Genomic DNA, 288,358 nt, shown 5'->3' with positions numbered 1-288,358 from the left:
AATATTGCTTATCAAAATATTTCCCACTTTTGAGATATGAAGCGTCAAAGATTTAGCATTCTGGCCCCTTATGGCCCCTAATTATGTAACATATGATGTGAATATCACAATATATAGTCGTACATTGTTGAGATAAACATTTTTGCTTCAGTAATGCATTACAAAATATTGATCGTTAAAGAGTTATTGTTCAAAGACTTTCGGCCCCTCTCAGCCCCTATTGTGAGGGTCCAGCCCCTTTTTCTTCATATCACTTTAAAGCTCTCATGATTTTGAACACTTTTTGTTCAACAACTAGTCAGAAATTCTTTTTCGTTTCTGAGATATTTGCAAAAAGAAGTATTTAGGGGCCGGCCCTTCAACTCCTTAATGGGGATGTTTAGCAAAAAATGAAAGGTTGCATCTTGTTTAGAACATTATTTTGGACATCTTTTGTTCAATATTGCTTATCAAAATATTTCCCACTTTTGAGATATGAAGCGTCAAAGATTTAGCATTCTGGCCCCTTATGGCCCCTAATTATGTAACATATGATGTGAATATCACAATATATAGTCGTACATTGTTGAGATAAACATTTTTGCTTCAGTAATGCATTACAAAATATTGATCGTTAAAGAGTTATAGATTAAAGATTTCGGCCCTTCTCAGCCCCTAATGTGATGAGTCAGCCCTTTTTCTTTGATATCATATAAAAGATCTTGTAATTCTACACAATTTCTGTTCAATATGGTTTAACAAAATACTCATAGTTAAAAAGTTATCGTAAGAAATGTCTCTAAAATTCACTCATGATTCGTGTCCTAAATTTTGACCCCTACCGAGCTTCCATACTAGGCACTTCCGGAAGATTTGAAAACTCAGGTGATCAATGGCAACATGTCCTCTATCATCGCTGAAAATTTCAGCCCTCTAGCTTTAATCGTTTTTGAGTTCCATTGCAGACAAGGAGGTCCTCTGAATTTTGATTAAAGGGCGATAACTTCCGACTGGAAGTGAATTTCAAAAAAATGAGAAAAATGTATAAGGTTTAGACAAAGATACATCTTCCCTGAAATTTTCAAGTAAATCGATCGAGCCAACTCCGAGAAATCTTCTGCAGAAAAATTGTAAAGAAAAAAAAAGAATAATAATAATAATAATAACTAGATGAGATCTCGTTGCGAGCAACGAGTGGGTCTTCCGTCCGATTTTTGATAAGATGAGATAAGAATTTGACTGAGATTTTCGTTCACGCGGGTATGTTAAGGCTACACCCAGAGAATCCTACTTGCCTTTACAATATGACGTCATAGTAAGCTGTATGACGTGAACTTTAGAAATAATGATTTCTTAATATCTATCTTTAAAGTTTAATTTCAGGTCCAAGAAGAGAATGGAATCATTCAAAACATAATATAAACTAAATCTTGTCGTTTTTGGGTGGTATGAATGGCTAGTTATTTAGCACGGGGGTTAAATACCAACCCCATGACGTCATAACTATTGATCAAATATTTGCCGAGTGAAATTAAATGTGACGAGAATTCATGTAAACAAATATATGAAATGGGAGTTTGAAGGCATATACCGTGAATGTTATGTGTGATTCATAAGGAATTAAAGATTAAGATTCAGGTACGCTGATATATTCTTATCATGTTTTCTTATAATGAACACAGTCAGTGCTTTGAAATCCCGATCAGCCGTTCCTCTCTCGTTCTATAACAACAAAGATGCAAAAGTTCAACACTACGCCGCATACTTTGAAATACAATTTTTGCTTGTATCGAAAGCTTGTATTCTATAGTACTTGGAAAGTGCTGCTAGAATCGTGTGGTCAACATGAATTGATAAAAATTCCTTGATCGTATGTATAAAATGTAAAAATTTTGGTAAGGTTTCATGCGAAACTTTGGAATATTTTTTTCTGTGTCAGGAGCGTAGGATTCTAGCAGCACTTTTCATGGCCCAGTGGTGTTTTTACATAATTATTTTCCCTAAAAGAAATGAATTATCACCGGGGTAGTGTTGAACTTTTCACTTTTTCATTAAGGCAATTTTTCTATTTATAGACGTCACGTGATGACGTCGTAGTGGAGTGCTTCTTTTAGGCTAAGACTCAATGACGTCTATACAATGGATAATAATAGTAAATGTTTTACCTATGGTTTTTCCGATTTATCAATGTTACATTTTACGAAAAAAGTCTAAATTCGGCGAAATATGATCTGTGTACTGCCTTAACATACCTGCGCAAATATAATGATATAAATAAATTGTTAAGACGAACAATTTTGCTTTAATAATGTTTAACAAAATATTGATCATTAAATTGTTATATAGATTAAAGACTTTCGGCCCTGCTTGGCCCCTAATGTGACAGGTCAGCCCCTTTTTCTTGATATCATCTTAAAGCTCTCATGATTTTGAACACTTTTTGTTCAACAACTATTCAGAAATTCTTTTTTGTTTTCGGGATATATGCAAAAAGAAATATTAAGGGCCGGCCCTTCAAGTCCTAAATGGGGACGTCTAGCAAAAATTGAAAGAGTGCATATTGTTCAGAATATTATTTTGAACGTCCTTTGTTCAATATTGTTTATCAAAGTATTCTTCCTTTTCGAGATATATTGCGCCAAAGATTATGCAATCTGACCCCCTAAAGACCCCTTATTGCGTAACATATGATATCAACATCATGTTATTTAGATAAAGTGTGTGAATATGAACTATTTTGCTTCAGTAATATACTACAAAATATTGATCATTAAAGAGTTATTGATTGTATACTTTCGGCCCCTCTCGGCCCCTTATTTAAGGAGTCAAACCCTTTTCCTTGATATCACCTTAAAGCTCTCATGATTTTGAACATTTTTTATTCAACAACTATTCAAAAATTCTTTTTCGTTTCCAAAATATATGCGAAGGACATATTTAGGGGCCAGCCCTTCAACTCCTTAATGGGGACTTTTAGCAAAAATCAAAAGGTTGCATATTGTTTAGAACATTATTTTGAACATCTTTTGTTCAATATTGCTTATCAAAATATTTCCTACTTTTGAGATATAAAGCATCAAAGATTTGGCATTCTGGCCCCTTATGGCCCCAAATTATGGAACATATGATGTGAATATCATAATATATAGTTGTAAATTGTTGAGATAAACATTTTTGCTTTAGTAATGCATTACAAAATATTGATTGTTAAAGAGTAATTGTTCAAAGACTTTCGGCCCTTCTCAGCCCCTGTTTTGAGGGTCCAGCCCCTTTTTCTTCATATCACTTTAAAGCTTTTATGATTTTGAACACTTTTTGTTCAACAACTAGTCAGAAATTCTTTTTCGTTTCTGAGATATTCACAAAAGAAGTATTTAGGGGCCGGCCCTTCAACTCCTTAATGGGGACGTTTAGCAAAAAATGAAAGGTTGCATTTTGTTAAGAACATTATTTTGAACATCTTTTGTTCAATATTGCTTATCAAAATATTTCCCACTTTTGAGATATAGAGCGTCAAAGACTTAGCGTTCTGGCCCCTTATGACCCCTAATTATGTAACATATGATGTGAATATCATAATATATAGTTGTAAATTGTTGAGATGAACATCTTTGCTTTAGTAATGCATTACAAAATATTGATCGTTAAAGAGTTATTGTTCAAAGACTTTCGGCCCCTCTCAGCCCCTATTTTGAGGGTCCAGCCCCTTTTTCTTCATATCACTTTAAAGCTCTCATGATTTTGAACACCTTTTGTTCAACAACTACTCAGAAATTATTTTTCGTTTCTGAGATATTTGCAAAGGAAGTATTTAGGGGCCGGCCCTTCAACTCCTTAATGGGGACGTTTAGAAAAAAATGAAAGGTTGCATATTGTTTAGAACATTATTTTGAACATCTTTTATTCAATATTGCTTATCGAAATATTTCCCGCTTTTGAGATATAAAGCGTCAAAGATTTAGCATTCTGGCCCCTTATGGCCCCTAATTATGTAACATATGATGTGAATATCATAATATATAGTTGTAAATTGTTGAGGTGAACATTTTTGCTTCAGTAATGCATTACAAAATATTGATCGTTAAAGAGTTATTGATTAAAGACTTTCGGCCCTTCTCGGCCCCTAATGTGATGAGTCAGCCCTTTTTCTTTCATATCATATAAAAGATCTTGTAATTCTACACAATTTCTGTTCAATATGTTTTAACAAAATACTCATAGTTAAAAAGTTATCGTAAGAAATGTCTCTAAAATTCACTCATGATTCGTGTCCTAAATTTCGACCCCTACCGAGCTTCCATACTAAGCACTTCCGGAAAATTTGAAAACCCAGGTGATCAACGGCAACATGTCCTCTATCATTGCTGAAAATTTTAGCACTCTAGCTTTAATCGTTTTTGAGTTCCATTGCAGACAAGGAGGTCCTCTGAATTTTGATTAAAGGGCGATAACTTCCGACCGGAAGTGAATTTCAAAAAAATGAGAAAAACGTATAAGGTTCAGACAAAGATACATCTTCCCTGAAATTTTCAAGTAAATCGATCCAGCCAACTCCGAGAAATCTTCTGCACAAAAATTGTAAAGAAAAAAAAAGAATAATAATAATAACTAGAGCCGAGCTCGTTGCAATGCAACGAATAGGTCTTCCGTCGGAGCTCCGGACAGGACAGAGCGACCTTGAGTCAAGGTCATGCAACATTTTAAGGTTATAAACAATCCTGTAAGGGGCATCAACTTTCAATGTTTCAACAGTAGAAAGACAGTAAAGGAATGTAAAATTCCCCTGTCAGTGAACTTGAACCTGTCCAAATAACTTTGCGTCAAGCCATGACACATTCTGCAGCTGGTTAAGAGCAAACACCATCTTTATGTCACCGACATAAGAAAAAATCACAGTCACGTATTCTTTCAGACTATTCATCCAAAACATCATATTCTAAATGACCTCGAATTTAAGTCAAGGCCATTACACACTCTGGATGATATATTTATCATCTTTTCAGTGAAATGCAAATGCATGCAATTTTTTTCTATTACAAAAGTATAGACCTTTTTGTTTATTTGTTTGTATGTTGTTTAACGTCCCTTTCGAGAATTTTTCAATCATATGGAGACGCCACCATTTGCTGATGGAGATCTGCAAATTTTGACCTATACACGGCAAACATGGCCATTTAGCAGTGAGGGATCTTTTTCGTGCCAGCACCTACTGCCAGACGGGACCTCAGTTTGTACGGTCTCATCCGAAGGATCAGTCTCTGCGTCCCACAGTGGGATTCGAACCTGCGACGTAAGGATCAACTCCATAATCCACGACTCTAGAGCAGACACTCTTACCACTGCGCCACTTGGGCGACTGGACCTTTTTGAATTTTACACTTATTATATCAGTGACCTTGAACTTGCCTAAATGACCTATGTTAAGGTCAAAAACAACCTTTGAACAAATTATGAGCTTCCAGTGATACCCAATGACAAAGATATACCTGAAAAAGAATATTGCACTTTTCTGTCAGTGACCTTGAACTTGCCAGAAAGACCTTGGATCAAGGTTAAAACACATTCTTGGATCATAAGCAATCTCTGTATCAAGTAAAAGCTTCAAGTGATTTTATATAACAAAGTTATAGCATGTGGAAAAAGTAATATTTATCTGCCAGTGACCTTGAACTTGCCGAAAAAACCTTTGTTCAAGGTCAGGAAAACCCACCTCAAGCAATCTGAGAAAAAGTTTCCTGTGTTCCTCCCACCCCTTATAAATTTATAATCCAGGCACGAATTTTGCCACTTCTTCTGCCTGTCTAGTACTATGTTATCTCAAACCGGTGGATCATAAGCAATCTTTGTTCCAAGTATGAGCTTCAAAAGTTATAACACATACAGTAATCTTACAGTTTTCTGTCAGTGACCTTGAACTTACAGGAATGACCTTGGATGAAAGTCGTGTCAAACCCTTTAATTTTGTCATAAGCAATTTCTGTATCAAGTATGATACTTGCTATTTTTTTCCAATGACTTTGAACTTGCTGGAATGATGTTGGATCAAAACCATGACACACCTTCGGATCATTAGTAATCTTTGTACCAAGTATGACCTTCCAGTTTCTTCATAACAAAGTTATAATATCCTTGGCGAACTATCACGTACAGACGGACAGCTAGGCAGACGGACAGTGTGATTCCAAAAGACTCAAAACACCCCCACCCCAAACCCACACACTTCGTTTGGGGGAATATATAAATTCCTTTGTTAAATTAAGAACACTCTTTCTCCCTGGAATCAATATTTGAAAAAAAAAATGAATGTATGCATTGTTGGAAATTTTCTCATTCTAGTCCAGGGATTCTTGAGAATACTATTTTCAAATGACCCCATGCGCGGATCTAGAGGGGGTTGGGGGCAGTTAAATGTATATACTAAACAAGAGGCCCATGGGTCACATCGCTCACCAGAGTAACTTTGGCCATGCTGTTCATTACCAGACTTCCCCCCTTGTAATACCTATTGTGGCCCCACCCTACCCCCAGGGGCCATGATTTGAACAATTTAGAATCTACACTACCCCAGGATGCTTCCACATAAGTTTCAGCTTTTCTGGCCCAGTGGTTCTTGAGAAGAAGATTTTTAAAGATTTTTCCTATATATTTCAATGTAAAATTGTATTTCCTATTGTGGCCCCGCCCTACCCCCGGGGGTCATGATTGAACAATTTAGAATCTACACTACCCCCAGGATGCTTCCACATCAGTTTCAGCTTTTCTGGCTCAGTGGTTCTTGAGAAGAAGATTTTTAAAGATTTTTCTTATATATTTCAATGTAAAACTTGTATTCCCTATTGTGGCCTCGCCCTACCCCCAGGGGTCATGATTTGAACAATTTAGAATCTACACTACTCCAGGATGCTTCCACGTAAGTTTCAGCTTTTCTGGCCCAGTGGTTCTTGAGAAGAAGATTTTTAAAGATTTTTCCTATATATTTCAATGTAAAACTTGGATTCCCTATTGTGGCCCCGCCCTACCCCCGGGGGTCATGACTTTAACAATTTAGAATTTTCACTATCCCAGGATGCTTCCACGTAAGTTTCAGCTTTTCTGGCCCAGTGGTTCTTGAGAAGAAGATTTTTTAATGACCCCACCCTATTTTTGTCTTTTCTTGATTATCTCCCCTTGTAAGGGGACTTGGTCCTTTATTTTAAAAATTTTCACTTCCCTTCCCCCAAGGATACTTTGTACCAAGTTTGGTTAAAATTGGCCCAGTGGTTCTCGTGAAGAAGTTGAAAATGTGAAAAGTTTTCAGACGGACAGACAGACGGACGGACGACGGACAACGGGTGATCAGAAAAGCTCACTTGAGCTTTCAGCTCAGGTGAGCTAACAAGTAAAACTGACCATGCCCCCCCCCCCCCCCCCTTTAGAAAACACGGACCCTTCCTCGAAAATGCGGATCTATGTTAAAATGGTATGAAAAGTCTTAGGTATGAAGCTTTAAAAGTCAACGACCCCCCCCCCTTCCCCCATACACACACACAAACACACACACGAAATAGGTTTTTCACGTTTGGGAAAAGAGTTTCTTTTTTTTGGCTCGTCAAGAAATTTCTGGGTTGAAATATTTTTTTTATTGGGATCCCCTCCCCTCCCCCCCCCCCCCCCCCCCCTCCGTGCAAAAAAAAAATTCCTTGATCTGCGCCTGGACCCCATCTAATTTTTTCTACATGTATCCGTTAAAAGAGGATGTGACCCTTCATTTGAACAAAACTTTACCAAAAATATTCTGTGTTAATTTTCGTTGTTATGGTCCAGTGGTTCTTGATAAGATAAAAATGAGAAAAATTTACGAGTAGCTTTAGAACAACAACGACGATAATGCTTATATACACCAATATAGCAAACAAAGATGAAGAATTATGAACAGCAAAAGCTTACTTGGGTCTTTGACTTGGGAGATGAGATACTTATTAAAAATTGAAATTATTTTGTCATATTTTTTTTTTACAATCGACGGGCCTGCATTTCAAAGAGAGAGAGAGAGAGAGAATTTCTAGGTAGGTCTTTGAATAACAGTGAGATCGGTTCAGAAAACCAGGTCTATAAGAATGTACATGTATATAAAATAGGCAGTGCCTTTCTCTCGGAATTCATCACCTGCTTCTATAAAGCTCCATCCTCACTTGTACTGACATGTACCTGGTAAAACCAACCGACTGCGAAGGAAAACATTCTATTCATTTCGAGGATGGGGGTTTACGTATAGTGATGAGAGGAAATTTATTCACCTATACGTTCATTAAATATGAAAGATTGCTTCTGAGTATTTGTATACGATCGCACGACTTTCGTGTTAATTTATAAAAAGTTAGATTATGAAAGCAAAGAACTAAACTAACATTTGTTGTAGATGAATTAAATAATTATTTAGCCGTTTATAAGGTTTTTTTAACATCTGTAAGAACCACTTTATTTTAAAAAACAAATAATCGTCCTATTATTGGCGCCCATGATATATTAGACTATGTGTTTAAATAAAACATAATTCAGATATTGACATCCAAGAGAACAACACATTTTTTTCAGTGGCTGAAACAGGAATCTTGAAAAGGGGGCCCGACCAGTTTTGTGTCGGGGTAGGGGCCCAAAGCCATATTATAAATTGATTTATTAAATCTTGTGTATATTTTGGATACAAAAGGGGGCCATGGGCGGATATAGGATGTGTGATGGGGGGGGGGCGTGGATAACTTCGTTCAGGCAGGGGGTCTGGGGGCCGCCTTAAGGCCCCCAGTGGGTCCAGGGCGAAGCCCTGGTGGTGGCCCAGGGCGCGAAGCCCCCGGAAGCTCCTGGGTTTTCGTGAATTTTAAGATTCAGTAAAACCAGACACAAAAATAGTTGTATTGATTACTTCCTTTACGCAAAAGCCTATAAGATAGGAATTAAGTTTGTAACTTACAATACTCTAAAGTCTTTGTAGGAATTTCACGTCTGCTTAAGAATAATGTACAAATTTATTAATCATTTGATAATTTTTATTTCAAATTTACTCTTGAGAAAGCAGAAACTTTGTGTATCTCCGAACATCGTGAATCTCCGAACTTCGTGTACGTCAGAAGTCGTTCTGAATCATTATTATTTCAGCAAGGATACTAGTCAACCTGATATTTGTATGTAACTCTAATGTTATTCCAAAAAGTGTTGTTGTTGTTTTTTTTTAAATTCCATTCACTGACCTACACATGTATCTCCACCGCAGCCAACGAAACAATATAAAAAACACGCTGTAACGTGCAGTTCCCTTTATAGCAGTATGAAATGATACACAAAGAATATCTGAATATTGAAAAATTAAATATTGCAACGTTTGTTTTTATAAGTATTATACATATATGACAGATACACTGTAGGGTAGGGTGGTGTAATTTCGACCGATTATTTTTTTATATTTAGATTTGTTACTGCCTATTACATGTATTACGCTCAACATTTACTTGATTATTTTTCCTTCGGAATACCTTTTATTGTTCAGATTACATTGTGTTATATGTATTATTCGTCATGATATAAAATAAATGTGTTCGATTTACAAGATATGTGTGTTGGGTAACTTCAAATGCACATGGGGTATTTTCGATCGATGTGCAAATATAAATGAAATTATCCGCGTCATCTCTAATTTAAAAAAAAATACATATATATTAATTTAAATTATTCTGTTGTAAAACATAAAAGATTGTGAAAAAATGCTGACAAAAAGAAAAAAAGCAATTTTCAAAATGTACCTAATTTGAAGGCAATAAGTGCACCAGGTGCCTAGAGACTAATTTACCGATTTATCAAGGCATGCTACAAATATATATATGCGCAGGCATCTAAACCGCATGTAAACAAAACAGATGATTTTTTCACGGTTATAGAACTAGTTTCTACGGAGTATTCTTGTACATAATATTATCCTAATACTTTTTTTATACGGATGGTGGTCATGATTTTTTTCTGGTAACAAATAGCATTGCGTCATTTTCATTGGTCGAACTGAGTTACCTGCTGACGCCGTATTCATGCAAAGGGTAACTTCGGCCGATTTCTGTTCAGCTGATTTGCATTTTATTTGTAAAAACTAAATACTATAAATTTAAAAGGTATGAATTTAAGTTGCAAATTTAAACATAGTTGATAAATTTCACGCCAGGAATATCCACTGTGTCTTTCTGTATATACAAGATATTTTTAGAGGTGATAAACTGATAATTACCCGCAATGGTTTAAAAATACTCGTCCGTAATTTTTCGGGCGATAAAGTTTCTTCTTGGATGTAATTTTCCAGTAAAGAAATAAATTTCGCCTATTATTATCAACATTGATTTGTATATGAAAAATGCATTTTCTTTCTGCATAATATAGATGTGTGTACACTATAATGGGTTATAAACTAATTATTTTAAGGTATTTATGAACAGTCGAAATTAACCAGGTGGTCGAAGTTACACTCGTCTGTGACCATCCTAACCTATATCCTGACGTTAAAAAAAAGTCTTGTATCTATGTAAGTAAATTACTGCATAGTTACACCATTTGATAAATAAATACATCAATCAGTGGATAGGTTTGTAACGTAGACCTTCTGATTTTAAATTCATTTATTTACCTCACTCGGCACACCTCGGCCGATTCGTACCTCATCTGGATGAAGGTGACGGAATCAGCCGAGGTTTGCCGAATGTTATTTACCTTCGACCAGCCTTTAAATATTACAGTATTTCATAGGAAATTGACAAGTGCTGTCTACCCTTCAAACGAAATCGGGAGACGTTTTCCGCTTTGAATAATTATGAGATAATATTCATAGCCTAGGGAATGCAAGGTTTTCAGACTTAATGTTTAAGAAAACTGATACTTGGTCATAAAATAAAGTTACCATTTTTTAATTGACCATTAATTATAAAACCAAAGTATGGCATTATTAATATTAGTCATGTCATATTTTGAAAATTTTAAGGGGGGAGGGGGGGCGTGCGCCCCCAAGCCCCACTTAAATCCGCCAGTGGGGGCAGCCCCCTGAACCTCCTCTAAATCTGTCAGTGTTTTCTTTCATTATACGGACTTGCAGAATAAGCGAAATACTCCAGACATTTAATAAAAATCTCAAACCCGATCTAAAACGCGTTGACAAAGTCAAACCAGACGGTTTTAGTTTTTACGGCATTTTTACAGTGATATGAGAAAAGTCGGATAATTGCTTTTAATTTTAAGAAATAAAGTTCGGCATTTTTCAACCTCGTTCGGTATAATATAATTTACTGATAATTTTTTCCGTTAAGGAGGAACACATGGACGAAGGATAAAAAAAGAGGTATTCTGCATGTACATGTACACATCATTGCTATAATTGTGTACTCGGGATTAAACCCAAAATCCTTCGTTACATTGTATTTGGGTATAATTTTCACATGTTCTCAGGCGGATAATCATTTATTTTTATCTGTCTAAAGACAATAATTTCAGTTAATAGAGAAATGTTTTTATTTCGTCGTTTTTTTCCCATCCTTTTGGTTTACACGTTTGCTTTGTACACAAAAGCGTGTGTTCATATACCGCTGTTTCTACACGCTATCGATGTGATCAGGGAGAACATGATATCCTCCAGCAATTTACTTCTTATGAAAACACTCAATGAAAACATATTAGGTGAAAATATATACACCCATTAGTATCTTAGTACCTTAGTATCGACCTGTTTAATTGCAATGTCACCAACCGTAACGATCGCTGGCCAGGACTTGAATATAATTTATTACCGTTATTAAAACAACTCGTCAGCTGAGTGGACCTATGATTTAAACAGTAAAATAGGGAAATTCCAGAGTTCGAAGTGTATTTATTTTGGGCGCTCTTCCGCATAAACAAATTAAATCGCATTTACGCGTACTTACATGCATGTACCAATAATTTGTGTCATGGGTAAATTCAATTTATTAGATGAAATAAAACAAATGCATAAGATTAATCTTCCTAAACAACACGTTTTTAAAACAATCTATCTGATATAACTGACGGTATAAAATAACAAAGAAAATAAAGGGTTTGTGTTTGTATTTAATTTGGAATGAGAACAATCTTAACCTGTCAAATAACTTATAAAACATACTTCGTTTTCCAGACACTAATTGCCATGCGTAATCTTCACATGCACTGACCAAGAGATCACAAGTTTGAAATGTATGGCTTCTCATTGCGTGAGTTTTGTCAACACATGTCGGAGTAGACTATCTAAGCCAATTGATTCCCAAAGAAAACTGCATAGGAAGGGTTCTTTTTTGGTACACTTTTTAACGGGTAAAATTCATTCGACGCTCGATAGAATTTTCAAATACAAGTGAAATATTGAGGCGGTTAAGTTACATGCGTCCGACCTAGTATTTTGTATGCAATAATATTGTAAGTTAGGAAGAAAATAATACAAACTCAGAAGTACTTAATTTTATTTTCGATTTTCCTGACAATTAAAAATGTGACCTCTACATACAATTATCGTTTTTAATTATATACATCCTGTTTAATGTTCATGAAAGAAATAGCAACTCGTTAAATAATAACATAAGAGAGATAAATAAACTGTTTCTTTAATACGCAAAGAAAGTGGTCTTTTCGGCATTCAAAATGCATTGAATTTGAAGTGAATAAGTGAAAGGCAGTTAAGACTAGCTGATTAAAACGAGCGAGTGATAATTAAACAGTAAGACGGAATCATATGAAAGATTCGAAATGATTTTAAAGTAATTTTCCACAAAGCGCAATTATCTCAACAATGCAATGTTTATAAGAATAAATATGCAACTTTCTTGTAATTGAGCGAATAAAATATAAATTGAAATGTACTAGCGACTTAATCAAAGATATGAAATAATCTGAAAGATTCAACATATTTATCCACTCATCACTTAGTTAAAATGTATTTGGAATGGCCATTCTATGGTTTGTTTTGTGTATGACCTTAGGTCGCTGGTTCACGAGCCGATTGATCCTCGGTGACCTCCTTTGCCACGCGCTATCGAGGGAGGGGTTACATAATTGTAAACACACGAGGTGAATGTAAAAGGCGTGTACTTAATGGCTGTGAATAGTCTATGTTTAAAGTTTTGTTTTATTTTCTGACTTTATTGTTTGTTTTTATATGATAAGAAGAAAAGGTTATCTTTTTTCCCCTGTTTAGTAGACTGGTTTATCCAAATTTGAAAACAAACGAAATAAGGGAAAGTTGTCAGTAAATAATTTGGAAATAAAGCACAAAATACTTCAAAAACCTGATTCTAAAGAATATTAGCATCTATTATAGCAAGGTTTATTATTTATAGTAAGTTTATTTTAATTACACGCATGAAGAGCTCTTGTTTACTTGCTGAATGAAAACACTTACCTGTATATGTGTTATGCTTCTAGCTCATTTAGAACACAAGACTCAAACAAAATAACATTTTCTTGAGATCAATAAGATGTTAAATAACAACTTTAATTACGGCAGCTATTTCGAAATATTTACCGTTTTTGAGTTATAAAGCAAAAAATTTAAAGGGCCCCAGATCCCTAATTTTAGGGGCCAGACCCTTTTTAGTGGTCTCAAATGAAAGGCCTTAAAATTGTGCACAACTTTTATTCTACATGTTTTATCAAAATATTTTTAGTTTAGAAGATAAAAAGGAAAATATGTGTAAATTTTCGCTCTTTTTGGCGTTCTAATTTTTGACCCCCCTCTAGCGCCATTTTGAATACAGAAATTGAAAAACAAAAACCGATGTGCACAACTTCAGTGCTTCTATTATTTAAATTCGGTAGAATTTCTACTCCAGCTTCAGTAGTCTCTGAGCCTTTGTCTGGAAATGAAGCCTGCTAAATTTTCATTTAAAGGGAGATAACCCAAAAGCGGAAGTAGGTTTTTGAAATGTTTGACAGCATTCTGATAGAATTTTGTAACGTCTTTAAACCCTGCAAATTTGAGCAAAATCCGTTGAGAAATGAGCAAGATATGAGGTCTCAAAGTTGGCGTCTAGGAAAAAAAAAAAAAGAATAATCTTAACCATCAGAATCAGTAGAAGGTCTTCCGCCTGGAGCGGAAGACCTTAATAATAAAAGTGAAAAAGAAACAATAGAATAATAGAAGGGTCTTCCGTTGGAGACGGAAGACCCTAATAATAAAAGTGAAAAAGAAACAATAGAATAATAGAAGGGTCTTCCGTTGGAGACGGAAGACCCTAATAAGAAACAGAGTAAAAACAATATGTTCCCAAACTTCGTTTGGGGAACATAATTAACATCGAATACGTATCGGGCGGTCAGTTTTTCTTAAAACTCTGTGAAAAAGTTAGGAATTTCAATCACCAAAGATTATATTTGACTGTTTTGAATCAAAGCAGATCAATAATGATATAAACATTAAGGAGATAGTCGAATTCAACCATGAAATGGTATGTGCTAATCCCGCACAGAGATTTGATTGGCTAAAAATCTGTTTCTAAAATTATATCGGATAAACATCGTACTGTTTTTTTACTCATGCAATATTTAAACACTGGAATTGAGTTTTTAAACCCACTCATTTTTTAATTTTGTTCTCTGTGCGGGATTAGCACATACCATTTCATGGTTGAATTCGACTTTTCCACTCGACGAGCAGAGTTTTGACGCTGTTTACGGAGACTAAAGAAAATAAAGACAAGCATGCCATAAATGGTTATGTAGATAAATTATCGTAGAAAACATAGGTATAAACAGTATGTCAGTGTATTTCCTCTGAAAGTGTAAATGAGTGCGATTCTGGGGGAGGGGGGGGGGTACTCCGTGTAATTCGGAGTTAGATACCTTGTATTATTATTATACTATGGGTTAAAAATTTATTACCGAAACAAGTGCCTGTGGATTTTAGGTACCGAAAATTTTAAGGCAGTTACCGAGTTTATACGCATTGACAAGAATGTAAGAAATAGCGAGAAAAAAATTATGAATTGAATAAGTATTTGCGTAAATGATATTGAAACAACTTTAAACTTGACAAGTTAGTTTAAAGACTTGATACTGGATGCGTTAAGGTGGTTTAATCAAGTTTGGACATTAAGCCACCATTAAGCTGCAGCTTAAAGGTGGCTTAATGGTAGCTCAATGAAGTTTGGACATTAAGCACCTAGAAGCTGCAGCTTAATGGTGGCTTAAAGGAATTAACTTCTATAAGCCACCATTAAGCTACCATTAAGCCACCATTAAGCGATTACTTAAAGATGGTCTTTCGTCCTGTGATTGATTTTCACTTTGCAAACTTCACTTTGCTGAAATGGACTCTGAAAGTAGGATCCTGGATCAATATGATTTTCCATAGGACAAAAATGGAAACTTTAGTACAAAATGTAAAAATTGCCCAGCATTTATTTCTGCATCATTAAGAGTCACTTCAAACTTCAAAACCCTTTTCAGGGTTATTACAGAAACGTATGTCCTTTTATTAGCTTCACTGACTCTGTTGACTAATTACAGGTGCTAATTTATTTGTTAATTTATACATACTTCGATTTATATTGACAATTTTATCATTTTTAAAAATATATTATTCAAGAAAAACATACATTATCAAATATTTTATTAATTCTAGAGGAAATATAGAGAGGTACTGATAACAGACACTCAACAAAAGAAGACTGAAAATGTGGTGACCAAATATTTTCCAGCCTGTCGTGTATCCAAGTAAAACATTAATGACCCGAAACAGAAATTGACAACGGATGCACTTTTGTTGTTTATTGCAGGAGATCTACTTCCTCTGTCAACCGTGGACAGCCAACACTTTAGGAACTTCGTTGAGAAATTAGATCCTAAATATCAGATGTCAAGTCGGAAGTATTTGTCCAGTAAGTTACTCTATGAAAAGTCAAGTGTAGTGAAAAATATTCTAAAAGTGCAGCTATCTAAAGCAAGAAGTGTTTTTTGACAGTGGATTTGTGATCCAATAGACAAATGAAGGCTTTTATGGGGATCACTGGACATTTTATTGTTGACTGGGTAATGAAGTCTGTGATGCTTTCCTGCTAAAGATTTCAAGGAAAACGCATCAGAAAATATTAGATACGAGTATGAAGAAACAATTGCTCTGTTTAAAATTGCTGTTAAGATCTGCTTAATTGTTAGCGACAATGCATCAAACATGGTGAAGACATTAAAATTTTCTCTTCCAGGATATAACAGTGAAAAAGAAAAGTCTGAAGATGAATGCGAGGATGATAATGAAAAATATTCTCAATAGACGAGATTCAAGAGGAGGAATTCGAACATTTACCGAAACACTCACGATGTTATGCTCACACACTTCAGCTGATAGTCAAGGATGAACTAAGGGACTGTTCCCCACATTTGAAAGCAGTAATTTTAAAAACTTCCCAAATTGTGAATCATGTGCGAAAGTAAATTCATTCGAAAGTGAATTACTAGAAGATGAGAACCGATTACAAGCAGCAAATGTCACAAGATGGAACTCGCAACTAAGAATGATTAATCCCTGATGAAAAATTGAACAAACTGTGTTAAACTGTCTACATATGAAAGAAAACTCCTGCAAGAACTGTGTGCAAACTAGATCCTTTTGAATATGCTACTGTCTTGATCCAAGGAAACTTAAGTGCAAGTCTAACTAGACCAGTTACCTTGGGGTTGAAGCACCGGGTCATTTGTCAGCAACATACAACAAGATGATGACTACTTTGACTTTGAAGTCTTCAATAAACACAAGACTTAATCCATTTGTAAATGACAATGACTATAAAATAGCAGCTATGCTAGATCAAAGATTCAAACTGAGAGGGTGTGATGAGAATGAAATCAACACTTTGACTGCTTTGCTGAAGAACAATGTCCATGGAGTCTCTTCACTTTGAAGATGGATTTGCAGATGATATAAATGGACAAGACTTTTCTTCTCCGCATCATGGGGAAAATCCGGTATCAAAGTTATAGAGGATCCAACATTTTTATTTTGGGACACTTGGAAAAGCTTACAAAGAACAGGAAATATGCGCCACTAAAAATAAATGCAAAGACAAGAGGATTATTTATGAAAAATATGCCTACGTGCAAGTCTGTGTGATTTACACACCAATAATTCACAGTAAACTTAAAAACATTCCTTATATTTACATTTTACATGCACCAAAAATATACTCAATGTTTGAATTTCTCGCTGCCCTATATCGTCATATTTCTATTAACGTCTCTGTAGCCTCATTGTGACGTCACTTTAGCTCGAGTTTCTACTCGTGCGTATACACAAAAATGGTTTTCAAATCAATTTCACAGTTGGCTTAGTAGAAAAACACAGCAAATGTAAATATTTGAATTTATCTATCTGCTCACAAAAACAAAACCCAACATTTACTCAAATATGTATTAAGTCAGAATTTGGGCAGACAGAGGAGGCAATGAGAAGTTTATACTCGAGCTTACCTTTAATCTCTCAATTTCATGGGAAAATGTTGACATCGGGGATCAAATATCTCACAAACACACGTCAATACACCCTCATCTTCATCTCAGCCAAAGTGTAACGAGTCCAACTTTTAAGACTAATGAAGTAAAGAAGGTTGCACGCATCAACACCTTTGCACGAAGTGCCGCAAACCTCACCCAGCATACACCAATGTTACCTAGCCCAACCTTTCAAAAGCTAAAGTTCTCGTGCGCAAAACTAGTTTTAGTCTGATCACACCCAGCTGGGACCACGCCCTGGGGCTTTAAAGCCTAGGTTTTTCGGCATTAAAATTTGACCAAATAACACACTTGCTTCCACAATACCCAAATAATTATAAAGCTGCAGCAAAAATTCAGGGACTTTATTGGGGATTATCTTGGTCAAGTTACAAAAGGCAGAATTTGGGGTCCAGATGTTTAAAAATCTGGTAAAAATACCGTTGCTTATTAAAGTTTTGCCTCCGATATGCCTAGAAGCAGGGAAAATTTTCAAAGAAATAATGCATTTTTACTATAACTTCAACACAGTCCTACGCTATCACAAGAAGCCATGACCTAGGGGTCATGAAATTCACAAATTTAAGCGGTACTTTCATTATCATTACTATGCACTTTCTTGAATAGTTTCAATTTTCAAAGAGTTTACACATTTTTACTACATTATCAATGCACAAAGGTTGTTTAAATAATACACAGGAGCAGAGAAAAAGATCTTCAAATAAATAATGCATTTCCCTATATGATCTATATAGTCTCACCCTAGTACCAGAACCCCTGACCCTGGGGCCATGAATTTCACAATTTTGGTAGAGGGCTCAATTCTAATTATGCCAACAGTTTGACTGCTTGATCCACAAGAAAATTTTAAAAGAGTGCATTAATTTTTATTGTTTTAGCCCCACCCCTCATGACCCATGGGGACAGGGACCATGAAATTAAATACCTGAGTCATTACCGACATCAGACAATGCACAAGTTTTGCTCAGAAAAGTTTACTTTAGTTGTTAAGCTTTCAGCTAAGGTGAACTGGATAATATATTTTACCTTAACATTTTTATGGCTTACGGCCATCTAGTTCTCGGTATCTTTACGGCGAAGTGTTCCCGATTTCTTTTAGTGAACATGAGCAAGATAAAATAGTTCTCGTCACTTCTTCAATTATGTTGTACTTTTTGTCGTGAAAATTACTATTCATGTCTTTAATTATGCATTGTTGTTTTCAATTAAATTTTCGCTAATGAACACAAGATAAACCAAATAAAAGACTATTTGAATATATATAAACTCTAGTGAAGACGCGGAAGAATATTTTTCGACTGTTTGTGAAGAGCTCCACCTTGTAGGTAAGTCTGAATGAAAGACAGAGAACTGTCGGGAGGATGTTTTCGCGCCAGTTTATAGTGCGTAGGAATACAGAATAAATGTATTTCACCTTACAGACTGTTTAAAAGGATGACAATGTTATTGCTGTTAGTAAAATAAAAAAGACAAGTGTCTCAAATGTATTTAAGAAATATATATACTATTTATTTGGTGGTGATGAATGGTAAGTATAGGTGATTATTTTGCGTGTAGTTTGTGATGTGTAGTCACGTGATGTCTGGAAAATAGCGTGTCTGGCAGTCATTGCTGTGAAAAGAGAAGGAAAACAACGCTTGATACAAATCTAGATGTCCTAATAGAGGAGAGAAAGCTGTGGGAAAGGTACGTTACATAATATTTAATCGTTAGAAATAAAGCTATGTGTTTTTATTTTGTTTGGACAGAACGTTCGTTCATGTTTGTAAACAAAGTCACTAGACCGTGTTGTAGATCCTATTGGCCTAAACTTGTTAGTAAACACCTATAGAAATCGATGACATATAATAGAAGTAGGATTATTAGCGCCTGTTTATCAAAGTAAATTATAGGATTTACGCTCGGTTATCAATTTAGTAAACGTTGCAAGGCCTAGGCATCGCTTATTACAATAAGATATTGTATGAAACTAAATTGTGTATTTTTAAATAAAAGTGTATACGTAATTTACATAATTTGAGCCAGGGATTCAAACTACTGAATAAATTTATACTTGCTGCATTAAAATAAATATTCTGGAGTTGCTAAAACATGATGAGATGGAGTTGAAAATTTATACAAAGAATTCTTTGTAGTTGAATTTTATATATATATATATATATATATATATATATATATATATATATATATATATATATATATATGTACTGGAGTTGATATTTTCTTATTGCTGGAGTTGGTGTAAAATACTAAATAACAAAATATTCTGGAGAAATATATAGAATTTAAATAGTGTTTGTTTATTTGGTAAATTAAATAAATGTTGAAAAATTGGTTTGGATATTGAATTGCTAAGATTTTTTTTTTAAAAATGAATTAAACTCGTGGAAGATATTTGTTGTGCATAAACCCACAAAATGGGAATTGATGTAATATTGTGGCGTGCAAGAATTGGGTGTTTTAGCTTTAAGCACAAAAGCAAGAGGAACCTAAAGAGAAACAGTTTAAATAAAAGATGTTTGTTTCTTTTTTATTTGACATTCCAAATCAACAAGGTTTGTTTAATTGCATCAGTCTTGTTGTTGTGTGGGGATGTAGAATTAAATCCTGGACCCAAAACCGAAAATTTCCCAATCCAGGGATCATTCCACCAAGTTGATGAATTGTTCAGCTTTGAATCTCGTGGGCGACAATGCTTACCTTGTTGCACTGTTTTACTTATTAGACTTTACATGAAGCCATTTGTATCTTTTGAGTGGCTCCCCAGAGATTTAGATGAAATACTTGTTCAAGGAGATTATGTTTACAATTTTGCTAAAAAGTCTCTTATGCATTAAGGTCTTTCCTTGAACCACAAGATTTACCACCTTTTATCCATATAGATAACAAAATATTTGAACTGGAAAGTTAAAAAAACGTACAGTGGAAGTATCAATGAGAATTTCTCTGGACATTATCCATTAGTGAATCTAAAGCTGGCACTTGCAATGGGACTCTCGGGGGATGTAAATGAGTGTCAGTTTTGCATTTTTCTATGTAAGGAAAGTGCCACTGCAATTTCATGTCAGAATGGATTTTTTGTAGTTTTTGATTCACATGCTAGAAATGCTGAAGGTTTATCTTCCCCTGATGGTACAAGCGTTGTTATTCAAAAGAAAACTCTACAGGAACTGTGTCTCCATTTAAGACGTGTTGTTAATGGAATAGGAAGAGAAGAACAGTATGATTTGCATGTGATTAAAATTAGCACTGTGTCAGAGTTCAAACTTAGATATGAACACAAAGTAGCAGATGTAAATATTTGCTCTATTCCAAAAGACATTTGTGTGAAGAGTAAGAAAGCAACAAATGTGAATGAGAGAACTGACTTTCCTTCATGTGAAGACCCAATAGCTGTAAAATTAGTTGACCTACCTTTTGTTCAGTCTCCAATAGGTAATGATGTAAATATAAATAAAAAGAAACGCAAAAAGAGAACAGGAGTATTTTCTCAGTGCAAAAAACAACGATGTCATGATCCTGATAAGTTAGTATCAGATTTTCATTTACTAATATCTCGGGGACCAGAATATGTATGTGTCAGTTGCAGTCAATTATTCTTTAAAAATCTGTTGAGGAATTTAAATATTCTCAAAAGCTGCCAGAAAACTTATTACAAATATGTGTGAAATCAATACAAACTGTAAATAACAAGGAATGGATCTACAAACAATGCAAAACATCTCTTATGGAAAGTAAAGTTCCACCTTGCTCCATTGGTAATGGCTTTTGTTTTCCAGCAGTACCAAATGAACTGCAAGGATTGACAAATTAGAAGAAAGATTAATCTCACCAAGAATCCCATTCATGCAGATAAAAGAATTGCCTAGAGGGGGTCAGTTAGCTGTGCATGGCAACATAGTAAATGTTCCAGCAGATGTGAACAAAACGGTTGAACTCCTGCCAAGAAATATGGATGCTAGTGAGACAATCCCAATAAAACTAAAAAGAGGTCTCAACTTTAAAAGCCACATAGCATTTGAACAAGTCAGACCTGAAATGATTCTTGTAGCAGCCAAGTGGTTAATAAGGAATAGCAGATTGTTTCAAAATGAAGGTATAGAATTGAATGAAAATTGGAATGAAATTAATAATGAGAGTTTATTAAAGGAGAAGGAAATTCAAGATAGGTCATGCAATTCAGATTGTGAGCAAGGGGAACAGGAATTGGAAGAAGAATGGTCAGAGGATGATGGGTCTGTTTTAAAGTCCTCGGGAAATTTTGATACTGTTATGCATCCTGCAGATTTTCGAGAATTCAATAGAATTTTGAGCGTTGCACCAGCAGAAGGGAACACCCCATTAGGGATGTTTCAGGATAGAGATTCTGAATTCCTCTCCTTTCCTGCTATATATTGTGGTGAAACCCGGAAAAAGAACAATTCACGGTCTACCCCTGTTCACTTTAGCACAATTTGTAAGTGGGAATTGAGAAATTCTGATAGGAGAGTAGCTCAAAATGTTACAAATATCTTTTTCAAGCTAAAAAAATTGCAGATAAAGCAAATATCTGATAAAGTTTCCCTTGCTGTAAGAAAATGTAAAATGAAGGGTAAAAAAACTTACTGTGAATGAAGTTTTGTGAGAGGGATCAATTGAAAATATCATCAAGCATGATGAGGGCTTTCGAGTTTTGCGAACAATTCGTGGTTCACCACCATACTGGGAAAGAACTAAGAAAGATTATGCAATGATAAGACAATTAGGCATTCCAACATGGTTTTGTTCTTTCTCTGCAGCAGAAACAAAATGGAAACCATTATTAAGAGCATTTGGGAAATTTCTCAGAAACAAAACATTTACAGATTCGGAAATAGAGCATCTAACTTGGTTTGAAAAAAGTGAATTAATTAAAGCTGATCCTGTAACCTGTGCTAGGTATTTCGATCATAGATTCCAGATGTTTTTAAACAATGTATTAAAGCATGAAAGTTCTCCCATAGGTAAAATTGTAGACTTTTTCTTTAGAGTAGAATTCCAGCAGAGAGGTTCCCCACATGTTCACATGCTGCTTTGGATTGATAAAGCCCCATCTATTGTTAATGATCCTTATGATAAAATTAAAACATTTATAGACAAGTGTATTTCTTGCCAAAAAAATCAATCAATGGCTACATTAGTAAATTATCAAACTCATAGACATGCCCGATCTTGCCGAAAAAAAAGGTCAGCCTGTTTGTCGTTTTGGATTTCCAATACCCCGTATTGATAAAACTGTGATTCTAGAGGGCTTAAATGATGATTCAGAAGACATTACTGAGGCTAAGGATAATTTCAAACAAATTTCTTCAATTTTAGATGGGTTTAAATCGGGGGAAAATTGTGATTTAACATTTGTACAGATTTAGGTCACCTGAGTCACTCAGGTGACCTATTGCTATCTGTTTTCGTCCGTCGTGTGTTAACATTTGAACATTTTCAGCTTCTTCTCTGAAACCGCTGAACCAATTTCAGCCAATTTTAGCATATGGCATCTATGTGTGAAGGGGAACAAAACTTGTGAATATCATGGTCCCTGCCCCCCTGGGGCCTGAGGGATGGGGCTAAAACCACCAAAATTAATGCAATCTTTAAAAATCTTCTTCTTTACTCCTGGACATCAAGCAGTCAAACTGTTGGCATGATTGTAATAAGCATTGAGCCCTCTACCAAAATTGTGAAATTCATGGCCCCAGGATCAGGGGTTCTGTTGCTAGGGCGGGGCTATATAGATCATATAGTGAATGTGCATTATTTCTTTGAAAATCTTCCTGGGTATTATTGAGACAAATTAAATACATAGTTATGATAAGCAAGAGTGACTCTACCAAAATTGTGAAATTCATGGCCCCAGGGTCAGGGGTTCTGGTGCTTGGGGGGGGGGCTATATAGATCATATAGTGAAAGTGCATTATTTCTTTGAAAGTCTTCTTCTCTATATTATTGGAACAAATTGGATACATAGTTATGATAAGCAAGGGTGACTCTACCAAAATTGTGAAATTCATGGCCCAAGGGTCGGGGGTTCTGTTGCTAGGGCGGGGCTATACAGATCATATAGTGAGAGTGCATTATTTCTTTGAAAATCTTCTTTTCTACTCCTGGGTATTATTGGAACAAATTAAATACATAGTTATGATAAGCAAGGGTGACTCTACCAAAATTGTGAAATTCATGGCCCCAGGGTCAGGGGTTCTGGTGCTAGGGCGGGGCTATGCAGATCATATAGTGAAAGTGCATTATATCTTTGAAAATCTTCTTCTCTACTCCTGGGTATTATTGAAACAAATTGAATACATAGTTATGATAAGCAAGGGTGACTCTACCAAAATTGTGAAATTCATGGCCCCAGGATCAGGGGTTCTGGTGCTAGGCTGGGGCTGTATAGATCATATAGTGAAAGTGCATTATATCTTTGAAAATCTTCTTCTCTACCCCTGGGTATTATTGAAACAAATTAAATACATAGTTATGATAAGCAAGGGTGACTCTACCAAAATTGTGTAATTCATGGCCCTAGGGTCAGGGGTTCTGTTGCTAGGGCGGGGCTATATAGATCATATAGTGAAAGTGTATTATTTCTTTGAAAATCTTCTTCTCTACTACTGGGTATTATTGAAACAAATTAAATACATAGTTATGATATTAGCAAGGGTGACTCTTCCAAAATTGTGTAATTCATGGCCCCAGGGTCAGGGGTTCTGTTGTTAGGGCGGGGCTATATAGATCATATAGTGAAAGTGTATTATTTCTTTGAAAATCTTCTTCTCTTCTACTGGGTATTATTGAAACAAATTAAATACATAGTTATGATATTAGCAAGGGTGACTCTTCCAAAATAGTGATTTTCATGACCCTTGGATCAGGGGTTCTGATGTTAGGGCGGGGCTCTATTTATTATATAGTGAAAATGCATTAATGCTTTAAAAATCTTCTTCTCTGCTCCTGGGTATTTTTGAAACAAACTAAGTACAATGTTATGAAAAGCAATGATTCCTCTTCCAAAATTATGAAATTCATGGCCCCGGGGACAGGGGTTCTGGTTCTAGGGTGGGGCTATTATAGATCCTATAGTGAAGGTGAATTTTTTCTTTGAAAATTTTCTTCTCTGCCCCTGGGTACTATTTAAACAAACTAAATACATTGTTTTGATACACAAGGATGCCTTTTCCAAAATTGTGAATTTCATGGCCCCAGGGTCAAGGGTTCTAGTGAAAAGGTTTTGGAGGGGGGGGGGGGGGGCTCTATTCAATATATAGTGAAAAAGCAAAATTTTTTTGAAAATATTCTTTTCTGCTTCTGGTTAAAAAGCAAAGAAGCTAAGTATATAGTTATGGTGAGCAAGAGTGCTTCTTCAAGAGTAGTGAATTGCATGACCCAGGTCAGATGTGCTGGTACAAGGGTGGGGCTCTTGATAATATAGTGAAAATGCATTAATTCTATTAAATAATCCTGTGTGCTCCTTAGTGTTAAGCAGAGAAACAAAGTGATTACCTATGAGCAAACTTCTGGTCCCAGGGTGAGAGACTCTAGTGTTTGTTGGTGGGGAGGGGGGGGGGGGGCTCTATTGATAATATAGTGAATCTGTAGTAAAAATGCATTATTTCTTTAAAAATTTTCTCTGCACTTGGGCATATCAGAGGCAAAAAGATTAAAAGTTTTAATAAGGAAGGGTATTTTTACCAGATTTTTTAACATCTGGACCATTTGTTCAAGTGTTCTGGTCCTGGCCAGGGCTCTATTAATTTGTATTCTACTGAGAGGAGTTATTCCCCTTTGCCGTTTACTTTTGATAATTAATCACTGTAAACAATGTACTTGAAAGGTTAATAGAATAAGAGAATTATGCAAGAATTTTATTGTTTAATACAAAAAGTATTTTCGTAGTTTTAATGATCAGGTAGACTTGTAAGTAACAGATAAATAAAAAAGGAAAAAAAAAATAATTTGTCTTATTAAATGTTCATCAAAGACCAAGAGAGGCCAATGTAAGAGATTTCAACAAGAAATTAAAATAGTACAGAAGCACTGATAGGTTTTTAATATACTGTATAGTGATAGTGATAAATGGGGAACAGATTAGAACCTAATTTATAAACTATCAATGAATACTAGATTAATTATTTTGTTGATCCTGATCACCCTATTTTTCTTGCTTTTGGGCAACAAAGCTTCACCTTTCAGTTCATTTTGTACTCTATGGATCCTTTAAATTGTTGTATTATACTCAGGTGACCGTTAAGGCCCTTGGGCCTCTTGTTGAGTTCATTGAAGATTTCTTACAATAAGTATATTTTAGCCTTAAGATCAAGCATTAAATCAGGACAAAAAAAAGGTTTTTTTGAAGAGAGCATTGTCTGAAATTAGAGAAAACAATTACAATGAAATATTACTCAAGTGTTGGGAAACTAATATGGATATACAATATATTCTTGATCCATATGCCTGTGCAACCTACATTGTATCGTATATTTCCAAAGGTCAAAGATGGATGTCCAACTTGCTAAGTAGTGCATGCAAGGAAGCCAAAAATTCTTCGAGCAACATTCGAGACCAAGAACGGAAAGTAGGCAATACATTTTTGAATCATGTTGAGGTTGGGGCCCAGGAGGCATGTTATCTAGTGCTGCAAATGCCATTATGACGGTCTTCTAGAGATGTTGTATTCGTAGATACAAATCCTGAAATCAATAGGGTAACTCTTACAAAGCCAATGACTGTGTTAAAAGAACTACCCAAAACATCAACGTCTGTTGAAATGGACAGCACTATTAAGCGTTATCAGAGACGACCATATTCAATGAGTAAATTATGCTTGGCAGATTTTGTGTCCCTTTATACAGTACAGTATGGGGAAAAAAGACCAGAATTTCAAAACAAAAATTGTAAAGATATTCCAGAAGAATTACCAGAAACGTATGATGATTTTACTTCTGATGATGACCAAGAGTCTTCAGATCTAGAGGAATCGCCAGAATCTGAAGAACACCTTTTTAAAGATGGCACTGTTATGGTAAAAAGACTACGCCCAAGAGTGCTTTATTCTGTAGGTTACACTAAAGGAAATGACAATGAAAACTACTTTCGTGAACAGTTAATGTTATATTTGCCTTGGAAAAAATATTCTGACATTTTGGGGGATTGTTGAAGTTATGAAGATAGATATGCTGACAATCAAGCAGAAGTTGAGAGAAAAAGGAAGAACTATGTTTGTGACCATACTGTTGATATATCTCAACTGGAGTATACAGTGTCATCAACGGAAGAAAATCCTGTAATTTCTGAATTGCAACACCAAGATGAGTGCGATGCTGAAAGGGGATCAAGAATGTGCAAAGAATATGGATGTTTTAATCCAGGAACTAGCTGTGATAATAATGAGTATGACCTTGCATTAGATATAAACATTGGAAGGAAACAAATACCAAACCAAGATGAGCAGCTTGCAGGGGAAATGACTGATGAGGAATACAGAGATCTTGTTCAACAATTAAATGTTAAACAAAAGGAGTTTTTCTATCATGTACTAAATTGGATGAAAATTAAGACAGATCCGCTTTATCACTTTCTTAGTGGTGGTGCAGGTGTTGGTAAGAGTGTGTTACTTAAAGCTCTTTATCAAGCTCTGGTAAAGCATTTTTCACATCAGCCAGGGGAAAATCCAGACGATGTTCATGTTTTGATTTGTGCGCCAACTGGAAAAGCTGCTTTCAATGTTGGTGGTTGTACAGTACATTCAGCTTTTCATATTCCAGCAGACCAAGGGTTTCATTATAAACCTCTTGACATGCAGCAGTTGAGCAAAATTGAGTCAAAATTCAAATTTCTTAAAATCATTTTCATTGATGAAATATCTATGGTGGGGAAAAATATGTTTAATTTCATTAATCTGCGTTTGCAAGAAATATTGGGCTGCACTAAACCTTTTGGTGGTGTTTCAGTTATATCATTTGGTGATTTTTATCAATTAAAACCGGTATTTGATCAGTGGATATTTGCTTCTAGTAACTCTGAAAGTATTGCATCTTTAGGTACAAATTTATGGACTGATCATTTTCTTTTGTTTGAACTGGATCGAATAATGCGGCAGAAGGATGATTTAAGATTTGCTGAAATGTTGAATAGAATTCGAGAAGGAAGACATGACATCTTTGAAAATGCAAATTCTTGAAGAAAATGACAGAACAAGGAATATGCCACATTTATTTACGCACAGATGTGACGTACAGAACTACAACAAGAGTATTTTTCTGCATGTATGGGATTCTAAAAAGACCATAGTGGAGGCCATTGACAGTATATCTGGAGATTTACCATGTTCATTACATGAAAAAATTCTGATGAAAATTCCTGAAGATGCAACAAAAACAAAAGGATTGAACAAGTATTTGTCTATAGGTGAAGGACTTCCTGCCGAAATTTGTGTTAATATTGATGTATCAGATGGATTGGCTAATGGTACACCATGCACTATAACAAAACTTGATTTTCGTGTACCTGGATCTTCAAGGTGTAGTATTGTTTGGGTAAAATTCTGTTCAGAGGATATTGGGAAAAAGTGCAGGACTCAATATAAACATCTGTTCTCTTCTGCTATTCCTTCAACATGGACCCCAATTTTAGAAACAACAAGAAAATTACTTAATCAGTTACTATAAATCTTTCAATGTTACTCGTCGTTAATTTCCCCTTAGTCTTGCAGCAGCAGCAAAGACAGTACACAAAGCACAAGGTTGTACACTGGAAAGTGCTGTATTGGGACTTGGCAAAAGAAAAATTGATCATTTGTATTATGTTGCTTTGAGTCGTGTTAAACGTTTATCTTCTGTGTTCTTGCTAAATTTTGATCCAGACTGTATTAAAGTGTCTGATGCTGTTGTGGAAGAAATGAATAGATTGCGAACATCATCTCAGGTTCATATATCAATCCCTTTGCTTTACATTTCAGAAAATGTTTTCAAAATTATTTTTCAAAACTGTAGGTCATTGAAAAAACATATTGCTGATGTCCGTGCTGATGCTAACATGTTGGCTGCAAATATCATAGCCTTTGGAGAAACCTGTCTTAAAAAGCAAGACCAGTCTTGCATTGTAAATCTGGAAGGATTTCATTTGTCAAGAAATGATGACACTTGCTGTGGTGACAGAGCATATCATGGTATAGCAGTATATACTAAAGGTGTCTTAAATTCTTTTGTTGGGGCCAATATCTTTGGTGTTGAATTCACACATGGCTATATATTGCATTCAGATCTGCTTATTCATGTGTGTTTCTTGTACTGTTCTCCTAAGCTTTCATCATTAAAATTGTACAAGAAATTCTTTGCTCATTTAGACACTGAATCCTCACATACTTATGGGAGATTTTAACTTGGATTTCAGTCAAGTTCAAGTTTTGCCTTCTTTTCTGTACTCTAATTATTCTCTTTCTCAATTGGTTAGTATTTCTACAACTAATTATGACACTATATTAGATCATGTGTACACTGATATTGACAAAAATTTAATATATATAAGTGGTGTACTGGAATTATACTATTCAGATCATAAACCTGAAAAATGAAAGCGTCAAATCAGTAGTAATCACTAACAGAAGTAAAATCTGGAAGTCCCAGCATCCCTGATTAAACAGGGAAAGGAGATTGCTTGTCCACCACCTGCTGCTGAAGTGGACATAAAGACTGTCCAGACTTCCCCAGTAAAAACCCTTGTCACTCTCAGGGGACAAGTTGTTTCAGTGAGTATTCATTTTACATATATCAAAGCGTTCTTGCATAATAGTAATAATCTGTCATATTTATAATTTTAGTCGAGATGCTCCATTGTTTATATGTATGAACTTTGTTGCCCCACACAGTTAGTTAAATTATGCAAAGATACATTTATTGTTTTATAGGATCATATGATTACTTACTAGACATATTTTCTTTAACAGGTGGAGATGGAAAGGTCAGTCCGTGTCAATGGCGAGGACACAAGTGTGAGGACTATACAAGTGAAAGACGTTACAGGAACTTGCAAGGTGTCATTATGGCGTGACTTAACGAAGAAGAAGACCTCTGTTGGAAGTCACATAACCTTGACCAATGTTGTTGTACAGGTGTACAATGATGAAAAGTCTGTATCGACTACTACAAGGACAAAGATTGAGGTAAAAACTTTGCATTGATATAAGGGATTTTACACTACATTTTGCCTTTCTGTTTCAGGACACCTCATAATGAATTTTTTTTTTAAATTTCTATCTTAAGTTTTTATGACAGTATTGATTTATGTAATGTATTTATATTTTTTTTTTAGGAAGTAGCTGTTCCAGAAGTTTCCAAGACCCTTCAGTTCATTGCATATGAAGTGGCCGATGGACAGCATATCAAACTTACAGCCGAAGAAGATGGGGAATACCCAGAATATCTAATCAAGAAGGCCTCCCTCTCCGTTGCTCTACGGTGTGAAGCTCCCTCTCCGTTGCTCTACGGTGTGAAGCTGTAGATGTAGAGAGCAACTTGACCAAGAAATTGCCTGTGTCTGCCACAGTTACAGTGAAAGAAAACAACATTCCCCTCATGACAATTTAAATTTCCTCCAATCAGTTTGCATGTTTTGTAATTTCCTGAATTCAACAGTTTTACTTGCAGGATGCAACTGTTAACATATGGCCCTAATGTTATCTACTTCACTTTTGCTTCATTTTGATTAAGATCTAGTTAATGAATTCAGTAGAACTTTTTTATAACCTAACATTTACATGTTGATTTCTTTTTATTCAAGTATAGTCTTGAGAATGTTTTAGGAGAAATAATGTAGAAAAATATGAAGATTGACAAATAGATTGTAGTAATATCAGGGTCCAACTGAATTTAATTACAGAGAAACACTTTCTTCATAACCATTTGCACATTTTTCCCCAATCACCTGATGTTTTTGAAAGCAACCTGCTCATTATACAAATTTCTTTATGCATTTTTTGATTGAGTGTTCTTGATGTATACTTTGACTCAGGATATTCATGCTTGATAAATAGAACTTAAACCTTGCTTTAAAAAAAAAAACTCTGAATTTATACACCTCAACAGATTTTTTTCTTTACATCCTATGTGTAATTTATACGTTTTGAAAGATGTAGCAGAATCTTCAGATGGACGTATATACTTTGTAGTATCATTGGATTAAATTGCAGGGAGACATTCTTTTATCAGCAAATATGCATACCATTGTTTGATTATTATGTGTGTGTGTGTGTGTGTGTGTGTGTGTGTGTGCTTGGTAGGAACTAATTTTTTTGCTGATGTTTGGATTATCTCAAATTCTTGTACTGTGTTTAGTTCATTATCTTGTTTTCATTATTTATTTTTTTAAATGTACATGTATATAGTTATTGAAGTTTGATGCTTTGTACTTTTTGGTAGTTTTTTTGGCCATTTTTGAATAACATCTTTTTGATTGATTTTCCAACATTTCAGATGACTGCAATTTGCCATATTTATGTCTCAGAGGCACACGTTTTGTATGTTACTTTATTTGGAATGTTCATAATGTGTCTCCAGTTCATTGTCTGGATTTTATGTTTATTGTTTTTTATGTTTTGAAGTTCGATGCTTCTTAGTTTTTAGGCACGTTGTGCTACTTGTCTTTTTCTTCTTCTTTTTTCTGACAGTATTTTTGCTGTTTGTAGATTTCTTCAAAATGCTCTATTTTTGTTTAAGATGCACATGTTAAGCAGTATTCCTGATTCCTACTCAGTTTGCTGAAATGCTCAGACACAGTGCACTGTGTCATACTTTGTTTTGTACAACTTTTGAAGGAATTAGATGTAGAAGAAATTTTAGTTTTGTATATATTTCACACCGGGTTTTTACACCTTCGGTGAAACTTCGGGGATCAGCTCTGTGGCTACTGAGCTACTCGCTTTCACAGGGGATCTGATTGGAACAAATCAAAAGTCCGTAATTAAAATTTAAAGATGAAGTTTATTCGTAGAAAGCAGGACAGAAAGTGTAAGCAAATCATTAAGAAATTAATATAACAAAATACGTATTCACCACTCCGGAATTCTACAATTCCTAAACATTGAAAATATTCTCAAAGCAATATAAAAGTAAATCAGCCGAAAGAAAGAAACTAACGCTTACCTAATCTAACATCTTGCTTATGTGATTGATCCAAATAAAAACCAAACATAACAAAAATATTTACTAAATTTCTCGTTGAGCTTTACAGAAATTTTCACTTTCATTTTGTAAACAAAGTTATTCTTAACTCCTCAGACTAGAGAGTTCCGAAGCGGTAAATTCAAACTGACAAAGTTACAAAGCATTTAACTGAACAGAAATCATAAATCAAATTGCAAATGACAATGAAGATTTAAACGGTAAAATTAAATTCATTTTTAAACACAGATTTCACAAAATAAAACAAGATAAGGGAAAGAAGAAAAACAAGTTTTTAAATGTTTTTCCATGACAAACAAATTAATATTTTTTTTTTAAAAATTGTAAATAACAAACAAAAGATAACTTTTGAAAATATAAAATAAATTCAAAATTTAATTCAATTTCTAAATATTCTTAGAGAAAGAAATAAAATAGAATAATTCTAAAAATGATTTAGCTTACCTGATTGGAACAAATCAAAAGTCCGTAATTAAAATTTAAAGATGAAGTTTATTCGTAGAAAGCAGGACAGAAAGTGAATTTGCTAAAATCTGTCCAGCAAAATTACGGACTTACATGATTTGACCAATCAGGCTGCATGTTACAAAAATTATTTACCTATTCGGGTTCCCTTTGATGTATGACACCATTTGTTCAGAAGTCCGAAGGTGATATATTTAATTACACGTATTAACGCGGAGAGTTTTTATAACAAAGAACGGATTAACTTTAGCCGAAACAAAATAAATAAGTTTATCTTCGAGGAATTTTGACGTGTCATACTAATTGCCTAAAAAGAGTAATTTCTAAAGAGCCGAAGCTGGAAAGAATTTATCTATTTGTACACGGGATGTCAGAATAGTTTGATCATAATTGACACATTAATTGGTGACAAATGAAGGTGTAATTGAGTTTGAATGTTGAGAAATTCTTTATAAAAACACTTTAAAGAAGAGAAACAAACAATTAAAAATAAGGAAAAATTACTCAAAATTATTTCTCCTACATGAAGCATTTAACTAAGATACTTGTGGGAAAATTTCAATTAAAATAATAAAAATGATATTGTTTAAAAATATGATTTTAAACTTATATAACCTGTTACATTAAAGTTTTGCAATTTAAGAAATTCAAAACTATCTATAGATAGTTTTGAATTTCTTAAATTACAAAACTTTAATGTAACATATAGACTGTAGTTGTAGTATTGTCAGTTTGTAGTTGCACACTAGCATATGAATACTTTGCAGGAAATCATTTCCTTCTGAAGCAGTATTGATATATGTGATGTATTTTTAGGCCTACCCAGTTCACTTTTAATTTCCTTGCACTATTTTGGATTGATTACATGCTACTGATGTGACTTCAGTTCATCATCGTGTTGGTTTTCTTTTTTTTTTCTGTTGTTGCTGTTTTATTTTTAATGTGTGTATTTTCTGGTATTTTGTATGCCCTTTTTACTGAATTTTACAATGTTTACACGTATATGCTAGATGCTATACTCTTGTCTCAGGTGCTAAACAGTATTACATGTTAACTTGCCATAATTGTCTGTACACAGTTTACTGAAATACTCGGGAAATATATCATACGCCTAAACATGCCTATTTGTACGGTTGTACCATTTGTGTCTTAATACATATATGTCTATATATATTTTTTTACTTTCATAGGAACAGTTGAATTGTTCTTTTTACTCCTGTACAGTGTATAAGTAAGATTCTTTGAGGGGGATTTGATCATCATATTGCCTTATTTCTGCTTACTTTTGTTGCATACACTATAGGTATTCTTTATATTATAACAATATAATTTGTACAAAAACTTGCAGAAAAAGTTGTGCAGCATCATTTGACCTTTGTACCTTAGTGCTTAATAAAACTCTTTACACTGAAAGCCATGTTTTCAATGTCTGAAATAGGAGCAAAGGCAAAATGTTCCTTTACTCATCTGAAAACTCCAAGGTTATAAGAATTTTAATACATTATGAAAAGGAGTAACTAGACTTGCTTCAATGATAACTTTATCGGAAAAAGAACACAAGTGAAGTACTTCAAAATACCTGAGGGTTATTTTTAAAAATTGAAAGATGGACTATGTCCTTCGGTATTTAAAGTTGTTGAATTGGAGAACTGAATTTCACAATCACCAAATCAGTGATTTGATTGTTATTTTGGTTTGTCATCCTTAACATACCAATGATGAAGTCATCTACATTTCAATGAATTTTCATTCAGTAAAAATAGCAAACAATATCAAGAAGGTCCAGTTTACCACTTTTCCTTACACTTTACATCCATATCAAGCACGTAAGCCATTATGGCCCTTCAGGCCTTTGATTTAATGTACTGGACAAGCTGATGTAGATGTCAACGGACAGGAAGTAACAATAAACATCCCACCAAAGCTTATTGATGACATATTCCACACTAAAACCTTCATGTCTCGCTCCAAATTGATGGGACAAGACAAGGGACCAAATTAATTAAAGTGTAAGCACATATAGTGAATGGTTGAAAGACCATAATTATAAGTGATAATGTTTACAACTCTTCATATGCATTTACCTCTTTTCAGGGATAGACATTAACTTTTAGAATCACTTGCCTAAAGGGCAAGTAATCTCAAACTTTGACTTGCCCTACTGAAAAACATCGTTGCCCATATTTAAGAAAGAAGAAAATTAACTTAAATCATTGCTGGAAATGTCTATATGATAAGAAAAAAATATGACTAGATACACTGTCTATTTGGCAGGTTGAGCTACATGAAATAAAAACAATTCAATGCTTTGTTTGTACATGAAATTCAATGTTTACCACTGTCGTTGTCAATCTAACTGGAAACACACATGCCATCCAGCAAAAAATCAACCACCTCTTGTTTTCTTTACTAATAAAATTTATACTTCTAAAAATTATTTTCGAGAAGATCCTTTTCTGAATTTTGATTTTCGAGATAACTAAAGGTAAACTTGCTACGAAACGTACATGTCTTGATCAGGATACCTTGTGTTACTTATATTCTTTGAGTGAATAAGTAATCTTAATATTTCCTAAAAGTAGGTAACAGGTTGTTAGACATAGAGCGTAATTACCATGAAAGACAACAATAACGAACCCGACTTTTAAATTGAATTATATTATTGAATTATAATATTTTTGAATTATAATATAGAATGCTACCGAGGGATTCCGAATGCAAAAACAATGTCAGGCACGTACCTGGTGGAAATCAATTGCTATAAATTTGTATTTATCATTTACACGGAGTATTTCAAGAAACTGATTACATATAAATGTTGTTAGAATTATAAGGTATCAAGTTCCATAAAAAACGAAGGCTTATCAATTGGCAAGACCAAATTGAGAGTTCATTCACTGTTGTATTGTGTAGTCTTAAGCACTGGGATTTTGTCCAGAACAAATGACAAATGAAGTCTGATGCTCAGATATCCAAATACGTTCTCATGTAGAAAATGGATATAAACAACAATATAATTGGGTTGTTTATCTTTTTGCAAGATATCACTACTTCAATTAGAATTTGTTATATTTCGAAAGTAAATCTCTACAGGGACGTTTCGTCGCCCGCGTGGCGCAGTAGTTAGAGAGGGGGAGAAAGGAGTTGATCCTTACGTCGGGGTTCGAATCCCACTGTGGGACGTGGAGACCGGTCCTTCGGATAAGACCGTATAAACCGAGGCCCTGTGTCGCAGTAGATGCTGGCACGAAAAAGATCCCCCCTGTTCAATAGCCCTAAGTGCCGAGTAAGGTCAAAATTTGCAGCTCTCCACCGACAAGTGATGGCGTCTCCATATGAGTGAAAAATTCTCGAGAGAGACGTTAAGGTATTCAATGTATAACGACCATATTTTGTACCTAATAAATGAATGGTCAAATATTTTTAATCGTGGTAGTATTTTGAAGGTGCTATCAAATAAAAATACTCCACCAAAGCAATTTGCAAAATTTTGATTATTGTCCAATTAATTTCACCTTGAATTTTTACATTAAAGTCTATGGGCAGCGCATGTGGTATCAAGATATTGTAAAAAGTAATTTGAACTCCATACAAATATCTTGGTGAAAATATGCATACACTGTCTCTTTATTAAAATTTGAAATAAAATAAATTGTATACCACAGATTTTTACAAAATTGAAATTTTCCTCTTTTCATCAAGGGCAGATAACTCTTCAAAAACGTTTAAGATGCAAAATGGCCGGCTACTTATATGTTATCAGTCATGTGAATTTGGTTCATTTCACTTTTATCGTTATCTAACAATGCATATTTAACTGGTATAAAATGATTCGAAATTGCTCAATATCCCTTCATTATACATTGAATACCTTAAGTTTACCTGCTGTGACGTCAAATAAACAATGGAAATAAAATGACGTCACAATATGCTCACAATTCATTTGAAGGTAACAGCGTATAAAGTTGAAGGTGACCAGATAAAAAGATACACACTGCTTTCACGTGACTGTTATGAACCAATCACTGACCCAGTTGTCACTGCAAACTAGTCAGCGGTGGGGTAAAACTTACAAGGTGTTTTTTTACTACTGAGTTTTATTTAGGGTATTAGATATTCCTGGAAAATTTGCACATCCATCCAGAATCAAACACCTAAGAACATCCAGTGTTTGACATTCTTTGCCTCTATTTACATTGCTACTGAATTTTAGTTAACCTAATTTATATAAGGGAGAAGTAACAACATCAAAACTTAATGTGATACACTTATCTACTTGCAGAGTGTGAAATTGAATAAAGAATGGGAAATGCATATTATTCGCACAGTAAACCAAGACAGAGCAAGAACGAATATTTAGGAAAATATGAAGTCGGATGAAAACTTCTAGAAAGAGACAAACTTCGAAGGGAAAAATTCTAATAATGAGAAGGAATCTGATATTGTACGGGATTAAATTGTGGAGATAACAGTTGGCGTACCCATGGTAAGGGAAAAGAGCATTTATTATTATTTACAAGCTGTTTCTATTAACAACTTAAAATAACTAATCTTTCCGGTAACTAATACTAGACACCTTGTGGTACCAGAAAAAACTCACCGAGTTCAAATTTCACCCAGGTTGCAAGAATGGATGTTAATGGTATATTTTTTCAATTCAAAAATGTCTAATATTTCAAAGAGTAAATCTAATGAATTACACAATTGATAATTTATAAATGATAAATGAATAAAAAATGTAAATAATATGATAACAAAATATAAGTCAGAATATGTGTGATACCCTGAGAAAATCTATCAAAACTGTTTAGAGTGAGCTTCCATACACCCTAAGAGATTCCATATAATGCCCTCAAAATTATAGTGGGTCTTTGTTCAAGTCCATTGAAACTTTCTATGAGCCTTAATAAAGGCAATTTACTATTATAAATAAAACTATTGACGTACGTCGACGAGTAAAACAATCTGATTGCCAAGAAGTAACAATATTTATTTTGTAATGTTTCACAGAAATGTTTTAATTTTCATCTCTTCTTCGACCTCAGTTGTTGTCGAGGCAGCATGTTTTCCTGGAGATCGCCTAAATGGTTAACATACTTTTTGGTAAAATAATTTGAGGGATGAAGTTAAATATTTAAGAGGTTGAATGCATGGAAGGAGTCTCAATCCCAAGGTTCTCACTGACATAACCCGTCTGATTGAGTTCCTGACTTTGACAATGTTCTCTAAGAAACTTAAAAGTAATATAATTATAATGTTGTGAATCTTAATAAATATTTGTAATGTGTCAGTAAGAATGTATACATAATAAATTTATGTAAGAATAAGTAAAATACATGCAATTTCTTTACGTTGTATCTGTCCTAGAAAAAGTGGGAAAATAATGTTGATTTTTTTCTGGAAAAACAGTTGTCAGAGACATCACTTTATGCAATACTATTCTGTATGATCGTTGAGGAAATCCGCTATCGTTGGAAGATGTTACTGTCACCGTCAGGGAAAAAAGATGGACAAAAGTGCACTAGGAAGTAATTTTTAATGTTTCATTTGTTTCGGCATTCTCTATCCAAAGTTGTCGTTTCCGCTACGCTCCCACATTTACACCATTGTCAACGCTTGGTTTACAACATTCTGGGGGGAAAATAGTGAATTAAAAAAATTATTATCACATTTATCAGATCTCCTGCGTGGCGCAGTGGTAGAGCGTCTGCTGTAGAATCGCGAACGAGTTAATCCTCAGGTCGTGGGTTCGAATCCCACTGTGGGACGTGGAGACCGGTTCTTCGGATGCGACCGTATAAACCGAGGTCCCGTATCGCAGACGATGTAAATTTCATCGATAATGATAATTTTCAAATGTTGTAAAAAAAAAAAAAGCGCATGGTAGCAATTTTTATACCCCACGCAACAAGTTGCGTGAGGTATAATGTTTTTGACCCGTCCGTCAGTCAGTCAGTCAGTCAGTCAGTGTGTCAGTCAGTCAGTCAGTCCGTCAGTCCTGTTTTTTTGTCAGCGCAACTCCTCATAAACCGCTGCACAGAATTTCGTCAAACTTTGCAGATATTTAGGACACAATGTGTAGATGTGCATATTACCAGGAAATTCCGATTCCTTTATTTTTTCTCGGAATTTCGGCACTTTTCAACTTAGATTTTTGGCCATATCTTGAATATGGAGATGAACAGTTTGTCAGCACAACTCCTCTTAAACCACTGCACAGAATTTGGTCAAACTTTGCAGATATTTAGGACACAATGTGTAGATGTGCATATTACCAGGAAATTCCGATTCCATTATTTTTCTGGGAATTTCAGCACTTTTCAACTTAGATTTTTGGCCATATCTTGAATATAGAGATGAACAGTTTGTCAGCGCAACTCCTCTTAAACCGCTGCACAGAATTTGGTCAAACTTTGCAGATATTTAGTACACAGTGTGTAGATGTGCATATTACCAGGAAATTCCGATTCCATTATTTTTCTGGGAATTTCAGCACTTTTCAACTTAGATTTTTGGCCATATCTTGAATATAGAGATGAACAGTTTGTCAGCGCAACTCCTCTTAAACCGCTGCACAGAATTTGGTCAAACTTTGCAGATATTTAGTACACAGTGTGTAGATGTGCATATTACCAGGAAATTCCGATTCCGTATTTTTCTGGGAATTTCGGCACTTTTCAACTTAGGTTTTTGGCCATATCTTGAATATAGAGGTGAAGAATTTGTCAGCACAACTCCTCTTAAACCGCTGCATAGAATTTGGTCAAACTTTGCAGATATTTAGTACACAGTGTGTAGATGTGCATATTACCAGGAAATTCTGATTCCGTATTTTTCTGGGAATTTCGGCACTTTTCAACTTAGATTTTTGGCCATATCTTGAATATAAAGATGAACAGTTTGTCTGCGCAACTCCTCTTAAACCGCTGCACAGAATTTGGTCAATCTCTGCAGATATTTAGTACACAGTGTGTAGATGTGCATATTACCAGGAAATTCTGATTCCATTATTTTTTCTTGGAATTTCGGCACTTTTCAACTTAGGTTTTTGGCCATATCTTGAATATAGAGATGAACAGTTTGTCAGCACAACTCCTCTTAAACCGCTGCACAGAATTTGGACAAACTTTGCAGATATTTAGTACACAGTGTGTAGATGTGCATATTACCAGGAAATTCCGATTCCATTATTTTTTGCCTTAAGAGTTTTGCCTTTTATTGAAGAAACTTTCCAGCTAGGTAATAAGAAACTCCACTGGAATCAGCTTTTTATAATGAAATTCTATGTGAAATATTTTATGACCTTAAAAGACCCCTATTGATTTTGAGATCAAAATATTAATGGTTTAACACAAACACACACTCACACACACACATCTTCGATAGTTCTCCCCCCCCCCCCCCTTCAAATTGGTGTGCTTTGCCTTAAATAATTTCATAAGTACAGTATATAAACAGATTCACATGACTACATCATAATTTTGTTTCCATCAATTATTTAAATGTGTAAACTGTCATGTGTTGGACATGGACTTACACTCATTAACAAATCGAAATCACTGAGGAATTTAAATAACAGTTTGTCAGCATAATTCCGGCACTGAATTTCCTGAAACTTTGTAGGTATTTCAGAATAATGTATAGATTTGTATATTACCAAGAAATTTTGATTCCATTATTTATCTAGAAACTTCAGCCCAGTTAAATTTGTAACATACAAAGATTTGAATGTCCTTATATGCAAGAAGTTTTGATGTGATGATTTTTTGCAAGTAATGCCCTTTTTTTGAATTATACTGTGTATTTAAAATGCACTGTGCCATTCATTACGTGTTGCATTGTCGAGTTTTGGGGAAGCGTGGGGTATGTGAGCTTGCTCACTTTTTCTTTCATATTGGCTGAAAAGGGAAGAAAAGTTGAATTCTTTCTGTTATTTACAGGAATGCTTAGAGCACTGTGTATTGTGTTTCCTTTTATATTTTGTGCCGCACTACCTATTGGAGCCATTAGTAAAACGGTTGATCCCTCTGGATTTTCCTCACAGGGATTTGTAATTCTCATTATGCCATGTTAACAACTGCATTAATTAAATTGCTTTTTCCTGTCCCAGCTCCTCCGGTAAGAAAAAGATTGAAAGGTTTTGGAATTACTTTCGTCTTTGGTGATTTTCTGCACCATTTTAAAATGATATCAAAGATTTGTCTTTGTTCAGCATTCAGAAACTACAATTTTACTGTATTCATCAAAATTGAGGATACTTTCTTGTTTTTCTAATTTATACATAAATTCTGATTTGCACTCCAATTCCGGAGCTTTATTTAAAATTTCGGACATTTCATAACATACATTAAATCCCAGATCTTCATTAAATATAGTTCCCTCTTCTTTAGAATCGGACTGCTCTTGCTCCGTTGCTGATGCTAATCTATCCCATTCACTGTCGCCAAGGAACATACAACATTAGTACACTGTGGAAAAATTTTTCTGGATGCGTTTGTTTTGAGAATCTAGGAGACCTGATTATTGCTTTTTTCTTTTTCTCATTGTCCGCATTCCAATAAGAAGTGTTATTGTTTTCGACTGTTTTTTCAGTTTGTTCTTCATTTGCATCTGATATGTCTTCTTCGTTGTTTGCAGGAGTATATTTTGCTTGATACATTGATTCAAAGTCAAAAAGAGGCATTTTTTCAAGACTTAAGTGGTCTCGCAGCATATCTATCTAAGATACCTTTCTGAAAAACGTCATCACTGTCTACATCTAATTTTTCCAACCGAACTTTAGACTTCAATATATGAATTCTATCACTTGGTAGACTTGTATTGATAAGAACTACTTGTCTGGATGTTTTTCTTCAGTGGCATGGAAAGAGCACGGTAAACTGCTTCTTGGGCAGATACCTCGCGATGGGTTAAAAATAAGTTACCTAATTTCTTAAGCTGATGCCTAATATTATCATTGTTTTCTGATTCATTTGAAGCTTCTTTAAGCAAACGCTCCATTTCTCGTTCTCCTTTGCTTATATAGCTTAGTATATACATTGCACGAGCCCATGCATCAGTAACATATTGAATATCTGTTTGCCTTCCATATTGATAATAAATCTTGATTGTAGTTATTTACAAAACATTCTGATGAATTTCTCTCTAGAATGATAGTTGTTTTGGATGAAGTTTCCTTTAGTGCCTGTAAGTAACATTCTTCTGTCACTTCTGATTAGGAATTGAATGTAAAATTTGGATTTGTTTGCCGTATTGCGTATACCCGACTTAAAATACTCTTGTTAGCTTCTTTTCTTTTTGTAAGCTCTGTAATGTTGTTGGTGTTGGAGTATGGTTTCTTTGCAATTAAGGTCTTAGATGAAGGGGGACGTGGAAAACTGAATCGACAGGTTGTATCTTTTTTCTCGCAGCTTGTGGAATGGCAATGCTTTTGCAAGTCGACATATTCATTGTTATGCTTTTGCAAGTCGACATAATCATTGTTTTTATCTAATCAACATGAAATATAATGATTGATGAATGAACAAACTTCTTCCGTGTCATTATCAATCTTTGGTGCCAAAAGTTTTAACTTGTATCCCATTTTAGAGGTTCTGATTGACCGACATTCGATTCGACCGGATAAAATCATTTACAACGGATCCAAAGTAATGTACATGCACATTGCAAACAAACTGAATCTCACATTTTTGGATTCGTTGAATTTCCTTCCCCTGAAATTAGCAAAGATCCCAGAAGCGTTTGGTTTAGAAGAACTCAGCAAGGGATTCTTTCCTCATTTTTTTAATACGAAAGAACATCAGACTTACGTGGGTCCCTATCCGGCTCTAGAATTCTACGGATACAATTTCATGTCATCGGGAGAGAGAAAGAAATTGGTCACGTGGCATGCAAATAAGAGCTCTGAAGTATTTAACTTTCAACAAGAGATGTTGAAGTACTGTCGGTCGGACGTCGACATCTTGAGAAGGGGTTGCATAGCGTTTCGAAATACTGTACTTCAAGCCACGACAATAGAAACTTCGCATGTTCAATCCGATGGAACTATTTCAACGACGACCATAGATGGCGTAGACCCCTTTGATTACGTAACGATCGCCAGTGTTTGTATGGGTATTTATAAAACTTTATTTCTTAAACACAACCTTGAAGTAGAAATCACGACATCAACCTGGCATGAGATGGACAACTTTGAGGGGGTAAAAGGGGTGTGGCTTGATGGAAAATGGGTAGCCCTCAGTGACCTGGAAAAAGAGGAAAATACGGAAGTGGGAAAACGACAATTGACGAGTCCCATTGCCGTTATACCTTCTCAAGGATACGTCAGCAAAGAGAATTATAGTGAAATTTCTATTCAATAGTTAGAATGGCTCATGCAACGAAGTCGACAACGAGGAACACCTGTTCATATCCGTCATGCTCTTAATGGGGGAGAGTACCAGGGACCAATTACAGATGTGACGGTTTTGTCGAGAGTCCTACGGGGAAAGGCACCATATACGAATTTTACGGTAAGAGATTTTACTCTGTATTACAAAATTTGGTATTGAATTTGCCCCTCCCTTGCCCCTAAAGGACGGGGGGGGGGGGGGCGGCGGCGGCGAATCTTGTGTTGAAAACATGTTTTACATCTTATGTGTGTTTTTTGTTAGGTTGTGTGTACCACGGTTGTCCGGATTGCTTCCAACAGGATCGATCCGATGTCAAGCACCCCGCGACGAACCAGACATTAGACGAACTCTTCAAGATGACCAAAAAGCGAGAACGAGAACTCAAAGAGCTTGGCTACCATCTGGTCGTCGTATGGGAGCATCAGTTTCGGTACCAGCTGGAGAAAAACACGGATTTACAACAGTTTATCTCTACATTGGATCTGCAAGACGGACTTGATCCCCGCGACCGTTTCTTGGGGGTGGCACCAATGCCATAAAACTCCATTATAAAGCTAAAGAGGACGAAACCATTCAGTATTACGATTTTACCAGTCTCTACCGTTGGACAAATAAATACTGTCGTTATCCCCTGGGTCATCCGACCATTATCACGAATGATTTTCGGGACATGTCAAATTATTTCGGCCTTGCCAAAATCGAAGTCCTGCCACCTAGAAAATTGTACCACCCCGTGCTTCCGTGCCGCTCCCAAGGAAAACCGAAATTTCCTCTGTGTCGAACGTGTGCGGACTCTGAAAATCAGCATGAATGTACTTGCTCTGTAGAGGAAAGAGCCATCACGGGCACGTGGTGTACTCCCGAAATCCAAATGGCAGTGTCAAAAGGGTACCAAATTTAAAAAATTTATGAGGTCTATCATTTTGAGCAATCGTCTCAATATGACCCTTCGGCGGGTGAGGGGGATCTGTTTGCAAAGTACGTCAATACGTTCCTTAAGATTAAATAAGAAGCCTCGGGATTTCCTCCCGTGTGTGGCAGCGAAGAGTCAGAACGGGAATACATTCGACAATACAAAGAAAATTCAGAAAAATCCAGGTTTGCGCTGTTTAGCCAAACTCTGTCTTAATAGTTTTTGGGGGAAATTTGGTCAGAGACTAAGCATGAAACAATCCATGTTCTTTCACGAATCCGAATGTGATGATTTTTTTCGGATTATCTCAGATCCTACTAAAGTTCCTCTTAATTTTCACATTGTTTCTAGGGACACTCTTCAATTTGAATAGAGTAATCATCCCATGTTTTTGCCCCCGGATTGCAAAACAAACATATTTTTGGCAAGTTTCACTACTGCGCATGCGCGATTACGCTTATATGGTGTATTAGATCGGTTGACGGAAAACGTTCCGTATATCGATACAGACAGTGTCATTTTCAAACCCAAAAAGTCGGCCGATTTGCATTATCTGCCTATTGGAAACTATTTAGGGGAATTGACCAACGAGATCAAACCAGAAAATGGTCATATTGTGGAATTTGTGTCGGGGGGTCCCAAAAATTATGCATACCGTACACTTTCTGGCAGGGAAGAATGTAAAGTTCGAGGGTTTACATTAAACCGGGCTAACTCTAAAGTGATCAAGTTTGAAGCTATCTAATCTTTTTATCTGTACAGCACAAGATAAGCAAAATTGAAATTATCAACCCCTGTAAAATATCCAGGGACAGTCGGAAAAGAAAATTGTTAAACCGCATAGAAACCAAACGATATCAAATGGTTTACACCAAAAGGAGAATTCTGCCCAATTTAGATACGCTGCCATTTGGATATTGTTAAAACCATGAAAATAAAGATGTACATTTTAATACCCATTTTTATTTTAATATTCACATTACAATTCAATGTATTTATTATCATTTACAATAATATGCATTACAGTATATACAATAAAATTTGTTTTTAAAAGAACAGTCTTTTTCTTCCAATTTAACACTCAGTACGTAAGCCAAGGAATGTGTTTGTTTGCGTCGTTTCATGGACACACCAGGAGGTTTTCCTATTGTTTGAGTTCTACTGACGTAACCACTCCCTGTCTGTGAGGTGTCATTGATTGATTCACTCAACGTTGTATCGGTTGTCTTTTCAGACATTTGTTTTTGATCCTTGTCGTCATTCATGGTGTCTGGATAAACAGGCTCTTCTTTATCCTCCATTTTTTTAAGAAGATGTTCGTATTTTAATTTAGGTACTAGTATCATTTCTCTCGCCATTCTTGACAATATGATGAACAATAGGTTTCAGTAACAGTGATACTAATTGCTGATGTTTTAATAAAATCCCACGTTTCTGTTTCGTACTGACTTCTCTCGATCCCAGTGATCGAATGTACGATTGGTAAGGTTTCAACTGATTTATATACTTCTTAGTCAGAGGATAAGTTCCCGTGTAGATATTCAGGGCTATTTCACTGATAACATCGTATTGTTCACTAGTCAAAGACTTAACAATCAATTTTTGTTGAGTGCTGTTTGCACTTAGCATAAAATGTATAAATGCTCTCTGCTTCCGTATTCTTCGATTCATTTCTGCAATATGAACAAATTGTGATCAAGTACATGTATTTATAGGGGTTGATAAATAACCATGTCCTCTCCAGGCAAGATGTGGGATCGCAGTTGGTATTCTTTGTTCTGGGTAGGTTCTAAATACACATGCAAATAGCCAAAATTTGGACGTGTTGAAGCTTCGTATGCAGCTTTGAAAAATGGTACACATCCTGGTATTATTTGTGATCCGAAGGTCATGATCTGGTGGGAATCACGGTAATTCTTGAATAAAATCACATTTAGACAGTTCAGGGATATGGTCCTGGCATATTTACCAGGAGGGTACAAGTTTTGAGAGAGCATCACGGTGGTAACGTTACGGTGATGAGAAGTCACAGTAAATACATGTACACAATCTTGAGATTGCGCAACTTGCAGCATAAGATCGTCTAATACCACTATCGTGTGGTTTACACCCTCTGTATACTGCTCTGTGTCTTCCTTGGAGGGTAATCCTTGATGAAGAATAAATCTCGGTATGTTTGCCATCATTTCGTCAAACATGGGTTGATATTCAGAATAAGCATAGATGATTTTATCTACAGAAGTGGAAAACATGCCATCTGCATTTTGCAAGAGTCGTTTAGTGAAATGTGTCTTTCCGCTTTGCGTACTACCACAAATTAAAATTGTGGTGGGTGCTGAAAATGGTAGTAAGGATTTTGTTTTCCACCATTCGCGCTGTGTTGCCATGTTTCCCTTTCCTCTACTGATTCTCTGATGAATTGACATGTAAAACTGAACGAGTATTTATAAGAACTCACCCATGTCGTATATCATGTTTATTGATACAAGAATTCATGTATGAAACCATGTACAAATTCATCAATTAATTGAATACTACACGTGGCAAAGACATTTTAAGACACAATCTAGATATTAAAAACACAAGTACATAAAGCCCACACAAATCTGAATAGGAAGGTTGAAGTCGTTTACATTTAAAGGTACAGTATTCACTATTCTTTTTAATAAAGTTCTCAATCTCTTGGTAATTCCCAGGTGGTTTCCCTACACTTTCGAAAAAGTCGGCCTCCGAGGAACTGTGTATGATTACAGCGACCCAATGTTCTCCTGGAAATGGCAAAGGTTGCGTATTGATGATGAAGGCACAAGGGTAATGTAAGATTGATATTATATTATTGTCCAAATTTATCCGCATCAATTTATTTATCCAATTTTGTCAGAATATGAATTTTCAATCTTGACGTGTGAACCCGCCATATTTGCACGATTTTTCGATGTTTACCCAAAGCTGTAGTGAGTTTGAGCTGTTTTACCTTAGATTTTTGGATGAGTTGGAAAATAATCACGGTAATTACCTTTTTTATGCAGTGTTAACTTCATATCTTTTTGTATACTGTATTTTTGGAGTAAACAAGGTTAATCTTCAGTTTGAGTATATGATGTAAATTAGCGTTCTCACACGTTAGATGTTAACGTCATTTATACATTTCTATTCACTTAAATTATTCAACACCATCATGCATTACTAGTTTATTACATAAAGTATTCATATTTATTGTATTCAGTATTATCAGTCAGTCGTATGGTGCATCATTTCGGTCATATTTATATAATGTACAGCATTGTAAGTTCTGTTTATTTTTTTGTTGTAGTCTATCTTTTCCCTTTCCTTTACCTATGTTGATGGAAATAAATGATGGGAAATGAATGTGACAGTTTGAGAAATATGAAAGGAAAACAGTGTCATAGCACTACAACATTGACGTGATTATTCTACTATTGGAACCGGACGGCAGCCATGACAGAAGATGGTAAACTACCAAGGGCTGAGGCCTGAGAATCACGACCAAGTAGGTAAAACAAAAAACTTACAGAAAAGGCCAGGTCATACAAATTACAAGAATATTATGACAGTTTTAGAAAATTAAAATCGTCAGTAACACAAATAAAGAATTTGATGTTAGAGAATAAAGACACTGAACTTATAAGAAAGAGGTATAGTTCCTGGTTGGATAATTATGAACACTTTCTAAACTTATTTGATGTTCTTAAAACCCAGACAGAGGATGAACAAGAGAAAAGCAAATTGCTGTTAGATCATCAAGATTATGACATATTCTTGATAAATTTTAAGAAAGAAGTAGAAGCATTCTTTTCGTATCAAGATACTGTGAAAAATGAAACAATGAATGTGAATAGTGTAAACAAAGCACAAAGTAGAAACTCTAGAACAACGAAATCTTCTTGTGTTTCCCTTGAAAAACTTAAGGAAGAACAAAAGCACGCAAAGCGTCGTTAAAGAAACGAAAGGAATTGGAATTGGCCAAATTAGAACTTACACTTAAGGAAGAAGAATTTAACATAGAGACAGATATTGCAATTTCTAATGCAAAGACTGAAGTTTTACAAAAGTACGAGCTAGAAAGTGAAATTATTGACACTCACAGTGATAAATTTGGTGAAGAAGAAATTACACCTAGAAGAAATCCACCTATGCCATCCCCCAGAATCATAGGCAAGGATGCAGAACTTGGTTCCCAAATTTCTGTGTCAGAAAAACAACTCAATCCAAACGCCAGTGTTTTTGTGCCAAACATTTCAATGGAAACAAAACAACAAAATGCAATGCAGGATGTTGTGAACTACCTAAGAAGACCATTGCCAGAAATTAAAAAATTCAGTGGAAATCCATTGGAATTTCGGCGATTCATGGGACAGTTTCACGCAAAAGTAGTGATGAACACCAGTAATGATGATGAGCGTCTCAATTATTTGGAACAGATGATGCAAGGTGAAGCAAACCGTGTCGTATCTGGATACACACACGTCTGGAGATAAAGGATACCAAGCAGCAGTGAAGCAATTGGAAGAAAGATACGGAGACTGTGAACTGATAGTGACATCATTCATCAAGAAAGCTCTTGATTTGCCTATGATCAAAGATGCAAAAATGTTAGACGAATTTGCATTGTTCCTGGTAGAATGTCAAAACGCGTCAGAAAGCATTGACTGTGTGTCAGTTCTGGACTATGCTGAAAATATTAAAAGACTTTTGTCAAAACTTCCGATATATCTACACGATCGATGGAGAACTGCAGTTCTCAAAATTAAAGAGACTAAGAGAAGAATAGGATTTAGTGACTTTGTGACCTTTGTGAAGACTGAGGCAAAGAAATCTAATGATCCCATATATGGAGTTTCATCGTTGAGTGGAAATTCACGTTCACAGCCTGATAAGCACCAGAAAAGAACAGTTGCATCAGGAGGCCTAAGTAGTGAAAAGGAATCACCTGGAGCATTAGTATTGAAATGTGAATTTTGCGGTGGTGCTGGCCACGTGTTGATCGATTGTTACAGATTTCAAAGAATTGGTATTCAAGAGAGATATAACTTTATGAAAAATAAAGGACTTTGCTATGGATGCTTGAAAAAGGGACATGTAACCAAGAAATGTAGAAACAGACTTAAATGCATTTCATGTGGACGTCAACACCCTACCATTCTTCATGACCCATCAAGATCAACACCGAATTATCCAATCAATAGGGAAGAACACAACAACTCAGTTTCATCAAGTTCTAACGTTGATCAATCTGTCATCCAAACAGGGAATTCTGATGTCGGTGCTTCTTGTGATGTTGGGGCCGGAGAACAAACATCGGCCATGGCGATAATTCCTGTGAGAATTAAGTTGAAAAACAAGAACCATAGTGTCATTACATACGCATTCTTTGACTCGGGTAGCAGCGTTACTTTCTGTTCTGAAAACCTCATGCGACAACTAGGCGTTAGTGAAAAGAAATGTAACATCACTCTGAACACAGTTGGAGAACCACATCAGTTGGTGTCCCAGTCTGTCAGAGGCCTACAACTCTGTGATATGAACATGACGGAATTCATAGATCTTCCAAAAATTTATACGAAAGACAGGATGCCTGTCACCCATGAACATATTCCTAAAAAGGAAGAAATTTCAAAGTGGCATCATTTATCAAACATAACGCTCCCAAATGTTGCTGCTGAAATTGGCCTTCTTATTGGCAGCAATGTCCCAGACGCTTATGCTCCATTTGAAGTGGTAACCGGACCAAGTGGATCTCCTCACGCCACAAGGACGCGCTTGGGGTGGATTGTGTGGAATGTACTGAGAGAAGTCGGGTCAGGATCATATGATGTGAACAAAGTGACACTGGAGCGGTACTGTGAATGTGACACTAAGCTGGAAGAATTAGTGAAGGCATCAATTAACTCAGACTTTCCAGAGCACATGATAGCAGAAAAGAAAGAGCATTCAGTGGAGGACAAAACTTTTCTGAGCCAAGTTGAAAAGTCCATCAAACAAGTGAATGGTCATTACTCAATAGGACTTCCTTTTAGAAACAATTCTGTGAGCTTGCCAAATAATATGATTCAAGGACTACAGAGACTCGAATGTTTGAAGAAGAAGATGTTGAAAAATCTACAATTTAGAACTGATTACACTGTTTTCATGAATAAACTGTTCGAGAAAGACTTTGTTGAGCCAGTTCCTGAGATGCAACTACAAAGGGATGATGGACGCGTATGGTATCTTCCTCACCATGGTATATATCATACAAAGAAGCCAGGAAAAATAAGAGTAGTATTTGACTGTTCTGCTGTGTTTAGGGGTGTGTCTCTAAATAGTCAACTACCACAAGGACCTGACTTAACTAACAGTCTCTTAGGAGTGCTAAGATTTCGACAGGAACGTATTGCGGTACAAGGTGACATTGAGTCTATGTTCCATCAAGTTGCAGTACCAGAAGAGGACAGAGACTGCATGAGATTTTTTTGGTGGAAAGATGGAAATCTGAGTGCTGAACCTAAACAGTATAGGATGAAAGTACATATTTTTGGGGCTGTCTCATCACCTACTTGTTGCAATTATGCTTTGAAGAAAACTGCTGAGGAACATGGTAACAACTATGATCAAAGCATACAGAATACCATAATGAAAAATATGTACGTGGACGACTGCTTAGCATCAGTTGATACAGAGGAGAAAGCCAAATACCTCATAAAGGATCTGATGGCCCTTTGTAAGGAGGATTTCGGTTAACATAGTGGCTAAGTAACTGTAAGGAGGTATTGAAATCCGTCCCAGAAGAAGATAGAGCAGAAGACATCAAAAAATTTAGTCTGAATGAAGAAACTCTGATTGAGCGAGCCCTTGGAGTTTATTGGTTCGTGGAAGACGATTCCTTAGGGTTTCAAATACAGTTAAAGGACCATCCTACAACAAGAAGAGGCATACTTTCTGTGACAAGTTCCATTTATGACCCACTCGGCATTGTAGCGCCATTTGTTTTGACAGCTAAATCCATACTCCAACAGCTGTGTAAAGATGGTGTAAGATGGGATGATGAAATCGATGGAACCATGTTAAAGAAATGGAACAGCTGGCTCATGCAAGTGAAACATCTGGAAGATGTAAAAATTGAAAGATGTTACAAGCCAGGGAATATTGGACATTCTGTGTTATACCAGTTACATTGTTTTGCGGACGCAAGCACACTTGGCATGGGAGTTGTTATATATTTGCGCATGTCTGATGATCATGGAAATGTACATTGTTCCTTCGTCATGGGCAAATCAAGAGTGGCACCATTGAAAACAATGACAATTCCTAGGATGGAACTCACCGCTGCGACATTAGCCGTCAAGTTAAGTAGACTGGTGGACGAGCAATTAGACTTTCCTATAGAGAAAACACATTTCTGGACAGACAGTACAACAGTACTTCGCTACATCGCTAACACCAAGACTAGATTCCAAACCTTTGTCACCAATCGACTTGCCATCATCAACGCCCATACAACTTTTGATCAATGGCATTATGTGAACACGAAAGAAAATCCTGCTGACTGTGCATCTAGAGGAATATCTGTGATTGATAAATTCATAGATCATCAGTTGTGGTTTCATGGACCTGAATTCCTCCTGAAATCAGAATCTCTTTGGCTTTTGAACTGTGACATTGATACTACTATTGGGGTTAACGATGTGGAAGTGAAAAAATGCATCAACACTACCCTTATACAGTCTTCCTTCAATGGTGTTGAAAAAATTCTTCAGCATTTCTCAGATTGGAAAAGACTTAAAGTCACGGTTGGATGGTTCTTGAAAGCCAAGGATAACTTGAGAAAAATAGTCAAGCAGAAAATAGAAAGAAGAGAAAAAATGATAGACTCTGGAGCTTCAAAGGAGAGAATCATGCAGATTGAGAGAGTGGAAAGTGAAACAAGAGTAAAGGAGTCCAAGAAGGCAAAAGCGATTCCTTTTCTCAGTACTGATATCCTCGACAGAGCTGAAAGAGAACTTGTGGCATATGAGCAAAGACAGTATTATGCAAATGAATTGAAAATTCTTGGAGACAAACATGGATATGTCAAAAAATCGTCACAGCTTTCTAGATTAGATCCTATTTTACATAAAGGAGTCATCAAAGTCGGGGGCAGACTAGAAAAGCTAAACGCATCTTTTACCACTAAGCATCAGATGATCATTCCAAAAAATTCCACACTGACTAGGATGATTGCTATAGATGCCCACAGATCTGCAGGACACATGGGCAAGAATGCTACTTTAGCAGTCATTCGAGAGAAGTTTTGGATACCCGGTATTTCATCTGTATTAAAATCGCTTATCTCAAAATGTGTTATATGCAGACGATACCAGTCTCCTCCAATGCATCAAAAAATGGCCAATCTACCTTCTGAAAGATTGGAAACAGATGATCCCCCATTCACCCGTGTAGGTATGGACTACTTTGGACCATTTGAATTGAAGAGAGGAAGGAGTATGGTGAAACGATATGGTGTAATATTTACCTGTCTTAATACACGAGCAGTCCATCTTGAAGTGTCATTCTCTTTGGATACAGATTCATGTATTGATGCTATTTGCAGATTCATCGCAAGGAGAGGAAAACCTAAATTTATCCGATCAGACAATGGTACAAATTTAGTGGGTGCAGAAAAGGAATTAAGAGAAGCTATCAAGACATGGAACGTTAACCAAATTCATTCTCATTTGTTGCAGTCAGGGATAGATTGGATGTTTAACCCAGCATCACATTTCGGAGGTGTCTGGGAACGACTTATCAGATCCGTAAGAAAGGTGATATTTTCCGTTTTACATGAACAAACTATTTATCTGAACGATGAAGGACTCACAACTTTGTTCTGTGAAGTTGAAGCAATTCTCAATGGAAGACCTTTGACGCCCACATCAGATAACCCTAGTGATCTAAGCGCTTTGACCCCAAACCATTTGCTACTTCTTAGATCTGGAGAAACTTGCCCACCTGGAACTTTTTCACAGATGGACAACTACGTTCGACGTAGATGGCGCCAGATCCAATATCTCGCAGACATCTTCTGGAGAAGATGGATTAAAAGTATCTACCCCTTCTTCAGAGCAGGCAGATGTGGTTAACGGAGGGACGCAATGTTAAAGAAGGTGATTTGGTTCTTATTGTTGAAAATGGCCCAAGGAATTATTGGAATCTTGGACGAGTTCTGGAGGTTCAAAAAGACAGACATAATATTGTGCGTGTTGTGAAAGTGAAAACTGTGTCTAATATTCTTACACGTCCAATAATGAAACTGTGTCTTGTGTTGGAGTCGGATGACAGAGACTAAATTGTTTCACATGTTTAAAGATGTTAATTGCTCATTGGAAAATTGTAAAATATGTTCTGTGTAGGACCATATTTTAGGGGCCGGTGTAAGATTGATATTATATTATTGTCCAAATTTATCCGCATCAATTTATTTATCCAATTTTGTCAGAATATGAATTTTCAATCTTGACGTGTGAACCCGCCATATTTGCACGATTTTTCGATGTTTACCCAAAGCTGTAGTGAGTTTGAGCTGTTTTACCTTAGATTTTTGGATGAGTTGGAAAATAATCACGGTAATTACCTTTTTATGGTTGTATAAATGCAGTGTTAACTTCATATCTTTTTGTATACTGTATTTTTGGAGTAAACAAGGTTAATCTTCAGTTTGAGTATATGATGTAAATTAGCGTTCTCACACGTTAGATGTTAACGTCATTTATACATTTCTATTCACTTAAATTATTCAACACCATCATGCATTACTAGTTTATTACATAAAGTATTCATATTTATTGTATTCAGTATTATCAGTCAGTCGTATGGTGCATCATTTCGGTCATATTTATATAATGTACAGCATTGTAAGTTCTGTTTATTTTTTTTGTTGTAGTCAATCTTTTCCCTTTCCTTTACCATTTCCTTTACCTATGTTGATGGAAATAAATGATGGGAAATGAATGTGACAGTTTGAGAAATATGAAAGGAAAACAGTGTCATAGCACTACAGGTAATGCGTCACGACTTCCGGTAAAGTATTACTGGCATATACTCCTTTTACAAATCGTTTTAGGACAGGTTCATTGTGCACAACATCGAGGAGCTGTTTTGAATTCATGGTTGAATGTAATTGATGTCCCGGGACTTGTCCACTTCTTGTAGAGAGGAAAAGGTGGAAAACACCAAAACGTTGGCAGCTTTTGCTGTTGCTTGTTTGAACTTTAGTTCGAGTCTGGTGTTTCCTCTTCGAATCAGGTTTAAATATTCTTTACCAAAACCGCAGGGATCTGTGGTAAAGACGAACAGAGAATATCCACTTCCAAAGTTGTCTCGAGTAATTACTAGACCGGCGTCTTGACTCCATTTTCCAGAGAACCTCAAACAGTCGAGCATATGCGGATGAATAATGCCCTGTCGTGAAATCGGTTTTTAAGGGTCTTCCTGGGACGCTTTCTCCGTTTTCGTATATCCCTACATCCGTTACACCAAAATGCTCGAAATTAAACGGATTGGTAGTGTAATCCCCATTTACAGCTTTCTGATCTACCAATCCTACAACGATGCGGTCGGGTACTGCCTGAGGAAAAATGTTGTCCCAGTAAAATTCAGTAGATCCTTTAGGAATGGTGTTCATTTTCAATTCATTTCTTGAGATGGTGTATTTTACAGGGGTAGATTCTATCTGCTTGCTGTGGTTCAATAGAACACCAGGATCTACTCGCACTTTGGCCACTTTGTACACGACATCTAGTAATTCCAGTCTGTAAGCCGGGGTGCTCTCTGCTGACATCATTACAAAAGGTGCACTAGATCTAAAAAGCTTGATGTAGATATCTACACCATTGATCAGGTATTTGTCGATGTCAAAAATATCTTCCATCAGGTTACCCTCCAGTTCAAATACTTTACTTTCCTGTGTATAGCCATAGCGCAGGACTAGTCCAGCATTGCCACCATCGTAGGCGTTCGCGTCACCCAAATTTCCTTCGTCCTTAAAAAACAACTGGGACTGCTTTGGGGAAGATAATTCCTCTTTTCCACCAAACAAGACTGTTTTCAGGTATGCTTCCAAGATAATTATTCGTATTAAAGGAAACCATCTTATTATTTAAGTAGACATCCATCAGAGAAAACATGCTTTGCAATGGTAGATTCACAATTCCAGTCTTCTCATTGGCCGCTAATGAGGAACCATCCGCTTTTAAAATTCTGGCTTTTACATACAATCGACTTCTTTTTAAATCGATATATTCCGCTCCCGATCCAGATACAACTATTTTTATGGGGGTATCTGACACTCCAATACTGGAAATCGGTCTGGCTTCAGTTAAGTACACTTTTTCGACTGCTACTTGATTAGTGGGTGAAGCAAAGAGAGAAAGTTCCATTGGCTGGGCTATGTCTTTATTATCACTGCTTAAGAAGGCCATCTTCACTGCTTAAAAACGTTCTTGTATCTATCGATCTTAAAGAGTTTTTTTGGCTTTTGTGATGTCTTTTTTCCTCCAGATGTATGTCGCTTTTTAGATCTTCCGTTTGTTTTCCTTTTTCGAGACTGTTTTTTTCTTCACAAGATTGATTTTCTTGCCCTTCCTCCTCTTGTGCGATGTTGACGTCTTTAATTTTTTAGTAGGAATGACAGAGGAGTGCTGCGATGGTCTTTTTATACCCTTGGTGACCTTGATAAAGGGAACGCCTTCTTTTACGTCTTTTACATGTTCCGATTTGGCTCTCTCTTACACCGCAGCCACGGGTGTCACTTGAGGAATAGGGTTAACGGATTCTAACAATCAATGAGGTCTAATGGGAATTACGTAAGATTTTCGTTTTCTCATACCCCTTCCAATCTGTTTGGGTTTATATTTGTACGGGTTGAACTTTTTCTCTGCCATGTTTTTATAAAAAGCTTCCCAGATTTTAGGGTCACTAATGTACGTCTGACTATTCATTATAAAACGTAAGGGAATTTCTTAAAGTGAAGTGTAGCGCTCACCATTCCGTCTAACAATGACACTAAGTTGCCTGTTCTGTCCGTTATATATATACAGATCTGTTGTAATTGACCAATCTTGACGGGAAGGTAATAAGGTAACGTGTAGATGATGTTTTCCTGTTTTTCTCCAAGAAAAACTCGTCGTAAGAGGGGTACGTCCTTGCCACCAACAATGGTTTCCTCACATATGTCACAGCATATGTACACATCGGGAGTTTTCTTGGCTGGATCCCAACTCTCTGTAGTAAATTCTGTTAAAGCAACTGTCCAGTATCCATCCAATTGAATTTGTTTATTCAAGTGAACTCGAAAACAATTGGGTTTATTGTCAAAATATTTGGAGCTGTCTGTAGACCTCAACACCATTCGAAGGCTCATCTTGACGGATGAAAATTCGTTGAAAAAAACTGTTTTCTAGAGAACTTTCGGGAATCCACGAATTGAATTTACTAGGCCATCCGTCCCATTTTACGTACACTTCCTTTGTATTACCGCGTTTTCTCTTTTTCAACACCTTTTCCACTCTATACAGAATATCTCCCGACTTCATGAAGTTCCGATTCATAAAAAGTGCCTTCTATTGGATCATCGGCTAAATCCTTTATTTTGTACACAGGTATACCAGCTCTCTTGTAGCGATTAGACACTTTAAAATACTCTCAGTCCATTTTTGCTGGTAGTCTCTTTGAAATGGATGTTTAAGCTGTGAAATACGCACATGATCTCCTATTTTGTACTTAAAAATTGGTTTAGTCCTTTTCTTTTTACTGAACGATTTGATTGTTTTTTCCAACTTGTTTTTGCTCACAGGATTCTTTTTCCACGTACTGAGATAGGAAATGAGTCTCACTTCATCTGCATTTTCCTTGGTGACAGTTACAGGTGCTTGCTCCCCTAGAGATCTATGAGGTGTGAAACTTCAACATAACGGTATGTTCTATTTTTCAGAAAATAACGATACATAAGATTTTTCATGGTACGATTAACTCTTTCAGCATAGTTTGCTTTAGTTTCATTCTGGGTGTATATGACATGCACACCCTCCTTTTTTTAAAAAACGCTTTTACCCAGCGATTTTTAAATTTGCTCCCTTTATCTCTTCTTTCGTCCTGTTTGAAAAACTGATTTTAAACCTTCTGTGACGTTTTGATGCTGCTTATTTTTCAAAGGTTCTATGAATAAAATGCGACTGAATATATCTATTAACACTAACAAAAATTTATTACCATCGTTCTCGGAAGAAATGTTGCTGACATCGGCTAAATCGCCATCCCACATGGAGTCAATCGTATTCACTACAACCTTAGAGCGTGGAAATGACCGACGGATAGGTTTCAACAAACTGTAGGGATCCTCGTTATTCAAAAATTGTCTGATTCTCATTCTTCCAATTTTATGCTTTCCTTCTTTTTTTACAGCCTGATAAAGTTTCTCAGGACCTGCAAATGCACCTGGATTTCCGGGAGTATAGTATAGCTTTCTCAAATAGTCTGTGTACTTTGCCGTCTTGTACCGAACTGATTATTTCCTCTCAGTTTTGTATTATGTACGGAATCAAACACAAGAATAGAATTTTTTTTTCAGATGCATAATTTATTATGAAATTAAAAGTATTTATTATACATGTACATAAAGAAGGATACATATAAGTATTTACATTAGTCACTCATAACAAAATAATTTAAGAGTTCTTTTTTATTCAATATCACTTTTATTCAGAATTACTTTCGATTGCATGTGAGTCTTTTAAGTCACCGACATTACATTCCATGGACACATCTTCTGCCGGATTATATCCAAAAGGAGTACACTCTGGACAACTTAACATTCCAAGCTGATTTTGATGGGACTCGCTGAACGCACACAGTTCTGTATCATTTAATTCGGGAACATATTCTCGTACTTCTTCAACGGCTTGTAGTAATTTAGTCAACTTGTATTTGTTCAAAGACACACCTTTTCTGGTTGGTACCGGTTCTAGGGCATCGTCTGGCTTCCAAGAGTGCCTAATGTCTACTGAGGTATACCCAGGGTTAACAGAGACGAAGACAACCCCTCCAATATGCCATTTCATCTCTTCATCAGCTTCATTGTTTTGCAGAAAGTTGGCGATATCTGTTAGAAGAGACTCAAATTTCAGCCATCGGCACAACGGGAATGTCACCCCCTTCTTTGTTGCAAAATAACGACCGTTAGATTCTGTAAAGTGATGGATGTGAATATTGATATCCCCTTTGAATGGCACGGCTGTAAGGAAAAGATCGTTGAAGTCATCCAGACTGATTCTACACCGCTCTTCTTGTGAGTTTTGTTGTTCTGAAGGGTTACTTTTCGGCTCAGTCTTAATAATTCGTTTTTCTGACATGTTCACAACCAGCGACCTGGCCATGGCTAACTTCTTTTCGTACTCGGACATGTTATTATCACTGCTGAGAGAAGCTTTGATAAGTCTGTTTGGTTAGCTTTCATAAGTGCCATTCGAAGACCTGTAAAACCTTTTGGTCCTCTGCGTAGAATGATACTTATTAGCTTTCTGTTACGATCATAACTGGTCTTTTCGGCTTCAATCTGCTGTCTCATCTCGTCGGTTATAATGTTGGAGGCAAAGAGATGCCCAGCAACGGAAGAGGTCATCATTTTTTTCACCAAAGTCGTGTAGTTTGCTTTGATAATGTCCTGATGTTTCTGTTCCATCTTTGCTGAAGAGAGGGTGATGCTTCTTCCACGATCAATTCAGATATGTTGGAAATTTTTACAATAAACCCGTTTTTATAACAAAATTGTCACGTGCTTGATTAACCGTAGACTTTTCATAAAAAGGATTTTTTCTTTAAAAAAAAAAGTGACTGCAGACAATTCTGACTGCAGACGGAATTGATCTCAGACGTAATTGACTGTAGACATTTTTCTTGGAGATAATAGTAAATCCTGACTGTAGACTGAATTGACCGTAGACATTTTGATAGTATTTAGTTTTTCTTTCACTATTTTTTAATGTAGTGAAGAGTTTCTGATATATTCATAATATCTTTCACAGTATCCGCCATTTCTCTCAACACATAAAGCGGATTTCCATGACGTACTTTTTCTTTTCTATGAATAAGCCAGTGAAGACTGTAATCAATTTTTTCTGACAGTTCCCTAAACTCGTCCACTAGATCTTTAAGTTTTCTCCAGTCTGAAGCACCCACTTTAATATTATCTCTTTTCATAATTTTGTGTTTTAAGAGCAAGTGCGCTTCTAACGCATTTCATCAGACGTGTAATGTGCATCAGCAGCTCTTCTTCTTTTCGATTGGTTAAAACATTAAAAAAAATTTACACATTCTGTTCCATTGCAATTTTGTTCTTCTTAATTGTCTTTCCATTTTCAGCAAAAGGTATGATGTCTTACGCAAAAATCACCTCAGTTTATATACACGACAGTCCTCGTCACTCCTTTTTTTTTTAATATTAATTACACTTGACCGCAGACATTTTGATGTTATTTAGTTTTTGAAGTAGGATTGGTGACAACAATATCTCGACATGATCAATTCTTCTTTTAAAATGAGCCCTGTCAACAGCATATTGCATCCACATTCCTTTCCGTTCTTCATAAGGAATCGCAATTATATGAACATGTTCATTAAATTAATTTTCTTTTGCATTGGTTTTATTTTGTTTCACTAAAGGAGTGGTTGTTCACAGAGAGAGAGAGAGAGATTTAAAATACTAATATTCACTCTTCCTTCAATTTATTTATACAAACTAATTATGAATATGACGAGATGCCTAAGTCTATGCACTAATTTGTTGTTCACTGGGCGTCCAATCGCCCAAATACTCTTCGTGTCGCCACGTTCCATCAGGCCATAAGAAAGTCATCGTACCGTTATAGTAACTTTCAAAAAGAGATTCGTAACGAGCAGCTTCCATGACGTCGTACGGCACACGATCGGCCATGATAGTTTTCAGGACTTCTGAGAACTCCATTGGTTCCTTCAAAGACATACTCCAAGATCACAAGCGCGCAAGCAAAAAGTTGACATCTTTAGGGGATCAATTTTCGATTCCTTGGCCAGTCTCACCAGACAGTGTTTCTCGTGTACAAATTTAGTTCTCAGAGAGTATTGTTTTTTACAAAAGTCACAGGACAGAGAATCCCTATTATCTGCAATATACTTATCAATCCGTTTTTTGACAATTGCTCCCCCCTTCAAAAAGTTTCTAAAGTTTTTTTCTTCATTGTCTAAAATATCCTCACTGCTTCCGTAATTATCCATTTTGTTGATTCATGAAGAATTTATTTCAGCCTCTTCTTCTTTATATAGATCATGGGAGTGGTTGGTAATTTCAAGTGACTTCAGACGGACCACAGATATATCTAACATGATGGGATGGGTGACCTCGGACGGTTTTATGGGATGGGTGACCCCCAACGGTTTTGTGGGATGGGTCGTGACTCAGTGACTCCAGACGGCTTTGTGGGATGGGTGACCCCAGACGGACCCATGACGTCATTGACCCCATATAGACCCCAGACTATATACCTTACTACTCAAATGGCCTTCCCCTGATCTTATGCAAGAATATATCTATCTTTTCCATATTTATAACGTTTGTGCAACTCTAAAAATATCGGATTGAAAATTCTGATGTACATCTAACTATTCGGGAATTGTAACTATTATTCTTTTGGATCATACATTAATGGTCGCCCGCGTGGCGCAGTGGTTAGAGCGTATGCTCTAGAGTGGCGAAGTAAGGAGTTGATCCTTACGTCGCGGGTTCGAATCCCACTGTGGGACGTGGAGATCGGTCCTTCGGATGAGACCGTATAAACCGAGGTCCCGTGTCGCAGTATGTGCTGGCACGAAAAAGATCCCTCACTGCTCAATGGTCGTAAGTGCCGAGTATAGGACAAAATTTGCAGCTCTCCACCGGCAAATAGTGGCGTCTCCATATGAGTGAAAATTTCTCGAGAGGGACGTTAAACAACATACAAACATACATTAATGCTTTGCCAATGAAAACAGCTTAAGTGGATTAAAAATCAACTTCAAACTTCAATCCGTTGTTTTCTCAGACGTCCGTGTCGAATTGTACCCGTCCATATCATTGTCGATCATCAAATATTTTGACTGCAACAGATGGAAATGATATAAGCTGTATATTTCAATTCTTGCCAGTTAATGGCCAGCGGTCTTAGGAATCTATTTTACATAAAGCAATTTCCCTAATGTTTTCATTTGAGAGTTTCGGCCCCTTTAAGAAATGATGTACGATTGTTGTGTCTAAGTGATAAGCGTCAAGAGCACAGGTTTAAAAAAAAAAGACCGCTTCTTGATACAACCTGATTTACTTGGGAAAAACAAAGAAATTGACTAATAGTTTTAATTTTCATGTATGGAGTAAACTTTCACAAATCATTATGAGCCTCTTTTTTGTGTTTGTATTCCATACCCGAATCAGGTAAAGAAACTGAATTATATGAACGATAAAAACTTATTTAAAAATATTTTATCAACGTATTCAAAAATATTAATTTAAAAAATCCGCTCGGAAGCAGAAAACAGATTTTTTTTTATTTATGACTTTTTATGAACGGGGTAAGCTTAAAAAAAAACAACCAAACAAAACAAAAACAAGAAAAACAAACAAACAAAAGCAAAAAAGAACAACATTTTACAAATCATAAATTCATCTGGATTTATTTCCCGTTAGAATTCATCGGTGATACAGAAAATGCTTAGGGTGTTATTATCTTCTCTGAATAAAGTTAAAGGGGGAAAATAACGCGCTTGTGGATGTGGGTGGTGGAGTGAATGCGTGCTTTTAACTGAAAGCAATAATTTTTTTTGTATAGGGATCGATTTGCTTATTGCGAAGGGATGGCCCGCTTCACGCCCGTTGCCCTTGTTTGGGTTAGATTTCTTCTTTTTCTTTGGGGCATGTGCGTATTTGGGGGGGGGGGGTGTTTCAAATGCTTTATATACTTTACTAATTGAGCTAAATTAAATATAAAAAGAATACCTTGTGTGGAACTGTATTATTTTTTCGACTGAATATAAACCGTTCCTAGGTCCTAGATGTCTAGACCCCACTCCTCCATGAACATGCATCTGGATGTGAAGTGTGAAATTGTGGAGAAAAACCCTGTTTGAAGTGACTAGAGAATTTTGGAGTGTAAAACCAATGCAATCATTTCAAAAAACACAGTGCAAAAAAATTGACTTTGAAATCAATCAATTAAAATTGAACATTTTGTCATGGAAATCAGGAAATGTATTTAAAAACAGTACATCAACACTAAGCTAAGAAAAATGTCTTGGATAATTTGCGACATAATCAAGCTTTAGTGGTAATGGACTGGGCTATTTTTTTTTTTACCGTTAAAGACCGAGAATTGCAAAGTGATTTCTTTGGGAAAAAGGTACAAGTTGGCATCTTTCATCGCTCAATATTCGTGCTGCCTGTCCAGCTCTTAATGTTAATACTTCCATTCTCATTTTAAAACATCCGGGAATCAAGGATGGTTTTCAGTATACAGTTAAAGTATATCATTGAGGAAGTCAGCAAGATTCCAGTTCCCCAAAAGCAAGTCTATTTCCCGAGGCGCAGCTGAGGGATCATTCTTTGTTTAGCTTACGTTATAAGTGTGTGGGCACTACTTGATAGCATTTTAGTTTTCAGTGGATTCTGAATTGGATAGATAATTATATTGATTAACTTTCCATATATTCTGATATTATCTAAAGTCTTAGAATTTAAGATTTTACTTTCAAGTTTATTTTCATTGAAAGAAAAATGACACCAAAACTTGCATTAATGGTGATAAATTTGATTTAATACTTTTATAATTCTTGTTTTACAATTTTGTCACAGTTCTTGATTTAACTCACTACTAAGTCAGAAACGTACTGACATTCCCATTTTTTACTGACAAACTTAGATAATTACTGACAATGTGCTGTCTTTACTGCAAAACTTAGACAATTACTGACCTTTTTACTGCCGGTGCTGATAAACTTAGAAAAGTGCTGACAAAGTTAGACAATTACTGACCCGTTTTACTGTCCCTGCTTAAAAACCTAGACAAGTGCGGCCATTTACTGATAATTACTGTCCCTATTGTTCTCGCTCTCGGGGAGGCTGCAGTGGCGTGAAAATATTTGTGTGTTAATAACTTTTACTTTAGGAACAGTCTTATTTTAATTTTTGAAATAAAGTCTCAATTCCCAGACATTTATTTTTTTTTTTTAGCTAAGAATTTTATAATTGGTATCTGTAAAATAATTCATAACGAATACGATGTACAATTAACTTTGTGTGAATCAAGTTTAATTAAATGTGTTGAATAATTACACCTTATCCCTATCACTTTTCAATCTAAAGAAATAAATTACATCAATTTATTCCTTCGCAGACGGGTGCTAAATATACCCGTCTTTGCGGTATAGTTTGCATTATTTCCTGTTTTCTTCGATCGAAAATACATGTTTCAACTGTATTTTTTTTTCATCAGCAGGACAGACACCTCTTGTTGAAAAAAATCTTAATCTACTAAGACTTGAATAATTTACTAATCAGTAGTTTCATTCTCTAAATGTTCTTTGACATCGGTACAGGTCATATTCTACTAGCGCTGTTTGGGATATCCGGTTTCAATTGAACATAAGTGAGTTCCCTACTGAACGAGAGTAAATATCTAGAACTTCAAAATATAAAATGTACCTTGTTGAAAACATTATATTGAAAAAAAAAAACGGTTTATCAATTAAAATATTAGTGAACATGTATCCCAAGTTACACGAAAAATATGACCACTTGGCACAATGTAAGATCGTAATCATTATTATTAGTACAGTAAACATCTTTTATAACGTATCTCAGGGGACTGTGATAAATCCTACGTTATAACCGGTGTACGTTATAAACGGAGACCGGAAGTACACAGTACACCTTTACCGTAAGCACTTTCCAAACCTCTAGTGTCTTATTGATATTTTAAAGTATGTATAGTATGTAAATAAATTATTTACGGGTATACTTAAGTGCTGTACAATCTTGATGATCGTCAGATCATATAAAAAGTCCGTAATGTTTGTCTGTTTGGCCTGACGACATTAATTTACAAAAGTCTCCAGAGTTGCCAGAGTCGTTAAAACTTCGGACTTATGCCCTTTGATCGTCTGGGTAGATGGTATGCACGTGTCAGGCATGGCCTCGTCGTCCTCGCTGTCTACTGATATTGAATCAATGTATTTTTCTTTCACAAGTTTAATTATATCATTTTCGGTTATATTGCTATTTACTGACTCAAAGATGAATTTTTATTCAAACAATTTTGAGTACATCTACTCGATGAACTTTATTCAAACAATTTATTATAAATATATACATCTACCTGAAACAACAAAGAAACCTCGTTAGAAAAACACCCATACGGAGAAGCTATCAAGTCAACAAACCGTGACTAATCCGCAGTCATTGCTCTGAAAAGGTGTGAAACCATGTGTCAGAATACGTTATAAGAGGTGTAATTATGTAACGGGACCAAATTTCTAATACTTTATAAGCGATACTACGTTATATACAAATACGTTGTAAGCGGTGTTTTTCCAGTGAAATATATAGACACGTTGCCGGGACTACGGAATGGCTACTTTACATCCGGAGATACTTTATAACCGAGTATGTAATAAAAGAAGTTCACTGTATTTATATATTTATTTATTTGTTCATTTGTTTCAGTTTTGATTAATATTTTATCACTTTCTTCTTTATAAGACTAAAATTTTGCCCTGTAGGTCCCCACCATCTCGAGCTGATGTTTCTCTCTCTCTCTCTCCAAAAAAAAAATGCACCAGGCGAAGTGAAAACAATGTACATGTAGATAGTTTTAAATATAGAATAACACTGAAATTAGTTTTTGTTGCCTGTAAATTGTTCTCGAATTATTCTTTGTTTACTAAATGTTTAGAAAATGTGCCGATAATTATTCTTAGTTTTTTTTTCTTTTTATTTGATAAACATACTTTACATGGGTGCAATCGACAACACATTCATTATTATTCTCTCATTTTACCTTCCCTTAAAATGTACATCGCACACTATCCCGTCTTAACAGAACATATAAGGAAGAAAAGCCTGATATCCATATTTTTGCAATATTTTAGGATTCCCCCTTTTAATTAAATTAATTTTTTTTGTTTTAAATTGCAGCTAAATCTGAGAAGTTTGTGTCTTTGCCGAATTGGATTTTTACATTTTATTTTTAATTAATCATTCATTTAATTTATATACATTGTAATATAAATCTAGTATTTTTTTTTTCTTTTTTTTTTAGAATATTTTATTTTTTTTCTAAATAGAGGACGAGAGATTGTAGATTGCGTATGTATTTGTTGAATTGCTCAAAATCGTGTTGAAGAACAGAGAAGTCTACATGTTTCCGTAATTGCGTAACTAACTTCCTGTGATATCCGGCGAGTGCCCCTCTGTATAATTCAGCAGTGACACCTATTGTCTTATTTTCGCTACCGTACACACTCGGATCGCCTCAGCCGATTTCTTCTACACACGGGTGCTTCACAGAGTTTCCGATTGTGTGTTCAGTAATGCTGTAATTCTGCCGGTTATCAGTTAACACACTTTAATCATTTTGGACGAATAATTAGCACAGTATTATTGTAACATCAAATTTGTTTATATACTGAACAAAGTTCCCGACCACGTTATGAAACGATTTATTTATTTATCTTTTATTTATTTTATTTCTATTTTATTTTATTTTATTTTTTTTTTTTGATTGGCGTTGAGCTTGATAAAACCTAAGAGTCACGATAGGCGTTGGCACGACAAAGATCCCTCACTGCTCAATGGCCCTGAGTGCCGTGTCACGATAGGCGTTGGCACGACAAAGATCCCTCACTGCTCAATGGCCCTGAGTGCCGAGTAAAGGTCCAAATTTAAAGCCCTACACTGTTAAATGGTGACGTCTAAACACATGCAGCAGTACAGAATATATTTCAACACATATATATCAAGGTTAGACATTAAATAATTACCATATGGCTCGGCATGTTTCCGGATTTTTCTTCGAAGAAAGTAAAAACGTTTACTTTCGGAAGTCGAATATAAATCTCCGGTTCCCGGGATATTTTTATACCGCTATAGAGCGATACTCGCGCTTTAGCGAGATGTTCTCGCTACAGGGGAATTGTTCCCAACCTGTTCACTGAGTGCCTTAAAACATTCTGATTTGTTGTTTCTTCTGTATCTTTAATAATTTTGATGATACTAAGGTTTTTGAGAGTGAATTTTGATGTTCACACCTTTGGAGGTGAAACTTTCATAAATAGCCTCTGTGCCAATTCTTTCATGTCGTGGAGAAACTGGGTCTTGTTTGTTTTGTGACATGAACACTATCCAAAACTTAATGACATTTCTCACCGATGGCTACTACAGATGTGTCTTTTGCATTTTTACGCCATCCATGTCTTTCGTTGCCTTCTAAGACTTTATAACTCCGGATTTCTTCATGATGATCATCGTGGATGGAATCTTGATATTCGGCTTCAAAAAAATTGTTGCCTCCTGACCCAGTTGATTCATTCCAATCCATTTCCAATAGAGAATCTTATGTAAGTCTTCTGTAGTGACCTGATATTATTGGGCAGATATGGTGATGATGACAAGGAAATAACTGTATTTTGTCATTGAAGCATTGGGAGCGCAATAACATGTCCTTTTATGGTTTTCTTAACTGCAATTTTCCATTACAGTTTTTATTGAGCTTCACAAAGTTCACATATACAGGTATTTAGAAGTGATGATTCTGCACAAACATTATCAGATTCACATAATTTACATGAAATATGTGGAGATAACGAACAGTATTTGAACTCAAAAGTCCATTAACCATTACAAAATAGGAGCAGAACAAACACGGACCTCTAACACATCTGAGGTGGGATCAAGTGCCATGGAGGTGTGAGCATCCCCTGCCGACCGGTCACACCCGCCGTGTGCTCCTTGGCATAATCTGGAAATAACGGAAAAATCCGTCGACAATTCAATGTGTACTAATGGCCTAAAAATTAGTATGGAAAAAAGTAAGTCAGCATTTGACTTAATAAAAGATTGTATTTGCTGACAAGGTCATTGTATCGACCATAGAACTTACGAAATAATGACACCAGCAAGACTGCTGATATTCTTTTTTAATCAACTTGTCAATAACTTTCCTCGTTTTAAAAATTTTTCATACGGAGAGCATGCAATGGAGTATGGAATCAACTGAGAGATATGAACCCCGTATGCAGGTGATAAGAGTATATTGTTGCATACTTAGGGAAGGTGACGATTGAAAAGTTAAAGTCATCATGTTTATCAGAAAGATTTGTTGTAAGATTTCCATTAACGTCTTTTTCTAATAAAATATCCAAATATGAAACAGATTTGTCAGACTCTCTGTGGTATCTTTTATCTCAAGCTTACCGGGATATATCGTGTCGACATAAGAATGGAAATAATCATTGTTAGTTGACAATATGTCGTTGATATATCTAAATGTTGAGTTGTAGGCCACAGCAAGTGTTTTCTTCTTTTCACGTAAAAGATTTTGAACGAATTCTGCTTCATATACTCTCTAAATACAAAAATAGTTCTGCTAATAACGGAGCGCAATTGGGAATTCCAATAGATTGTTGGAAGACCTGGTCACCAAAAACCACTAGATATTGTCAATCCCTCTTATTGTTGATGGACATTATGTTTGATTCAGCTCCCCGCTTTGGACCTCTGTTTTTTTTTTTAAACCAAAAGTTACTCGATTATTACAGCATTGTTTACAGGTGCATTGCGCTTGGAAGTGAAAAATGTTTTCACATCTTGCAGTTTTCCTTGAATTTTAGATTTAAGGTTTTGCCAAAGGTAAACATGTCCAAAAATTTATTTTTACAATAGTTCCAAAACTATGTGGTTTATATAGTTTTACAGTTTATAAATATATCATTGATTAACAGATAGAAGGTATCACTTGATAACAAATACTTAAAGAAAGTATTTATCGAGAAAAAATTCTTTAAAAAAAAAGCGTATATATTTAAAAAATATACCTCATTAATTCTGGTCTTTTAGTGAAAGCCATTATTGCATAAACAATATATGTTTATCAATGAAGGGCAAGTTGGACTTCGATAGCCTCTGGAAAGTTGTTTTTCCTGTTTATTTTGTCCAAATGTTAAGATTTGAAACCGAAAGTACATTGCAAATGGCGGATTTTATAAGGGTCTTGTCTTTATACATGACATGCTTTCAGTAACAGCCTTTCAGAGACCAAACCAACAACTCTGAAGTCAAGAACTACCACCACAACAACCACAATACCACCCCTGACAACCAAACCGACAACTCTGAAGTCAAGAACTACCAGCACAACAACCTCGATACCACACCCGACAACCAAACCGACAACTCTGAAGTCAAAAACTACTAGCACAACAACCTCAATACCACCCCGACAACCAAACCGACACCTCTGAAGTCAAGAACTACCACCACAACAACCTCAATACCACCCCCGGCAATCACACCCAGAAGACGAGTGACTGATATCTCCGGTTGGGGAGATGAGGATGAGGCCTTAATTGATGGTAAAACTGAAACAATTGGTTATTTGTCTGTTAAATCTTTTTTTCCTTATAATATTCAATATTAATCAAATGAAATGTAAATGTAGGAAAGGTAGAAAATATGAAAAATCAGAAAAAGTTAAAAGGTTTAATATACTTTTATTTAGAGGTAATAAAATTGTTAAAATTGTTAAAAATAAAGGAAGATTACCATCAAAGTAAGAGATCTTATCCTGAATCAGATTATGATTATGATGAAGTGACATTTTATATTGAGTCATATTCTGTTTGAATTTTCCAGGTTTATTGGCATGGGCCATTTCAATCATGCTTATTTTGGTTAACGTCACTATATTCATCCTCATCAAAATGAAAAGTTGCGGCACACCCTCTGCATCAGAAAACCAGCCCCCTGAACAAGCAAACCAACCAGAAAACCAGCCCCCTAAACAAGCAAACCAACCCTCTGCACCCCCACAGCCACCTCAAGCAGTCACTCCTACTGGAACAAATCTTAGTCATCTAGATTTGTTACTGGCAGCAATCCAACGCCCACCTGCCCACGTTCCTGATAATCCTTTGGAAGGAAATGACCTGGACAGTGAAGAAGACATTTCCGAGTTAGTTGTGATGAAACCTGTTGCATTCTTTCAACTCTCCAGAACCGATTTTCCATTCAAAGAATAACTGTCATTACACTCGTCCCAAGGGAAGAAACTAGGCACATCAGCACTGCAGTGTATAATGTTCGTGTTGTAAAAGCTAATATAATTCTAATGGAACAGTGTACCACATGCAATCTCGTTTACTGGCGCTTACGTGGATTTACCAACAGTGTTGTCAATATTTATTCGAATGGTGTACACATGAACTCTACGGGGACGCGGAAGTATTTCCGCTGAGAGTGATTCTGTTGTCCTAGCAAACTTATATATGTTTGGTATAGCCATGATGGCAGGTGCTTCTGGCTTAACCAAAAAAAAAGTTTTTGCTTAAGTTATGTTTATAATCATACTATTAATTACATTATTCTACTGTTATGCTTAACTTACTTGTCATCTTATCTTTGTATTTTTTCGTTATATGTGATTTATTGTATTTTAAGTGATTTGATATACTAATCGTTTATTTTGCATTTTACAGCTATCATCTTCAACTATATAAAAGTTAACACTGGTTTTGCTTTGAACTTTGCAGTTCCTAAAGGTATAATTCTATTTTGTGCTTGTAAAGCCTTGTATGCCTAGATAATGGACTGTGCTAGGGCTTTTACTGACTGTACTAATGTAGTAAAGAGATCACATAGACCAATCACCTCTGGCTGCATATTACCACAAGCGTCTGGCCTTGTCGGTTTTAAGTCACGTTAAGCAGCACTGACTGCATATTACTACAAGTGCTCTGGCCTTGCCGGTCTAATTTACATTTGGCAACTTGGATGAATATCACAAGTGCTCTGGCCTTGTTAATTTATTGAATCTACATTAGTACGCAGTACAGTTAAGGCAACATTTTCTATAAAAAGACACTAAAAAAGACACTTGAAGTTTAACTGTCTTATTTTCTAGCATAAGACTCTACTGAAAATATCTTTGTGTCTTCTTGAAGAGTGTTTCCTTCCTTTTAATATTGATGTTTTTGTCATCATGTGACCCTTAGTAGTCACGTGGGCTCCTATTTTAGCTCAAGATATGAAATATGAAATTTAACCGAAAAGTTCAAGGACAAGGCAAAGAAAAATTACACTGCACAAGGTTTCAATGTGTCTCCAAATATCTATCCTATCTCAAAAATAATGCTCATTCAGTCAGATTTCTAGTACTGTTTAGTTATTCAATAAAAACAAAGACCGGTATTGAAAAATAGGGTACTTTCCACATTTCAAGTGAAATAATAAATTACTTTGTGAATTACAGAGAAATGAGCATCACTTTTCAAAAAGTATGCAGTAAAATAAACAATTTAATACAAAAACTCGCCTCTTCATATGTCGCCTTGCCCTTGAACTTTTTAGTTTAAAATCGAAGTCTTGAAACATTCATTCTAAATATAGTTTTCAAACGCATTAGAGACCCGGCACGGGAGGTTACCTCGCGAATTTGAACATGGAACATCTACGGACTATGCTAGGCTTTATTTTACCTATTCAAAGTGGTATCTGAACTTTTATTACTTTTCTTTGTCTGCTTCATCCTTTTCAAACACCAGACACGACCTTGTTGAATACCTTCCTCATTTTCTCGAAGATCTGGGCCTATATCATGTACGTATATATTGTGGCACTGTCGCAAAGTACATCATATAAGTAAGATTGAACAAAATGCCCATTGCTAAGTTTCAATCATTTCTGATAAAAATGTATATCTCCCCTCCCTCGTATAATGTGAAACCATTTACCCCCCCCCCCCGACATAATAAAAATTTATATCTACAGCAGAATGAAGTTTCACATAATATGGGTTTTCCTCAGTGGCTCTCCAAAATCTTTTGTTTAAGAGTTTTTGTTAGTTTATATATAACTCAGATATAAAAACCAGGTGAGGGTTATTTACACCTGTTAATATATCTAGTTCTATACACATTACACGACAATGCACTAGGTCGAATTCCTGGTGTATGACATATTGTAAATCTTTCATAATAAACTGCATTCAATCGTTTTTTCACACATTCGAAGGTTTATTCGTATTGTAGCGCAGGCCGAGATGCGAGTGATTCAGCTTACGGGGCCTCGGTTTTTAAGGTCTCATGCGAAGGACCTTTTACTTTCACTTCAAAGTGCCGAGCACATGACGAAGGAACACTTGCTACCCATTTTTTATCGACTTAGGTCAGTCGCAGCCGAGATTCGAACTCGCGACCTTCCGATCACGGAGCGAGCGCTCTACCGACTGAGCTACCGTGAACGGTTCAGAAGAGAAGACACCTGAATTCCAAACACTGAAAATCATGAAGAAAAAGGATCCCCTATTTACAGTGATGGCTGGACTGCTTACTGTAAACTGAACGACGCAGGATACGACCACTTCACTGTCCTGATCAAGTATTCGTTTAAATAAAAGCATGTAGCAACACCAAGTCACGAGATTGTCGAGGTTCATACAGTGCTGCTATCCTATAAGTTGACAATCCTATCCTATCGTGTTTCCTGTATCCTATCATCTCTATCCTATACTTCATACTGGGGACCAATCCCATCATATCCTATCGGTTGAAAGTCGGAATCATGAATGAGAAAACAAAATTGCAATTCAAATACAACTTTTAGTCCCTGATATAGCACCTACGTTACATGTTCGACCAAAAAAGATAAATATTATGAATAGGCCTATATTTTAGCGTATTTTGTTATATAAAATCGAGATCGAAAAACTAAAATGAGAATTCCGAGCTCGACCGAACTTGATTCATTTTCCAACGTGGCGCGAATGAGAGTAGACGTGAAGGCAAGTGTTCAACGATATCGACAAGGACATTCTGTGGTTGAAATTCAGAAACTACTGAGGATCCACCATGGGAGTAGTATATCAAGATAGTGTATCAAGAGAGGCCATCTAAAAGTTTTTAAGGTGCGGAATCATTGTGGGAAGAAGAAATTCGAACTTTGTTGCAAAACGGAAACTGTGTGTGATCCACAAAAGATTCATTCATATGTGGATGTCCCAGAATAAAGAACTGACGGTAGGGAATGTACGAAAACCGTTTAAGAGAACTTTTTCACCTAGTGTTTCATTGTCAACAGTGAATAAAGCCAGACGTGAAATGGGGTGGAGCAGTAACACGGGGAAATACTGCCAACAGATCAGCCATGCTAACAAGCGTGTAAGTACTACTATAATTTTATCCATTTAGTTGCAGTTTTTTTCTTTTGCTTTTTGTTTTGTTTTGTTTTGTTTTTTTTTTTTTGCTTAGTAATGAAAGTCGACACAGGGCTGGCTACTCCTAAAAGTTACCAACCCTGCTGAAAATCTGCCAGTCCTAATCATAATGTTCATAATTATAAATGTACTAAATCTATTATAAAACTCATTTAAATATTTAATAAAGGTCCATGGAATCCTCATCTTTTACAATTTATTTCATGGACCAACCAAGCTAGACCCAAAATTTAGAGAAACTTTACTTTCCTCAGTGAAATTTGAGAGAACATTGATAATATTTTAAGAAATCAATTTTTTTTAATTAGACATGTCAATGCAAAAAATTCGGTCGGCGGATCCGTAACCCAACTAATAAAATAACAAGATCGCCTTATTTTATCATATACTACTACCTGTAAATATTAGAGGACAACCAAATTCAAGAGACCAAGGGTTACTAAATCATAAATCTGAGGGAAAAAGTAAATAAGGAGTAATTGACAACACCCCACGGTCCCACCCCACGTCTCCGAAAAAAAGGAAAACTGTGACTATTCAAGAAGCCTATTTTGTGGGGAGTTGGAGGGACTAGGACATGGTGTTAGAATCGGGACACTTTGGGGGAGAGGGTGCTTACCTGACTACATTAATTAACATATAAAATATTTAAAATTGTAAGCAGTCAACATAAGTAAAGCGGCATGAAGTAAATGGTTTGTGCCCCTTTCGTAGTTTTTCACCTCATAAATTTATAACATTAGTTACAGGTGGAAGTGGAAGATACACAGTTATTATACCACACGAGCAGTTATAAATGCTATACGATTTAAATTTTACTGTCACACAAATGGCAGAAAAAATTGGATGCTCACTACCCCTCATTTATAAAAGACTAAAGGACGAAGGCTTAAAACTCAGGGATTGTTACAGCAATATTAGACTCCAAAGTTAGCCTGCTTCAGACGAAATTTCCAAATGCTGGATCTGTAGTAAGTTACATTTTTCACTTAAATTTAATACGATGCAGTCGGAGACCCCCCTCCCCCCCCCCCCCCCCCTAATTGTGAATATCTTGAGATATTTGAAGACACACTCATTTTTTTCTTGATTACCTCCCCTTCAAAGAGGACATGTCCTTTAAACAAACTTGAATCCCATTCACCTAAGGATGCTTTATGTTAAGTTTGGTTGAAATCTAGTGGTTCTGGAGAAGACAGACAATCAGAGAAGTTGACAGATGGATGGACAGTTTCTATGCTGTTTTGAAACATTTTAACTGTAATTTAAATTCTTTTCAGGTGTTGAGTGGTATGTAGCAATCAAGTTGTGAAAATGTTCAGAGGAAAAGAGTAAGGGAAAGCATAAACAGAACAAGTCCTTTTCCTGTCGTACACAGATTAACAAAGACTCAGAAGCGCAGGAGATACTCTGTTCCAAAAGAGCAATTCATACTGGCATATAGATGGCCACATGAAGCTGATAAGGTATATCCATCTTGTTTATCAATTATTTTACTTGCTGTTAACCTTGACTTTCCAGTTAAAATATGTAAAGCCTTATAATGCATCTGGCAACCCCCCACCCCCCACCCCCCAAATTGTCAATTTCTGTCATTTTAAGTGGTGGGTTCAATCCATATCTTTTAAACAGATGGGAAATATCAACACATGGTGGAATCGATGACTTTAGCCGTCTTGTAGTTTTTCTGAAGCAGACACTGATAATAGAGCATCAACAGTCTTACACCATTTTATCAAAGCCTGTCTTCAGTATGGTGTCCCATCTAGAGTCAGATCAGATCATGGCGGAGAAAATATCATGGTAGCCCTTTTCATGAACCTCATGGATGGTGACCATAGGCATAGTCATGTTACTGGTAGGTCTGTCCACAACATAAGAATAGAGAGGTTGTGGAGAGATGTCTTCATACAGGTTTGCCAGAAGTACCACAACCTCTTCTATGGCATGGAAGATGAAGGTCTTTTAGATGTGGAAAATGACCATCACATATTTGCACTTCAAAAGGTTTATCTTCCAATTATAAATGAAGAGTTGGTAATATTTAGACAAGGGTACAACAAACATAAACTGTCAACGGAAAATGGACGAAGTCCAGAACAGCTATGGAAAAGCGGCATTTTATCCCACATTAATTCAGATGCCACACCTGTACAAAATCTCTATGGAGGACCTTTGGAAGAAACCTTGGAAGTACAGTTAAGGCATTATGGGCTAAATCCAGAGGATTTTTCAAGTCCAGAGGAAACTAGTCCAGCTCTTTTGTCTGACACCAGAACAAGCCTACACAAGATGTCTGGATTATTTAACAGAGATAGGGCTTTTGTAAAACTTGACGCCTTGATCAACACATGATACTTTACTCACTTCCTCTGATTAATATCAGTTGTTTGTTTGGCTCTGTACTACGAGGCCACACCAATCTGAATGACCCAAACTACAGGTTACATCCTGTTGGCACTGTTCTGTATCATATATCTTTTAACTATGGTTGTACATTTACAGTTTATTATTTTACGGACATGTACAACCTATTCTACAATATTGTAATCTCCTGGTTATTTTTTCTGTATATTATCAGTTCAAAATCATAGTACCAACAGATTGTGTTAGTAAAACAAGAGGAACATGGGCCACATCGCTCAATGTAGCACTGTGGCTAGGAAAAAAGCAAAAATTATTTCAGTATTGAACCGAACCACTACTCGTTATAATTACAAAAGCGTACACACACACAACGTTTTTATATCACCATTTCGTTATACAAATGGTATGGTCGTACATATTAATAAAAAATGGAATGGATGTTTAAAACAATTAGAATTTTCAATATAATAATGTACATACAATGTACTATAAGACAAACCAACTGGAAAATGTGAAGAAATCTAAATCTGGATGCATAGTGCATTGAAAGAAAAAGCATATGACAGACAAGGATGGTAGAAATATTTCATGCACACAGATACAGTACCCGAATCGTTATTCTTTACAGGATACACGATACGATAGGATACACGCACGATACGATAGGATAAACGCACGATACGATAGGATACATGCACGATAGGACAGGATACACGCACGATAGGATAAACGCAAAACACGATAAACGCAAAATACGATAAACGCAAAACACGATAGACCTGATAAACGGTCTTCACGATAGGATAAACGCAAAACCTGATAGCATTGTTTCAAAATGCGAAACGTTTTTTTGACAAGACGAAAAGTTTCCTTTTTGACATACTGTAGTATGATAATTTTAATAACTTACAAAGCCGCAATTCGAAGTGATAAAACATTTTAAATTTATCGTTAGAAAACATTTGAAATAATGATGCTTTGTAAAAGATACATTTTTTGTCATAAAATTGATCGTCATCAAATTCAAACTGTAATTATTTTAAGATTAATTTCAATCTTTGATGGAAATTAGGCGATTTTTGTGTAATTATTATAAAAATGCCGAAATTCCATCGAATCGGTAAATTTGAATTTTGAGTCGTTTAATTACGGAAATTTTTAATTTGTTGGTGGCTCAAAAATTCCGTAGACAACCGAAGTTTTACACCCAAGTGCAATAAATTCACGAAACGCTATAAATATATTCATTATTTTAACAAATAAATTATGAAATTCATTAGAAACATTGGTTATTTTAAAGGAAGAACATGTTAAAAAAAAGTCTGCGATGTATCCAAAATCGGCTTTAATAATTTGTATTTAAAACTTCAAATCTTACGAAAAAAAAATTACTAGTCATAATTTAGAGGGGAAAAATGAAAAATTATTGTTATAATTATTTTAAAGCTAACGCTTTCTCCTCCAAGTTTTTACGAAATTTCTTTAATTTATATTTTATTTAAATTAATTTAATATTTTTTACGTTTTAAACTTGCTGAAATTGCTAGTTGCATTGAGACAGACTGTGCACTGGACTGTGATTAAATAATCTTTCGTATATATAAATATATATGTCACACATATCCCGTGCACATAGAAATTATTTACATATTCCAAGTACATATATTGTATACATGTATGTATACATGTATATGAGGAAGGAGACCGGCCGAAAGAAACTGAATTTAATGAAAATTAATAAACGTCACTAGATCTGTCATCATATATTATCCGAAAAAAATCGCATTTCCATTCTTTTGTATTTATTGTGGTATTTTTAATGTTATAGGCCTGTAAGATTAAGAAGGGAGCATGCAGTCGTATACCAAAAAATGTTACAGTATATTGACTTGTGTAGTATACAGTAGATATATAATGCTTATATAATATTGCCCATCTACAATAATTAAGTCTTTAGCCTCTATTTGCTTTTCAAAACATTTCTTTTTAGAACCCCCCCTCCCAAATAAATGATATCGCTTTCTACGCGTGCTTGTGTTATAAGCATTTAGAATAACAGAATCTGTATCTATAAAGACACGTGTATGCCAAGCCTGCAATGTATGTGAATATATTTATTGGGTACTTAAACTTTGTATTAAGTAAATAACATTGAATGATTACACACACTTTTTTACAACATACTAGAACACACACAAAAAATAAATAATAAGTAAATCTTCACAAAATGAAAGTGGATTTCCGGATTGAATAATTGTCAATTATTGCTATTAGACTTTGTATTGATTGTTACAAAACTTATCTTAAATGGGACAACATCGGCAAAATTAGAAAAAAACTTTGTAAATTATTAAAGTCTTAACCCCACTTAAGGCACAGTCAGCGGGGGAAAAAAAGTCCGATTCAAAAAGCCAAAATCAGAAATTAAACTAGTGGGTATTGTTTTTTTTTTTTTACAAAAAAACACGTCTCCCCTTCTTTACTAACATTAATGAGTGCAAATATATGATCAGGGTCAAAAATAATAATGCAGTACATCTCAACTCAAATTCTGTGTACAAAATTTCAAGTTTTCAAGTCAAACGGATCTCAAGTAATGGTCTGGTCATGTTTTTCTTAATTTGACCTTGAAGAAAGTGGTCAAGGTCAATTATTTTGATGCAGTGCATTTAGTCTCAATGTTGTCTTTCCTTGTTCCAAGTTTGAAATCCTAATGTCAAAAAGTTCTCAAGTTATGACCTAGACTATATTTTCATGTAAACGATTGACCTTGACTTTATTAATAGGTCAAGGTGAAAAAAATGTTGCCATTCACCCTTCCTCTATACCACCTCTCCATGTTCCAAGTTTGAAGTCTTAATGTCAGGGTTCTCAAGTAATGGTCTATTCATGTTTTCTCTATTTGACCTTTAACAAAGGGGTCAAGGTCAAAATTTTGAAGCGTTGCATCTTGTAACAATGTCTTCTTTCTATGTTACAAGTTTGAAGTCCTAATATCAAAGGGTACTCAAGCTATGGCTTGGACTCTATTTTGATGTAAAAGATTGACCTTGACCTTATAATAATTGAATCAAGGTCAAAAATAATGGTGGCATGCATCCCTCCTTCATACCACTTCTGCATGTTCCATGCCTGAAGTCTTTATAACAAAGGATTCTTAAGTAATGGTCTAATCAAATTTTTTCCCTATTTGACCTTGAGGAAGAAAAGAGGTCAAGGTCAAAAAATTTGGTGTGTTGCATCTTGTATCAATGTCTTTCTCTGTTACAAGTTTGAAGTCCTAATATCAAAGGGTACTCAAACTATGGCTTGGACTCTATTTTGATGTAAAAGATTGACCTTGACCTTATAATAATTGAATCAAGGTCAAAAATTTTGATAGCATGCATCCCTCCTTTACACCACCTCTGCATGTTCCAAGTTTGAAGTCTTAATGTCAAAAAGTTCTCAAGTTATGGTCAGATCGTGTTTATTCCCTATTTGACCTTGAAGGCAGAAAGGGGTCAAGGTCAAAATTCTAATGCAGTGTATTTTGACTCAAGGTCTTCTTCCTATGTTACCAGTTTGAAGTCCTAATATCAAAGGGATCTCAAGTTATGGGCTGAACTCTATTTTGATGTAAAAGATTGACCTTGACGTTATAAATAGGTCAAGGTCATGTTGGTGGCGTGCACTCCTTCTCAATGTCATCTATCTATGTTCCAAGTTTGAAGTCTTAATGTCAAAGGGTATTAAAGTTACGGCCTGGACAAAATTTGGAAGAAGAAGAAGAAAATCGACAAAAACAATATGTCTCCCCTGGAAGGGGAGACATAATAAATAAATAAAAAAATATATATATTAACTTCTTCAATATAGTCACGTATTAAATGCAATCGATAAACACTAATAAAACAAGAGCACCGCTAAGCGGGGCATCCCCTCGCGCCAGGAACTTCACCCGTAATGGAAATGTCTCCATACCATCTAGGCCTAGTAATCAAGGGTACCCAGTATTACTATACTGTATATATAAAGTTTAAAATAAGGTAAAGAAATTAAAATGTATTGCAACAAAAATTAAATTTTAACAAAAGTCAAGGTGGATATCATCGGGAGGGGGGGGGGGGGGGGGGTCATAACAAGCATACGTGATTGGGCAGTTTTGTGCTGTCACGCTTTCCGGATATCTTGTTTCCGCCAAGACCGGTCTTGTTATATACGTCTGGGATTCAGCATGGCCGGAGCTGGTGCAAATGTGGGTTGTGTTAACCCTTGTTGTTTTTTGATGTTTTGATACCTGTGAGGTGCCACCGCGATGTGAGTGTTAATATGTGCATATATCTAATGTGTTAAACAACTTTTTTCATATTTTGCAATGATATTTTCCATGTGTTTAAATCTGTTGTCATTTTTGATAGAGGAAATTCGGGCTGATTATTTGTTCTTGTTTACCATTGATCTTAAGCCAAGTCTTTGTGTTTATACAGTGTTTGCATCTATTGTCAAAATTCTTCTAAGTAATTTAGGCCTGTATTTCATAGTGTATTCAAAATTGATGAGGTCATTTTTGTGAAATTATGAGTGAATATTATTTGTAGAGAAAGCTAGAAATTTATTGTCTATTTCAATTTTATTTTCAGTCATTTACCTCTTGTGAAGCCATTATCAGAATAGAGTCTTCAACACTACACATGGTTTCGAGGTCATTAATCCGCAGTTGCACCAGTCTGGGACTGAGACTGCACAGTAAATGAATCGCTTCTACACGGATCAGGATCATTCTACCTGAGGCTGGGCCTACCATTCCCACTTCCCTTGGACAGTGGCGTGCGGACCATACCTACCTGGAGAGGCATCCAATCCTGTCGGTTGCGTGGGACATTGCGTTACATGTCGAACATTCTGTATACATTCCGTTACATGTAGAACATTCCATTATATAGTACAATATTCTTGGACATGAACTATTGTCATGTATAACTGTTAATATTCAGTGGCTTTATGCATTTTCAATTGTACGTATATGGTCAAACAATTTGGTGCTACAGGAATGTGATATGTCAATAAGTAGGATTGCATTTTTCTTAAGCATGCTTTGAAAATTTGTGCTGTAATTATGTAGCAAAATAATGCTTGAGTAGATATTTGAATTTTATCTTGCTGCGAATTTGACGACAATCATTTTTCTGTCAACTGTCAATGTCACACTTGTGTACTGTGAAAGAAAATTTATTTTTTCAATTGTACATGTGTACAGCATTTGAAACATTATTGTGTGTACTCTGAAATGTTTATGCTCATTTAGAAGGGTGGTCATTTTTCGTATGTATAGATTACATCATTTAATTAATATTGAAATGCAAAGATAAGTGTATTACATTGACACAAAATGGCTGATAAAGACAGTAGTACTATAAGCAGTATTAAAGTAGAGGATCATGATGAACTTCAGGGCAAAAGTAGAATTAAAACAAAAACAGAAAAAGGCCAAGCCCTATATGAGGACACTGTTAGGAAATATCTTAATAATTGTGACGCTGTTTGGTCTGACATTGAAGATATAACAGTGAAAGTTGACGAATATAGATCACAATCTGACTTTAAATCTTTAAGACATTTAGATAGACAGCTACAGGCATTACAAGTGAAACACCGAGAGGAATCCGAAGATTTTTTGGCCTACCTTACACGTACAAACACTGTGGACAGTTTATCGGAGTTAAGGATTCAAGAACTTTTAAAGGTCAAATGTCAGGACATTATAAGGGAATTGTGTCGGAAAATTCGGGAGGCGAGAATTGATGCCACAGAGAGACTGTCTCAAAGAGGCTCTGCAAGCCTACACACAAGGTCAGAGGTCGGAGAAACATCGGTGATGGGCAGCATTCTGACACAGAAGAGGATGGAGGTGGAGGCTCACCGAGCCAAACTACAATATGAAGCCAGAGAATTAAAGTTACGAAAGCAAAAGGCGTCGTTGGAGGAAATGGAAGCCAAGCACAAAGCAGAACAGGCTCGACAGAAGGAGGAGTTAGATGCCGAGTTTCTCCTATTAGAACAGGAACGCAAGTTCGCAGTAGCTGAAGCAGAAGTGAAAGCACTTGAGAACACAGGAATGAACAGTAGGCGTGTTTCTCCAGTATCGTCATTGCTGGAAGAACCAGTTGACAAGACACAGCTAACAGCAAAGTATATTTATGAGAGCTGCCCAGTGGAAAATGTGGTAAGTGCTGCGTTGCCAGTAACCGTTGAACCACCTTTGACAAACCCTGAATATAATGAACACAGAAGCTCGTTAAACCCTCATGCAGCTCCCTTTGAACTTAATGAAGTGAAACAGACTCATGATAGCAGTGTTGTTGGAGATCTTACCAAGTTCTTGTTGAAGAAGGACCTTCTATTTTCACGGTTTTACAAATTCAGTGATCGTCCCGAGGTCTTTGCTACATGGAAAGCAAGTTTCCTTAGCATAACGCAAGAACTAGAAGTTACGCCCTTTGAGGAAGTTGATTTACTGTTAAAGTTTCTAGGACCGGAGTCAAGTAAGTTTGCTTCAAGCATACGGGCTGCAAATGCTGCTTATCCAGAGAGAGGCTTAAAACGTATATGGGAGAGACTGGAGGAACGTTACGGGTCACCGGAACTCGTTGAGTCAGCCCTGAAAACCAAGCTGGAACATTTTCCGCGATTAACGACAAAGGATAGTAAGCGGCTTTATGAACTGGCAGACATACTAGCTGAGATTGAGGCAGCCAAGGAAAACCCGAAATATGCTACTCTCCTATCCTATTTTGATTCGTCATCAGGTATTCTACCTATAATCAACAAGCTTCCATACAACTTGCAAGAAAAATGGACGAATCATGCTTCAACCTATAAAAGGAAATACGATGTGTCATATCCTCCTTTCACATTCCTAGTTCAGTTTCTTCAAGAAATGAGCCGCATACGCAACGACCCAGGTTTCCAGTATGATGGTCAGTTTAAACCAAAAAGTAAGGAGCATGTGACATCTGTTGCGAACAGTAGTAGCAATATCAGAGAGCGTGTGTCACTGAGAACAAACAAGACTGAATTTGTGACAAAGACTGGTAAAGAACTTTCGCAGGTTTGTGTGATTCATGCAAACAGTCATACACCTCATTCGCTTCAGGATTGTCGTGTATTCAATTCTAAGAGGATTCCAGAACGCAAGAAAATGTTGAAAGAAAAAGGAATCTGTTTTCGCTGCTGCAGTGCAAAACACATGGGTAGAGATTGTAAAGTGAACATAAAATGTAGTGTATGTGGAAGTACAGAACATTGTAGTGCACTTCATCCCATTGATGTCAAGGTCCGAGATTCGCACAAGGAGCAGGGCGGGGAGAAACTTGCTGTAGACTGTACAACAACAGATTCTATGTTTCCAGTTTCAGCCTCATGTTTACAAGTTTGTGGGAAACAATTTTCTGGTAAATCGTGTGCCAAAATGTTGCTTGTTAGAGTTTACAGATATGGAGAACGGGAGAAGGCTGTTGTCATGTATGCATTAGTCGACGATCAGAGTAACAGGTCGTTAGCCCGTAGTGAATTCTTCGATAAGTTGAACATTTACTCTGAACCAAGGAGCTACACAATAGCTTCCTGTTCTGGTACAGTACCCACTTATGGACGGCAAGTTAATGGGCTTGTAATCGAATCTTGGGATTCAACACAAACATTGAATTTGCCTACCATCACGGAATGTGATAATATCCCTTGTAATCGGGATGAGATAGCAACACCGGAAATCGCGCAACACTACCCTCACCTTGTAGATATTGCGTCCGATATTCCACCTCTGAATGAGGCGCCTGTATTACTTTTGCTGGGACGGGATCTGGTGGAAGCACATCATGTTTTAGACCAGAGAGTTGGCAGCTGCTCGCCTTATGCCCAGAAGCTTCCATTAGGCTGGGCCCTAATTGGAGAAGCCTGTTTGGATAAGGTCCATGTCCCAGATGAATTCTGTGTAAAGAAGACACATTTAGTTGGAGATGGAAGAACTTCCATTATGCCTCCATGCACAAGCAGTTTCACATACAGTGAAGGTCATGGACTGGGCTCCAGAAAACCAAATGACTTTGGAACCTCACTTTTTGAGCGCACAGCTGATGATGATAAACCGGGTTTATCAATAGAAGACAGAGAGTTCCTAAGGATTATGGAGGCGCACTGTAAACGGAATGAAGAAGGAAGCTGGGTTTCCCCACTGCCATTTAGAACTCCTAGAGATAGATTACCAGATAACAGAGCAGTGGCATTGAGACGTGCTAGGATCTTGAGTAAAACCTTGGACAGGAATCCTGGCAAGCGAGATCACTTTCAAGCCTACATGGAAGGGATATTGGAAAGGCATGCGGAACTAGCCCCACCCTTGAAGCCCTCTGAGGAATGCTGGTATTTGCCAATATTTGGGATCTACCACCCAAAGAAACCATCAAAGCTGAGGGTCGTATTTGATTCTTCAGCAAAGTTTGAGAATACGTCATTGAATGATGTCTTGCTCTGCGGACCGGACTTGACCAATAGTCTTGTTGGTGTGTTACTCCGTTTCCGGAAAGATGCAGTTGCTATAGTAGCAGACATTGAGCAAATGTTCTTCGGATTCATCGTCGCAGAGGAGCATAGGAATTATTTGAGGTTTATGTGGCATCGTGATAATGACCCCAGTAAGGAACTTACGGAATACAGAATGTGCAAACATGTCTTTGGAAATGCACCATCTCCAGCCATTGCCACATATGGTTTGAGAAAGGCAGCTAGTGTAGATCCTACAACAAGTGAGGATGTGTTAAACTTTGTGAACAATAACTTTTATGTTGATGACGGTCTGCTATCTACAACAACGCCTGAGAAGGCTATTGAAGTGATGAAGAAGACACAAGCTGCCCTATTGACTGGTGGAAATTTACGTCTCCATAAAATTGCTTCCAATAATATGGATGTTGTCAATGCATTCGCACCAGAAGAGAGATCATCAGATCTAGAGAATATGGAAGTGTTATGGATGATGTTCCATTACAAAGAAGCTTGGGTCTACATTGGAGCTTGCAAAATGATTACTTTACATTCCAAGTGAAGTTTGAAGAGAAACCCTGTACTAAGAGAGGTGTCTTGTCTACACTCCACAGTGTATTTGACCCTCTTGGCTTTGTCGCTCCATTTATTCTTTTGGGCCGCATGATTTTCAGGGAGCTGATGGACCTGTCTTGTGATTGGGATGATCCTTTACCATGGGAATTAGAGAGACGATGGACAGAATGGAAGAATAGTGCAGGTGATTTATCCTTCCTCCAGATTCCTAGAATGTTTACTTCCATTCCTACCAGTGAGGCCACCAGGACAGAGCTCCATGTGTACTCAGATGCCTCAGAACAAGCTGTGGCAGCAGTAGCGTATCTAAAAGTATTTAGGACAGATGATAAACATGAGTTGGGCTTTGTATTTGGAAAATCCAAACTTTCACCCAAACACGGACATACGATACCTAGACTGGAGCTTTGCTCTGCTGTATTATCATCCGAAATTGCTACTGCTGTAACCAGACAACAAGATGTCCCAGTTGACGCTACATACTTCTACTCTGAAGCAAGGTTGTCTTGGGATATTTGTACAACAGAACAAGAAGGTTTTATACATATGTGAGTAACAGAGTAGACAGGATACTGCGTGTTTCTAGAGCAGAGCAATGGAATTATATTTCCTCAGAGCAAAACCCAGCAGATGTAGGGACTAGAGGAGTTCTGGCCAAGAATCTAAAAGACTGTCAATGGTGGAAACCTCCCTTTCAAGTTTCCTTTTACAAGCAGGACATAGATGAAAGCTTTCAAATGGTCAAACCTGATGATGATGTGGAAGTCAGACCTTTGATTACAGCAATGAAAGTAGAAGAAACAGAAAATTCTTCCTATAGCCCATCCTCTTGGAAGAAAAGGTTCTGTAAATTTTCCTCATGGGAAAGGCTTGTTCTTGGTATGAGCAGGCTTAGAAAAGCGGCACTTGAGAAAACATTTCATGTAAGTCACACAACTGCGAAGGAGTTTAGTGCCACGGAACTGCTGATCCTAAAGATTGTCCAGAAAGCTGTCTTCGGAAAAGAGATCCAGAGTCTGACTAGTGGTAAAGCAGTACCTAATGACAGTCCATTGTCTTCACTCTACCCATATATTGATGAAGAAGGAGTACTTAGAGTAGGCGGACGGCTAAAGAACGCTAACCTTGGAAGAAACATGGAACATCCAGTCATTGTTTCTAAGAGCTCACATGTTGCAGTATTGCTGGTTAGGCATTACCATGAAAAGGTACATCATCAGGGGCGGCACATTACAGCAGGAGCATTGCGCACTGCGGAATTTTGGATCATATGTGCTAGAAGATTGGTATCTTCCATTTTACACCAGTGTGTTACCTGCAGGAAACTCAGAGGACAGTTACAGACACAAATCATGGCCAATCTTCCTTCTTGTCGCCTACAACCAGTTCCACCATTTACCTACGTTGGAGTTGACACGTTCGGACATTGGAATGTTGTCAGTAGAAGAACACGTGGTGGAAGTGCAAATAGTAAAAGATGGGCAATCATGTTCACATGTCTCACAGTCCGGGCAGTGCACATCGAAGTTGTGGAACAGATGTCAACGTCCGCCTTCATAAATGCATCGCGCAGATTTGTTTCCATTAGAGGCAAAGTACTGGAGTATAGGTCAGACAGAGGAACCAATTTTGTTGGATCTACATCTTCAAACACAGATGCTGTAAACGTTGAGGATCCAGCCGTTCAGAAGTTCCTCCTGAGCGAAGGAAGCACATGGATTTTTAATCCACCTCATTCGTCACATTTCGGAGGCGTTTGGGAACGCATGATAGGTGTGGCCAGAAAGATTATAGATGCCTTACTACTGGAGAATTCTGCAAAGGAGCTAACCCACGAAGTTCTGGTCACCTTTATGGCAGAAGTTTCCATGATCATCAATTCTCGCCCAATAGCACCTGTATCGTCAGACCCAGAGAATGCAATGATTCTCTCGCCGAATGTATTGCTCACACAGAAAGAGGGAGATGAAGTACCACCTCTTCGAGACTTGGACCTGAACATTCGAGACATGTTCAAATCCAATTGGAAACACGTGCAGGTCTTAGCGGACAGATTTTGGAAAAGATGGAAAGATGAGTACTTACAGAATCTGCAATCCAGAAGAAAGTGGAAGACTGAGGAGAACCTACGAGAAGGAGATGTTGTCATGCTAAGAGACAAAGATATGAACAGATGTGAGTGGCCATTAGGGTTGGTGGAAGAAGCAATCAAAAGCGAAGATGGAAACGTTCGAAAGGTGAAAGTTAGAGTCATCCGGCAAGGACGCCCAGTGGAGTATTTTCGACCAGTCACAGAAGTGGTCCTTCTCTACGCTCCGACTAATGAGTAGTGACTAGTCTAGTCAGGCGGGGAGTGTGCTGTCACGCTTTCCGGATATCTTGTTTCCGCCAAGACCGGTCTTGTTATATACGTCTGGGATTCAGCATGGCCGGAGCTGGTGCAAATGTGGGTTGTGTTAATCCTTGTTGTTTTTTGATGTTTTGATACCTGTGAGGTGCCACAGCGATGTGAGTGTTAATATGTGCATATGTCTAATGTGTTAAACAACTTTTTACATATTTTGCAATGATATTTTCCATGTGTTTAAATCTGTTGTCATTTTTGATAGAGGAAATTCGGGCTGATTATTTGTTCTTGTTTACCATTGATCTTAAGCCAAGTCTTTGTGTTTATACAGTGTTTGCATCTATTGTCAAAATTCTTCTAAGTAATTTAGGCCTGTATTTCATAGTGTATTCAAAATTGATGAGGTCATTTTTGTGAAATTATGAGTGAATATTATTTGTAGAGAAAGCTAGAAATTTATTGTCTATTTCAATTTTATTTTCAGTCATTTACCTCTTGTGAAGCCATTATCAGAATAAAGTCTTCAACACTACACATGGTTTCGAGGTCATTAATCCGCAGTTGCACCAGTCTGGGACTGAGACTGCACAAGTTTCCCTTATTCCTAGCAGAAACATATCACGTATGCTGTAAATTTCATTGATTTACCTACCTGAGTAGCATGCAATATGCATCAAATCTGAAAATACGCACGGAAGTAATTTTTTTTTGTAGTGAAAAATGACAATATACCTGTGTTGAGATGTCAATGAAACTTTATATTTTTAGCTTTCAAGAATTATGTGCGCCTCAAGATTAAATTCCACAGGCCCCTATTGTAAACATTTGGTATTGAAACCGCGACGTTCATTAAATTATTTCAGTTACTCAGTGACAGAGATGACACTTTTAATTCATACAAACTTTTCTCAAGATACGCAATAATATGACAATACGCGAATACAAAGTAGAACTTACCGAAGCGGCTCTATCAAAACGACCCGAATTTTAACCTGTTAAATTTACCGGAAGTGAGTATTGTCAACTTGTACATAAAATTGCAGGGTTTGAAGGTAGTAAAAACGCGATATTTTAAGAACTATATATCCGATTAACTTGAAAATGAATAGGGTTCGTCCTTTTATAATGCCACATAAGTATGTGAAGACGGAGAAATAACAGTGCAAAGGTTCTCTTTAAATCTTGCCCATAAGCTGTAACGGACACACTAACACACACACATACGCACAGTAGCGATGCTATATCCCCTCCGCAACTAGTTGTGCGAGGGGATAATTAAATTCAAGGTATTTACCAGTCTTGTGTATCACGGCAGAACCGGGCGATTTCTTTTATTTTTTTTAATATATCTTGGAGACGCCTTTAACAACGACAGAAAACCCGAAGATCCAGAGGTACTGTAACAGTACCACAAGAGCAGTTTTTTTTTTAAATTTGATCACACCAATCATTTTTATGACTGTATACCTATAAAAATTACATAAAAGTATACAAATGAACTAAATCAACGGAGTTTGGAGGACAAACCTCGCCTATATTTTATTTGACTCAATTATACAATTTTTCATCTGTAACGGAAGTGTACATTTACCAGTTTTCTTAGTATAAAATCTTTAATTGTTAATTAAGTGTTGCTCATACAAATTATGAACAATATCCAGAAAATAAGTAAATGCATTTCATTGAAACCCAGTAGGATTCAAGGTAAATACTTGACACCAGGTGAGAGGAGTTCAGGTACGTCTACGTAGAATACACACGAGCCAGTCACGTTGGGGAAAGGGGGTGAGTCTTGACCTGACAAGAAGACAGTGTACTGATTAGGCAGGTACATATAGGTGTCAGTTCTCTTGTCACGGGAGCGCTTCCACCTGTCACCTAGTTACGGTATATTTTACTTCATTTCCAAGCCGAAATAGGTAAGTTGTATAATAAAAATTAGTCTGGTTTTGTTTATCTATTTATTTATTTTGTTTTGTTTATTTTTTAATCTCTACATGCAGTAATTAAATATGAATGGCAAACATCTATATTATAACATATAATTATCAGATGATGAATTGAATGGAGCATGTTCATGTCAAATAAATTGTGATTAAACTTGTAGACAAACATAGAAACAAATAAAAAATAATAATAAAACGGAACAAAACTTGCGCACATAGACAACATTTATGTTTCCGTTTTTGATAAAAAGGATAAATCTAATAAAGATGATGCTTTTTTCTTTTTTTATTCATATTTTTTTTGCACATATACCTAATGTTTTATGTTTCTATAATTATCAAAACAAAGTTAATAAAGATCTTGCTTTTGTGACTCTGACTTGTAAAGGGATTAATTTATAATATTTTTATCTTTGACAAAAATATTTCTTACATATCGACAAATTAAAAAAAAATAACGAATGAATAGAAGATCAATTATTTCATGTCCAAAAATAGAATTTGATACGCTCCCTACTTGGTCACGGTACTTGACATTTATTTATTTATTTATTTATTTATTTTCTTAAACAAATATACCAGAGTTAGAGTATTAATTTCTCTTTCTGTTCAACAGTTAAATTGATCCAAAATAAATTAACAAAACGAAAAATGACTTCGAGATATCTCGGGTGTTTCTTTTCAAGGTAAAGATAAAAAGCGAGGGTTTCCGAATGCACACGATAAACGCAAAACACGATACACGATAGAACCTGATAAACGATCTTCACGATAAACGCAAAACCTGATAAACGGAAAACACGATAGAAAACGCAAAACCTGATAAACGGAAAACACGATACGATAGGATACACGCACGATACGACAGGATACACGCTCGATAGGACACGATAGAATTGTAAAGAATAACGATGCGGATACTGTATCAAATCAAAGGAGAGAATTTTGGATACTTTTTGTTCTGAAGGTGGACTGATACTGTAGCTGTGGATATGGGTATCAACATACCAGATATAAGTATTGTTCTTATATGGGGCTTACCCTCTCCTCGTTTACAACAAAAAAATCATTTGAAGGTAATTTCATTTTACTAAATTTAAGAAGAATGTTTAAAAGTATCTTATATATTCAGAAAAGAAAATTAAAAGTGGGGGTCTGTGATGTTAATTTTTAGATATTACTAAAATAGTCTTAATTTTAAGCTTAAATTGAGGCTAATTTTTTCTGGATTTTCACAATATATTTGCTATATTTATCAAATATGATGATAGATAAATATATGATCTTGGACCAGCATAAAACAGGTCACGGCACAAAATAACTTAGTGTGTAGGATTCATGGAAAAATAGGAATCCAAACTTAACAATACTGCAAATACTTCGGAAGAGAAAAAATGATCATTGTTTTCTTAAATAAAATTAGAGATTTCTCTCGTAAATCTTGGTTTTACGAGCGAACATGTGATACTTACCTCAAAATAACCTATGGATTTTCCCTGTCTAGTACCTCAACTCAACCACAGAGAAAAAACTCTCCCTCTAGATCCCCCTACTTCCGCGCATGCGCCCATCACCATGTGCTTTTTCTCAGAAATGAGCCATAAGCATAAGGTAAAAATAGACACGACAAACACTGGGGGAAGGAGGGAGGGTAGGTAAGTATCACATGTTCGCTCGTAAAACCAAGATTTACGAGAGAAATCTCTAATTTTACTTCGCTTCACATGTGATACTTACCTCAAAATAATCTATGGAGACTTAGAAACAGTACTCATCATTAGGAGGAGGGTGTGTTTGTCTCCACCATTTCCCCAGCATGTAACACTGCCCTTCCAAACTGTGCCTGGTACTGGTCCAGATGGCGCAGGTAATGTCGAATGAAGGTGGTTTCATTCCTCCAGTCCGCAGCCTCCATAATTGCTTCCTTGGATACTTCCTTATAGAGAGCCCAATTAGGAGCTATTGCTCTAACCGAATGTGCCCTTGCTGATGGAATATCAGAGTGAGCTGATACTTCATAACATAACCTAATGGCCGATGTTATCCATTTTGAAATTGTCTGGGACGACACTGGATTATAGGGCTTTGCCATACCTCTTAGTAAGGCCCTGGGGTCTTTAGATGACACCCTTCATTTTTCCGTAGCTTTTAATTAGTACATCATTACCCTCCTGACATCAAGCAGTTTGTCGTGGAAGGAGGAAATCACTATCTCCTTTAGAAAATGAGATGAATCATCTGCTTTAGCTTAATTGGTTGGTAAGAAGGTAATTCTAGAGTTCTGAATTCTACAGAATTCCCCAATAGCTAAGTGACTCAGATCGCTCAAACTTATGTGTAATTAGCTGAAGAGGAGCCTTCTTCAAAGGCTCAAAAGGCATACCTCTTAAAGAGCTCAACACTAATTCCAAATCCCATTCTGGAACCAACTGTTTCTTAGGAGATCTAGAGTTAAACACCCCTTTCAATAATTTCACAACACTAGGATACTCTCCTATATTCTTCCCATCAACTGGTGACAAAACATTTGACAACATAGAACGATAGACACGTATTGTTCTATCCTGTTTCCCTGATTCATAAAGAAAGGCCAAAAAATTCAAGGCCTCATTTAAAGATGCAGTAGAGGGATCAATCTCCCGTTCCAAACACCAGCTTCTGAAGATTCTGTACTGAGAGGAATAGACATTCTGAGTACCTCTTCTCCAGGCTGCAAGAATAAGTTTGCTAGCTGCGACTGAAATACCTGCCGGTCTGCTTCTACACCTGAAATTGGCCAAATTACCAATCTCAACAATTTTGGATCTGGGTGAAAAACTTCCGTCCCCGCTATTCTCAGTAGGTTCGGCTGTAGTTGAATCACTGACGGCATGTCGTGCAACAAGCTGAGAATCCGAGTGAACCATGGTCTGCGTGGCCACCTCGGAGCAACTAATAGTACTATGCAATTGAACTTCGACACATGGTCTAGAATTCTGGGAATCAGGACTATTGGTGGGAAGGCGTATCCCAGCATCCCTTCCCATGAGATCGACAAGCTGTCCATTGCCCATGCATTGGGGTCTGTCTGCCAAGAGCAATACGTCGGCAATTTGTGATTCATTGCGGACGCAAACAGGTCGATGTGAGGATTGTAGTACCGGAGCCAGATCCTCTGAACAATCGTTTCCTTTAGAGACCATTCTGTCCGACAGATTTCGACTTTCTGTCTGCTTAAATGATCTGCCAGAACATTGCGAATCCCTGCTATGTGTGCTGCTCGCAACACTATCTGATTCTCCACTGCCATCTGCCATAACTCTAATGCCAAATGACACAGAAGGGGAGACACTGTCCCGCCTTGTCTGTTTATGTATTGGACTACTGTGATACCTTGTCCGACCGAACTAGCACAGACTTCGTCTTCCAGTATTGTGCCCATTTGGTAAAAGCATGTATCACTGCCTTTATTTCCAACAAATTTATATGCATTTTTATCTCCTCCGGGCTCCAAGTGCCCTGGACCATCTGGTCCTCCCATTGCGCTCCCCAACCCGTTTTGGACGCATCTGTTGTGACATAAATTTCCCCTGTTGGGACCATAACTCTCCCCCCCCCCCCCCGGGCTAGAAGTGGTGTTTCCATCCACCACCTTAAATCTGCTTTTGCACTTTCCGTGATCAAAATAAGCTTGGAGATTTTGTCCCTTTTCGGTTTCCACTGCCTCAGGAGACAAAACTGAAGACTCCTCATGTGAAGTCTGCTTAACGGGATTAAATCTATCAGAGATGCCATGTAGCCTAGAATTTCTAAAATTGACCTTGCTGAAACTTTGATTGCTTTTAAAAGAGACTCTAGAAGGGCTTGTATCCCTAGAATTCTTTGAACTGTTGGACTCAGTCTGTCCAACTTCGTACTGAATTGCCCCCTATGTAAATGAAATCCTGACTCGGATCTAGTCTTGATTTTTCTTTTGACAAGTCCACCCCAACTGAGCTAGTAAGCTGCACACCTGTTCCGTATGCTGTTTCAAAATAACTGGGCACTGATGAATTATCAGTCCGTTGTCAAAATAAAAAAACTGCTTGAATACCCTGTACATGAAGGTATTCTATAACTGGTGCAAGGACTTTGTAAAATACTCGCGGGCTTGACGAAAGGCCAAAGGGGAGAGCCCTGAACTGAAAATGATTCCCTAAGAATTCGAAGCGGAGATATTTCTGGTGAGATTCTCTTATTGGGATGTGATTGTAAGCATCCTCCAAATCCAGGGAAGTAGTGAAGTCCCCTGGTTGAAGAAGCATCTTTATAGTACGAATGGAATCGGAGTTTGAAACCCTTGCGCACTACAAATTTGTTCAGTGGCTTTACATTCAGAATAGGATGATATCCCCTGTCTTCTTGGGGACAACGAAAAAGGTGCTGTAAAATCCTTGACCTCTTTGACTTAAGGGAACAGGAACTATTACATTCTTTTCTAATAGGGCTGAAATTTCTTGATATAAAACCTTTTTGGCGTCTAGATCCTTGGGAACAGGGGTGCATTTTACCCCTGGGTTGAAAGGAGGAACTTGAGTGAATTCTAAAGCGTACCCCTTCTGAATTACCTCCAGAACCCAGCGGTCCGAAGTTATTTTGTGCCATTCGTCTAAAAATAGATTTAATCGACCTCCCACTTGGGGTGTCAGTTCTGCCTCCCTCGAGGCCCTAGGCTCGAAAGGGCTGATCTACTGCCTGCAACGGTGACACAAAACGTTCACCAGACTGCTGATTGTTCCATTACTTGAACCTGAACGGTTTCTGAATTGATTCTTTCCTTTATTTGTAAAGGGTTTACCGGACTTAAAGTTACCAGGACCCCCTCTAGACTGTTCCCAATTGTGGCCACTAGCACTCGCCTGTTGCTGACTGCCATATGTATTATTCTGGCCCGTCTTGCGAAAAGGACCTTTCTTTGAAGTGAAACTAAATGCATTTGTAGACAAGTAAGTTTGAGCACTCTTCTGTGCTCTAACTTTATCTACTACCTCCTGAATCCCCTCCCCAAACAGCCAGTTAGGATTTAGGGGCATAGCTAAGAGCTCAGACTCGAAAGGAGTTGAGCCCAGCTTTGTGTCCTTCACAATATTAACTCTCCGGGCATGATGTCGCCCATCTGATCTAATGCATCCTGGGATGCTTCAAACGCTTCTGTCAATGTAGCCTTAGACTTAGCTGGGTCAAAATTCTCAGAAGAATGAGCAAGTTCATTCATGACACTACCTAGGCCTTGCTGTAAAGCTAAAACCGCGGCCATACCCGTTAGCATCGCTTTCTGCACCGAAAGCAAATTGTTATCCAGGCCCTCGGCGTCCTGGGATATCTGAATCTAGGCCTTGCTTCTTCAAATCCTTGCGTTTGAGGAATATAGGTTCTACTTTAGCACAACACATCAAAGTCTGTGTAGATTCATGTAGGGGGTACATACTTACCCTAAACTTAGGCTGAGCCTTAAACTTCATTGGATCTGTAGCACACAAAGAAGATTGCAATGACATTTTTTGAGAGGGGTCAAAGCACACAACTTAGGGGCCGATTCATCTTCAACGCCCTGGATAACTGCTGAGTCACCAAAAGCTTTGTACAGGAGAGATTCCTGTAATTGACTTGGTTTAGGCTTTCTAATGCCCCCCTTCTTGGTTTTGTACAAGGAAGACACTAGAGCTTCCTTACTGTATGGAAGAGAAAGGAAATTCTGTCCTTTGGTTTCTTGTGTAGAGGGAGGTGACTTTGTATCCACTTCCTCCCCCGAGACCGAACTCGGAGTCACAAACAATAATGAGGGGGGTTTGGGCCTCCTTTCAGCCTTTTTAGAGCACTGTGATTCTTGGTCTAACAGAGAATCATCAACTGGGGCAAAAATAGAAACGTAGTCTGGCTCTGAGTTACTATCTGACGACTTACGCCAACAGTGCCGAAACAAAAGAAGGCGCCGCCATATTTAGGCGCGGAGTTGAAGTTGACCAACTTCCTGGCCCTGAAACGCATTGTTGCGAATTAAACCACATTTGTGGCATGGGATACGGGTATGGTGGGTAAAGGTATCCCGGAGGTGTCTGATGGGGCTGAGGTGGCACAGGAATAAACGGTGCACCATGTTGTTGGCCCATAAACCTAGACGGAGGAATTTCGGTCGAGCCCTGGTCAGACTGACCTATTTTCCTCCGCTAAGCTGGCGAACCCGAACTTTCCCGGCTTTGGGAAGTAGGTCGCTGTTTCTTGCCTCGACGCCATGTCTCCCGCTCTGGAGAGGCGTCGGAAGAATCTGACAAGTGTTTGTCTTTGTCCTCGTTCACCCGCGGCAGTGCGGGGTTTTCTGAGGGATCTCCCGAAGACATAATACAGCAAAATGAACACCAAAAAACTTACCAAGTATCAAGTAAATAATGTACTTTACTATCGCGATAAAATTATCACCGATTAATCTAGTTAAACAATAATATACAGATGAAAAGTCGAGCTGAGGCTAGACGTTGCCTTCCAAGATGGCGAACCACAGAGAAAAAGCACATGGTGATAGGCGCATGCGCGGAAGTAGGGGGGTCTACAGGAAGCGTTTTTTCTCTGTGGTTGAGTTGAGGTACTAGACAGGGAAAATGCATAGGTTATTTTGAGGTAAGTATCACATGTGAAGCGAAGTAAGACTTCCGTCACAAAATATAGTTCCTCATTTAATGCTTTTGGTATGGAATTCAATCATGGGGTTTTAACTGAATACAATTAATTGGCATAGTAGAATCCAAATTTATTGTAATAATTAAAACATTCTACAGAATTTTTTAAATATAGGTCAAGACAAAAATATGCTCAAACGCTCAGAAGCGAACCTCTTTAACCCGCGGTGCAGGTCTCATAGACCCCCCTGCCACTTGTCATGAAATTGGAATTCATATGTTTGGTCTTTGGGAGTAGTCTTCATAATTGTTCTCTCATGGGCCAGTCTTACACCGTATGCCCGACCATCCCAACTACCTGATGATGCATATCGCATCACATATGTTGTAGTGTGACCGTTAAGAGACTTGTTGGCATAAGTATGATGATCACTTTCATTTCATAAGCATAATTATCACTGTTGTCATTATCGTTTTGTACATATGTACATTTTTTGAAATGAAAAACATTTGAATGCTTTATTCATTATGTTCATAATCAAACAGAAGTAATTTCTTCAGAAACCAAATTCAGTTCACCATCTGACATAGACAAGAGGTTCAATTGTTCACATAAAAATGTTACTTTATTTTGAGTTATTGTAATGTTGCCAGTGAATCCAGGGGAAAAAATTGACAAATGCTACAAATGAGGTGTGAAGTAAAGTCTTGTAAATGAACAATTTCAAACTATTATTTGATTGATCAAATTTTAAAAAGTGCAGATAGTCAGAGGAATGTTCTAGTTCCTATATTATCACAATTATTTATTTATTTGGTATTAATCATGTTTATAAAAGTTATATATTATATAGCATAAACATAAATCTAAAAGATAGGAGATAGGTTTTAAGGTATTCCTAAATAAGTAAAGGATTTTTTCTAAATTTCCCTAGGCCTTTTCCCCCGGCTAGGTTGGGCTAGCGTTTCCGTACACTAGGTTGGGGGGGGGGGGGGGGAGGGGTTAATACAGGTGTTAGGATTTTTCTACATGGCAGTTGTTATTTTTTATGCAATTTTGTTTGTTTGCCTATACAAAGGTTAATAAATTTTGTTGTTTATTGGAGCTGGTGTTTTCATTACAATTGACATGAGGTGTTGAAATAAGGTACAAATAAGCTCGAAAATAAGACTTGAATATGCATCATATAGTTTCCAGTCATTTTTCTTTTAGGTAAATTATATAAAATTTATATACTTAAATTTTGTAGCTGCATATTCAAATCACAAATTGTATCTAAAGTAAAACATGCACATGCAACTACAGAATTATGATTAAGATATAAATTGAAAATGATAATTGAGTAAATTTAAATTAAAATATTGAAAAAGGATACTCAAATTATTTGATCTCTTTAATAATTTATCAATAAAACTATAGCTTTTATAATTTATTTCCCTATTACTTATATATACTTTTCAAAGGAGACAGAGTCAATCCTGCCTTTGAACTCCTCCTCTGGGGTTTCTATGTCTTTTATTTTCTGCAAATTTTTAAATTTATACTTATATGACAGATACTGATTTTATTTTAGATATTTATGTTTGTTTTATTTAATTGAAGTTAAAAAAAACTACTGTTAAATATGTGGGAGACTTTACAGATGTTCCTCAAACACTTCTATTGGCCCCATTTCCTACATGTACAAGGCTTAGCTTTATTAAATTAGGCAGTTGTTTTGTTTTATAAATCTTCAATTTATTTTCAGAAGTAATTTATCGGGAAAAAACATCCATGTCCATGTTTCCTAGATTTTCACATATCCTTCTAGTAAATACTTATGTGTGATCTATGAGAGATACAGTCATATAGATATTAGCCAATCAAAATGAAGCTCACAATCACCCTTGTATTAAATTTTGATTGTGCCGTAATATGGCAACACAATCATTTATATTCAAAAATTTGTCCTGATTTGTTGAAAACTAAAACAGGTATGACCATTTAAAATTTAAACCAATAAGACTGTGTTTTCACGAAATGTTTTTTTTATATTGTTAAACCTTAAAAGTTTCAAAATGATTGCTTGAGCAGTTATTGAGAAAGCCGAGGTTAAAGAATTTTCACTTCTTTGTTTTCATGGGAACGGTAAGCAGTTTGAACATTTTAAATGTTGATTGGACAACTACAATATCTTAAAAGTTGCATGAAAATTGTCTAAGGGATCAGAGAGAACACTCGCGCACGAAACTCGTCATTTTTCCTTTACATGTATGTCCATGGCAACGGTAGCCATTTTGAAACTGAAAGTGTACAACGTGAGCTGGTAATCGTCTTTTGTGAAAAGGTACAGGAACATTGTCCAAGCCATCTGCAAGTATATCTTTGGACAAAAGTATTGGACGTCATGTCATCCCGAGTACGTTCGGAATGATATAAAAGAAATATGGAGGAAAAAAATATCGCCTCCAGCGGGGATCAAACTCCAAACCTTGGAGAAAAATATGGATTGATCATATCTTTGCAATTAAATTGATAAACCAAAATCATATTTAGAATCCCAAGAAAATACTCATTAAAGTTTTTAAACATCAGAGAAAAAAATGTTGAAAAACAAAAAGTTTAAAATTTCGACTGTTTGAATTCACTTCCGAAACACAGGACGACAAATAGTGAGTACATGTAAATGGTCATCAGGAATTTCTAGGTCAGTAAAAAAAAATTACAATTTATAACTTGGTAAGGATATCTACTTTCATAAAACATATTAGGCATTTAATAATCCATGTGAATTCAGTAAGTTCTGATAAATTTTTAGGAACATTGCCTCAATTATATTTTTTATAATCTCTCTCAAATATTGTTTGAAAGGATATATGGTTTAAATTTTTGGGGTATTAGCAGGACGTGTATCTGTTTGCTTCTCTGAGAACGATGTAGTGCGCAAGTGTGATGAAAATAATTTAAAATGTTTCACAGATTGGTTGGTATTTCTTTTGAACAAAATCATTACCTACATGAATTATCTCAACTGGCCCAATTGAAATTCTGGCATGCAAGTTAGTAGCGGCCGCTTCGGCCATGTAAAGAACAGATGGACCAAGGGAGTTATCTTTGATAACTTCTTCAGAAGGGGAAAGAGAAAAGCTTGTTTCCATAATCTGAGAAAAATTTCTTTAATATCCGAGAACAAACACACACACAGAGAGAAAGAAATACATAGTATATGTACATGCAAAAAAAAAGTATATTAATTTGAAAAAAAAGATTGCGTACTATAGAATAACGTTTGAGCTTTATCCCATACAAAGGATGGACAACTGCTTTTTTGATGCTTGCTCTCACACACCCTTACAAACTTGATCTTCCACACATTAACCGTTCACGGTAGCACAGTCGTAGAGCGCTCGCTTCGTGATCGGGAGGTCGCGAGTTCGTATCTCGGCCGCGACTGACTTAAGTCGATAAAAAATAAGTAGCAACTGTTCCGACACTTTGAAGTGAAGTGAAAGTTGCGGGTCCTTCGTATGAGACCTTTAAAACCGAGGCCCCGTGTCACGGCAGGCGTTGGCACAATAAAGATCCCTCACTGCTCAATGGCCCTGAGTGCCGAGTAAAGGTCAAAATTTGAAGCCTTTCACTGGTATATGGTGACGTCTTTATATGAGTGAAAAATTCTCGAATGGTGCGTAAAACAACGTACGGTCAATCAATCTTCCACACATTAAGGTAAAATCATATAACAAAAGTTAGCTCAATATCTGATTGACTGTAACGTCCCTCTCGAGAATTTTTCACTCATATGGAGACGCCACCACTTGCCGGTGGAGAGCTGCAAATTTTGTCCTATACTCGGCACTAACGGCCATTGAGCAGTGAGGGATCTTTTTCGTGCCAGCATCTACTGCGACACGGGACCTCGGTTTACACGGTCTCTTCCGAAGGACCGGTCTCCACGTCCCACAGTGGGATTCGAACCCACGACGTAAGGATCAACTCCTTACTTCGCGACTCTAGAGCAGACGCTTTAACCACTGCGCAACGCGGGCGATAGCTCAATATCTACAGGCATTTAGGAAAAAAATGCAAAAAAACACTTTTAAATAAAAAAGGCCGGAATTTCGTCAAAAATCATATAAACGGAACAAAACGCAAACCTGATCTGAAACTCATTAAGATACATTCACTTTGCGAAAATCAGCTCAATATTTGCAAGCATGTACAAAAAACGCGGAAAACCAAGTGGGACAGACCGGGGGGGGGGGGGGGGCAGCCACACAAACGAGAAGGAAACTTTCAGTCTCTCCAGTTACACCGGAAGGGGACTTATAATTAAATAGAAAAAGTTTTTTCTCTCTATTGTTTTCTTTACATAGAAACTTCACTTGAAATAAGACGTTAACATTTTGTGTGTATGTGTGTGTTTTTCTGTCTTGTAAAAAAAATACACAAAACGTTTCAATTATTTTGTACTCTTTCTCTAAATCCATGCTAAGTGCCTCTGGTAAGCGGTTATCTATCATTTCTTTCAGAATTCAAGTAATCTCATTTCATGGCCATTTATTAAGTTTCATATAAACAACAATCTGGATAGCGCGCGTTTGTTTATACATTTAAATAAATAACCATGGATGAGCATTAAATGCAATTTATGTAATAAATGATTTTATGCCGACAACTGTACGTAATTTATTTTGTACCAGGATGTTCCAGTTCCTTTCCAACCTCTGGGAAACCTGATAAAGAGCATCAATACAATATATGGGCAAGTATAAACTACTTCAAATTCATTTATTTGCTTTGATGTATTGATATACTCTTTTTTATACAAAAAATGTGTACTTTGATTTATTTCAGGAGTTTTCTGCCACAAATAGTATTGTCATTCATGGTGAAACCAGTAGTGTAAGAAATGGACCAGTCCTGGATACAGGTGGTGGCGAAGCTGAAACAATTATTGATGATGATTCATCAGTGATGTGTGCAGAGTTTAACAAATTGAACACACCCGGTGCAACGAAAACATTAACAGAGCTCGTGCCCTTTTTACAAAAGGTTTTGTTTTGATTCGAGGAAATGCGAACTGAAACTGAAAGTCAGAAGGTCGGGCCAGTTTGCCGCAATGAGATAGCCATAAATTGAGATAATTTCAGTATAAATTCTTTTTCGCTTTCGATACTTACTTTGTATATATTGAGTACATAGGTACTCACTGTAAATGTTTCCATGTATATTCATGAAAAAATGTGGTAATTACTCAACGAAGAGGAGGGAAAACTTGCATCTCCCAAATTTTTAAGAGTTGTTCCTCTCTAATCAGTGACCATCTGAAAAGTTAACGGTGTCGATACATTACATTATAAAACATTCTTGTAAAAAAAAAAAAAAAAACAATATTTATTTATTTGCGTTTTTATAAGATAGACCGGTAATTTGAATTATATGTAGCCAAATGTGAGGGAAAACAAGTAATGTATCATAAAAATGTTCAGAAAAAAAAGCTGCTGAATGACATGATTTACATATTAAAGTAAAGAAATATATAAAGGGATAATCTTTCTTCTCTTCCTTTGTATGGGGAAAGAGGGGTTAAATGAAAATGTGAAAAGAGCAAGGGATAGGATTGGGAATTTATTAAAATACCACAATTAAAGCCCCTTATCCCATTTTATTTTTAAAAATATATCGGGATCGCATCGTTCGTCATTCTGACGCTTTAACGTCATATTTGATGTCACGTTAAACGTTGAATTGAAATCTCAAGCGTTATCTCCCCCACTGTGTTGTACGTCTTGAAAGCAGTTTGGTAATTACATGTTTACAAGATCATAATGTGGATATTAATGTACACCATACTATTCATTTGTTTTAGTGTACTGATGCACAGTGAACCTTTATGTCTGAAATTTACTTACAAGGCCTTTAAAATGATTAATACTGAATGCTTACCGCAGGGATCTCAAGGTTGTATTGATTGAGAAAGAAAGAAGATAAAGTTTGGAGCATCAAAGTCTTGAGAAGGAATTTTTTGAAAACAGCTATTGAGGCATTGGAGGGTGCTAGAGAAACCAAAGGTTGAGTTAATTGAGGAGGGGATTAACTGTGGCGGACTGTTTTGAGAATTCTGTTCTTTTCATGATTAAGAAGAATTTGAAGGAAACACTTTCAGAGTAAACTCAAAACTAACTGACCAAAAAGATACTTGGTGCTTGGAAAAGCTGTAGCTTCTTAAATCTACGTGGCCATCTAGAACCAAGGAGATTATGTATGAAGTGTATTACATTCTGACAGGAGAGGAACTAGATATAGACAGTGTTTCTACTGACGAGTTGAACAGGGAGATTTTCAAACATGCAATAAATCAGATAATGTTTATTGTTTTCTGAAGACTCTTATTCTTAGTCTTATTACATTTTGTAACTATATGAATGTGTATATCTAAATAATAAATAATGTTAAAATCATTCATATGACCTTGGGATTTGTTGTTGCCTTCATTTAAGGTCACTTAACCAAACGAAAAAAAGAAATTAATTGCAGACCTTATCTCTTTTATACATAGGAATATCATAATATTATTTACACTGCCTGCAACTGAAAAGTGCACTATTGTTTGCCTGAACACGTGAAGGTTCACGTTTAGGTTTATTCCGTTTAGTTTCATAAATTTCTGATATTCTTCAGACACAAATTGTGGGCCATTATCGGAAACAAGCTGCTCCGGTAATCCGTTTCTTGCAAAGATATTATGCTAAGTAATAATTGTTTTGGTTGACGTGGTCGTCTGCATAGGAATAACTTCTGGCCATTTTGAATGTGCGTCCACGACAATAAGAAACATGTGTCCTAAAAATGGTCCTGCAAAATCAATGTGGATACGTTTCCACGGAGCTGACGGTCATTCCCACGGATGTAAGGGTGCGGTTTTCGGATTGTGGCGTTGTTTCTGGCATCCAGAATAATTTCTAATAAGCTTTTCGATTTCCAAATCGATTCCCGGCCACCAAACGTAACTTCTCGTCAAAAGTTTCATTCGCACGATTCCGGGGCTGAATGAAACATTTCAAGTACTCTTTTCTGAAATCGTTGTGGAATCATAACTCTGCATCCCCACATGACACAGCCTTGACTAACAGTCAATTCATTCCTTCTACTGAAGTATGCATTTAGATTTGGATCCTCATTTTCAGTCCAACCATAAACAATGCAATCGTACACTTTTGACAAAATTTTAGACGTTCTCTTCTAATTTCTTGTTGCGTAAGACATGATATTTGTTCCATTTGACTGAGTGAAAACATATCTGCTACATCAGTTAAGTCTTCGGCCTCAAGTCCCTCCTCTTCCTGAGGAATTCCTGAAAATCCATCCGCATTCGTTTGGCGTTTTGTATTGCGATATTCAATGTTGTACGTATATCCACTTAAAAATTCTGCATGTCTTTGCATTCATGCAGCGGAGGTAACTGAAATTCCTTTCTTAGGATTGAAAATTGACACTAACGGCTGATGATCGGTTATCAAGGTAAACTCGCGACCATACAGATAAGTGTGGAATTTCTTTACACCAAACACAATACTAAGAGCTTCCTTGTCAATTTGACTGTAATTCCTCTCAGCCTTATTCAAAGTTCTTAAAGCGAACGCGATCGGGTGTTCCGTCCCGTCCTTCAACACGTGCGACAACACTGCCCCTAATCCAAAAGGTGACGCATCACACGCTAACCTGATTGGTAAGTTTGGATCATAGTGACACAATACTTGATCAGAAGTTACCAAACCTTTTTGCTTCCTCGAAGGCTTCCTGACATTCTTTGGTCCACTGCCATTTGACTTCCTTCTCCAAGAGTTTGTGTAACGGGTGTGCAACATATGATAAATTTGGAAGGAATTTTTGATAGTAATTCACAAGACCCAGAAATGCACGAAGTTGGGTGGTATTGGTTGGCTCTGGAGTGTCCAACACAGCTTTAATTTTATCCTTGGTTTTGTGTAATCCTTGTTTGTCAATTAAATGACCACAGTATTCAATTTGGTCTTGGAAAAACTGACACTTGGAATTATTCGCTCTCAAGTTATATTCCTCCAGTCTCTGTAGAATATGGCGTAAATTTTCAAGATCTGCATCATTCCTACCCGTAATTACCATGTCATCCAAAATGCACTGTACTCCATTTAATCCTTGCAATATTGTGTCAATAGTGCGTTGGCATATTGCAGGTGCTGACGCTACCCCGAATAGGAGTCGGTTGTAACGGTATCATCCTCGATGTTTGTTGATTGTAAGAAATTTCTCTGATTCCTCTTCTACTTCAAGTTGCAAATATGCTTTCTTCAGATCGATCTTTGAGAATTTCTGTCCACCTGCCAATGAAGCGAATATGTCCTCAATGCGAGGCAGTGGGTATTGCTCTATTTCAAGTTACCGTTCACGGTAGCTCAGTCGGTAGAGCGCTCGCTCCGTGATCGGGAGGTCGTGAGTTCGAATCTCGGCCGCGACAGACCTAAGTCGATAAAAAATAGGTAGCAACTGTTCCTTCGCCATGCGCTCGGCACTCTGAAGTGAAAGTTGCGGGTCTTTCGGATGAGACCTTAAAAACCGAGGCCCCTTGTCACGGCAGGCGTTGGCACGATAAAGATCCCTCACTGCTCAATGGCCCTGAGTGCCGAGTAAAGGTCAAAATTTGAAGCCCTTCACCGGTATATGGTGACGTCTCTATATGAGTGAAAAATTCTCGAATGGGACGTAAAACAACATACAATCAATCAATCTATTTCAAGTTGCGGATTTATCGTAACTTTGAAATCCCCACAAAGAACTACGCACGCTAACTCTCGAATCCCGCCTACATTTTACACCCATTTAATTCAATACTAATGGCAATTTGACCGTAAAATATTTGTTGAATGCAAAGAACAGTTCAATGGTATTTGACTGATAATGTTAATGCCAGTATTAAATAGTTAATTACCCCTAATTCCAGCTCTTAAAATAAGGGGGGGGGGGGGGGGTAGACGATATTTTCCATCGAAATCGGACTCTAAACAATAAACTAATTTTAAACTATTCTTGGACATGAATAAATGTTCCTTAAATCTTTTCTTATGTTTTATGCATATAAAATTAAACACATATTATTAATAAAACACAATATTTTAACTGTAAAAGCCTTTGAAATAGGTGAAAAAATAAGCATTTTTGTAGTTTTTTGTCTGTAAATATATGTCCCCCCCCCCCCCCCCGTGAAACACAAAAAGCTTTGGTATGAATTTGTGAAATGACAGTCCATATTACCTGTAAAAATGATTTTTTGTTTCACGGGGGGGGGGAGATGTTTTAAAAATATTTTCCGTTTTCCGTTGATTTCTATAGTGAAAAACACAAGTTTTACCCAAATTATAGAATTACCTCACTTTGTTTTCCCAAAGAAGTAATGTTTTATAAAAATTTATATAAATATCTATATTAATATGAAAAAATCATTCAAATGTGTTCAATTTTGAAAATTGACTTGGAGGTAGGCGGGAGAACAATGCTATCGTTCGCAGTTCTTCGGATATCACATGATCTCTTTACTATGGTACAATTGGTGTGGCCCATTCACTTGTCGGAACTTTGGTTATGATGTTCTCACTTTCAAGTCGTTATAACTCTTTTTCAACTTTGGGTTTTAGAGCGTTAGCAAGCGATCTTGCTTTCACAAATACTGGTTTAGCGCTTTCTTTCATGATGAGGTTCGCTTTGATTCCATTGACGGATACAGTTTCTATTGTAAAGACGGCACTGCGTTTATCAAGAATTTTCTCCAATTTCTGTGTTAACTCATTGATATCAAGTGTGACGTTGTTAAGGGAATTCCAATCCAATTTGATTTTTCGTAGCCATTCACGCCCGAAAAGTATCGCTTTTCCCTCTGAAACAACATACAGTTCTAACTTTTCCTATTGATCTCTGTATAACACATCTACACGAACTACACCAAGAGGTTTGAGTTTTTCTCCTGAGTAAGTCATTAAAGTGACGCTTGTATCCTCGAGTTTTCTCCTGGGAAACAATTCTGTGAAAACTTTTTCCGGAATAACGGAGACTGCGGAACCCTTGTCTAGTTCCATGTTGACATTTTTCCCGTCAATAGACACATCCACCATTATCTCATTTCGCTTACCGGTATGTACAGTGTACAATCCTAAATCACTGTCTTCGTCTACTGCATGCACTTTCTTCGGAAATTTGAATGACTGGTCCTCTGCAAGACACGCCGCTTTAATATGTCCTTTCTTTTTACATTTGTGACATGTTGCATCTTTGAATCTGCATTCTTCTGCTATGTGGCCACTTTTGTTACATCGGTAACAATTCGCAGGTTTCGGTTTTTCCAACTTTGCTTTCGATTTCTGGAATTCTAATTTGTTGACTCCAGACTCGCGACTATTTCCTTGCAGGTCCAAGGCGTCTTTTGATGCGATTTCCATAGCGACCGCTATTTGAATTGCTTTATCCAGGGTGAGCCCCTGCACGGATAGTAATTTCTTCTGGGTTTGTTCATCTCGTAGTCCACGAACAAATCGGTCTCTAAGAGTGTCATTAGGATCCTGAAAGTCACAATACTCAGAAATCTACCGGGAAGATATTTTTGACATCGACAAATACCTGATCTACATCAAGCTTTTTAGGTCTAGTGCACCTTTTGTAATGATGTGGGCACAGAGCACCCCGGCTTACAGAGTGGAATTACTAAATGTCGTGTACAAAGTGGCCAAAGTGCGAGTAGATCCTGGAGTTCTACTGAACCATAGCAAGCAGATAGAATCTACCCCTGTAAAATACACCATCTCAAGAAATGAATTGAAAATGAACACCATTCCTAAAGGATCTACTGAATTTTACTGGGACATTTTTCCTCAGGCAGTACCCGATCGCATCGTTGTAGGATTGGTAGATCAGAAAGCTGTAAATGGGGATTACACAACCAATCCTTTCAATTTCGAGCATTTTGGTGTAACGGATGTAGGGATATACGTTAACGGAGAAAGCGTCCCAGGAAGACCTATAAAAACCGATTTCACGACAGGGCATTATTCATCAGCATATGCTCGACTGTTTGAGGCCTCTGGAAAATGGAATCAGGACGCCGGTCTAGTAATTACTCGAGACAACTTTGGAAGTGGATATTCTCTGTTCGTCTTTACCATAGATCCATGTGGTTTTGGTGAAGAATATTTAAACCTGATTCGAAGAGGAAACACCAGACTCGAACTACAGTTCAAACAAGCAACAGCAAAAGCTGCCAACGTTTTGGTGTTTTCCACCTTTTCCTCTCTACTAGAAGTGGACAAGTCCCGGGACATCAATTACATTCAACCATGAATTCAAAACAGCTCCTTGATTTTGTGCACAATGAACCTGTCCTAAAACGATTTGCAAAAGGGGTATATGCAAGTAATACTTTACCGGAAGTCGTGACGCATTACCCAAGTGCCTTCATCATCAATACGCAACCTTTGCCATTTCCTGGAGAACACTGGGTCGCTGTAATCATACACAGTTCCTCGGAGGCCGACTTTTTCGACAGTCTAGGGAAACCACCTAGGAATTACCCAGAGATTGAGAACTTTATTTATAAGAATAGTGAATTCTGTAACTTTAAATGTAAACGACTTCAACCATCATATTCAGATTTGTGTGGTTTTTATGTACTTCTATTTTTGATATCTAGATTGTGTCTTAAAATGTCTTTATCACGTGTTTATACTTTATTTTCTGAAAGCATTCAACTTAGTGATGACTTTGTACGTAGTTTCGTCGTGAATTCTTGTATCAATAAACATGACATATGACATTGGTGACTTTCTTATAAATACTTCTTCAGTATGATATGTCAAATCATTCGAGAATAAGTAGAGGAAAGGGAATACTTCTTCAGTATGATATGTCAAATCATTCGAGAATAAGTAGCGGAAAGGGAAACATGACAACGCAGAGCGAATGGTGGAAAACAAAATCCTTACTACATTTTCAGCACCCACCACAATTTTGATTTGTGGTAGTACGCAAAGCGGAAAGACACATTTCACTAAACGACTCTTAAAAAATGCAGATGGCATGTTTTCCACTTGTGTAGATAAAATCATCTATGCTTTTTCTGAATATCAACCCATGTTTGACGAAATGAAGGCAAACATACCGAGACTCATTCTTCATCAAGGATTACCCTCTAAGGAAGATATAGAGCAGTATACAGAGGGTGTGAACCACACGATAGTGGTATTAGACGATCTTATGCTACAAGTTGCTCAATCGCAAGATTGTGTACATCTTTTTACGGTGACTTCTCATCACCGTAATGTTCCCACTGTGATGCTCTCTCAAAACTTGTACCCTCCTGGTAAATATGCCAGGACTATATCCCTGAACTGTCTTAAAGTAATTTTATTCAAGAATTACAGTGATTCCCGCCAGATCATCACCTTTGGATCACAAATACTACCAGGATGTGCACCGTTTTTCAAAGCAGCATACGAAGCTGCAACACGTCCGAATTTTGGCTATTTACATGTGTGTTTAGAACCTACCCAGAACAAAGAATACCAACTTCGATCCCACATCTTGCCTGGAGAGGACATGGTTATTTATCAACCCCTATAAATACATGTACTTGATCACAACTTATTCATACTGCAAAAATGAATCGAAGAATACGGAAGCATAGAGCATTTATACATTTTCTTGTAAGTGCAAACAGCACTCAACAGAAATTGATTGTTAAGTCTTTGACTAGTGAGCAATACGATGTGATCAGTGAAATAGCTCTGAATATTTACACGGGAACTGAAGTATATAAAGCAGCTGAAACCTTACCAATCTTACATTCGATCACTGGGATCGAGAGAAGTCAGTGCGAGGCAGAAACGTGAGATTTATTGAAACATCTACCATTAGTATCACTGTTACTGAAACCCATTGTTCATCAAGTAGACAAAAATGGCCAGAGAAATGATACTAGTGCTTAAATTAAAATACGAACATCTCAAAAAAATCAAGGATAAAGAAGAGCCTGTTAAACCAGACATCGTGAATGACGACAAGGATCAAAAACAGATGTCTGAAAAAACTTTAACCGATACAACAATGAGTGAATCAATCAATGACACCTCACAGACTGGGACTGGTTACGTCAGTAGAACTCAAACAACAGGAAAACCACCTGGTGTGTCCATGAAACGACGCAAGAAACAAATTCCTTGGCTTACGTACTGATTGTAAAATTGGAAGAAAAAAAGACTGTTCTGTTAATTAAACAAATTTTATTGTACATAATGTAACGTCCATTATATTAAATGATCATATATATACATTGAAATTTCATAATTTGAGCACTGAAATAAAAATGGGTATTACAATGTACATTTTTTTATTGTTTTAACAAAATCCAAATGGCAGCGTATCTAAATTAGGTAGAATTCTCCTTTTGGTGTAAACCATTTGATATCGTTTGGTTTCTATGCGGTTTAACAATTTTCTTTTCCGACTGTCCCTTGATATTTTACAGGGGTTGATAATTTCAATTTGCTTATCTTGTGTTGTACAGATCAAGGACTTGATAGCTTCAAAATTGATCACTTTTGAGTTAGCCCAGTTTAATGTAAACCCACGAACTTTACATTCTTCCCTGCCAGAGAGTGTACGGTATGCATAATTTTTGGGACCCCCTGAAACGATATCCACAATATAACCATCTTCTGCTTTGATCTCATTGGTCAATTCCCCTAAATAGTTTCCTATAGGCAGATAGTGTAAGTCGTCCGATTTCTGTGCTTTAAAAATGACACTGTCTGTTTCGAAATACAGAACATTTTCCAACTAATCTAATACACTATATAAGTGCAAGCGCGCATGCGCAGTGGTGAAACTTGCCAAAAATATGTTTGTTTTGCGTTCCGGAGGCATGAACATGGGATGATTACTCCATTCAAATTGAAGTGTGTCCCAGGAAACAATGTGAAAATTGAGGAATCTTAGTAGGATCTGAGAGAATTTGAAAAAAATTATCAGATTCAGATTCATGAAAGAACATGGATTGCTTCATGTTTAATCTCTGACCAAATTTCCCCAAAAAACTATTGAGACAGAGTTTGGCTAAACAGCGCAAACCTGGATTTTTTTTAATTTTGTCGTACTCTAAGTCTATACCCTCTTTTTCCTTGTATTGTCGAATATATTCTTGTTTTGACTCTTCGCTGTCACACTCGGGAGGAAATCCCGAGGCTTCTTGTTTAATCTTAAGGAACGTATTGACGTACTTTGCAAACAGACCCCCCTCACCTGACGAAGGGTCATATTGGGAAGATTGCTCAAAATGATAGACCTCATACATTTTCAAAATTTGGTACCCTTTTGACACTGCCATTTGGATTTCGGGGGTACACCACGTGCCCGTGATGGCTCTTTCCTCTACAGAACAGGTATAGTTATGCTGATTTTCAGCGTCGGCACACGTTCGACACAAAGGAAATTTCAGTTTTCCTTGGGATCGGTACGGAAGCACGGGATGGTACAGTTTTCTACGTGGTAGCACTTTGATTTTGGCAAGGCCGAAATAATTTGATACGCCCTGAATATCTTCAGTGATAATGGTCGGATGACCCACGGGATAACGACAGTATTTATTTGTCCAAGGGTAGAGACTGGTAAAATCGTAATATTGAATGGTTTCATCCTCTTTAGCTTTATAATGGAGCTTTATGGCATTGGTGCGACCCCCAAAGAAACTGTCACGTGAATCAAGTCTGTCTTGCAGATCCAACGTTGAGATAAATTGTTGCAAATCAGTGTTTTTCTCCAGTTGGTATCGAAACTGATGCTCCCATACGACAACCAGATCGTATCCAAGCTCTTTGAGTTCTCGTTCTCGCTTTTTGGTCATCTTGAAGAGTTCATCTAATGCCTGGTTCGTTGCAGGGTGCTTGACATCAGATCGATCCTGTTGAAAGCAATCTGGACATCCGTGGTACACGCAACCTAACAAAAACACACATAAGATGTAAACAAAAACAAGTTTTCAACACAAGGTTCGCCGCCCCCACCCCTCCCCCCCGTTAGGGGAAAGGGAGGGGCAAATTCAATATCAAACTTTGTAATAAAACAGACCATAATAACAGAGTAAAATTTCTTACCATAAAATTCGTATATGGCGCCTTTCCCCTTACGATTCTCGACAAAACCATCGCATCGGTGGTTGGTGCCTGGTACGTGGTACTCTCCCCCATTGAGAGCGTGAAGGATATGAACAGGTGTTCCTCGTTGTCGAACTTCGCTCCATAAGCCATTCTAACCATTGAATAGAGATTTTACTATAATTCTCTTTGCTGACGTATCCTTCCGAAGGTACGATGGCAATGAGACTTGTCAATTGTCGCTTTCCCACTTCAGTATTTTCCTCTTTTTCCAAATCACTGAGGGCTACCCATTTTCCATTAAGCCACACCCCTTTTACCCCCTTAAAGTTCTCCATCTGATGCCAGGTGGATGTCTCGTCCCTCGTGATTTTTACTTCAAGGTTGTGTTTAAAAAAATAAAGTTTTATAAATACCCATACAAACACTGACAATCGTTACGTAATCAAAGGGGTCCACGCCATCATTGGTCGTCGTTGAAATAGTCCCATCGGGTTGAACGTGTGAAGTTTCTATTGTCGTGGCTTGAAGAACAGTATTCCGAAATGCTAGACAGCCCCTTCTCAAGATGTCGACGTCCGAGCGACAATACTTCAACATCTCTTCTTGAAAGTTAAATACTTCAGAACTCTTACTTGCATGCCACGTTGCTAATTTCTTTCGCTCTCCCGACGACATGAAATTGTATCCGTAGAATTCTAGAGCCGGATAGGGACCCACATATGTCTGATGTTCTTTCGTATTAAAAAAAGAGGAAAGAATCCCTTGCTGAGTTCTTCCAATCCAAAAGCTTCAGGGATCTTTGCTAATTTCATGAGAAGGAAATTTAAAGAATCCAAAAACGTTAGATTGAGTTTGTTGGCGATGTGCATGAACATTACTTTAAATCCGTTGTAGATGATTTTATCTGGAGGAATCGAATGTCGGTCAATGAGAACCTCTAAAATGGGATACAAGTCAAAACTTTTGGCGTTATTGGCGATTAAAATCGTGTTTTTGAGGTGTGGTTGGGTCACAAAGGTACAAAACCGTTGTGCGGCGTCTTCACCACGATAGATCAGTTCCTGGTGACCGCAAGTATCTGGACATGGAGAACGGACGAATTTTGATTTTTTCATTTGAGAGCACCTGACACAGCGTACACCACACTCGCTACATGTAGAATCTTTGTTTAATTCGTTTTTTTCACAGGCATTACAAGAGGTCTGCAAGACTGCAAAATTGACTTTATGTTGATGCAGTCCGCAAGACGGATCCTGACAATTTTGACACAGTCTGCAGCTTGCACACTGTCGTTCCTTCTTAGCACATTCTCGACATCTAATGCAAGATGGGATATATCATTGTTCGCATTGAAAAATGTCGTCCTGGCGCGTCTCAAAATCATAAAAGATGAATTTCTTTTCTGTTTTTTCCGGATCCGATGTGCACTCTTTTTGATAACAAAGGTGTGTCCCTACGTGGTATTCAGAACAACTGGAACACTGCCACTCACCACAGACGTGTAGCTTGGGGTTGCGTTTAGCAGTTGACAGTTTAACGCGACATTTCTTACACTGATGCCACAATTCACAAGCAGGGGGTAACTTGTCTTTCCGCACCATTTTACCGACTTTGTGTCTTTCAAAGCAGACTAGTGAACGACAGACACGACCGCGGGGTGGACATCCTACCTGCAAATCCGATTCGGGACAGTTATCGTGCAGACACACGTCACAGGAAGTCGCACAAGTATGTGCATATTTATTTTTGTAAGGTTTCAAACACGTATGGCAAAAATAAGCAGCATTGAAGAACCTCTGTATGCTTCAAATACCATGCCAATGTTTCTCGTTTTCCGTTTCCACGTGATACAAATAAAGACGTGTTTGTTCCGTATTCTCTTTCGTAACTCGGACAAATTTGTTTCCTAATCGGGACGACACCACATTGATACTCACATCAAGCAGGGTCTCAAACGGTTCGATATCATTTAACCCTAGATATCTGTCAATAGGGACGCCTGCTTTTTCGCAAAGCCAAATCGCCATTTCTGTTTGGTACTTTCTAAGTGATTTTTTAAGTAAATTACCATAATAGTGTTTTGGAACGGTTTTGTGTTGAATCACGTGATCCATCCTGACCCCAGAATCGTTTCCGGTTAAACGAAACCATGTCTCGGCATTTACCTTTTTACAGGTTTTCATGAAACAGAGACCTATGGCAATGGGTAAGCAGAGATTGTTGTCGTTTTCGACGTACAAAACCGATTTTTTTCTTTTCAAAAAATTATTTGGTCCAAACAGTGACGTAACCGATAATTTATTTCCACTCCAACTCCCGCCCTTTGGTAAATCGATTGATCCTACAGTGACGAGTAAATGTTCGTCAACAGGAATCGTTTCCTTAGAGTTAAGCACCATGGTAATCTCAGACATCACCGTATCGGCATTGAGATTATCCCACGATTGTAATGGGACCACAATGGGGTTGTTTAAATTGGGGTGACTAAGCACCATCCGCCCCAAATCAGCTTCGTGTCCTTTAGCCTGTGACAATACATCATTGAACATATCATGTAATTTTCATGAATATCTATTAATCTATCTCCCCTCCATTGGTCATTGAACTTTACCTTGAAGGTCATGTCACGGGCCAGATTTTTTTATAGGCCCGAGTTTCCCTTTTCCAGATGAAATAAGGTTTCTCTCTTTTATCATCCCCACCCCCTGACTGAATGCTAGTAGACGGCTGGTCATTGTAAAGTGAATGTCTTTGTCTCTTAGATGCAGGTTCCAGGTCAGACAGAAGCTCTTCCCATAAATTATCTATGTGATGATTCCATTCAAGTTTCTTTAATCGTTTCTAGACCCCAGTGTCTCCCGTAAGACCATTTGCTTCCGCGAAAAGATTGATGGTGTCCTGATCATTCAAAGAGTCACCGTTCACGGTAGCTCAGTCGGTAGAGCGCTCGCTTCGTGATCGGGAGGTCGTGAGTTCGAATCTCGGCCGCGACAGACCTAAGTCGATAAAAAATAGGTAGCAACTGTTCCTTCGCCATGCGCTCGGCACTTTGAAGTGAAAGTTGCGGGTCTTTCGGATGAGACCTTAAAAACCGAGGCCCCGTGTCACGGCAGGCGTTGGCACGATAAAGATCCCTCACTGCTCAATGGCCCTGAGTGCCGAGTAAAGGTCAAAATTTGAAGCCCTTCACCGGTATATGGTGACGTCTCTATATGAGTGAAAAATTCTCGAATGGGACGTAAAACAATATACAATCAATCATTCAAAGAGTCCAGAATTTCCTTCAAAAGACTGTCGTTTTCCATGTCTAATTGAAAAAAAAGCCATATATACACAGCTAATTGTGCCACGTACGTGTAACGTATGGTAGCACATACCATATGTTTCACGTATGTGAAACGTACGTAACACATACGTGTATTCCAACTGCACGTTACACGTACGTGGTATAACGTATGGATAACATGCGTGTGACAACATACGTTTCACATAACGTACGTGAAACGTGCGGTTGGAATACACGTATGTGTTACGTACGTTTCACGTACGTGTTACATATGGTATGTTCTACCACGCGTTACACATACGTTTATAAACGCATGGTTTACATGTGTATTGTCAACCACACGTTACACATACGTTAATGAACATGTGGTTTACATATGTATTGTCAACCATACGTTACACATATGTTAATAAACGCATGGTTTACATGTGTATTATAAACCACATATTTCACACACAGGGTTTACATTTATTATCAACCACACGTTATACATACATTAATATATGCATGGTTTACATGTATTAAAAATCACACATTACATGTACATTAATGACAAGTATGAGTGTTATCAGCTATGTTACATGTAGGTTAATAAAAATTGTTTTACATGTGTGTGAAAAGCTGGCTGTGTTTGAGAAGGCTGTATATTTTCTATATTAATGGTACTTTTACATACATGTATATGATAAATGTAGGTCAACTATAATTAAATTCAATCCTTTTTAATTCGTTTAATTAATTAGTAAAATTATTATTTAATTTTTGTCAACAAATGAAAAAAATCCCTAAAAGTTTTATTGTTGCTGGGACTATATAATATTCTTAAACTGGTGACATTTTCAAATACTGTAACAGGAACTTTTTGTACAAAAGTACACCTCAGACCAAATACTTTTTTTAATTAATAGTTCAGAGTGAATTTGGAGAACAAATCAAGATAATGTTTAACAATCAACAGGTCTGACACAATCTCTTGATTAAGCTTTATAGCTTGAAATAGCTATATAGCTTTATTAAGCTATTCAAAATAGCTTGATAAAGCTATTTATATGCAGGTTTTCACAAAAATGTTATTTGTACAAAATAGACAAAAAGTCGCAAATATTTGACTATTCATATGTAATATGGGTTATCAAATCAACAACCCAAATCAAAGATAGTTCTAACATTGCAGCATTTGAATACTTTTAAGCAAAAGATGAATTTCCATTGTTTGGGAAACTGTACACTACCTTGTGTGAGTTCAGGCATGGATAAGTAAGATTGCTTCTCATTGTACTGAATTATTACCAATCAATTATCTTGTTGACCATAATTGGCCTCCTTTATAATTTCATTGAAAGGGTAACTGTATCATTTGCTTTATATAGCCCCCAAAACTTTTAGAACTTTGAGTACAAAGTCTCTTAAGGAGACGCAATTTGATGAGTGATTTTTACATGCATTATTTTCATAAGAGTTCAAGGTTGAATATCATCACTGCACCAAGGTGCGACTTTTTGTACATACTTGGAAAATAACACATTTGAGAAAAAAGTGTGATAAAATAGCTAAATCAAGCTATTCTGAATAGCTTAATAAAGCTATATAGCTAAATCAAGCTATATAGCTTAATCAGGAGATTGTGCCGGACCTGATCAATAACCTGTAATTCATGAAACAGAGTATTGCGACCAACTTGGTCCAAGTATAAAATCCCTCTTAAAATGGGACCCTAGATCATAAGTTGCGTGGATTTTAATCATTATACCGTAATATATTTTAAAGATTTAACTTTTTTTTCAAAAAAATAACATCATATCATGATCTATGATAATGATGATTAAAACCCAGTCACCTCTGAAAGCTCACAGGTGTGTGCATTGTTGACTTGTTGTGCGTGTTTTGCGTCTTTAATGGTCCAATTTATTTCACATTGTTTACCTTACGTCCACTTGCATGTCTGACATGGAGTAATCAGTTCGCATTGGTGTATAATTTACTCTTAGAGCAGTAAAACATAGTCTACATACAAGTACACCAATCTCGTAATATGTATATCGGATATCGGTAGAGGCACATAAAATTGAACTCGATCATCGGTAGATATAATCATTCCGAATTCAGGAGCAAAAGCTGAATTTGAAAAAAAAAGAAAATCACGATAATTTCAAAACAGAACTCAAATGGAATTCACCTAAATAGGTATTACATAATTATACAGTTGGTAGCGTCCGTATAACACTAAATATGTAAAATGTACGTTCCGGAATGTTCACCTCCGATTATGTTAACGGGTGACGTCACTGGTAAGAAGTCTGACGTCTGCAAGACAGTGACTGGAGTTAGGCTAGGAGTAACGGTGAGGAATATACATAACATCAACAGTTATTTATTTACTTTATATTTCAGACTGTGTTGCTTGTAAACTAACGGGTGTGTTTCTTTTATTTTAGTGTATAACATAATGTAAACTTAGTATACCAAATAAGTACGAAATTATTGACGCAGTCAACTGTCTTGGTCAGCACCCCAGCCCAGGCGTGAATCAACACTGGCACATTATATCAAAATTAAGATGAGGTATAAAACATACTGTTATAAAAAATATTTATTGTAAGATTTTTTTAGCCTACCAATAAGATGCAATAAAACCCTTGATGGAAAAAGTTCCACCCACCCAATGTATATTTCTTTACAAAACATGTAGAGGAAATATAAATTATCTTTTAGGGCAATAAGGGTGTAACACTTATTTTTCAGATGTCTTTTTCATACAGTCCTTATGAATATAAATAATGTATTTTGATATTGTGATTTTTTTATGTGATTTTAAATGTACACTCCAGGATGGTGGCTGAAGCTCATCTCCTATGTAAACACCTAAATGCCAAGTCTGGACTTCAAAAACAGATTCTGAAAGTTTAACCAGCATTATGGTAAAACTCTTAAAAAAAATGAAATTTTCCTATCCCATTGCTTTTAGACTTGCAATTTAATACATATAATATCATGTAATGATGTGCATTACATTTCAATCACAAGAGGAGAAAATGTTAAATGTTATCAGTAAAATAAGTAATTTTTCATATTGTTTGTTTTGCTTTACAAGTCTGAAATGCAATTTTTTTTAACATACATTTTCTTTTTTAGCCCAAGGACAAAAAGTATACACTTCGAACAGACACAAAAACATATAGGTCCATGCCGAGCTATGAAAGATTTATGCTGAGGGTAAGTTCTATTATTATATAGAATTTAATTGTCAGACATATGGTTATGTCTAAAATTTTACTGTTGTATTTATATCAGTGATAAGCAATATTTTGCACCTGAGCTGACTTACATGTAATCACAAAAAAATGTTATAACTAATTAGATAACCTGAGTCAGTCATGACCTATTGCTATCTGTTTTTAGCTCACCTGAGCTGAAAGCTCAAGTGAGCTTTTGCTGATCACATTTTATCTGTAGTCTGTCTGTCTGTCTAGCTGTCCGTCTGTCTGTAAACTTTCACATTTTCGACTTCTTCTCCAGAACCACTGGCCTATTTCAACCAAACTTGCCACAAACCATCCTTGGGTAAAGGGGATTCAAGTTTGTTCAGATAAAGGGCCACACCCTCAATAAAAGGGAGATAAGAAATAGTGAAAATTTAGTGGGATGTTTTAAAAATTTTCCTCTCAAGAACCACTGGGCCAAAAAAGTTGAAACTTATAGGAAACCTTGTATGTCAAAGTGTAAATACAAATTTAAATTCAAATTTGTTTAAATCATGAGCCCTGGGTTTGGTTGGGGCCACAATGGGGGATCAAAGTTTTACATAGGAATATATAAGAAAAAATCTTTAAAAATTTTCTTCTCAAGAACAGCAAAGCCTTGTTTAGTCATATTGATAAGGAAGCATCATCAAGTAGTGTAGATTCAAGTTTGTTCAAATCATGACCCCCCAGGGGTAGGGAGGGGCCACAATGGGGGATCAATATTTTACATAGGAATACATAGGAAAAAAACTTTAAAATTCTTCTTCTCAAGAATAGCAAAGCCATGAATAGTCATTTTGAAATGGAAGCATCCTCAGGCTGTGTAGATTCAAGTTTGTTTGAATCATGATCCTCTGGGGATAGGATTGGACCATAATGGGAGATCAAAGTTTTACATAGAATATATAGGAAAAAATCTTCTTCTAAAGAACAGAAAAGCCATGATTAATCATGTTTATATGAAAGCATCATCAGGTAGTGTAGATTCAATTTTGTTCAAATCATGAATTCTGGGGTAGGGAGAGGCCACAATTGGGGATCAAGTTTTTACAAAGGCATATGTAGGGAAAAATCTTTAAAAAATTTCTGCTCAAGAACAACAAAACCATATGTTATATTAATATTTCTTATGGCCTGCGGGTGTGTCATCACCTTGACCCGAGGTCATTTGGGCAAGTTCAAGGTCACTGACAAAAAAAAATCATAATTCGTGTTTACACAAAGATTGCTTATGACCTGAAGGTGTGTCATGACCTGACCCAAGGTCATTTGGACAAGTTCAAGGTCACTGACAGAAAAAGTTCATAATTCGTGTTCGGTCTGTATCTTTCCTATGGAGGATCATTTTGGATGTTGGGAGTATCCACTTCACACAAAGATTGTTTATGACCTGAGGGTGTGTCATGATCCTGGCCTATAGTCACATACTGTAGAAAAAATGGATAAATAATGCATCCATACTTTCCAACAGAGAAATACTTCAAAAATTGTTATTAATTTTTCAATGTAATAAAAAACAATATTATTATTAGTATTGCTGTTTTACTAGGCTATGCCAAAGTTTCATTCATTAAAAAAATATAATGAGCAATTACTGGTAAATTTTCTCTCTAAATGTATAAACAATTTTTGAACACCTTTTAGATCCTAAAATACTAGTATTAGTGACTTGGCATCTTCTCTGAAAAACCCAGTGGGGGGTATTTGTCCATATTGGACAGTTCTAGTTTAGTTCTAAAGGAAGTCAACCAGGAGTTATATGTAGAAAATAATAATGTTCTGAAAAAAAACTATGTGTTTTTCCATATGCAAATTCATTTAATATTTTCTTTTTCTTTACAGATGAAAGGGAATTGCAGAAGAATGAATTGATGTTAACATCTCAACATTAAAATTGGCTTAAATTTGAATATGTCTTTTGTTGTGATTGCCTAAAGAGCAATTAGGATCAGGAAATTTGAGGTGAAGGATATCCAGATATGTACCTTCAAAATGTGGATCATTCAACAGATGAAAAGAAAATAAGCCCCTGAAGAAAATTATGTCAAATGCATGAAATGAATATTTTAATTGCACATCATTTTTGTTTCACGCATGTTTACAATATATATGTGAAAAAGAATGTTCAGTGGTCAAAACATATGTTTAACCATGGTTTGGCACATATATGGTACTTATACATTTATCATATGAGCAGTGCATTTAACAAACATGTTAAACACATGTTTCTAAAAACATACGTTACACACACGTTGAACGTAGGTTATTCATACGTGAACCATATGAATAACGTACGTGTGCAACATGTGTGTAACGTATGGTAGTCAATACGTATGTTTAACGTACGTGTCACGCATGATATTCATACGTTTGAAAACGTACGTTTAACATACGTGGTGCTTTTTTCATGTGATACGTACGTGAAGTCACGTACGTATCACATACGTTTAACGTACGTGATACGTACGTGGCACATTTTGCTGTGTACAATAACTTTTTCTAAAGTTGACCAAAGTATCTCAAAATAAAATGTAAATGTTTATGAAGTTTACTGTTAACATATTTTACTTTCATATTTTTATCTATGGGTAAAACGAGTTCTCCCACGGGATCAAAATCCTGTTTAGCCACTTTTAAGCAGCACAAATCACCTTCATTAAACAACCATGATTTTTTTTTTATATTTGTTACTGATTTTCGTTTCGCCACATAAGAATTTTTTTTCGCCACTGTACATTTTTTTTTGTCATTGGCGAAATTGGCGACTCACAGCTCAAGCACTGGTAAAACAATACTTTTTCTGGTCATCACAGAGAGTTGCTAAGTTACTATAAAATAAAACAAGAATAAATAGAGTTTAAAAAATTTTAATCAGTAAAGTAATTGGTGAAACAAATAAAAAAATATGTCAACATAGAGTATATTGGACATATCCTTTTCAAAAATGATTATATCAAAATCAATACAAAAGAGTCACCTGGACCTGAGTACACATCCTTAAAAATAGATCACGCCAAAAAAAAATTACGAAAAACCACTTGGACTTTTGTACACATCCTTAAAATGGTTATAGGAGACTCGATACAAAAAAGGTTTCATAATCTCAATTTTAATAATCAATAATGATATCGTTGTATCAAAAGAAAGGACTAAAGCACACATCCTATGACCATTTTGCTGTAAAAAAAAAAATCATTTTTGAACCACAAAATCTTGGGTAAAAAAAGGAACCCAATAACATAACTCTAAAGAAAAACAACAAACAAAAACTTAATGCAAAATGTCTAATTAAATGTATTTTTCCTTACATTAAAGAAGACACTTTTTCACAAATCTTAATGATTATATTACAGGGGGCATAAAAAATCACAACCTATGTTCAAACAGGAAATTAGAGTTACCTACAACATGCTGTGAAAAAATCTTGATATGCTAAATTGTTCAAATCATTTCTAATCCATAAAAATAACATGTTAAATGGTAGCAGTTATAAACCTGCCTCAAATAATTTCTATTAACACAATAAAGTCCATTTGCATTATCATACATGTATACAGTAATATGGGACATTTTAAATTTCTGAGGGATTTAATAAATTGAAAAGTTAAATAAGTCAACTTTAAAAACCAATTTACCCAAAGCACAATATATATTCAAATTTACAGTAAAGCAAAGAAAATGATAAGTTGATTTCACAGGTGGACAACTTAAAAAATCTTTACAACTTAAATCATTTTTTTCTTTTCATTCTTTAAAACAACAAATTTTCAATCACCAAATCTACAAAATTAAACTTTATAACATTTCTGACTTCACAGAAAAACATACCATTTGACTGTCTACTTCAGAAATTTTCTACAAAATGGCACTAAGATAAAAAGAACACTCTCTATGTTCATAATTTGTGCAAAAAGGGTCCAGCAAACAAAAAACAAAAAAACAAAGCAAACCCTTTGGTAAATGCACCTTCATATCTCATGTTCTTTTTGTATTCATTTGTATGATAGATGGTAAGGAAGCTCTGTAATTAAATTGGTGACCATGTTTGAGAGATCATGTAGTTGCTCACACATTAAAACTTCAATCTTTTCTAGATTTAGATCTTTAGGAGGATTTTGACTTTCTGAACTTGTACAGAAGAGGGCAGGTGGCCTTTTATTCCCTCCAAGGGTTCTGCTAGTTGTTTAGAAACGTTTTCTTTTCTTGTGTCCAAAATATCCAGCCTGCGTTCATATAGCTCATCAATAATTTGTTGGACTTTGAGGTGTACAAATGGGTTCGAATTGGTTGCAATTTTAAAATTTTGCTACTGAATGCCATTTTTGAGCAGGTCAAGTCTTGCTTGCAGTGATTTTGCAGGTCGTCTAAAGCAGCACTCTAAATTTTGATGACTGTCCACATGAACCCCATATAAATAATTGTAATGTCCTCCCCTTTGACGTCCTGATTCGAACTGTGGTCTCCACTGAATGCACGGAACACACCTTGATACGGAGCATTTGTAGTTTTGCAGATTACTGGAGTGTTGATCTCGTTTAGGTCACCTGTCCTGGTTTTTACATATGTGAGCTAATCCTTATCCGAGGTACTTGATTGGCCTAGTTGAGGCTTTTCTACTATAGACTGAACATCTTGTTTTTTTGTTTTTTTGTAGGGAAACTTTTTTCTGTACTCCTCGTTGGAAAGAACCAGAAGTCTCTGATGAGACTGTAGCTCTACTGGTTGTACTTATAAATGAAGATAAAAGTAGCACTTGGACTTGAAACTTTGCAACAGCAATAAATAGAATAATGATCCTTGGTTTAGTCTCTTTTTGTGGCAAGATTTATTGCAATCAGACTAAAACTGTAGGAGGAGTAGCCTTTTAAAACAATTTTACAGACATTTTAATTTAAGTAAAAATGGCAACATCATTCAACAAAATCAAAAAACAATAACACCAATTATGTATCTCAGTGTAGTCTACTTGTATGCCACCCTATACTGAAATCAGACAAAAAGTGTAGGAGGAGTAGCGTTTTGAAAGTATTTCAAGAAAATTTCTATTTTTAGTAACCATGGCAACACCGTTCATCGAAATCCAAAACTGGTAGAGAGAATTATGTATCTTAGTGTAGTCTACTTATGTGTTAAGTTATACTAAAATCAGACCAAAACTGTAGGAGGAGTAGCATTTTGAAGTTATTTCAAAGAAATTTCTATTTTTAGTAATCATGGCAACACCGTTCATCGAAATCAAAAATCAATACACAGAATTATGTATCTTAATGTAGTCTACTTGTTTGCCAAGTTGTACTGAAATCGGACCAAAATGGAAGGAGGAGTAGCGTTTTGAAAATATTTCACAGAAATTTCTATTTTTAGTTAGCATGGCAACACCGTTCATTGAAATCAAAAACCGATACACAGAATCATGTATATTAGTATAGTCTATTTGTGTGCCAAGTTATATTGAAATCAGATAAAACTGTAGGAGGAGTAGCGTTTGAAAGTTTTTCACAGAAATTTCTATTTTTTGTAACCATGGCAACACCGTTAATTGAAATCAAAAACCGATATACAGAATTATATATCTTAGTATAGTCTACTTGTATGCTAAATTATATTGATACCAGATCAAAACTCTAGGAGGAGTAGCATTTTGAATGTATTTCCCAAAAATCTCTATTTTTAGTAACCATGGCAACACCGTTCATTGAAATCAAAAACCGATACACAGAATTATGTATTTTAGTGTAGTCTACATATGTACCAAGTTATATTGAAATCAGACCAAAACTGTAGGAGGAGTAGCGTTTTGAAAAATTGTTTACAGACGGACGGACAGACAGACAGACGACGACGGACACCTTACTATCGCATAAGCTCTTCTGGTCTCTGAACAGTAGAGCTAAAAACGGCAGGATCATAGATGCAAGAAACCATGAAATTAACATGCGTATGATTTAGTATGTCTGAATGGTCGTGCCAGCACTTCCAATTCCTCTCTGTAGACTTAAGAAGGGTCACGTTTTCAATGTGAGAACCAATTTCATCTTTCCCTGAAACAGAAATTCTGCATTGAGTAGTTGTCTTGGAAAGAATTATATAGTATTATTATACTTTCATGTTAAATACTAAAATCTCATTGGTTTAGACGCATTTAACAATCCATAATGTTACCCTCAGCGTTAGCAACACACTTGACAACGGGTAATATTACGAAAATATCACATGCGTTCAAATCATGCGCGTACGGTTCACCGTAGAATTCTCAAAACGTCGGTTGTGCGTTTGAAAGTAGCCGAATAAACGACGTCAATAAAAGCTTGCGTCCGATGTAGCTTACTTCAAAACAACAAACGACAGACGAAACATCCTTGCGAGTGCAAACTTTAGATGATAAAGGACTTTTTGAGTAGCAAACAAACAATAAAGAGGTTGGTAAATCTTTTCCGAAGATTTCTTGTTGAGAAAAATAAAAGCGGGGAGTTTGAAAGCTTTCTAAGCGTGAACTTAACGACGATCTCCGAATTTTTTTTTTATATCATCCGAAATCAATAAGACATTCAGTATAATAAAATAAATAGTGCACGTTTTTGAGGGTAACAGTTGAAATTGACACCCCAAGGAAAACCATTGTCAACCTCCGCTGACGCGTCGGTTGACAATGGTTTTCCTTGGGGTGTCAATTTCAACTGTTACCCTCAAAAACGTGCACTATTTATATAATACCATACTGCAGCAAGATGTGGGTACCCTAGAGTTATTAACGGGTTCATCGATTTATATTCTCATGTGAATGAAGTTAAAATGTCAAGACAAGATTATATTAGCATGTTAGCATGTAATGTATCTGTAAAAAAACAAAGTTATTAACAAAGAGTTATTATACCCCTGCTCAGACGAGAGGGGGTATACTGTTAAAAATTACCCTTGTGGGTATTTTATCTGTCTGACATATTTTCTTTGCAGTTTTCTCAGCAACTACTTATCACAGATGCTTGACATTTTAGCACACTGTTGTTTAGGCATGCCATATAGTGCGATTCATGAGAGCATATATATTTACATCAGAGCGGGGATATTACAAGTGACCATTGGCTCACAGACATTTTGTTGTTCTTGATTTGTATGCAAAGAAATTTAATATTAATTGTAATCATTATCTTTTAAGGACAAGTCATTGAAGGAATTTGGAAGGATTTTGAAGAGGGGAATGTACTGAAGGGTATTGGAAAGTTCTTTCAATTTATAAACATTTTATTACTTGTGAACATAAGCTGAAAAGCTTGTGCAAGTTTTCCTGATTACAATTTGTTGTCTATCTGTCTGAATGTAAACTTTTTAAATTCTTGACATTCAACAGAATCACTAGTACCATTTTCTACCAAACTTGCCTCAAACCATCTTTGGTGAAAGGAAGAGACACTTTGTCAAAGGGAAATAATTAGGAATTGATGAAATTTAGTTGGATCTTTCAAAAATATCCACAATGAAGAACAAGAAGTCTGTGAGCCAATGCTCACTAGTAATACCCCCGCTTTGATGTGAATGTACACAAGTTCAGACAGACACAAGGATGAACAAGAAGTTGACATCAGATTCATACAAAAATGAATCCCACCATATTGCAGGCCTAACCAAAGAGTGTGCTAAAATTTCAAGCATCTGCAATTAGTAATTGCTGAGAAAACTGCACCAAAATTTGTTATGTATGGTACGAACAGACGCACGGATTAACAGGAAGTTGACATCAGATTCGTACAAAAATGAATCCCACCAGATGGCATGCCTAAACAAAGAATGTTCTAAAATTTCAAACATCTGCAATTAGTAGTTGCTAAGAAAACTGCGACTAAAATTTGTTATGTATGGTACGGACAGACGCACGGATTAACAGGAAGTTGACATCAGATTCGTACAAAAATGATTCCCACCATATGGCATGTCTAAACAAAGAGTGTGCTTAAATTTCAAGCATCTGTGATGAGTAGTTGCTGAGAAAACTGTGACGAAAATTTTGTTACGGACAGACAGACAGACACACAATAGTAAAACAGTATACCCCCTCTCCTTCGAAGCGGGGGTATAATGACTGATCCAGAAATATATCTCAGGTTTATTCAAATCGGGGTATTGTAGGGTTTAGTGGGGCCACAATGGGAAATTCAAGTAACATCTACTTTGAGTATGTAGAAAAAATCTGCTGAAGAACAACAGGACTACATTGTTAATATATGCATCTTCAGTTAGTGAAAATTCAGTTTAGTTCAAAGAGTTTTACAAGGAGATTTGTAGGTGATAACCGGGCCACACTAATTCATATTAATAATGAAACATTTTCAAGTTGTGCGTATGCAGTTTCTTCTCAAAATGTAGGATAAGGGTGGGTCATTTCAGAATCTCATTCTTCAGAACAGGGCAATATTCATATTGAAGCATCTCCATGTATTGCTGTTTCAGCATTGGTTAAATCTTTCTCCTTGAATCTATGTTGGATGCAATATGGGGTCAAAATATTTTATGAGGGAACAGCCTGTCAAGGTGACTTGGATCAGCATTGTGGTCAATTGGCCTTGTGTAATTTAAGTAGGGTAGACTGACGTTGAAGAACTAACATTATTAGCTCTAATGGTCAGAGACCAGAAGAGCTTATGCGATAGTAAGGTATCCGTCGTCCGTCCGTCCGTCTGTAAACAATTTTTCAAAATGCTACTCCTCCTACAGTTTTGGTCAGATTTCAGTATAACTTGGCACACAAGTAGACTACACTAAGATACATAATTCTGTGTATCGGTTTTTGATTTCAATGAACGATGTTGCCATGGTTACTAAAAATAGACATTTCTGTGAAAAACATTCAAAATGCTACTCCTCCTACAGTTTTGGTTTGATTTCAATATAACTTGGCACAAGTAGACTACACTAAGATGCATAATTCTGTGTATCGGTTTTTGATTTCGACGAACGGTGTTGCCATGGTTACTAAAAATAGAAATTTCTGTGAAAAACATTCAAAATGCTACTCCTCCTACAGTTTTGATCTGATTTCAATATAACTTGGCGCACAAGTAGACTATAATAAGATACATAATTCTGTGTATCGGTTTTTGATTTCGTTGTTGCCATGGTTACTAAAAATAGAAATTTCTGTGAAAAACATTCAAAATGCTACTCCTCCTACAGTTTTGATCTGATTTCAATATAACTTGGCACACAATTAGACTATAATAAGATACATAATTCGGTGTATCGGTTTTTGATTTCGGTGTTGCCATGGTTACTAAAAATAGAAATTTCTGTGAAATACTTTCAAAATGCTACTCCTCCTACAGTTTTTATCTGATTTCAATATAACTTGGCACACAAGTAGACTATACTAAGATGCGTAATTCTGTGTATCGGTTTTTGATTTCGATGAACGATGTTGCCATGGTTACTAAAAATAGAAATTTTTGTGAAATACTTTCAAAATGCTACTCCTCCTACACTTTTTATCTGATTTCAATATTACTTGGCACACAAGTAGACTATAATAAGATACATAATTCTGTGTATCGGTTTTTGATTTCAATAAACGGTGTTGCCATGCTAACTAAAAATAGAAATTTCTGTGAAATACTTTCAAAATGCTACTCCTCTTACAGTTTTGGTCTGATTTCAGTATAACTTGGCAAACAAGTAGACTACACTAAGATACATAATTCTTTATATTGATTTTCTGATTTCGATGAACATTGTTGCCATGGTTACTAAAAATAGAAATTTCCTGAAATACCTTCAAAATGTTTCCCCTACAGTTTTGGTCTAATTTTAGTATTACTTAGCTCACAAGTAAACTACACTAAGATACATTATTCTCTGTACCAGTTTCGGATTTCGATGAACAGTGTAGCCATGGTACTAAAAATAGAAATTTCCTTGAAATACCTTCAAAATGCTTCTCCTCCTACAGTTTTGGTCTAATTTTAGTATAACTTAGCACACAATTAGACTACACTAAGATACATAATTCTCTGTACCAGTTTTGGATTTCAATGAACGGTGTTGCCATGGTTACTAAAAATAGAAATTTTCTTGAAATACTTTCAAAACGCTACTCCTCCTACACTTTTAGTCTGATTTCAGTATAATGTGGCATACAAGTAGACTACAGAGATACATAATTGGTGTTATTGTTTTTTGATTTTGTTGAATGATGTTGCCATGGTTACTTAAATCAAAATTTCTGTAAAATTGTTTTAAAAGGCTACTCCCCCTACAGTTTTAGTCTGTTATAATAATAAATCTTGCCACAAAAGACTAAACCAAGGATCATTATTCTGTTTATTGCTGTTGCAAAATTTCAAGTCCAAGTGCTACTTTTATCTTCCTTTATAAATACAACCAGTAGAGCTACAGTCTCATCAGAGACTTCTGGTTAAATGACTTGATCATATTGATTTAAAAAAAAATCAGATAAGTTGCTTAAATGAATCTAACAACCTGTTAATGAGGTTTATTTTTATGCCCCTGGATCGAAAGATTCCGGGGGTAAATTGTTTTTGTCCTGTTTGTCTGTCTGTCTGTGGTCAACTTTAACCTAGCCCATAACTAGTTTCCTGCGGATTGGAGAAGTTTGAAGAACGCATTGAACAACTAACAGGGGAACATAAAAATATAATAGTTATGGGTGATTTTAATGTGGATGAACATAAGACAAACCGCTTAAAAACTACTATGAAAAACCTTGGATTTCGGCAACTAATAAAAAGCCAATCGTGAGACAAAAGAATCCAGTACTTTAATCGATCATAAATATGTAACTAGTCAAGATAAGTACCCTACTTCAGGAGTTTTACCAATAGGAATAAGTGACCATAACATGATCTACACTGTAAATGGTAAAATTAAATCTGGTGCAAACAATCATGTTCACATTAAATATAGAAATTTTAAGAATTTGAATGAAAGTAGTTTTCAAGAAGATCTGAACACTATTGACTGGAGTCCCCTTTATGAAATGGTGGATATTGAGTCCATGTGGGAGTTCTTTTACTCTAACTTTTTTGAAATAGTGGACAAACACATGCCTTTAAAAGAAAGAAGAATCAACTCGCAATCGGAAGAATGGATAAATGACGATAAACTTACAGAAATGCACTATCGTGAACACCTCTATAAAATGGCGGTACGCACAAATGATGACCACGCATGGAGTCTCTACCGGGCATCGAGAAACAGGCTACTGGTTAGATCCGAGAAGCTACGCATGCATTTGTCGAAGAAGCAATTACCAAGACAGAAAACAAGCCCAAAGACATGTGGGACAAACTTAAGCAATTTTACCATCTAAGAAAACTAGTACAACCTGTACATTTCTTAAGGACAACAACATAGTTTTTAAAGATTCAAAAGATATTGCCGAATGTTTTAACAATTATTTTTAATATATTCGATCAGTGCATATTATCTATTCAAGATATATTACTAAAGTCAGGTACTCTTCACACAATTGCTCCGAAGAAAATAGTTCCATTCATGATCAGTAGATAAAAGGTTACAACAAATATTAAGAATAATCATGTATATTTAATACGTTAAAGAAAACAAAATTAACGTTAAAAGATTTTAAGAAAATCACTTTTTCCCCAGAAAAGCAAATAAAAAGTTTTCATATTCCCACGCTCGCTGCCTCCTCAGTCTTTTTCACGAAAATATATAGGTCACACTTCGATTGATAATGATAAATCTTTTCACCAATTATATTACTGTCATGATTATTGTTTGTTAATTGCCGTATATTTTCTTTTGAGTTAGAATGTTAATCATTAACTGTGTGTTTTTTCTCTCTTTTTTTAAATAACGGAATGGTTATTATGGTTAAACACTTCTCGGCAAAGCAACGTGATTTTCCGAGCTCGGAAAGATCTTCGCACGTGTGTAGACCTAGGCTATTTGGTCTTGCAAGAACAGGTGTGTGCACCGTTCCCTTGTGACGCTTAGATCAGTAGACTGGGTATCAGTACTTGCTACGGACATAAAGAAGTTTAGAACTATACACCAGTTTCATAACAAGTGCAGGTTTTTTACTCAAGGTGAAGCCGTAGACTGGGCTAGAGAGGCTGAGTTATGGTCATCGATCTAACATGAAAATGTACTATTTTTGTAAATAAAAACATTTCTAGAAACAAAAATAAAATGAAGTTTATCTTCAAAACGTCTGTATATTCAAAATCAGTATATGGTGGAGGAATATTCAGTGATGCTCCATAGCCGCAACCGATCTCGCGCTTTCCTTTGCGTTTAACAACGGCCGTCAATGCATCACTGGACGAGTTCATTGATTACTCTAAAAGGTGACAGGTTTGACCATCTTTAACATCTGCCTATACTTTGAGTGATAGTACTTTTTAATAGCACAAAATTAAAAAAATAAATTAAAATCTATCCTTGATAGATCTAAAGTTTTGCTTTTTATGAAAATGGGCTATCTTTGATAATCCATAACGGCTTGGACTTGTTTTGATTTTTTTTTTTTACAGAAGATTTTATCATTGGAAAGTTAGATGGTACACATGTAGCACAGGCCCATAGTACGCGGGATTTTTTGGGAGTCCCCCCCCCCCTTTCACTTTGAAAACGTTGCTATAGGCCTGTAACATGCTACTTTGATTAAATATTCCTGAAAATGAGTGAGGCGTTAAATACAATTTTAAAATTATGCAATTAGTTATATCTAGTTTATGTTCTATGTGAAATTAAAACTATTTTTATGCATGTGCAACTTTGTGATAAAGTCACTACATGCATGTAACGTTATATAGGCCCCTATGTACATGCAGTTTGTTTCCTACTATATTCAACAAAAGATGTTGAAACTCAGTAGCCTAAATATTATGTCATTTTCGGATATTTATGTATAAGACACTTTTATAGTTGACTTTCTACAGCTTGAGTATCTCTGACGTTTTGTCAGTAAATACTTGTTTTTTTTTTATTAGAAATCATCTGAGCACAATGAAAATTCGAATAAATTAAAAGTCGAATATCTTGGATATGGGGTAACCCATATCTATTCTTGTTGTAACATTGGTCTTGAGTTAGGAAAACATTTTGATGACACTTTACCTACTGTCCAAGAACAAATGCCCCACAATTCTTTTACAATACCAAGTTTAACAGGTCGAGGAAACTACCATATATGGATATTGCTGTCATTACGCACAGAGGTGCTTACAGCGAGCAATCGTCCAGTCCAAAGAATGAGCTGAAAAGCGTGATGCTCTGCTACATGTTTTTATTTTACTACAAACACGTGGGTCAGGCAAATTTAGGACACGATTTCAAATGACTGCGGGAAAGTCAACTAATAATTATTTTTTAATATTTTTGTGAAAAACACGAAGAATAGGTACTAATTAAGATTTTCCATGCTCACTTTAACAAAATCAATTTTCCGTGTAAAATAGTGCGTTGAAATACCGCTCACAAAGTCTTCACAAGTAAATAAGAACCCCGTTTTTATAACTTAATATTCGTAATTTTGCCATGCTACTGGTGTTATTCGTTGTTACTTTGTTATTTGTTTACTAGTAATTAAAAGTTAACGCAGTTATAAAAACATGTCTACTGCTGTAGGGTATTTTAATTCTCATGTACATTGATCATAGAACGTGTATTGAGTAGCATATATATCGAAGTTGTATACGTCGTAAACAATGAAAATACGTGAGTACACCTCAAAGTCGATTTGTTTTGGACCAGGGAATTCATACTGACTGATAGTACAGCACAGGAAAACAGCTCTGAAGGCTATTGTCAACAAAAGGACTTATACAATGGAGTGGAGAACACCCCAATTTTACCGTTGTAAAACATTTATATGTAAATGTGAGCATGGAACTAGTAGATAATGATGTATATATCATATTAAGTGTGTAAAATGCTTGGAAAAATGCTTTATGTCTTTCCGAGAGCGATTTCAAAAACTGGCCTTTTGGAAACGTACATGTAGTATTTTGTGTAGTAACCCATAATGCAACTCATTTAGCTGATTGGTCGGTTTGTCAGTCACATTGAGTGCCTCATTTAGCATGTAAATTTATTCTGACGTCACACAAAATAATTTCCTCGACCTTTTAACTACTGAATTTGTTGCAAATGAGATAAAGCATATGTCTGTATCTAAAGCAACAGGTTTGGATGGTATCTCTGTCAAACTTTTAAAACTTTCCTCAAATAGTATATGTGATGTTCTAACATATATTTTCATTTTTTCTTTATCTTCATGTAACTTTGTAGATGATTGGAAAAAAGCACGTGTTGTACCACTTTTTAAATCAGGGAATGAATGTTTAGTTAACAACTATCGGCCTGTATCCATTTTACCTTGTGTCAGCAAAATTTTAAAGAGACACGTTTTTAATTCATTTTATGAATATCTGTCGGTAAATTCCTTAATAACAGATTGTCAGTCTGGTTTTAGACACAAACACTCATGTGAAAGTACTCTTACTTCTGTAGTAGATAGATGGCTTAAAAATATTGACGAAGGTAAACTTACGGGTGTACTTTTCGTAGATTTAAGGAGAGCGTTTGACACTGTCAATCACAAGGTTTTATTACACAAACTTAAGTCTTTTGGTATATGTAATGATACTTTTGAATGGTTCAAATCATATTTAACAAATCGTGTACAGAAAGTTATTTGGAAAAGTGATCTATCAGATGAAAAAAATGTAACTATTGGGGTTCGAAAAGGCTCTGTTTTAGGCCCACTGTTTTTTATCCTGTACATTAATGTCTATCCACAAGCACTGAAACACTCTCATGTAAATATGTATGCAGACGATACTTCTCAAGATGTAACAGATAAGTCAGTAGAAATCATAGATGTGTGAAGACCTTAAACATATACTGAAACGCAGTATATGTTGGATTGAGCAAAATAAATCAAGCATAAATTTGTCTAAAACTCAATGTATGCTTGTTGGAACGGTGCAAAGATTTATCAAAATGTCGAAAATTAAATTTAGTTGTAAATAACCATGTTATAGAATGTATTAAGGAGTCAAAATTGCTTGGTATTATTATTGATGATACTTTGTCCTGGAAAAGTCATATCGAAGCACTTGTATGCAAGATATCCAAGAAAATTGGCATTTTAAGACGAATAAGATATTTTATGTCAAATGATGCATTGTTGAAGATTTTTAATATTATGATTTTTCCTCATTTTACATATTGTTATACCATATGGAGCAATCCAAGAAATTCTGAAAATGTGAAAAAGCTTTTAATTTTACAAAAACGTGCTGCTAGGGTCAATTTGAACATAAGAATTTTTCAAACACCATCTTTTCTCATGTTTGAACAACTTAACTGGATGCCTCTACCAGATTATTTTATCTATAGAAAAGTCATTTTAGTGTATAAAGTATTACATGGATTAATGCCAGATTACTTAAATGTTTTTTAAATATGTATCAGAAGTTAGCCAGAGGCAAACAAGAAAATCCAACTCAAATTTATTGTATGTACCCAGGACAAAGACTGAGTATTATAAGAGATCTTTCAGTGTTTCAGGTTGCAAAACGTCGAATACCCTATGTGAAAACACCAGAAATTCAACAAGTGTTATATGTTTTAAGAGAAACTATCTTACAGAATATCACCATACATTTTAATTTTGTTTTGTATTTACTTATTTTATATTTCACATTTATTATTTATCTTATATGTACTCTATTTCTTTTAAACTGTGTTTTACTAATACCTGTCTGTATGTAATGCAGGACCATATTGAAAACTAGCATTGTTGCTAAACTATGTCATCCTGGATAAATAGAGGCTTTATTATTAAGGTCTTCCGTCTTCACGGAAGACCTTATAGTGATTCCACTGTTTCTTATTAGGGTCTTCCGAGCTTCCTTCGGAAGACCCTACTGTTATTCTACTGTTTCTTATTATTATTTTATTTTTTTTTTCCCGCCGATTTTCAGCAGGCGATTTCTCGGAGACCTTTCGTCCGATTGCTATGAAACTTTCAGGGTAGATACAGTGTATTATTGCCTAAAAACGGTTTTTTCAAAGAACAAGGTACGGTTTCAATACAAGTCTTGCCCTGTGTTTTTCTTAAAAATAAAAGTGATGTAAAAAAATTAAAACTCATTTTGAATTATTGAAATTCCATGCAGAAAGATCATACAAATCTTTTTTCTCACATGACCTTCCAAATGCTAATTGTGACGTCATTAACTTGTGCATTTTCCCGTATTTTCTTAGAAAGTTGCAGAAGACATCAATTTTCAATGGAATTTTCTTTCAGATAATATTGTCCACAGGCATCGCCCACAAAGATTTTGAGATATGTGATTTTTCAAAGAATTTTACACAACATATCCAAAAATTAACGTGGGCAACGGCTGTGGACACTATTTTCTTAAGGAAAATAACCCTTGAAATGGGTCATTTTGAGCCTTTTTCTGTTTAAAATAGAGAAATGCATCAAATTAATGACGTCATATATCCAGAATGGTACTCCATCATGCTATATTCTTTCCTGATTTATTACAGTCATATACTCAACTAATATTTAAGCCAGTTTCAAAACTTTTTGAAAACATTAAATTTTTAGGGCACAATAAAACTAAAACCATACCTTCTTCTTTTTGATATATACCCCCGTTCATGAGTTATTGCCCTTTAATCGATATTTGGAGGGTCTCTTGTCCAGTAGAATTCTCAATAACGACACATGATATTTGCATGAAAACTGGAGAATTTGTAACTAATACATTGCAGATGCGCAGAACATTAAAATTGTAGGCTAATTTTTATAAGTTCGGAAGCTATGTGACGGCAAGTTTTAAGAATTATTTTTCCATGAAATTTTGCTGCTTTTTGTTTAATAACTTTTAAACTGATAAAAATTTGGTAAGACATATAGAATAAAAGTTGTGTGTAATTACGAGAGCTTTCAGATAACATCAAGAAAAAGGGGCTGGCCCCTATATTCAGGGGACAGCAGGTCATAGAAGTATGTTTTGGATAGCTAGAAATATTAAAATATTATGAAAAAGTTTGAATGACATAATTTCTAACATATTAAATCTTGTCATGTGGTATAAAGAGAAACAAGCTCCGTGCTATATTTTATTCTATTTTATATAATAATTATTCGAGAATCGTACAGGAACAAGTTGTCTACAAACAAGCCACGCCTTTTAGGGCATCGTAACACATGCTTGAACGGTTTTAGATAGTTGTTGTGTTTTAAATAAATTGCTTTGATTCGATTTCTCTGTTTTCTGTTATTTAAATCGTTTATAAAGCAAGTTATTTACACAAGTAAAGGTAAATCAACATTTACAAATGCATCCGTATAGAAAAAGTCTTAATCGGGGCCTCTTGTTTGTAACCTGGATGTAAACAATCACGAGCGGCATTGTGGGAAGAAGACACTAAAGACCCGATATACGAAAAACGTGATTTGATCTGATGCTTTGTTGGCAAATATTTAAAAAACAAAAGTGTAGTTTAGTATAGCATAATGCTTCATAATCGATAATTTTTAAAAATAAATCATGTATTACATTTAATTTATTTTATTTTTTGAAAAATCATCAGGTCGAATATCAGGTTTTTAGTATATCAAGTCTTTAGTACGTCCCCGAAAGTAGCCATGCAAGTCGGAATTACAGACAGAAAATGGGAAGAAAATATGTGAAGTTGACAGTAGTACATTTTCTTAACGTACGAGCCGTATGTAGACATGCATGTTAAATCCACATCTACGAAGCACATAAAATCCTTGGTTGCGTACAGGGAGCATTAGTTTCAAAGGGATATATATATTCTTGCGCAAATTGTTTACGAGGAAATTCTGACGATCACATTAACAGCGATGAACAGTCTTGTGTCGGAGTTTTCTGTGATAAATGTAGCGAGTGATGAAACAGTTCACGGTGACATTTTAATATATGATTGGCGTGGACCATGGAAATGAAGGTTAGAATTTTTCTTATCTAAAATTTAACAGCTGCTTACAGCACTGATGTTTACATGTATATGCCAGCAAATGTATAAATGTACGCACAAACACTGATGTATGTTATCTATTTTATGGTTCAGTCTCTGTCTGTTAGCCCTGACATGACATTGTCAAATCCCCATTGCTTTACCTTATATTTAAATGCATGAGAGCATGTAATTTCACCAAGACTTATTTTTTTTTATTGAAACAAAAAAAATGCAAAAAATCAACAATACACTATCTAACATACTACATGTATAAACATGATAATTATTGTTATATATTCTTGAACAAGTATGAATAGCTGTTATAACTAGGGCCTTAATTAATATTATGATTTGTTATACCTTTAAAAATTTGTTCTTATATAAATCTATACCAGTGTACACTCAAAATGTCTAACATTTCCAAGGTTTTATGAGCAATCATAAAAAAATCTATGTTGAACCGCAAAGTGAGATATTGAACCTGTCGATGAGATCATTGGACTGCTTACATATTACAGTATGCGCGGGATTAGTTAAATCTCATTTGCATTCGTTGGTGTTCGAAAGTTACGGAATTGACAGAGTTTTACCTCAGTGCTGGTAAAGGAAATTTACATCACGGAAGCCACTACAAAATACATGTATGTCAAACAAAATAAGAAAGTAAAAGATATTGACCGTGTTCTCGGGGTAAAATGCAATTTGCTGACCCTTTGAACCAAACTGTTTCCCTTCGGCCTGATGGCCTCAGGCAAATAGTTTGGTTCTCGGGTCCGACAAAACACATGTTGCCCTCGAACCCAGTTAGTAAATGTGTATTATTATTGGAAAATCTCAAAAATGTCAGTTAAATTGAAAAGAAATTTGGAAATATATTTATACATAAAAGTTTGAATTATTTCTGTGATAAGACTGCAGGATTGATTTGTGTTTTGTTTATTGCCCCTTCAAGTTTTTTTAGTCATATTATTATGCCACCACTGGTGGAGGCCTGCAAATATAGACCTGTACTTGACACTTATGGCCTTTGGGAAGTGAGGGATCTTTTTCGTGCCAGCACCTTCTGTGACACAGAACCTCGGTTCATACAGTTTCATCCGAGGAACCTATCTCCACATCCAGCTGTGGGATTCGAACCTGTGACGTAAGGATCAGCTTAAACTTAGAGTGGTATTTGGGTTATACAGTAAAACACGCTTACTGCGAACAGACTTAAATAAGGAATTGAAGCATATATAGTGAAGTGATTTTCATTCCCTGTGGATTTAAAACATACTGAAAACTAAACTGAAAAATGAATACATTTATAATGAATCAAAAATATTTGTCCCTGGCACTTATAAGCATGTTTTACTGTAATGACAAAATAATGGGGATTTGTTTTCACAGTGGCTGTATATTGTGAATAATTTAATAAGTCGATAGCAACTTTTCAGTTTTAAACTAATCTCGTTCAAGCAGATGCTTGTCTGTCTCCGTAAACTCCAACGAGCAGGAGTTTATGGAGACAGTCGAGCATCTGCTTGAATGAGACTAGTTTTACATATGCTATCTACATGATCTAAGTGGTAATTTTTAAAAAAAAATATGTATACTGGTATATTATTTAAAAAGTACATATTATACAAAAAATACCGACTAACCGGTTATGAAAATCATAACCCGTCATCCCATACTAAACCGGTTACTATATTTCTGACTGATTAGATGGTTACCCAGTTGACCATTGCCATCCCTAAAAATTTTTTTACATGTGTAAGTTATGTGCATTTCCTTTGTGAAATCATGAAAAAAAAACTCCTAAGTAATCCCTATTTATATTATATTTTGTAATTACATTCTCAAAATTGACTGCATGTAAACATCTATTTAATAGAGTACTTTTTACAAATAATACACGGAAAATGTGACAGTATCTTTGAACTCTATTTGATGGTTTCATTAGGGGTGTCAATGAATATTCGAGTACTCGACTATCATTCAATCATACTGACTATCGACTAAAATTTGTTAAGTCGGTTGTTCGTTTAAAAATTCAGTAAACAAAAATTGGATCTGCTCAGTTCATTTATTAACGTTTCAGTGTTCAAACTCAGGGAAAGGCTTAACCAGTCTTTGTTAATTGGAATTTTGTTGTTCGACAAACATGCATTGGCATACTTTAAAAGATGTCGGATCCAAATTGTAAAGTTTCAACCTGCGATTTCGTAAGATCTCAGATCTCATATAATGCAACTACCAATTAATGAAGAATAATAAAACTTTATAAATACATGTAAATTGGGGAATGGTTATGAGCATAATTCAAAGGTGTTTCTTTCTGATATTAATATCAATCATTTTTAAATTGTATTGATTGAATGCAAAAAATCTCATAGTTAAAATTTTGTTTTTATAAGAGTTACACTTTAATTGTTTAACAATCACGGGTCACTGACAAGACACATTCAAATGGCTTCAGGTAAGAAATCAATAACGGGTACATGTACCAGCAGCAGGAAAAGAAAGGATAAATACGAGCATTTGATGTTCTGTATATAGATAAAATGTGCAGTCAGTGATTTTTTTAGAGCCGACTTGGGGCCGAAATTCGGCCCCAGTCCCAATTGAAAATATGCCTGTATTTTCCCAAAATGTAATGGAAGTTTTCCCAAAGAAAAACTTACAAAATATGTGATCAAATTTAGTTTGTTTATTGCATGTTTTTCAAGCAGGTTTTGTTGTTCAGGTGGCAGGGGATAGTTTCATACTAAAGACCCGGTCAAATTTCTTAAAGAATTGAGATATCCCCTGTTTGATGTGATATTTATGTAGAAAAATGATTAGAATAATTATGGGACACATTTGCAGTGTAGCAGAGTGCTTGCTGAAATAAATGATGTGCAACATGTAGGTGTCACTATGACGCTTCTATACATGCAGAGTTGTAAATGCGAACCTAAGACACATGGTCAGTTGCAGAGGAAATTCACTGAAAAGCAGTAGGCCTTAGAAGAAGGTGTGCATCTCAGAGGGAAGGTGAATGGCCCCATATCAATTGGTGAATTTTCATTAGGGCATGCATTGATTTACAGACTACTGGGTGTTTTATCCTGCTCGCTCGGGCCTGGGGGTGGGTTGTATGGGTGCGACTGAGGCCCAAATCTTGGAAAAACAAGCCAAAATTTGGGGAGACCCCAGGTGTATTTTTGGTACATGTGCACTCTACTAGGCAAATTACATGTAATTTGTTGACATAATTTGTGAGCCATGGGCATATGAAGTGTAATTAATTAGCCCCCGGAAAACTGTCCCCATGTACATGTTTTTATGGATCGCATGTATATGTGTACCCCCTCGGCACATGTTTGGCATTTAAAAAAAAACTATCCTCTGCCACCTTCAAGAAAACACCAATTTTCAGAAATATGTAATTTAGTCTAATTCTTCACTAAATAAGTTTATTGATGTATGCCATTTTCAAAACTCACCATATTTCTTTTATTTGACTCTTATTCATTTAGATATAGAGACCTAAACACAAGGGGGGGGGGGACCTTTCCCAGTACACATTTTCAAAGAGTTTGAAGCATCAGCTTAACAAATCTTAACAGAGTAAGGCAATTTTTGTCTGAGAAAAATTTATTTGTTTGAAAATAATAGTTTGGGCACTGTCACATATATTTTATCAAATTTTAATGCAATATCACTTAGTATTGATTAAAATTAAAGGGGCTCAGTTATTGCGATATCACTGAAATTACAAAATTAATTATAAACTTACTCTTTTTTTACATGTATTTTCACTAAATATCATTATTTTGAGAAAAGAATGAGTCAGTATGCAAAAATATCAGTTCACAGAACCACATTTATTCAAAGAATTGCTGTGCTTTAATTTTTTTTCAAATTAGACCTATCTTACTATTGATAATTACATAAAAAAAAAACCCCCCCTCCCCTTCATTTTCCCCCTCATTTGTCTTCTATAATGTGATAGAACTTAAACTTTTCATTATTTTCATATAGATTATATATTTTTCTTTAAATTATAACAAAACAGATGGTCTTTTTGCATATTTAATGAACAAAATATCAGAAATATGTATATTTTTCATGTAATTATTGGATTCTACTAAACACCTGAAATTTACTCACAAATGCCAAGTAAGGACAGGATGATCACTTTAATTATTCAGGGGAATCAAATGCATGTATTTGATCACTCAGATACATTGAAATTGAATGGAAATATACTCAGGAAAAGGACAGTCAGTAAAATCAGATTTCCACAGTATATGTGATGGTGCACATTATAATGTTTTTGAAATATTTTCTATAGAATCAGGTAATGGTTGGAGGGGTAGGGTAGATAACTGCAACTTTCAGGACACTTCTTGAACCTTTGATGCAAGAGGGGTTTTTGTATATTACAATAAATATCCTGAAAAATAGATTAGGTTTTCTTTTTGCAAACAAGCTATAGATGTATAAATTCAAGCAATTAAGAGGTAAAATGGGATTTCTCAAAACATCAAAAATAGGAGAGTATGTGTTTCATGTGAGTACATTTCATGAAGGCATGCAATTCTTATTGAATTTTTTTATATGTAGCTGCATTTGAAATTGATCAAAGTTACCATTAAACACTGTTTTGATAAGAAATAGATTCTTTTGGATTGTAGGAGTTGGTCATTTTTGAAGTAACACAAAGAATATGGGGTTAAGGTGGTTGACCGACAATTGGTGGGGTCACTTATTTGCCTCTAACTTTTTTATTTTTCCTTGAAATAAGACATATTTAGTATATTTTTACTCAGAATTAATTGCACTTTCTAAATATGGAAAGTTATTTTAATTAAAAAGCAAACTTTGAAAGTTAAAGGTGGCAGGGGATAGTTTCGTACTAAAGACCCGGTCAAATTTCTTAAAGAATTGAGATATCCCCTGTTTGATGTGATATTTTATGTAGAAAAATGATTAGAATAATTATGGGACCCATTTGCAGTGTAGCAAAGTGCTTTCTGAAAAAAAATGATGTGCAACTTGTAGGTGTCACTATGATGCTTATCATATACAGAGTTGTAAATGCGAACCTAAGAGACGTGGTCAGTTGCAGAGGAAATTCAGCTGAAAAGCAGTAGGCCTTAGAAGAAGGTGTGTATCTCAGAGGGAAGGTGAATGGCCCCATATCAATTGGTGAATTTTCATTAGAGCATGCATTGATTTACAGACTATTGGGTGTTTTATCCTGCTTGCTCCGGCCTGGGGATGGGTTGTATGGGTGCGACTGAGGCCCAAATCTTGGAAAAACAAGCCAAAATTTGGGGAGACCCCAGCTGTATTTTTGGTACATGTGCACTCTACTAGATAATTCATACCACTATTGTTCTTGATGCAAGTAATTAGATAATCCATACCAAGAATAGTCTTGATTAGTTATAACAATTGTTTGTTAAAGTAATACAAAGACAAAAACAAAGCTTTTTGACAATGCTTTTTAAGTGATTGGGCTTTCTGGGAGATTCCCAATTTAGCCTAATTGATGCTGAAATTCCCAATTCTGAGGGCCCCAGCCCCCAGTCCCAAAGTACTGAAAAAAAAAAACACAGGCAGTAAATATTATATTTGAAATCAAATACATTTGATACATATATTTATTACTACGAAAATGTTAATGATTCAATAATTTGTTGTATAATGGTTATAACGTAGTTTAAATATTGTACAGGCTAGCAGTCTCTTAAAGACAAAAAGGAAAATGACATGAAATATTAATTTAAATTTCAACGAGTACTCGACTTTCATTTGACTAAAGCCTCTGACTCTGCAACTTAGCTGTCCGAGTAAAATTAACATCGCTATTTATCATTTATAAGTTGTACAGTTTTTTTTTATTTTAAATGAGAAATTTCAATTTCTTTTGGATAGGTGTGACTGCCATCTGATAACTGAAATTTGATACCAAGCATGACCATATTTGCCAGAAGAGCATCTGTTTGGAGATGACAAAGAATAAGCAGCATAGTGAAATTTAAACAGTCACACAAGGATAAAAGTCCTTCCATCTAGGATTATGGACACATCAGGCCTTAATACATTAAGAACTTGTAATATATGTATTTTTACAAAAATTTTTTAGAGAGAACTGCTATTTTGGCATGTACAACAACAAATGTTAACATATGTGCATATTTCAAATGACTTCAGTGCTAAGGGCATGTACATGAACGAGGATTGTTAGAAAAGTTTGCGGACACATTGATTTAAGGAAAATTTACTGTGCACTTTGAAAAATGACCTGTCTGAAGGAATAAATTTTTAATAGCTCGGTGCTCTCCAAGACTTTCAATGACATTGCAATTCTCAACTTTGTGTTTTCGCATTGATCATCTATAATTAGCGATGAAACAGTCATAACCCCTCTAATTTAATTCAACATTTTGCAACATGCCCTCTTTGAATATTGTAGCGACATGTAAAATATCATTAATTTTTTTGCACTACAACGGTGCAATTTTTTATTTCAAGAAATTGGTCTGATTTCAATATAGCTTTGATTACAAATAGACAACTCTAAGATACATAATTCTTTTTAGCTCTTGTGAGCCAAAGGCATAAAGAGCTAATGCTATGGCCATTTGTGCGGTGTATGTAAACTTTTTAGCTCACCTGAGCTGAAAGCTTAAGTGAGCTTTTCTGATCACCAGTTGTCCGTCGTCTGTCTGTCCATCCATCTGTAAACTTTTCATATTTTCATCTTCTTCTCAAGAACCACTGAGCCAAATTTAACCAAAGTTGGTACACAGCATCCTTGGGTGAAGGGGAGTTTGTTAAAATGAAGGACCAACCCCCTTTACAAGGGGAGATAATCAAGAGAAGACAAAAATAGGGTGGGGTCATTAAAAAATCTTCTCAAGAACCACAGGGCCAGAAAAGCTGAAAGTTAAGTGGAAGCATCCTGGGGTAGTGTAGATTCTAAATTCTTCAAATCATGGCCCCCAGGGGTAGGGCGGGGCCACAATAGGGAATCAAAGTTTTACATTGAAATATATAGGCAAAATCTTTAAAAATCTTCTTCTCAAGAACCACTGGGCCAGAAAAGCTGAAACTTATGTGGAAGCATCCTGGGGTAGTGTAGATTCTAAATTCTTCAAATCATGGCCCCCAGGGGTAGAGCGGGGCAATAATAGGGAATCAAAGTTTAAAATATATAGGCAAAATCTTCAAAAATCTTCTTCTCAAGAACCACTGGGCCAGAAAAACTGAAACATATGTGGAATCATCCTGGGGTAGTGTAGATTCTAATTTTTCAAATCATGGCCCCCGGGGGTGAACAGCAGGGCCAAAGTAACTCAGGTGAGCATTGTGGCCCATGGGCCTCTTGTTAGAGTATGGGCCATAACTCAAGAACCCCTTGGCCAATTATTGTCAAATTTGTCAGAGTGTATCCATGGCCCAAGGGCTCCCGTTTATAGTAAACTTAGGGTTGTGACCCTTAAACAAGGGGAGATAATTAGGTAAATAAAACCAAATGTACTGGTTGCTAAAAAATCGTCTTCTCAAGAACCACTGGGCAGATTATTACCAAACTTTCACAAAAGGATGAGAATATATTGTAGATTAAAATTTGCACAGGGAATCGCTCTGAGACAAAGGGCTTGGTCTCAAGGTCACTTCAAAGTTGACTAACAATTACATTTATTAAAATGTTGATATTTTGCTTACTATAAGGACTAGGATCATCAAATCTTGTCAGTTGATGCATCTAAGGACCTCGTATCATGTTGACTCAAAAGTAGTTCATGGTTACCTACTTTTTAAATTTTGCAGCCATTCTTTTTCAAAATGATTTAGAGGCATATTTTGAACAGTTTCAGGCCTATTATCATCAAACTTTTTCAGTTGACAAATGACAGAATGAGACCGCTATTCTTTAAATTTGCTTGTTGTGTGTTAGGCTCATAATTCACATTATATCTACTGCAATCAACTTCAATGGATTCAAATATTTTTAATGAATTCTTATTAAAAAAAATTAATTGAATATATGTGTAATATACATGTACATGTAAAAGATTATTTTAACATGTTACAAAAATTTAAATATATGTGTCTTTTTCCCCCCTTGTAAAACATTTGAATAAATGAACCCGAGAAGTACAGTAAAACCATTTTTTCTCAATTTCAACTGGACCAAGATTAAACATCAAGATATCCAATGACTCCAGATAACCATGCAGGGTAAAAAACTTAAAGAATAAGGGGTAGGGAGTACCAACTCACTTCACCATATAAATGGTACATGTATTTAGATATCGGTTTTTGAGATAATGAAGTTTAACTTTTAAAGGCTAAAAAAGATGTTATGTTAAAATTTTCCACAAGTGACACCATGTCTTACTGAAATCATCCCTGTGCATTTCTTGTAAGAGTATTTTTCTACTTACTGATTGTCAAACAATGGATATCCTCAATCAGTTACACATTGGGATTACTTACTATGTAGTTATGCTGTGTAAATGTTTTGTCAAGCAATTATTATGACAGTGATGTAGCAAAACACTGATGATTCTGTAGTATGACACGTGTTACTAACATGATTGCATCAAAGATGTTAGATGAATAGAAAAGTCTAGAAATTAAAAATCAAAAGTCAAAGTTCAAGAAATGAGGGTCTGGGAGTATTAGTGTTTTGGATACAATTTCAGGAGTACTGTTGGAGAGAGTACAGTTGAATTATATATCCTCATGCTCACTCCAAATTCAGATTTCCGGAGATGAGGTCTCTTGATATTTGGGTCAAAGAAGAAAGAGAATGTTAGCAAAGTTGACAATATAAACAGAAACATGTAACCTTTAGGTGGAAATTAAACAAATATTTATCCTTTTATTACGACGTCAACTTACAAGCTAAGAAGGAAGACCCACTCGTTGCTTTGCAACGAGCTTTGCTCTAGTTATTATTCTTATTTTTTAGACATATTTTGTGCACGCGATATCTCGAGAACTATTCAGTGGTTTTTCATCAAACTTTCGGGGATAATGCGCTATTATATGCCATTGTTACATTTGGAAGATTTTTTGAACAATTCGCTTCCGGTTCCAAGTTATGGACAGTTTTCTGATTTTAAAATGAAATTTTGTCGCCCCTTTTTTGCAAAAATGGTAAAAGATATGAACTGGAGACTTGTTAGAGAGTATAGGGCATGTCTTTTAGATATGCGGAATCTCCTTTTCGTGCGTCGTCATTACTTCTGGTCGCTACAGGAAGCAAATTGAAAAATCAATTTTTTTTAAACTTTTTTGTTTCTCAATATTTTTCTACGATTTTAGTAGGGATAATAGAGATGCTTATCGAAATATCTAATGTATAATTTGTTTTAACAAATGTCCACCGGAAGTAGTTTTAAAGATAGATTTTTTAGATAAATTTTGTGCACATAATATCTTGAGAACTATTCAGTGGTTTTTCGTCAAACTTTCCGTGATAATACGCTGTAAAATGCCATTATTACACTTGAAAAAAGTTTTGAAAAATTCGCTTCCGGTTCCAAGTTATTGACATTTTTCTGATTTTTAAATGAAATTTTATCCGCGCGAGATCTGAAGTACGGCTAAAGATATGAACTGGAGAATTGTTGGAGAGCATAGAACATGACTTCTAGATGTGCGGGTTTGCCTTTTCGTGCGTCGTGAGTACTTCCGGTCGCTACCGGAAGCGAATTAAAAAAGTCACTTTTTTCGACTTTTACGTTTTTCAATAATTTTCTTCGATTTTAGTAGAGTAATATTCCTTTATAGATGCAAGTTACTGAACATAATAGGTATCAGATTCCTTGAACGTCATATGGCGAGACGTGTTTTGTTGCGAAACATTCCAGTCTTTTCATTAATGTGTTATTGGAATAATTCATTTTGGGGGTAAAGAGGAATATTAAATGTGTAAGAAAACTTAGCGCTGCCTTTATGTTACTTGCCAGTATACAATATGTCATATGTACAGTGCGATTAAAATACATTCTTAGGCTCGAAAATCAGGCTATAGCAACATATATTTTTTTTAATTTCATTGAAGCTATCACGTACACTTATTCAATTGAAGACACATTCCAAAGAAAAGGCGCGAAGATTTACTCGTGACGTTTGGCTCAAAATAGTGTATCTTGACCCGCCTTTCAGAAATGGTCTAATGCAGTAGTGTATAAGTACAGAAAAAGATTACACGGACATGTCTGTATTTGGAATTGCACAGAATAGAAAGTTGAATGCATAAAGAATAAAGGAAGTAAACACAATAGTTTTTTTTTTTAGTTTTTAACAGTAACAGATTATTTTTTCTGATATCAGTTATTGTTAAAACTCAAGTAACAAATCCGATGTAAATCTACTAATGCTTGCACAAAATTAAACTGGCTAGTTTTCATCCTATAATTCCGCACTATTAGAAAAAAATAACCTGCCTGACACTCGTTACTTCAGGGAATGAGTGCAAGGTAAACATCGATGATGGCTGGTACATTGCGCTAGTGTAGTGGTTTGAATATTAAAGAACAAGGTTCACTTAGGGCCTTTTTTGGCCCTGTGAATTTCATCAGAACTGAAACTGCTTGGTTTTAGTTGACAATGCATTAAGTATCATTTAGACCTTTGATGACTGAGTATCGATCAAAAATGACGTAATTTTTATGCAAGCCAATGCATTAAGACGTCATGAAATGCGTCATTTTCCTCATATCCTGAAAAATTCTACAAAAACAGCCAATTTTTAAAGCTATTTTTCGATATTTAATATAGAGTGTAACGTCTGATTTTAAATATGCAACTATTAAATGATAGAACTATTTCTGAGGATTACAAAACCTGCTTTATTTTTTAGGTCAGAGGGTGCGTTCATATTATTTCTCTTCTGTGAAAGTACTCAAATATACCTGTTTTCCAATAAATTCAAGAACATTGCAATTCCATGAAGCCTGTTTTCCAAGACCTTGGCTTTGAGGAGAAAATTTTTAATAGGAAATGAAAGCACTAAGTCTTTTCTTTATCTTGATGTTTAAAATGGAACATAAAGTGTTAGTCAATAAATTGGTATATCTACAGGGCCATTTTATGCATAGAGTGAACCTAGCTCTTATCGGGCAGCCGATCTTGGTTTAATCTTGACTATATCTGAATTTTTTGCTTAAATTTACATTTTTATCTTTATCAATGATGTTGAACTTTTTTTCTCTTTGTGAATATTGTGCTCTTTTTATTTTTATTAAAAATAAAATTCTTGTTAAAGACCCATCTTAAATTTTTTTAGGTGTCTTTACAACGAGCAGATATAAATGTAATTTTACGTGCAAAGAATATCACAGTTAAGGATGGTTATTCGGACGGAAGACCTCTCGTTGCTCGCAACGAGTATCTAGTTATTATTATTATCCTGCCAAGGGGGATTATAAATTTGCTATTTTTTGGAGTAATCGTCCAGTAATGTTTTATTATAACGAAACAAATGAGATAAACAGGATACTCGGACATATTTGGAATATACAGAGATATTCAAATAAGCTCCATTACTTGCATGTAACTAAAATTTTGCTAATGTATCAAGACCTAAGAAATTAATAACGTTTAAAAAATAAAGTAATTTTCACAGATATTTTTAAGAATTATCGTTCTCGTCATTTTGCTATAATTCTGCTGCGAGTTCGACATCGCATGTCGAAATGTTTTGACATCATAGTTACATTGCTAATAACATGATGTCACAGACTTGAGATTCCTTGAACGATCAGCCCTCTGAGCAGTTAAAAACATTCAAGAGGGAGTAGTCCCAGGGAGTAGCTCTGATTTTACAGGGAGTAGTCCTCAGATAGGGGAAGTAGTGCCTTCTCAGGGAAATAGTTTTATGGTATTTATTTTATATAGAGTAATTACAGTAGAGGTATAATTATTTTATTTTAACATTTTATTGGCAAAAACGCTGATGTTTTTTTCCTGGGGAAATCACTGTTAAAACATATCTGATTAATGTGTATAGAATATGCATTTTCTCAAACACAAAAATGATCAAGATTAGGATTTTTAATAGTGAAACCAGAATTGTTTAATTCTGCAAAGATATAGGCGGATACAATTTTCAGGGAGCTCGTATATTTTAGGGTCATCAGGAACCGTAAACACACTATTTATTTATCTAGGCCTTATCTTAATGCTAGTCAGATGCAGAACAAATTGGTCAACTCCAAAGGAAAGGACTGTAGTCCCTATGCAGAAGCTTGTAAATATGTCACAATATTTAAGTTTTGATAGTTTACCATATTACTGTCTACCATATAGAGATGTTGACAGTTGACAGTTTCTTTCCTGTTGTACTGTTCAAATCATGACACCCTTCTTCCTCCAACAGGGCTAGAGTTGGGTCACAATAAGTGATCAGATTCTTACATAGTTGTAACATACAAGAAAATATCTTTATAAGTCCTTCTTAAGAATAGCACAACCATAATTAGTCATATTAAGTGGTAAACCATTCTAAGATAGTATAGGTTTATGTTTGTATAAATCATGATCCCAGGGGGGTGTAAGGTGGGTTCATAATAAGAGATCAAAGTTTTACATAGGAAGTGTTACAGAAGAATATGTAGTTGAAATCTTTAAACATTTCCTCAAACACAGCAAAGTCGTGATTGGGCATATTTATATGGAAGCATCAAATTTTTGTACTTTCAAGTTTGTTCAAATCATAACTCCCTGGGGTAGAGAGGGGGCACAACAGGCAACAAAAGTTTTATTAGGAATATGTCAGAAAGATCATTTAAAATCTTCTTCTCAAGAACAACAAAATCATGATAAGTCATTAATATAGAAGCGTCCTTGAGTAGTGTAGATAAAGATTGTTAAAGTCTTTTCCTCTGGAGACAGGCTTGCAGGCCACAATAAACGATAAAATCTGTAGGAAATAAATCTTATAAAATCATCAAATATCAAAGCATGTTCAAATCATACCCCCTTTCCCTGTTCCTTTACGAGTAGGCTTCGGAACACTTTTAAAGTTAAAACTTTTCAATACTGAACTACTAGGCAAAGAGCTTATGTGAGCGATGTGGCCAAGGGTCTCTTGTCTTTGCAGTGAAGGGCCTTGAATCTCTTATTTACGATATCAACCTGAACTATTTGAATACATTGAGTATTTTACCTACCATATTTATGCAGTTCCTTTATTACATCTGCAGGTGGAAGAGAGCAGTATTCCTCACCTGATGTACTCCTTAAGACTCCCAGCCTTTCCTGTTCGTTGAGTGATTGCTCCCAGGTCTTAAGGAGAGTAAACTTCCGACCATATATCTCTTCCTGATTCACAACAAGCTCACCCGTGTTGTTTATTTTGTTGGTATCAAAAACTTTTTGGGCAATACAAATACCAATATCGTAGATACCATCGTTAATTTTTTGCTGTAGGGTTTTTCTGATTTTTTTTGGGCTGGTCTTTGAAGAGGCACGTACTCTGAGGTACTTTCTCCTGACTCTGTATTATGTCCCTACCACATATAATATTTTGTGGATTGAATATCTGTGTTTTAATACCATTTTCAGAAGCAAACTGCTTGAGAATTTGACCAGCATTTGAAGGAAAAATTCCTGCCTTGTTAGTAATATTGTATTTTTCCCTAATGCTGTCCAGTACACATTTTCACCTTTGTTTTCTTTTAATTCATGTAGAAAAGCTTTTTTGTCAAATGAGTATTTTTCAAACTTCCCCATGGTATTTTTTTCTGTTTTTTCAAACCCAGTTTTATTTTGTAGGAATTTTTTCAGCAGATTTTTTGGCAGATGCTGGAGCTTCAAAATACTTGTTCATTCTTTCTCTTTCATATTGACTGTATGAACTACCCGTACACAAAAATTTGTCTATATATTCTTTGGATTGAACAAAGTGTCTTTTATTTTGTAGTTGTTTTCTTTAAGTTTTTTAACATTTTGTTTTTGTTTTTCTGTTGAATTTTCTGTTGGTTCTAGGTGGAATGTTTTTTCAATGCATTCTTTCAAATCCACATCCAACTTCTGTTTTAATAAGGGATTTAAAGTGTTTAGGAACTTTTGAACTTTCTTGTTTGTTATTTCAGGGGAGGTAACTTTCTCTTACATCATGGAATTGGTAACAATTGAGGACAATTTTTCAAATTGTATGGTCTCATTTGTAGCAAATGCATGTAACCCAGATTCTGTTTGCTGGCATTTTTGACAGTTGCATAGTTCATGAGATTTTCGGTCTGATTCAGAGAGCTGAAGCCAGGAGACTAAACTGTATGTTTCAATGAAAAGATCTTTTTTCCCCAGATTTATTTGAATTTTTGAAGAATTTTGAACTGGTGAGATAGTTTTGAACTCGTGAGACTTTGTGATGAAAATGACTTTTACTAATGTACATTTTTAGATACTTATGCATGACTTGAGTGTAGAATAGATATCTCGGATTTTCATTAATTGTGGTGTCATACTTTGGTTCATGATAATTCTACAATTGGGGGCTCTCACTGACTTGATTGTTCCTATATCTAAGAACTGAAGAATTATTTGATGATCTACCAATAATTACTTCTGCAAATTAACGGAGGTTCATGATGAAAAGTTGATAAATGACTTGCATAATGAATGGCATTGCGTATTTTCAGGAATGTTCATGGACGCCAAAAAGTTCTAGTTGGACGAATAACCATTCTTCTCATTGATTCCGTCTGTAGGTCATTGGTAGAAGCTCTGTGGAATTGAAAATCTCAAAAAAAGATCTTATTTTTATTTAAATGTATTTTCATGTTATTGGTTTTTGCAATTGATTTAAAGATACTGATGAATTTTATAAAGATTAAAAAATTATTTAAACAAATATATATATATTTGTATTTAATAAGAAGTGGGATCTTATTGCTGCTCAATTAAGAATTTTAATTAAGAAAATTGTTGTGATGTAAAAATAATTAAAAGGTCAATCTTTCCGAAAAGGATCAACATGAAAAAAATTCAAACAGAGGAAGATGATGCTACAAATTCACCATGTGAATATGAAACGTACTGCTGATTAAAGAAGGAAATTCTCAGAAAATGGGAAACAAATCCTTACATTCCAACATAAAAATGACATCCTGAATGACCGCATGTTGTGTAGTGACATCATGAATTTCTCACAAGAAATCCTGCAGCAGCAATTCCTAAATATTCAAGGATTTCAGCATACAGAATATGCACCGGTACCAGTGCTAAAAGAAGATAAATGGGAGTACAAACTTCAGATGAAACAAGAAATCTCAAGTGACACAAATCCACCACACTGGACAGTCATTGGATTGCAATCAAGATATTAGACAGTTGAAACAAAAAGAAAAATAACATTTCACAGTTGACACGAATCCAGCTAGGTAAAGTATACGGAGATGGAAAAAAAGGTTATCAAAGTTTCAGTAGCAGAAGTTCAACATCAGCTAAGTAGTGTTGATTGTATACCATAGCCAATTTGACAGAGTTTTGCTTTACACGTGACAGTGAACAGCCACTTAACTAAGATGTCAACAATATGAGGAAATGCTTTATTTTATACAAACCGAGTCTGGACCCTGGTAGCGTCGTGTTGACCACGATAACTGATAAGAACAGTATTTGCATGTTTTACAAAAATAAAAAAGAAATGTACATAAATGCACAGTTCACTTTTACATATTAAATCAATAATTCATTAATTAGTACTCCATAAGGCTGTCCAAAGTTAATTCTACGTTTAACGTCACCCGCGCGCGTAGGTTTCGGAAAAATTGCACTTTGAAAAAAAACAAACAAATCCACAATATTTTTTAATGTTTTTGTTCCGGATTGCTCTTACTTTTAGCACCTGAAAACAACATTCCAGAGAGATGACAAAATTTAGGCCATCTATGAGGTATATTTGAGCTGAGTCTAATCAATCTATCATTTAAAGATACAGGTTTGCAGAAAATGATTATTTAACCAGTAGCCTGTACATAATTACAAATACTTACAGTACTTTAATTCATGTAGATGAGTAAAGACTCATGAAATATATGAAGATAACGAACAGTATTCAAGCTCAAAAGTCCATCATACAATACAAAATAGGAGCAGAGCAAACACGGACCTCCAAACATCAGAGGTGGGATCAGGTGCCATGGAGGAGTGAGCATCCCCTGCCGACCGGTCACACCCGCCGTGTGCTCCTTGTCATGTTCGGGAAATAACGGAAAAATCCGTCGACAATTCAGTGTGTAAATAATGACCTAACAATTAGTATGAAAAACGTCAGTCAGCATTTGACTCAATGATAAATTGTATTTGCTGACAAGGTCATTGTATCGACCAAAGAACTTACGAAATGATGACTTTAAACGAGACAGCTGATATTCTTGTTTCATCAACTTATTTGTCAATAATTTACCTCGTTTTAGAAATTGTACATACGCAGAGCATGCTCTTGCGTATCGAATCAACTGAGAGATATATACCCCGTATGCAGGTGATGAAGGTATATTGCTGCATAAGTAAGGGAAGTTGACGATTGAAAAGTTAAAGTCATCACGTTTATCATAAAGCTTGGTTGTTAGATTACCATTAACGTCTTTTTCAAGTAAAATATCCAAATATGAAACAGATGTGTCAGACTCTGTGGTATCTTTTATCTCAAGTTCACCAGGATATATCGTATCGACGTAAGAATTTGTTTGAATTTTTAAAAAAAAAAATTTTTCCTCTCACCCTCGTAGGTTTTGAAGTTTATAGGTGACGTTAAACGTAGAATTAATTTCAGCCAGCCTGTGTCCTATCTAAAGTACAATGATCTAATTTGTCTAGTCATGGTCAGTCAGTTGTTTATAACTTTGTCATTGTCCTATCTATTATATATATAGCATGTAATTGAAGTTGAATAAATCATAGTATCTAAAACCATGCGTTGTACATGACATGGTGTCATAAGTGAAAACATCCACACCAATCGGAAGCATCCTGTATGGAATTTAGGCAAAATAACGAATTTAGAGAAAATTCTTTTATAATGTAAGGAGCATTTCATTTTGTGAAATTTAAACAATACAACAATCATTTCTTGGTAAGTATGTATACAGTACCATTGACTGCGACTACTGTATTATTTTAGATATACTTTAAAGTCCTATTTTTTGTGTTTTGACATGCCCTCTTTTCACTACAATAAAGGCTTCCACCACTTTTCATTTATTTATAAACGAGGAATGGATATTGCATTATATATATGAAAAGCAAATTATGTCGCTATTTAGTTTTTTTTTTCTATCTTTCAATTCCTTTAATTTTTTTTGTATTTAGTATTAACATATGGTTTTTATTTAGTATTAGCATATGGTTGTGTGTAAAACAACGAAAAATTGTCTATATTTTGAGACTGTCCCTTTCTACTACAATCAAGACAAGGTAACACAATTTCATTCTTATTTTTCTTAACATGGTGCATACAAATATATATCAAAAATAAAAAAAAAATTGCCCGTCCCTTTTCGTAATATCCAACTACAATGGGCCTCGTAAATGACATTCCTTTTGTACAAGATTATCACTTTAAGTTGCGTGCAGTAAATTGACTTGAAATTCCATGCGTTGGACATATGGAAACCGATATGTATGTACAACCTGTGAATTAAAGCTGAGAAAATTGATAAAGAGACACAACGTCGAGAGGTTCCAATCTTGTTTTGTTGTAGAGACATTTCCCTTCCAGATCTTGACCTGACTCTGATAGTGACGAAGTTCTTTTAGCACATCTGACAACACGGCACGTCGCCCTTGGTGGTACAGTGAAATACCCGATATATGTAGATAACGAACAATAATTTCGTTGAAGTTTTAGAAAATACCGAAAATGAAATTCCCATAAAGAAAACTTATGAAATAGAATTGGATATTGTAACGAACCTTTACAATTTGTACAAATTAATTCAAGCGACGAAGACAATCAGGAACCCAACGAAAATGATAATAACCCGACTTGCATGAATTAAACTGATGTGCTCAATTGTTTACACAAAATCAAAAACTTTGCAAAAAGTCATTATAATGATAACAAATTGTATAATATCAGTGACCAAAATCTACAAAAATTATTGAGTTAAAACATATCAAACAATTATGGATTCTTTTGTTAAAAAGTGCTGCTACGTACGTTTGTCTGTGTGTGAATCAGCAGACGTCACTATATATATTTAGGACACAACGTTTTTTAAAATAGAAGAAGCAAAAAGTAGAATTTCTTATGACCTCCCAGTTCAGATTGGATATATGCAAAATTAAGAATGTTGCAATTTTATTATGACTCTGAATACAAGTTTGTGGACAAAAGTGACTTAGCTTACTGTGAAATGGACACGGGTAGAGCTTATATGGCCATATCTGGACGTAACCTGGAGTCCATCTTGAAACCAGAACTCGGAGGTGAGTTCAGTCATGGGTTAATGGATTATTGTACAGAAATGGATGCACTGGCTTCTTCTTGAATGTTGTCAGAAACACAAAAAAACACGGCAAGAGAACCCCGGATTAATTCAAATTAGAATGGTTAGGACGAAATGATTGGTCTTTGCACATATTCATATATTGTAAGTCAAAAATGCGTTCGAGATTGGAGGGTACAGCAAAAAGCTTATCAACTTTTGAGGAAAGCCTGCAACAGAAAAACAAAAAATTAAGATTCCACTACCAACCTGACGTCATCATCCCTCATGGTGACCTGGACTTTCTTGAATAATCCATCATGACATTTTTTACTGGAAGGAACAGACGGCCATTTTTCACTGTATTTTTGCTGCTCCCTTTTCTTTACCTAATTCCTTATCGTCGTAGTTGTACATGTACCCTTGTCGTTTTCTGTCACTTGCGTCGATCCCGGTACTTTTGCTTCTTAATGTTCCCATTACTTACAAATCCTTTTCGTCACGTGTAAGTTCACGCATTGTGAATATGTATTCTTTAATCTCTTCACTGCCAGAAGACAGTGATTCAGGATGCAAATTATTTCTTTAAATGAGCTTGCATCTCGAATAGGAAAGGCATTCTGTTTCTAGAGAAATCTAGAAATGAAAGGCCAGTTAAAGGTACTTTTAAGCTGCATGTCGTTGCTTGTGCCAGATAGCTGTGTTTATGAAATATGAAGATAACGAACAGTATTCAATCTCTAAAGTCCAATGAAAGGATACACATTTGAAGTAGAGCAAACACGGACTTCAAAATGTAGAGGTGGGATCAGCATGTAGACCTGTATGTCCAGGAGAAATTCACACCGACCAGGGGAGCCAATTTGAGAGTCGATTATTCCGAGAAATGTGTAAAGTGTTGCAGATAAATAAAACCCGGACACCAGCTTACCACCCGCAGTCCTACGGAATGGTTGAACGTCTTAAAAGAACCATCAAAGACATATTATCTAAATATCTAACAGTACATCAGACGGACTGGGACAGGTACGTGGATGGTTTAGTACTAGCTTACAATACCACCCCCCCCCCTCCCCCATGAAACAACTGGGATCACACCTTACAGAATGGTGTATGGAAATGAAGCTTCGATACCTTTGGATATAAGGACTGAAATAAATGTTACAGAAGAACCATCAACTAATGAATCAGCATATGTGAGAAAACTAGAATTAGCAACAACTGGTGAAATAGTGCGGGAAGTTACAAGAAAAAATATCTCAACGCCAGAAACGATACTACGACAGAAAAGTGCGAGAAATAAATTATGACACTGGTGAACTAGTCCGTAGTAATCAGCCAAAGATTATTACTGGAACAAAAGCAAAACTTTCAAGATCTTGGACAGGCCCTTGGACCATAGTGAAGAGACCGAGTGATGTTCTGTACCAAATAAGACACTCGAAATCATCAAAATTACTAGTGGTACATGCTGACAACTTAAAGCCGTTCAAGACAAACGTTCCTGGAGCCGCAGTTGATAATTTATATCGAGACGATGATAATGACAACATGACGGGTGAAGAATTACATGGCGACGGCGAGACAAGCAAGAGGTTACGACCAGACGATACAGCTGGACCTGAAGTTCGTAATCAAACAGTACCCGATGACCAATCAGAAAGAAATTTAAGCAACGAAATTGGTATTGACAACGCGCCTAGGACGCCAAATAAGAAGACCGAAAAAATATTTTGACTTCACTCTTTCATAACGTAGAAAACAAGCAAGGTGTAACTATATGGATTATCATATCTGCGAATATTGTGGAATTTCAATAGTGCGACGAAATAATTTAGTGAGACATATTAAAGAGAAACATTCCAGTATCATTAGTTTGCTAAAGTGTTCGTATTGCCAGAGACAATTTGTGAGAAAATCAAATTTAAAAGAACATTACGTCCGTGTGCATAAACTCTGCGAAGAAAATGTGAGAAACGAACTGTCAAGTTGCAAATCGACAAAAATGCCGTATCAACAAAAAGAAGAACTGAAACCTGTGTTCGTAATGGACCCTTCACACGAAGACATATCTTCCGATGAAGAGGAGTTCATTGACGAAATTCCGGTAAACACTCGCTCTGTAACTGACATGTGTGAGGACATTGCAAATGACGATGAATTTAATTTAATGGATGCAATGGATTTTTGTATGGACTCTGAGTTATTGAGCTCTACCGATGAAACTACTGGAGACATTCTAAGCATTGTAGACGATATAACCGCCCAAAATCCGGGATTAGTCGATAGTCATGAAGACCCCCCAGATGTCACATTGGCAAAAGAAGAAGAAGGAGAGACCGTTCGAAATGATGACAACGACCAGTTGATAAATACGGAGACAACTACAATCTGTTTGTATCTGACTAGAACTGTGAAAACATTCAAAAATGGAAGAACAGAGGAGACCTGAAACACGTCAATCAGCCATTCAGAAAATGTAAACTTAAATGAAGTAGATGTAGGAGCCATTGCCCTAGACATTCTCAACGAAGTACCCATTCAGTTTTCGTGGCCATCGGTTCGGGTCGCGAAAACATTATAAGAGACATTTGCTTGTGACTTTGTATTTTTTCTACGTGTTTAATAATATGTCGATATAAACATGTGTGAAATATGTAAATATTACTTTTAATATAACTTGTTTTAATTCAACATGTTTTTTATGCCCCTGGATCGAAAGATCCCGGGGGTATATTGTTTTGTTCTGTCTGTCTCATAGGCACTCCCCAGCTTAATTGTTAAAAAATATATATCTACTATACTATAAACATAACAAGGCATGAAACTAGCCTCCATGTTGGATTCCGCTTAGGGGCACTTTCTGACTAATAGCGAGAATTTCTCGCCGAAGTCGGACTTTTCTCAGACATCGGAAGCTGTCATTTATTGAAATAAAATCAAATCAGGTTGAATCTTGCAGTACGTTCGTCGCATTCACGCGTTTTCTAACATTTCTCTGCAAACCAGGTCTCCTCGGCCGGAACTTAAAGGTTTTGGGGGTATAGATAAATCGATCGTCGTTTACCTTCAAAGTAAGCTAACGAATGAATGTACCGTGAAATAAATATAACTTTACACCAATAAGACCTTGCAAGATTTTATAATACATGTTCAGGTCCATAAAAAGCTGTTTCAGTGTGTTTGTGTTTGTGTGTGTTGGGGGGGGGGGGGGTTGTTCAACTGAACAACAATTCTTTGACAAGAAAAAATATAGTTGAAGGAGGACAATCGTAAGTCAGGTTTGTTTTCTATTGCATAGTATTAGTATATTCATGTATTGGCAAAATTATCGGGGCGAAAGGAGGGGGGGGGGGCACGTTTAAAAAGATAAGTCTTCAATATATATATATAAGCAGTCTTGAAGACAGAAGCAGATCTATCGGGGGGGGGGGGAGGGTTCACCACATTTTAACTTTTTAAGAAAAAAAGAAAAGGGGGAAAATATTCAATATAAAAGAAAGTCTTCATAAAACTTATGCTTTAATACTAATTTTTACTACAATTATTTTTAGTTTCTATTACCACTTAATCATTTTGACCCCCCCCCCCCTCCTTTTGAAATCCCTGATTCGTCTCTGGAAAGTGTGTTACTTACATACATGTAAAGTATAACTTTTATTGCAAAATAAATGAATATGCAAGTACATGTATATGTTATCCTGATAGCGGGACTTATTTCTTATAGATGGATTCATACAAATATACTATAATAAAATGAGACAGTTCTAAAGTTTAATAACAAGTTCAAAAATTTAACTAAAATATTATACAAGTGGTTTGGATGTTTTAAATATTTTGTAAGGGAAATTATTTCTAAATATATATTTTGGCATGTTCACATCACCATTAATATTTACAAAGCTGAAACTAACTTCATCAGCTCACTCTTTGTCGATTTTATGACTGTGTTCGGACTGTGTTCCACTGAGAATGATACATGTAGCACGCATGGCATTAGTTTTGACCAAAAACCAGCTTCAGTCCATTTAACAAATGCAAGGGTAGCTAGATTAGGAGTCATTTAATAGACTAGTTTACTATGTATATGTCATTACAATGAAGTTCCTGAGCCCCGCTGATTTCACTGCGACAACCACATATAAACACAAACATATACACAAAGAGCTAAACTATTAATTTTGCAAGAATATAAAGTGTGAATTTGTACACACGTTCTTGACAACTACAGTATAAAGGATTCAGGGGGGACAATTTTTTGATTCTGATAGGTGCTGGCAGATTTTGGAGAAAAAAAATCTGTCCTTGAAAGTGTTGAAAAAAAACTATTTTCCACTGGGAATAAAATAAATTATTTGACTTTGAGTGATGGTATCCTCACCCTCAACTCCCGCTCCCCGCACACACTAATTGTCCCATTTTTTCTTTATTTTTTCCTACCCACTTCTTTGGTGTAGTAGAAATAAAAAAAAACAACTTTCCCTAATCATCTTGGAAATAAAAATTCTGTCCTTCAATGACATGAAAATAAACATTTTGACTCTTTCCCTTTAGAATCAAATTGTCCTCTAAATTTTATTATTCTGCTTTGGTGTCATCATTTGTACCATCACTGAATTTTCAAAAAAAAAAAAAAAAAAAGAAAGAAAAGAAAAGAAAAAATAGCAAAAAAGCCAAGTCTTTTTCCTGTGTATAGTTCTTTTTCTTCCAATATAACTCACAATTTTCGTGCAGAACTTTCTTCTGCAAATATCCGCTGTATTTTATTATATTTACCCCCCCCCCCCGGGTCAAATCCACCACTGTATTGAAGACTCATCTGCTTAAACGTGCCCCCTCCTTTCGCCCCTATAATTTTGCCAATACATGAATATACAAATACTATGCAATAGAAAACAAACCTGACTTACGATTGTCCTCATTCAACTATATTTTTTCTTGTCAAAGAATTGTTGTTCAGTTGACCCCCCCCCCCCCAACACACACAAACACAAACACACTGAAACAGCTTTTTATGGACCTGAACATGTATTATAAAATCTTGCAAGGTCTTATTGGTGTAAAGTTATATTTATTTCACGGTACATTCATTCGTTATGAAAAACAACGTTAGCTTACTTTGAAGGTAAACGACGATCGATTTATCTATACCCCCATAAACCTTTAAGTTCCGGCCGAGGAGACCTGGTTTGCAGAGAAATGTTAGAAAACGCGTGAATGCGACGAACGTACTGCAAGATTCAACCTGATTTGATTTTATTTCAATAAATGACAGCTTCCGATGTCTGAGAAAAGTCCGACTTCGGCGAGAAATTCTCGCTATTAGTCAGAAAGTGCCCCTAAGCGGAATCCAACATGGAGGCTAGTTTCATGCCTTGTTATGTTTATAGTATAGTAGATATCTATTTTTTAACAATTAAGCTGGGGAGTGCCTATGGTCTGTCTGTCTGTTTATCTGTTTGTCTGTTGTCAACTTTAACCTTGTCCATAACTTTTGATTGGTTGGAGCTATGACTTTCATATTTCACATGTGTATTCCTTGTGACAAGACCTTTCTTTTAGTACCATCTTATTTGACCTTTTGACCTTGACCTACTTTTGCAAAATTTTATGAGACTTTAACCTTGGCCATAACTTCTAAACAGTTGGTGCTTGGGGTTTCAAACTTCACATGTGTATTCTTTGTGACAAGGCCTTCCTTTGGATACCAACAACTTTGACCTTTTGACCTTGGGGTTTGACCTACTTTTGAAAAACTTTAACCTTGGCCATAATTTTTGAACAGTTGGTGCTTAGGGTTTCAAACTTCACATGTGTATTCCTTGTGACAAGACCTTCCTCCGGATATCAACCACTTTGACCCGTTGACCTTGACCTAGGAGTTTGACCTACTTTGAAAAACTTTAACCTTGGCCATAACTTTTGAATGGTTGATGCTAGGGCTTTCATACTTCACATATGTAATCCTTGTGACAAGACCTACCTTTGGATACCAACCACTTTGACCTTGACCTTGACGTTCGACTTTTATTTAAAAAACTTTAACCTTCGCTATAACTTCAGAACAGTTGTATCTAGCAAGTTTCACAGGTGTATTCCTCGAGACAAGATCTTTCTTTGGGTATCAACATTTCTTATCTTTTGGCCTGGATTTTGACTTTCATTTGAAGAAACTTTAACCTTCGCCATAAGCTGCCATACGGGGGCATCAGTGTTTCACAAACACATCTTGTTTTTATGTAATTTTATTTGTTTAAATAGTTTATTGAACAATTTTAGTTTTGCATTGTCAGCGTATAACATATAATTTTTTTTTATTGCGCGTGATTTGTATACATGTTATAAGTTTTTGTATTTATTACGCGCTATCTTTGTATTTGAACGGAGTCAAATCTTAAGGTAGGGGGAGTTTTAAAAAGTATTATCTTCTTTAATATCTTTCTTCATAATTAATTCTTCACACATTATCTACACTTAGGCTATAAATCTTATCCGTATATTAATCGCCCCTTTTATCACCCCCTGCTGACCCCATAATGACCATTAACTGTGTATAGACTCCTGATCGTAAGGATTTTATAATGTGCTCCTAATCGTCAGGAGCGGATCGTGAGTATATATAGCGCGACAGAATTTTAGTACAGTGACATGTAGTTAGTTACTCGCTCTCATAGTTACTTACATGTACTTGCTAGCACTTGGATTATTACAACGTAACTTCGCCTATGTTTTTTTGGATTTATATGTATATGTAATTTTGTTTACTTGGATTTTATACTGTGAATTATTTTTCCTGAATATTTCTATTTGCGATGTGTTGTGTAAATAAACTGTAGACTAGAAATAATTCTGCGTCTATTTTCAAAATGTGAGGAACAAGGATTAATTAAAGTCATTCATGCAAACTGAAATCATGAAAGATGCTGTAAGACCGCTCGGTGCGGCGCTACATATGTCATAAAATGAAATTTCTAAAAGTGTTTAAGACTGATAGAGATAAGAATTTGTCAGATGCATTTGAGTTTGCTTAATGTCATCTAAACACTTTCCATGTGAATGAAAAATTTAAACAACATTCTAAACAATTAAGACCGATGGCTGAAATCATCTCAGAAATGAAAGAGAACAGTGATAGGCTGTTTGATGTTTATTTTTGATGTTGCCAGGATACATGCACTCTGGAGGGTGAGTAGTACTTAATAAATTAGCAGTTACATGTATTGGCATCCTTTTTTCATTTGCTTTATATTAAAATGGAATTAAGAAGTTTCATTATAAGTATTAAAAAAAATACACAAAATGAATAACTGTTTAACCTTGAAGATATTCTGAGTGAACCTTTTTTTCTTAGTAATGATTATATGCAAATTCTTTCTTCTTCAGGAAATTAAGGAAGGTCAAGAAGAATTTAAATCCCAGAATCTGTTTCTGTGTATCGTACATGAAGGTAAGGATCTATCATGTACCGATTTTCTCCTGACGCGAAGAATTTCTTCAAGGAGGTAGAAAAAAAGTACGCTTTGGGGTGCTAGAACAGTCTTCGGCCATAGTTGTGGATAGCAGCGACGAGGAGGACAGTGCTGAAGACGTGAAATCCATTAGGAGTCCTCTCGGATCAAAATACATGAATTAATTAGGTCGTTTGACACTAATTCTCTATGTATTTACATCCATACCTCAATAGATACTTTGAAGAATGGCCGGCAGTATTCAGATACCCCTTGAAATCCCACAGGCGAGAATTCAAGGGGCAAAGGGTCTCCTGGACCATATGTTAAAAGTAGAACGAAATGTAAGTTCCCTTTTCATTACATGTCAAAATGCTTTCTTATATGGAGTTGAACGCCCGTATCTCAAACATCGACCCCTTTTGTACCATGGGTATATTGAAGTCATTTGGAAGTCCCTACCACTTTTCTTGATGTATTTTTCCATTTATATCTTGAACCCACAGTTATCTTGTAGTTTTTATGTCGGTCCCATTCAGTTTGAGATCATGAAGTTTGACTAAATTATCATACATGTCTTATTCTGCTATCTGCATTTAGGGAAAATGAAGTTAAAGTTTTGCTTAAACTGTATCGTTTAAAGTACAACAAATAGTTCATGTATTTTGGAACTATTTCTGACTGGAACCTTTTATTGCAAGAAACTGCTAGACTTTTATGTTTCAGGACAACAAATAGCAGTCAGGTAGTATTGCTTTTCTTTTCTCTGACCTACATTTATTTATGTTTTATATTTTTCAGGCCCTCCTCCCAGGGCAGTCGGAATATAGTGGTGGCCATCCGAGCAGTGCAACACAATATTCTATTGGATAATGGGCCAGTACTTCCCCATAGACAGGCGTACAAGTTTAGGATTAGAGGGGAAATACCAAGCTCATTTGCTGTATCCATACTCGAGGAGTTGGCAGACAAACAGGAATGTTTTGAATTTCGTTCTAAAAAAAAAAGAGCGCAGTAATAAATATTTAATGCATTAATCCGTTCATCTCTGTTCATATTATACTGTTTGCAAAATGATAAAAGTTGTAACCATAGTTGACTTCACTGATTTGTACACTTATGTGTGTACTTTAGTATGTGTTTTAGTAATCTGAAAACACTTTGTATTTTTCGTTTTGTATGTAGCATATACGCCAACATGTTTGGTGAATAAATGAATTGAATTGAAGATATGACATGGTGAAAAACATTTAAACTTAAAAGTCTCCTCACTGTAATGAAGATTTGTGATAAGCTGTTCTCCATCTTTTTTTTTAAATTGGTGAAACAAAGGGTCTGCTTAATAAAAGAATACATCATGGAATAAGGACTTCTATTTGTTGTTAATTAAATGTGTTGAGCCTAAAAATAAGGGTGCTAATTTAATTTCTCCCCGCAATCATAAATTGAGTGTTGTTTCTGCGTACACCCACTCGAAACATGTAGAGTGCAAAGATGTACGTAAAACCTATTCCTTGAGCAAATCTGCGAACAGCAATTATGATTTTGAGAATTAAAGATTTTTTTCATAGATAATATTTCAAATCTTCCTTCACGGCACCTGATCCCACCTGTGAGGTCTGTGTTTGCTCTGCTCCTGATTTTTATTGTTTGAATGTACTTTTAAGCTTGAATGTTTAGAAAAAAAGATATATATTTCACTGTGATGTGTTTCCATTTATCTGCAAAATTTTTCAGGCTGTCTGTCTTGAATTTAGTTACTTCTTACTGTAGTAACCGTTGCACAGACTTCTCCTGCCTATCAATTTTTTTCTGATATGTGTAATTGAACTGTCTTGTTCTGTATCTCCTCTCTGGTCGTAACTGGATTGAGGATTTGCCATCATCCTGTTGCCGTAACTTCCTCCAAAGTTATTTAAAAAAAATAATTCCTGTTATTTCTGTGCATCATTTATGTCTTTCAGTCTTTCCCCCACATCTTCAAATAATTTGTTAGCTCAATTTTTTTTTTTCATTGCGATTGCATAACTGATAGTATCTTTTGATAATGAAGGGTTTCATTCATAGCCTTCTATTAACTGAGAAAGCATTCAGAAGCCCGTTTAGAGAATCTGAAATACATTTTTGCAAATAACTTTTAGTACAGACAGAGCGCTCATAGCCCAGCTGTTTTTGAACCTAAGCCTTCTTGACCATATTTACCACGAATAAATAATATATATTTACACCAAAAAAAGATTTATGTTTCTATTCATTTAATACGGAACTTTCGTGATACGCCGGAATCGTGGTTTACGGCTGACTTTTACACACAGCAGTCACGTGATAATAAGCAAATGTAGGGCATTGTAATGGCGAATGTTTACATCGCAATGAAATATTAAGCAGACGAAATTATTCGAGGTCTTAAAAAAAGGAAGAACACAGATACTCCCAGCCACTACTGGTGTTCTTTGCCAGGGTGTGCAGCAGACGGGAGGCCAGTTGAGGCACTTATCCCTGGATGCAAGGCGTCCAATTTTAAGAGGAAACTCAAATTATGAAGGCAGTGGCCTCAGCAGATCTTTCGAGATGAGAAGTTTTCTCCTAAACGATACCACTCCGTTTGTTCCCTACAATTTCCAGATTGCTGTCCTACTGAAAACAATCCTATTCCCACCCTATTTAGTCGCTACAATTTCAAGATTCCAAAATAGAAACCACCTCCATTGAAAAACGTCAGCATGCATATGCGAATACAACCGCTATGAATATACATGTATACCTCTACATCAACAGAGAAGAAGTGTGAAGAGGGTCAATGTAAAAAAAAAAAAAAAAAAAAAAAAAAAAAAACAGGGCCATCCAGGAAGCTGACTAGATTCGAAGAATTCTTGATGACACTCCTCAGAATTTGACTTGGTGTCAACACCTCTTTACTTGCTAACTTGTTTGGGGTAGCTGAGAGTCGGGTATACCAAATATTTTGCACATGGATTTATCTCATATATAGGGTGTGTTACTAAGAAATATAAGATTCAAACTGCAAGTTCACTAATTTGTCTAAATTTCAAATAAAAATCTAAATATTGTTAATATTTTATGAAAATATCTTATTATATTACAAATGGTTTATTTCCTTAAATAAATTAATTACTGGTAATTGGTAAATATATTATATATATATTTATTTATTTAGATTCACAAATAATATAATATAATTCACACAGAATACTAGTATTTTGACTTTGAAAAGTATTAATATGTAAATGTATTTTATATAGGTATTTGGACCTCAAATTAAATGGCCTTCAAGAGCACAAGTAAGGAAATTCATGCCACACTCGTTCAAGAAAGCTTTTCCTAGGACAAGAGTTCAGAGTAATCAACTGAACAGAGATGTTTGTTCAGCGGCAACGTACCCCTAAAGCACAGCATCAAACATACAATAACTTAAGAGCCATAACACATTAAAGTGCCTTGTTGGAAACACTCCCTCTGGTGACTTCTCTCTTGTGTTTGAATTATGGGGAGGGAATGTTTCAGACAGATATATAATGGCTAAAAGTGGATTTCTTGACCTAATTTCTCCTGGAGATGAGGTAATGGTGGACCATGGCTTTTAAATAAAGGGTTACTTACTTGAAAGGAAGGCAAAGTTGATAATACCACCTTTTACGATAAAATGTAATTAGGAAAAGGGGAAACAACTCACAGCCTCTCAAGTGCGTGATACACGAAACATTGCTAAACTTCGAATACATGAAGAGAGGGTAATTCAGAGATTAAAATGCCTTCAACTGTTGTCAACTGTTAAGCCATTATCTTAAAAAACCATCATAGCAAGTCAGATAGTCACTGTATCTGCTTTTCTTCGTAATTTTGTATCACCACTTGACAAACGAATAATGATCTTCATATGATGCATGTAATTGTACTATCCAAACATGTGTTCATCAATGTTCTATGATCATGAATAGTAGCTATGCACATAATATGACATCTGAAACATGTGCTTAAATTAAATAAAAATTTTAAATTAAATCAAAAGAATAAGATCTTTTTTATGTATCTGAATGTTCATTCCATTAAGGCATCTTAATACATACCAGACCTGGGTTCAATTACTTTAAATGTAATGCATTGAATTACAATTACTTTGAAATTTTTACAATTACAATTACCATTACCCTCATTTAGAAAAGTAATTAATTGAATTACAATTACTTTGTTTAAGTAATGAATTACATTACACATTACATTTTATAAGAGAAAAACACAAATTTTATGACCACACAATTTATATCTATTAACACTTCTTTGCTTGGTTGATATGCTTTCCCTCAGGTCTGTAAGTCAGAGTGGTATTTGGATTTTGTATTCACTTTTAATGTTGTAGTTTTGTTCAGTCTCTGATGTTAGTTCCTCCGTTTTTTTTTTAAATAAATGTATTAATGTCACTTGTTTTGTGGATTCTTTGAAACCTAATGATTTCTTTTTTTTCAAAAAAATTCTGGCCTTCTTCAAGTGATTTTATAACTGTCTTGTCAAGAAGTTTTCTATTAAAACAAATATTTAGTATGTCTGTCAATCACCATTGAATAAACATTTTTTTTTAAAGTAAGATATAGGATTTTAATTTTAAGACTTTAACATTATAAATAAAAAAAAAAAATAACCTCTCGGTGACCTTTATTTGTTTCAGTGTCAATAATAAAGAGAGATTTAAAACCAAAATATAATTGAAATGTAATTGAAAGGTAATGGTCATTACTGACATTTTTTTTTTTGACAATTACTTGTAATTGAAAGATGAGTCCATTACACATTACATCCAATTACTTTGAAAAAATGTAATGATTACATTGCATTACCATATTACCCCAGGTCTGATACAAACTGTAATGTACATATTGTATTTATTTTTTGAAAGAATTTAATCATATGATCATGATGATTAAAATATATTATTGTTTGTTCCTAATTTATATTTATCAGTTCAGGTATTCTGCCATCAACAAATTATGAATAAATAAATCATGTACCTTAGACCAAAAGCGTTTTAAGTTTTTCTTCACTGTTATAATCAAGAATGCCATAAATTAGTATGCATTACATGCTTATCTCATTCACAAATTTGTTACTCCGCTATACTCCGAGAGACATAATTGCAACTTTCAAATGTTTGTTGAAGAAATATTCACATTTTTGTACAATTTCCTCAAATTTCAAAGGATCATAATGTATTTGCTCACAGAAAAATCCACATTTTGTGTAAAAACACAGGAGCTGAAACATTTTTTTTTTCAATTTCTTTAATAGAGTTGTTGTTCAAGGACTTGCATGGGTTGTTTATTGAATGGTGAACTTTTACTTCTCCTGTAAAGTCCTGTAGTTTTATGTAATTGGCCAATACAGGATGAGATGACATGAGGCTTAAAAATTGTCCCAAACACATGGAATATCTGTTCCGACTTGAGTGTGACAGTCTTTGTGCCTCTCACAGAATGAAGCCACAGCAAATATCGAAGCCGTACAGTGCTTACACGACCCATCATCTCTAAAATCAAGAGAATTTTTGTTCAAAGTGATGAAGTATTGAATATGAAATTTCATTACATGAATTAAGTGTATTGAGCAATTTATATAATCATAAATGCTTGTACGCTGAGACAAGGCTCCCTCTATGTTTTTTTTTTATGAACATTAGTATATCTTTATGAAATAACGTTTTCGATAATTATTGCTTTAAATCCTACTGGAGAATCTGTAGTCATAATGTGAAAACCTGAATATTTACACTACATCCACCTGAGTGAATCTGTTCATTGCCCTCAACAAATATCCAGGTCTTGTACGGATCTGCATCCTGGCTAGTGTCAGGAACTGTGTCACACTTGATGTACTGAAAATCATCAGACAGGGGGGACACATTCACTTTATCAACGTGGCTGTTTTAGTCTGTATCCATTGTCTTGTCTCTGTCTATGTTTTCAACCGAGAATGACGTACTCCAGCCATCGTTCAAAAGTTTTATGAAAACATCGGAAATCTCAATGTTCGGCAGTTTTATGAGATCTTCAGACCACCTATCAACACTTGTTATATTTTGGAAAACTTTATCTCCAACAGTTTGACATCACCACCCTGTAATCATCTGCCACTTCTGAATTTCAACTGCCAGTTCACAAAGTCTTATCAAATGATGTTTTAAATATATTGAAAAAGCTATACCTTTAAGGGATAAAAAGTCTTTCAGCAAAGGAACTTGCCAAGAATTGAAATTATTATAGTCGTAATCGCAGTCTATATCTAATGACGCCATCGTTTACGATGAAAACGGAAGTAAACATGCCCTACATTTCACATTTGCATGATGTAAAAATCGGGTCGGAAACGTATCTCAGAAGTCACGTATTAACAGTAACTTTTCTTCCCTTAGAATGAATCCTTGCAGTCTGATATGTTTTTTTGATAAGAAGAAATTAAATTACGCTGAATGGTATCTACACGCGCCAGTTGACCAAAGGACAATTTCTGGATTCATTATTATTAATTTTAAACAAGGGGCGCATTCCTCTCAGAGAAAAAAAATTGTTCAGAAATAAGCGTTAGATACCAATGTTTGATTTTATGTTTGAATTTTTCGCCGAGAGGAATGCGCCCCACTGGAAATTTTAAAATAAGTCTGCAAAATAGAAAGAAAATTCCGGAAAACTCGAAACCGTGATAGGTTTTAGCCGTTACAGTGAAAAAGCAAGCATCCGGTCTGAACAAAACTACCTACCTCTGCATTGATGAAGTCTATTAGATAAAGAAACCAAAATTAATCATAATGAAAACGGTGACTTATTATTTAAGACATTCATAGGCCATATTTGGTACTTTCTGAATTTAGTTCTTTGATTTTATTATGTAGAGCTTGATTAATAATCTATAGTAGAAATCTATGAGAAGCCTAAAGCATTTTGGCGTTTTCAATTTCATCTTGGTGATTTATTGAATGATGAGTTTGCTTTAGGTATCATATTCGTACATGATCGTACGGTGGTTGATAAATAACCATGTTCTCTGCAGGCAAGATGTGAGATCGCAGTTGGTACTCTTTGATCTGGGTAGGTTCTAAACACACATGCAAATAACCAAAATTTGGACGTGTTGCAGCTTCGTATGCTGCTTTGAAAAATGGTACACATCCAGGTAATATTTGTGATCCGAAGGTGATGATCTGGCGGGAATTACGGTAATTCTTGAATAAAATCACATTTAGACAGTTCAGGGATATGGTCCTGGCATATTTACCAGAAGGGTGCAAGTTTTTCGTGCCAACACCTACTGCGACACGGGACCTCGGTTTATAAGGACTGGTCTCCACGTCCTGCAGTGGATTCGAACCCGCAACGAAAAAGATCAACTCCTTACTCCGCGACTATAGAGCTAACGCTCTAACACTGCGCCACGCGGGCGACTTCAACGGTAAATAATAGTCACCAAGCACCTTAACACATTGATGGCATGAACTGTAACACTAGGAACAAGATGTAGAAGTTCTTTTTCCTATATGAGTCAGCTACATTTTTGTATGCCTATCTGTAGTTTCAAAATAAAGGTTGATGACAACTTGCACTTAATTCTGGGACATGCTAGTACCATCAGATTGGTTTGGTTCTTGGATGTCCTTTTGTAGCTTACTAGCTTGTCCTGGTGCAATTGCTATAGGAGAAAATAAATCTGAGTAATTATCTTTAAAATAATATGGTTTGATGTTCATTAGGGTTGTAGTAATTTTAGTGACTAATCGTGACATGGTGACCTAATTTCCCTATAGAAGAAACAATGAGCCAAGTATTTCAGAGCTGTTAGATTAAAGTTCGTGTTTTGGTGAATGTTGCAGGATAACCTCCTTGGTCTCAACATGTAGTTCAAAATATAAAAGACTCAGCTTTTATTCTTTCAAAACAACATTTTTTAACCTCTGAGGTATCTTGCAACATTTAGGAGAACACGAACTTTATTTCTTAAATCTACATTGCCTGATTACGCATCACATAACTATTTAATATTTATTTGGTGTTCACAAGAAAAAATGGCTTAAATGTTATTTATCAACCCCTATAAATGTACTTCATCACAATTTATTCATATTGCAAATATGAATCGAAGAATACGGAAGCAGAGAACATTTATACATTTTATGCCAAGTGCAAACAGCGCTCAACAGAAAGTGATTGTCAAGTCTTTGACTAGTGAGCAACACGATGTCATCAGTGAAATCGCCCTGAATTTTTACACGGGAACTTATCCTCTAACGAAGAAGTATTAAATCAGCTGAAACCTTACCAGACGTACATTCGATCACTGGGATCGAGAGAAGTCAGTACGAAACAGAAACGTGGGATTTTATTGAAACATCTACCATTAGTATCACTGTTACTGAAACCCATTGCTCATCAAATAGACAAGAATGGCGAGAGAAATGATACTAGTGTCTAAATTAAAATACGAACATCTCCTTAAAAAATCGAGGATAAAGAAGAGCCTGTTAAACAAGACACCGTGAATGAAGACAAGGATCGAAAACAAATGTCTGAAAAGACATTTACCGATACAACAATGAATGAATCAATCAATGACACCTCACAGAACGGGACTGGTTATGTCAGTAAAACTCAAACAATAGGAAAACCTCCTGGTGTGTCCATGAAACGACGCAAGAGACACATTTCTTGGCTTACGTACCGAGTGTTAAATTTAGAGAGAGAGAGAAAAAAAGACTGTTCTTGTAAAAACAACTTTTATTGTACATAATGTAATGTATATTATGAATGATAATAAATACAATAATTGTGACTATTAAAATAAAAATTGGTGTAAAAATGTACTTTTTTTTTTTAAAATTTTTCATGGTTTTTAACAAAATCCAAATGGTAGTGTATCTAAATTGGGTAAAATTCTCCTTTTGGTGTAAACCATTTGATATCGTTTAGTTTCTATGCGGTTTAACAGCTTTCTTTTCCGACTGTCCCTTGATATTTTACAGGGGTTGATGATTTCAATTCGCTTATCTGGTGTTGTACAGATCAAGGATTTGATAGCATCGAAATTAATCACTTTAGAATTAGCCCAGTTTAATGTAAACCCACGAACTTTACATTCTTACCAGAAACTGCGGTATGCATAATTTTTGGGACCCCCGACACGAATTCTACAATGTAACCATCTTCTGGTTTGATCTCGTTGGTCAATTCCACTAAATAGTTTATAATGAGTAGATATTGCTAGTCGTCCGACTTTTGGGTTTTGAAAATGACACTTTCCGTATCGAAATACAGAACGTCTTCCCCCAACCGATCTAATACACTATATAAACGCAGCCGCGCATGTGCAGTAGTGAAACTTGCCAAAAATATGTTTGTTTTGCAATCCGGAGGTATAAAACATGGAGTGATTACTTCATTCAAATTGAAGGGTGTCCTTGGAAACAATGTGAAAATTGTGAGGGACTTTAGTAGGATCCGAGAGAATCTGAAAAAAATTATCACATTCGGATTCGTGAAAGAAAATTGATTGCTTCATGCTTAGTCTCTTACCAAATTTTCCACCAAAACTATTGAGACAGAGCTTGGCTGATTTTTTTTAATTTTGTCGTACTCTAAGTTTATGCCCTCTTTTTCTTTGTATTGTCTAATATATTCTCTTTTTGACTCTTCACTTGCACACTCGGGAGGAAATCCCGAGGCTTCTTGTTTAATCTTAAGGAACGTATTAACATACTTTGCAAACAGACCCCCGTCATCCAAAGTTGGGTCATACTGAGTCGATTGCTCAAAGTGATAGACCTCGTAAATTTTTAAAATTTGGTACCCTTTTGATACTGCCATTTGGATTTCGGGAGTACATCACGTGCCCGTGATGGCTCCTTCCTCTACAGAACAAGTACAGGCATGCTGATTTTCAGCGTCCGCACAAGTTCGACACAAAGGAAATTTCAGTTTTCCTTGAGACCGCTACGGAAGCACAGGGTGGTACAATTTTGTAGACTTTAATTTTAGCAAGACCGAAATAGTTCGATATATCCTGAAAATCCTCCGTGATAATGGTCGGATGACCCACGGGATAACGACAGTATTTATTTGTTGAAGGATAGAGACTGGTGAAATCGTAATACTGAATGGTTTCGTCATCTTTAGCTTTATAATGGAGTTTTATAGCATTGGTGCGTCCGCCAAAGAAACTGTCTCGGGGATCTAGCCTGTCTTGCAGATCCAGAGTGTTGATAAATTGTTGCAAGTCGGCGTTTTTCTCCAGCTGGTAGCGAAACTGGTGCTCCCATACGACGACCAGATCGTATCCGAGCTCTTTGAGTCTCTTTCTCGCTTTTTGGTCATCTTGAAGATTTCGTCTAATGTCTAGTTCGTCGCAGGGTGTTTGACATCAGATCGATTCTGCTGGAAGCAATCCGGACATCCGTGGTGCACACAGCCTAACAAAAATACACACACATAAAAAACAAACGTTTTCAACGCAAGATTTCCCCCGTGGGGACCCGGGGTGACAAGAATAGGTCCCCGGCACCTCCATTCATGTCGTAAAAGGCGACTAAATGGGGCAACCTGTTGGCCGTGGGTTGCGACCCGTGTTGGTGGAGAAGGAGATCCTGGTGGCTGAGGTCTGCAGGTGCTGGGTGTAACGCACCTGACATGACCAACACTCCACTTTGGCCCCATATTCATCTAGACGGGAGGTCAAGTTTGGCCCGACTTGATCAATCGGCTAGTCATGTTTGTTTGTTTGTTGTTTAACGTCCCTCTCGAGAATTTTTCACTCATATGGAGACGCCACCACTTGCCGGTGGAGAGCTGCAAATTTTGTCCTATACTCGGCACTTACGGCCATTGAGCAGTGAGGGATCTTTTTCGTGCCAGCACCTACTGCGACACGGGACCTCGGTTTATACGGTCTCATCCGAAGGACCGGTCTCCACGTCCCACAGTGGGATTCGAATTCCTTACGCCGCGACTCTAGAGCAGACGCTCTTACCACTGCGCCACGCGGGCGACGGCTAGTCATGCCGAGCTGGTAATATCTGCATGCCTAAGTATTGATGTTTTGCAATTATTATAATTTTATATCAGATCCATTTTGCAATTTCCAATACACCGACGTTTCCATGTTGATATATATACATCAAGCGGTGGCTCAGGGTCAATCAGGCATATCATGTCTGAGTATAGTTTCTTTGTATCCTCTGGGTGTTAGTCTTACTGGATTTCCGTTGGACTAGATATCGCCCTTGTTGGCGCTCCGAGGCGGGCGGGGAGCAAGGATTCTGAAAATTCCTCCTTTAACCATGGCTCTTTCAAAAAAACGTTGTTACCCACCAGGTTTGGAAATATCTTTTAATGATGAACAAATCAATTCGGTTGTGGAACACTGGCCCCGCTTCGTCACACTTGAGGCACAAATCTCAGATCAACATACAAAGCCTTTGACAAAAAATTCGCCTTTTCTTATACAAAAAGGAATACAGGGAATTATTGGTACGCCGAAATCCGTTAAAAAAATGAAATCAGGAGCTTTACTCATTGAAGTAGCATAATTTCAGCATTCAACTTCTTTGTTAGCGTTGAAATCACTTGCAGATATACCTGTACTTGCAAAAGTTCATAGTGGACTCAACCAAAGTAAGGGTATTCTATTTGACAGAGATCATGACCTGGATGATATTTCTGAAAAGGAAATCCAAAATGAATTGGAGTCCCAGGGTGTGGTCTCTGTAAAACGGTTCACCAAGAAACGTAATGACATCATTGAACCTACAAATACTTACCTTCTTACCTTTGGAATGCCAATCCTTAATCCTTCCTACGAACATCAAAGTCTGATTGTACCAAATGAAAATTGAATTCGTTCCAAATCCGCTTCGGTGTTTTAAATGCCAGCGATTTGGACACGGACAAAACAATTGTAAAGGCATAGAAACGTGTTTCAGGTCTGGTGAAGAGGGACATGATGGCAAAGGTTGTCAACAAGATCCTAAATGCGAGAACTGCAAAGGTAACCATATGGCTTCCTCTAAACAATGTCCTATATGGAAAAAAGAAAAAGAAATTCAAAAGGTAAAAGCTGAGAAACGAATACCTTACCCGGAAGCAAAGAAACTAGTCAACATGTACAGTGTTTTTTTCACAGGGGAACATTATGTAATATGCACGGTATATAAGTGGTCTTAAACATAAATGGAAAATGCTCAGGAACATGCTGCCTTGAATTTTGATTTAAAACAGGATTTGCAAAAATTAAACAACAGTATAAAATGTGAAATACATGTACATATAATTTTGATAAGGATAACACAATGAACCATCTATCTAAGGCATAGTATGAGAAAAAAAACCTATATTACAAACAGTGACATTCTTAATAATACATGTTCATATACATGTACCTGTATAAGGCAATCATTTGTGAATGCTTCAAATTGAGTTCACTCAGTGTCACAAATTACAAAGAGGAGAACTTTGTCCAATTGTGTTACACAGTGGAGAAGGTGATACAGGAATACTGGCATAAGGTGAAAACAATGGAGAAAAAATAGGAAATTAAATTTTAAAGTTAAGCAAAGAAAATCGTAATACATGATGAAATAGAACAGGCATATATGTACATTTTTATTTTTTATCACACTCTAGCTCATGTGTCATTTTAATTTTATATATGATGAAATATGTGTCATATGAGGCAATCTGTTCATGACAGTAGTAGAAGTGTAAACAGTATACTGTATAACTATTATGGCAAGGTTAAGGTTTGCATTTGGCATCCTTCTTTGGCACTATTGTTAAAAGAAATGGACATTGCCTTGTTAATATGGTGAAATGTATGTCATATGAGGCAATTTGTTCATGGCAGAAGTAAAAGTGTAAACAATATGATTGATAACAATATGGCAAGGCTAAGGTGTGCATTTTGGCATCTTTGTTTGGCACTATTGTAAATAAATTAAAATTTGGGTTGGGATTATGTCTGAAATTGTCACATGTTTGCTCATCATGATTGTCTTAACATCATTATTTAGCTGTAATTAATAGAACATGCTGGAAAATGATATTAGCAATTGAATTTATAGGATTATATGTATTTTGCACATGTATATCGCAGAATGTTTCACGATATGACATTTTTTCACAAGAAAACATTATGTAACAATTGCAGTAGTATATAAAATGGTCTTAAAGAGATGGTGATGGCTAAGGAACATGCTGCCTTATATTATTGATGTAGAACAGTATTTCCAAAAATTAAACATCAATATGGAATGTTGAGTACATGTACATATGACTATGATAAGGAAAACACAACTATGAACAATCTATCTAAGGCATATTATGAGAAAAAAAAATTAGATTACATGCAGTGACATTCTTAATAATACATGTACATATACATGTAGGTGTACATTCCTCAATGTGTCCAACTGAGTTCACTCCGTGTCACATTTTACGAAATAAGAACTCTGGGTCAACTGTGATACTGGTATATTTGGATATGGTGAATTAAAAAACATTATTTCCTATAACTCTGATCTTAAACACAATAAAGATCAAAATATCTTTACTGTTCATGATTGAAATAATTACTGGGGGAATGTTTTACATTATTTCAACACTTGTAAACTTGCTGCCCTTTGAAGTACATCTCAAAGAAACTGTTGGTTTGCACTTTCCGAGAATGTGGCTTTCAAGCAGGGGCGTAGCTTGACTTTAAATTCTAGTGAGGCAAAACCATACATGTAGCAGCAAGAGGTCTGGGGCCGCCTTAAGCCCCCAGCAGGTTCCGGGTGGTGTCATGGGAAGGGGGGGGGGACTCCGACAGAAATGGAGTTGGGGTTTTTAAAATGCAATAAAATTTCATTTGTTGTACTGGTTTCTTTATTCAAGACTTCAGCATGATACTACATATTGTAAAAGAATGTAAAAGAGTTAATGAATATGTTTACTAAAACTTTTGAAGCATTTAAAGGTGAAAGCGCATCTTATTAAACTTTTATTTCTTTAAAACTTCAACATTATAGAACTGCTTAAAATGTTAAAAGAAATGCCATTAATTTTACATATAATCTGCAACGTATTGTTGATTATGGGAAGGGATGGTGGTGGTGAAAAATCTAGTGAGGCAGTTGCCTCATTGCCACAATGGAAGCTACGCCCCTGTCAAGGTCATTTTTCTTTACGTCTGGCAGTGCAACTTCCACCAATTCATAGGGTATGCTGAGAATACTGTCATCCTGCAGTAGGAAGGTAACGTCATCTCCATCCAAATACCCAGAAATTGCCTGATATATCTTAACCTCCGCAGGGCAATCTGTCTTCTTAAACATAAAAACATCTGTTTGTATTTCATATTTTGTATAAAAGTATAGATATTTAGGCATTACGAGGAAGTGACGTGTTAAGACTGAATGTAAACTTACAGTGATTTTGCTTTTTGCAGTGGTGGTGAGGGACACTTCATTTCTGAATGTGTTGGTCACAACATCTGTGATCTGGACATAGTCTCCAGGACGAATGTCCTTTTCTGCAAAGTTGTGCCATAGTGCAACTTTGCATTTGCTGGTGGAGTCTTCAATATAGATGTTCTTGACTTTTACTCTTTCCTCCTTTACAAACACCTCTCTTGTGGCTTCCTCCTACATTAATGGGAAAGTTATTGAAGTTTTATTTTTGATGAGGGTGATATAGAAATTGTGAAATATGTATTTGTAATAGTATAGAAATATGTCATACTTGATTTCCACATAACATTTTTTGATTAGTTTAACCTATAAATTTGAAGAAAGTGAAATGTTATGAACAAAGTAAGGCCATCTTTAAAAGATATTTTAGTTGATTTCCCTTGTTGGACAGAGTATAAATCCCCTGAGTTGGGAGAGAGCAAGGAAACATTATTTAGAGACACCTCAGTCTTCTGAAATGAGAAGGAGCTGAATGAATAAGTCAATTAGACTTGCCTGCATGATTCTCCCCTTAATGGACACTCTGACTCTTGGAGGGGAGTTCAGAGCCTCACTCACTGGCTTTGTGGGAGCAGATGGAAGGTTCAGTAGGATTCGTGCTCTGTTGCTGATGTCTTGAGGCACATTCACATCATTGCAAGGAAATAGCTTAGTGGTTGTGGTGACTGCAATAGAATCCACTTTTTTGATGAAATTTCTTAGAATGACAGAACTCCCCTCCATGAATCTTGCGAATTTTGTGTTGTCATATATCGTGCATTTTATGGCTGTTGCTTCATCGGCCACTGCACAGTTGTGCAAGAGTTCTCATACAATTCAGAGTATAGTAACAAATACCTGTGCTAGACTTTGCAAGATATGATGCAACAAGGTCCTCGTTGTTCTGTGGAACATACTCATGTGCTGTAACAGGATTCTCATCAGTTTCCACCTCCAGACGGTTCTCTGTAATTTATGCAAACAAGAATTTATTGGAACTAAGGGTTTAGCTTACAAGTTGTGTAAGAGTTTTCCTACAAATCTGAATATATTAACAAATACTTATAATAGGCTATGCAAGATATGATGCAAAAATTACAATTCTAAATTGCTGTCTGTACTGCATGCAGAAGAGAATTCATTGTGATTTTTGTTTGTATTGGTAAACCATTTGACTTTAAAAACATTCACTGATTGATTGATTGATTGTGTATTGTTTTACGTCTCATTCGAGAATTTTTCACTCATATAGAGACGTCACCATATACCGGTGAAGGGCTTCAAATTTTGACCTTTACTCGGCACTCAGGGCCATTGAGCAGTGAGGGATCTTTATCGTGCCAACACCTGCCGTGACACGGGGCCTCGGTTTTTAAGGTCTCATCCGAAGGACCCGCAACTTTCACTTCAAAGTGCCGAGCGCATGGCGAAGGAACAGTTGCTACCCATTTTTTATCGACTTAGGTCAGTCGCGGCCGAGATTCGAACTCACGACCTCCCGATCACGGAGCGAACGCTCTACCGACTGAGCTACCGTGAACGGTCAACATTCACTGACAGAGGTACTTACCTTTTTTACTTTTCAACTCAAATGGGTCATCATCATCATCTGCATCATTATCAAGCTCTGTAATAATTTTAAACAAAATTAGTTAAAAGTTTGTATAAAACATGCTTCTGGTAAAGTATCAGTGCTGCATAGTATGTTTACTCTGAATTTTGGAAACATGGTGTGTTTATACTAGGGATGTCTTAATGTGTAAATTTTCTGGTCAATTATTCAGTAGCTTTCTGTGTTGGATTAAATTACGCCATGAATGTGGTCACAAATTTCCAGGGAAATTTGTCACCCCATACTTAACGTGCATTTAAGAATGAAATTGCATTAAAAGAATGAGGGTATAATAAACTTAAGGTACTACATTATATTAAGCACGTACATATATAAACATGTATATCTTATATGTATATCCTTGTGTAAACAATCTAAAGAAGAATTCACAGAATAATAACTTCATTCTCTAATTTTTTTTTTTCCAATAATAATTAAACTTCTCCCTAATTAGAGATAACGGCGTGTGTCACCCAACAAATGGCCTCAAGCGGATCTATTTAAATGATCCAATTATAAAGACGCAAATACCAGTGTTTTTACTGCAGTTTTCAGATCCCTTTGTGTTTTGACTCGTAATTGATTGAATTCATCAACACCTGATTTAAATTGACAATTAATGAAGATTAAAATATTTTTTGATTTAAAAATTGCTAACCATATATTAAAATGACTGTTCGTCAAAATCAATTACTTATAACTTCTGAAATAACTTATGTACACGTGTCAGCATAATATCAAAATGAAAATAAATAATAACGTCGCTTTTTTTACTCCTGAAAAATATCTGATTGCACAAAGCCTTGGACAAGGGTTTCTGTTTGAAATTTGAAATTGACCAGCTAACCAACGCAAATGCACTTCTGTGTTCATAAAAGTGTACACTGTAGTTGTGATTTCAGACTGCATCCCCCCCCCCCTTCTTTGTAAATCGCAAATGAATCTGATCTGCATACCACGCAGGAATTTTATTTCATACATTTTTTAATTTCGTTATTTCCAGCGAGATCCGTTCGTCCGTCCGTCCGTCAGTCACACTCTTCTTTCTCAAACTCCTCCTACATTTTACATAGTAGCCTAATCATCTTTTGGGAGATGGTTGGTGGTGTCATGTAGATGTGCAGTAAGGTTTTGGAATTTTCATTTTCACCCTGGGGGTCAAATGAGGGTCGAAAAATGACGTTTTTTATGCAAAAAGCCCCTGATTCCCTGAACTCCTCTTACATTTTTCACAGTAGACCCCGTTTACAGTTTACAGGCGCAGAGATGGATGACAAACAAAATGTGATCAGAAAACCAGAAAAACTCAAGTGAGCTAAAAACTGATGATCACAAGTACTTGGATAGAGTTACAGTATTTGAAAAGCAGTTTTTTTTCATGCATTGTTTTCAGAAGCTGAAAAGGTACGACTTGTATCCATGTTGAAAAAACTTCACATTTCAGAAAACAGTATGATTAAAATAGTTAATCAAGGTGCTTTGAGTAGCAGAATAAGCTAAACTGGTATAGCTAATTCAACCACAGAACTTAGTGAATTTTAAAATGCACAACCTTGTCAACTCTTAATCATTCTTAAAATATTTATATCATCATTTCTGATTCAAGGGAGATCTAGAGATATGACCAGAAGTATATCCGTTGACTAATAGTCTATCATAGGTTGATTTCGGGTTAAGAGAAATATTTTATGTTGTTGTTATTCTGGGTAAGGCGCCCGCGCGTGTGTGTGTAAGGGGGAGGGTAGTAAAAATGTACAATAACTTTTTTGACTTTACATTTACTAATAAACAGAATTTTATTTGAAAACTGCATGTGAAAATAAAACATTACTCAGGAAAAAAAATTATTAGAGAAAAACGACACTTATCAAAAACGTGCTTGCTGCATACACTATAAGGAATGTCAAAAATTGTGGTTTTAATATATTTTATGATAGTTGTGCAAGTTCATTTCATTTCTTAAAATAAGGTAGCAATGCTCAAAAAATGTATAACTTGTATAATTATACTGTAAAAAGAAAGAAATATCGTTTTCTTATAATTTCATAAAGTATTATCTGTTAATTGGATGTTAAAACACATTGCATCATGTCATGAAATTGACTTCAGAAATCAAATGGAAATTTAAATTTCTGTTTCTTCATCACTAAAGAAATACCCATTAGCTAAGCTTGGAAAAATCATCAACTCGTATCAATCCTTTCAGTTCTTTGATTAAAAGAAACTTCTATTAGCATATAATGGTCACGTGACCGCGACTTTTCTTAAATCATTGTTCCTTACCTGGTGTCAGCAACAAACTTTGAAAAAATAAAATATCCCATGCACAACTAGGTTGGTGATTATTATTTCTGTAGTTTCATGAAGATTTTGAAAGCCAGCTATTATGAGAACGCTCGTGTACAAAACTAAGGTAAACCAAATACGACTTCGTGCCGGTGGCTGAAGCGATGGACCTGCTCCAATTTTTTTTTTTTTTTTTGCGGAAAACAATTTGATCCAATAGAAGGAATAAACCTTTAAAGTTTCCAAAATATTGCTTGCGTAGTTACTGAGAAAAACAGAATTTAAAGAATTTTCACTTTTCGTCCGTTTCCATGGCAACAGTAAGAATTTAGAAAAATTTGAATGTTGTTTGTACACCTAGAGTTTCTAATTATAATTTCATTTCTGTAAAGTTTCATCAAGATAGTCCAAGCCACCTATGTGAGCATAATACTTTTTTCCTGTTTTGTTTCTATGGTAACTGTGTGCGGCCAATTCCATTTTTTTTTTATAAAAAAGAAATCACTTTGACACAATGCAAGGAATCATCCATTAAAGTTTCAAAATGATTACCTGAGCAGTTACTGAGAGAATTTTCATTTTTCCTCTGTTTCCATGGCAACAATTGACAATTTGAAAATTTTAAATGAGAATCACACAAGTACAATTAATGATCATCATTTCTATAAATTTCATAATGAATGTTCAAGGGACCAGAGAGAACACTCCCGGACAAAATTCCTCACTTTTCGCAAGTTTCCGTGGCAACGGTAGCCATTTTGACACTGAAAGTCTGCACTGCACAAGTACAACTAGCGATCCTCTTTTTTGGAAAGTTTCGGGAAGACTGTCCCAGCCATCTGCGAGAAAATCCCCGGACAAGCTTTTTAGGTGTACAATAGCAATATGTCGCCTGACTTCGTTCGGGGCGACATAATAATTAGATGCGTTTCTTGTTGCTAGGGAAAAAGTGGTCTTCCGACGGACTTATCTGTAGAGCGATATGCTACATCATCGCATTAAATACGTTATTTTTGGTTTGTATTCATGCTCCAGTCTTTTTACAAAGGCCATCATTATAAAAGATATTTTCTATTTTATCAGTAATAAAAAAAACTTTAAAAAATCGGCAACAACTTCCACATGTCTTCAAAGAGAGAAATATCATTTACAACTGAAAACAAGAGGCACATAAGCTACAACGATAAGCTAAGTAACTTTGGGCCTGCTGTTCGTCATCAGACTTTCCCCCGCGTAATACCTATTTTGACTCCATTCTACCACCAGGGTCATGAGTTTAACAATTTAGAATCTACACTAATTTTTCACACAAGTTTTAGCATTTCTGGCCGAATGGTTCTTGAGAAGTTTTTAAAAGATTTAAAAGATTTTCTGAATATATAATTTAATGCAAAATTCGGATTCCCTATTGTGGTTCCGTTCACCGCTGGGGGTCATATATTTACAATTTGTAATCTACACTACCCTTAGGATGCTTCCACATAAGTTTCTTGAGATTTTTTTCCAGCTATTTCAATGCAAAATTTGGATTCCTTATTGTGACCTTGCCCTACTACCTGGAGTAGTGATCTTAAGAATTAAAACAATCCACACTACCCAAGGATGCTTCCACACAAAGATCAGCTTTTCTGGCCATGCAAGTGGCGTTTCTGATCTGATAATTTTTTTTTGAAGACGTTCGTGATTAATTAAGTGGAGAATAATGCAAGCAGCATTTCTTTGATCTTGGCAGTAATTGTAGAATAGAATGTAATTAACATCACGGTTATGGACACTATTTTGCAAAGTAAGATACATGTGCATGCATAGCAATTTATATACATGTACCATAACCATTTCCACGCCAAATGTCTGGAAGTGATTTATGGGGTGCAATTGTTTAAGCCAGGATTTCGTAAAATCTTAAACCTTAAGCCATTTAAATCTCAATAATACATGACAATTAATTGCATAGCCTGCAAGTTCCTTGAAGTATATTTGACTAAATAAGACACAACAAAGGAATACTTTCAAGTTTTTTTCTAATTCAGATGTTATTTTGATAACTTTAGAACAACACTGTATAGGATGGTTGGACAGAATACTATAAACGTGTAGTACATGGATCATCACTTTTATTAGTGGCTGGAAATAATCATTGTATTATCAAATTATAAATTGAAATATTGTTCCAATAATGCCTTTTTTGAAAGTGATACTGTAGCGTTGTGTCAAACAAAATAAATTGGACAGATAACAAAAAGGCGTTATGTGTGAGGTCTGATGTCTACGGTTTGACTTCAGGTGCAAGCTCAAACTGCATTTTTAATTAAATCAGAAATTATACTGTTTGTATTTAGAAAGGATAAAATTGGCATCATTTCAAAATAAAAAAGAAAAAAAAAAGACTTGTGATGAACAATGTAAACCGTACCGAATTTATGCCAGGTTAAATCATTGTACAGTAAAATGAGGCGCAAGAGGAAGTAGAACTGTATAAAAGGGACACATACCTCCCGATGGGTTTTTCAGAGAATGTTTTGTGGATCTAAGTGGTGTTCACAATTTGCTGAAAATACAATTGCTTATTATATTTTTTTTAATGAATGAAACTATGGTGCTCCCTAATAAGGCACCAATACTGATAATTACATTGTTTTGTTTTTTATTAGATTGAGCCAGTAACTATGTACTTTGATAGGCTATAAAGTATAATTCAAAAATTTAAAGAGCAGAGATCTTTACTTTTTTCTGCCCAATACCCAGGAGAGATAAGTAACACCTGCTTGATCAGAGATGACCTAACAGCTTTCCAAATTGAACTCATTAATCCTTTGACTGAATGCATGTCCACTCATTACTCCCAAAGGATGAATGGATTTATGCTTATTGGTTTATAAGCACTATGTAGAATAGAAAAGGCATATCTATATCATTCTGTTGAAAACAAAGAATTTTTTCCTTTAATTTGTTACAAAGATTTCAGGGATTTATCAGCCTATTTTGGGAAACGCCATTTTTGAGGAATTGGGAAAAAATTATCGGCTATTTGATGAAATTGGGAAAAATTAAAAATGTTGCTTAAATCATGTGTTCAGGTGTAATTAATTTAACATTTCAGCATGAACTCTAATTTTGGCAATCAAACAGACAATAAAATAGCATCCAACTTCATCATACAAGCTAGATCAGTTATGAATAATAAACTAATAAAAGTAAAATGAGTATAAAGTATTTATACAATTTAGGGTAGTACATGTGTGTATGAGATTCCAATTTAGGTCATTACAGAATTTGTTTCTGGAGATTATAAACCTCCTGCAAAAAATTATACTAAGTACACATTTTCTCAAAGTCCTCTTTTAATATGTATTAATGCATTGAAAAAATATTTTTCTATTTGAAGTAATGCCTACAGTCCTTACCATTCACTCGTAGATCAATTGAGTAGGTGGAAATAACTTAATAAATCTATAAAATCACACAATATAATTATTTTCAGGAAAAACGGAGGAAATTCGGATTAAAATTTGGCGATGTTTTTACAGTGTTTTTAAACGTGTTATGACTGTAGCTTTACTAAATGAGTTAAATAAATAAAAATTACAGACAATCTGACAATTTTGCTTTGTGTTTTTCTAAGATAATTAAATATAAAAGCATTGTTCACCAATTGGGAAAAATACTGCCAAATTGGGAAAAAACTGCACTCATTTTCAATTGGGAATGGGGCCGAATTTCGGCCCTGATAGGGTACTGATAAATTCCTGGATTTATATGATTAAAGAAAAAGCTATGTAATGTTAATGCAATATTTTTAATGTATGACTTTTGGATTTGTTGGGAGTATTTATCAAAAACCTTTTTTATCACTGATTTTATTTTTAGTGTTAATGAGTAGTTTTTTAGCTGTAGTGCACATTTTTGTACAGATGTAACAACAGCCAGTTGTAGATTCTAAGTCTTAAACCTTCAGAAAGCCAAAATGATTAAGCCACTAAAAATAAAAAAGAAAACACACCTGTAAAATGAGAGAAATTACTCATATAATGATGGAAATTGCAGGAGCATATTTTCATATGGTGAATAACGAGTACACAAATTTTCAGTCAAATCTAAGAAATAGTCTCTGATTACAGGTCCGAACAAAATCACTTCATAAAAATAAAAATGAATGAAATACCAGAAAATGAAATGCCAAAAAAATTATCCGATCATGATAAAAATAGTCGTGTATATCTACACATGGTGAAAAAGTGTACAAATTTTACGACAGATCCTTACAATAGTCTATGAGAAAAGGTTTGGACAAAATCTCATCTACAGACAGATAGACATGGTAATTTCAATACAACTCTCCTAAACTTCCTTTAAGGGAATATAAAAAATGAAAAAAGACAAAAAAAAAATGTAAAGGTGTTGCAGAAACACTAAATTCGCAATGATCTTGTGAGTGCTATGTTCATGTTTTCATTAATTTCCATGTAGAAGATAACTGCAGCAGGAGTCCTACTTTGGATTCCCCTCTCTACTGGTCTTTCATGTCACCCTGGTGCTGTAAAAGAAATAACTTTTATCATATATTGTTTTACTTTAGAGGAATGACAACTACTTCTAATATTTAGTAGTTCTAATTGTGATCAGAAAAGGTCACTTGAGCTGTTAGCTCATGTGAGCTAAAAACATTATAGCATTTATGAGATATGTGTATTATGTTCTCAATTCCAACTAACACAGATTTAAGTGTGGACCCTGCTCTCTTTCCAAGAATCTTTGTTCCATCAACAAAGGAACAAAGAGGGAATATCACATCCATGACATCTGTTGGTACTCTTAAAATCATTTCTTGAATATAGATGGTATTGGCCTCACTGAGAAAAGAAATTTAGAAAGTTTTATTCAAGATGACTAATGCAGCCATGACAACATCAGAGAAGTTGATCAGTCTCTAAAATAGAGCAAAAGCATTCACACTTTTCATGTATAATATTTTATCTCCTAGAATGATTTTAATATTTTGTGAATTTTTTGAACACATGAATTTGGGTATTTCTTTATTTTTTAATTGGTATACAGTCCCATAATGGTTGAAGTGATATAGGATTAAGTTCAGAAATATTGTTTTGCAGGAAATTATTAAATACATTTAAAAAGTATTTTAAAACACAGGAAAAGCAGAATTTTAATTATCTGTGTATAACATGTATAACCTCAGTGTCAGGACAATGCATTACATTACCCACATTTAACTGCAGTAACATTCTATAAATAATTTTCTTTCTTTTTTTTAATTTGCAATGCACAATAGTAATTGTCATCTGTGATTATTTTTCTTTTTATTCTTTTGTAATTTTAATTTAATATGTTAAGCATCCACCTAGTAACAAGTTCAAATGCAAGTACGTAATTACTATGCACACGTGAGGCAGTGAAGTTTTCCTTCAATCTATAAATAAAAGTCTTGTCAGCTGAAAATACTTTGACTGTGTGTCGCATGTAGCGTGTGTGTACATCTGGCAGCAGAGGTTAGTTAACTCTTCCTTAAAAGTGTTTGACATCAGAATTTCAAACTATGTTTCTGATATTTGAAAATATTAGAAGTTAACCCTGCGTCTTAAATTTTATACTTTTGAAGCAAAAGTGTTGCCAAATTTGTTTAAAATCAAAATTGACTAATCAGCAGCATGGGTTAGCTGTAATCTACAGATAATCTGCGAATAATCGAATTGGTAATCATTTAGAATGAAATAGGCAGTAAATTTGATATGCAACAGTGTACAATGTAAAAACATATGTTATCATTTTCATTCCTCTTATGAATCTTTATTGGCTTTATCTGCACAAATTTAAATGGTCCAAAGAAACAAAGACGGTTACTCCAGCAAACAAGAAGCCCATGGGCCACATCGCTCACCTGAGCACATCGGAAAAAGTACAAACAAGTTCAGTATTGAAAAGTTTATAGGGGAAGGGGGCATGAATATTATCTCAAAGATGTTTCCATATCAAAATAACAAATTGCTTTGTTGTTCTTAAGCATATTTTTTTTAAAAAGCTTTTTCCCTACATATTCCTTTGTAAAAATTTGAATGACTTGATGACTTAACATGGCTTTGTTGTTCTTGAGGAGAAGATGTTTTCCTATATATTCCTATGTAAAATTTTGATTCTTCATTGTGGCCCATCTTATCTCCCAGTTTTTGAACAAACTTGAATTACACTACCTTAGGATGTTTCCATTTCAAATGACAAAACATGGCTTTGCTATTCTTGAGAAGAAGATTTTTAAAGATTTTTTCCTATATTTTCTTATGTAAAATTTTGATCCTCCATTGTGGCCCCACCCTACTCCCAATGGTTATGATTTGAAGAAACTTGAATCTACACAACACGAGGATGCTACCAAAACAATATGATTGAACATGGTTTTAATGTTCTAGAGAAGAAAATTTTTTAATGATATATTCCTATGTAAAACTTTAATCCCCATAGTGGCCCACCCTACCCCCGGGGATCATGATTTGAACATACTTGAATCTACATTATGTAAAGCAAGTTTGTCATAAGTGGTTCTTGAGAAGAATACTTTTAAAACATGTCACCAAATTTTCACTATTTTCTAATTATCTCCCCTTGTATGAGGGCATGTCCCTTCATTTGAAGAAACTTGAATCCCCTTCACCCAAGAATGCTTTTTGGCAGGTTTAGTTGAAGTTGGCCAAGAGGTTCTAGAGAAGTCCAAATTGTGAAAGTTTACAGATGGACGGACAGACGGACTACAGACAAAATGTGATCAAAGAGCTCACTTAAAGCTCAGGTGAGCTAAAAACTAGTCAATTTGTGTGGTCAGAGAATATGCCAATTTTGAAGAAAAGTATATATTAACAGTGAATGCAACTAATGGATGGTGCAAGAATTTAAATCTTTACCATGATTATTTTTCTTCTACTTAGTCTATTTCTATTGAACAACATGGCAAGTGCCAACTAAGAGCTATAAATATGCATATATTAGCTGCAATAATGTAGCCCTCTCCGATTTTTTTTATTCGGATATTTTCTGAAGAGGGCTACATTTCCACAGCATCTCCGTAATGGTGCAAAATAATTTTATGCATAACCGATAAAAAGCTATGTTTTTATTATCGTGAGATCTCGTTCAGCGGAAGGGGTGGAGCGTTTCCATATTTGGAAAGCGCACTGAAAAATCAAAACATTGTTGACAATCGGCGCGAAAATGTAGTTAACCAAGATGGAATCAAGTAATTGTCAGTGTTGTAACTGTGAAAAAATAATTCCGACAAAGAACGGAAAGTCATATGGTGGCAGAAAAAGTTTACAGTCGACTGCCGTCATTTATAAGGTAAACAGAACTCTGCATATAATATTATATTTATATTTAAATATTATATTTGAAATCAAATACTTGGATACATGTAGATGTATTTATTGTACAACGTAAATGTTTACGATTCAGAGATTCGTTGTATAATGGTGATAGCGTAGTATAAATATTGTACAACTAGTCTATAAAAGACAAATAGTGAAAATGACATTCTAAATTAATTTAAATTTCAACGAATATTCGACTATCGTTCGACTAAAGCCTCCGGCTATTCGACTAAGCTGTCCGAATAAAATTGACATCCCTAAATTAAAACCATTAATTTTCAAAAGTAGGTCACGGTGACCTACTTTTCAGTTGTTGTACTCCGAGGACCCAAGATACATCGACTGACAAAGTTTGATGATTAGTACCTGAAATATTTAATTATAGTCGTATAAATTGAAAAGAAGGTCACGGTGACCTACTTTTCAGTTGACCTTTTTTGAGGACCCAAGATGCATCAACTTACAAAGTTTTATGATCATAGGCCTTAAAATGTCAAAATTATGCCTCTAACACGCTTTGAAATCGAATGCCTGCAAAGTTCAAAACGTAGGTCACTGTGACCTACTTTTTAATAAATATGTTTTATGACCACAAGATGCATCATCTTACAAGATTTAATGATTCTAAATCTCTCGGTATTCGAATGACCCTAATTGTTTTGAAAAAGATTAGCGATAAAGTTCAAAAAGTAGATCAAGGTGACCTACATTTTAGTAGACGTACTTCGAGGACCCAAGATACATCAACTGACAGAGTTTGATGAACATCGGCCTTAAATTGTTCAAAATATGCCTCTAAATCATTTTGAAAAAGAATTTGCCGCAAAATTTAAAAAGTAGGTCACCGTGACCTACGTTTGAATCAACATGATATGAGGTCCTTAGATGCATCAACTGACAAGATTTGATAATCCTAGTCCTTATAGTAAGCAAAATATCAACATTTTAATAAAATATAATTTTTGGTCAACTTTGAAGTGACCTTGAGACCACGCCCTTTGCCCCAGGGTAAATCCCCGTGCAAATTTTAACCTACAACATATCCTAATCTTTTTGGGTAAGTTTGGTGATAATCTGCCCAGTGGTCCTTGAGAAGACTTTTTAGCAACCAGTACTTTTGTTTCTATTTTCCTTATTATCTCCCCTTGTTTAAGGGTCACAACCCTAGTTTTAGTATAAAAGGGAGCCCTTGGGCCAAGGATACCCTGTGACAAATTTAACAATAATTGGCCAAGAGGTTCTTGAGTTATGGCCCATATTCTAAAAAGTTTACGCATACTGCACAATTGCCATAGCATTAGCTCTTTGAGCCTTTGGCTCAGAAGAGCTAAAAAGGGAAAATGAGAGAGAGTATGGGGGAAATGAAAAAAAAAATTACTAGATAATTATCAAACTGATAAACGCGGGGTAAAAAATATGTGTATCCACAACTTGTAATTTGCAATTTTTGAAGAAAACGATTCATAACTGTTTGATCTTGTTAACCGTAATTTGTTCCTGTGTGTTATCCTCACAACGTGAAGTTCGTTAGCCTGGAATCACATGGACGTAATGAGGATGGCTGTTTCTGCTTACATAAAACTAATGACATTCCAAAAGAGCTCATGAATTGCTGAAAGGTTAATTTTCTTTCATATTCTTGACCCTCCCCAACTTAACTTAGCGCCCTATCTATTTGCCCATAAATCTTAGGTTGTTAATCAATGGCGAAAACGATTTGATTAATTTGTGGGGATTAGTGTGAAAATTATTATTTAAAATATGTGAATTCTTCCTACTGTACACATGTTGTGTATAAGAAAAAGTTGATCGTCTTTTTGCTAATTAATGACCTGTTCCATTCTAATATGTATTTGAGTTTAATAAACTGAAAATCAAACGGAGCAGAACCATTCAGAGAAAAAGAGTTGACAAAATATAGTTAGTGCTCACTTCTGTTTTAGCTGAAAGGATGTAAAGATATGTATAACATTCTTATAAATAGAAGGAAAGAAACAAGTACTTCAATTTTAAAATGGAATGAAGATGGATATTTATTCACTTTGCCTGAATGGAGTAAAATTTTTGAACTCCCATTTAAAGTTACACAAGAATCAAAACTTCAGTGGTTACAATTTCAAATTTTACATAGAATAGTTCCAACAAATTCATATCTTTTTAAACTTAAGATAAAGGAGTCCCCAGCTTGCAGTTTCTGTAAGAATGACATTGAGTCAATTGATCATCTTTTTGTTGAATGTTATTTAGTAAAAGAGCTTTGGAATGATATTAAAGAGTGGTTTCTGTCTAATTTAACATATCTGTAGTTTTTGACAGAACAACAATATTATTTTGGTAAATATAAGAACAGGGATACACATAAAGTGCAAAATTTAATTACTCTGATAATTAAAAATTATATTTTTAGGTCACCTGAGTTTACTCAGGTGACCTATTGCTATCTGTTTTCGTCCGTCGGCGTGCGTCGTCCGTTAACATTTGAACATTTTCAGCTTCTTCTCTGGAACCACTAAACCAATTTCAACCAAATTTGGCACATAGCATCTATATGTGAAGGGGAGTAAAAATCGTGAAATTCATGACCCATACCCTCCTGGGGCCTGAGGGGTGGGGCTAAAACCATCAGAATTAATGCAATCTTTAAAAATCTTCTTCTTTACTCCTGGGCATCAAGCAGGCAAACTGTTGGCATGAATGTAATAAGCATTGAGCCCTTTACCTTAATTGTGAAATTTATGGCCCCAGGGTCAGGGGTTCTGGTGCTAGGGTGGGGCTCTGTTGAATATGTAGTGAAAAGCATTATTCTTGGGTATTGCTCTTGGGTATTAAGGAAACAAACAATATGCATAGTTATGATGAGGAAAGGTGTCTCTTCTAAAATTGTGAATTTCATGGCCCCTGGGTCAGGGGTTCTGGTGTTAGGGCGGGTATCTAATGATTATATAGGGAAAATGCATTAATTATTCAAAAATCTTCTCCTCTGCTCCTGGGTATTAAGCCGATGAACTAAGTACATAGTTATGATGAGAAAGAGTGCCTCTTCCAAAATTGTGAATTTCATGGCCCAAGGGTCAGGGGTTCTGATGTTAGGGTGGGGCTCTGTTGAATATATAGTGATTATTTCTTTAAAAAGCTTCTTCTGTGCTCTTGGATATTATGAAAACAAAATAAATACATAGTTATGATGATGAAAGGTGCCTCTTCCAAAATTGTGAATTTCATAGCCCCAGGGCCAGGGGTTCTGGTGTAAGGGCAGCGTTCTGTTGAATATACATGTATAGTGAAAATGCATTATTTCTTTTAAAAATCTTCTCTGATCCAGGGCAAACAAACTGAAGGCATAGTTATGATGAATAAGGGTGCCTATTCCTATATTGTGAATTTCATGGCCCCCTGGTCAGGGGTTCTGGTTTTAGGGCGGGGCTCTAATGATTACATAGTAAAAATGCAATAACTCTTTGACAATCTTCTCCTTTTCTCCTGGGTAATAAGCCGATGAACTAAGAGTATAGTTATGATGTGTAAGGGTGCCTGCTCCAAAATTGTGAAATTCATGGCCCCTAGGTCAGGGGTTCTGGTGTTAGGGTGGGGCTCTGTTGAATATATAGCGATAATGCATTATTTCTCTAAAAATCTTTTTCTTTGATCCTGGGTATTTAACAAACAAACTGATGCATAGTTATGATGAGTAAAGGTGCCTCTTCCAAAATTATGAATTTCACGGCCCCTGGGTCAGGGGTTCTGGTGTTAGGGTGGGGCTCTAATGATTACATAGTAAAAATGCAATAATTCTTTGAAAATCTTCTTCTTTCCTCCTGGGTATTAAGCTGATGAACTAAGAGTATTGTTATGATATGTAAGGATGCCTCTTCCAAAATTGTGAATTTTATGGCCCTGCATCATGGTTCTGGTGTTATGGCAGGGCTCTAATGATTACATAGTGAAAATGCATTAATTCTTTGATAATCCTCTGCTCTCTTTCTGGGTATTAATTAAGCTTACTAAATGTAAAATTATGATGAGCAAGTGTGCCTCTTTCGAAATGGTGAATTTCATGGCCTCTAGTTTAAAACATGAATCCATTGTGGCGAAGTTGTTGCATGATACGCAGGTGACCTATAAGGCCCTTGGGCCTCTTGTTTCAAGTAAATATTAAAACCATCCACTTTTAAGTACAATGACTCTAAAAACAATTATTGTGGAAAGAATCTTGATTGAGAAATTTTTACTATTGAAACAATGTAAATATACAGAGTTTGAAAAGAACTGGCAGAGAATATGTGAAATGTTGTAATTTATATGTATATATATATATATAAATTTTTTTAAGGAATGAATGTTGCTCATTACCACCTTAATGTAAAAAAAATACTATGCCCCCTTCTTTATTATATTTATTTATTTATTTTTTACTTACTCCCTCCTTTTCCTCTATTTCTTATTTCTTTTTCTTCTTGCTTATCATGCTTATTAAACCAATTTTCACATAAGTGTATGTGTGTAAATGTATATCTATGTATGTAAATGTACTCTGTATATGGTATTCTTAATATGCACATGAGTGAAGATATATGCTTATTTGATATAAATGTGAAAGCTGAAATAAATATAAAGAAAAAAAATTATTAATTCAAGTATTTATTTATTTAAAAAAACAAATTTTATACACAAAACTACGGAAGCCGGTTGGTGCCAGGTAGAAGAATCTGGTAGATTCGGGAGAGGCCCCACTTGCGAACTTTAAAAGAGATCATCTTGAGAGTCGTTTTAAAAAATACCACATGCACCGTTAAAACAAAGTGTGTATTATATGTTTATGAATTGAAATGAAAGAGATAATCTTTAGAATTTTTAATAAGAAATTAATCAAACAATCATCATTATTTATTTTCCATGTGCCGTACCTTTTCAAGGGTTTTGTCGACTACGAAAAGCAAGATAAGTCGTAGAATTACCTCGATTTGTTTTTAGTTTGAATCCAATGATATTTTAGTCACATTTAATATAATTTTATATCAAGTACATGTATATCTTTAAAATTAATGACATTGTAAATTATTCCAAAATCTACAAAAGAGTTGAACGACATTAGATTCGTTTACGTCATTCGGAGTTGTGCGTTGGATTCAAAATCGTCAGTTCCATACTCCCTTAAATATTTTATTGCTTTAATACCAGAGCAAGCTAAATATACAGAACTGTCCTTTAGGTTGTTTTATTATTTTTCATTTACTCATTTCCATTAGTATTTTCAGGCTGGCATCATCGGATCAATGGGAAGGCTGGATACTTATCCTCCAGGATGTGGGTTCTATGTTCTCTGCCCTCTCCTTCTTCAAGTGTCAGGTCTGGTAAAGGTTAAAGTCCACAGCGACAAAATCTGCAAAAACGTAAGTAAAAAATCCACTACAACTGTACAGAAGAAATTGGAGAAGGTTTGGGAGAAGTACGATTTTGGAAAAGAAAAGTGTTGGACACTTCCTTCGTAGGACTGAGCTTGATGACCAAGCAACATGTGTATTAGTGAAATGAAAATTCAGGGTGTGATGTTAAATTTCACGATGCGAAGTGATCTGCTTACATTCTGATGTCTTTTTTTTATATGTACTAGATAATATCCCGCGCAAGCGCGGGGAATTGGATCTATACTACTACCGACGGAAAATATTTTGTAGTTTCTTCTGACAGCCTACAAGCTTATAGCAGGAAGAAATATTTTGTCCAAATTTTTCATAAAGTAGATGTACGTCACCACACCCACCCCACTCCCTTTGTAAAATCTTGAAAATTAACAAAATTTTTCATTAATTGACGTTTATTGTGTTATTGTGAAACCTATTGTACTATGTTATAGATATTGTACTTCAGATGCTCTTATTTCAATTCCGTCAAGGATAAAAGCAGTGAATATGCATATTTTAATGATAAATTGATTTGGGGGAGGGGAGGGGGTAAAATTCATAGGTACTTGGGTCTTGGTTAATAAATACGTTTGTACCTTACAGATATCTAAATAATGTACTTTTTTTACATATCAATAAGGTACATACATTTTTATAAAGCAATACTCAAGTACCTTTGGAAAATTGACTTCTAACGCCCTATGAATAGGCCGAGTATTTGACATAAAAGACTATTTTCAGAAAAAAAAAATGAAATGTATTGATTAAAGCACAAAATTTTACTGTAATTATTTTTTAACAACACCTTATTCATTAATTTTCTCTTTACATGTAAGCAAGTTTATTACGAAGTACAAATTGTACTTCGGGTTCGTTGCCACGATGCTCTCAGCAAGGAATATATACAAATTTTACCGATAAATTTATTAGGAAAACCTACTACACATGTATATATTTGTAAAAGTCTTTCGATATGTAAATATATTCACAACTTATAGTTTTATCATTTCAATGACCAATCACACAAAAGCTTTTTTTTATGTTGTGCAGCTATAAGCGCCTCGTTTTTTTTAAAACATCGGGCTCGATGCTATATGGTGTTGTAGAAGCTTCCGTCAATATTAAGATCGGTGAATGACGAAAATAATTTGCACATTTCCTTTTTTAATCGGTTATCACAACTTATTTCTTTTATATCATTTAAATCAAGTTTTGATTGAATAATTCAGTCACGACGTTTTATGAAATAAATAAAGGATTGTTTGTTGTCAGTTTCATTAAAAATTGCCAGTAACTTAGATCCGCCAGTCGGAAACGCCATCGTACTCACCTTTTTGCTATTTCATGGCCGTTTATAGAAAATAGAAGTAGACTTTTAATTTTATGTATGATACTTAGTATGCCAGTGAAATCTAAATATAGTTTACGGACATCATCTTTTATCTAGTGTATTGTTAGAGGAGCAAGTAAGAACTCTGGTGCACCCGTTTCGGAGTTTGTTTGCAAAATTTATTAATTTATAAGTATAGATTATAGGCCTGTTTACCAATATTGTTGTCTCTTGGTATTTCTTATTAGATTTTCACCGAGATGTGGCATTTCACTTTCCATTGATTTTACATATACTGCTAGAGAACAACTACATTTCTGATAACCAAATAACAAAGAAAAACATGGTTTAACAAAACAATTCAATATCATGTACAAAGAATGCATACCACCGCGTTTTTTGCAACCGGCGTCACTTAAGTGTTTGAAATCTTTCTCTCTTTTAGCGAATAAAAAGCGTCAAATTGAGACAGATCAAAACGAAAACTAACTGCTTAAATCCAAACGAACGGATTTCCGTATTTTTATAATAACAGAACGTGAGACGTATCATAATCCGTACAAAATACGGCGAAATCGTAAGAGTAAAGTAAAGAGGTCTGGTATTATTTATATGTGAAGTGATCTGTTTTCAGGATATAAATAAATTTTTTTGCTGACAAAATGACTTAAACACAGGCTAAAGACACTACTTTCTTTTCATTGAGTTCTACATATACATTGAAATCACTTTTTGTTCACTGTGGAAACACGACACGATAGCAGCATGGACCATACAGACCATCCTGATCCTACAGGGATCCATCCTACTGATGAGGTACTCGCTTGTTTATATGTAATTTGTGATATATAATGTATCAATGCCATCATATACAAGAAAAAATTTAATTGCCAAACATTTAATGGGATTGAATTTTATGATACAATAGGTTTGCTATGAATACTATAATACAACTTTGTTACAATTTTAGGGAGACACCACTGATGATGACCCTTTACAGCATTGAATCTGCAGCCTCTAGTGAATACATTTTCAGTGTTAATGCCCCCCCCCCCTCCTTCCGTTACAGAAAAAAAACTTACCTGGATAAAACAGCAATTCACTTTTATTTAGGTACAAAATTTACGTGTTTCATCTCTTTGAAACACGAACTGACAAAATCTTTTTTTTTCCTGTTGGCAGAGCGTACCAACACCGACCTTGAAGGATGGCACCGCCAATTGAATCACGCCGCAGGGAAATCCAGCCTACCCCTCAATCTCCTTGTCATTGTTGAAAAAGTGTTTGTTTTTTTTATATCAGAATAATGTCATGAGTAAATTTCTGGGATTTTGAAAAGCAAATGACAAGTGATGTCATCCTCACAACGGAAACTTTGCTTAGAAACGGAGAGCTGGAATAATTTTAGAAAGGAAAAGGAAACATCTCCACGAAAATTTCCCTCATATTTAAGATTATTTAAAGGAATACAACCCCCATCCAAGCAACGACTACCTTCAGGACATTTTCTTACACCACTACAACGAAGGGAAAATGTTTTAAGATAATTCGTTCTCCAGGTTAGAAGCCCACGTGTTATCCTGTGATCATACATTTAAGATATCTGTGAATATAGGATTCATACACCCTGCAACAGACTTATGGACAACACAGAATGATTCCTTATTTATGATACTGAATAAATATGGACAAGTGCTTAGATATGAATTTGTGAAGTCTACTTCATTCCCAAATATCGATTGTTGCTACTAGAAAAATAAAGTTCAAAAATCTTAATGTTGAGATCAAGTTGGACTTGTTTCATGCTGTCCAGAGAATTTCAAAACACACCGAATTCAAGCGGCGACTTTCATTCATCTATTCTAAAAGATCTGCGACTTGTTTTCCGTCATAAGGGGGATAAGATAAGAACTGGAAAATGGAAACGCCATCTACACGTACCAATCAGATTTCTGCAGCTTTTCAGAATTCCGTGTGAAAGTGGAAAGACGTTAAATACAAATCCGATAGACTGGTATTAAATTCATGTGCTCTTAAAACATGTTCTAATCTAAAGAAACATATCGATAAAGGCTGTCTGTCAAACATTCCTACAGGTTGTGGCACCAACAAAAATGAAAAAAAAACAAGAGGCCCAAGGGCCTTAACGGTCACCTGAGTACAATACAACAATTTAGAGGATCCATAGAGTATTAAAATGAAATGAAAGGTGAAGCTTTGTTGCCCAAAAGCAAGAAAAATAGGGTGATCAGGATCAACAAAATAATTAGTCTACTGTTCATTAACAGTTCATAAATTAGGTTCTAATCTGTTCCCCATTTATCACTATCACCATACAGTATATTAACAAACTATCAGTGCTTTTGTACTATTTTAATTCCTTGTTGTAATCTCTTACATTGGCCTCTCTTGGTCTTTGATGAACATTTAATCAGACAAGTTATTTTTGTCTCATTTTTATTTATCTATTACTTACAAGTCCACATGATCATTAAAACTATGAAAATACTTTTTGTATTATACAATAAAAATTCTTGCATAATTCTCTTATTCTATTATTTTTTCAAGTACATTATTTACAGTGATTAATTATCAAAAGTAAACCGCAATGGGGAATAACTCCTCTCAGTAGAATGCAAATTAATTGAGCCCTGGCTAGGACCAGAACACTTGACCAAATGGTCCAGATGTTCAAACATCTGGTAAAAATACCCTTCCTTATTACAACTTTTACACTTTTTGCCTCTGATATGCCCAAGTGCTGAGAAGATTTTTAAAGAAATAATGCATTTTCACTACAGATTCACTATATTATCAACAGAGCCCCCCCCCCCCCCTTTCACCACCGAGAAACAGCAGAGCCTCTCACCCTGGGACCAGAATTTTCAAGTTTGCTCATCATAAGTAATCACTTTGTTTAACTGCTTAACATTAAGGAGCAGACAGGATTATTTAATAGAATTAATGCATTTTCACTACATTATCAACAGCCCCACCCTTATACCAGCACATCTGACCCAGGGGTCATGCAATTCACTACTTTGGAAGAAGCACTCTTGCTCATCATAACTATATACTTAGCTTCTTTGCTTTTTAACCAGAAGCAGAAAAGAATATTTTCAAAGAAATTTTGATTTTTCACTATATAATCAATATAGCCCCCCCCCCCCCCTTTTGACCAGAACCCTTGACCCTGGGGCCATGAAATTCACAATTTTAGAAGAGGCATCCTTGCGTATCATAACAATGTTCTTAGTTTGTTTAAATAGTACTCAGGGGCAGAGAAGAAGATTTTTCAAAGAAATAATTCACCTTCACTGTAGGAGCTATATAGCCCCACCCTAGCACCAGAACCCCTGTCCCTGGGGCCATGAATTTCACAATTTTGGAAGAGGTGTCCTTGCTTATCATAACAATGTACTTAATTTGTTTAAATAATACCCAGAAGCAGAGAAGAAGATTTTTAAAGCATTAATGCATTTTCACTATATAATAAATAGAGCCCCGCCCTAACATCAGAACCCCTGACCCTGGGGCCATGAAATTCACAATTTTGGTAGAGTCACTCTTGCTTATCATAACTATGTATTTAATTTGTTTAAATAATACCCAGGAGTAGAGAAGAAGATTTTCAAAGAAATAATGCACTTTCACTATATGATCTATATAGCCCCCCCCCCCCACCAGAATCCCTTACCCTGGGGCTATGAATTTCACAATTTTGGTAGAGTCACTCTTGCTTATTATAACTATGTATTTAATTTGTTTCGATAATACCAAGGAGTAGAGAAGAAGATTTTTAAAGAAATAATGCACTTTCACTATATGATCTATATACCCCCCCCCCCCCCCCAGCACCAGAACCCCTGATCCCTGGGCCATGAATTTCACAATTGTGGTAAAGTCACCCTTGCTGATCATAACTCTGTATCTAATTTGTTTAAATAATACGCAGGAGTAGAGAAGAAGATTTTCAAAGAAATAATGCACTTTCACTATACGATCTATAAAGCCCCACCCTAGCACCAGAACCCCTGATCCTGGGGCCATGAATTTCACAATTTTGGTAGAGGGCTCAATGCTTATTACAATCGTGTCAACAGTTTGACTGCTTGATGTCCAGGAGTAAAGAAGAAGATTTTTAAAGATTGCATTAATTTTGATGGTTTTAGCCCCACCCCTCAGGCCCCAGGGGGGCAGGGACCATGAAATTCAGAAATTTTGTTCCCCTTCACACATAGATGCCATATGCAAAAATTGGCTGAAATTGGTTCAGCGGTTTCAGAGAAGAAGTTGAAAATGTTCAAATGTTAACAACGACGGACGAAAACAGATAGCAATAGGTCACCTGAGTGACCCAGGTGACCTAAAAACTACATCATTTCCTGAACAACTCTTCACCGAGCATCAGTAGGATTGGACCAGAACTTGCTAAAGCTCTTTATGTATATTCCTCTATGTCTGGAATTCTTGCAGGTGTCCCATGAACAGTACTGATGCAGTATATTTATTTTTTTTTTCAGACTATCACGATAACAACATTATCATGTTACTACAGACCTTCTATCTTTCTCATTATCTTATCTTAATCAGATGCAACTTCCAAAGGTGTTTTGGGCATTTTCTGGATGGAGAAAAAGACAGTAAAGGTTGAGATTTACAAATAAATATTCCTCTAACTTGGTCAATAAACAAAAAAATAAATGTACACACTGCAATAATAACATGTACAGAAACAAATTAGGGCGTACCCTTTTCCTTTAGAAGAGAAATTTTGAATTTAGAAGAGATATGTTTGCAATATTTCCGCACGAAGTTGGTGTTGCTTGGAAACTAACAACATTGAGCAAGAGACTTAACAGCAGAAGTGAGGCAGTTGACAAGGTAAGTTGATGCAAGACTTCCTTTTTTGGTTACAGGTTGAAATTTGTGAAACATAACTGCAAAATAATTTTAAAAAACCATACTATTACCATTTTGTTTGCATGCATGCAAGTTATTTCTCTTTGGTAGATTTTTCATATTATGCTGATGGTAACCTAATCAACTGTGGAGTGGAGGAACCTCTTGATACTTGTAGAGTGATACCATTATTGTCGTGCAGGAAAGGTAAGCCATGCAGGGAGGATAGTTGTCATCATCACCACCAATTGTGATTCTTTGCTCCTGAGTATTAAAGCGGCTTGGACACAGTTTCGAAGTTAATATATTTTTCAGTATTTTTTGTATAATATCATGACTTATGTGATGGCATTTGAAATGGAAAAATTAATTACAAAAGCGTGTTTCGTACCTTTATTTTATTTACAAATTATTAAAACTACGAGTTTTGGGACGGGTCTGATTCACACGCATCCTAACACTTCCAGAAAAACAATTTCATTCTTAATATTGAAGTATACTGAAAATATCTCATTTCAGCCAATCAGGGAAAACCTTCTCTGTTTTGGGTTTAAATATACTCAGGTGACCATTATGGCCTATGTATATTTATGCCCCACATAGAAATAGCTAGGGCATAAAGTGTTGCGTACCTTTTCTCTCCATCATTCTTCATAGTTTATATTTTTAATGCCTTTTATTAGAACATTTATTACACGGCATAGCATTATTTAAAAAATTGATTTTGAGATTAAGTAAACATTTGTGTAAGCAATCTTTATATTGCTTTTTTATATTTTCAATAGGATCAAGTAAGGCAATGGAATCTGACGTGGCAGCCAATATGCTGAGAAGGCTGAAAGAGGGCGGTTTTGATATAAGTGCTATTCATGTGAAGACTCCACTACCACTGCAAGTTTTAAAACAGAATTCAATGAAATATATGGAGATATCGAACAGTATTCAAGCTCAAAAGTCCATTCAACATTACAAAATAGGAGCAGAGCAAACATGGACCTCTAAAACATCAGAGGTGGGATCAGGTGCCATGGAGGAGTGAGCATCCCCTGCCGACCGGTCACACCCGCAGTGTGCTCCTTGCCATGGTCGAAAAAACCGGAAAAATTCGTAGACAGTTCAGTGTATAATAACCTGACAATTAGTATAAAACACAACATTCAAAAATTACACCAGCACGATCCCCAGAGCATATTGGTCTTACTCGTCGAAAATTTATAGGTCTATAAATTAACAGTTAGAGTATTACAACGGTAAATTTGTAAGGGATATAAAAAAAATTTGATTGGCTATTTTTTGTAGAATGACTGTAATACAGCATTGTAAAGGATCCATGGAATGGTAAATAATCATACAAGAACCAATAAATAAATAAATAAAATTTAAATAAAATAAAATAAAATAAAAAGGTTCGGGGATCAACAAAATAGTACGTAGAAACTTGCATGTGTTAGTCAATACTATCTACACTCTATCACCATTACCAAACATTGCTTTAGCATGAAATATGAAGATAACGAACAGTATTCAATCTCGAAAGTCCAATTAAACGATACAAATTTGGAGCAGAGCAAACATGGACCTCACAATTTAGAGGTGGGATCAGGTGCCATGGAGGAGTGAGCATCTCCTACCGACCGGTCACACTCCCCGTGTGCTCCTTGTCATGATCGGGAAACAACGGAAAAATCCGTCGACAATTCAGTGTGTAAATAATGGCCTAACAATTAGTATGAAAAACGTCAGTCAGCATTTGACTCAATGATAAATTGTATTTGCAGACAAGGTCATCTTACGAAATGATGGCTTTAAACGAGACTGCTGATATTCTTGTTTCATCAACTTGTTTGTCAATAATTTACCTCGTTTTTACAAATTGTACATACGTAGATCATGCTCTTGTGAATCGAATCAACTGAGAGATATAAACCCCGTATGCAGGTGATGAATGTATATTCCTACATAACAAAGGGAAATTGACGATTGAAAAGTTAGTCATCACCTTTATCATAAAGCTTGGTTGTTAGATTACCATTAACGTCCTTTCAAGTATAATATCCAAATATGAAACAGATGTGTCAGACTCTGTGGTATCTTTTATCTCAAGCTCACCTGGATATATCGTATCGACATAAGAATGGAAATAACCATTGTTAATTGACAATTAATACGTCGTCGATATATCTAAATGTCGAGTTCAAGGTCACAGCAAGTGTTTTCTTCTTTTCACGTATGATTTGGACAAATTCTGCTTTATATGAATACAAAAAAAGGTCTGCTAATAACGGGGCGCAATTGGTACCTATGGGAATTCCAATCGATTGTTGAAAGACCTGGTCTCCAAAAACCACATAGATAATGTCAATCAGAAACTCAAGCATCTTTTAAATGTCAACTTCAGAGTACTTGTGTGTACAATCAGAATGTTTTTTTAACAAAATAATTCTGCAAATGACCAATGACAAGGTAAGTAAAGGATCAGTGCACTTAAGCTATGAGAGTTTGGTCCCGGTGTTCTGCCAAAAATAAATTTCCGAAATATATAAACTTTTTGAATCGGAATTATTAAACAATATCTTAAGAGCAGGATTTGATATATCATATCGCATGGAAATATTAAATAATGCCGAGCGACACTGGTTTTTGCGACGGGGGTCTAGCAATTTTGTCACATTTCTATTGTTATTCATATGCATACCAGTTTTCAACGACATTGTTTACATCGAGCCGAAACTTGTCCATTCGCCTCATTTGCACAGAATGTGTATTTTGATGTAAACCTACACATATCCAAAGGGCAATGATGGACAATTTGCGACTCATATGTAATTTTTTGAGAAATTCTCCAAACTTCGGTCGAGTTAGCTACTAAATTAGCAGTTCACCGAGTGTCAATCGTTTGATATTATTAATCACTTTACTCACGTGACATTCCACTGTTCGATATGCTTTCATTGTGTCTGTCAATCGAGGGCTGTACACACGGATATGTATTTAAGTACAAAATTTTACTATGTATAGACTTTTAATACAGTGAATCATAAGATTTGTCGAATCTTATAAAAACTGTATTAAGAATAGGCCAATGCTCTATTTCTTATACAAATCTTAAGTTACCTTTCATTTTTAAACCAATCAAAAGTACTCACATTGGGTCATCCTATTTTTATCATAACAAAAAAAGGCACAAGGTAAATAATGGTCGACTTTAGCAGTTAACATATGTTTTATGGGAGAGAGATCAAAAGTAGTAACTACATGTGATTATAAAAGTTGCTCAAATGCTGCAAAATCTATTCTAAAGAAGTTTTTATAACTTCTGGGGTCTTCTCTTTGCACCTCGTCTAGCGATGCATTATGTGCACAAAGTACATGTACGAGTGTTCCGCCGTTGTTTCCATTGTGATGGTCTTTTCAGTTTTAATGCAGTGCATAATAGTATAACAGATACTGCTGACGGAACCTCGTTTTCCATTATTGAGAGAGAGAGAGAAAAATATTGCGAGGGAAACACGTAGAAAATACCTTAAGTCTATTAACAATCTAATAAGACATATATAAGCATGGATACAGGAAAGTATAATAATACAAATATACTACTTGCATAATATTACAAATCTCGCCGTATGTACCGGCTTCAAAATATTGAAGAAATTTGCGAAAATTTTATTAGGGTCTTAAAGTTTACCTTGTCTTTTTTCACTAAATTGTGTTTTTCGTTTGGAATTTTGAAGGAAATTATGGTATTGCCAGTGCAAATCAGGCGCATGATTAGCAGGTAGCTGCACTAGCTCATGTCGCCTCCGTATTAGTCTGCAGGCATCTACAGACACGTCCCTAAACACTAGTAACCTTGTACGGTACACGTTCGGCCATGATAGTTTTCAGGACTTCTGAGAACTCCATTGGTTCCTCCAAAGACACGTCTTCAAGATCACATGCCCGCAAGCAAAAGGTTGCCATCTTCAGCGGATCCATTTTTGATTCCTTGGCCAGTTTCACCAGACAATGGTTCTCGTGTACAAATTTCGTTCTCAGAGAATATTGCTTTTTACAAAAGTCACAGGACCGGCAATCTCCATTTTCTGCTATATACTTATCAATGCGTTTTTTGACAATTGCTCCGTCCTTTAAAAAGTGTCTAAAGTTTATCTCATCATTGCATAGAATATCCTCACTGCTCCCATAGTCATCCATTTTCTTGTTTTATAAAGAATGATGATAAATTTTAGTCTCTTCTCCTTATAAAGATCGCCAGACGGCTTTGGGAGTGGTTGATGACTCTCAACTGATGTTAGAATTTAGGAAAGTGGCTTCAGATGGACTAAATGGAAATTGACCTCAGACGAACCAATTATTATGCGACCCAGACGGCTGTATGATGGGATGGGTGACCCAAGACGGATGACCTCAAACGGACCCACATATCAGGGCGACACGGTTATCAACAGTTTGATAAGACGTCGAAGAGATAAGACGTGTTTTTCAGAGCTCTTATCTACACTCAGGTGAATAGTTAAAATGATAAAGAAATGATGGATCTCAGTGCAAATGTTAGTCTTTTTACATCAATTCTGAATTCATTTAATGGATTATCACAATCATTTATTGGTACAAACAAGGAACAGGACTTAACTCCATCAGTGAGTATACCAGACTTTCTTCATGTTAAACTTAACGCAGAAAGTGTGACCATAAACTATGATGGCCAGCAGCATGAATTTATGTCAACTGTGCTACAGAAGATGCTTCTTTTTCATGGAGATAATAATAGAAATGGTTGCATCTATAAATCGATGTGTGACTCAGTAACTGTAACAATTTACAGAAGCACAAATACAATTCTCATTCAAGGGACTGGTGCATTTGAATGGTATAGGAATGATTTTCTAGATGAAGTCAAGAGTCAAGTAGATGTAAGCCAAACTGACTCTCTAACAGATTGCAAGATTATTGTCAGTCAACCCAACTGTACATCGACCCCGAGACCCTCTAAACAGCTAAATGAATCAAATGTGGAGACAACTTGTCACCAATGTAGCAGCTCCGAAAATGTGAAACTTCTTTCTGACACTGTAAAAATGCTGACACAAGAAGTAAATCTCCTAAAGAAGCAGCTCCTGGAAGCACAACAAACAAAAGCCTGTACCAACGCTTCCACACAAACTCCGGGAATATAATTGAAACAGAAGGGAACTTCAACTGAAGGACTTTCCATTAAAACTGGAATATCGAGACACAGCCAATATTCTTTTAGTGTCGACAAAAAAGACACCAGTACATCAACAGATATAGATGCCAGTTCTGTATGGAAAAACTTACAACCCACACAGAAAACCAAAATGGTTGCGACAAAGGACAACCCTAACTTACACCCTTCCAGAGAGAGTCAGCCTATATCAACTCCTAAAGAACGAGGCAGCTTCACAAGGATTTCTCCATCTATTTCAGCAAGAGAAGGAAAGTAAAAAACTACCCTGGTCATCGGAAGTTCTATTCTTCAACGAATCAAAACCCGAGGCTTAGATTCCAGTGTGAATGTTAGTATTAATCGTGGTGCTAGCATTTCACACATCCGCACAAAACTACAGAGATGTGATGTATCCTCCATCAAAAATGTCATCATCCAGGCTGGTGGTAATGATGTAGCTAACTTGCGCAACATCGATGCGATTCAGGATGATTTCATTGAAATAATTGCAGATCTCAAGAAGAGAAATCGTACAATTTCAGTGTTTCTATCGGAAGTGATTCCAAGATGTGATGCGGATGTTACTGAAGTAAATGAGTGCATAAAATATATTTGTGAGGAATATGGTGCTACACTTATCGAGACCAGCAAATCATTCAAGCACTGGAATTCCCCTTCCTTTTGGAGAGATGGCATTCACTTGGCCGATCGTGGTACTGCTTATCTTCTTAAGCTGTACAACACACATGTAAAAATTCTTAAACAACAACGACCCTCATCTGTGCAGACATGCTATTATTGTGGAGAGCAAGGTCATTCCTCGCGTAACTGCCGACATGGAAACAAAGTTGTTTGTTGGTACTGTGGTGATCAAGGTCACAAGCAGAAGTTCTGTACCAAATAGGATCGCGGCAATGAAAGTTGTGCCGATAATACGAAAAACTGTCCAATTATCAATGTCAATAATTATTTTGATCCTTTAAATAATCTCTGTTTTGACTGTAATGAACCAATTTGCAGATGTCCTTTATCTAATAATTACTCAAATGATTTAAATTTTACATCTGAACATGTAGATGCATGTATAAATAAGAAAAACACTTTTTCAAATTTTAAACAAAACCCTACAATTTCTCCTCCAGTGCCAAATACTCAAAATATGAAGAAAAACAAAATATATGTAAATCAAATATTGTTTTAATGAAAAAGGGTCTACATTTTGTCAATTTGAATGTGTGTCACATTTTACCAAAATTAGATGAATTGGTTTTGTATTTACAAGATCAGCATTACGTTGACATATTTTCTTTATGTGAAACCTTTCTAGATGAAAATATTAATGATTGTGTTATAAATATAAAAGGATATTCTTTTGAAAGAAAAGACAGAGTAGGAAGGGGTGGTGGTGGACTTGTTACATATATCTCAAATGATCTGAAGTATAAACGCCGTAAGGATTTAGAAATTAGCAATATTGAGACAATGTGGCTTGAAATTAATCTTAGAAATTCTAAGCCTATACTTTATTGTTCAGTTTACCGTCCACCATCTGTCCCCTCCTGCTGGGTTGATGATTTTGTAAGAGAGTTACAGTGTGCTACCTGCTGTGATGACCAGGAAGTGATTATTGCAGGTGATTTCAATATCGATATGCTCAAAGACCGCCCGCGGAGTTGGTCATCTGCAATTGTAGATTTTGGATTAACACAATTAATTAACACCCCAACAAGAATTACCAATAGCTCTAAAACTCGCATTGACCATTTCTACACTACGCACCCTGCTAACATATGTGAAATAGCAGTACCCCCTTAGCAATGTCTGATCATTATTCAATATGTGCCACACGAAGCTCTAACAGCATGAAACGTAAAAACAAACATATTGAAATACAATATCGTGATTTTAAAAATTTTAATGAAACAGAATTTTTGCTTGATTTAAACAATGCAAATTTTGATGAATTAATCCTACTGCATGATCCAAATGACATTTTAAACTGTTTCTATGATATTTTCAATGCTATAACTAATAAGCATGCAAAAGTTAAAACAATGCGTGTTAAATCAGAATTTAGCACTAAATGGTCAACTCCAGAAATAAATGATGCTAGGAATTTACGAGATCAATACCATAAACAGGGAGACATGGAAAATTTTAGATTTTGGAGGAACAAAGTCACAATTTTAATTAATGATGCAAAATCTACATATTATAAGAAAGTAATTGAAAATAGTTCTACGTCAAAAGAAATGTGGGGTCACTTAAATCAGCTGGCCTCAAAATCAGACAAAAACTCATCCCCTTCCAATATAACATATAACGGGTTAGATCTTGATAATTTACAGGATATTGCAAATGCTTTTAATGAACATTTTGCACAAATTCCAAGAAAATTATTAAACAATCTTTCATTTACTACTTTTGATTCAGAAAAATTGAAAAGATACACTGAGGCAAAACTTGGAGATCAAGACTTTTTTGAAATTCCTTTGATTAATGAAGAAAAAGTATTTAATATATTAAAGAGTCTAGATGTAAACAAATCTGCTGGCATAGACTTTCTTGGACCTAGATTGCTTAAACTTTCAGCTAGTATAATATCAAAACCTCTAACACATCTAATAAATTCTAGCATAATCAAGGGGTCTTTTCCTTCACAGCTAAAAGTCGCAAAAGTAACTCCTCTATTTAAAAAGGGTGATAAATCAGACCCAGGAAACTATCGCCCAATTTCAATTTTACCAACTATATCGAAAGTTTTAGAAAAGCATGTAGCAGAAAATATACGCATCTTTACTTCTCACTTCGATTTATTAATGAAAGCACAGTCAGGACTTTTTTGAAATTCCTTTGATTAATGAAGAAAAAGTATTTAATATATTAAAGAGTCTAGATGTAAACAAATCTGCTGGCATAGACTCTCTTGGACCTAGATTGCTTAAACTTTCAGCTAGTATAATATCAAAACCTCTAACACATCTAATAAATTCTAGCATAATCAAGGGGTCTTTTCCTTCACAGCTAAAAGTCGCAAAAGTAACTCCTCTATTTAAAAAGGGTGATAAATCAGACCCAGGAAACTATCGCCCAATTTCAATTTTACCAACTATATCGAAAGTTTTAGAAAAGCATGTAGCAGAAAATATACGCATCACTTCGATTTATTAATGAAAGCACAGTCAGGATTTAGAGAATTTCACTCATGCCAGACAGCTCTCACAAAACTAACTGATAATTGGCTGCATGCAATAGATCAAGGAAATTTCATTGGCATTACTTACTTGGATTTTAGCAAAGCATTCGATCTTGTTAATCATGATATACTAATTAGAAAACTTATATGCTATCACTTTGATCCAATATCAATTAAATGGTTTCAATCATATTTATATCATCGAACTCAAAGTGTTAAAATAGGTGCATACACATCTGAATCACTGCCAGTCACAGCAGGTGTGCCACAGGGCTCTATATTAGGCCCTTTATTATTTCTATTGTACATTAATGATTTACCATTGTCTGTTGAACATTGTAATATTGATATGTTTGCTGATGACACTACAATGCATTTTCATGGTAACAATATTTCACGTATTGAAACAACTCTTAATCATGACCTCTATCAAATACAAAACTGGTGTCAACAAAATCAGATGTTTTTGAATACCGATAAAACAAAGTGTATGTTAATGGGCACACAACAAAAGAAATCAAAATTAGAAAACACTAGTCTTCATTTACAACTTTCCGGTCATCCCCTTGAAAATGTGGAAATGCAGAAATTATTAGGTGTTCACATTGATCATACTCTTCAATATACTTGTCATGTAGATGCAGTTTGCAAAACTCTTACATATAAATTATTTACTTTACGAAAAATTAAAAAGTTTCTTCCACTGCATACTAGAAAACTATTTTATAACGCTTTTATTTTACCATCAATTTTATATTGTTTATCTATTTGGGGTAACTCTCCTCAAACGCACATCGACAGAATCTACAGACTTCAAAAACGTGCAGCAAGGATTATCTTAAATGAAAAATATGATGCACCTTCAATGCCTTTATTTAACACTTTAGGCTGGTTAACGGTTCATGAACTTCTATATTTACAGAAAAGCATTCTAATGTTCAAAACATTTCATGGTATGTCTCCCGATTATATGCATAACTTTTTTGAATTTCAAAGTTCTGGATCATTTACGTTACGTTCAGAAACAAATTCCGAACTTCGTTTACCAAAATACAAAAATTTATTTAAAAATTCTTTACAATATTCAGGGGTTATTATCTGGAATGAGTTACCTTTTAGTATCAGGAAATCCCAATCCCTTGCAATATTTAAAAGTAGTGTTGAAAATTTTTTACTTACGAAACGTACTAGTTCTACGTGAAAATATGTGATTTTTCCCCCCTCCTTTTCACATTTTGACCTAAGCTTTGATGATTTTATTTATTCTGTTGTAACATAGTGTTTATATTTTATTATCTCATAATTGTGATTTGTGTTTATTGTATATATACATTGTATATGTGTTATAAAGAAGGCCCTGAGGAAGACTAGTGCTTGCACTAATCAGGTTACCTTCTATAAATAAAGTATTATTATTATTATTATTATAAGGTGCCCACAAGATTACCTATATATTAAGGTGACCTCCAGGTGACCTCATCAGCCTCAAGGTGACCCTGTTATCAAGGTGACCCAGATTTTAAGGTGACCTTCAGGTGACCTCATAAGCCTCAAGGTGACCCAGATTTTCAAGGTGACCTCATTTTACTGACCCCATACAGACCCAAGACTATACCCCTTACTACTGATCTCTCCCTCACGCAGCTAGCACACTGCCATTCAATAGTTCAGACCAGTCGACAACTACATCGCACATGCGCATCACACACGGTGTCAAGTTAGTCGCACCTGCACACACTCATACCACACTACAGTTGGAACTGTGATGGTTTTAGAGGTTTCTGCAGAAGAGGTTTCTCCAGTAGTAAAGTATCTAGTAGAGGTTTTTCCAACAGAGATTTCTCCTGCGCAAAGAGGTTTCTACAGATTTGAAGAATTCAGTAGAAAACCACCTTGAGGCAGATAACAGGGTACTGGTGGAGGGCAATGACAGAAAAACATTGAGCTACAGTGCCATCAAGAATTACGACAAAAGAACCAGTGTTTATACAGGTATTCCCAACTTTTCTACATTGGAAAATGTGTCTGCAGTTTCGTCCAAGAAAGTATAAAGACGGAAAACAAAGTTTCAACGAAAGGATGAACTGCTGTTATTAATAGTGAAACTGAGAATGAATTTGGATATGGACGACCTCGCTTATCGATTTAATATTAACCGGTCATCCGTCAGAAACATTTCTCATTCGTGAACAGATGCATTATACCAGTTTGGGTGTACTTGTTGTGTGGCCAGAAACTGATGTCTGCCAGCTACCAACAGTGTTTCAGAATAATGTGTTCAAGAAAGTTAAGTGCGTAATTGACTGTATTGAAATTTTCATTGAGAGACCCACAAACCTAAAAGCCCATGCCAGACGTATTCAAACTACAAGCGTTACAACACCACCAAAATTCTTGTTAGAGTGAGTACCACTTGATGTGTCACATTCCTGTAGGCATGTTGTGGAGGAAAAGTCAGTGAGAGATAGATTACAGATCAGTCGGGTATATTGGACAAGCTTTTACCTGGTGATGTTCCGAGAGACCTGTGGTTTTAAATGAGGACTTTGCTTAAAAGGGACCAAACAGTAGTATAGTGTGAGACATTATATCCAGGATTGAGGTTCAAAAAAATTGAGGTTCAGTGTAAACCAGGAAGGTAATTAGGGAGGACCGTAACAGGAAGTCAATAAGTAGTATTAATGCGAGGATTAGAATGATGAACAACGTTTCTTCGTTATTAATTTGATTTCATTTGATTTATGAAGATATGAATTGATGAAATAGACATTTTTTTTTAAGAAAAACCGTTCCAGTAGATATAATTAGACGTTGAAATATCAATTGTATTGAGTATATTAGACAATCGTGACTCTTGGTGAAATACTCCTGTAACAACTTGATTACACTTGTTCTAATGTAAACAATAATACTAATTATATATTAAAATTATTAAGCGTAGTATGGTTTATTAAAAAAAAGAGAAACAAATCTGATTTATTAATAAAAATGATTTTATTCAAATATATACACATATTAAAACCGAATCCACGTTGTTTGAAGTTTGTAACGAGATTTTGCGTTAATGTTTTTATTTTCAATTGTTTTTTTCTTTTTGAACAGTGGCTTTTCTGTGATTAGCGATTCCTCGGATTCCTTCGTAGATAGATTGGTTGATGTTGTTTCAGCCTTTCTCGAGTCCTCGGATTCGGTCTGAGTTGACTTGTCAATGCTCTGTGATTTCTCAGGGTGTGGTAGGGCTATCGTGTTTTCAGGTACATTTTCTGCCACGACTCCCTCCGCGTCTGATTCGGAATTCGCGCGATGTGCCTCCTGCAGTGTCATGAGACGGTTGTACTTCTCGTAAGGTACCAACACAGATTTCTGCATCACGTCCACCATTTTTTCAGGAAAGGTTTTACGATTTTTAACAAGGTTGTGATGCCGAGCTGGTTTCTTTTTAAGTAACCTCCTTTAATTTTTTTAGCCGTCTTCTTATCTCCTAATACGAGGAGAAAAAATTTGTATTTTTTAAGAGCTTTTTTCTCTTCTGGATTCAGTAAAATAACACTAAGGATGACGTTCGCGGCTATTTCTCCCAACACGTTTAATTGATCTCTGGTGATGGAACTCAATATCAATTTTCTTTGTGCGGAATTTGACTGAAGCAAAAATTCTAAAAAATGTCTCTGTTGTCTGACAGCAGAAGTCATTATAAATATCTTACACCAAAGGTCTACATTTGTTCTTATAAACATGTGTATACTGTAGGGTCCTCTCCCGGAAATATATCTGTTCTGAGTCTAAATTTATCGTCGCCTCGAGGTGACGTGTCCACCACCAGGTAACCGAAGGGACGCTCAGTTGCATCTTTGTAAGCCTCCACCAAGAGATTAGAACATCCCGGATATAACTGTCGACCCAACATTGAAATTTGCGATGCATCTCTGGTATTTTTCATCAGTATCAAATAGTAGGTATTTAAAGCTATGGTTCTTGACCTTGAACCCTTAGGAAATAAATTCTGTGTAATGAATACTACACTGAGACGTCGGTGGTGACAGCCTTGAGTAAATAAAAGTTCCATGTCGGCATCTCTGACTACTCGATGCATTAAATCGTCCAGCACGATTAGTGTATTTTGTCGATCAGAGGTCAGTTCCTCTATTTCTTTGTTTGTGGGAACCCCGTGATGTAATCTCAAGTTACAAAAGCACTGCTCCATTTCGTCAAAAAGAGGTTGATGAATACCGTAACAATACAAAATATTTTTAGGTGGCTCACCGCCATACATTTCATTCAAATCAGTCAACAAGCGGTATACAAATCGCGTCTTACCACTTCCTGTTTGACCGCTTATACACATACTCGAACACGGTTGAAAAGGAATAGACATGCTGATGATTTAAGTCCCATCCGAGTATCATTAACCTTCTTATATTTTTTCTGCTTTTAAAGAGGGGTTAGGTAATATGTAACCTATTGCACTGCTAAGTAAGGAAATCCATAGTTCAGAGGAACCGTTCTTTAGAGATAAGTTAACAATTGAGGTAATGATGATGATATACACCACGATCATTTGACAAAAGTAGACAATTTCAGATTTGGGGATTTTATTTCCCATTAAACACCACGATTCTGTTGACGAACCGGTAGTTCTCTCCATGTTAAATAAAATGCTTTTGAACATAGAGATACTGAGCCCTTCTTATGACCTTGTTTTGGGATGAATGACAAACGTGAATTATACCAACATCTTTATTGTTTATACAAGTGTATGTGTTTATAAATAGTTAGACAAACAAAAAAATATATATACGTTAAACGAATCTTGAGTTTAAATTCATTAACGGTATAAATACATGCGAAATAATAATGATAAAATAATTACGTAATGTACATGTAGATGTATATATTGAATACGGATACTTCAAAATAAACGATGAATTAGAGCAATAATTTTTTTAACCACATTTAAGCCAACTTTTTTACCTATTCAATGTACATAAATAATGATACGAAATTTTACAGAAGAAGAGAAACTATATTATAAAATATTTCCTTATCATATCCAAGAGATGAAACTATGGTGACGTTATGGAATCCCCCCTCTCCAGTGCAACACATTGATTGTATGTTGTTTTACGTCCCATTCGAGAATTTTTCACTCATATAGAGACGTCACCTTATACCGGTGAAGGGCTTCTAATTTTGACCTTTATTCGGCACTCAGGGCCATTGAGCAGTGAGGGATCTTTATCGTGCCAACGCCTGCCGTGACACGGGGCCTCGGTTTTTAAGGTCTCATCCGAAGGACCCGCAACTTTCACTTCAAAGTGCCGAGCGCATGGCGAAGGAACAGTTGCTACCCATTTTTTATCGACTTAGGTCAGTCGCGGCCGAGATTCGAACTCACGACCTCCCGATCACGGAGCGAGCGCTCTACCGACTGAGCTACCGTGAACGGTCCAGTGCAACACAAACTTTACAAATAAAACAAGAAAATACACACAATCTCTTCGAACAACATTGTCATACATCAAATAATATCAATTACTCGCTTTCCGCGAGCATATGTACTAGTTCGAGATCGAAGTCATCTATTTCAGTTTCATATTCCTTTTTGCTTTTTACAGGACATAATTCCAAATCTAGAAGCTCGGTACTAATACCGTCACCCAAAACCTTTCGTTTACAGTAAAAATAAGTGAAGCCATTTCTCACTTGTAGATAAGTACATATACTGTTATTTCGAAGCTTGAATCCCATATTTACACCATGCTGCGTTTTCTGAGTTTTTAATACATTTCGAAATGTAGTAAGAGGGGCTTTGAGTCTTCTCTTTGAGATACCTTTACAAGAAAATTTAAGTTGGGTCACCAAACGATGTTTTAAGTGGTGTGATTTTCTCAATCTACAATTCTTTCATCTTTTAAGCAAGCGCTGTGCCGTAATTAATGTGTTGGAATGTGTCTTGCGCTTTCGCGCTGAGACGATGCAAGTCTTTGAACACAGTCCAATTATTTCATCACCTTGAAACTCAATTTTGAAGAGACCAGGCGTCCGGCGATCGTACTTGGCGTGTTCCTCACAGCAGGTGCGAGGAAACCAGTGTCTGTCGGGAATACAGTAACCTTTTAGACTGTGATCGTAAGTCTGTCACATATCGGGTTTAATGACAGACTCAAATGTTGAACCCGAAATGGCCATGTAGGCAGAGTCGGTGTCCATCTCGCAGTATTCAAAGTCTGCACGGTCAACAAATCTATCCATGAAATCCTAATAGAATTGTAACATGTGCAGCTTTGCATACTGCAAGATGAAGTAACCGATTTGAATTGGTAAATTCAATTTTAAGTTGTTCTTATTTTTTTCAATTTCGAAAAGCTCTTCCTCGACGAAAAGTGTAGATAATTTCTTAAAAGTGGGTTCGTTTGCCTCCATCATAGCCTTTCCTTCACCGCGTATGTACTTGACGGTTTGAAATTTTTCTTGATCCATGATCGTGGATCCGAATGCACTATTTCCTTCTAGTTTACGCGTATCCGCGATTATTGATTTCGTCGGGTCTACGTCATCTTGACGCTGAGCATCGCTTACGTCGCGAACAAAATTCTTAAAACATTTCTGGGGAGTGTATTCAACGGTCTGGTAGATTTTGGTAATCTCCAGACCGTGCTCTATATACCAGCGCAGTAAAGGCGTAGCAATTAATAAATGACGCGCGCGCATGCCTCCTACCAGAAGGCGGCGAGGTTTCGTGCTCAGATTAAACCGTTTTGCGTGGTTTTGCATGTGCGAGCCTATGACATCGAAAGGAATATCCGTGGTACAAAAGAGAGGACTCATCTCCGAAAAATACTCGAAAGGAGTCATTGTCCGATGATTAAAATGGGCAGGCCAAGTTTCTGGAACCCGAATGTCGCATTCTACCATGCCAAATAACTTGCCGCTCATAACTCCTCTAATGACATCTTCATGTGTCATGGAACCTTGACCTGTAGGTTGCTTTCTCGAGTTTACTAATTTTTTCAATGCAAGATTTGTTCCAATATTGTTGCGGAAAGTACACTCGTGCATTTCAACGACCTTGTAACCTTGTTTTCTGAGGTAACTCGTTGCAAGTTTGGTTTTATTTTGTCTCATTTTTAAGAGTTTGTCGTTTTTGACATGTCGGGTCAACCAACAACGATGCCCGTGCCAGTAACATCCATGAAACTGAAGCACCGTGTTAGTCTCCTCGTCGTATCCGTCCACTGGGAAGCGACCAATTTTTTTTTCTTTACCTGAATTCAACTTGTGTTTGATGTCTTTATATTTCCCACAGTGGGTCAACCAATCTAACCAATCATATGCAATGGTATATTTATCTCGCTTTCTGGGTTTAAAATTATCAGGTGGCGGCGCACAAAAGCACCGACGGGCATCTCTTTTTCCTATGCAGTATAGATATAATGCATTGGCGTCAAAGCCGATAATTCGACCGCATGGCTTTTGCGGATTACCAAGAATGAATGACCTTTTTGTTTCGTGGTAGCGTTTGAAAATAATGCTCGGTCCTCCAATAATGTTTGGTTTGATCGTGTCGTACAGATCTTCATTTTCACGATCGATCAAAGCAAAACTGGCCCCCTCTTTCGTACCACTTTCAAACAACATTCGACGCGCAAGACCTGGTACCGATATAATACATTTAAATATATCAATGCCGCGCTCGAAATAATATTTCTGCAAATTCTTCACCGCTTGTACGAACGGTTCGACGTCAAGATTGATATACCAGACGAGGAAATCGCGAAACGTTGTCATTTTCTTCTCGTCCCACACTCTTTGGCAGAAGACATATTCTTCGTCGGTAATGTTGGCATTTTTGAGACTTGAATAAAAAGCCTCGTGAGGCGGCAGTCGATCATAATCGAGTTTGTCTACACCGTCATGAAATTGGTACGGGAAAAAACCCTTGGATTCTTGAACATCGAACGCTTTCAAAAATCCCGAATAATTAATACCAGAACTCAGGTATTGAGAAATATCTAAGAATTTAAATTTACTGGTACCTATGCACGAGTAAGAGTTATTCTACTTGACGGTGAAAACGGCGTTTTCATCGAGTCGAAGGTGTTTAACTAGGTAACTCTTAACTAAATTAATGTCGTATTTAGCCGAATTGAACCCAATGCAGATTATCTGTTCACAGTAATTTTCGAATTCCTCTTTCAATTTTTTCGATTGCTTTTCTTCTTCATCTATCATCTTTTGAATTTCCCCATCGTCCCCAAGGTACTCAATCAAGTCATCGCCGTTTACACCATCGAGCACGGAACTATCGAGGGCATCAAACACATCTGAAAATTTTTGTTTCGTCAATTCCGCTGCTTTTTGACCAATTAATGACATGTACTCTACCATTTTTTCAATAAGGGTATCGATATTTGTCTCAACGATACATCGCGGTTCCGTGTGATCATTAACATTTGAACACACGCTGACGGATATGGGGACGTGTTGCTCTGTGTATTCAAGATTAGCACTGTCTTGACCATTTATAGGTATCAGCATGGATTCAAAGTCGTAGACTAAAAACCATTCATGCAAACGATCACTGGAATTGACAGTGATACCGTATTGTTCTAACTTATCAAAAATGGTGTTTGGAGGAGAATAAAAACCACCCGAGAATTGTCTCTTTGTTCTCCCTGTGCATGCTCGTTGGTGTCTTTTCATGTTTTTTAAATACCCAAAATGACGATGACATGTTTTGCATCGAAATTTTTTGGCGTACGCATCGAATTTTGCAATGTATGATAAATGATGTTCGAAGAAATTTAAGTACATGTCATTTGAATATTTACAGTGTGATTTGTATACGACACGAGCAGTCTGATCTTCCTCCAAAGAAAACACATTAACGTTAATTTCAAAACATTTCTCAAAGTAGACTAGTTGATCTAATGTAATACCAGGAAATGTATTTGAGTTTGAATTTATTTCTTTATTTTGCATTTCGTTAAAGGAGACCCATTTTTTAAATAGCTCTTGGGTTTGACTCTCCAACAAAGACCAATCTTTATTCTGGTGATATGCTAAACACCGGAAAGCACAAAGGTTGTCTTTATATACACGACCTTTCCAATCCGCTGTCATGGAAATGATGTATTTCGATTGCCTGATGTATTCGGGCACAGTAACTCTACCGTTACCCAAAACGAAATTTAAATGATAAATGACGATGCGGACATTTGTGATCAGAAATGGTTTCCACTTTGTATCGGGACGCTGACGCAAAATATAATCAGTGATGTTTAATTGCTGCATGCGATATTGTAAACGTTTTAAATGAATTCGTCTCGATACGTAAATGGGTCGTTGAAATACCTCTTGGTTGTGATAAGGCTTAAAGTATCGATATTCACCTGTTTCTGTGTTTTTCAATATTGAACCAAATTCTAAATTTAAACGGAAGGCTTTTTCTTGACGATCATAAATTTCGTTTCCTGCTTGCATAATTTCGGAAACGGTGAAATGATTATCAATAGGAAAGTTGTATACACTATAAACATTTCCTTCCTGGTGTCTTCTCAAGATTAAAGGAGCATTCGTCTCATATACTTCTTTTAATTGTTCATCGATTCTGTCGCCTTCCCCCCATGGCGGAGACCCATTCCCCCAGGGTCTGGGTTGTAACAGACCTGCTCCTATTTGAACATGGTCATTCATCTGATGAACGTACAATGTTCGTCGACAATCAAATCTTTGATGACATGTCCGACACGTATAGCCAAAAGAAGCATCCTAAATGAGAATTAAAAAAGAATTAAACTTCATTAGAAAGATTGTAACAAAATACTAGTATACGATTGACCATCAATTTCGTGAAATGTCTGTTAGATTTTTTTTTTAATTTTACCTTCGGTGCGTGGTCTTGTTTTTGTTGTGTTGATGAATTTGATGATCTTTGTTCATTGTTCTAAATAAAAAAAAATCAAGTTCATGTGATGAACGAATTATGAATACAAATTTTAAGAGATTGTTGCCTCACTGCAAATTTATATAGATATAATAGATATAAAAAAAAAAAAAATACCTCAAAGCTGTTGTCTTGTGCTGATGTTGATGGTGTTGATGCATCGTTGTTCTGCTTTAATTAAAAAAGACCAGTTAATAATATATATTTAAAAAACTATGAATTTTTGATATAAAAAGATTCAAGAAAATAAATGTCATAAATTACCACAGATCTGTTGCTTTTGTTTCGTTGCATTGACGTCGTGGATGTTGTTGGAAAATTGTTCTAAATAAATAGAGAGAGAATTAGAAAGAGAGATAAGATCTATCCTTTATTATTATTTTTTTTATTTTAAACAGCATTTTTTTCGTAATTACAAATCATTATAAAGTTTTGAATGCTGATCACTAAAAAAGACAAACTCGGGATATTAATTAAGATATCTGGGTCATTCTACTAATCGATATTTTAAGTGCTCGTTTCCTGTGTTGAAGGGAAGTAACTTGAATAATCTTTTTAAAAAAATCCCGGATGATGATGTGTAAAGAAGGAATATAGACGTACACGTGTACTGCTTTTCCAGACGGATTAATTACACATACTGTATTTGTTTTATATGTAAAGAGTAAAAAGGGATTTTTTTTTTGTCTATTAAAGCATATAAATAAGCCTGCGCTCAATGTATTTTTTCACTTCCTAACTTGTACCTATAGTATATTCATCAATATCGAGAGAAAAAAAAAATAAAATGGCTGGAAGAAAAGGTGGAAGTATTGTATTTAAACATATTTTATAAATTGCGTAGAAAGATTTTTTTTTTTATATTTTCAAAGATTATTTTCATCTTCCTGCGATATCTAATATCAAATGAAGCGAAAAACTATCTTTTAGAAGAATTCTGTACAGCAGATGTAATGCAAAAAAAAAATTGTTAAGTTTTTTTGAGTCATGAAAGCTAAAAAAAAAAAATAGATGCTAAGGGACAATAACTCATTCTCATGTACATGTATCCTCATTCAGACCAATGATGTGTGGTTAAATTCCCGGGTCATTGTAATTGACTCAACCCCTAGAGGGCCTAGATTTCGTCAGGTATGTTTTTATCATTTTGATTTTTCTAATTTTCTATTTTTTTAAATTGTAAATATATGGTTTTGTGCTTCTACGATCAACAAAGAAATGTAATATATAAACTATCGATTAAACAACGAATGTTAATGAATGACAAACACATTCATGAAAATTAACTTAATTAAAAAATGTAAATATGTATTTTTTTTTTTTTGTAGGTGAGGAGACGAATTAACTTCTCCTCGGAGGCTGGGGATGGTGCATGCGCGACCCCAACACCTACAGCGTCCCCCAAAAGTCCTGCAGATACGGTACATATATCTTATATTCATTAACAAAGATTTTCAAAATGTGGTACTATACCTTGCATGTCTACTGGTGTCTTTGATACTTTCTCTCGTCTGAGAATTCAGTGCAGCCGTTATCACACTTAAATAATTTATCCTTATGCTCCTTTTGAACATGTAATGTGCGATGCGATGAAAACTTAAAAGTATAGTCGCAGTAAAAGCATTTAAATTCTGCTTTGCACACTCTAACATGTCGATCATAATTGTCTTTGCGATTTAGTACCTTTTCACAAATATCGCAACGAAAACTATTTGTTTTTTCGTGTACATTTTTATAATGTCGCTTGAAAGAAGAGCTGTTAAAAAACGACTTGTTACATATAGCACAAAATGTCTGCATAATTCACAGTCGTTCATTCAAATGACATTGAACACCTAATTAGACAATGAGTACATTTTCCTCAGTCATATATACTTATATAGTATATAGTACATCATTAGTCATACACATGCATTACATTATTTTACATGTAATCTTTTTCCGGGTTATGACTGAATTCGTCATGTTATCCGAAAGTAAACAATGACGGAACCAGGGTTGGCGCACCGAACGTGCCCCCCCCCCCCCCCTCCCCGTTTGAATTTTGTGTATATAAAATTTATATATGTTCATTATCCAAAAAAAACAAAAAACAAACAAGGAAAAAACATTTCTTATTTGTAAAAATGTGTAAGCTTCCGAGGGATTCGTCCCGGATCCTCATTTCATTTCCCCTGGATATTAGATATTTACCATAACAGGACACTTAAATTATAACATGAATTGAAAAATTATAACATGAATTGAAAAAAAAAATCTATTAATATTATAATTATTAATATTTTATATTTTTTGGTTAACTCTCAACTTTATCATTATAGACCATGGAGCAGGAAACGGACGTTGAGCGACGCTTGGCGTCGCTCGAAGAAAAAATGGCGTCCCTGGAGAGGGAGCTAAAAGGAAGAAGGGTGCTGCGCAAGAAGTGCAGCACATGTAATTAAAGACACATTCGACTATAGTAGCCACACCAGTTCGGCGCTTACAACGAGTGACGAGATATGGGTACTAACCATGCAAACTAGACAGACACAAAGACACTATATATAGTTATTACTTTAAACGAGATAAAGTGTACATATTTTCATGTGGATTGTTTTTTTTTTTTTAATTTTCTTGAAATATGAAAAGATAAAGTGAGCTTCTTATTGTGCACCGACGGGAATTTCGACAAAAAAAAGTTTTTGTATTATAATGATTAAAAAAAAAATAAAGTGATGTATACTTGAATAAAATCGTTTGTTTCTTTCAATTTGATTAAATGCATTGAAGAGAAATAGAAATAAAATGATAGTTTAGTTGGGTAATTAATGAATGAGATTTAAACCAAATAAGGTGAGATATGGGATTAAAAAAAATAAATGCGGATTAACTCTATTGATGTGTTGTTCCAGTAGACGATACATGTAGTGTCAGTGAATGAAAAAGAAAACACGTTAATTAACCAACAGACATTATTTACACAGATAAATCTATTAAGTTCTTTTTGTAATAAACTCAAAACTATCACTTAATTTGTTACAATGGAATTGTTGTTGGAAAGGATGTTATTACACCTTCTCAAACTGACCACCCGTGTAGCATTTGAGAGTAAATCGGAGTAATAACAAACTAAACAGATTTCTTATAAAAAGCCCTGTATTAAAACTCGACCAATACAGAACCTCACTCTTACCAACTCCCCCCCCCCCCCCCCCCCCCCCCCCGCCCAAGAAAAAAATCATGAGCAGTAGAAAAAATGAACAGACCGGAGAGGTGAGGTTGGGTTACATGTACGCCCGCTTTCCACTTACGTATTTTGAATGTAGACTCTGCTGCGAAGAGAAATGTATAAGCTATATATGCTATACATGCAAGAAGATAGCTTGTTGCATGGCGTGTTTCCAGCGTTTGAAGAAGTCCCGTGGATGTCCTCTCTGCAGGAGCAGAACAACACCTGGTAAATTATTATGATTGTTAATTGGTGTACAGTAGTTCGGCATAGATTTTCCCTTTTAAAATTTTATCATTATTTTTTTTTCTCTTTCAGACCCTGCTTCAATTTAAATTTTCATTAAAACAACGAATGGAGGGGGGGGGGGTTAGGGTTTATTCTACCTTTAATTTAAAAGTAAATTTATTACACTATATGAATATACATGTATATATATAATATTTTTTTTTACTTCTCATTAACCATTGGAGCTGTCTAATATGTTTATTTTACTCTTGTTTGATCATACATAAACTTGGAATCACCTTACTACTGACACAAGAATTAATCACAACACTTTGAATTTTTAAGTGTAAAAAAAAATTTCGTTTCTTGACTGCTAAAAACAAGATTTTATTTCATATCATAACACTTTGAATTTTATACTATAAATAAATAAATATTTTTTTTAATTTTGTACAACTGTACACTTTCTGAAGATATAAGTCTTCAGTTGGATGCAGATTATGTAATTTGTTCTCTTGCTCGTCTCATGTCTTCGGCTGGCCACCTGCTATACACAAGTCTCTAGTACGACCAGTGTAGATTATGCAATCCCCTCGCCGGGTCTTTGATGTCCCAGCTGCCCGCTTACGCTTGACTGATTGCGAGGTCAGTGTGTTTACCCAGAATTCCGCGCACCCCCACGGAGCAACAATATCACTGTCTCAGAAATACTTGAAGGAGAAAGATCATTAAGATGTACGGGTGGATTTGTTTGACGTTTTGCATTGGGTTAACGACAGGGTGTGAGCGAAAGGAAGAACTCTTGAGATGCAATGATGTAAAAGATGCGATGAATGCCATGAAGTCAGGGGATGTAGTGATCATCCGCAGAGTTTTGAAGGGAGACAGACCTATTGACTTCACATCCAGCGACATAGCCAAGGTCCAGGTCCTTTATTCAGAAGTAGACTGTCGCCACTTCCACGCCAACTCCAAACCAACAGTCATCTTAGCGGACAAAGTTTGCGAGGTAACTTTAACAATATTGCATAAATTAAACAATTATATTTATCTTGATTTTTTTTTTATTTATTTTTTTTTCTTCTTCTTCAAATGCAACAAATTTAGATTATTTAAGATTTTTTTTTTGTCTTTTGCCCTGCTTACAGAGGTCGGAATTGTCAGAGACGATTACAGTGAGTCAGATGGCAAACACAACAACCCTGGCGATGGAGACAGTGGCCGTTAGTTTTATTAAGTTAACTTTTTTAAACCTATACAATTAAAAAATGAATTCTTTATATTTAGATTTATAAGAATGAAAGTACAGAAATAAAAATTTTACCAAATATAGAATTAAATTTTAAGTATTGGCGTTACGTATTTCAGACACTCCTTGGATTATAGCCGCTGGTATTTCGTCAGTGATAGTGATTTGCCGCGGCTTGTGTGTGTGCACTATTTTCATTATTCGGAAATGCGTGAAACGAAGAGGGATCACTAATCGCATGGACGATATATCAGAGACAGAATTCTCTAGAGAATTTTCTAGTGAATTTCACCTAGTGAAATTAGATTAACAGTAATCTTATTTTTTTTTTGTTATAGTGCTTTATTTGACTTTGAAGTGTTCGGCGTTAACTAGAAATAGACAACCTCGAAACTACGCACCGCCCGCGCCGCCAGTACGCCACATTCGAGCCACACCAGTTCGTCGCTAACTACGAGTGAGGAGAGCTCCGATGAGATATGGTTTCTAAATATGCAAACTAGAGAGACAAAGACATTGTACATAGTTATTACTTTAAACGAACAGGGGTTTGCATATTTTCTTGTGGATTGTTTTTTCTTAATGACATTGTATATAGTTACTTTAAAAAGAACAGGAGTGTACATATTTTCATGTGGATTATTTTTCTTTTATTTTCTTGAAATATGAAAAGATAAAGTAATGTATATATAAGAAAAAAAAATCTTTGTTGTTTGTTTCTTTCAATTTGATTAAAACACTATAAATGGAAATTGAATAATAACACTCTGGAGACCAAAAGTGATATAAATATGAACAAAAAAAATAAAAGACTGAGTATTATCATACTTTTGAATACTCTTACGCAATGCACAGGAATAGAAGGAAAGAAATATAGTTTGAGTAGGCCATCTTTAAAAAATCGTCTGATTACCCTCTCCCGACCAGCTGACTGAAAATGACTCAGAATCTTTTTTTAAAAATTAACATTGAATTTTTTTTTCTCAACTACCTATGGAATTCCATAACTACCCACTGATTCATTTTCTTCATCCTGAGACGTAATCAAACATTATATTTAAAGTTAGTCTAGGGTATTTATTGATAAAAGCTGGAGAAAGTTATTCCTTTTTAAGAGGATTAAATGAAGAAAGATAATAAATCTAAGTGGTGGTATTTTATTGTGATGACAAGAGAACAACGAATTTCTTTACGAAAAGTTAGAGGGAAACATAATTTTTATCTTTGAATCCCTGTACTTGTGTGATGTCAAGTTTTAGCCTTCATCGAATGAATTATGTTATCACAACAAAAGGATTTAAATCTAAATAATTAAAAGGAAATATGAAAAAAAAAAATGCGCGTTTGAAATTACTTAATTCTATAAATTTAAAGACTTGTGTTAACATTCGATCATATTGCCCTCTCTATACAGAAATCCACGTGTTATCTGTTCCTTGAAACCATCTCCTCTCACAGCGCAGCAGCTGTGCAAGTTGAAAATCTCTATAGGGGTCACATTGTACTTGGGGGGGTGGGGGGGGGGGTAGTTCAGATCAATGGATATTCCAGATTTTTTTCCGCAGTTGATTTTTAGGTCACCTGAGTCACTCAGGTGACCTATTGCTATCCGTTCTCGTCCGTCGTCGTGCGGTGTGCGTCGTGTGTTAACATTTTGAACATTTTTAGCTTCTTCTCTGAAGCCGCTTAACCAATTTCAACCAAATTTGGCATATAGCATCTATGCGTGAAGGGGAACAAAAATTTTGAATTTCATGGTCCCTGCCCCCCTGGGGCCTGAGGGGTGGGGCTAAAACCACTGAAAATAATGCAATCTTTAAAAATCTTCTTCTTTACTCCTGGACATCAAGCAGTCAAACTGTTGGCATCATAGTAATAAGCATTGAGCCCTCTACCAAAATTGTGAAATTCATGGCCCCAGGGTCAGGGGTTCTGGCCCCAGGGTGGGGCTATATAGATCATATAGTGAAAGTGCATTATTTCTTTGAAAATCTTCTTCTCTGCTCCTGGGTATTAAATAAAGTAACTAAGTACATAGTTATGAAGAGCAAGAGTGCCTCTTCCAAAACTGTGAAATTCATGGCCCCAGGGTCAGGGGTTCTGGTGTTAGGGCGGGGCTCTATTGATTATATAGTGAAAATGCATTAATTCTTTGAAAATCTTCTTCTGTGCTCCTGGGTATTAAATAAAGTAACTAAGTACATAGTTATGATGAGCAAGAGTGCCTCTTCGGAAATTGTGAAATTCATAGCCCCTGGGTCAGGGGTTCTGGCCCCAGGGTGGGGCTATATAGATCATATAGTGAAAGTGCATTATTTCTTTGAAAATCTTCTTCTCTGCTCCTGGGTATTAAATAAAGTAACTAAGTACATAGTTATGATGAGCAAGAGTGCCTCTTCAAAATTGTGAAATTCATGGCCCCAGGGTCAGGGGTTCTAATGTTAGGGCGGGGCTCTTTTGACTATATAGTGAAAATGCATTAATTCTTTAAAAATCTTCTTTTCTGCTCCTGGGCATTAAGGTGATAAACTAAGTACATAGTTATGATGAGGAAACGGGCCTCTTCTAGAATTGTGAAAGCCATGGCCCCTGGGTCAGGGGTTCTGGTGTTAGGGCGGGGCTACAAATGTAACTTTGTGATATTTAATGTATATGGTGCATGTTTATATACTTATAATTTACATATTCAGTATATTTGATTTGATTAAAGTACTCAAAAAATGTGTTAGTTTCTTTCATCTTATTCTTTTAGTTTGGGATACTTGTATTTATCAAATCATTTATTCATGCACTTGGCGACTAGCAAATACATGTATTTAGATATGTTTATTCAGGAATCTGAATTTTATTTGAAAATACTTGAATAATTCAGAGACTCTTAAAGCAATTAGGCAAATAACTGGTATGCCAATAATTATTCATAAGTGCAGGGCTAGAAACTCTCCAAACACACAACTCACAAACTGCTAGTATCAAAAAATTAACCCATATAAATTTCCAAAAAGTATCTGCAACTTTATAAGGTTTTTATCATTAAAACATAACATTACTTAATTAAAATTACTACTGTTGAATGCATAATGACAATATGTACATAAGTAACTTCACTGTTTATCAGCAGAACGAATTTTAAAAAGAAAATTCATGAGGACATGAACTAAAATATTTTCATATTAGACTCCTGGTGTCATTGAAGCATATCTGACTTGATTTTATGGAAAACATTGAAGATCAGTAGATAAACATGTAATTAATATGGAGTCCAATGCCTGCATGTGTTCTTGCCCTTTATTGGCTATTCATCCAGTTAATTTCTCAATTATCAATGAAAGAAGATTTATAATGTAGGTTTATGTTAAGTGTCCATAAAGTGAGGTTTCTAAATTGAAAACAAGTCAGGGTATCATTGATATGTATTGAATTTGGCTGCTATTAGGGTTAAACTTGTATGCATTCTTATTGGCATATCATTTTACAATAATATTTACATTGGGAGTAAATGAGGTGTTTGGTAAACACAGTAATGACCACCTTTACAATTAGCATTAGTTGCATTTAGAAGCAAAACACTCAGATTTAGTTGCTGAATATTTCTTTTTCAGGTACAGGAACTTTAGATTGGTGTGAGTTGCATGGTCATAATTATCGAACAAAACTTGAAACACATCATTATAATATATGTATCAGTGTAGTCTTGCAGATGTACAGTAAAACACACTTATAACAAAGTGTCAAGGGTGGACCATTTTGCTTTGCTTTAAGCGTAATTCGTTATAGCCTTTAATTATGTTCCTGCCTTAAAATAGCCAGGGGCATATAGTGTTACCCTGTTCCGTCATTCCATCATTCCATCATCATTGACTTTCCGTTTATTTTCTCTGCAACAGTTGCACACATTCAGCTCAAATCTGATGTATAGATATGGCATGGTAATACACAGGTCAAGTTTGAATTTGATCATGGTCTGATGATTTTTGACAGAGTTATCCCTCTTGAACTTGGAAAAAAAAAATTCAGTTTCTGTGGCCCTTTTTACCAAAAATCTTACGTCTAAGACAAAAATTTTCCTTTTCTCCAAAAGGTATCTCAGCTGTTGTAGAATCTTATTATTCTAATATATTGGATTACATTGTAAATAATATCTGGGAAAATAGTAAATATCTTTATTATACAAAATATTATGTAGTGGTCAAATTTTTATTTTATTCGTAAGATTCTTTGTGAAAAAGGCCACTGCTTTCTAACTTTTGTAGGGATCATGTATGTATAAGGTTGAAATTGCATTTGCAGGTATTTTCCAGAAAATACAGGTCAAATTAGAATTTGGTGATGGTCTAATGATTTTTGACAGAGTTCTCCCTCTTGAATTTAGAGAAAATAAGAAATTTTTCAGTTTCCACTCTCTTACTATGTAGTGATGTATGTATAAGGTTGAAATTGCAATTGCAGGTATTTTACCAGAAAATATAGGTCAAGTTTGAATTTAGTCATGGTTCGATGATTTTTGACACAGTTATCCCTTTTAAACTTAGGAAAAAAAGAGAAATTTTCAGTCTCCACTTTCTTACTTTTGTAGGGATGTATGTATACAAACAATATCACAAAACATTTAAATGCCATCTTGTGATGCAGTGTCTTAAGAAGTATAAGCATTGATGTATAGAGCCACCCTAATAAGGTTAATATTGTATAGTTTTTATCTTAGTTATGCCCCTTGAACTTATAGAAAAAAATCTTTTGTGCAAACAAATATAAAATAAATATGGCATAAGAAATTTTGGCTGCCTGTGGGGACATTCGTGGCATTACGACACATCTAGTTTTAGAATATATTTTAAAGTCATGGGGAATTAAAATCACTTCTCTGTAAGCGACAATTCATTATAAGCATGTTTGCTATAAGTGTGTTTTACTGTATTCCAGGTGCTTAAGTTTTTAGGTGTTTCTGCAAATGCAGTTTAAGGACACCTCGTGTGAGTCAAAATTCAATATGTTTATAACATTTTAGCTTCCTTGGTGTTAAACATTTTGTGAATTTTCATGTAGCGTTGTGGTTTTATTGAAAGGTGGGTAGGAAGAGCTGATAAAGAATATGAAAAGCTCAGCTAGCTAAAGTTGTTTTTTCATCTGTTCAAAGGACATTAATGCAGTTTTTCATAGACAATTAGTATTACTTTAGTACAACTTACATGTTTTCCAGTACAAGGTCACTACAGAAAACAAATTCTTGTGTTGTCTATAACAGAGTAAGGGACAATCATTGGAACTCATACTCTCTACAAAAACTCTTTATGACATGAGGGTATATCATGAACTTTACCCAAGGTCATTCCAGCAAGTTCAAGGTCTCTGGCACAAAGAAGTTGAAATTATTGTCTGGGCTATGACTTTGTAACAGAGAATCATTGGAAATTCATACTTGGTATAGAGATTGTTTGTGACCAGAGGGTGTGTCTTGATTTTGACCTAAGGTCATTCTGGTATGTTCAAGGTCACTGTCAGAAAAAGTATAAAAGTCTTGTCCAGGGTACAGCTTAGATATAGAGTATCAATGTAAGCTCATACTTCCTACAAAAATTCTTTATGACCTGAGGGTATGTCTTGATCCTGATCCAAGGTCATTGCAGCAAGTTCAAGGACACTGGTATTAAAAGTATAAATTTATAATTTTCTAATGAAGAAACATTGCATATCCATATTTCATTAAAAGATTACTAATGACCAGAGGATGTGTCATTTAATCAAGGTCTTTTGGTTAGTTTGGTGTCACATTCACAAAATTTGAATGGGCACATTAAAAAATTGCAGAAAGGCGGAGGAGGGGGGGGGGGTATTTTATGAGCTTGCTCAGAGTATTTCAAGTTACCAGTATTTTTATGAAGAAAGTGAAACCACTATAGCTATAAGGACTCTTATTTGGAAAAGAAATTAATCATTAACTACGTTAGAATATGTGCCATTAGTTTGACTTAATACCCAATTATTCTTGAAAAGAAGAATTTTATAGATTTTTTCCTCTATATTCCAGTGTAAAACTTTTTATTCCCTATTTGACACCCTATTACTAGAGATTATATAAACTTGAATATAAAAAGCAAGGGCGTGGCTGCGTATTTGTTTGATTAATTGTGGTCACTGTTCTTGAGGAAAGTTAAATTAGTTTTTAGCTCACCTCAACGAAGTTGGGGGAGCTTATGTAATATCATTGGTGTCGGCGTCCCAGGTTAAAGCTTTTGGTGGAGTTTTCTTTTCAAGTACTTCTGTGCCCTATATTAATCAAAGATGCATGGGGGATGTTCCTAGTATGTTTCATTGTACCAGTCAAGGTTTCAGATGCTGCAATTTCAGCTGCAGAATGACCAGATTAATGTTTTTTGAGCAGGTTAAAATTCTTAGAGCAGGTTAAATTTTTTGGAGCAGGTCTCATTTCCAAGTTACTATAAGCCCTATATTGACCAAACTTGCATGGATGATACATCTAAGAATGCACACTACCTCGCTTGCTTCAGATGCTGGATATGACCTACATTTTCCGGAGGAGTGACCAGGTTAAAGTTTTTAGAGCAGGTCTTATTTCCAAGTAACTAAAAGCCCTATATTGACTAAACTTGGATGGATGATACATCTAAGGATGCACACTACGAGACCTGCTTTGAATGCTGGATCTTATCTACATTTTCAGGATGAGAGACCAGGTTAATATTTTTAGAGCAGGTCTCATTTCCAGGTAACTTTAAGCTCTGTTGTTGACCAAACTTGCATGGATGATACATCTGAAGATGCACACTACTAGGCCTGCTTCGAATGCTATATCTGACCAAGAATTTCCAGATGAGTGACCAGGTTAAACTATAAGGGTTATCTTAACTGAACTTGCATTGGTGATGCATCACAGGATTAACACTCTCAAACTTGCTTCAGATGTTGGATATTACTTACATTTTCTAGATGAGTGACTAGTTTAAAGTTTTTAGGTAAGTCCATTCCTTAGTAACTGCAAGTCCTATCGGACCAAAATTGTATAAATGTTACATCTAGGGATGCAAACTACTAGATAGTAGATTATTAGTTTGGGACTTTGCCTTACTTAAAGACAAAATTCATTGAGGTGAGCTCTGTAATCTCTGATTAGCTATGTTTCATATTAAAACTTCAGCTCTAAACTTATGTCACACCCTAGGCGAAGGGCTGTATTAAGGACCCACCAGTGTAAAATGTTTTTTGGGACATTGACAAAATTATAATGTATGTATAAAGGGGTAAATATTGAGCTTATATATTTGATTTTCAATATATGGTGTGTGGCATTTACCCCACAGGCACTTGTTTACATACAGGGCACCCCTACTTATTTTTAAATACAAGCAGTGGGTGCCATGTATACGAAAGAAGTGCCTGTGATTTACCCCCACAAAAAATGTTCAAAGACAACAAATTAACAAATAACATAAATGACTACTGTTTACTCCAGTGGAGAAAATATATGCAAATTAAATATTCAGTTAATTTATCTTGACATTAGAATATGTTAAGAATGCTTGGATTAATTACAAATTGAGTAATGCACTGTAGATTTCAATTTATTTGAATAAATATCAAAGGGCAGATCACTCTAACTGCAGAAAAACACCACCACATAAACTGAACTCTTTAGTGTGCAGTGTAGAGAGGGTTCTGTAGTTATTTAGGGAAAGGTATTATTGAAAGGAGTAAGTAAATATTACTTTAAAGAATACTGATTGAATTACAAGTAGTTGTATGTGTTTTGCAGAAACCTGGTGATGCCACGTAAGAAGAACTGGCGGGTTGCATTGGCCAAGATCGGGAACCAGAGTCGTGCCAGCAATGACAATAGACTCGTGGATACTAGCCACGTAAAAAATAGTACAAAGGACCCAACGATTGACGAAACAGTTGACAGACCTTTGAGATTCGTGGATACTAGCCACTTAAAAAATAGTACTAAGGACCGGGGGGATACTGCCTCCTTAAAAAGAGTACTAGATTTGCCTTCGGGCGCCAGTAACATTGCAAATTTGCCTTCGGGCGCCAGTAACATTGTCAGTTTGCCTTCGGGCGCCAGTAACATTGCAAATTTGCCTTCGGGCACCGGTAACATTGTCAATTTGGCTTGGGGCACTAGATTATTTGGAACAATTAATCAAGCAAATAATTTATTTCCAGCTTTTTCTAGAGGAATTCAGTGCACATGCAATGCTTTGATGTCTATCGTTTTGCAAAATGCATCCACTTCATCAGAACTTGATGAAGTGCTCTTTGCTGGAGATGATTTATTTAGAGTGAGAATTGCAGAATTACAATCAAGTGTTCAATTTGTTTCAAAAATGCTACAATTTCAAGAACTTCCCAAGTCTGTTTATGTGCATGACAACCAGTATGAAATAAGCTATTTTGAACAGATCTATGGAACAGTGACTCATATACATTGGGATCAGTCATCTCAAAGTAATAATTTGAAGGAAGGTATTGAGCTGCTCTTTACAAGATACAATCAAGGATTAATTATAGTTGGAGGAATTTGTTCTGCAATATATGTGGATGACAAGAGCTGTCCTGTATTTTTTGATTCACATTCCCATGGAAAAGATGGTCTTTCATGTGCAGATGGCAAGGCTGTAAAAATCACTTTTGGGGATATTGATCAACTTGTGGACTATATGTTTGCATTTTATCAAAGTTGTAATATATCAATGATAAGCCAGTTTGAGATTCAACCAGTGTCTGTAAAACAAAAAACAAATGTGTCCATTTTAGGAAGTGGGAGACTTTCCTTAATTGACAAGTACTTTCAGTTCCAAGAGAACATGTCTAGAAAATGTACCATTTCTGAATCATCACAAGGAAATCGAAATGAATATATGAGAAATTATATGCAAAAAAGAAGAGAAAACTCACAGATAAAACAGAAGGACAGGGAAAGTAACCTTAGAAGTATGACCAAAGCAAGGCAAAGTAAAGAATTTAAAGAGAAAGAACTTGCTTCCAAAAAAAGTGTCAGAGAAAATCCTGAAACAAAGCAGAAGGAAAGAGAACGTACATTAAAAAGTATGAACAACGCAAGACAAAGTAAAGAATTTAAAGAGAAAGAACTTACTTCCAAAAAAAGTGTCAGAGAAAATCCTGAAACAAAGCAGAAGGAAAGAGAACATACATTAAAAAGTATGAACAAGGCAAGACAAAGTAAAGAATTTAAAGAGAAAGAACTTACTTCCAAAAAAAGTGTCAGAGAAAATCCTGAAACAAAGCTCAAGGAAAGAGAACGTACATTAAAAAGTATGAATAAGGCAAGACAAAGTAAAGAATTTAAAGAGAAAGAACTTGCTTCCAAAAAAAGTGTCAGAGAAAATCCTGAAACAAAGCTCAAGGAAAGAGAACGTACATTAAAAAGTATGAACAAGGCAAGGCTAAATACAGGATTTTGTTTAAAAGAAAGAGAAGCAAAGAAAAAGAAAAGAGATGTACAGCAGCTGGAGAAAGAACAGCTATGTAAACAGCAAAGTAGAAAAAATTACCGAGAAAAAGAAAGAGAGAGTGAAAGAGTTTCTAAAGCTAAAAGGAGGCTTGAAGCAGAATTCACAGATCATGAAAACAAATTATTAAAGAAAAGGTGTTATGGTAATTCGCTGGAAGATTGTATAGAGAAATTTCATGAAGAAGTAAAAATTGGTCCAATTTATGTGTGTACATGTTGTCATCAAACTTGGTTTCGGGAAAGTGTTGTGAAGCTAGATACAACTAATCTTAGTGCAAGTAGTAAAAGTATTTGTACTGGATTAAGATCTGTGGATGGTATAGAATGGCTATGTATAACCTGCTGTCCAGCTTTGAAAGATGAGAAAATTCCAAAACTTTCATTTAGAAATGGAATGAAATGGCCTGACCAACCAGATGCTTTGAAATTACACCCACTGGAAGAGAGGTTGATATCTCAACGCATACCATTCATGCAAATAAGAGAATTACCTAGAGGAGGTCAGATGTCAGTCAAAGGAAATGTTGTAAATGTCCCAGTTGATATTCAGCCAACTGTAAATGCCCTTCCACGACAAATAGATGAGCATGTAACTATAGCTGTAAAATTAAAGAAAAGATTATCTCACAAATCGGCATGCTTCACAGAAAATGTTCGACCAAATATGGTTATAAATGCTTTACAATGGCTTATGAAAAATAGTGAATTGTATAAACATTCTGGTATAGTGATAGACCATTCTTGGAGAGATGAAATTGAAAAAAGTAACGAAGAAACAGTACAAGAACTGATAGGTACTTCAAATGATAGTGATGATCGTGAATCTGAAGGAAATGATGATGGTTTTTGTGAAGTTTCTTCAGAAGATTGTATTCAAGGGAATTCTGATACACTTGTTGATGAAGCAGATATTGATACAAATAAACTCTATGTGTTTGCCCCTGGAGAAAACCAAAAACCAATAAGTCTATTTACAGATAAAGATGCAGAATATCTCTGTTTTCCAACAATATTTTGTGGTCAGCGCAGAATTGAAAGTGAGGAAAGAGAAGTTCCAGTACACTACAGTGATATCGCAAAATGGGAGTTACGCAGTGTTGATAGACGAGCAGCACAATCTGTACCTAACATCTTTTTTAAATTAAAGAAAATTCAAATTAAACAGGTTAGTGATAAAGTTAACTTGGCACTGAGAAGATGTAAATCAAAGGGTAAGAAAATCACTGCAGAACAAGTTTTAAATCCAGCCTCTGCAGAAAAAATTGTAAGATTAAATGAAGGATATTATATATTCAGAACACTTAGAAATTCTCCTGCATATCTCTCATCTAAAAAGAAGGATGTATTTGCCATGATAAGGCAGTTGGGTCTTCCAACCTGGTTTATTTCTCTCTCATCAGCTGATACCAGATGGCAAGATCTGCTTAAAACATTGGCAACACTAGATGGACAAACCCTGTCACAAAAAGAACTAGAAGCCTTGAATTGGAATGAAAAATCAAAACTAGTTAAACAAGATCCAGTGACATGTGCAAGATTCTTTGACAACAGAGTTCAACTCTTCATCAATACTGTTCTAAAAAGTCCACACAATCCTCTAGGTGTTGTCACTGATGTGTTTCGAAGGGTAGAATTCCAAAACCGAGGTTCACCACATATTCATATGCTGGTATGGACAAGTGACGCTCCAAAGCACAAAGAAAATAGCAATGAGGAAATTGAAGTTTATGTAGATAAGTATGTCACGTGTAGTTTGCAGGAAAATAATCCTCAAATGAAGCAACTTGTAGAGCTTCAAGTACATAAACACTCAAAGACTTGCAAAAAAGGTAGTAGATCTGTATGCAGATTTGGATTTCCATTGCCACCTTTGCCCAAAACCATGCTTCTTGAGCCCTTGGATGTTGATGTTGAGCATTATAGAAAGATATATTCTGATATTCAGAAGAAAATGAATGATTACAAAGATGGTTGCAGCTTAGACTATGAGTCCTTCTTAGAGACAGTTGTAGAAATGTGCGAGGATGAGTATATAAAATGTATTCGAGCTTCCTTGAAAGGTCCCAAAATGTTTCTGAAGAGAAGTCCATCTGAGATGAGAGTGAATTACTATAATTCATCAGTGTTAAAGGCCTGGAATGCTAACTTAGATATTCAGTTTGTACTTGATCCTTATGCGTGTGCCACATACATTGTTGCTTATATCAGCAAATCGCAGAGAGGAATCAGTGCAATGCTTGATAAGGCATCTCAAGAAGCTGCAGAGGGAAATTTGGATCTTAAGCGTCAAGTTCGACATATTGGAAACAAGTTCTTAAACTTTGTTGAGGTCAGTGCACAAGAGGCAAGTTACTTAATCCTTCAGATGCCACTTACACAAGCCAGTAGAGAAGTTGTTTTTATCAATACCTCACCACCTGAAGAGAGAGTTTTCCTACTCAAACATCAAGATGAATTGAATGAGTTACCCAAGGATTCAACTGATATTAAAGCAGATAGTATGATACAAAGGTATGCAAGAAGACCAAAACAGCTAGAAAATTGGTGCTTAGCTGATGTTGTTTCTGAATTGGAAGTAACTTTCCCAAAAGAAATCAGAAAAGATTTACAAGAGGAGGTGAATGATGATAACCCAGATAATTCTCAAGATACTTTTTTTACTGATCAGGATGTTTTAGTTCATTTGAAAAATGGGATTAAGATCAGAAAACGAAAAAACAAACGAGTTATTAGGTATGTAGGGTACAGCCAAAAAACAAATTCTGAACAGTATTACAGAGAAAGAATTCTTCTCTTTTTGCCTTGGAGAAATGAGAATGCTGACCTACTTGGTAGTCATCAAACTTATGAACAGCACTACAGGCAAAAAGCATGCATTATACAAGTGAAGCAAAAGCAGTATGAGCATTTTGTGGATGAATTAGAACAAGCTCGACTTCAAGCTGAAGAAGATCTTGATAATATGGAGACAGTAGCACCAAATACAGAACATATTGAGGCAGAAGATGCAGAGATAAGTTCTGAACCATCAGAGGAATTTGTTCATTATGATCCTGATACAGTTCAACACAGAGATTTTGATATTGGGCCAGAACTTGGCTTGTCCTCAAAAGTATCTGAAACAGAAATGAGTGCTGTCCGCATTCCTGATCAGCAGTATTATAAACTTTTGCAATCCCTGAATACTAATCAGAGAAATCAGAGATGAACCATTATATGCTTTTCTTACTGGTGGAGCAGGTGCAGGAAAATCTGTGGTTATTGATGCAATTTTTCAAACATTACACAGAATACTGTACTCGAAAGAAGGTGAAAACCCAGATGATATTAGAATATTACTTTGTGCTCACACTGGAAAAGCTGCATATAACATCAAAGGGACTACTATTGCATCAGCATTTCACAGAAAAATGTATCAAACCCAACAGCACATGGGTGCAGATGAATTGAACTCGTTTAGGACGAAGTACCGTAATTTGTCAGTTGTGATAATTGATGAAATTTCAATGGTAGGAAATAATATGCTGACATTTATAAATGACAGACTACAGCAACTTACTGGTAGAAAACAAGATTTTGGTGGTATTAGCATCATAGCTGTTGGCGATTTGTATCAGTTACCACCTGTTGGAGACAAGTGGATTTTCAAAGACCTTTCTAATCCTGGTCAGAGTTTAGCAAAAAATTTATGGCATGAACATTTTCATATGCATGAACTAACTGAAATTATGAGACAAAAGGATGACCTCAGATTTGCACAAATGTTGAATAGACTTCGTGAAAACAAGATGACAGATGAAGATAAAGAACTCATTTATCAACGCATCATCAGGCAAGACTCACAAGTCTATCCTAAGGAGGCACCTCACCTGTTTATTGAGAACAAGTTTGTTGATTGTTTTAATAACAATCTAATACAAAACCTTTCAACAAATAAAGTGAATGTAAAAGCAGACACTGATGTTTTATCACAGACAAAACTCTCTGCATCAGTGAAATTAAAACTAGTTCAAAACCTGCCTGAAAACCCTGCATCTACTGGACAATTAAGAACTAATTTGGTTATTGCTGTAGATATGCTCTATGACATATCAGTAAATCTTGATGTTACAGATGGATTGACAAATGGTACTTCATGTGTTGTAAAATACATTGAATATCAACAATCGCAATTAAGACCTGCTATAGTATGGGTTCTGTTTGCTGACTCAAACATTGGTATTTCAAGAAGACATCAATACAGCCATTTGTTCAGCACAAATGTTAATACTACATGGACTCCCATATTTGAAGCAAAAAGAACATTTGTGTATAACAGGAAGACCTATGAGAGAGTTCAGTTTCCTCTCCAACCATCTGCTGGAAAGACAATCCATAAAGCACAAGGAGCAACTCTTTCAAGTGCAGTAATCAGCTTAGCACAGACAAAGCAGCGCAAAATTCCTCATATACATTATGTCGCACTCTCTAGAGTAAGGTCACTTGATGGACTATTCATTCTGGATTTTAATGAAAAAAGTCTTTCTAAAGATGAAAATGTTGATAAAGAAATGGAAAGATTGAGAGAAAATAGATTGCAGCTCTCATACACACCACTTTACTCTGTATGTAAAGATGTGAAATTTTTGTTCAACAATGCAAGATCTCTACACAAACACTTCTTTGATATAAAATCAGAACCAAGTGTTTTAGCTGCAGATGTTATTGGTATAGCTGAATCTTGGCTTTGTGAATTAGATTCTTATGAATACTTTACTTTGGAGGGTTTTACAATGTTCAGAAATGATGCAAATTCTTCCCAGACCAGATCACATCAGGGCATTGTCATATATCTGAGGAATCAATTACAGTGTTTGACATACAACTCTTTTACTTCCAAATCCGTTGAATTTTCCATAATTTCCATTATGGCGTCCAATACTCCAATACAATGTGTAGTTTTATATAAGCAGCCTTCTTGTACTCTTCAAATTTTTTATGATACCTTGAAGAACAGGTTGCTTCCATTTGTTGACAAAGATAAAAAAAACTCTGATTATGGGAGATTGTAATTTGGATTTGAATACTGGTCAGTATCAACATTTCCTAAACTTTATGAAAGAAAACTTTGGTTGTGAGCAAGTGATAAACAAGGTAACCACAAAAAACAAGACACAGTTAGACCTAATATTTACCAACTTTACTGATATACAAACAGATGTTCTGCAGGCTTATTGGTCTGACCATAATATGATTTATTGTGCTGCAAATATTACATAAGCTAGCTAATGACAGAAGTGTATATTAATTGTCTTGTCCAGTATTATATAAAAACCCTCCAGAGCACAACACAGGCAGTATGTAAATATTTAGTTTCCAATGGAAGCTAAATATTTACAAACTGCCAAGAGTGGTTAGGCAAAAACAAGGGTTGCCACTCATCATCTACCTTATTTGTCCTAATAATGCCCCTGTATGTTTAAAAAATATATGAACATGTATACAATTTTAAAATTCATATTTACTTATTGGGAAGTTATTGGGACAAAATTGTGTTTTAAAATTATATATAATGCCCATGAGATGGAATTATTTAGTTTATGTATATTAAGTTTGCGACCTTTCAACAAACAGATAAAAACCATTCGTGCCGCCTGTCTTTCATGTAGTATATTGTTTAATCACAATTGAGGCTCCATTACAACATTGTTTTTTTTTATAACAGAATATGTAATTTTTTGTGTAATTATATAACATGTAAATTTCTTTGTAATTTTTTGTAATTATTGAATTAAACATTTAAGTCATGTATAAATTGTAATATGTTAGTATTTTAAAACAGTCATATACTGGTGTATATCTGCAAGATTTGGTTGGATGAAATAAGAAGATATTCTTAATAACATCCTTTCTTTTGTAACCCTGCCTAGATGACTTGATCTGTTAAGTCTGGATGATATATACAATCAAGTAGCATTTTGATACTTCTATTCCAATGATGAGTTACATTATTTTTTTTTTTTAAACATTCATTTGATGTTTTTGTGTTTGTAAAGTATGTATTATCTGTTTCCGTAATGCATGTACATGTATTATACAATAATAAAATTTAATATTTCATCTCGTGGGCATTTAAATTAACATTGATTTCTTCAGTAGATTAATTTATGGTGATACATTTGTATTGAATTTAAGAATTAGAATGAAAGATTTTTTGTGTTATTATATACACATAATTAATGTAGTTATTATACAACCAAGTGTCGCAACGGTATATCTGCCAAGACATTCTATACAGAACAGTTATCCCTATTAAATCAAAGACTAACTCCAAGCTGTGTAAAAATGTTATATCAACATTAATTTGGTTTATAAAAAATACTGGCTCCTGATTTACATGTGAAACTGTTAAAAATCAACATTCCACTTCTGAGAAGACTACCTTTCTCCCATGTTCCATGGGAAACTGTTGATTCAACATTCTATTTCTGAAAAGCGTGTTACATGTGAAAATGTTAAATTAACATTCCATTCCCGAAAAGACTGGTTCCCGATGTTACATGTGAAACTGTTAAATCAAAATTCCAAATCTGAAGAGACTGGCTCCCATCTGATGGTACATGTGAAACTGTTCAATAACATTCCATTTCTGAAAAGACTATCTCCCATGTTACATGTGAAAATGTTATCTTTATTCTGTTGAACATATAATCATATACAATGGATTAAGAATTCATTTCTTTTTTATTTATTTTTCTTTATGCTTTTGGTGATACTGATATGTTGTTGAGTTGCATACACTTAAACAATTTAGAATTTTTAACTTTGATATTTGTATATATAAGTACTACATTCACCCTAACAAGCATCTATGCTCTAACCATGTGGATGAAACTGTTTACTTTATAGTGTACTGTTGATCAAGAGTTTTAAGTCCTAGACAAGCTGTTGTAACTAATTAAATTATGTGCATTTAGAAAATCTTATCACCAAATCATTACCAAATTTATCATTTTCAAGTTCTACTAATTACATTATCCCTTTTCCAATGTATATTTTATTATAAAGAGCCAGGTAGATGTTATACTTTTTTTTCTTTAATTTTCATCTGCCAAAAGTGTATATTGGAACAGATACAATATTTAAATTTGATTTTGTAAAATATGCAGTAACCATAAATTTTAAGGACGTAGAATATGGATACTTCGAAAAAAATTTATACAAATTTATAAAAACAGTTTGTATACACTTGTTTAATTGCTAAAACACATATTCATTATGAAGTTTTCGTATATCAAGCCATCCTTTTCTTGCATTATTCCAAAAATCTATACTTTTAATAGCTGCATATATGTATATTGAAATTCGGTGCAGAAAAAAAATATGAAAAAAATATCCCCCTAATAAATAATTTTACACTCGCTTATACCATTTAACAAATAATTGGAATCTAGAAATAACACAATTCAAAAACACTCGCTTATACCATTTAACAAATAATTGGAATCTAGAAATAACACAATTCAAAAAACTATTATAAAACCCCCTTTCTCTGGATTTCAGGCATACTATGACCTTAAGATTTATTTCTTAAATCTGAAATTTGTATTCATAAAAGTATTTATAAATATTTTCAGGTCCTTGTAAACAACTTTTATCTTTCTTTTTGCTTTCATTATGTAAGATTAAAGAAGTTCTTCACAACAATGACAGAATACAGCTAAATTTTCCATTTCTGAGAAATATTTCACTTAGCTATCAATCGCAATATTCATTGTGCAAATATATAAATTAAATTGTAATCGCAGATACTATGAATTTAAAAGTATATTTAATTAATATAAATTCACTGGTTTAGGAAATCTCTTGTCTTTTTTTTTTTTTCTCTCAATTTTTTTTTAATTTTTTGCTGCTTGTTTTAAACTGCAATCGGAGCAAATTAATCAAACAATGTACTAAATATATTTTAATATTTTTGTTCTTGCCATGTTGCATTTATCTGTTCATTACATTCTTGATCATATTGTGAAAAGTTTATGGTTCAATTTTAACTATATCTGCAGATTTTAAAATGTATGTATACAATTTATGCTAGGTGAACAATTCGGGTACAGGCTCAGAACCTACTATAATTGCTAACTCAAGTTAAAAAAATGTTTCATTGTTACCATGATTTCACAATCTCTATTTTATGTTGTAACTGTATGAAAGCATTCACTTTTTAAAGGTAAGTAGCGTAGAAAGAGGGGGTCAATGGCCAGCCCGTAAAGGGAGGTAAACCTTGCTTCTTTCAGATGATATAAAAATAAAGTGAAGATTGCTTCATACATAGTATGATTTGTGGTAAAACTTTCATATTGTTTAAACTTGAACAAAGTTAAATATCAATGAATTGTTCACCAGGCTTTTTAAATAAATGCAATGCTATAGTCAATACCTATGACTTGATTATTTAAATCATTATTGTGAGCATATTAAAGTCAATAATTGATCCATGGTACTATTTACATGTATGTAGTAACATGCTTTTGAGTGTGTATATGCATTAGTGTGTACATAATGGAAGTTGAACAAGCAGTGATTTTATCTGGATCAATGTACTCTTTTATAAGGGAATGAACCTCTTTGCAGTGACTTTGGTTTTCTCCCCCCCCCCCTTAATTTGCTTTTTTGTGTTGAGTATTGTGTCATATTTTAAGTTATTGTATAATTTAAGATATTAAGATGTTTTATCATGACTCTTCGCAAACCTAATGTTATGAGAAAGAATTCTATTGATTACATGTAAATCATTATCTTGAGAAAATATAAAACACAATAAATCTGATATGGCTTTTTGAGTATGTGTCAATTTTTATTAGGGTATGTTTAAGGTCAGACGACACGTTCCTCAATAATATATAATTTTTCCTAATAATTTGTCATTGAAGTATTTCTATTTTAACAAGTTTCTTCGCAAAAAATTGAGGTACCTTACCAGGCATTTGAGGAAGGTAACGGAGGATGGTGTTTCCTATATAATCCTTTTGAAAAAGACTTGAATTGCTTATATCACAATTTTTTAGTCTTTATTTTTAAAAGATATTTTAAAAATAGTTTAGAAATAGCAAGATAACAATAATTATAAGTATTTTTGGTAAATTACAAAGAGACAAAAAAGTAAATATTTGAGGAATGTGTCGTCTTACCTTAAAGGACTGTAAGAAAGGATTAATTTGCAGCTTATCACTGCTCACACATCAGAGTTTATTTTCAAAAATAAGCATACCTTGTGTAAAATCACATTATGTAGCTAAAGAAAACATTCCTATAAAAACCACAAACTGCTAAATTTATCGCTCTAAAAAAAAAAAATTCTGAAATTTTTACTGGGACACTTAAAAGTTTACAATTGTGACAAAAGTTGTTTAGTACTCTTAACTTACACAAAGTCGGATTTACTCTAGGGTCCCACATCTTCTTCCTTCAAATGCATTGCAAAGAGCATATCAGGCCCTGGGATCATGAAACATCTTAAGCTTAAGTTAAAATCTTTATGTTCTCTTTCGTTTTTGTAAAAGTCAATCTGCACAAAATTAAAATAGTTTTCAATATTGCTATACAAAAGTGTTGTTATCTGCAACTTTAGAGATAAATTCAATAATTAGTAAACATTTTACAGGTGATTGAAAATTTGACTTTAGTTTAAGTTTGTTTCATGATCCTGGGACCAGATGTGAGAATGTAATGATTATGTGACTAAATGTCATACCTTCAATAATGTTCTATGAAACAATCTGAAATACATTCACTGATGACATGATGAAGGTACAGAATGATTGCATGAAAGTTCAGCAAGTGGCCCATGTATTTCATGACCCTATAGTGATTCAAGATTTCTGATTATAAGTGTATGCTTCTTTCTTAAAATATTTTGGCTTTACTTAGTTAAAAGTTGTTGTATGATATTCAGATGACCACAAGGCACATGGGCCTCTTTTAATTTATTTAAAATAAGATACATGTAAGAAAATTCATATTTCACATTCATTTACTTCTAATAGGGTAAAATACTTTCGATTTATGACATTTTTTGTTCTGCTGGTCAGAGACCAGAAGAGGTTATGCGATACTAAGGTGTCCGTCATCCGTCTGTCTGTCTGTAAACAATTTTTCAAAATGCTACTCCTCCTACTGTTTTGGTCTGATTTCATTATAACGTGGCATACAACTAGACTACACTAAAATACATAATTTAGTGCATCGGTTTTTAATTTCGATGAACAGTGTTACCATGGTTACTAAAAATAGAAATTTCTGTGAAATTCCATTAAAATGCTACTCCTTCTACAGTTTGGGTCTCATTTCAATATAACTTGGCACACAAGTACACTATACTAAGATAAATAATTTAGTGCATCGGTTTTTGATTTCAATGAACAATGTTGCCATGGTTACTAAAAATAGAAATTTCTGTGAAATTCCTTTAAAACACTGCTCCTCCTACACTTTTGGTCTGATTTCAATATAACTTGACACACAAGTAGACTACACTAAGATACATAATTTAGTGCATCAGTTTTTGATTTTGACGAACGGTGTTGCCATGGTTACTAAAAATAGAAATTTCTGTGAAATTCCTTTAAAACACTGCTCCTCCTACACTTTTGGTCTGATTTCAATATAACTTGGCACACAAGTAGACTACACTAAGATACATAATTTACTGCATTGGTTTTTGATTTCGACGAACAGTGTTGTCATGGTAACTAAAAATATAAATTTATGTGAAATTTCTTTAAAATGCTACTCCTCCTTCAGTTTTGGTCTGATTTCAATATAACTCGGCACACAAGTAGACTACATTAAGATACATAATATTCTCTTTATTGCTGCATGTTGCAAAGTTTCAAATCCAAGTGCTACTTTTCCTTTGTTATATGTACAGACTAGTAGAGCTACAGTCTCATCAGAGACTTCTGGTTTAAAATTATTATTATGTTATTATAATAAAATTTTGACTATCTTGTTTCATTCAAGCATACGTAAAACTGTTCAGCCGCTGCTCATCTTAAAACATCTAAATTTATTTTCAAAACGTAACCGGATTCTTTAAAAAAAAAAGGGGGGGGGGGAAGAAAAGAATATCTTCCCTAATTTACGCCATAAAATGAACAAACAATTAAACCAATAACCTCTTTCATAAATATTAAAAATCGTAGATAGTTTAATTATTAATTGGAAGGAAATAACAATTCTTCACTAAATCTATTAGTAAAAAAAAAAATTTTAAATCAACAAACTTTAATTACGACAGAAGAAAGAATTTTAGCGAACAGGCTTTGACGGAAGGGACTCATGCGAAAATGTAGTTCGGGCGAACGGACCTTTATTTGTACTGATATGTAAACAGTTTCCCCCCATCCGCCTAATGTACATCATGTGACTAAAACAACGATGCTCTCTGATTGGCAAACTTGTTTCGGCGGAAATACTCGAAGTCGGTTAATTTCCCGCCATTCGACGAGACGCCACTCGACGAGACGCCATAAACATGCAGTCCAAAGCGAAGAGGGCGAAGTTAGATGACAGTGACATTGTTGAAGGTTATGTTGTGGATGTAACAAATCCGACTCAGTCAAAGAAATCGCCTAATGTGAAATATTTCAACTTCACGTTTTAGACAAGCCCCGAACATTACTCGAAAGGAGTTGCTTTCACACCCGAGAAACACCAGTATTTCGTGAATGCGAAAGCAATGAAAAGTCCACTCAAACTAACATGCGTGACTAAAGAAGTCAGTAAGTATTCTTTAAGTAATTAGCAACATTTAAGGACCCCCTTAACGCTGCTCAACGGGGCCCCGTTTACCAAAAGAACTTACAACTTTGCAAATAACTTAATTTGAAAATGGTTTTAATCTTGAAAAAAAATTAAAAAGATATTTTTATCAAAGAATTTAAAACGTAAATCTTTAATTTTCCAACATTTTACAATCGACAAAATTTTGGACCTTCCTCGTAGGTTACTTTGTAAAACGGGCTCCAGGCATTTTTCGGGGGTGGTTTAGATGGAACTTTCTATCGTTAATATAATATTGTCCTACGCACCCTGTTTAACGTTCCGTGTATTAGCAATGTAGCAAATTAAACACGGCCGATAACTCGAACTCAGTGCATTTACTATGATCAAACCAGAGAGTTCCGAATGTCAACATGGCGTGTAAATTTGAAGTGAGAAAAATACGTTAAGAAAATGAGTTGAATTTTCGTCTTTTATATGGATTATTTTTTTTTAGGTTAAAAGGTGGATACAATCTCATAAAAGTTTGTTATGATTGATTCGGTAGTTATTTTCAGTGCAACTCCTTTTCTATTCTCCAAAATCATTTAGAAGAGGATTCGTTCCGATTTGCTACATTGCAGGTATATGGGACATGTTCTAACTGTGGAGAAGGCTTGTCCTGAGACACAGATTATTTTAACTATGGGTTGTGACAAGCATATATAAATATATATATATATATATATATATATATATATATATATATACAGATCTGTGCCAAAAGTGAACAAAATTTTCTCTCTATATATGTTATTGAAAACCGCCTATACTTAATTGCTGCCAAATAGTGAAAAATATTTATTTCAGTACTTAAACCACAAAATGTGCAGTTGTGTTTTTCTGAAAGATTACATATTTAGTTTTTAGATAAAGACAGTTCTTCATTTACATCAGTTCTAAAATTCAAGATCAATGTTGACTATATAATTAATTGTGTGAATATCACTTAAATTTTCATGTTGCACTTAAAATAATATTTTTGAATTCCCAAATTGCGAGTTAAAAATTAGGTAACTCGCAAAAACTTGCGAGTTGAGTTTTTTTGCATTGAAACTGTAGCAAAATTATATAATATGACAGAACACAATACTTTTGATTTAAATCAGTAATTTAGATAAAAGTCGCACTGTAGTTGTATTTTGTGTATTGTACAGTAGTTACTTTTTCCTTAAGTTACATGTATTTAATTTATATAAATTTAACTTGAAAATTGCAAGTAGTCTTATCAAATTGCGAGTTCACTTTGTTGGTACTCGCAATTATTTGCGAGTTGTAACTTTAGGGAGTTTCTAACCCTGTTTATCAATTATACTAATATTAATTTCTTGGATTATCAAGAAATTTCTGCTTTTAAATCTCTCAAGAAATATTGTCATTCCAGTGATTTTACAAAATGTTGTTCTCAATAAAAAATATAGAGAAAAAATATATAATTATCTTCACTTCTGGCACACATCTGTATATATATATATAAAACCACTGACAAATCCTCTTTGGTGGAAACAAAAAAGAGGAAAGGGAGTGGGAGAAACCATCCATCTTTTTAGACTAGAAAATGCAGATTTATCTGAATACATTTTTTTAACATACAGTGGCATATATTCCTTTCTGTGTAGGCCAAGGTAAATAAATATTGTTTCCTATTCCAACCCGAGAAAAAATAGGGTAGGTAGGTAGGGAAAACATTTTATTTTATTTTAATAACATTTTATTAGTTAAAATTCAACTTTGACAATAAACAAAAATGAGAAAAACGAAGAGTTCATTTCTTTTTCCCCAAAGGGCAGCTTTAATAATGGCATTTCTGTTAAATGTGTATAGGATATGCATTTTCTCAAACATGGAAGTGATCGAGATTAGGATTTCTAATAGTGAAAATGGAATTGTTTACGTCCGGAAAGATATCGGGGGATAAATTTTTCAGGGTCGGCTCATATATTTTAGGGTCAATCGGAGAACCGGAAACACACTATTTATTTATCTAGGCCCAGTGATTCATTTTGAAAATGGTTATCATGGGTCCAATGGACCCCTCTTAATGACAGCAATGAGTCCCCTGCCAAAATCAATGCGTCCAAATCCAAGGGGACCGTATATTAGATGTTACAGAGGAAATTCTGGTGAAATAAAAAAAAGTGTATTGCACGAAAGAGCAAATGTTTTATTGTAGCTGTGAGTGATTTATACTTTTACTATCAATTGTCCAAGTAACAGTACATGATTTTGTGTCGTAAAAATAATATATTGTGCACTTTGGTTCTATTTTTAGATCGTACATACGATCTCACACATTGTATCAGTCATAAAATGCACAGAAGCAGAAAGAGGTAAAAAAAAAAAAATTAAGAAGAAATGACAAATAGTCAGAAATAAAAATGATTAAATTTTATACTTCTTAGCTTGTAAGGAAAAAATGAAAAGAAAAAAAAAACAATGATACAGGTTACAGCTTAAATACGAAGGTACAAATGTATAGTATTCGCTTCAGAAACGTTCCACTGTATAGACATAATCAGTGATAATCGAACTATGCTATCTAACTTTCAAATATTTTCTGACAATTGCTTTTAACTTGAGTTGTGAAATCTGACCAGTTGTTGGCAACCTTGTAGACCTACCTGTTAAAATCGTTCATGCATATCGTTTAGCACGTGGATATGATGCAATCGGTCAAGTTTTAAATCAGATTATACCGAAATAATTTAAAATAGTACATGTCCTTCTATAAATTTATTGCGTCCATTGGGATGCACATTTATTGAAATAATGCGTCCTGGGCAAAATTTGTGCGTAATTTATGCAGGACGCACATCAAAATGAATCACTGTAGGCCTAATGTATACTTTTGTAAAGGCAAAGACTAGGAAATTGGGGAAAGGTTTAGAGTAGGTGCAAGAAGGTAGCTCTTCCTCTTGGTAAAGATGAGGGCACCTCACAAAAAAATTTCCATGATTTTAATTAAAAAAAATAAAAGGATATTTTGGGGAATTTCCTATAATATATATAGGATATCCCACAATTTGTAGTTGGATATGATTTTTATCTGACAAGTTGTGTGTTTTTAGGCTCTGGAATATAAAAAGCACAGAGTCATTGGATAAAAATCATGTCCAACAACAAATCATGGGAGATTCTTTTTATCCTATGTTTTATACATCACTATTGATCTTTTACACGGTCTTTATATACGACTCCACTTTATTTTACTTCATCGCTCACGCAAAACCCATTCAGGCATTGTGACATCACAGCAGTGGGTAAAAGAGTAATATCCACAGGATAAAGGGGCAAACATAGAATAAATATTAATATAATTGCTACTCATTGTATTCCATACAATTCAACCGTGTGAACAAGAGGCCCATGGGCCACAATGCTCATCTGACTAACTTTGGCCTGCTGTTCTTCATCTGATTTCCTGCCTTGTAATACCTATTGTGGCGCCACCCTACCCCCAGGAGTCATGATTCAATAATTTAGAATCTACACTACCCCCAGGATGCTTCCACTTAAGTTTCAGCTTTTCTTGCCCAGTGGTTCTGAAGAAGATTTTTAAAGATTTTTCCTATGTATTTTAATGTAAAATTTAGATTCCCTAATGTGGCCCCACCTTACCTGCAGTGGTCATGATTTAAACAATTAAGAATCTACACTACCCCAAGATGCTTCCGTATAGTTTTCAGCTTTTCTGGCTAAGTGGTTCTTGAGAAGAAGATTTTAAAGATATTTTCTACATATTTAAATGTAAAGCTTGGACTATCTATTGTGGCCCCACCCTACCCCTGGCGGTCATGATTTGAACAATTAAGAATCTATACTACCCCATGATGCTTCTACATAAGTTTCAGCTTTCCTGGCAGAGTGGTTTTTTTGAGAAGATTTTTAAAGGTATTTTCTGCATATTTCAATGTAAAAGTTGGATTCCCTATTGTGGCTCTAACCTACCCTACGGGTCATGATTTGAACAATTAAGAATCTACACTACCCAAGTATGCTTCCACGTAACTTTCAGATTTTCTGCCCCAATGGTTTTTGAGAGAAAGATTTTTAAAGATATTTTCTGCAACATATTTCAATGTAAGACTAAGATTCCGTATTGTGGCCCCACCCTTCCCCCGGAGGTCATGATTTGAATAATTTAGAATCTACACTACCCCAGGATGCTTGCACATAAGTTTGAACTTTCCTGGCCCAGTGGTTCTTCATCACAAAATTTTTAAAGATATTTTCTACACATTTTAATGTAAAAGTTGGATTCCCTATTGTGGCCCTACCCTACTTTTGGGGGTCATAATTTGAACAATTTAGAATTTACACTACCCCAGGATGCTTCCACTTAAGTTTCACCTTTTCTAGCCTAGTGGTTCTTGAGAACATTTTTTTAAAGACCCCACCCTATTTCTGTCTTTTCTTGATTATCTCCCCTTGGAAGGAGGCTTGGACCTTTATTTTAACAATTAAAACTCCCCTTTACCAAAGGATGTACAAATTGGTTAAAATTGACCAAGCGGTTCTGGAGAAGAAGTTCAAAATATGAAAAGTTTACAGAAGTATCCATGGATCGACAACGGGTGATCAGAAAAGCTCACTTGAGCTTTCAGCTCAGGTCAGCTAATAATACACAGAATTTGAACTAAAACCCGCAACTTTCAAGGAAGCATTTCATCCACACAATTCTCAATCTTCAAAATGTTTTAGAGAAAGAAAACTATGAAAATGAAACTGTATACTGTGGTTTCATCAATATTCATTGAGCACCAATTTTCAACGATTTCGTTGTTGGGCAGATCCATGAAATTAAATGTTCATTGATTTACAAGAAATGTTATTCATTTGTATAGGCAATGCTTTTGTCCACAAAATTACGTATCCTTGAAAACGTCTGTTTTACAAAACACACGAAAATTGATGCCGACAAAAATTGATGAAACCACAGTATCATGGTAGATCCAAACCACAATAAACTTCCTGAAAATGTCTCATAAAATCCTTGCCATGTGGTCGATAATATCCTCAAGAGTTTGTTGCCCACAGGCAAAATTACTCACATTTGAGAGAACGCTGGGTTGTTATTTGCAACCCTGTTGACCTTTGACTTGCTTTACAAATAGGCACCTGATCCCATGTTTTGAATTTCCGTGAGTTTGTGTTTATGCCCTGTTCACAAAATTGTATTGTTTGTTGTTTTTACGAGATCTATCACTGTTCATTCCTTACAACTTTTTTTAAATTTTTTATTCATAGTGTAGAAATACAGCATATTCTTGATATTTAAGAGGTCAGTCTATGTATTTTACCATGTGCACTGTTTATCTTAAAACATTATGAAAATACCCTGTGTTACAATTCACTTGACCTTGATCTTTGACCCACTTTGCAAAAAATACCCTAGCAGGTTTAGTTTAACTTGCAACTTTTGAATTTTGAGAGGCAGGGTTTTGATAATTAGCATTTATACATGATGAGCTTATGATACTATACTTTGTATGATATTTAGTTACTACACAAACTTGTACAGTCAAACCTTGTTATCTTGAACTCCATGGGGCCAAGGAAAAACTTTGAGATATCAGAGGATTCCACAATGGAACATGTTGACTGACAATTGCAGTAAAGACAAACTGAAATCTTTTGGAGGATTGTTGTAAACTTTTAGTAATAAAATGATTAAATAGTTATTTATAATTATTTCAGTTCATTTGAGGGTTGGGGAACCATATTTTCCTTGATTATCAAATTCTCTTGCAATCTTGTACTATCCATAGGTGCTTTTTTTTTCCTTTGCAGGCAAACATATGAACTATTGTGTTCGTGTTCCTTGGAACACTCATGCTAGTGTTTCTTGAAACACTAGTGTTTTTTTTTTTTTTTTAAACTTTCCAAAAACATTTCAAATAATCAATTATAATTCTTATACTGATCATGGACATCTAGAATAAGTTTCACATTTCACATAAGACAAAATTTATAGACAAAATACCTAATCTTCTTCTTCAACCATATAATAATTTTATATATTAGATTTTTACTCCTTGAATAAAAATGTGTAGGCTTCAATCTTTTTGCCTTTAAGGAATATACGCCACTAACATAGCAGCTGATTTGTGCTCCTCTTCCATTACAATTTAATTAAAATTTTTATTAAAACACTCCATGTCCCAAATAACTTCTAATTTAAAAATGGTGTTCAAAATGTCCACCAATATACATGTATAATATTTATAGTCCACATGTATTTTGCTAACAAAGTGAATTTTGCTTACAAAGTGTATGTAAAGCTTTGGCATTCAAAACTAACTAACACAAATGGGAAGGTCAAAAAGTTGAGTCATGATTTTTACTCCGACATCACAAACAAACATTTGCAAGAGCTGTGTTGTATGCAAGGTTCAAAATTCACACTTGCATTGAAGAAAAACAGTTGTTTTTACCGGAAAAAATGATACAGGGATTTTAAAATGTTAATCATATTTGAAGACAAGGCAGGCAGTTAAAAAATGTAAATATAAGCATTATTTTTTTTTCTTTTTTGAAAGATGATGTCTCAGAAGTGTAACAGTGTGTACAAACAAATTTTCATAATACTCTAAATTCCTCTAATGCATCTTACTCAAATTGTTCGCACACACCGTTCACTTGTCAGACTTAAATCATTCAATGCTTATTAAAATAACACATTTAAGACGAAGCAAAGGCAAAACTTTATTGTATTTGTTTCTTCATCTTCAGGTTTTACATCATCCTCAGGGTATGATGTTAAATGCAATCGAAACACGACCCTTGTACCAACCAAGTTGGACTTCATGTTTCGACCGAACCTCAAACCATGCAAGGAGATGCAAATTAAAGATATCATAGACTCCGGTCCAGCTGAGTCATTTGTAAGTACATATATCATGTAAATAGAAATGAACCTAAAAACAAAATGCTTGAACTCTCAGAATATTTTATTTTGAACTTTCTACTTTAGGTTACAGTTACTGCTAAAGTTTTTCACATGCAAGAACCAGAAACCAAGACAACAAGATATGGAAAATCCATTTCCCTTACAACAGCGACAATTGCAGACCAGACTTCAAAAATTAACTTGGCTTTGTGGGATGACGATGGGAAGAAAATCTCACTAGGAAAATCATACAAATTATTAATGTTAACTGTGAAACAATTTGAAAATGTCAAGTCTCTTTCCATGACCTCAGCTTCATCAGTTTGTGAAGTAGATGACATAGGTCACATTAATATTGATCTCGATCAGGCACCTCAGATCCCTGTCACAATTAAGGGAATTTCAACAACGGTATCAGTTGTTCCCAAGCACTTCTGCCTTCACTGTAGTACTCCTATCACAATAACTGATACTGCAAGATCAATTGTTTGTTGTCACAAATGTTCTCAAAAAATGTTGCAAAGAAATTTAAAAACTACCCTTACACTGAAAATTAATGTGCAAGATGTATTCATTACAGCTTACAATGATGTTGTTGTGAATATGTTAAAAAACAAAGGTAAAGAACACCTGTTGAATGACATAGAGCAAATTGAAATGCTCCTACTTGAAAACCCGGTTGAGGTGGTCCATGTCAATGGCCTTGCAAAAGTCATCACGCTTGCTTGATTTGGCACAGATAAACTTAAATGTGATAGCTAATGGCTCCTAGTGTGTTAATCTATTAACACATAGTTAGTATATGTGTATGATGAAAGTTCATCAAGTGTAATTCTTACTTTTTTTTATACATCACCCATATAAGAACAATATATTAGGGTATGACAATTGTCCGTCTATCAGCTTTTTATTGTCCATATAACTTTAAAAATGAGAGCCTTAGATTCATTTTTGGTAGAAAGTGAGTTGAATCACTGTTACATATAAAGCATTACTCATGTTTTTTGATTTGAACAAATTATGTAACTTGGTATACAACTAAACAAAACAAATAATCATAACTTTTTATTGGTGTTGCCATTGCTACTTAGATTCAAAAACACTGCAGTCTAGATATATAATGACTTTGTCAGGAGTGTGACATTCTACTTCAGAATAAGAAATTACTACAGAATTCTGAAAATTCTTTCAACAGTACAAAAATGCTTCATTAAAGGCATGATGCTTTACAGTAGTATTCTGACCTTTCCTTTGACCTTGCATTTCTGAAATTTGAGACAACCTACATTCTAGATATTTTCTAACCTGACCTTGCCAATAAACTTTTACTTTACAATTTTTTAGTTTCGGTTTAATTTTTTTGTGAATAAAACTCAGTTTAAAGAAACTATTCTACATATTTTCATCAAAACTTTGTATATTAAAAATTTCGATGTTGCATTACTTGTGAAGCCTATGTGGGGCATTCATATCCTATGGACATATTTCTGGTTGATTTCTATAAGCTAATAAGCCTCAACAATAAACAACTGTATGTATTAGAAATTAATTGGGGAGATCTACAATTTTTCAACCAGAAATTTTCACAATCACTAATTTGAAAAATTGGGGGGGGGGGGGGGGGGTGATGATATAATTTACATTATCATTGAAATGAAATGATAAGATATTATAGATTAAAAGTTTTCTAGAGATATATTCCATTGTATTTTGTTTTTACCAAGGTAAATTTATGTAATTTAAAGTTTGTCATACTCCTGACAAGTTTGACTACTACATGTATTTGATTTGCTTTTTATTCAGATGAACAATTTGTATCAAACTTTGCATGATCATTGTTACTTTCTTGCTCATTTCAAAGTATTAACCTTTCACGATATAACATGTTCTTGATTTTTTTTTTTTTTTGTGAATTGCTGAGTAAAGACATCATTGGTATCTTTATACCAAGATTAACGTGACTTTGTCACATGTACACTCTTCTGTTTATGAAGAACAATATCTGACAGGTGTATCATGTGCTGTGGCACTTCACTGTATTGTTTGACAATTGTAATATCTTCCAAGACCTCATAAAAACACCTTATAGATGAAAGGCATCATGAGTTAAGGTGCACTATTCTTTATGTCGTTATGTTCAGTAATGGATGGTAATTCATGTGCTTTGGCAGTTCACAAATTGTTGCATGTTATCAATTTTTTTATACTTGGAAAAAAAACCCAGTTTTATACATGTGTAAAGGTAAACTATTCTTTAAATCATTCTGTTATGCGCATGAGAAAATAGTCTCTGTCAATTATGAATGGTGCATATTATCATTATATTGTTAAAGTGAGCAATATTGAAGTTGTTGGTTATGAAAATCATTTGTTATTGTATTGTGAAGGTTACACAATGAATAATGTGTTGAAATCAAAAATTTCAGATGACATGAAAGTCATTTTTTTTAAATGTATTGTTCACCAAATACTTTGTACTAAGTATACAAAATGTCAAACCTGCGTAAACTCTTCTATCAGCTTGTAGACATGTTTATCTCAGAAACATTACATATTGGATAAATATACTTTCAACTTTAATAGTGTTTTTCATTTAAATGGTAATTATATAAATGTGTATTCAACATCATTATGTGGAAAATTGTCATATGTTTTACTAAACAAATCATGGCATGTCACTTATATATTACAGAAAGTATATCATTATGTGATGAAGTGAATAAAACGTCAAAATATTGTCACAAACTTCAATAAAGTAAATACATGCATAAACAAAACACTTCTGTTTTTTTGTTTGTTTTTTTTTTGTTCTAAATGCATTGGTGAGTTGCACACAAATGACTTTTTGTAACTCAAATACAAAAACAAATTTCCCTCTTATTTGATAAAACTTCCTCCCCTACAAAACAGTTGTATATACAGCCAAACCTCATTATCTTGAACTCAATGGGACCGAGAAAAAAGTTCAAGATACTCAAATTCAACATATCGAGATTAAAATACTTAATAAGTGTTTGGGACTGACTAATCAATTCAACATATCCATGGTATTCAAGATTTCACTGATTCTGATCATCCCATTTCTCTTGCTCTTGGGCAACAAACCTTCGTCCATCACTTACTCTGGATCCTCTATATTGTTGTATTATACTCAGGTGACCATTAAGGCCCATGGGCCTCTTGTTTAAAGAAGCTGTATATATAATAACAACAATAAAAATGTAATTATGAGAACGGAATATTTTTTATTTAGGTATATCATTTATATAATTAGACACTAAACGATCGTTTGCATGCGTATTTAAATCATTAAAGTCATGTACAATGTCATTCATAGAACGTCCTTTAATTCTCTGTAAGATGAAATAGATACAATATTGTCCACACAAGGAAGATTTCTCGGACTGGATTCTGGAATCGATATATTTATATCTCGGTCCATTGAATATTAAAATACTTTGAAATCTCCTATGATAATGTTCCGGGGGATTTCCGAGGGAATCAAAGAACTCTATAGATCCTTTTGAGGGAAAATGAAAAACAACCCAATGTAAACCTTTTCCCCCGCATTCGTCTGTATTCACGATCCAAAATTGGTGCTTTTTTGCAACAGCAGGCAGGTCGTCGGCGCATAAGACTTGAACGTCGTATGATGATAAATTATGTTTCAATTCGTAGTTGTTCATTTGAATATAATGCTCCTAGACTGATCAATGTGGAGAACCTGTGGGAATTTTCCGTATAATATTAAAGTCACACTCTCGGGAAGGGGTAATGCGAATTTTAGTTCTAAGCGACAATGACCTTTCCGCTTCGTATTAAAGTCGATGTAGGGATTAATGTTTAAGACATATAAAACATTTCCAATGGGATATTCCCCTCGCTCTACACTAACGTGCTCTCTACCTTGAAGAAGGGTTTGGTAAGCTTCCAAGTATGCACCTGAGTCGTAATTCGGTTGTATAGGTTTAGAGGGAAGTGATTGCCCGTCAACGTAGAAAGCTACAAAGTTACAATTAAAATGTTGAAAGTTATAAGGAGATTTCTTATAATCTTCGTTAAAGGCGCTACTGGACACCATTCCCAGAATGAGCGTAGACGGAACTTCTCCTTGAAATACGTCGTCTATGGTCAAACTGAATTCTCCCTTAGCGATGGAAGCAATTTTTAAATTAGAAAACAAGTAGGGATACACGGCAGGGGACTTTTCCAACATTTTCACATGCGCCATGATAAGGGCGGGATTAGGTCGCTGAATGCAGAGTTTAAAACTGGCATCGATAATTTGTATTTTGTAATCTTTACCCTCAGCTGACTTTAATCTAAATGAATCCTTACTTGGCCATAGTTTTAGGGAAAGTGCGACCCCGTTCAAAACAAACGATCTTGTTGAAAAATATCAACGTGTAAGGGACCTTCCAAGTCCACAATTTTTCCACCTTTGGAAAACTGATATCTTTGAAATAAACCGATGTTTATCCCTTTGATCGGGTCCGTATCGTCGGGATCAGAGGTGTCTTTAAAGTAGAGCTGAGACTGACGCACTTCGTAGTTTTCGGAGGATGTAGATAGTAAGGTATCGATGTAGGCCTTGTAGGGATAATTGGTTCCCAGCTGTGACACTGGAGTCTGCTGTAGACTAGTGTCCACTTGAGAAAAAATGCTGTGTAGAGGTAAGTTAGTCAAACCAACGGCATTTTCTTCAGTGATGGGGGTGTTCAGCGGGCTTAGTATTCTTAGGTTAACTTTTAAGCGACTGTTCTGAAGGTCCATGTATCCGGTGGAGAGAAGAGGAATGTTGAATTCCAAAGCAGAATACTCAGAAATTTGATTGATAGGTCTAAACTCTACCCATTCTCTTGTAAGTATGGTCGTGTCCGTCGGCGGAGGTTCAAAGATGGAGAGTTGGTTTAGATGGTTTTCGTTCATGATTAATCGTCGAATTGCGTGCTCAGCTTTGGCTTCTTGCTTTTAGGTTTAGAGTTTGCAGGTTTTCCCGGTGGACGATACATTTGTCGCTTTCTTATAGTTTTTCGCTTTTTCGGTGAGGAGTTGTCGTTTTCACGTTCCAGTTCCGATTTAGCCATTTCGATTGCCTGAGCTACTGGGGTCACTAATTTCACGGAGGGGTGATGGTCCCTGGAAGGAGTTTCATTTCGGTGTTGCGAGCCGCTACCCACAATGCACCTCCCTTTATAATCCGGACGAACCCTACCAGCGGAAATGTCTTCAAAATGCTTTATCCATTTATTAAAATCGGGAACATAAGGAACCAATTGCATTTTATCATAGTCGTACACCTCTACTGAGCCCATGGTTTCTTTTTTCCGCAAACACAAGACACACGCAAACGATTCAATACTGGTAGCAATAGGTCTTAACTGTTCGTTTCTTATAAAAACTCTGATGTTGCGAAAGTCTTGTTTAGATATATCAAAGTAGAAGGGAGGGTTATAAGACTCCTTAATGTCCTTTGCTACATCACAAGCTCGCAGAACCGGTATCATATTATTTCGGACATAAGTGTCTTCAACTATATCGCAGCATACGTACACTCGAGATATCAAATTTTCTTTGGACAGACGAATTTTCACTTCTAAAAGCGCACACCCCCAAGAACCGGTCAATATGTATTGCTTAGGAAGAGTAACGATAAAATCATCGGGAGTATTAGAGGGATGAAAATTCGACGAGTCTTTCCCGTCCAAAAATAAATACACAGTCATGTTTAAAGCGAATCGCGGCTCTGCTCTCTTATAACTTAAGATTCTCTGTCTCTCAGAATACGTACGAGTATCCTCGCCAAATAATAATCTCTCAAAAGTCTTGGAATTAGTTCGCAGTGAGAGAGTAGTGTGTCTTTTTTTCGTGCAATTGAAATCCTTGGACTGATCAATTGTCTCATAACAAGCCGCCACCGCCGGAAATGAGATCGATCGCGAGGTAGATCGGAACATGTCCTTGCAGCAAGTGAGCCACGACATCGCAAAGAGCTAATATTTGTCGATTGCTTGCTCTAGGAATCATAGTGCGCTGTTGACTGCGGTTAGCTTGTCTGAGAACTCAGAAAATCGGCATTCTGCATTATATTAGATTGCTCCATTCTTTTATTTTTTTTAAAAGTAAAAATCAATTCATTAATTATTATATTTTATATACCACATATTTAACTCTTCTTATAATGTTTCAATGACGATCTGGTTATGTAGCTGTTAAATTTTTTTGGCCACCCCCACCATTTGACTAAAGCCTGATTCCCTTTATATCGCAACACCTTCTCGATTCTATACACGGCGTCTCTGTCGATGAGTACTTTCTGTAATTCTCCTTCGTAAAACGTCCCTTTTCTGTCTTCGCCATATATGCCCTGTATTTGATAAAGGGGTATTCTCTGTTTGACCATGCGCGATTTAACAACGAAATATTCACCTGTCCACCTCTCATAGTATTCTCGATCAAATGGTTGTCTCAGATGAGAAATGCGAACTTTATCGCCGACTCTAAAGTGAAAACGCAGAGGTCCAGATATATTTATTTCTGATTTTTTTTACTTTAGTTCTGGGAGCATGATCGTACATGCTCATCCATATAGATGCTTCGTCGTTCTTTTTCACTTGCTTGGGTGCCATTTTAATGGTTCGGTGATAGGTGGCGTTATAACTCTTTGTGACATTAGCTAAGACATCGATCCATCGATGAGTCTGATTTTGAGTCATGTATGGACTCAATTTTGATTTTATAGTTTTAATACCTCTTTCGGCAACGTTTGCTTTCTTTTCGTTTTGAGAACAGAAATGAGTCACACCATTTTCTTTAAGAAGCTTCTGAACATCTCTGTTCATGAATTCGGAACCTTTGTCGGTTCGTATTTTCTTAGGCTTGTTAGTTTTTGACAACACAGAGGCTAAAGCACGTGACATCTCGCTACCTTTGGTGGATTTTAAAGCGACTGTCCAGGCATATTTCGAAAATACATCAATGACAAAAAGAAAGTAACCAAATCCATCGTTTTCTTTGCGATACGAGTTCAGTACGGCCGTGTCAGCATCCCACTGATAACCAATCTCTGGAACGACTACTCGCACACGTTTGAATTTTCTATTAATCTGTCAATGAAGAGTAAACGTTTCCTGTTTTTGTAACCAGTTCTTGATTTTTGTTCGACTAAGAACATATTTTCCCTCTTTTCGCACGGCACGATATAATTTTTCCAACCCCCCAAATGACCCTGGATGCTTTGAGTTGTAATAAACGGACTCTAAATATTTCTCGTACGACATGTCTCTATCAAATATTAAAAGAAATTGTTCTTATAAACACATCTCGATTTCTAAAATTGTTGGAAATACTACGTTGTCTAAATCTTTCAATCTCTTGATGCCAGTGATAAGAACTGTTCCTCGCAGATGACAGGTGAAATGAATACCTTCTCGTCGTAACATGACTGCGGGAAACAACTCCGGGTCGTATGAAAAATTCAAACTTCGAGACAAGGAACTTGCGTCCACTTTTCCAGATAATTTGTGGCAAGCAGACGCAGTTACTAGTCGTGCGTTTTGCAAACGTACATCGTATCCGCGTTTCTGTATGACGCGTGCATACTTTCTCAGTCTTTTTAGGCCTTGATTGAAACTTTCACAAGGACCATTACAATATATTTTCCCATTCGAAAATATTGAACAGTTTCCTCCGATTTTCCTATTTTGGTAAATTACACCCGGAAAGGACCTTGGGTCGTAACGTACATTAACTGTTGAGTCAAGAAGTTGAGATTTAGTACACAGTTAATTTCTTCCTGATAAACCACGTTACACACTCTCATGTTTAAATCATAAAATGATAAACACCCTTTCCGAGTTGTAATTTTTATGAGCATATCCTGATGATGTAATACGATTATATAACAAATCGGAAACATGTTTAAGAATAACACAGATCATACAACAAAAAGGAATCATGTTTAACATCTTCATTTATTGACATGTAAAAGAATAAAACTACATTTTACAGCACAAGCACATATAATATGTGACATATTGACAAAGATTTTACTGCAAAACGATTCATAATGAAAGGGAAACAATACTGATAAAACATACAAATAATTCTAGTAATATTTTTAATTATATTACAATATTCATGCTAATTATTGTTCTTTAAAATAGTTTTTTTTTCCCTACACCGTTTCTTTTCACCAATTCGTATAATCCAGCGGGTTACAGGTAGGACACTGGAGCAGGCCTAATTGATTCAAATGATCATCGCGCATGAAACATGGAACGAGTGAATGGAATTCAGGAAGAGCCTTCCCTATTTCAGTCACATGAGACTTCAACTTTCTGTACTCGATCGGGCGTAGACAAAGTCCCTTTTTCATTGGAGCGAGTGGTTCTTGGCCTACTGGTTGCCAGTACTGACGAATGTCAACACATGGATTGTCCTATTTAATTGTGCAAAAAATGTTGGATCCCATGTGGTAATTTAACTCTTCATTCTTGTTCAAAGCGTTTATCAATCATGTCTACAGCCATTGTCCATGTTTTAAAAATGTCTGGTTTTAAACTTATTCCCTTGCTGGTGGGATATCGATCCGATTCCCATTCGCGTAGATCTACTCTGTATTCGTTGTCTTTCGTCGTGTATACCTCCACGAAGCGTCCATTTTCTAACGATAACTTACAGCAAGAAGAAAACATGTTGTCACCGTGAATACTGCTAGTCAAATAACGGAATACTAAAGCCCGTTCCGGAAACGGAACAGGATGGTCGTCATATCCGATTCATAATGTATTCATCTTGCTAGACCGGAATTGATGGGTTGTCCATCATCATCCGAAATGCAAACATTGCGTGTTAATGCTGACTTGTACAATATTTTGTTTACGGGTGTAATCGTTTTCCGGTCTGAATACATGGATTTCCATTTATGTTACTCGATATAAGTTTTAAATGTTTCTTGAGCACTAAATCAATCATTGGGGATACTCTCTTGATTCGTGTCTTAAACCGACATCTGTCTACAGCTAACATCATCCACTCTCCTTTACGGTCCTCGTAAGGAATGTTAATTATTATCACTTCATTTAAAAATCTTACACACTTTTTCATCTTTATCAAAATCAATTTTTTTATCACCAGTTCTTTTAATTAACCACAGTGTGCTAATTGTGATTGGATATCTTCATCAATCAAATGAAATCAAATTAATAACGAAGAAACGTTGTTCATCATTCTAATCCTCGCATTAATACTACTTATTGACTTCCTGTTACGGTCCTCCCTAATTACCTTCCTGGTTTACACTGAACCTCAATTTTTTTAACCTCAATCCTGGATATAATGTCTCACACTATACTACTCACCATTCCGTGTCCAGTGACGATCAGGATACCTTGTTTTACTTATATTCTTTGAGTGAATAAGTAATCTTAATATTTCCTTATAAGTAGGCAACAGATTGTTAGACATAGAGCGTAATTACCATGAAAGACAACAATAACGAACAAGACTTTTAAATTGAATTATAATATTATTGAATTATAATATAGAATGCTACCGAGGGATTCCGAATGCAAAAACAATGTCAGGCAGGTACCTGGTAGAAATCAATTGCTATAAATTTGTATTTATCATTTACACGGAATATTTCAAGAATCTGATTAAATATAAATGTTGTTTGAATTATAAGTTATAAAGTTCCATAAAAAACGAAGGCTTATCAATTGGCAAGACGAAATTGAGAGTTCACTGTTGTATTGTGTAGTCTTAAGCACTGGGATTTGTCCAGAACAAATGACAAAGTCTGATGCTCAGATATCCAAATACGTTCTCATGCAGAAAATGGATATTAACAACAATGTAATTGGGTTGTTTTTCTTTTTGCAAGATGTCACTACTTTAATTTGTTATATTTCGTAAGTAAATCTCTATAGGGACGTTTCGTCGCCCGCGTGGCGCAGTAGTTAGAGAGGCGGAGAAAGGAGTTGAATCCCACTGTGGGGCGTGGAGACCGGTCCTTCGGATGAGACCGTATAAAGCGAGGCCCCGTGTCGCAGTGGGTGTTGGTACGAAAAAGATCCCTCACTGCTCAATGACCCCAGTGCCGAGTATAGGTCAAAATTTGCAGCTCTCCATCGACAAGTGATGGCGTCTCCACATGAGTGAAAAATTCTCAAGAAGGACGTTAAACAATAAACGAACGAACTATAGGGACGTTTCTCTGAAATTAATAAGGTAAGTATTTTCTTGATAATAATTCCTTTCAATGATGTTATAAGTTAGCAACTTCATAATACCTAGATGAATTAATGCCACTTAATGCAAAGAAAGGAATAAATTTGAGAAAACATTTCCAAAAATATTGATGCAACGTCTAAGTTATCGGGACACTTTCCCTGGTAATATTTTTCAAATTTTGATATATCTCAATTAACAATTACGAATTTCCATCTGAAACTTTCAGTGGATACTTTTGCTTGTTCCTGTTGATAAAATGAGTCCAATATTTCGGAATTTTTTTTCCCCACAGATTTGGACGCATTAAATTAGTTTAATATTCTTAAGTTTTTGTTTTAAGTTCCTTTTGTATTTTTGTTCCTTTTGTACTTTTTCAAACCTGATTCAACCTGAGCCTTTTCCTTCTGGTTATTTATATCTCCGCACTGCTGGCCAGAGATACACTTCTTCAGGGGTTAACCAATATTATCATAATATTATAATTAAAAACAAGAAATATTAGAGCTTGAAGTCGATAGAGACAGTGCTTTGAAGCATTTACGAAATATGAAAGACAAATTTTGTGGAGATATTACTCCCGGATTTGGAAAACACTGTTCGAATAATCATTCAAGACCGTGCAAGACAAAATTTGCGCAAGCTGTGGGTATTGTGATATTACAAAAATATACGAGAATAAAACTTTCGCGAACAGACTGGCGTAATTACGCAAAGATAAAGTTATCGCAAATAAAGCGTGAGTTACAAAATAAATATATTGCAAATACATTTAGACAACTGTAACCTAACTCAGTATTTTACAATTTACTTGTTAAACTTTCTCAATATTACACAGGTACTCAGCTGCGATACAACTCTGGATTTTTTAGATGTGATTTTATGCTAAAAAACAAAGGTGTTTTACATAGAAACATCGTACGTTGTAGGCACACCTTAGGACATGTAAATCTCTTTAATTACCTTACATTATACTTGTTATTCAACAATAAACAGCTGAAACACTTTACAGATATATTATCCAAAACCTTCAATCATTGAGTTATCTTACTTTGTATCAGATTTGAGAACGGTTCCTTTAGCTCTTTGTTTTAGACTTCTTCACTTTGTATACTTTCTTTCTGCTTATCCTTACCCGCTTCTTTTCGAATTTCTTCGAACAAAACAATGACCATCTGATCTCCCTCCCGCCTCACGTCATGAAGCCACACGGGCAGTTCTAATTTTTAAGACACACTTGTTCTATATTGTAAGATTTTTTGCGAAAGATGGATATATACTACAATCAATAACATTGAAACCTTTCGGTTAACAGTCCTTATACAGAGCACTGATGAATTCCACGATTGTGTCACATACGTTCCACTTTTTTGTCACGTGCAGAGGACACAATTGTCACTTACGCTTCACAAAGTGTCACATACGCTCCAACGAAGTGTCATATACGCATAATGCCATTTTTTGTCAGATACGCATACGAAAACTTCCAAAAATGAACTGTCACATACGCATAGTAGAATCGATATATATGCATTCTTCCAAAAGTTGGAAGTGTCACTGACTTGTCACACACTCTCCATATGCTTGGCACACACACGCTTAATGCCAATTGTTGTCACATACGCATGCCAAAGTCATTCAAAGCTTGAATAGTAGGGCTGTGTATTGAGCAAAATATTTCGATACGATACGATATTTTTAAAGCGATATGCGATGTATTGGAAGTCTTTCACAAACGTCTTGAAAATGACATGTTGTCCTGTTGAGGACTGCCCCGCAGAGGTTTGTGACTTGAGGCGTCATTTGAAGCTGTGTCATGTCGCAGAGTTCGCCGACTGGAGAATGTCCGAGCTGGTCGGGCGACCCAGAAAGAAGCGCCGGGCTGAGAAGGCCTCGGTAGAGGACAGACCTGACAATCCTCCTCCTTCACGGAAGGTTGGCTGTCCAATCTGCAAGAAGCCTTTTCGAAGGCTTGACAAGCACTTAAAAGCAGTGCACGAGTTAGAGAGAGAAGAGTATAAGCTATGCCAGAACGCATTGTTCTACCAGCAGGCTTAGGTAGCCCCAGAAAAGCTGCAAGTGCAGCATACAAGGAGAGGTTGTTGGTGAAGTTCGAAACCTGGCTCACCAGCTTAGGTGGCTACAATGTACCGGCTGCGCAAGTAGCCAATACGTGCAGAATGGTAGGACGTATCCTGGATATGTTGGTTCAGATGAGCGGCGGCATAACCCTAATACCCTCAACCTTATGCCATTTCATGTCGCTCGGGGAAAAGGGAAAAGTCCTCGACAAATTAAACGTCAAGTACCAGTTGAGCATCAGTATGGTGGCTAACTATGCATATGCTGCCAGCAAATTTATTGACTTTCTTGGTCACGATTGGCAGCTTGTTAGCCCCTGGAGTACCTAAGAGGACTTTTTGCAGCTGAGCACTTGCGTTCACAGAATCAAATCGAATTAAGCAAAAGAACGGCGTGCCACTGCCCCTGAGGAACGGCCACGTACTGTGACCGAGGAAGATATCCCGCAAGCCGACCATGTCAAGGGCTACTTCTGCTCCCTTACTTACAAACGGGTCGCGGAGGTATTGGACTCTGATTACAGGATCCTGTTTCCTTTTAATGGAGATTTGTTTCTCCAATGCTAAAAGGACTGGGGACCTATGTAACCTCACCCTGCATGAGTTTTCTCAAGCTCAGAGAAACAATGAGGTTCACATTACAAGAGTCTCTAAACACAAAGTGGAAAGTAAGGCCTGCCTTGTAGCATTCACCTCAAAGCAACCTCTCTGGATGCTACGATTCATTACCTCCATGCGGCCAAAAAGCGACCTACAGAATGTTTTTGTCAACAGTAAGGGACGGAAATTAACGCCTTCCGATGTGGTTCGGAACATGAACCACCAGTGGAGTTTGTACTCCACTGAAATCCGGGAGAAACTACCATAGTTTAGCACAACCACAATCCGCAAGGCTGAGGATTCTTACCATCGTGAGGGCAGGCACACCCAAGAAGAGGAAGCAGATCTGGCAGTACACATGGCTCTTGACAAGTCGACTGCAGATTTGTATTATGATATCGGGAGAGGACAAAAGCGAGTAGCCGCCTCGTCAAAGGTCTTGCATTCAATGCGGAATAGGGATTTACATGAAGCAAGTTCCGAGTCCTCCTCGTCGGAAGAGGAAGACTCTGGAGACCACGCAATCCCACCTTCTAATACGGTTGAGAGCGAGGGGTATTCGGATATAATCCCTCCTTCATCAAATCGGGCATCGACATCTCGGGACGCGGGTATGTTAAGGAAGCATACAAATCATTTCTCGGGAAATTTAGACTTTTTTAAAAAAAATTAAGTTTGATAATTTATCAAAGTCGCCAATAAAACGTTTAGTATTATTAACTATTTCATAAAGACAACAGAGAGTCTGAGGCCAAGAAGTGCACCACCACGACGTCATCACGTGACTGCTATAAATAAAAAAAATATTCCTTAATAAAAAAGTTAACAGAACAACACCACCCCAGGGTTTAATAATTTCTTTGAGTAAATAATATAGTTGAAAAACATCTCTTATGCCTATAAAGTGCTGCTAGAATCCCACTGTCTGGTCGGAAAAATAATTATTCAACATATTCGCACGAAACCTTACCCGATGTTTTGCATTATATACATATAACCCGAGGTATTTCTTCAAACCATGTTTACCTCACGATTCTAGCAGCACTTTCCAAGTATTATAGAACGCAAGCTTTCGATATGTACAAATCTTATGTTTTTTAAGGATCCAGCTTATTGTTGTTTTTTTGCATTATTGTTGTTACGAATGACAGAGGAAAGGCCGTCCAGGATACGTAAATAGCTGACTGTCTTCAATAGAAGATAAAATCGATGAAAATAAATTAGCATACCTGTTCAACAAACTTGAACTTCACATGAATCACACACAATATTCAAGGTATTTGCTTCTAAACCCTCTTTTACGCATCTTTTTACATGCCGCCTTATTCAAATTCTCGTTACACAACATGATCAATTCTCAAGTTACTTGTTGAACAGTTATGACGTCATCGATTGGGGATCTTAATTCAAGTGACAGATACAGCATAACAAAATTAAAACATTTATTTTTTGTTAATATTTGCAAGTTTCTATTCATTTTCTGGAGTTAAATTGTATCTCTTAATAACAATATATTGAAAACTTGTGCTCTAAAATGAACGTCATCAACCCTACTATGGCGTCATATTGTATCACTGATTTAGTCTAGTGAGATTATCTTAGTGCTTCCTTAACACACCTGCGGAGAAATCCCCAGTCATTGCCCGGCAGGCGGTAGAGGAAGAAGCAGCGGCGGCCCCTCTACCAGCTCTCAAGAAGCCGGTTAAACAATAGGTGCGTCGGTTTAATGAGGCCTAGGAAAAGGCTTTGATCACTGTCTTCGGACAGTACAACAAGCTTCGTGTACAAGACCCCACATTGAAGATTTCGAGAAAAGACTTGATGGACATGATTCAGTCAGAGCCTCGCTTCCAGACAGTTTTAGGTGCCTATGAACCTCGGGTCAAAGCGGATCGCATCCGCTACGAGGTGACAAAGAGGAGGAAGAAAAGGCTCCGTGCAGAAGGCGCTCCTGCGGCGGGAGCGGCAAATGATGACGGAGAATAGAGCCGGTGTTCTGGTCCTTGAATCTATTTGAGTGCTGGTGAAGTAAATCCTCCTCCTCAGCCAACCAAGTAGTCCGAGACAAGTTGCGCCATCTGTGTAATTCAGAAAAATCCTAAAAAAAAAAAAGAAAATCATTATAGCGTGCACTCCCAGTGTACGGCAAAATTCCCCAAAAAGATATGTACATAGTTTATATATACTTTGGCTTATTGGTAGACATATTTCTTAAATTTATTTATTGCCTCACATCTTTCATTTTAGCTGCCGTCAAGGCAAAAGCTGGAAAACATGCTGGAAGGTGAGACAGTGGCCTATCAGACCAGTGAATAGCCAAAATCCTCTGGCAGTCCAGGGGTCATTTGGATGCGGAACAGGCACGGAGAAAGCGCCAAATGTAAAGGGGTCGGGTTAGGCTATCTTATGGTGAAAGGTAATTGGGATATTTTATAGATTGTTAGGAGGGGGAAGTGCTGAGTGGTGTGGAGACGGTCTACTTTCTCCCAAGGGTATAGGTGTAAGGTAACAGTTTTGGCAAGGTGGGTGTCTGGGAAAACAGCCTTCTGTCGTTCCTGATTGGGTCACTCGAGTTCTTCTTTTGTTTGAAGGTCTGCCATTCATCTACAAGACGTTTGGGGTTGTCTCAGTCGAACAGGCTCCGTCACCCTGCGGTGGCCGGTAAAAGATACGTCTACCAGATACCTGAAGTTGTCGCAGCTGAACAGGCACAGTCACCTTAACTGCCTTCTATTTTTAACTTGCTAGGTTTCCTTTCCATCTTCTGTTTGGTAGGCTTAAGGACGGCGGGTTATTTTTAGGGTGAAGGTGATATGGGTGGGCTGCCTGAGAGGTAGGGTCCCCGTCCCGCAGCTTGGCAGAAATGCTTGCTGATACCTCTCAAATGTCTCGGCTTCTGCTCGTCTTCGCCGTTTGAGGCAGAGTTCTTGTGCATTCGAGTTTTCAGTCTTCTGCTTGACAATGCTACCTAACAGACTTTTCTCTTCATTGACTGTCATTTTTTACCTCTGATTTCGGTCCGCCGAAATCGGAGGTATTTTTAAAGTTTTTTCTTAAAAAATTTCTCACCCCCCTCCCCCACCGATTTCGGCGGACCGAAATCAGAGGTAAAAAAAAAAAAAAAAAGCAATGTCCAACAGATTACAAAAAACGACTAAGTCCCATAAGTAGCATCATATAGCAAAGGGAGCAGCCGGAGGACCCCCTCTCCGCGGGCCCGTCGGCGAAGCGTCACAACAGGTATAGTCCAGAGCTTACCGCCGATCTTAGACTTTGCTCCCTTATTAAACCATTGTTGTTTATCAATCAGTACACCGCTACGCAAGCCACATGTATAGATTTCTCAAGCAGCGGCTGTTCCTTCAGTGCAACATACAATGACATCTATGATACAATAATTAACGTACTTATTGATATGTTATGTGGTTAATTATACAGATTTAAATATAAATATTGAAGTTGAAAACGATTTGTAAAAGGAGTCTGTCCGCCATATTCGATTGGTCCCTCGCTATATCTGAGGGCCACTATATAAAGCCCCTCACTTAGACACATGTCAGCTAATCAATCATCATCGGTGTAGACTGACGTATGCTATATAGCACTTGGTAGCGACAAAAAGTAACTGTGTACTTCTTCTAATGCAGGAGAGTAAGATACCATAGTAACTTAAAACACTTGCACAGGTCATTCCAGTATACAAACACAAATGCACGTAACTGCCATAAAATGTAAACAAAGGTGATGTAAAATAAACAGCACGAACACGCGTCGCCATTCCACACCGATACCTACAAATACACGTAACTGCAATTCAATGTAAACAAAGGTGATGCAAGATACCAGCACGAACACGGGTCGCCATTCAACGCCGATACCCTTGACAAAAAAAGCAATCAGGTGTAGCGAATGCGAAGAGCATACCCCGGTGCCGGTATCTTAGATAGTAATATCGAAAATGGCGTATGCCTATTCATGAGTCGTGTTCGGCTTTAAACGATTTGTTAAAAGGCATTTGTCCGCCATATTCGATTATTTATTCGCTATATCTGAGGGCCCCTATTTAAGCCGCCCACATAGACACTGTTCAGTGTAACAAGTTGTCACCGTGTATAAAGTTTGGGCAGAGCCCACCATTTGATACTTCATATCCTATATGGTGGTCAATCACCCATGTCGTATACATTGTTTACTGACATGTGGGAGATTAAAAAAAATCGCGCATTATCATTTGTAGTCTTCTTCGAATCCGCTGCGTTGTATTAAATGTCAGAGATTTGGGGACGGACAAAATAACTGTTAAGGCGTAGAAACTTGCTTCAATTGTGCTGAAGAGGGGCATGACGGCAAAGGCTGTCAGAAAAACCCAAAATGCAAGAATTGCAAAGGGGATCACATGGCCTCTTTGAAGCAATGTCCTCTTTGGATAAAAGAAAAAGAAATACAGAAAGTAAAAGCAGAAGAGCGAATACCTTATCCAGAGGCAAAGAAACTTGTAAATATGTACAGTGTTCCAAAACCTAATCTGTCCTCGTATGCAGCAGTTCTAAAGACATCCTCAAAGAGGGATGTGTCGACACAGGTCAGTGAGAATGACATTTCTCAACAAAATTCTGTAACTGTGGTTGCTTTGTCATCTAATGACAAAGCAAAAATCGACATCATTGCTTGCATCTGCGGGCCCTGCAGCCGCGGCTGCACAAAAACCCGTAGCTGCAGGTAATTCAAGATCATCAGGGAGACAAAATAAGTCTCCTTTGAAAAGTACTCCAAAACAATCTAGTGATCGGATACCCAAAGGGACGAATGATCCCTTTGCGTTACATAATAAATTCGGGATCTTTCAGGAAATGGATTTTACTCCATCTCAGTCCTCTTCCTCAAGAGACAGAAGTCTTTCCCCCAAAAAGAACAAGGGGAGGATATCCCTCATTACCCATAATAAATAAAAATGAATCATTCTACACTTATTCAGTGGAATTGTCGAGGTTTTAGAGTTAATTTTAATGAATTGTCCCTACTAATTCAGGACCATTGTCCTGTAGCAATATGTTTACAAGAAACACATTTAAAAGAAACTGATAAGATTAATATTAAAAACTATATCACTATATCATGTATAACCATTATGCTCCAACTGAGAGAGCCACTTCTACTATAGCAGTACACAATAAATGTATCCACAGCCAAATATCTTTGAAAATAAAACTCCAAGCATGATATTTTATGCTAGTAAAATTATTTTAAGTTAAGTTTCATGTATTGTATGCAAGAGTGTAAATCCCCACTTTGTGCCTCTTATCAGTAAACCCGTGGGGACCCCCCCCCCCCCCCCCCAGTAATTCTATCCTTCTGAGATAAGCGAACTAGCATCATTTTATCCACTGCTATTGTAAAGACAAGACGGCCAATCATTTTGAATTTTTATTTTGTGTTCCTCTTTGGATGTTTTCCTGTGTTGTTGTCGGTGTGGTGAAAACGAAAGTAGACAAACAATGGCTCCCATTCACGTAGTGATTATAGGACATTCCTTTATTCGTCGTTTGCAGGATTTTATTGCTCTTAACACTGAGAACGACAATTTGAGACTTTAGAGACATTTATTCGATGTACAGTTTCTTTGTGAAGGAGGTCTAACTGTCGATCGCATGGCTCACAGACCCAAATTTACGACATTTGATCCGCCTCCCCAGATGGTTTTTCTACAGGTCGGAGGAAATGACCTAGATAATAACAAGATAGCCGTAGACACCTTGGTGAGGCAAATCCAGAGTTAAGCTAATTACTTAGTTCTGGGGTGTGGAGTGCAGCATGTCGTTATCGGCCAAATACTGCGACGCAACAGGAGGGGCGATTACAACTCCCGGGTTGTCGAGGCTAATTGCTGTCTACAGAACTGGGCCTCCTCTCTTGACCATATCTCATTTCACCATCACCATGGTTTCTGGAAGGACTTATCATTCCTGAGCAGAGATGGCGTACACATCAAATGGAAGAATATACGGATGGTGAATTATTTTAGTGTGTCGGCCCATCAGCAGATGATCGGAATGTCCGAAAGCAGGTAAATTTCCGAGTAGGAAGAATTACTCATTTCAGTGTTGTCGGTTAAAATACACATACTAGTATTTTTGATATTGTCGATTCTGTCAGAACGCGTGTGACAAAAAACAATGCTAATGTCGACGAAGTGTTTGCAGTTTGTCTCCACTCAACAAAAAAGTGATATGACCAAGACTCCGGCAACCTCATCAACTGAGACACAGCAAACCACATCAGAAACAACATCCAAACAAAGCCACTCATCTTCTGAGTTATGGCTATTTTATTGTTCGGGGATAAAACACGGAGAGTATACGACGAAAATCTCCGTATGTTGAAAGATTCAATCGACTTGCCCTAGCAGAAACCTGTTGAGAAATGAAGTATCAAGGCTGCCTCCAGTCATGATCAATTTCAGCAGCCTTTCGTGTAAAAAGCAGACAGTAAGCATACTGGATTCTGTTATCTATTCAACAATGGGGGAAAATGTACCCACAACCCCTGCCCTTTTGCCCACAAATGCCAATCATGCTCCCGTTCGGTTTCCATGCAAGAGTCAATTGTAGAGTTAAAAAGCAAACACAAACGGAAGTCCAATACAACCACTATGTCTTCTAAAATCACCCAACAAGCTACCCTCCTCAGTCAATCCAGAAAGTTTAAGTGGATTTTTAATTAAATGTGGCAGTGATAAAGCGTCATACCTGATGAATGCCTTTACAGATGGATTGAAATAAGAATGTATATCTGCTCCTTTACCATGTGTTCCTCAAAACCACATTGGAAGGCCCAGAAATTATTATAAATTATCTACAAACAGGATAATGCATACGATAATTTTGTTGAATCTCCATTAGAATTGATTCCAAAGGGCAATACAGTGAAAATTAGGGTAATTCATGACCTTTCTTTACCAAAAACAAGTCAGTCGATGCAAACATCCTGAAGAAAAATTAAACAGTGCAATGTGATTCCTTAGACCAAATAGTTTTATTTAATTAAAAATTTGGGCAAGGTTGCTTAATGGCAAAGACATATTAAAGATGCATTTCGCGATTTTTTTTTCGGGGGGGGGGGGGGGGGGGAGGGAGGGATATAACATTAACAAAAAATCATAGAAATATGATTTGTATGTTCATTGTCCACAAATACTTATTTAAAAAAGTGAAGAATTATCTTAAACATCAAACAATTTATACAACTGATTATAACAAGCGTATCTTGTTACTTGCTTACAATTAAATTTGCCCTGAAAATCGAAAGATAAGGTTATATAGGGCCCCCATTCCACTTGCCAGGATTTATATCATGCCAATAATTACATCAGTTACATGTTAACAAAAGTTGCTTCAGTCTGTAATGACAGCAGAATGCACAGGTTGGTGATATTAGTGGAGCAATTCACACATGCCAAATCAAACTGACTGATTTAAAACTTGCATGAATTAATCCTTGTTAGAATAAACTTCTTACTTTCACCAGGATATGATAGCCGACAGGTGATCTCTCATGTTCAATTTTTAAAGCGCTCTTCTGACTTGGACCAAGTGTTGACTAAAACATGAACACAGAAGAATATTTTTCCCCTAATCTTAAAATCGGAATTAAACATGTTAAAGAATCCAGAGTGTTTTGTACGTTTAAATTTGTTTAAAAAAATGACAATTTTTTTTTACTGTGGAATTGAAAAGATAGAGACTTGTGGCAGGGGAGGGGTCATGTTGAGGTGATTTGCTAATTAAAAATCTAAATTTACGTGAAAGTACGAAATGAAATTAGAGAGAGGGAGAGAAGTTCAATCAGCATTTTCGCTGAAATAATTAAATTATTTTTGGGATGGAAGTATATAAAATATTTATCTTTAAAAAATGATAATTTAATAATCAAATCCATGCTGAAGTGAAAGGACGGGGAATAAAAAAAAATGCAATTTATTACCCTGATAATCAAATCCATTTGATATGGAAGTAAAGAGAGATAAAGATAAGAAACGGATGAAAAGGTAATGGCTACATGAAAAGAAAAATGAACTCATGAAGATAATGAACAGATTTCAATCCCGAAAGTAAAGTCTCAGGAAGCTCTTGCATTAGACGATCTTATATGCAAATGAGGTCGGCCAACCAAATGGCCAGGACTTAAAGACTGATGAATCGGTAAATGGAAAGACTTAAAATGAAGGAGAAAATAAAATGTAAATTATATATACCGTATATATTAAGTTTCAATTTAAAATTATCGTTCACATTAGCTCAGTCGGTAGATCGGGAGGTCGTTGAGTTCGAATCTCGGCCGCGACAGTCCTAAGTCGATAAAAAAAAAAATGGGTAGCAATTGTTCCTTCGCCATGCGCTCAGCACTTTGAAGTGAAAGTTGCGGGTCCTTCGGATGAGACCTTAAAAACTGAGGCCCCGTATCACGGCAGGCGTTGGCACGATAAAGATCCTCACTGCTCAATGGCCCTGAGTGTCGAGTAAAGGTCAAAATTTGAGACCCTTCACCGGTATATGGTGACGTCTATATATGAATGAAAAATTCTCGAATGGGACGTTAAACAACATACAATCAATCAATCAATTTAAAGTTTGAATGATGTCTATCAGTTGAAGTGGATAGAGTCTAGTAGATTCGTGTCAAAATGATTTCAGAATTAATTGTTCGCCCGCGTGGCGCAGTAATAGAAAGTCTGCTCTAGAATCGCGGAGTAAGGAGTTAATCCTTGCGTCGCGGGTTCGAATCCCACTGTGGGACGTAGAGACCGGTCCTTTGGATGAGAACGTATAAACCGAGGTCCCGTGTCGCAGTAGGTGCTGGCACGAAAAAAGGTCCCTCACTACTCAATGGCCCTCCACCGACAAGTGGTGGCGTCTCCATATGAGTGAAAAATTCTCGAAAGGGACGTTAAACAGTAGACAAAAAACAAACATGTCGTTGCGCATTTCGATGACATTGTCATATTTTCTGAATCCTGGACATTTCATCAAGAGAATGTGAGGGGGTGACCATAGAGCAAACTCATGTAAGCACACAAAAATAAAATGTAGATATTGCGACAAAGTGGGGCATTTCGAGAGGGTGTGTCTGAAGAAAGAACGCGAAAATGTGGGAAAATTTATTGCTTTGATACAGATGATAACGGAATTGACGACTATGAGAACAATGGTGGTTATCTGCTGCATTTCTCATACTACTGCAGGGATGTGAACAAAATCTCAATAGACCCAATCATTGTGACACAGAGAATTTCTGGATCAGACATTCCTATGGAAGTTGACACTGGGTCAGCTATCTCGATTATTTCCCAGACTACATTGGACATTTCTTAAGACATACACCCTGGAGGATGCAGATACTCGGTTAAAATTTGTACCTGCTCGTGGTGAAACAGGAGGGACCAACTCTCATGGGACGAAACTGGATGAAATTTCTACGACTTGATTGGAAGGAAATCCAATCAATCAGACTATCTAATGACAAACAGAACATTGTTGGGAAAATGACTGTCCACGAAATTCTGGAGAAACATAAGAAAGTGTTTGAAACAGGAATCGGGAAACTGACAGACATCAAAGGAAAACTTACCATGCAAGATGGTGTTCGACCAAAATATTACGAGGCCAGAGAAGTTGCATATTCACTCTGACCTCGGGAAGAAGAGGAACTTGATCGATTACAGCAAAAAGGTGTCATTTCACCTATTGAATTTAGGGACTGGGAAACCTCAATAGTATCCTTACCCAAGGCAAACGGCAAACTGAGAATTTGTTGTGATTACAAGGTGACAGTTAATCCTGCTATGAAAATCGAACAATATCCATTACCAAAGATAGCAGATATCTTTGCGTACCTTAGTGGAGGACAGACATTTAGCAAAATAGATTTGACGCAGGCGTACTTGCAGATGGAAATTGATGACGCGTCAAAGAACTTACTTACCACTAACACTCACAGGGGACTTATCAGCTTTAATCGACTTTCCTTCGGAATCGCTTCCGCTCCTGCTATCTGACAAAGAACCATGGACCAAGCCCTTCCAAACATTCCAAAAACTAAATGCATGTTGGATGACATGATTATTACAGGCTCGACGGATGAAGAACACTTACAGAATCTCAGTATTGAGAGACTCGAACAACAAAGGTTAAGGGCAAATCTGGAAAAGTGTGAATTCTTTTAGGGACAAAATTAGTTACTGCGGGCATGTAATAGACAAAGATGGTTTACATAAATCCAATGACAAAATAAATGCTGTCAAGAATGCCCCTAAACCTGAAAATGTGTCTCAACTGCGCTCATTCTTAGGCCTGTTGAACTATTACCATAGGTTTCTGCCAAACCTTGCTACAGTGGTTGGATCGCCGAGCAGCTGGAATGAGGAACTACTCAACAGAGTGGACGTGTGTCACCGCCTGCAGACAGTCCCCGTGTATCTTCACTCGTCTTATGGCATGCGAGCTAGAGTAGTTAAGATGATGTGTCAGCGAGGACTTGGGAATATTGCCAGGCTGAGTCAGAACCTCGCTGAGCTTCATGGGGAAGAAATGTTGAGGAGGACAGCTCGCTACCTCAGTGACTGTCAGACCTTCACGAATGCGCAAAAGAGGGAATTCCTGTCTAATATCAAGTTTCCGCCAACCCTGACACCCCAAAAGATTCCATCTGGCCATTGGTTTCTTTCCATCTTCTGCCAAGATCAGGCGCGTAGCCAGAATAGAAATGATGTGTACGCAGAAAACGGCAGGGGGTTGGGGGGGGTCTTGAGCCCCCCCCCCCCCCCCGAGTGTTTAAGGCACGTAATATAGCTTTTGCCAGCCAGGAAAAATTAACAACTTTAAAAATTTTGTCAACCAAGGACAGGGTATGATATTGTAAATCATACTAGTAGATCATAGCATTCAACGATGTGGGTGAAATTTATTTTTTCAAGGATCTCTTAGAAAAAATATCAATGTATGATAGAATTATGACAAAATAATGAATGATTTATTTGGATTTGTCAGTTATTAAATAAAAGATTTCAAATTTTATCATACAGCCATGATAATTTAAAATTTAAATCGACACAGTATGACACAGAATAATTTGACACACGAATATTTGTTGGATGGTACTGAGATTTTTTTTCTCCGAATAATTCTCTCTTTTTTCTTTCTTTTTTTTCTGAAAATGATGTGTACGCACTTGCGTATAGGCAGCTACGCGCCTGAAGATGTACTCGTCCGGTCAGAGGAAGTAACGGCAGCCAACTCTTCGGTATTAGGCAGGATATTGAAAGTCGATTCAACCAAGAAGGTAGTAAAAAAAAAACTGCAGGGTACAGCTGCAGAGACCGTTACTTGTGCCACTAATGTCGGAAATGAGCATGGCCAGGTGCTCATCTCCGTCCTCACAGCTGGAGAAGGAGCAGGTTTAGACATGATGTCCTTCCTGATACACTTTATTTTGACAAATAAAATATTCAACATGACTATATTTTATTTAGCAAAATAAAGTACTAGTATATCAGGAAGGACAATGATGTTCAAGGGTCTTCAGGCCAGCTATAAAGACAGTGGCCTCTTCATAAATCCTCTCCAGATTTATACTCATGTACAAAGTGGTTGAGGGGTTGGTGCCGTCACCGTCTCCTCATTCATTCATAATAAGTGCCAAACCTAAACGCCAAATTAAACCGAGACATTTCAGGGACCACCATACAACAAACACGTGTGTGTGTAACAACAGCAAAGGTCTAGTGATACAAAGCAGCAGAACGCCACAGTACCAATACTCATTTTTTTGTCGACACGTGTATACACTGGAACCACCTACTAGACTCGGTCGTGCATGCAAAAACTCTAAAGGGATTTAAGAATGTCCTATAAGAACATCGACGCGAGTAACATCGTGCGCTCTCTCTACCGTTGTAAAGAAACATCATTTGATTCTACTAAATGAAGAAACTATTTAAAGAACGAGTTAATTACCGGCTTCTTTATTCATATTTGTCAACTCGTTCTTTGACTGACTCTTGGCGAAATAAATGGAGACAACAGTAATCAAGCTCAAAAGTCCATTCAATACAAATTTTGGAGCAGAGCAAACACGGACCCCTAAATCATCAGAGGTGGGATTATGTACCATCAAGAAACGTCAAATTTGGTAGGCACGTAGCTGTGTTTTGGTTAGGGAGGGGGCTTTCAGGAAAATCCAGTGGACTGGTTGAAGGTACACCAGGATGACACAGGCCAGGTGCGGTTGTTGATCCATGTCCGTTGGACATAGTCAACAACTTCCCTCAAGGGTCCCTCCTCCCCCACGGAGTTGCTTATCCTCTGGAAGGCAGGAACGATGTGCTCCTCAGGGATGAGAGGGAGAGCCATCAACTTCCGGACACACTTGTTGACGTCGTCTCTCTCTCTCTGTATGCAACCTGATTAAAATAAAAGCAAAATTAATGTTTTGAGATTGAAATTTGAAGAGTGTCTTATGTCTTGAAATTTTATATATCCTCTACCTTCATTTATATATATATATATATATATATATATATATATATATATATATATATATATATATATATATATATGTATGTTTAAAACACTTTTTAATTAAATAATATATATTTCATTATATAAATAATAATTTTTTAAATATTTTACCTGTAGTCCATTCTCCTGGACCTTGGTGTACACTGCCTTAGACCAGTGGAAGACGCAACCACGGATCCTGGCCTCGAGGAAGACCTCCTGTAATCCCTTCCATATACCACGTTCAAAGTCAGCCGTAAATAGCGTCACTGCAGGGGGTGTAGGGAGGCATTCCACAATGGACTGGAATACCTGAAATAAATAAATGAAATTAAAAGTGTGTCTTAAAAGTAATAAGAAAAAAGTATAAGAATCTTATCCTATCAATCTTCTCTTAAATTTTTTTTTTAATAGTGTGTCTTAAAAGTCATAACATTGATATAAAAGTATAAGAATCTTATCTCAAGACTTTAAATATTAAAGTAAGTTAAAGATGGATTATGAAAAATACCTTTCTATAGTCCTTTGCATGCTTTCCTGACATCAGGGCAAACGCAAGTGGCACCTGCTTCAGGGCATCCCCGCTCCTGATGTAGGCATGGATGGACAGCAGCTTGGTAAAGGGCTTCCTGACCAACTTGAATGTGCCGTCCACAAACCACTGCTTCGACGAGGCGAGGACCTCCAGCTGCTGGTCGGTGGCAAAGACAGGTGCCTACGGTCCTTCACCCGGATGTCCGCCCTGAAGAAACCGGTTTCGATGAAGTCCTCAGCAAACTGCAAAATGGAAGACATGTTATTCATTTTACAGATTCTTCTCTAAATTTTTTTTAAATACTTTAACATTAAAATGTAGTTATGTGCTGATAGTCTTATTCTGGTAATTGTCACTATTTCTTAATTTTAACCAGTATTTAAGGATTTTCTTTTTCCTGATCAATTCAATAGGAAATTTACCTAATTCACAATATACCATACTGTTATATGTATTCTGTCTAACCTTAAGTATTCTTTTACAAAATGAAAGGTGTACTTTTCCTATATCTTTAGCTTTGTGCCATTCCCAAAGAACTGCGAACGATAGCATTGTTCTCCCGCCTACCTCCAAGTCAATTTTCAAAAGTTAACATATTCGAATGATTTTTAATATTTATATTGATATTTATATGGATTTTCATAAAACATTACTTCTTTAGGAAAACAACGAGAGATAACTCTAAAATTTTGGTAACACTCGTGTTTTTCACTATAGAAATCAACGGAAAACGGAAAATATTTTTAAAACATCTTCCCCCCCCCCCCCCCCGTGAAACAAAAATTCCTTTTAACGGGTAATATGGACTGTTATTTCACAAATTCATACCAAAGCTTTTTGTGTTTCAGGGGGGGAACATATGTTTATATACAAAAAAACGACAAAAATGCTTATTTTTTCAGCAATTTCCAAGTGCTTCACAACTGAAACATTATATTTTACTAATATATATGCTTAATTTTATATGCATAAAACATAAGAAAAGATTTAAGAAACATTTATTCATATCCAAGATTATTTCAGAATATGGTGATGCTTTATAGCCCGATTTCAGTGGAAAATATCGTCTACCCCCCCTAATTTCAAGAGCTGGAATTAGGGATATTTTACTATTTAGCACTGGAATTAAAATAATTAATCAATTACCATTGAACTGTTCTTTGTATTAAACAAAGATTTTATGGCCAAATTGTCATCAATATTGAATTAAATGGTTGTAAAATGTAGGCGGGAATCGGGAGTTACCGTGCGTAGTTCTTTCAGATGCATAACACAGTACAGGGCTAATATAATTCTTCAATTAACATTTAACTTCAATTTATTATATCTCAGTCTTAAAAGTTTTTCTATTATTCCTTACTTGTATACTATATTTTCCTTGTTCAGTTATAAATATATGATCACAATTTTCTTGATAATCCAACGAATTGATGTAGTTAATAATGTTTTTGAACTAAGAGCTATATATTAACTTTACAAAATGTTGTTTTCAATGAGATAATAAGAGAAAAAATAAAATTATCTTCACTTTTGGCACACTACTGTATGAAAACCACATTTCACATCCATATAAAACTATTGAGCTAATTCTTTAATATTATTGTTAAATGATTGTTTACAATGTTTACAATATTTGTTAAATACATTCAACTTGTATTGTTTAGAATTCTGGTGTTATACCAGGATAAACCTTTTACATTATTTGAATTTGACTATACTATATAATAACATTTATTTCATGGAGCTGAACGCTTTCTCAATATAGATGTGTCTATATGTCAATATTCCTGAGTCAAAAAACAGTAGCAATGTTGTCATCTTATCATTTTTCAGAATTTTGTAATTACTTCAGACCAGTTGAAGAGGATATTTACTTAATTCATTAATGTTATATTAAATGTATTAAGAATAAATGCTTTAAAAGGTTATTTAAACACTGACATGACAGAAAAATTATATTAAAGAAAATTTGATATATTAAATGTATTAAGAATAAATGCTGTAAAACTTTATTTAAACACTGACATGACAGAAAATTTAATTATTAAAGAAAATTTGATATATTAAATGTATTAAGAATAAATGCTGTAAAACTTTATTTAAACACTGACATGACAGAAAAATTGAATTGTTGAAGTTAATCTATTAGATTAAAGAAAATTTGATAATCTAATCATAGTGACTAGTGTACACACTACATCGAACAAAATTATCTTTTTTTTTTAAACTAATTAAGTATTTTGTACTCTATTGACTTGTGTACACACCTATTTGATATACACACAATTATTTTTACTGATAATTTAGTATTTATACCCTTCATTGAACAAAATAGAATTCATCTCTAACATGATTCAACACATAAGTAAATCTTAAATAAAGATATAATGCAAATAATAACACACACACATATAACAGTAATATTGAAATAATACTGTAAACAAAAATGGTATATATATATTTATAGATCTTAATCTTAATTGGCTATACACATCAAAGACACATTGCTTAACTGTAACATATTCTCTAATTGTATCAACATTTTGGCACGTGAGTTAACTAAATCAAGATTGTCAAATTCATTCTTAATTCTTAAATTAATTCTTAAATAAACGGAATTATCTTAAATAATTCTTATATTGTAAATTTAAATATTTTATTTGTTAAATATGTAGGTGAAAAACTTAATTCAAATGGATTTCTAATTGTCAACAGAATTGATATACGTAGTTTTTATATTTCTAAAAAGTTTTCTGTTATGCAAGTAATGTATGTTGATGTAGAATATAATATTTTATAGCATCCTAACTTATTATGTTAAATAGATATATAGTGTAGATAGTTAATTCGATCTAAATACATGGTAAGAATTTAATGGTTTACTGTATAACACATTTTTCTTGCACTTGTCTAAACTTAATTAAATGAAGAAAGTTTTAAAAACTTACCGTCTTGCTGCAGGAAAGACAACTCTCTCGAACCATGGTGAAGTATAAGGAATGAAGAAACTTGGAGACGTTTTCGATACATATAGTATCTCATAATTAAAGGATACCGAATTATGAGCATCTCGTAATTAGCGTTTGTCGCAGATCCAAGAAACCACCGCGCGGGTGTTGATTTAACAATACTTCTTTGATGTCTTTGATGTTCCTATCCTATCAGGGAAGTTGAATTATTTAAATATTTAGGGAAAAAAACTTTAAAAACTTAAAGAAAAGTAACACTTCGTGTTATCAAACATTATTTGTATAAAATTAAATCATAACGATTGTATATAAATGTTGTGTACGAGTTGACTTCTGGTTTTTCTGTACGAGTTGATTTTTCCTTCAATAGTCCTCTCCACACTTCGCAAAAGCTGTATTCCTTTAGTGGGGTTCTTAACTATGTATTGTGTAATTATACGAATATACAAGTAATAGTCCCATTCAATGTTAAATCTAGGGAAATCGTAATGACATTTAAATTGCAAATATGCAATAAAGAGCTGCGTCACCAGTGTTTAACAACATTCAACAAGTTTCGATTTTGCGAATTTACCGCTTCAGAGCAACACCATCTTTGTTTTGTATGCTTAGAGTAAATATGGAACATAATTTTTTATTGCAGCTACTCAGCATGTACCACTAGTGTACCGACACAAACTTATTCGCCTGCTTATAACGAGAACTGGCCGCCAACAATTTCTTCTGAATCATTCACAAATGCGGAGGATTCTTTAGGTAAATCAATAAAAAAAGACCTCTCCCTCTCGAGAATTTTTTACTCATATGGAGATGCCACCACTTGCCGGTGGAGGGCTGCAAATTTTAACCTATGCTCGGCACTTAGGGCCATTGAGCAGTGAGGGATTTTTTTCGTGCCAGAACTTACTGCGACACGGGACCTCGGTTTATACGGTCTCATCCGAAGGACCGGTCTCCCTGTCCCGACTATATTTTTTGAGAAAAAAATGTTAAGAAGAAATAAGAGAGATCTCTGAAACTTAGCTGCAAGGGTATCTTTATACATTTATAATCGAGTAAATAAACACTGCTTTTTTTCATTTTTCAAAAAACCTCGTTCTCAAATGTACTCGTATATTAGTGTAGAGGAAGTATTGGGGATATTCATTATATTTAATTGAATTTACATACTTAAGACTTAGAAAAATCTAAACAATATTCAGTTACGGAAGTCCAATTCCATTGACATGCTATGGTGACCTTAGCCCTCTAGTTTTTAAGCATCACTGCTTTATTCTGGGCCGCGGAAGACCTACAGGTAAATGGAGACCTTACACTACTGTGGGTTATATACATGAAATCAGACATGCTATTCTTATTCAGCATGTTTGAAATATAAAAGTAATCTTAAAATATTTCAAAGAAAAAGGTTTTAAGTTGTGTTTTTAGAGCTCGGTATGGGGAACTATTTTTCCAAAAACGAATTATCGCAAAAAAATGTAACTCCCGTCGACTCATAAACAATCCAGTCAATGCGCCCCCTAACAAAACCGTCCCGGTCAAAGCGCCCCATGATCTTGATCATGGTTTTTTTTTTTTTTTTTTTACAGAAAAATGATGGAACAAAACCGCCCCAAATATTGGTCAAAGCGCCCCTTGATTTTGGTCAAAGCGCCCCCTAATATAATTTTATAGAAGAATTCCGTTTCGAAACAGTCACCAAGCAATGGTCAAACCCCTGATTTTGGTCAAAGCGCCCCTTAGATATTTTTATAGAAAGTTCGTTTGCAAAAAGCCCCCTAAATTTGGTCTCTTTACTAATTAATGCTATTTATTTCTTTTGTTTGTTCAGCGTGAACCATGAAATATTTAATAGATTAATATTAAGTTTGAATAATCTTATAGAAAACAATTGCAACGAAATGAGAATGTTCGCCAGTATCATTTAATTATCCCTCTCCCCCTAAAAAAATAATATCGATACCGTTGCCCAGCTCTTGCCACGTGGAGGCCTTCTTAAAAAGAGCATAATTTTGAAGAAAAAATGAAAAATTTAAACCCAAAGATGACTTTCTGAACTTCAAAATCCAAGTATTAAACCCAATTATTGCATGATATATACTCGATAATCTCTCAGAAACGTTTCCAAATTACGGTTGACTTTTGTTTGTTTTATTTTAATATAGAACAGAAATGTTTTTATCATACAAAAAATTTTGGAGAATGTTCTCCGGTATCATTTAATTAAAAAAAGCACCCCCCCCCAAAAAAAAAAGATTGATACCGCTGCCCAGCTCTTGCCACGTGGATGCCTTCTCACTAAGAGCCATGATTTTGAAGAAAAATTGAATAATTTAAACCCAAAGATGAATTTTTGAAACAATCAGACTTCAAAATCCAAATAATTTAATCCAAACAGAAATAATGAAACTTTAAAAAGTAATAATTTTATTTAAAAATGGATAATGAAACAATCGAACTGAAAAGGAAACGATTATTTATTTTCTAATACCGAATATTTAAAATGGTAATAATAAAATCGTGAGCTTCAAAACGATGTTTAATTACAATTATACAAGTAATTTAGCTTTATTTTTCTAAATAAATCAAATTGAAAAAAGGGAGAAAAAAAATTGAAAATCCTGAAAGGAAAACATCGTTAATTAAATGAACAATAAATGTTATCTATGAAAAATTGCGTAAATATCTTTTTTACCAAAACATTCTGAATTAAGAATCTTTCGGAGCAAGATGGCACATACAATATCTTAAAGAAAAAAGTACATAAAATACTAAAATGGAGACATTAAAGGCATATAAGATAAATGCTGTAAGTTACTATTTACAATTATGTACAACATCTGTCTGCAAGTCTGAAAAGTTTCAGATCCCCATGCATCACGCAATGTCGCAGGAAGGCGACGTAGAGATCGGATACTCATTGTCGAGGGCTCTTTAAAAGGTCAGCCACGTCTGTTTGTCAATGGGGCCTATATTCTTACCACACTTGGAAAGGAACCACAGGGAGCGAATTTCCTTGGACTCGTACTGGTCCCAGAGGCGGAAGATTCGCTGTTATTGTCCGGTCTTTCCCTGTCTACAGCATAACTTTTCTTCGGACACCGGGTTTCCGCTGAAGAGGTAGCAGGTTGGCCTCTTGGTGAAGAAGTGGCACCAGAACATAGAAGGGCAGCTGTCCATTTGCTGATTGGTCGTTGAGGCGCCGGTGTCAACCCTCAACGTCGTTGTTGGTTTGTATGGACTGCCTGAACACCGACCATGAGTGGGTGGGTCACAAGGGATTGTCTATCCAGGTCTCCTCCAAATAAACCATCAGCTCCTGTTGTTTTTAAAGAAAATCATACTTAAGAATATGCAATTTTAATAATAGCACATTGTTGTTGTTTTTTTTTTCCAATGTAAAAAATAGTAATATATAAAATATAAAAAAAATACCTCAAGCACGGGGGAAAGCTTGCCCGATGTGTGCCGAAGGAAGGAACGGCAGGCCAAGGCACATCCTTATCAAATCGTGCGTCCCGTCGTCAAGTCTGTACGCTGACGAGAGCCCAATAGAAGCAGCTTTTCGCAAGACAGCCTGGGTCCAGTGGAAGACACATCCATGGATGTTGAGGACTGGTAAGGTCTCCCTAATGGCTTGCCAAAGACCTGCCTCGAAGTCAACAACAACGCTGTTAACTCGCGGCTGCCTTGGCAGGTGTTATAAAAGAACAGAGAGGACCTGAAATAAGATTTTAGAAAAATAATAAAACAATTTTTATTCATTGTCATTACAATACTGACATTTCACACACTTTAACTTATTTTAAGTGAAAATAGGTGATGTTAATATACATGTAAACATCTTGAATTTTTCTTGGCCGATTAAAATGTGATTTACTAATAACATTCATTTATTTTGTGTAGAATACCTCGCCATAATCCCTTTACTGCTTCCCAGACATCAGAATGAAGACTAGCGGAAGCTGCTTCATGACATCGCCCGATTTGTTGTTCTTCAAGAAACGCACAGTACTCAATTTTTGGCACCAAAGTCTAAAAAGTTTAAGACGTCACGCACGATGTTGGTGTCAAAAAGTCATTTCCATTGCGGCAGCATTGCGCAATTTTTATAATTTTGAAACAATTGTATAAAAAGTATATATCATTTGGTCGGTAATTGTATATTAAATGCATTTTAAAATGAACATTGGTCAACATATCCATTTCTTAAATATATTAATTCGACTATTTCGTCAATTAAGGTCTAAAACGCATGTAGATAGGTAACGGAATAACATAATGTTGATAACTTCTATCAAACAAACATAAAAGAACAAAAGTCAGAAAGTACCAAAATTAGCCTGATTTCAAAATAGGGCAACTTTGCCTCTGGACATATCTACAGACTATATATTTTTTTAAACCAACTGTCTTTTTTCAATATCTCTTACATATTTTCTGCAAGGGGTCTTCAAAATGGCATATGTATCTAGATGAATTTCGTACGTTCTACGGAACGTCATTATGACGTTGTGAATTCTAACACTTCAGAGTTCTCATAAATAAAGTGATATTTATTAATGGAATATTTTACAAATAATGTATATTATTATAATATATTACAAATAAATCTTCGATATATTGATAAGTAAAAGTTATAGGCCGAAAAGTGTCCATTCTGTGAGAAGAAAGAACGTGGAGGGCCGTTAGGCCCGACAATAGTTCTTTCTTCACACAGAATGGACAGTTTGAGGCCTATAACTTGCTGAAAACATTGACTCTAATGTGTTCCTTATGTCCCCTCTTAGAATTGTTTCTCATCCACTGTATTAAGTAAGCATTGTCTACTTATTGGACTCTCTCAGGTGAAGATTGCTGACAATCAAAAGAAACTTGCATTCCTTGTTATTGTTAACTTAGTGGACTGTTACAGGTAAGTGCTTATTTTAAACGAATTAAGAATATTTAACCACAATGCTATGAGATTCCAAAACCATTTTCTTGTGATTGTCAATGTTGACCTTCTTCCGAGGGAGAAAGCATATTTCTTATGCATATCATATTCAGATAGAGCAATCTACTAATAATACAGATGTCATTTTTGGAGTGATTTTTTGGATTTTGAGCTTAGGATTCTCAAGATAATGAACTTTGAACTCCAAGTGGACATATTTTTCAAATATTTCTCAACTTTTGGCCAAGGCTATTCAAGGATGCAGAAAAACAAAGGGAACGTAGAAAGATATCCTTAATTAAATCAACAATATTTAGATGATTTAGAAAAGGCTTTCTACAGAAAATGTAAATGGGCAGTGACCGTGTTGTTTAACTGTCAGGGAGAATGTTGCACAGTACCCAACGTTGATGTTCTCATGCTTAAGGACATCACGATGTTGGGTGATAAAGAAATCAAAAAAATTATCTTTTCATCGCAGAGTCAGAAATAAAGCGGGCGAAGGCTTTTGATCAAACACCCAAGCATTCCTATAACAGAAGAAATAATGTGCTCCTGCAGAAAGTCAGCAAATTATTCGGAGTTCTAGTGAGAAAGAACTGAGTATCAATTGATTCTTGCCAGGAAGGCATTTAAAAGAAGTGATACCCCCGAGCTTCTTGTTGGTGCAGGGTACATAGAATTCAGAGATATTTCCTTCAAATTAAAGTTTTGACATTCATTGTGATTTAGGAATATACATTTCATCATTTTCCATTTTTGTTTCTGTGACTGGGAATATACATTTCATTACATTGTGAAACATGTTGGATTCATTACTTCAAATATTTATTTGTGTCTATGTTGTGTTTTCTTAATCCATTAATCTACCTGTATCCGTCCAATAAGTTATTAAATTCTGTCCATTATTTTTAATAATGGACAGATTTTTTTTAACTTAATGGACTGTCTTAGGCCTTTCAAGGAATAGAAAGTATTAAAAGAACAAAGGATGATGTCATCCTAATGTTTTAATGAAAGATAACTTTGAAATTATAATATCGAGTATAAACAAGCTTAGGTACACGTACGAGTGAAAATGACATCGTTTCCGTTCAGCGTGTGCAAATCGAGGTACACGGAAACAATCAAATAACGTGCGTATAATTAATAATATTTTATAATATCTTTATCAATGTTTTACACAAACTTTATGTTATTGTATTTAATATTTTAATCAACCTGGTTTATTAATTTGCACATCACATTAAGTCTATTTATGTTAATTTTTTTAATACTTGTCAAGTAACATGATTCCTATGTTCATCTTGAGAGGGGGAAAGTATATGGATCTCCTCTTTCCGTGCCACTGGGGTCTTTCTTCTCTTCAACTGTAGTTTTAAGTCTGTTCTTAGTCTTTTTTAGTCCAGTACTTTTACAAACAAGCAGAGTCAAAGTCTGCATGCATATCTGTATATATGTCAACTGGAATTACACCTGTAAAAATACACATGTAAATATATTTAAGAGATTAATCTTTGCAATAACAGTTACATATTACTCTTGATAATTTCCCCTTTAAAAAATAATCAAACAATTAATCAATCTGTTCAATGATTTTCTCAGATATTTATTCTAGTTATAGCACTGATTTTTTTTAATGTTTTGTTCGATTTTCTTAAGTTTAAAAGACATGCGTCTGGTGATAGCCTTGGGTTCTCTGCATGTAGTCTGTAAATCGACCTCCCAATCCTTATGCCCTCTCTTTATTTTCATTATGCATCCTAGAATTAGGAGTTCCGAATCTGAAATGCATTTAGTTTTGTTCTCACTTCTTATATCTTCTTCGCTTCTTCTTCCATTTCGTCCTGAATTATATATACATTTTTAGTTATTTAGTTTGTAGTTTCCAAGCATCTGGTCTATATCAAATTTTATTGAAATAAAACTCAAATCTGAATTAGTGTTGTAATGGCATTCATTACACTGAACAATACAGTTAACAAGTACTCAAATGAACAAAGAAGTAATGTATAAAAGATTGTCAAACGACATGAATTAAATGCGATAGAGGCATTTCAAGTTATGGAGCGATTGTGCCAGAACGTCAAACACTACGGTCCCCATTAATTCTGCGATTCTCTTCGCCACTGGCAAAACGGCTCATGAAGTTGATGTCCATACGTACTGTTGGTGGCAAGTATGGGGCATCTGACTCGAGCAAAATCTTGCTCATAGTCATGACAAAAAAGGCATCAGCAGTCTCAAAGAGCCCACATAAGCAAGAGGTGAAATCAAATTTTACATTGGGCAATCATTACAGATAAAAGAGCGCAGGTGGACTCTTCAATCTGTCAGGCCAAACTATAAAATGCACAGATATTCTCTTGCTGCATACTAGGACCACTAGTAGTGTAGGATTACTAGTAGTAAGAACAACTAGGGTGAGGTCCTTGTCTTTAGTCAGAGGAAGATTTTCTTTAAGAAAGGATCTTTGGCAGGCAAGCGAATCCTTCTTGCACTGGGAAATGTTGTAGCATCTAACACTTTAGCGGCATCATATTGTCGTAACGTGTAACGTGGTGTGATATTAGCTGCCCCCTGACAACAGAAATAACTCTTCAATGAAATATATGGAGATAACGAACAGTATTCAAGCTCCATAATCAATACAAAATAGGAGCAGAGCAAACACGGACCTCCATACATCAGAGGTGGGATCAGGTGCCATGGAGGAGTGAGCATCCCCTGCCGACCGGTCACACCCGCCGTGTGCTCCTTGTCATGATCGGGAAATAACGGAAAAATCCGTCGACAATTCAGTGTGTAAATAATGGCCTAACAATTAGTGTGAAAAACGTCAGTCAGCATTTGACTCGATGATAAATTGTATTTGCTGACAAGGTCATTGTATCGACCAAAGAACTTACGAAATGATGACTTTAAACGAGACAGCTGATATTCTTGTTTCACAACTTATTTGTCAATAATTTACCTCGTTTTAGAAATTGTACATACGTAGAGCATGCTCTTGCGTAACGAATCAACTGAGAGATATATACCCCGTATGCAGGTGATGAAGGTATATTGCTGCATAAGTAAGGGAAGTTGACGATTGAAAAGTTAAAGTCATCACGTTTATCATAAAGCTTGGTTGTTAGATTGGTTGTCAAACATCTCTTTACTGATGCAAAAATAGTAGGGGAAATTTTCTGTTGGAAATAGTGGAATTACGTTCTCTGCGTACCCTACCATTCGGTCTGAAAGTAAAGAGGATTACATACACAGCATGTGTCAAAGAAAAAACTACCTCGAAAGGTACTTAACACAAAAACTTTAAAGTACTTCTCTGCAGGAAAAAGACCTGCCCGTCCGTTCACGCAGGCGCAGTCGCAACTTTAACACAGGTTCCGAATTGACTGCACTTTTTCATTTTAGAGAGTCCCTCCACGTAATTTGCCCAGTGAAATATAGATATACCCATATGTTGTTTGTATCCGGAAGCGTAGGGACACGATATATCTCGGATTTCATGTGACGAGACTTACAGACCCCCATAAAAACAGCCGAGCAAATCGAGAAACAAAACATGTGTCACATATGACGTCATTTGCATTGACTTGACGCAATATGTAAAACCTATTGAATCATCAATTGTTTCTGATCGTGCACGGTTCACGCCTTAGTCTGAAGAATATTTGAAATAATACATAATAACGATGCAGAGGCAAATAAACATCATTAGCAATTGATAATCCGTATTCAAGCTTAAACAGTCTAGTGTATGCCCTTACACTTTCAATGTTAATAGAAATATGATTATTGTAAAGCGATTTTCTTAGGTCTGTGTGGCTGTGCAGTATTACAAGGCCTGATTGAAGAATTATCCTGTTTCCTGTTTAGAACCAATCGCAGTATACGAAACATTTCTTGTACACAGTTGATGTCAATTGTTGATTTCAATTGCGATGGAAACAAATATTGTCATTGGCTGAACATGACGTCACAATATGAGACGTAAATATTCAAGATTACGACACTTTGTAATCATGCAGTCACGGGTAGGAGAGAGCTATATGCGAACTCCGGATCGTGGCTTGAGACGATGTTGGTTTTAAAGTATTCACAAAATCACCCATTAATGAGAGGGTAATGCTTTTATTAGATAGGGAGGTAGTGTCTAACCAGGACTTTTTCTGAAACTTCTATACGAGTTCCAAACAGGGAATGCCAAACCTGAAAACACCCTGCCCTGTCTGATCTTAAGAATGCTCCTCCTAAGTTTCAGTTCCTCCCTTGCAGTCCTATTAAGGAGTCTTTGAAAGTAGCATTTTAAGTCGTGGTATTTTGCATCGTTTGGCAAATTGGCATTATCAAACACGTGAACGTAATGTGACTATGTAGAGCGTTGTTGTATCTCTCTACGTTCCGACTGTTATTTGCCAGTTCAATCCCCTTTGCCAAACCATTTTGATTGGCTAAATGTCATAGCTCAGTTTCACTCTGTTAGTACTTGACCTTCCTAGTATTTCCACCGTTCAGGGTAGCTCAGTCGGTAGAGCGCTCGCTCCGTGATTGGAAGGTCGTGAAGTCGATTCTCGGCCGCGACTGACCCAAGTCGATTAAAAATTGGGTAGCAACTAATCCTTCGCCATGCGCTCGGCACTTTGAAGTGAAAGTTGCGGGTCCTTCGGATGAGACCTTAAAAACCGAGGCCCCGTGTCACGGCAGGCGTTGGCACGATAAAGATCCTTCGCTGCTGAATGGCCTTGAGTTCCAGTAAAGGTCAAAATTTGAAGCTCTTCACCGGTATATGGTGACGTCTCTCTATGAGTGAAAAATTCTCGAATGGAACGCAAAACAACATACAATCAATTATTCAATCCTAGTATTTCCTAGGATAGGGGACCGTTCACGGTAGCTCAGTCGGTAGAGCGCTCGCTTCGTGATCAGGAGGTCGTGAGTTCAAATCTCGGCCGCGACTGACCCAAGTCGAGAAAAAATGGGTAGCAACTGTTCCTTCGCCATGCGCTCGGCACTTTGAAGTGAAAGTTGCGAGTCCTTCGGATGAGACCTTAAAAACCGAGACCCCGTGGCAGGCGTTGGCACGATAAAGATCCCTTACTGCTCAATGGCCCTGAGTGCCGAGTAAAGGTCAAAATTTGAAGCCCTTCACCTGTATATGGTGACGTCTCTATATGTGTGAAAAATTCTCGAATGGGACGTAAACAACAATCAATCAATCAATCAATCCTAGAATAGGGGGGGAAAAAACGGGTTTTTGGAAAAAGTTGTATTGTTGGAGTTTTGTCGATCACAAAAGGTGATGTTAGCAACATAGATAGAGCAATGATAGGTTAAACAAGCTAAATTGATTCAAAGTGTCTTTCACTGAATGACAATTTACAACTGCCAAGGAGTGCATGACTAGTTGAAGCATCCAACTGGTCATAAACAAATTTGATCATAAAATTAATATCTATAATATATTACTATATATTACTAGGAAAGCATTAGGGAATAAAAATTAAAATCTTCATGTACTTGTTAAAATATTGCCTCATTGATGTCAGCTTCTTCAAAATGAATATGATCTCAGGTGAACCAAAAGATATACCTACACTCTGTCACAATGAAGGCTGCTCGTCTCATTGATGGATCGCACAAGAAATCTAACGGAATTACACGGAAAATCTAGAGAGAACAACTTAGCCGCGGTTTCTCTAGATTTTCAGTGTTATATCGGGTTGCCTTTACCTTTTATAAAGTTAGATTTTGTCATTTCCGTCGATTTCAGTTTCAGTGCTAGGTATGGAGGACGTTATTGGTTTACTGAATGTTTTATACGGCAAGTTAAAATGGATAAGAGATTGAAGGGCGTTATTTATTTTTGAAGCTTAACACAGGTCGCTCGCGTGGCGCAGTGGTAAGAGCGTGTATGATGATTTTTCGTTTATTACTCCATATCATTGTAAATAGAAAAATTAAAGCTGCTATTA

General features: G+C 35.7%; 7 protein-coding genes, 1 long non-coding RNA gene and 2 pseudogenes across 9 annotated transcripts; 4 read left to right on the top strand and 6 right to left on the bottom strand.

Moving 5' to 3' along the window:
* The first annotated feature begins 48,056 nt into the window (after positions 1-48,056).
* Positions 48,057-52,564, top strand: LOC133199905 (uncharacterized). The gene is made up of 2 exons (XM_061335711.1): positions 48,057-50,181; positions 50,232-52,564. The coding sequence occupies exons 1-2, from the start codon at positions 48,057-48,059 to the stop codon at positions 52,562-52,564; spliced, it is 4,458 nt and encodes a 1,485-aa protein (XP_061191695.1).
* Positions 52,565-53,739: 1,175 nt separating this feature from the next.
* Positions 53,740-54,901, bottom strand: LOC133199904 (uncharacterized protein F54H12.2-like). The gene is made up of 2 exons (XM_061335710.1): positions 54,610-54,901; positions 53,740-54,521 (listed from the first exon to the last, which is right to left on the bottom strand). Exons 1-2 carry the CDS (start codon positions 54,899-54,901, stop codon positions 53,740-53,742), a joined length of 1,074 nt encoding a protein of 357 aa, XP_061191694.1.
* A 2,274-nt stretch (positions 54,902-57,175) lies between these two features.
* Positions 57,176-58,158, bottom strand: LOC133200051 (uncharacterized; annotated as a pseudogene).
* A 25,354-nt stretch (positions 58,159-83,512) lies between these two features.
* Positions 83,513-84,629, top strand: LOC133199903 (uncharacterized). The gene is made up of 3 exons (XM_061335708.1): positions 83,513-83,925; positions 84,012-84,522; positions 84,618-84,629. The coding sequence occupies exons 1-3, from the start codon at positions 83,513-83,515 to the stop codon at positions 84,627-84,629; spliced, it is 936 nt and encodes a 311-aa protein (XP_061191692.1).
* A 75-nt stretch (positions 84,630-84,704) lies between these two features.
* LOC133200050 (uncharacterized) lies at positions 84,705-86,365 on the top strand. The gene is made up of 2 exons (XM_061335804.1): positions 84,705-85,933; positions 86,257-86,365. The coding sequence occupies exon 1, from the start codon at positions 84,778-84,780 to the stop codon at positions 85,753-85,755; it is 978 nt and encodes a 325-aa protein (XP_061191788.1). The 5' UTR covers positions 84,705-84,777; the 3' UTR covers positions 85,756-85,933; positions 86,257-86,365.
* Positions 86,366-115,619: 29,254 nt separating this feature from the next.
* Positions 115,620-243,111, top strand: LOC133200049 (uncharacterized). Of its 2 annotated transcripts, none has more exons than XR_009722875.1 (3): positions 115,620-115,710; positions 115,931-116,005; positions 243,101-243,111. It is a non-coding gene; the product is annotated as an uncharacterized LOC133200049 (long non-coding RNA). The 2 variants fall into 2 exon arrangements; XR_009722876.1 differs by lacking the exon at positions 243,101-243,111 and adding an exon at positions 117,877-117,944.
* On the bottom strand, positions 173,533-201,470 carry LOC133199788 (uncharacterized). The gene is made up of 7 exons (XM_061335626.1): positions 201,140-201,470; positions 175,945-176,001; positions 175,233-175,340; positions 174,891-175,201; positions 174,354-174,569; positions 174,100-174,251; positions 173,533-173,626 (listed from the first exon to the last, which is right to left on the bottom strand). Exons 1-7 carry the CDS (start codon positions 201,468-201,470, stop codon positions 173,533-173,535), a joined length of 1,269 nt encoding a protein of 422 aa, XP_061191610.1.
* Positions 243,112-252,157: 9,046 nt separating the features above from the next.
* Positions 252,158-252,706, bottom strand: LOC133199902 (uncharacterized protein F54H12.2-like). Its single transcript, XM_061335707.1, has one exon. It carries the CDS (start codon positions 252,704-252,706, stop codon positions 252,158-252,160), a length of 549 nt encoding a protein of 182 aa, XP_061191691.1.
* A 20,904-nt stretch (positions 252,707-273,610) lies between these two features.
* LOC133199901 (uncharacterized) lies at positions 273,611-274,698 on the bottom strand. The gene is made up of 3 exons (XM_061335706.1): positions 274,452-274,698; positions 274,073-274,252; positions 273,611-273,826 (listed from the first exon to the last, which is right to left on the bottom strand). The coding sequence occupies exons 1-3, from the start codon at positions 274,482-274,484 to the stop codon at positions 273,611-273,613; spliced, it is 429 nt and encodes a 142-aa protein (XP_061191690.1). The 5' UTR covers positions 274,485-274,698.
* Positions 274,699-280,274: 5,576 nt separating this feature from the next.
* LOC133199881 (uncharacterized) lies at positions 280,275-281,418 on the bottom strand (annotated as a pseudogene).
* Positions 281,419-288,358: the final 6,940 nt, after the last annotated feature.

Source organism: Saccostrea echinata, unplaced genomic scaffold, assembly GCF_033153115.1.
Source record: "Saccostrea echinata isolate AGI-Se365-2 ecotype Australia unplaced genomic scaffold, CSIRO_AGI_Sech_v1 ptg000036l, whole genome shotgun sequence".
NCBI lineage: Eukaryota > Metazoa > Mollusca > Bivalvia > Ostreida > Ostreidae > Saccostrea > Saccostrea echinata.
The sequence above is the reverse complement of the archived record's forward strand: the minus strand, read 5'-3'. Positions and strand labels throughout refer to the sequence as shown.

What these genes read in the sequence shown, in the direction of transcription:
- LOC133199788 (XM_061335626.1), bottom strand. Translation starts at nt 201,470, where the DNA reads ATGGATGACTATGGGAGCAGTGAGGATATTCTATGCAATGATGAGATA. An exon ending in TCTTGCAAAGTCTAGCACAG is followed by an intron (nt 175,202 to 175,232) that starts GTATTTGTTACT and finishes GAATTGTATGAG; the next exon opens with AACTCTTGCACAACTGTGCA. An exon ending in CTGCAAAAAGCAAAATCACT is followed by an intron (nt 174,252 to 174,353) that starts GTAAGTTTACAT and finishes TTTATGTTTAAG; the next exon opens with AAGACAGATTGCCCTGCGGA.
- LOC133199901 (XM_061335706.1), bottom strand. Translation starts at nt 274,484, where the DNA reads ATGTCAGGAAAGCATGCAAAGGACTATAGAAAG. An exon ending in ATGCAAAGGACTATAGAAAG is followed by an intron (nt 274,253 to 274,451) that starts GTATTTTTCATA and finishes TATTTATTTCAG; the next exon opens with GTATTCCAGTCCATTGTGGA. An exon ending in TCCAGGAGAATGGACTACAG is followed by an intron (nt 273,827 to 274,072) that starts GTAAAATATTTA and finishes ATACAGAGAGAG; the next exon opens with AGAGACGACGTCAACAAGTG.
- LOC133199903 (XM_061335708.1), top strand. Translation starts at nt 83,513, where the DNA reads ATGATTTTCAGGGAGCTGATGGACCTGTCTTGTGATTGGGATGATCCT. An exon ending in TACTTCTACTCTGAAGCAAG is followed by an intron (nt 83,926 to 84,011) that starts GTTGTCTTGGGA and finishes GCGTGTTTCTAG; the next exon opens with AGCAGAGCAATGGAATTATA.
- LOC133199905 (XM_061335711.1), top strand. Translation starts at nt 48,057, where the DNA reads ATGTTAGACGAATTTGCATTGTTCCTGGTAGAATGTCAAAACGCGTCA. An exon ending in CCTTTGTAAGGAGGATTTCG is followed by an intron (nt 50,182 to 50,231) that starts GTTAACATAGTG and finishes AATCCGTCCCAG; the next exon opens with AAGAAGATAGAGCAGAAGAC.
- LOC133200050 (XM_061335804.1), top strand. Translation starts at nt 84,778, where the DNA reads ATGGCCAATCTTCCTTCTTGTCGCCTACAACCAGTTCCACCATTTACC.
- LOC133199902 (XM_061335707.1), bottom strand. Translation starts at nt 252,706, where the DNA reads ATGGCGCATGTGAAAATGTTGGAAAAGTCCCCTGCCGTGTATCCCTAC.
- LOC133199904 (XM_061335710.1), bottom strand. Translation starts at nt 54,901, where the DNA reads ATGGCCTTCTTAAGCAGTGATAATAAAGACATAGCCCAGCCAATGGAA. An exon ending in TGTGAATCTACCATTGCAAA is followed by an intron (nt 54,522 to 54,609) that starts GCATGTTTTCTC and finishes ACCTGAAAACAG; the next exon opens with TCTTGTTTGGTGGAAAAGAG.